Genomic DNA, 288,358 nt, shown 5'->3' on the forward strand with positions numbered 1-288,358 from the left:
CCTTAAGGTCGGTGGGGAGGAGAGAGGAGGAGCACCTCAGGGGGGAAGGAGCCCCCAAAATAAAACTCGGAACCCATGTCTCTGGCCTAATTAACCCAGTGCGTTTGGCTAGAGGACCGTTACCTAAGGCGTAAGCGTGTCCCTGAGCTCCTCAGAAATCCAAAGCACTGGTCCCAGAGGGTGCTGGGGACAGAAGCGCGCTGTGAGCTTCCCCACATGGGAGTCTGAATCCAAGCTGAGACCTGAGGTCGTAGGTGGCCGCGGGTCGATGGGGTCATAGGCCCGGCGCTGGGCCTCCGGGTGAACAGCACGTGGCATCTCCCTTGCGCAAGGCCTCCGGGAAGGAACGCTGGCAGAGCGTGATGCCGTGGAGCCGTGCTGCTCCGCGCTCTGATTCTCTGATGAGAGACGCATTAGACAGGAAGAGGAAAAGGAGAATTTGGTGACGTGAGCAAACCCCAGGAATATAAATTAGTACAAATCAGAACCCAGATAACTCGATTCCCTACGGCACTCGAGGACCTCTTGGCAGAAAATCAAGTTTTCAACCTTGACAGAGAGCTACTTCCGGCTACAACTACCATCCGGGTTTATGTAACGGCATCTCTGGGTAAAGCAGCAGAACCCCAGACTGGCTGTCCTAAGCGAAAAGGCAAGTGAACGGAGAGACTAAGGGCTCACAGAGGCACCGCGAGGCTGGGAAAGCGGTCTGGGCGGAGAAGCACCCAGGGCTCCCGCGAGGCAGCCGGAGTCCCAGTCCAGGTTACAGAGCTGCAGGCCACCACCACTGCTACTCGGACAAAGCATCCAGATGCTCATGGTGGAAAGTTCCAGGAGCGCGTAGCTGGTGCAACCATCCCATGCAGACCCGCAGGGGTAAGACGCAGGGACGGGCCACAGCCTAAGTCCCTTCGCTTCCACAAGGGAAGGTAGGCCACACACGACGGGAGTCTTCCCAAAAGGGAGAGTGGGGTGCAAAGCGGAAGGAGTGTGAAAGATCGAAAGGTGAAAAATTACACGTGTTCGTTACAGGCTACCTGCCTGGGTCCACAGAGTGCTTCCCGCCACCACAAGCCTCATAGAACTGAGGACACGCTCACTGCTTCGAGGGACAGGTCTCAATGAAGCAGTTCCGGGATCCCCGGCTGGTGTACATGGTTCCCATATTTGCAACCCATGGCTTAAGCATAACCACGAAGAACCCACCCCGTGAAGTAGATGAAAGAGGAAGAGGGGCGTCAGCCAAGACACGCATGTACCCGTGATGGAGCAGAAGGTCAGGTGTAGTTGAGGCTATGGTGCTAATTTCTGCAAATAATCACAAAGCTGTGGCTTTGTCAACATTCAGCGTTCTCAGAAGCAGCTACCCATCAGCTCGCGGCATTGCTTCTCTCCGGGCACACTCGGCGCCCCCTGCTTCAGTGGGCACGCGCGCTGCAGTTCCCTGCTCCACTGAGTCACCCACAACTCGTTGACTGAGGAGCTGAGCCCCTGGAGGGACTCAAGGCATCCAGCATCCTCGCATCCCGAGGCTCTCGGGGTCACATGGGTTTGATTCCCGCCCTTCCCTGCACCACGAGGTCACAACTGCATTGTCCATTGACAGCCACGGCCTCCCTCTTTCTCACTCCCATAGCACAGTGACCCCTGTGATCCCGTCAGCCCTGCGGCCTGGTGAGCACGTGGCGCCTGCGCACGGTGGTCCTAGGCCCAGAGCAGCACGACACCCAGGTCACTAGCGTCATCGTTGTATCCAGGTTGGAAGCACCCCTGCCTTTAGGCTAAAGCATTTCAATCAGCTAACCCAGCGTGCAGGGATAAGGATTTAAAAAAAAAAATTACAAGCAGATTATTTAGAAGTAATTATCTTCTGGTTCATGGACTCAAGTATCAATAATTTACATCAAAAAATCTCTCTGGGTCGGGCCACTTACATGATCATGCTGAGCCTGCTGGCCTTACGCACAGAATGCCACTCTGTGCCCGCACGTTATGTGGACTGTGTCACCTCTGGACCCGAGCTGGCCGTGGACTTAGGTAGCCCGTTTCCGGTGCGTGGCCTCCCGCCAGGGTCTCCCGCCTCCAGAAGGGAGCCCGTTCCCGAGATGGTGCTTCCTCCACCCATGAGTCTGAAGACCTTATCGGAGGCAGCAGATCGTTGGACCGTTTATGACGTAGTTGGGTAAGATGCTCACAAGGGACCGCCCCGTACTCCACGTGTGTAACACAACACGTTCTTTGATTCTATACCAAGAAATATTCTGTGGGCTAGAACTGAGCAGGTCAATTAGCCAAACAAATGATTGCAGCCACACAGGGCTCCCTGGGCTCGTTCTGGATGCCAACCCCCTGCTAGGCTCAGCCGGAGATACAATCGTAGGCCCCCTGATTTGTTGGGTACCATCTGGTGTCCCCCCCACACACTCCGCAGACTATTTTCTCATAAAATTAGCAAAGCCCTGGAATTCTCTGCTATATAGACCTTCTCATCACAGGAGTGATTTTGTAATTTGTGCTCCAGTCACGTGGAGATGTAACTCCAGCTATTTCTGCCAAGCGAAGCGTCCGGCAGGTAGGGGGTTTTGAGAATCGGTGTCTCCCTTCAGGAAGACCTCTGCCCTCAGGCAAAAGAATAAAAACTGTCGAAGCAAGAGGAGAGTAATCTCATCGCAGCAGGAACGGGAAATTGTCCCCTTGGGAAACCGACACTCTGTACGGCGTTGGGTGAGCATTTGGGATCCTCGGATGTGAGTCCCCCCGTGGACTCCACCCCCCGTCCCAGGGCTTACTCATTTTTGAGGGAGGACCACATTTTCACGGGCCTGACACACACAGCAAAACATTTATTGAATTGATGTAATTTGGCTTCTTTTAGGATCAAAGCTCCACTTCTGAGTCTTGGCTACTACAGCTTTACAGTTGCAAGATAATAGATTCTCTCGTCATGGTTACAGAACATCTCTAAATTCCTTTCCGTAGCTTAAACTGAGAATTTACAGATTTGAGTTTATCACTCTCTGGCTGTAAGCCATCCAATGTTATCAGGAGCAACTACCCATTGATTTTTTCATATCCGCCGTACTGTGTTCATGGTGGTGACACATGGCCTGCCGGAGACTCCTCGATGGATCCTGGAACCCGGATGTCCCAGGCAATCATTTCATTCATTAGCTAATCATTGCAAGCCATGGGCCACTAGATCACTGTCCCAGAAAAAATAAGGGGACATTCAATTCCCTCCACACTATCTCAGATTGAGATTGTCTCCAATTCCCCACATTTTCTTGAAGACTTATTATTTAAAACTCCACTTTCCGATACAAACCTCTGAGCAGTCTGGTTCAGAAGAGACTGGGTGGATTCAGATCCTGGCTCTGCCATGCATTAGCCCCTTTGAGCAATCTCTCTGCGCTTGAGTTGTGCTCCTTTGGAACCCAGGACAGTAGTGGCCACGTCAGTGGGCCTCATGAGGAGAGGGAGTTGGGAGGTGTCAATGCTAAGAACAGGGCTCGGCATTGTGAACGTGCTCAATAATTGTTAGCTCATTGCTATGAAAATAACGATGATTACTATTACTAGTATATTATCAGCCAAAATTCTTGTACATAAGTGAAAGAACCCAAATTTGGACATCTCAAGCGAAGCAAGAGAAATTACTGGAATATCTGGTATCCCGGAACGGATGGGAGCGGGGAGGACCAGGCCTGAGAAGCATGAAAGGACAGGAGAGGTCCTGAGGGCTGGGCCACCACAGCCACAGGCAGACAGGGCAGGGGGCGTCCGGTCCATGCACCACCACGGCTGCTGCAAAAGGCAGACGCGAGCAGCTCCAGGTCCCTTTGTCAAGACTGAAGTTGCAAACCACTCCTTAAGCTAAAGCTGTCACATGCTTCTGGGCACCGACTGCCATGGAGGCTACACAATGGGAGTTCCCCCCACCGGGAGTTGGGGTGCTATTAGGAAAGAGGAGTTAGATACTGAAGAGCCCAAGGATGACAAGTACTGAACTGGTTGGGTAGCATTAGTGTCACCGGCGCAAATGATCAGCAGCCCATGGGTATGACATGGGACCAACAGGAAGTTCCCTCTTTTGAGTCTGAAATGCACTTGTCAAAGAAAGGAGGTTTTCAGCTTTTCTGAACATTTGAGGTGGCCTTCAGATCACACCATCTACACCAGGAAAGTCTCCCAAAGAGATGTAACCATCATACCAGCTCACTCAACTCCGCACATCTCCTCTCCAGCCTCTCTCCACTTCTAGGTCAGGACCCCAGCTTCCTCCCTGCAGCTCTAGGAGGGGGAGGGACCCCCAAGAAACAGAAAGGCCAGGGGTGCCTTCAGGGAGGGGGGAGGCCTTAGTTCATCTTGGACGGCTGGTCTACCACTGCGACGAGGATGGGCTGGGCCAGGCCAGCAGGACTTCTCTGTCTCTCTGGAAGTTTCCTCGTGAGGATACGGAGGGAGGAAGATTGAGTGGGAGGCTACGTCCAGCGTGTAGGCCCTTAGTTGCCGAGCCAAGATTTGAAATTTAATCTACATATAAACTTAAAACAGGATCAGACTCACAGCTCTGACTGGAGGCCCCCTGGGGTACAACCAGGGCCTCCCTGCATTCCCTGCACCACTTCAGCACTGGAGGCTCTTACAACAGAGCAGAAGGACAGGAGCCTGGCGCTGGATTTATATTGGACTTTCTGCTAAACTTGGCAGGTGGGAACCTTTCCATCAAGTTAGGAAAACAAGAAAGATGACATTTCTTTCATCTTTTTTTTTTAAGATTTTATTTAAGAGAAAGAGAGAGAGAGAGAGGCAGTGACACAGGCAGAGGGAGAAGCAAGCTCCCTGCGAGGAGCCTGACGCGGGACTTGATCCCGGGTCCCCAGGACCAGGTGCTAAACCGCTGAGCCACCCGGGCTGCCCAAAAGATGACATTTCTTGAGTAGCTGATGGTCTGGAGCAGTTCCTGTCTCATCAGACAATACAAACAACTATTGCCTGAGCACTTCGCACGTGGGAGGCATAACGCCAGCTACTTATGAGCATCATGGGGGCCCCTCATTCTCACAAGCCCCGTCTGGGCTGAGTGCCGTAAACATTCCAGTTTGTAGTTGAATCAACAGAGGCTCAGAAAGGCTACGGAACCCTCTCAAACCCACACCGCCGGGTGTGAGTGAGGGAGCCTCATGGATTTTCAAAGTCTATACCCTCAACTATTCACTAAAGTCAGTGTTGACGGGTCTAAAAGTCGTGGCAAAGATACACAAGAGTGTTTTCTCCTCTACACCTAATAATATTCATAATCTCCCATGTTCACGCTTACGTAGTGCCTGGGAACGCTCTGTGGTTTTACAGAATAATCGTGTCCTCCTGGGGTCTTCTTATCTGTGATATAAACCGTTTCCTCCTTCTTTGAAGATTTAACATCAACACAGAGAAGAATGACAATTTAGGGCAGTGTGAGGATGGTTCCAGTTACATTTTAACGTATCCTTTTTTTTAACTTCGGTATCACCCTCCTAACAGGACCGATGCCTTTGTCCAACACACCCCACAGCATCTGCCTCTCCCCTCTCCCCTTTGCAATCATTCAGCTTCTTCACACCCAGAACAGCCACACTCGGAGAGAGCCGCATCCCTGCATTTGTGCGTGAACCCAACTGCCATCTCTTGAGGAGACAACCATTTCTCACCGGTCTTAACGACCACTACAAGGCCACCTGACCTGTTTTAAAGGCCACACATGGGACGGAAATCAATCACCTTCTCTGGAATGGAGAATGTGGAATGGAAGGCCTTGGGGTTCTACGGTGTGGTCGGCCTACTGATGCTTTTGTAGAGAACACAGACCAGGTAAGAACCTCATGAGTCGAGACTTTGATTTCAGCAGAGCCCTGGCTTAGAGGGTATGAGCTCCTGAGGGAGCTCAAGTGCGGTGCTGGCACTCTCCGCACAAGGAGTCATGGCCACGGGCCAAGAGCAGTGACAAGCACACCAGAGAGTTGCTTAAACCTCGACAAGGAGGTTTATGGGGGGTCATGGGATTCAGGACCCACATCTCCTTCCAAAGAGCCCGTGGAGGGGAGCAGAGTTGGCTGACTGCCCCCAGCTCTGCCCGTTGGCCCCCCACTGCCTTCCCACCAGGCTGCACCTGTGCCGGAAGGCCCCCGCCAGTGACGAGCACTGCTGTGACCCCATCCCCATAGGGACGACTCCGACTTTCTTTTTTTGTTGTTTTTTTTTAAAGATTTTACTATTTATTTGGCGGGCGGGGGGAGCAGCAGAGGGAGGGGGGAAGCAGGCTCCCACTGAGCAGGGAGCCTGATGCAGGGCTGGACCCCAGGACCCCGGGATCAAGGCATCCAGGCGCCCCGACCCCGACTTGCTTACCTCTGCGGTTCACCTTCCCTCCGACCCTCCTTCCTCCTTGTCACCAGCGGGAGGGGAGACCTGACGGGAAGAACTAGGAAGTGAGTGGGCCACATCCAGTCTCCAAGTCTCAAGTAATCACGTGACAAGGGGAAGAGTAACAGGGAATAGACGTCAATTAGAGAGAACAAGCAGTGTCCTTTATTCATCCCCCCAAATCATCTTAACATAGTGTCGATATTTGCGGAGGCACCACGAGGCACTTGAGTCCCCGCGGGTGATGGGTTGTTGTCCGACTCGGAGGTCGGGGTTCAGGCCCGGAGGCCCTGGACGCCTGCATGGGACCCGCAGCACCGGGTGGCGTCGAGGGCCCAGCCGGCCACTTGTGAGCAGGCCAGGCCTCCGGGCTCGTTCCGGGCCGCCCAGGGAGCCCCCCACCTCCTGCGGCCCCTGGCCTCCCGGTGGCCCCGCAGCACGGACCCCAGGGCCACCCCCCTCCCCACCCCCTGGCCACCAGGCCTCTTCTCGCCCTCAGTGCCAGTCCCACTTCCAGACATGCTCTTGCTTCCCGCTGAACTTGTTTGAGGCTGATTTTTAAAGAATCCGATCTGGGGTCGCCTATCCATACAGGTAATATCTAAAAATTATATCCGGGGGCAGCAGGGGGCTTGGGTCAAGCATCGCGACTCCCGATTCTGCTCGGCGGTGACCCCGGGCCCGGGATTGAGGCCTGGCTCAGGGCCCTGCCCGCCCTGCAGTCTGCGTCTCCTCCCGCCTCGTGCTCACTTGCTCTCGCTCTCCCCCAGCTCAAATAAATAAATAAATAAATAAATAAATAAATAAAATAAAACCTTTAAAAATCAATCTGCATACCACAGGTGTTTTCATTTATGAATGACTACACGTGATCTTCAGAAGCCCAAGCAGTATCATCCAACCCGCACGCTGGCACCAGGATCATTCCCCTGGCCCCGAGGGCCGCCGCGGCCACAGGGCGGGCCCCCGACCCCAAGCAGGTGAAGGCTTCGGGAAGACACGGAGCTTGAGGGCCCCGGCCAGCCCTCGGCCCACCCTCCAGGCTCCAGACAAGACCCCGTCACTTGCCCTCAGATCCCCAGCCTGCCCAGTGGGTTCCGGGCGCGGCGACTCCCCCGGCTCCAAGAGCCAGCTCCCTAGGTAAGTCTCCGTCCTGCCCGGGGGGACACAACTGTTCGTCCTAGTTCTCTGCAAAGCCCTAATACACAAGGGTTTTTCCTTCTGTTGCAGAGGGGACAATTTGGAAAAGGAAGGGACAGCCCAAGACAAGCCCATGCGACCAAAACAAATCCTTGAATTGCAACTGTCAAATTTAGGCTCCAGAGACTTCCACATGCGCAGGTGTTCAGAAGATAAACCACACTGGTCTAGCGATCTCCGTGAAAGCCCCGGCACTCAAGCAAGCACGTTGGCATTTAAACTTGAAACTGTTTAAAATTATAAAACTAATTCGTTAACATTCCAAACCCAGGTTTTTAAAAAGCACACCCCCCATTGGGTTTGTCTGGCGTTCAATAAAGTACGTTTCTGCTGAGATAGAAGAGGAGAGAAACCCTGACCCAGTTAAGCTCAGGCACAACTAATCTTGCAAATTGATCAAAAAACTGCTTCGTAAAAATTCCCTTGTTGAAGTGTCTCGGGAATAACTTAGTAAGAATTTAAAAGATCCCAGGGTAAATCAGGACAGAGAACTGGTTTTCCAACATGACACACACACAAAAAGGCTGTGTCTTTCACTTCATTAGAGAGGCAATTTTATTTTAACGTGACATTTTTTAAAGGCTATGTTGTCTCATTTTCTGTGTGTCACCCTACGTTTCTGCCACACCTACACCCTCTCGTGCAAAATGCTTCTAAATTTGGCAAACTCAGCTTTACCTCCCTTTTACATTGCAGCTGACGTTGTTGAGTTGTGGTTGTTTAATTATAGTTAACCAATAGAATACACAATGCAGAAGAAAAGATTAATAATAAAGCAAAAATTTTTTTAAATGAAAAGTCTCTGATAAAGGACTGTTTTCCAAAATATACAAGGAATTATTAAAACTCAACAATAAGAACACTAACAACCCAATTTACAGCTGGGCAAAAAATGTCGAACAGACCCTTCACCAAAGACAGAATTTCATAAATAAGCACATGAAAACACATACACCTTGCATTTCATCTGGGAAATACAAATTTTAAAAAACAAGAAGATATCACCACACACCTATTAAAATGCCCACAATCTGGAGCACAAAGGGCTGGCAAGGATGTGGAGCAACAGGGGGGACTGCAAAATGGGGCAGCCACGTTGGAGGACATTTTGGCAGTTTCTTACAAAACTCAGATACTCTTACCATTTGATCCAGTAATCATGCTCTTTGGTATTGACCCAAATTAATTGAAAACATGACCATACAAAAACCTGCATATGAATATTTATAACAGTTTTATTCATAATTGCCAAAACTTGGAAGCAACCAAGATATCTTTCAGTAGATGAATGGAAAAATAAATGATGGGACATCCAGACAGTGGAATACTATTCAGTGCTCTAAAAAAAGAAAGAAAGAAGAAAAGAAAAGAAAAGAAAAAAAAGAAAAGAAAAGAAAAGGAAAGGAGAAAAGAAAAGAAAGGAAAGGAAAGGAAAGGAAAGGAGAAAAGAAAAAAGAAAAGAAAAGAAAAGAAAAAGCAAGGAAAGAGAAAAGGAAAAAGAAAAAGAAAAAGCTATCAAGAGGACACGGAAGAAACTTAAATATATATTACTAAGTGAAGGAAGCCAATCTGAAAAGGCTACATCCTGTAGAATTACAACTAGATGACATCTGGAAAAGGCAAAAACTGTGACAACAGTAAAAAGATTAGCGATTGCCAGAGACTAGGGGTGAGGGAAGGAGGGAAATGCCATGATCTGAACTTAGGAATCATATTTTCAGGAACTATAGTTTTCTGGAACTCTGCTAAAGGAAATTTTTCTCACTACGAATCTGAGTATAGAATATACCATTTAGAATTACAAGGTTCCAAATGTTCAACTATCTTCCTACTCGGGTGTTGAAAAAGAGTTTTAAACATTGATCGGCCTTTACTGTGTCACTCGATCAACCATCCCCTCTTCTCTTTGTCACGTGTGTCTATCAAAACTCCCCTCTCTTCATATCTCGTGCGCGACCGCTTGGGAGAAGCAACCCACTGGCCTGAGCTCCCCTGCGACTCCTTGCTGGGTGTCCCACGCATGCAAGGCTCTGACCACTATTTATCTAAGTCGCTTGCAGGGTTGGGTTTGTGACTTTAAGAGACAGAAGTGACCAGTATCCAAAACAAAGGGCAGGCTTGCTTCCCTTACTGCGGACTTGGCAGGTTCTCCAAGTCAAAGTGCCTTTCCTACCATGCGACCCACTGCGGGGTGAAGGCTCCCATCTAGGTCTGCTTGTGCCACCCCCCTGCACAGCTCTGGGGCTACTGCTTTTGCTGTAATAACGCTTTTAAATCTCTAATCCAGGAGTCTCAGATCTTCTACTCTGGCCGAACTGAGCCAGGAAACAGAAGTAGAAGAACTTGTTAACTTATAAGTAGGATAAAATCTTAGACCATTCACAGCTCTTGACAGTAGGATTTGAGAAGTGCTAACAATTACACATGTCCCACCCTCGCAAAAAGCTGATCCCCCACATTGGCTCAACCGGGTCTTAAGCTGTTGAGTGCAGAAAAGTACTGAAAGAAGGAACAGAAAAGAACTGGGACAGTGTCTAGAAGGGGTGGCCAAAATTGGGCATGGCCACGCAGGTTCTGAACAGACTGAAATGCTAAAGACAACTCTGGGACTATGTTTGAGGTCAGGCTGCCTACCTCTTTCAGAAAGAGTGCCAAAGTCTGTTCTGTGCCTCTTACATTTCTTTTGTTAATTTATTCAGTCAATGAATATTTATGGAAGGCCCCGGACAAGACTAAAAAGAGAAGTTTTTCAGAAGATATCTATAAGACCAGATAGGTTCGTAATCTCATTTTCATTCTGTAGGTTTTTCACATTCTAAATAAAATGATCTCTCTCCTCTTGTACATCTGCTCATGTGCTCAGAAAGCACCTCTTCAGGGGTCCCTCCACCCAGGTACAGCTTTATTTGTATCGCCTTGTCTGCAATACTAGTGATACAAGTTTGTGAACCTTCTCCAGTGAGATGAAAACACAATTGTCCCATTGTTTGCCTAGTTCCAGACTTCTCCTTATCTGAGAGCTACACCACTAAGCTGAGTCTTGTATATTCATGCAGTCAGTCAGTCATTATTCAACAAGTATTTATTGAGTGCCTTCTGTCTGCTAGGTACTATTATAAGAGTTGGAAATTAGCAATGAACAAGATAGAAAATAGTCCATTCTGGGGGGAGATTGGAGAAAGACATTGGGAAGCAAGCTCTAATGCATATTCTTAGATATGGAGAGAGAGAATGAAATAGGGTAATTGGAGAGAGCATACAAAAGTAAAGAGTATTTTATGCTAAAGGACTATAGAAAGTGTCTCTGAGGTGATGCTATCACTGACACTTAGAAGATGAAAGAAAATCTTCAAGGATGCATGGGTACCCAAGGTAGAACGTTCCAGGCAGAGGAAACCATAAAACACACTAATGACTGGACTCTCCCCAAAATAGAGAATCAGAGTGGCCAGAAGAAGGGGAGAGAACTGAGAGATCTTCAAGATCCCTGCCCAATAATGTGGAGTTAATACCTAAGCAAAACGAAGACTAGAAGGTATATGAGCAAAATAAAGAAGTATCGATCTTGTATGTTCTCAGACATCTGTCCTGGAATTGTTAGATCACCAGAGAGCAAAGGCCCAGAGTCACTTCATCTTAACATCTCAGTAATGGATTTTCATCAACTTTGCAACAAATTGTAGGACGTGCTGCGTCACTGTGTCTCCTCTGCCCTGTCATGTGCTGTCCAACGTCATAATATCTCCGGAGGTAGAAACAAAGCACAGAGATAAATTTTAAGACATCAGATAAAAGTATGAAATTAAATACCTTAGGGGCTTAAATATTGTTATTGCGAATTAAAGGACACCAGACAATATTGTCTCTGCCCCTGTGAGCCCTGGGGTAGAGAGAAGAAAGGATCCTGTGGAACCAGCATCAGATCCATCAAGAGTATTAGGGCCTTAACCAGGAAAAGGATGGTATTTAGAGGACAAGAAGGGACGAGGACAAACTTGGTTCACTTCCTTTGCCTTGGGTTAGTCTTTCTATTGGAGGCAAAGAGATGGGAGTGTCAAATACAAGCTGTTGCTAGAAGCATTTTTGGTTAAACACATTAAAGCTGACTCTGGGTCTTATCCAACTAACTTAGCTGGAAAAGATGGAAAGCTTTTTTCACATTTTTATTTGTTGTTAAGCATTATCTTAACAACCAAGCACATTTTTTTTTTGTCTTTTTAAATATGTTAATTCCAGGGGCACCTGGGTGGCTCAGCCATTGAGCATCTGCCTTTGGCTCAGGGCATGACCCTGGGTCCTGGGATCGAGTCCCGCCTGGGGCTCCCCACGGGGACCCTGCTTCTCCCTCTGCCTGTGTCTCTGCCTCTCTCTCTCTGCATCTCTCATGAATAAATAAATAAAATCTTTAAATAAACAAGTAGTCAAAATGTTAGTTCCAGTGTAGTTAACATACAGTGTTATATTAGTTTCAGGTGTACGATGTAGTGGTTCAACAATTCTATACATTATTCAGTATTCATCGTGATAAATGTACTCTCCTTCACTTATTTCACCCTCCCCACCCTACCCACTTCCCCTCTGGTAACCATCTATTCGTTCTCTAGAGTTAAGAGTCTGTTTATGAACAACCAAGTGATTTTAAGACCAGAAACCACTGACCTCAGAACTCTACCATTTTAATAAAATTTAATTTAAAAAATTAATATTGTCTGTTTCTATTCTTTTTACATAGACTCACTTGTATGTAAAATTATTATAATAGTTTTATGGGTACAATCTCATGTTCTAATATGGGCTTTTGGGTTTGGTTTGGAGGGGAGAGAAAGTTGGCTCCATTTTTGGTCATCTGAGATGAAGTAGGCTGACTGTCTGGGTGGAAGACAACTCTGTCTTCTAAATTTTCACAACAGAATGACAACTCTGCCTTCTGTGCATCTGGTCGCTAAGCATATGGTTCTCACTTTTATCAGCAACATAGACTTCATGCAGAACAAGCACTTGTCAGAGAAATCAACTGTAGTCCAAAGCTCCCCTATATCCAATGTGCCAGAGTCAAATGGACAAGAAAAGTACCTACACTGTTGTGTTTCCCAAGTTGTATCTTGGTATTAACCAGACCAACACAAAGGGCAGTTCCCAAACCATTCTGTGTCAGCTCTTCAGTTTCACACTATCTATAAAGAGTTGATAGTGGAGGATTTCACGAAGAAGCACCTTTGTCTCTTTTTCACTGTGAACCAGATTTACCTGTGAGAAAAGACTCACGCTGGAAATGTATTGTGAGGTTTCATTCCTGAAAAATGCTGCTTTCTGCAGAACTTTTTCATGTGCTTCCGTTTTCTAAAATTAAACCATAAAAGAAGGATGATATAACTCAGTGTGCCTTGCAGTTTGGCTCAGCCGCTTGGAAAGTCAGCCACATTTGTAACCCATTACAGCAAACATTTCATTGCAGATTATCTGTTAACATCTCTTCCTGCTCTTTATGAAGAGTTCCATTCTCATCATTAATCTTTCATCGTGTTAACTTTTATAAAGCACATTACATCCTCCATAATACATATCATACGTACTGAAGAAATGGTGCACACTCAAAATATAAAGGAGTCGGGGACAATAACGTTCAGGGAGTCAGGACAAGTCTGTGCATGGAAAGGGCCAGGCCTTCCGTGACTCCATTGCAACTTCCTGATGAGAGAAAGGAGGACATTTCTGCAGAAATATTACTTAAGCAAATATGGGGAAGAAATATTCTCCTCAGTAGTCAATTCATGCCTGACCACAGTGAAGGATTCACAGGGGGAAACAGTGGAGCATGAAGTTGGAACGACATCAGGGTTGATCTGAGGAGTGATTTGAATGTCAGGTTTATGAGTTTAATTTCCACTCTGTAAGTAGTTTTTGAACAGGGAAGAAGCTGATGAAATTGCCTGGATAATTACAACCAAGATGGCACCATTGATGGGTCTACATCCCTCTGGAGGATAGGACATTTGTTGTCGGGGATGTTGAGAGTTTGTTTTTGGACGTTAAACTTTAAGTCCCAGCAGTATATCTTGCTGGAAGTGCCCGACAGATTGTGAGGTAGGCATCTGGAGCTTGACACTGATGTCAGAGAGACAGACTTGGAAATTCTCAGCGTTGAGGAACATGAGAAAAGCACTGAGTGGAGACGAGTATTCTGGCCTCATTCTCTTTCAACAAATATTTAAAATAACCCCAGAGAGCTGTGACATCTAAGACGAAAATGATCAAGCTCTCCTAAATGAGAGGGCATGGGTGGACATCAGGGCACTTGAATGCCCTCAGCCCTCAAAGTTCTACTTCCTCACAGTCCGACATACTAAATTTAGAGCAGTCTTCAGTTGCTGGCATTCCAGCATTAGAGCGTTAATGAATAATTTGGCAGGGGAGGTAATAAATAATGAGGCTGAAATGCTGAAAGAAAAAAAGACAAATGTATGTCATCTATAAACTGAGGAAACAAATTCTTCGGAGAATAACAAAGAAGCACTACTGTCAACTCTGCTGAGAAAAAATATGAATAGGCAGCAGCGCCTCAAGGTTGTTCAGTGGCAGCCTTGTAGCAGTATTACCCGGTGTCAAGAGAAACGAACGTCCCCGATGAGAAGCCACATCCCTCTGTTGAAATAACCTGGGAGAATGGGAGGAAGGGGAGCCATAAAGGTAACACCGGGCACCTTTATAGCAAAGGTAAGACCTTTGGGATGTGGGACTCGGACCCATGACAAATGAGCATAGTAGGTTACATTCAGAAACAGCCTGGTGCTGATGGGATATGGTCAGAACCGGTTAGCCTGGGTGGGCTGGGTGTAAGAGACAACGTTGCAGAAGGGGAAGCTCAACATGACCTACCGGGGGATGAACATTAGAGTGAGGAGGGAGCTATGGAAGATGGAACTGGAGAATTAAGGGACAAGATGACAGACCAAGGAGTTTGGGCTCCGCCCTGAAGGCAATGGGATTTATCAGAAATTTGTCAGGAAGGGGAACAACAGATGCCTATATATGTTGGAAAAGGGACTCCAGTGAAGGTGCACACAAAGGCCTGGCGTGGGCCAGAGGCCAGCAGAGGGAGGCCAGTTAGAGGCTTTTGCAACGGGAGGGCAGGTGCCGCTGAGGCCTGTGGCCAGGAAACCACGGGGCAGGGGGTGGTGGGGGGATGGATGAGGGGGGGTGGGAAGGACGTTGACCATGATCCTTGCGAGTCATGCACTTAGATGGCTGTTCTCAGACGTTAACCTTTCAGCCACTACCCCTCTTTCCTCGTGCCCCTCTATACCTCAGTCTGCCAGGAGATACAATTTCCTTAGATGTAAGGAGGAAGGGCAGAGAAAGTAGTATCACCTCACTTAGCACGATAAAATCTAGGATCTCCGGGGCCTCTCGTAGAGCTTGAGAGCAGGTGCTAATGCACGGCCTCCTCCGTCTCCTCTTCCTTTGGAGAGTTTCTCTTTTGTCACAGTCCCCACACAGGGGTTCCAAATAGGTGGGTCTACCTTTAAACCCCGATTACACGCAGGCCAAGATCTTTCCATGCTTCCGCTTAGCTCCGCTGAGAAACATGACGTCAGGTGAGGTCCAGAAAGCCTTCGGGCCCGTCACAAGGGTGTTGGAAACTTGAGTGCTTGAACGCAAACAGACGGGAATGGAGTTTAAATTCTAAGTCTTCTAAAATAGTCTAGGACCTTAGCCAGGTCTAGGAACGCTCTAAGTCGGGACTACATGACTCAGAGGGAGGTTGAGAAAATTTGGATGCGACCCTGGAGAAGCGACTGCCACTGCGAGGGCATGCGTGCCACTGAGCAATCTGATTTGGCTGCTAGTAACACAGACCCGACTCCAGTGGACTAAGCCCACAGGGTTTGCTCTCCTGCAGAAAGGAGGTCTTAGGGGAGGTCGTCTGCGGGCCTGACGCCTCCAGAAACCTTCAGGGAGGCGCACGCCTCCTATTTTCCAACTTCTCGGTTACGTCGTGGTCAAGATCACCGCTGGGCACAGGACGGAAGAAGTCACCCTCCCTGCTGGGAACCGTCCCAGAAGGGACTCTCACTTCCGTCTCATTGACCAGGACGCAGTCACCAGACCATACCTGACTGCTAAGTAGGGAGGAAAAAGCTAGTTTTCAGCAGGTCACGACACACTTGGTTCTTTTACAAGAAAAAGGAGGACTGACGTTTGACAGGTAATTAGCACTGCCTGCCATCGCTCGTAGTAAATGCTAGTCCCCTTCTCTTTGGATAAAAAACAAAATTCAACCTGGAATTTAATATCATATCCTTGGTTTTTCTTGATCAGTGACATAACAGATGGTAAAATGAAGAATATTTCCTCTTTTAAGAAATCGTTAATATATCATCCAAAATGGTCAATATTCTTTGACTCGGCAATAAATTAGTGCCAGGACAAAAATCCACCTCTCCTGATTAAAGAGATTTTTTTTGGTCTCCTTTCCCTTTTATCAGATGAGAGCTATATTTTTTATTTTGTCATATTTTGGTTTGGCTTGCTATTTTGCACTCAGATGTTAACAGGAAGCTTAGTCTAAATTCCAGATATAATCATCTCCCATTATTTTCTTAATTGGCCCTTGTACTTTTACCCTGATGTTCATGATCCTTAGAGCATGTGCACTTCAGATTCTTTTGAAAGTGTACGGAGGCTAACATAACAAATAAATCAGAAGATTCAGCACTTGTTCTGAGTATCCATTTGAATTATTGTTCAGCTTCAGTGCTTAGATAATTAATAGAGAGTTGAAAACCTCAGCTTCCAAGGCACTGTAGGGAGAGAATTGCCATTAAACTAATGCCAGGGATCCCTGGGTGGCACAGCGGTTTAGCGCCTGCCTTTGGCCCAGGGCGCGATCCTGGAGACCCGGGATCGAATCCCACGTCGGGCTCCCGGTGCATGGAGCCTGCTTCTCCCTCTGCCTGTGTCTCTGCCTCTCTCTCTCTCTCACTGTGTGCCTATCATAAATAAAATAAAATAAAATTAAAAAAAAAACTAATGCCAATGATGTCTTAAGATCTGGAAATATGTACAGAGTTTTCATTCATTTCAAATATAATACTACTGGGTAGGCAACCAACGACGTGAAATCCATCCTCGAGAACATTAAAGCCTTAGAAAACTTTCCAGGACTAGAATAGGTTGCAGCCAAATCGTTTTAAGGAACTAAATCTAATATGACAAGAAACAGGAATTGCTACATGACTGCATTTAATAAAATGGACATTTAAGAGAGGAAAAAAAATCACAAGAGAAATGGAAAAATTCATAAGATAAAAAGCAGACTGTGACCTATCGTACTTGTCCGAGGGCAAAATGCTGAAAAGTTAACAGATCAAGATTGCGCAAAGATCATGGCTCTAAAAAAAAAAAAAAAAAAAAGCAAAACAGTAGAATTCATCTGGTAAGGACTAGTGAAGAGATTTCTTTTTTTTTCTCAACTGTTCTGAGGATCTTCAGAGAGAAAGCCGGTTTGGAAAATGAAGCTGCGGGCCCCCCGGGCCCCTGATTCCCCGCCTCGCAGCCCAAGGCCCCGCCATCTGACCTGGTGCCCGCACCCCAGCCACCTCCGTGCCCCCCGGCCCCCCAAGAGAGCCCTCACCAGAGCTGTTTCAAGCACGTCCTTGCCAGAACCAGCCACCGGCCTCTTAGAGGCCTGCGGCCCGGCCTGCAGGGCACACGTGGGCAGACGCGTGGCCCTCGAGGCCTTTCCCTCCTGCTGATGCTCCCACCGGAGGGGGAGTCACGGGGAACCCCTGGCATTCCGGGGTTCTAACTCGCTGACCGGTGTGCCCGAGGACAGCTGAGCCAGAGGGCAGCAGCGCAGCCGGGCCGGCCCGGGACTGACGCCCTAGGTGCGCCCCCCCTCGCCCTGCCGACACCATGGGAGGCCTGCAGGCCTGAACCCTGCCTCTCCACACAAGGTCCCGCTGGCACCTGGCTGCCTGCTCTTCCTCTTGGCGTTCTGCTTGAGAACAAAAGCAACAGGGAAATGAGAGCTTCGCATTTCAAAGACTGAGTTGGCTTTGGTTGAAGGAGTTTGCCCCCAAGGACTTTGCCCTTTGCTACGCCCTTCTCCCCAGTCCTATAGCATCTGCACAACCAAGCTCTCGTTTTGTATTTGCCAGGAAGTCTAAGAGTCCATTGCAATCTCTGCCCTTTCATTTTCTTAGATCATTCAACAAATAATGATCCACTATCTCTCTCAGGAATCTCCCCACATACTGGGGATACAGTGGGGATTAACATAGGCCCTTGGAGCAGGGTAACCGGTTAGTCGCCTTCCGAAAGGTTCCTCCATCTGGAACCCGAGATTATATCTCAGGGGGAAATGAAGGGTCTTTGCACAGGTAGTGAAGTAAAGGATGCCAAGGTAGGATCACCCCGCATTCGAACGGGTTCTAAATCCAATCATGAGTCTTTAGAAGAGAATGGGAACAGAAGCAAGACAGGAAGAAGCACCATGGCGAAGGCCATGAGAGGACGGAGGCGGGGGTAGAGGGGAGCAGTGCCTGTAGGTGCCACGCAGTGCCAAGGATTGCCAGCGGCCACCAGACACCGGGGGGTGGGGTGGGGCAAGGAGGGACCGTCCCCCAGAGCTTGCAGAGGCAACCCGGTACCTGCCAACACCTTGATTTCAGACTCTGGCCTCCAGGCCTGTGAAGAATACGCTGTTGTTTTAAGCCACCATGTTTGTGATTATTTTTTTCCACAGCCCTGGAAGATAAATACATCCTCCCGTGAAGCTGACCATTACAGCGAAGAGAGAAGCTAACAGGAAAGTATGAATAGTGAGAGGCAAGTGTGTTAAGAAAATGAAACAGGACAACGTGACACAGTATCAGTAAAAGGCAGGTTGGATTAGAGGCTGAGGAAGACTGTTTCATCTCTTCCAGTAGTTCCTAGGAAATCTTATTTGTATTTAAAATAGTTGGTTGCTAACTGGTTAACAATTTTCCATGTACATGTTACACATGATTTTCTTTGGGTCATTTTAAGGTAGAAGTGAGACGCGCACCCTTCTAGACAGCTGGTTAGGGCATCATCAACATGTGTCTCATGACCTGGGGGAAGGGGCAGTACAAACTACCCCCTGCATTGGGGTCGTAACATTGACCTTAGGACCAAAATAAAGTTGTGAAATAAATCACTTGTCCAGGAGATAGGTAACAAATGTCATCACAATTCAACATCAACCACGTTATATTTTTTCATCTAACAGTTAAGTAAGTATTGTTTTTATGGTTATGCAAATGTTGGGGATACAAAGAAATAAAATGAGAGAGGTACGGTCTCATGCCAGGGGGTCTGTCATCTACGGGGGAAATGTTGACATTACATACCTTATTTCAAGTAAAAAAAAGATTGTTTAAAACCAGAACAAATATAGGATAAGGAGAGGGAGGTCACACGGGGCCGCTGATGATAAAGACCAGGCCCACTACATGCCAGGCACGTTTGAGTCACCAGGGATACATCAGTGACTAGCACAGGCCAAGAACCCCGTTTCCCCCCCTCTGGCCCCCAACCAGGAAAGACAGGCAAAAATATCCAATAAATGGATTATTTAATATTTCACAAGAGATAAGTGCTAGGAGAAAAGAACAGAGTAGAGCAGAGTGGATAGTACTGGAAGTGAGAGGAGGAGACAGGCCGGCCGTCTGTCTGTACGGGGCCGTCTGTCCAGGGTAGGCAGGAGAGGGTCGTTGAGCGGACATGGGAGCAAACACCCGAAGGAAATGACCGAGTCAGGCAGGCGGATCGGTGAGCAGAGAGGATTCCAGCAGCAGGGCCAGCCAACGCGCCAGCCGGTGTGTCCAGGGGGCACCGAGCGGCCAGTGCAGCTGAGTGAAAGGCAAAGGGAGATGGAGTAGGACAGTGTAACACATGCAACCCAGCAGGGCCCGCGGGGCTCCCAAGCTGCGGGGAAATCCACTCTCTCCTAATGCAGATTTGCTCTTATCTCCATAGAGTCTCACAATTACTTCACGGTGCAACGTCAATGTGACTCTTTATGATCACAGATATTTGCTATTGCCTACGAGAGCTTATCATTGTATTCCCACATAATAACCACATATATCCTGCCCCCCTTCTCTCACTGTTATCCACACACAATCTAAGAAAATTGCACACCAATGAATAGAAGGGCTTCCCAGAACTGTGGCAGGAAAATGGCAGTAATGTATTTATTAAAGATGAAAGAACAATGCCCATTCATAAATCAAAATGAGCTAATTTTAAAATGTCACCCAGGGATCCCTGGGTGGCACAGCGGTTTGGCGCCTGCCTTTGGCCCAGGGCACGATCCTGGAGACCTAGGTTCGAATCCCACATCGGGCTCCCGGTGCATGGAGCCTGCTTCTCCCTCTGCCTGTGTCTCTGCCTCTCTTTCTCTCTCTCTCTCTGTGACTATCATAAATAAATAAGTTGAAAAAAATTAAAAATATTTTTAAAAAATGTCACCCAGTCGACTATCACTCTGGGAAGGAGTGGGAGCAACGATGAACGGCCCTGGGATTGAAGTGGGGCTGAGGAGATGGCTGAGCACCAAGTCAAATGCCCAAGTGCTGTTCATCCTTTCAGGGGTGTAAAGGAAAATGCGGCCAAGAGAACATTTCACTTGGAAGAGGACAATGAGAAAAAGTGGAAATGGAACATTAAGAGGAGAATTTCTCCTTGTTTGAAGAAATCATTCAAAAGCACGACCCGACAAGAGACCAAAATGACCCAGAAGACGGCCAATCTTTGATGTTGCTCTTCAGACAATAGTTCTGAGAGAGACAGGATGGGCCTACTCGCCCAAAGGAGAGCTATTAGCTGGGGAACAAAAGGAAGAGTAATATTGTACCACAAGATGGAACTTTCTATGCAAAGTGCCCGCCTTAAACAGAAACCTTTCATGTGGTTTTCTACCTCAAATAGAGTAAAGATCTATCGTCTCTAAATGACATAACTGTAAGCAGGAAACTCCTGGGCCAGAGCAAGATTTATAGCCATAGGTCTCAGGCGAGTCAGCCTCTCACACCTGGAACGGCCAGCCAGGTAGCCTTCCCATGATGCCGCCTTCACGCCTACACAACCTTCGGCTGCATTTCCAAAGCAGGCTGAATGGCCTTAAGATAACATTTTGCTTCCAGTTATAAAGTAAGTAAATCTTGGGATGTAAGGTACAACATGGTGACTATGACTACTACTGCACTGCATGTATGACAGTCACCAACAATGGCCAACTCCTCTTCGACAAAGCAGGAAAGAATTTGCAATGGAAAAAAAAAGAGTCTCTTCAACAAATGGTGTTGGGAAAACTGGGCAGCCACATGCAGAAGAATGAAGATGGACCATTTTCTTACATCATACACAAAACTAAATTCAAAATGGATGAAAGACCTAAATGTGGAATAGGAAACCATCAAAATCCTGGAGGAGAACACAGGCAGCAACCTCTTTGACCTCAGCTGTAGCAATTTCTTACTAGGCCCATCTCTAGAGGCAAGGGAAACAAAAGCAAAAATGAACTATTGGGACTTCATCGAGATAAAAAGTTTCTATACAGTGAAGGAAATAATCAACAGAACTAAAAGGCAGCCTATAGAATGGGAGAAGATAGTTGTAAATGACATATCTGATAAAGGGCTAGTAGCCAAGGTCTATAAAGAACTAACCAAACTCAACACCCAGAAGTCAAATAATCCAGTTAAGAAATGGGCAGAAGATGTGAATAGACACTTTTCCAAAGGAGATATCCAGATGGCCAACAGACACATGAATAGATGCTTAACATACTCATCATCAAGGAAATACCATTAAAACCAGAATGAGATCCCACTTCACACCTGTCATAATGGCTAAATTAACAACACAAGAAACAACAGGTGTTGGAGCAGATGTGGAGAAAGGGGAACCCTCTTGTCCTGTTGGTGGGAACGTGAACTGGTGCAGCCACTGTGGAAAGCTGTGTGGAGGGTCCTCAGAAAGTTAAAAATAGAACTGCCTTATGGCCCAGAAATTGTACCACTAGGGATTTACCCAAAGGATGCAAGGGTACATGAACCCTGATGTTTATAACAGCATTATCCACAACAGCCAAACTATGGAAAGAGCCTAAATGTCCAGCAACTGATGGATGAAAAAAAAAATGATGGATGCATAAAGATGTGTGTGTGTGTGTAAGAATATTACTCAGCTATCAGAAAGAATGAAATCTTACCATTTGCAACGACATGGATGGAACTAGAGGGTATAAAGCTAAGTGAAATAAGTCAGTCAGAGAAAGACAAATACCATATAATATCACTCTTATGTGGAATTTAAGAAATAAAACAGATGAAGATGGGGAGGGGGAACAGAGAGAGAGGGAGGGAAACCATGAAAGAGACTCTTAACTACAGGGAACAAATTGAGAGTTGCTGGAGGGGAGCTGACTGGGGGGAGGAGTATTACAGAGGGCACTTATGATGAGCACTGGTGTTACACGTAACCGATAAATCACTAAATTCTACTCCTTAGACTAATATTACTCTATATGTTAACTACCCAGAAGTTAAATAAAAACTTGAAACATAAAAAATAAGTAATGAAATAAAATCCCATACAAAAATTATGTAGTCACACAATAGTACCAAACACTAAAAAAAAAATTGTGGAGGTTTACATCAGAACAAAAAGAGACATGAGCCCAAAAAATATACTTTAAGAAATAAAACAGAACAGACCAAAAGATCTGGTTTTCAGCTTCTCAATATATATAAAGCCCTAGAGTAATTACACAATAAAACACCTTGTAGTTGGCATGCCCCTAAGACGTTTGCATTTTAATTTAGGGATTTTGGATCCTGTCTTACTGAATGAAATTTTCCTAACAAAATTTGGTGAACTTGAGCAAAATTTCTGATGTGCAATGAGAAAACAAGAACCTCAAATAGTTAGCAAATTGTCTTTGTGGACTTAATTGCCATTGACAGAGAAAGGCCATTAGGCTGGAAAGATAATCATCATTTAGCCAAAAGGCATGATACAGTCTGAAATTAAGGGAAAAAATTCTATTAAAACAGTTAGAAAATGAAATCTAATAAAGAAAATATTAATTAAAAAATAAATTTGCTAATGGAATATATCTTAGAAGTTCTCATCACACACAAAAAAATTGTAACCATGTATGGTGATAGATGTTAACTGGACTTATTGTGGTGATCATTTCACAATATATACAAATATCATATCATTATGTCGTACATCTGAAGCTAATATAATGTTATATATCAATTATATCTCAATTAAAATTATATATACCATCTTTTGTATTTTTAAAGAATTTCTCTATAAAAATGTGGAAATGTCTTTGGGCTGAGAAAGTGGAGAAGGGTCAGTTGTACTTTGCTTTCATTTGAATTATTACTCTTATAACTACGAACAATAAAAAACACATCCATCCGCATCAATACAGACTCTTGGGATCCCTGGGTGGCGCAGCGGTTCAGCACCTGCCTTTGGCCCAGGGAGCGATCCTGGAGACCCGGGATCGAATCCCACGTCCGGCTCCTGGTGCATGGAGCCTGCTTCTCCCTCTGCCTATGTCTCTGCCTCTCTCTCTCTCTCTGTGTGACTATCATAAATAAATTGAAAAAAAAATACAGACTCTTCTAAACAAAAGGTCCTAGAGAGTGTCTTAGACAATATATATATATATTTTTTTTTTTTAAAGATTTTATTTATTTATTCATGATAGTCACAGAGAGAGAGAGAGAGGCAGAGACACAGGCAGAGGGAGAAGCAGGCTCCATGTACCGGGAGCCCGATGTGGGATTCGATCCCGGGTCTCCAGGATCGCGCCCTGGGCCAAAGGCAGGCGCCAAACCGCTGCGCCACCCAGGGATCCCTATATATATATATATATTTTTTTTTATTCAGCCATAAAAAAGAATGAAATCTTGCCATTTGCAAAAACATGGGGCTGGAGAATACAAGGAGGGGTGAAATAAGCCAGTCAGAGAAAGGCAAATAGCACGTGATTTCACTCATATGTGGAATTTAAGAAAGAAGCAAGGAGGGAAAATAAGGAGAGAAAAACCAAGAAACAGACTCTTAACTGTAGAGAACAAAGTGATGGTTATGAAAGGGGAAGTGGGTGGGAGGAGGGTGAGACAGGTGACTGGGATTAAAAGCACACTTATCACGACGAGCACTAATACACAGAATTGCTGAATTACTATATCGCACGCTTGAAATGAATAGAACACCGTGTGCTAACAATACTGGAATTTTAAAAAAATTAATTTAACAAACTTTTTTTTAGTCAAATACATAATTACTTTGGAATAGGCTTTTACAAGTTTAAGAGTCCAACAACGCCAAGATTAACACTCAAATCAGGGAGGACCACAGGTCCAGCGCAGGGTCCCCTAATCTACCAGGATTATCCACTATGACACCCGTCTTCACTACACATTAATGACCTGTGTATAGACAGAGTATGTGGGTCTGAAGACTCTCAAAACACAGTCTTGGCCTTTGATGATTTTATGATTATTGCACAGAATTCTGATTAGTCAAACCTCACTCTGCACATCTGCAGAAAGTCAGCAGGCCACATACGACAAAGGTAAGGGATCCACACAGCTACGGTCTGCAAAGAGAGAGTGTACGGCGATGACTGAGAGCAAGTTGGAACAAAACAGAGAAATTGGCAAACAAGCCAGAGATCTGATGATTCTGCAATTAGCAAAAGACTGAAATGCCTCATAGAGACTTTTGCGGAGGGCATCCCGAATATCCAGGCCCTTGTCAGGCACTATGGCAGGAATTGTGAACTTTTGCACTTAAAAAGAATTTCTGTAGACACCAGAAAATACTATAGGGGCTTGTGCTACATTCACCTGATTCAATCTAAAACAGAAAGTGATTAATCCTTTCTAATCTCTTGGAAGGAAAACATTTGTCTTCTCACATTTGTAATATCAGCATTTAATGCTTCCCTTTTTTTTTTTTTAATCTTATGGGGAAAATCCTACTGATTTGGTGTACTATTAGCGAAGACAGGGAACATAACTGGGGGGAGGTTAAAGAAAAGTGAACATAAAAAATATGTATCAAATATTAAAAAACAGTACATTGCTCGGTTTTTTTTATAAAAGAGGCTGGCTTTGGACTTTGCATGGCTACATGACTACAGTTACCATCGTACCACAGACAAATCTCATTAGTGTGGAATTCAGCAAGTAGGAGAAATAAAATGAATTTTCAGCACTGGAGTGAATAATCCAGTTTGTCATTTTATCTGCACAACAGCAAAGAACCTGATAGGCCCTTTTCCTTCTTCAGCCAGGAAAGCTCTGAATAAGACAAGTTGATAATTAGAAGAACTAAATCATTGCTCGTTGTTTACTCTCCCCTCCTGTTGGCAAACCATGATCATTATCCATCGATCATTCTTTCTTTTTCTAGTCGTAGCCCCTGATGCTATACGTGTCAGAGAAGACAGTCCTAAATATTTATCACGAAGACAATCAAAACCCTTTGCTGTTGCCTGTGACGTGTTTTCCGCTTTGAAGAAGGTGTTAAGCTCATCAAATATATGCCGCTAAGCAAAGATAGCTTTTAGCTCAAAGGAAACAGAACTTTCTCTAAAGCAGATGACTATGGGAATAAAATAAGTATTTTCAGGGTGGGGGACCAGGAGGAAAGGGGAAAATGAGAAATAGAAGGGGGAAAAAGAAAGGAAGGACGTAGTATCTTATGGAAGAGCTAAGGTTATCGAGGCGTAAAGACTTTTTAATCAATCTTTGTAATCACTTGACTTATGTGAATGGTCATCATGAATTTCCAAATTCAACTGGAGGCAAGTAGAGGAACAATCAGGAGGCTCCCAGATGATGAGCAGTAGCCCTACGGGTATTTAGTCTTCGGGCGGAGCCTTTTTCTGAAGCCAGACGACACGCGCGGCGCCAGACAACACAGGCGGGAGGATGGAGATGTAAGTTCTACTCCCGGTTCTACTCCCTCTGTCCTGTCTGACCCTCAGCGTCCGTTGATCCCGCTTCCACAAGCGTAATCGAGCTTGCTTTCCTCACAGATACGAAGGAGCCAGCTCCCGAGCAGGCCCGACAGGGCTCTGGGGAAGCTCGCCCAGTGCTGCCATCCCCTGTCTCAGCCCTGCCTTCATCCCCCTGCGCGGCCCCGTTCCCACACACGCCACACTCGGGCCTTCACATGGGCCGCCCCGCCGCCTGGGTCCCGCCCTCTCCCGCACCCCCATGGCGCGTCACTGCACCTGACACTCAGGTCCCTATGAACCCTGGTTTTCCTTGGGGATGCTCCGCCGAGCTAGGCCAGCGTCACCCTGTTCCAAATGCAGGAGTGTCATTATTTAGGCAAGGCCGACAGATCAGGAGATGGTTGCCTCAGAAAAGGCAGTTTGTTCGCAGAGCAAGCAGGGCTGTGGGGCTCGGGAGACGCTCGTCCCACCAGGAGCACAGTTGGCGCCACATCCTGCTGCTTGGGCCGGGGCGGGGGACCCCAGGGCCGTGGGGCTCGGGGGACGCTGGTCCCACCAGGGGCACCGCTGCGGCAGGAAGGATGCAAGATCTCAGAGTGACACATCTGCATGGGGACCTCGGCCCCATCGGCCTTGGCTCCTCCTCGTCCACAGCCGACGGCCTCTGCGTCCCGCGTACTCAGAGGTTGGGGGGGGCCTGTCCCCACACTTGGCATTTGTGGCGTTTGCTCCGTGTCTTCGCCGACAAAAACGTGCCAGTAACAGGAGACACCGCCACAGGTTTGCAGGGCCCTGGCTCCTGGGTCACCATGGGGGCCACACACAGAAACCTCATGTCCCCTACTTTCTACCTTTGATGTCCTTTGAGCTTTATTTGTCCCCGCAGAGGAGCAATCCTGCAACTGAGATGTCGGTGACTCTAGTGACTCCTCCCCAGTCTCCATCTCCAACGCGAATGTCATGATTCAGACCCACATGTCTCAGACTCAGTGGAGGTTATAAAATCTGGTTTTGCCTCTCGAAAATACGCCAAATCCCATAGGAACGAACACTCACCCTACAGTTCAGGGGCCATGACGCGGCCCCTGCGGCCCGTGGCGCAGAGGCCAGTGGGGACACAGCGAGGCCTCGCCCTGCTGGCCAAGCAGCACCCTCCTGACCTGGGCAAAGGCACAGGATTGGCCAGAGCGACTCGGCTCATGTCTACACCCGCACAAAGAAGAACTGAGCCAACACGTGGCGCTTGTCCTGACGCGGGAGACAGAGGCTGCCAACAGTAACAGCGATTAACACCCGCGTTGTCTTCCACGCCGCCTCTGTGCAGACTCATTCTCCATCCAATTTATTTATTACTTGACTTGAAAACAGGAATCTAACCTAATAAAGATTTTCGGCTCTAAAAGCCGAAATGGTATAAATAGCAAAATTAATCAAGATCAAACAATTTCATTTCTGAAGTATAGATGCCTAAAGGTAGAAATAGCTACCAAATTCTTCTCCGTAAAGGACAAAATTAAGCGCAAAGAAAAGACTAGAGACCTGAAATGAGCTCAAGCCCCAGTATAATTAACGTGATACAAAATACGGGGTAACGTGATACAAAATTCCTCTCCCACCCAACTGACTCGTGGAAATTCTGAAAATGTACTTTTTTTCAAAAGATTTCTTTATCTTAGAGGATGTGCGGTGGGGAGGGGCCAGGAGGGGGACGGTCTCTGGAAGGCCCCGCACCACACCAAGGCACGGGTGAGGGCTCTGCCTCGGGACCCTGAGCTCATGAGCTGAGCTGCCCCGAGAGCCCGGCGCTTGACCCACTGGGCCCAACGGGCACCCAGGGGCCCTCGAGACGTACTTTAGCAGAAGAGACTTTCAAGAACAGAAAATAGTTTGGGCCTCAGAATGCTTTCCAACATTGAACTTCAGAACGGTCCCCCCAAGATAATAAACATGAGGCACAGGACACTCTGCCTGGTAAGAGGAAGGGATGATTCAAGAAGCAGCGCCTCCCGCCCGGGGGTTAAATCCCAAGTAGAAACAGAGGCGTGTGAGTCACAGAGCTGCAAGGGTGCGGCAGTGGGAATGGCCTGGGGGAGGGTGACCTGGGATGGGGAGGAGTCTGGGGACACTTGAGCAGACGTGGGGGGGGGGGATAGGTGAGAATCCCATCGGGGGGCCGGCCTCCAAAGCATGTGGCCTGCACATGGGGCACACGCGGTGGCGTCTGTGTGGCGTGGGGGTCGACAGAGGGAGCTGCCTCTGCCGGGCCCAGGGCTCCGGCTTAGATGGGCGGCCCCCAGGGATGAAGGGGCCTGTGACCCACCACGCTTGTAAGAAGCCCCTTGGGCCACACCACGGTGCCATGGGGCACGGACTGGCGAGGTCTGCAGAGTTTTGAGAGTGAGCGGGTAATTCTCAGCAACACAGGGTAGTCACCTGGGAGCTTTAAAAATATATAGATGCCCCTTAAATCCAGTTTCTGGAGGAGCAGCCTACTTCTGGGTCTGTTTCAGGAGCTCTCAAATACGCCCAGGGTAAGTTGAAAACTAGTGGTTCAAAATTCCCCTTTCACAGCAAAGCAAAACGGGTTGAGCCCCGTGAGTCCCACGGCAGATTTCATCATCGCGTTGTCACCGTCATCACCAACCCGGAGATAAGGAGACACTGGACAGTATCTAATCCTAAGCACAAAGCACAAAGTCCAGAATTACCCTCCCCTTATGAACACCTGGAAAACTGGATAAAACACAGAAGAAGCTATTTTCAGGCCCGGGGGGGACTGCGGTCCTTAAGAGCAGGGTGAGGAGAAAGGAGATTAGGCAGGATTTCTGACAACCTCTAGACTGAGAATCTTGCTGAGTTTAGGATTCGGAGATGGGAAATTGGGGCAAAGCAGCTAGAATCTGCAGGGCAAAGTCCCCAACAGGAGGAAGCTCAGCAGAAAAAGAATTCCAAACATCTGCCCAGGGATCCCCTTGAGGCTTTTGCCAAATACGAATTTGTGCACACAAGATTGAAACCCCCAGGATCCAGGTGGAGTAACTTCCAACAACAACAACAACAACAAAAAAGAACCACTGCCCACTCTCTTACTTATTTCATTAGTTCGATTAGACAAGAAAAATAAATGATAAGCATGCAGGTTGGAAAGAAAGAAGTAAAACTCTTGACATGCATGTTGACACATAAAAAACTCTGAGGCATTTACCAAAATTAGCCCTTTAAAATTCATAAGCAGGCTCAGAAAGTCCTCAAAATACAGAATCAGTATACAAAGTTAATTGCACTTCCATATACTCGCAACAAACAATTGGAAATAAAAATGTTTTAAATCCCATTTATAATAGCATCCCAAACATGAAATACTGAGAAGTAAATTAAACATGTGCAAACCTGCCCTTTAAAAACTACAGAAGATTCCCGAGAGAACATTACAAAGGCCTAAGGGGATGGAAACGCAGCCCATATCCATGACCTGGAAGACTCGATGCTATTAAGATTCTCATTCTCTCCAAATGGAGCTGGAGATTCAAAACAATCCCAGTCAAAATCCCAAAAAGCTAAAAAAAAAAAAAAAGAAAAAAAAAGAAAAAATCCCAAGAAGCTTTGTTTGTTTGTTTGTTTGAAATCCAATTCTAAACTTACTTGGAAAAGAAAAGGACTTAAAATAATTGAAGAATTTAAAGTTGGATGACTTGCAGTTTCTGATTTCAAGGCTTACTACAGGGATTCCCCGGGTGGCTCAGGGGTTTAGCACCTGCCTTCGACCCAGGGCGTGACCCCGGGGTCCCGGGATTGAGTCCCACATCGGGCTCCCCGCAGGGAGCCTGCTTCTCCCTCTGCCTGTGTCTCTGCTTCTCTCTCTCTCTCTGTGTCTCTCATGAATAAATAAATGAAATCTTAAAACAAACAACAGTTTGCAATAAAAAAAACCTACGTACCCTAGGATTCCCTATATTTAACCATTTTCCAAGCAGTGTTTAACGCGTTGGAGTTTCAGAGATTCGGCTACAGGTACCTTTTCTTGGCCTCTTGTCCGTGTTGACAACGGTCTCGATCAGTATTTCCCAAAGTTGTAATTTCTATCACTTGCCCTCTTTCTCAACGTGCTGCAGCCACAAGAGGTCTTATTACGTACCTTTGATCATGCCGGAAACATTTCCGTTTCAGAGATTTAGGACTTCCTATTCCCTCTGCCTAGAATTGTGCTCCTCGAAATATGTTCATGGCTCCTTCTCTCACTTCAGAGAAGCTTCTGAACCATGTTCCCTCCCAGGATTCGTATGCTGAAGCCCTAACGCCCAATGTGGCGAGGGCCTTTAGGGGAGTAATTAAGGTATAATAGGTCCTAAGGGTGGGATCCTAACCCAACACACCTGGGACACTAAGAGGGAGACCCCGGAGAGGCCAGGTGAGGGCATGGCGGGGAGGAGGCCACTGAGGCCGAGGAGTAGGGTCTCCAGAAGCCAACTCTGCCAACATCTTTAACTTGGATTTCTAGCCTCCAAGCTCTTGTCTGCAGGAGACCAGGAAGCAGGAGGGTGGAGTACAGGGGACAGGCGTTAGGGCTCTGGGTTCAAGTCCGAGCTCTGCCACTTTCTAGGGGTGTGAGCCCCGGTGGGTCATGAACACTCCCGGCGCTTTTCTGTCTGTAGAACAGTGACGAGAGAAGTGGCCCTTACTTCAAAAGGCATTGATGTGAGACCATAATGAGACCCAGCACAGGCGATGCTTAGAGAACCGCCTGGAATAGGACACGCGTTCCGTAACGGGCACCTCCCATCGCGCACGGCCTGCTCGCTTCCCTGGAACGCCGGTTCCGAGGGACAGGGACGTGGTCTCATCCGGGGATGAGCTCATAGCCCCCAAGCCAGTGCCTCCAGTGCACATGTTAAGCCCTTAATAAGTATTTGTGGCCAACAATACTTATTAAGTATTGTTGGAATTTATTGTTGGAATAAATGCAAAAGCCGGTCGACCTCCTCTCAAAGTCCACAAAGAATGTAGATTCCCCATGGTCTGTTCTGTGATCATCTTTTTATTATTATTATCAAAGCCCCTTATTTGAAATTCACTGCCTTTGTTTCTACTTAATTTTTCTTTTTTTTTAAAGATTTATTTATTTATGATAGACATAGAGAGAGAGAGAGAGGCAGAGACACAGGAGGAGGGGGAAGCAGGCTCCATGCCGGGAGCTCGACGCGGGACTCGATCCCGGGACTCCAGGATCACGCCCTGGGCCAAAGGCAGGCGCCAAACCGCTGAGCCACCCGGGGATCCCTCTACTAATTTTTCCTATTGTTTTTGTAGCTGGACACGATCCACGCTCCCAGGTAACAGTCAAGGGCACTTCCCGCTGATGGACTTCAGAACGCCCCTTGTCCCCTGACGCGTCACTGGCATGAGTCACCCTTTACGGCTCAGGCCAACATGTGCAGAATCCAAATCAGAGGCCTGGTGGGTTTGGTACGACCTGCAACAGTCACAATTATCCACGGAAGGCTGCGGCCCCGCTCCCGGGATAAGAGGTGGGGTACGAGGAGCTCCCGAAGGCATTTTATTCCCAAATATCAAAATCTGCAATCACTTGTTTCTTAGCCAATCATGTGAAGTCAACGGTGGGAGCGTTCACTGTTATGGAAATCAACAGGCAATGCCATCTCCACTGTTACGTTCCTCAATTTTCACGGATGTATATTTTCCCCTAATATTAATGATTTTTCCCACTACCTGGTAAAGAGCCAGGAAAAGAATTTGCTGCCGTTACGTTAAGTAAGAAATTGCACTGCCTATGACATCCCACCCTGAATTCTGCTAAATCAAATAGGTTACCAGTGTCCCCACCAGTGCCATCCCTCCATAGCTGCTATGCCTCCTAAATATAACCCCAAGCAACCAGTTTGGATGGAGAGAAGAGCCCTTATAAATAAAAGGTCCCGAGCTCTGAAGGATGTTTTAATCGATTCTGATATTTAATCTTCTTGAAGTTCGCGGTGCTGTGGCATTTTTTCAAGATTTAAGAAAACCTTTAAGACCAGCAGTCTCCACAAATCAAGATCTAAAAAGCAATCGCCTTTGCAACAGCATCAAAAATATGAAACACTTAGGCAGACATCTGACCAGAAAATGTCCAAGGCTACGACACAGAAAACCACAAAACATCGTTGTGAAAAGCTAAAGAAGATCCAGAGAAAATAGAGACATGTGAGATATCTGTGGGTCAGAAGGCTCAATATTGTTAAAATTTCAATTCTCCCCATCATATTGACCGTCTGCTCCTTTCCTTTTTTTTTTCTTTTTTTTTTTTCGTCTTTTTTTATTTTATTTTTTTTCGTCTGCCCCTTTCCAGATGCAATGCCGTCTCAGGGAAAATCCCAACGGGTCTTTCTAGAAACATTGGCATTGTGATCCTAAAATTCACACGGAAATGAGGGTGACCCATCTTAGCCCAGACGATGCTGGAAAAGAACAACGTCGGGAGCTTAGAGTACCCGATTCAAGGCCCGTTTCGAGGCTCCAGTCGTTGGAACAGAGCGGCCCTGGATCAGTGGGTCAGAGTCCAGGGCGCAGCGCCCATTGGACTTCTGGTTTTGTGCAAAGGTGCATGGGTGATTCGACAAATTCTCCTGGAATAACTGAAAAAAGGAAGGTGCTCGACCCTGCGTCTCTCATCACATATAAATACTAACTCAGTAGATCACGATCCTGAACGTAGAAACTAAAGCCGCGTAACTGCGAGAGGAGAACCCAAGAGGAAATCTGTACGACCATGGGCTGGCCAAGGATTTCAGGGGTGGGATGTGGACGGCGCGAGGCACAGGAGAGAACCGGCCAGCGATGTCATGAAGACGCGAAACCGTTGTTTTCGGAGACCTTGGTAAAGGGATGAAAAGACAGAGCTAGAATGGGGACCTGGGTCCTTGCGAGTCCCGTGGGGAAGAAACCAGACTTCTTAGGACAGCGAGTGGCACAGCCTGGAGGAGCAGCGGACGGCCACCTGCGCCTCCCACGCGCCCTGGCCGCCACCCAGAGCTAGGGGAGCCTGGGCCGGTTGCGCGGAAGCGGACAGAGCTCTGCCGACAGCCACCTGGCCGTGGAAGCCGTGACACTGACCCACACGATGGCGTGGATGAGCCCAGAGGACCTGTGTCAAAAAAGGGACAGGCTGCACGACTTCACGCGTATGAAGTCGGAGGACATGCAAAGTGACACCAGAGAGAGAGCCTGGGTCAGAGGCTGGCCGAGGCCCCTGGGGCACGCATGTGCACCCGCCGAAGCCCCCGAGCCACTCACCTTACTCCGTCACCCACGTCCCCGGAGAGCGCGTCATTATTTTCCCAAGATGGTATGTATTTATTCAGGAGACCCAGAGAGAGGCGGAGACCAGGGGCCCTGCGGGGGCCCGATGTGGGACTCGATCCCAGGACCCGGGTCACGGCCTGAGCCGAGGCCTCCGGGCGTTGCATCCAGAGCCCCGTAAAGGGAAGAGTAACCTTGGAGCCCGGGCACAGGCCGCGCCGAGGACCCAGGCAGGGTGGGCTCAGAGGCAGCGCCCCTGCCTCTCGGCCCCTTCCAGGCGCCCCCTGGCCCCCGATGCCGCTGGCGTCCTGGGCGCCCCCAAGCTGCCGCCTGCCTATCGTCATGCCCCGCGGCCAGGCCGGGCCCCAGGTCTGCAGCCGGCCGGAGCCTCACCACCAGCCTTCCTTCCAAGCAACGTCTCCACGGCCCGGCCCTGCCATCTGTGCTCTGCACGCCCCATCTACACGGCCACCTCGGCCTCCACCCCGAACCCCAGATTTCCAGGCCGCCGGGTGCATGGCCCCCGTGTGACATGCCACCTGTGCCCCCGCCACCTGGCCTCCCCCGGGCTCGGCAAACACCCAGCACCATGCAGGTCAGCAGTGACAACGGGCTGGGTCTGGTCGTGGCTCCAGGCTGGTTCCTCCCCACATGTGTTGGGGTGACTCAGGGGTCCCCGGGCCCCCATGGGGCGTGTTCCGAGCTGCCTCCCGTGGCCACTCCGAGCAAGGAATGGGCTCTGTGGAGCACCGGAGGTGCAGGGCCGAGGACCGAGCCGGGACCAGCGGCAGCTCCGGGACGTCCACCCTCGGACCTGGCCGCCGAGGCACCGGGCCCTGTCCTCGGCCCCTTGTCTCCGGGGCTGAGCCAACCTCCCGGGTCAGAGGGCGCCCCGCGGCCCCGTTCAGGGTCCTGCAGCCCCCGCTCCTGGCCTGCCCTGTGTCCGGTGTCTAGGGGGTGATCCCTCCCGGATCAGTGTCTCCCCAGGGCTCCCACTGACGCCACTGTCACCTCACCTTGCTAGGGCTCGCCGGGGCCAGGGCACTGAATGGAGCGACACACAGTCTGCACGTCCCGGGTCCCTGGCTCGGGGCGTCGGGGTCACAGTGAGCATCTGTCAAGCTGAGAGAGGCCGCACGGCCGCCCCGTGGGAAGCACCCAGAGAAACGGCCACAGGGCGCCAAGGGTTCGGGGGAGGAGAGCAGGCGGGGTGGGGCAGGTGACGCCGGGGCCGCCCCAAGGGCTCCTGCTGCCATCGAGACGTCTCTGTGCCGGGACGAAGCTGTTCGCCTAGGCGCCGGGCCCAGGCCCCAGGGAGCCCGCATGCTTGCTGCTCCCCCACCCAGGGGGACCAGGCCCGGGCCCAGTATTAGCTACACACCTGCATGGGAAGGAAAATTCACGTTCTCCAGATCACGGGTTCACAGCTACAGGAACGTAGCTACATGTAATCTCAACTCTGAAATTTAGAAAATATAGAAATTCGGCCAACGTCTGGGAATATATGAGTAGAACACATATGCCAGTGGGGTTTGCTTTGAGTCAGGTACTTCTTGTTCCAGACAAACTGGACACCACGTTCCAGACAAACTGGACACCACGAAATCTAGTCCCCCGGGGTCGCGCCCAACCCCACCAGCGGGCTCGTCCGGAATGGTCTGGAAGGGGCACCTTCCAATTCCCCTACACTGTGGGCCGAGTTACAGAGTAACTTGCCAGCAGTCCGCTCAGAACCCGCAGGGCTGTTGACTCAGAGCAAAGTCCACCAGATTCCACGGAGCTGCGCCGAGCGGAGGCCACAGCCGGTCCCGGCGGGGACACGATGCGCTCGGTGCCGGCGGCCTTCCTGGCCGAGCTCCCCGGCAGCCTCCTGCTCGCTGCTGTCTTCCTGCCCGTCGTCCTGCTGCTGCTCCTGCTCATCGCCTGCTTCAGGGCCCAGCTCGTGCACGGTGAGTGGGAGGCCGCGGCCGCCCCTGCCCTGCGTGACACCCTGCCCCGCGCCCTCGGCTGCCGGGGCCTCCCCGTGGGTCTGCACAGCCTGCCCCATGCCGCCGAGGGTCCCTCGGGGCTGGGGCCTGAGCGAGCGGCAGGAGGACCCCTTGCTGCGGCCCCGGCCGGGCCCCTGCCCGACCTAGACCCCAGCGCCGACCCTGACCCCAGTCCTGACCCCAGCCCTGGCCCTGGCTTGGCCCTCACCCCAACCTAGACCCTGACCCTGGCCCAACCTCTAACCCCGGCCCCTACCTAGACCCCAGCGCCGACCCCGGCCCCGGCCCTGGCCTGGGCCCCACTCTGACCTAGACCCTGACCCTGACCTAACCCCTGACCCTGGCCCCGACCTAGACCCTGACTCCAGCCTGCCCCCAACCTCTGACCCTGGCCCCTGGCCCAACCCCGGCCCGACCTAGAGCGTGGCACTGACCCTGAACCCGACCCCGACCCTGGCCCCCACACCCAGCCCCGGCCAGGCCCTCAGCCCGACCTAGACCCTGACCCCAGCCCCGACCCTGGCCCCGACCTAGACCCCTGCACCCGGCCCCAGCCTAGACCCGACCTAGACTCCAGCGCCGACTCTGACCCCAGGCCCACCCCTGGCCTGGCCCCCACCCCAACCTAGACCCTGACCTTGGCCCAACCCCTGACCCCGGCCCGACCTAGACCCTGACTCCAGCCTGCCCCCAACCCCTGGCCCAACCCCAGGCCCAACCTAAAGCGTGGCACTGACCCTGACCCCAACCCTGACCCTAGCCCCCACACCCAGCCCCAGCCTGGCCCCTCCCCGACCTAGACCCTGACCCCAGCCTAACCCCTGGCCCCAGCCCAACCGGACCCTGGCTCCGACCCCCCCCAGCCCCAGCCTGGCCCCCACCCTGACCGAGACCCCGCCCCCGCCCCACCCCCCAGGCCCACCTGTGGAGCAGCACCTGGGCCTGTGCCGCGGGCCTCCGTTCCAGGGCAGCATACCCCACGGCCGTCAGAACGGGGCTCGGGGCCACAACACAGGCACAGACACAGGTGTGCAGGCGACGTGTGCACACGCGCACCTGTTCTCATTAAGGTGCCAAACGCTGTGAGATCAGGGCGCTTGGCGAACATTGGGCTGAGGGCTTGGCATCAACTCTCCGTGAGTCTTTAGTCTGAAGGAAAAACCAAACCAAACCAAAGCGAAGCACCAGGAGCTCCAAGCCGGTCAGGCCGCCGCTGAGTTCTGCTGTAAGTGAGCAACTGAAGTGTGACGACGGGCTGAGCGTCACTCGTGTGTGTGGCAGGCACCAGATCGGCGAGCTGAAGGGTCCCTGGCAGGGCTCCCGAAGCTGGCGCTGCTGCCACGCACGGCGCCCGGGAAAGGAGCAGCGAGGGGGGCATGAAGGTCCTTCCTCTCCCGCAGACGTGTGCCAGGTGCACACAATGTCTCTACAGGGGCCCCGCTGCCCACAGGGGCTCCCGACCCTCGGTGAAGGCCGTTACGTATGACCTACAATCAAACAGAAGGACAGCTGGGGTATTTATTATTTTTTTTTAATAGAGGGGAAGGGCCAAGGGAGAGAGAGGAGGAGAATCTCAAGCAGGCTGCGCCCCCAGTGTAGACCCTGGTGCGGGGCTCGATCTCACACCCTGGGGTCATGACCTGAGCCGAGATCAGGAGTTAGATGCTTAACCGACTGACCCCCCAGGAGCCCAGGGACACTTGTGGGAGGAGATGGGGAACACAAGGAGGCCCTGGAGGATGGGGAGCACGCCGCCGGGTCGCAGGGTTCCATCCCGACGTACCGACTCTCCCTGGCTTTCCGTCCTGTGCCTCCTCCCCGCGAGCGCCGTCCCGGAGGAGCCAGCTGTCCATGTCGCTGTCCGGCAGCGGGCCCAGCCCTCCTCCCCGCTAGGTCGGCGCGGCTTCAGTTCGGAAGGGAAGCCCTGGCGCGCCGGCTGCAGCAAGTGGGGTCGGGGTGCTGGTCCCTGCGGGCACCGGCCAGGGGCCAGTTCCCGGGCAGCCTGCCCTGCATGGCTCTCAAAAACCTCCTACTCACACCGCAGGCTGCTGATCTTTCCCTCTTCTCCCAAAGGGAACTGTGCATCCTTTTCATGGGTAACTCCTGCCTATACGTTTTCCAGGGTTAGCATAGCAGGCAACCTTAGCCTGAACATATTTTCATTTTTATGTAGGTCTGTTCCCTTTGTTTTCCAAATTTTCCTTTAAAGAAAAAGATCTTTAAGAATATTTTAAAAAGGCTGTTCTTTCTGTAGCTGTTTTCCTAAGTGTAAGTAGTTATATCATTTCTATACTTTTAGGGGAATTGAGAGCACTTGGCCCCAAATAAGATATCACCAGTTCGTATCTTTATTTAGCAGTTCCCACTTAAAAACCGTAGGCAGATGGTCAAGTGTCACGTCGTGAATCTTCCAACCAGGGTCACGGCAAATGTAATCGTTCCTATTTTGTTCCTGTAAAGAAAAGGACGTTGAGAGATTAAGCGGGGTGTTCACAGAACACCAGAGTCCTACATTCTGGAGCAGAAAACCAGCTCGCCCGCCCCATATGTCCTAGTCCATCCACCGAAGAGGCATTTTAGGATGTGATGGACGGTATTGTGATCGCTCACCACTGATCCCCACACTCGGAGATAATGGTGCCCACGGAGCTAATTAGTTTGTAGACCCCAATGTTCTCACAAAGGAAGAAAGGAAATTCTCTAGCGTCGTGTGCTCTCCGTCCCTTGCCTCGAGGAGTAGCTTTGAAGGCAGCTCGGACGCCTGAACCTCCCATCACTGAAGCCTTCATTGCCCACCGCCATGGACATTTCCTACCTTGTGGAGCAGAGGCTTGGATGATCTCCCCAAGTCCTGTGATTCCTAAACCTCTACCTACAGTGCGATACTTGCCCCCCAAATACCTTCACCCTGACCAAGCACAGAATGCTCTCTAAATAAACAACAGTGCCCAAATAATCATTATTTTCTTAAAAACAAGTCTATTGAATGCCTGCAAGTTTCCATATGGGGTTAGACCCAAAATAAGGCCCAGTAAGTGATCGCAGTCTGGCCCTCAGTGACGGTTCACGTTCCAGAACAAACATCTCAAGCGCTGAAAATGCGCGGGCGCCCAGATAGCTTTCACCGACCTTCATATGCGTGTCCCGGCGGTCTGCGATCGAGAGGCGGAAAGAACAAGTCCGGACGACGTAAGGGTTAGTGGAAAGCTCGGACTGTGGAACCAAACCAAATGGGGTTTGACTTCCAGATGTCGCCACGGCCACCCGACCTCCTGAGGTCGTTTCTTCGTCTCTAAAACCGGGTCGTAGCAGGAAATAGCCGTCCGGTTGGTGTGGCAGTTGAGTGAGGCGCTACGCACAAGGTTCTCAAGAGCGCCTACCACAAAACTACCGTGATCACTACTCCTGCAGCTTACAACCCCCCCGGAAGCTGTGTTTTGGCACAAGCGTAGCTATGATTAAAAATCACCCTTGTAAGAATTAACTAAGCTGCCCAAATCGTTCACCTGGAGAGCAGGAGAGACCAGAACGGAACTGGGCGGGCGGGCGCCAGAGCCAGGCTTGTCCGCTACCATGCAGACTGCACGTGCGCAGGCACCTGCTGCAGGGGTGCACCCACCGACACGGAGGGGGCGGGGGGAGAACTTTAAGCAAGGCAAGGAGCTGATGAAAGCTCGGAGAGGCTTTGCTCTCCTCACGGGACAGCTTACGAGTGACGGGGACTCCTTACCGCCAAGGCTTTGCCCTGAGTCCCAGAGGCTGCATCCCTTCACCTGGGGCCTCAAGAGGGAGACCTCCGTCGCCTACAGAGGGGGCTCAAGGACGAACTCCGTGTTCTCAAGGCCACCTGGTGTCACCTGCCTGGGGCCTCCCGGTGTGCTCCCTGAGCCAGGGGAGACAAAGGGGGCGGGGGGGGGGGCGCTGCGCTTGGTGGGCTCCCCCTGGGGCTCTCCGTGCTGGTTCTCGCTCTCCGACTCCTGTCCGTCAGTCTCGCTGCCCAGGTCGCCCATTCTCAGTTCTGCGATGTGTGTCCCGGTTCCTCCGTCACAGCACCCATCGCGTGGTCAGTCTTCGGGGTTACGGGGGAGAGGGACCCATCCCCTCCGGATGAGCCTGCGGCCTAGGGGGGCCCCTCGAGAGCCGCCTTGGCGCCAGCGGTGGTCCCAGGAGGGGGGTGGGCAGTGGGGCCCAGCGTGGCCAGGTGGGCGCAGCACCTGTGGGCCGGGCCCAGCCTGAAGCTTCCAGAGCACAGGTGAACTGGTATCACCTGCCTCAGTGTGTGCGGCCCTGAGTAAGACAAGCGAGGGCGACAGCCACAGGACACCACTGCGAGAATGAGGCGCCTGAGGTGTACACAGCGATTCCCGGTGTGGGCCCTGCCCCGTCCTCCCCACATCCCCTGCTGCAGCTCCCGAGGCCCGGGGAACCCACGCCCGTCGCACCCAGGGCCTGGGTGACTTCTCCAGGGCGGGCACGGTGCCCAGCGGGGGACACGCCGCGTGGGCCCAATCGAGCCAAAGACCCACGAACACACAGCCCCCACTACAGGCTCCTGGTCTCGGCTCTGGATGACCCAGTAACTGCGATTCTGGAAAGAAGACTCTGAGGAGGAGAAGCAGGCCCGGGTCCGAGCGGGCGGGAAGGCAGGGGTATTTGCCGCCGTTCCGGGAAGACCCAGGGGACCCGCGAGGACCTCAGGGGACATTGCATGGCCGCCAGGGGGGTGACACTGGAGCTGCAGAGGCAAGTGGGAGGCCGCAGGTCGCGGGGGGTGGTGACAGCCGGAGTAAGGGGCTCGGGCTGGGCCACCGAATGGAGCTGCATGGGAAGGCACCACTGTCCCCCGCCCTGGGCCACCGGGAGCTCACGGGGTCGGGCGGGTGCGCAGGCGATGAAGGTCGCAACCGTCAGTTCAGTGAAGGACGAGAGGCAGCCGGGGGAGGGCAGCGCCAGCCGATGGCCCCACACAGGTTTGGGGGGACCTGTGTCCTCCTTTGCACCCCCGCCTTGGCCTACGACCTGCTTTATCGATGCCGACCCAGTGGGGCCTTAGGGACGCTGATCGTGGGATCGGAACTCACTGAGCTTGCACCTGTCAGGATGACGTGTCCGCCACCGTCGGGAGCATTCATTCACATTCCCGTGGGGGGCGGTGGGGGGTTGGGGGGACCCCGCAGAGGGGAGGTGGGGGACCCTGCAGCTGGGAGGTTGGGGGACCCCGTGCTAATGGCCGGTTGTCCTTCCAGTGGACGAGGAGCAGTGGCTGTGGGCGCGCCGCCAGCGGAGACGCAGGTCCCGGTACCGGGGGGCGCCCAGACCGCGCCGGGGGGGTTGACCTCGGCGGGGTGGCGCATTTCTACCGCCAGACAGCGACGACTATGAAATAAGGTGACCAGCTGCGGCGACAGTGCAACAGAAGCTCAGGTGACTGCCTCGGAACCGCTGTGCCAAGCGGCCGCCCCCAGCGGCTGGGAGCCCAGGCGCAGGTGCTCATCGCAGTGCAGGTGCTCGTCCTGGTGCAGGCGCTGGTCCCGGGGCAGGTGCTCACCTCGGTGCAGGTGCTCGTCCCCAAGCAGGTGCTCACCTTGGTGCAGGTGCTCATCGCAGCACAGGTGCTCCTTCCGGTGTAGGTGCTCCTTGCAGCGCAGGTGCTCACCTCGATGCAGGTCCTCATCCCAGCGCAGGTGCTCATCGCAGCACAGATGCTCATCACAGCGCAGAAGCTCATCGCAGCACAGGTGCTCATCTCGGTGCAGATGCTCATCCCGGTGTAGGTGCTCATGGCCGTGCTGGGAGTCAGGCTTTCCTGGCGGAGCCCCGCGGACTGGACGCCCCGCGCACTGTGACTTCTGCAGGGCCTGGTGTTGCCTGGGGGATGCGGTTTTTAAGTGACATCGCTGAGGATCCCCTCCTGTGGCCCCGAGGGAGCACAGGTGGCGCTGATGCTGGAGTGACGAGGCCCCAGGTCCCCGCGCCCGCTCAGAGGGCATCCTTCGGTCTCGGGGTCTGGCCCGACTTGGCCTCGATCCCCTCCCTGCTGCTTTCACCCATCAGCACCCTGGTGACAGCGCAAGACGAGCGTGTGGGTCTCAAGGTGCGGGTCACGGTGCGGGTGCGTGGCCATGGGGTCCGGGGACAGCGGCTCCAGGACGATGCTCGCCTTGGCCGCGCAGACCGACCGGTCCGCGGCTATTTCCAAACGCCGAGGGATGCCCACGCTTCGGCACAAGCTCTCTTCTCTGTGGGAGGGCGCCCAAGGGCGCGAGGATGACCGGTCGCCAGCACTGAGCTCCAAGCAGGGGTGAGGGAGTAGGGGCCGCCCCGCTCCGGGACCACAGCAGGAGCTCCCTGTGCCCCCCAGAACCCCAGCAGGTGCTCCCCGTCCCCCCTCCAGGACCCCAGCAGGTCTGGCTGTGTCCCCGGCTTCACTTGTGAACCTCCCGAGCTGTTAGCGGCACCGAGTGAGCAGGGGGCGCGGGTTAGAGACGCAGCACCGCGAGGACCAGAGCCAGAGCGCAGCCCTGGACCCAGCTCGCCGGCGCCGCCCCCCCACCGCTGCTCCTGGCGCTTCTCGGCACCGGGCGCTGATGCTGAGCCTCTGGGTGCACTGGGTGCGTCGCGTGAGACCCGATCCCTTGGAGACAGTCCCTCCGGGTCTCTCTGCGTCTGATCACGAGGGGCCTCCCCGCGGGGCTCCCAGGCCTCTGCTGGAGCCACGGGGGGGGGGACGGCCCCCCACCGGCCCTGGGGGTCTCCTTGCCCCCCGACACCCATGGACGGCGCGGGCCGAGGCTGGGCCGCCAGGGGCGGATTCACGACGCGGCTGCGGGGACCCGGCCACGCACCAGAGGCAGCGCCCGGGGTGGTGTCGCGCCCACCGGCACCTCCAGTGACTCGGGCGCAGGCGGTGCTGTGAGCGGAGGGGCCTCCCGGGGGACCAAGCCCCTCTCCCCGGTGCTAAAGGCGCTGCGCTCTGTCCCCGGCCCGCGAGGGAGCGCCACCCACAGCCACACCTGCACAGGGTCACCGCAGCTCGGGGCAGCTGGGGGCGGCTGGGGGCAGCTGGGGGCGGCTGGGGGGAGCTCGGGGGAGCTGGTGGCGGCTGGGGGCAGCTCGGGGGTAGCTGGGGGGCAGCTGGAGGCAGCTGGAGGCAGCTCAAGGGAGCTCGGGGGCAGTTCGGGACAGCTCGGAGAGCTCGGGGGCAGCTAGGAGGAGCTCGGGGAAGCTCAGGGGCAGCTCAGGGGCAGCTCAGGGGCAGCTCAGGGGCAGCTCGGGGCAGCTCGGGGCGTGCTGGCCGTACCCCCGTCCCTGCGTCCCCTTAGGGACCCCTTCCGCCCCGGGACTCCCAGGCCTCTCCCGGGCCCAGAGGCTCTCAGGGCGGCTCCTACCCCTACTTCGCAAGAACTCCTGTCCCAACTCTTTCCCCAACATGAGACCTTGGGTAAAATCGCGCTCCTTAGGTTGCCTTTTTTTCCGTGAAAATTCACCAAACAGTAACTGTTGTTACGAGCCACGTAAAGCTGTCCGTGCTGACCTGGCACGTCGGTCGGCAGCCGCGCTGGGACCCCGGCCTGGAGAAACGAGAGGTGCGCGGGCAGGACGTGACCCCTGGGTGTCCTGCTGCGCCCCGAACAGGCGGACTTACCTGGATTTAATTTGACCAGTTAAGAGCCGCGAGCGTTTTCTAGAATTCAGTAGCAACTAAAGAATCAAGGACAGATGCACACGGTCCGACACCAAGAACAGCTTTTCCCTGGAGTCTTAGGTTCTCGCGCAACACGGTGTCTGCTGTCATTCGAGTTCACGACCATTGAACCGTGTCCTGGGCGCCCGGCGGGCTCAGCGGTTAGCGCTGCCTTCGGCCCAGGGCGTGACCCCGGGTCCCGGGATCAAGTCCCACGTCGGGTTCCCCGCACGCAGCTCCTGCCTCTGCCTGTGTCTCTGCCTCTCTCTGTGTCTCTCATGAGTAAATAAATACAATCTTTAAATAATAATAAAAATAAAAACACGTTCTGGAAATTAACTTTCTGAGTTGCTTAGCAGCAGGAGGTCTGGATCACTGCGAGGCTCTTGCTTCCCCCCCCGCCCCCGCCCGCCCATCAGAAGGGACCCGTGGGTTCATCAGAACCTACGCGGCGCGTGAGTGACAAACACAAAACACACATTCGAAACGTTTTATTTATAATCGGCACCAGGCAGATTAGGAATTCAAGTATTCTTTCCGCTGTTGTTTCGATCATTCAAACCCACGTCCCCAAACCCCGGTCACTAAGGGCAGAGGCTCCTCCCTTCCATCCGGATGATGAGCTTTCTGGGAACCTGATGGGGGCTCAGCCGCGACGTCCACGCAGGGCCGCAGGACGCCCAGCATCTGCGCCTGCGCAGGGGACCCTGGGGAGGGGGACGGAGGGGAGGGGCCATGGGGGAGGGAGCAGGGTCAGAGGGTGGGCGGGGGGGCGGGGGGCGGAGGGGGGATAGGGAGGGGCTGTGGGCCGTGGGGGAGGAGGCGGTGGGGGAGGGGGACAGAGGGGAGGGGCCGTGGGGGAGAGGGCGCTGTGGGCGGGGCACAGTCGGCCGCCCGGTGGAGCGGGTCCCGTGACCCGCGGGCGCGCTCCGAGGGCGGCCGTGCATGCGCGGGGCCATGAGGCCACCGGCTCCGCCCCCTCCGCCTCCGCGCGCCTGCGCAGTCCGTGTTCTCGCAGCTGCTTCCGGCCGCCGTGAGGTACGGGCCGGACTGTGAGGACCTGCCGCTCCCGCCCGCGCCTGGGTCGAGCCGCCGGCCGCGCACGCTCGGGAGGGCGGCGGACCCACGTCCCCTGTGTCCCGGGCCCGGGAGGCCGTTAGGGGCGCAGCCGCCGTCCGGCCGGTGCCTCCTGAGGAACAGCGGAGCCGCCGCCCGGGCCTGAGGGCTGCTCCCGGGGTCACAGGGACTTCGGGACGCGGCGGAGGCCCCGCGCTGACAGGGCGTCGTCGGGGGCGGCCTGGGGCGCTCGGCGGGCTCGCGGCCCGAAGGGACGCCCCGGCAGCAACTGGGCCGAAGCCGCCGGCCCGTGGGCAACCTGTGGGGGCGGCGGCGGCCCCGCTCCTCCCGCCACGGCCCCGCCCCCCGCCGGGGACCCGGGAGCGCCCACAGAGGAGAAGCGACAGGCTGCGGGAACACAGAGCCTTTATTTCACGGCCGCATCACAGCGGGGCGCTCGGAGTACAGGGGAGGCTGCCAGGATGCGAGGCGGGCACCGGCCCGTAAGGCGGTGGGAGCGAAGGAGAGCGCGCCGCCCCGTGGCCGCCCCCCCCCCCGCTCGGCCTCCGCAGCCCTCTGCCCGCCCCGCCCGGGCCCGCGCCTGCTCCTACGGGGCCACCGCACAGCACACGCGGCCCACACCAAGCGCCCGGCGCCGGACGCCCGGAAACCTCGTGCCTGGCCGCAAGCACGACGGGCTGGGCCGCCCGGATGGACGGTCGTGGCGCCTCCTCCCGCGTCGAGAGGCCGGGGCTCCACGCGCAGGGCTCGGCCCTCGCCGCAGGTCCCACGGCTTCGCAGTGGAGGCGCCCGAGAGCCTCAGACGCTAGAGGACCTTCCGGATGCACGGAACGCTCCTGAGCGCAGCGACGTTTCCTCCGCAGCGTGGCCGCTGTGCTCCGAAGACTCCGCTGTTTACCGTGAGAAGTCGAGGGGAAGCGTCCGAAGGTGGGAAAGCCAGCATCGGGATTAGTCACACAGTTTCCTTTCCGCACAACAGCACCTGTTCAGGTGAACAGCACCTCGCCAGCCGGGCTGGCTTTGTTCACCGTCATCGATCAAAATGAGTGACAAAAAGCAGGTAGTTGTACACAAAGTAAACGGGAAACAAAAACAAAACTCCCTAGTTAAAAAAAAAAAGAATCAAGAATGTTTAGAAGTGGTTATAAAACAAAATAATGTATTAAAATGCGGGGGAACAGGATAGACCAGGGCTGTTAGGTAAGGTTTGGTTGTCGGCATTTTAATTCTTCAGGCTCCTGGTCGGGTTACCGGCGTAGCACGGACTGGCGGCAGTAGGGGGGCGGCGCGGACATCTGCGAGGGCCGAAGCTCCTCAGGTTCGCAAAGTCGAGTGTTGTTTAAAAGATGGGTTCTCTAGGAGGAAAAAAAGAGAGAAAGGACTTAAATATTCCAAAGACACAGGCTTGGGGGAAAAACCCACATAAGTACCGTCCCACCCAATTCCCAGTCGGACCACCGACCCTCACGTGCCTGGTCCCACAGCGGGGCCATTCCCGGAGGCCAGCACAACGGCCCACCCGGTGCCCTGCAAGCAGACCGACCCAAGAGCCGCCACGCTCGGGTGACCCTGACCTGCATGGTCCCGAGGGGAAACCGAGGTCAGCTTTTTAAAGCTCGATGCAAGGAAGGAGGAGAAACCAAGTCCGTTTGAGCTCCCTGACGTGAGCAGAAAAGGTGCCTCAGGTGAGGAGAGCGGGCCGAGGCCGGGTGGGAGCGGGGACACAGACCTTGTGGACCAGGAATCGCCCACGGGGCACAGGAGATCCGGGGAAGTGCCAGGACCCCTCTGATACCACACCGAGCAGCACACGCTTGGTCTAGCAGCCCGGGGAGGCCGCACATGGCTGCACACAGCCCAGAGAGGTCGTACACAACCACACATGGCCCCGGGAGGCCGCACAAGGGCCCAGGGAGATCGTACACGGCCGCACACGGTCCAGAGAGGCCACACACAGCTGCACACAGCCCGGGGAGGCTGGCGCAGAGGGCAAGGGGACCCGACAGGGGGACGGGCTCTGTGAGCTTAAAGCAAAGTGAGACATGAGCCCAAGAAACCCTCAGTCGGAGGAAGGGAGGGACTAAAATGGGAGCAGACCAGGGGGCAGACAGGAAAGTAAGGGTGACGTGCTGTCCCGGAAGGAGAAACAGGTTTTGGGAAGGTGACTTTTCACTTCTTAGTTGAGCTGGTCAGACACTTGGCGGGTGGTGGTGACCCAGCGGGCAGTGCGGTGCTCGTCAAGCTCCTTCCAAGAGACGCCGGCCCCGAAGTCGACTGGAACAGACACAATTAAGTCTTGTTTCCCAGGAAAACCCGCCAGCACGGAGACTTCTCTCACTTCCTATGTTAGCTTCCTCTCAGATGTGTCTCCCGCCCGTTACGTGCTTGAGGCTGTTTCACTGCTGGTTCCAGGCAGGGGATGGGGGGGGGGGGACAGAATCAGTGGAGCAAACCCAAAGTTTTAGGTTTTAGGTTAGTGATTATGAACAGACACCTGGGGGTGGTGATTGGCACCGATGAAAGATCAGTCACTATCACTGACTTGGGGACCTTGCTGGGACCTCAGTCACAGGATTGCCCCCTGCTCTGGATGAGTGGCTGTGTTCTCCTTGCTCAGTGAACACCCATTGTTCTAGGAACACAGCCGCCACCGCAGCCCAGCTTCTATTAGGAAGGAACCTCCCGCATCAGCAGTGCCTGCAAAGCCACAGAAGATGAGGCTTCCGATCCCATTCTCCACGTCTCCGGACACCATGGCACGGTATTTCACAAACTGGCTTTCACCAAAATTAAAACTTCAATTTAGAAAACAAAGCTAAAATTAAACTTGTAAACAGGAACCAGGAGTACGTAGGAGTTGAATGAAAAGTCTTGATTTCAAAGAGCTTCAACATTTATTGAAATACATGTGGAGAAAGACATAGTTGCCCACGTAAACCCGAAGGTCATTTGCTTTCCTGTATTCACAGACCACTAAGAGGTAAAATAAAGCACCTCCCTTTGCCGGGAGTAAGGATCACAAACGACAACCTGCACACATGCTCACACTGCACACCGCTGCGGAGTGAAGGTTGCATCACTGCGATTTTAGCAGCAGGCACATTTTCCCGTCGTTCCTCAAACAGCAGTGAATCACGTGCAGCTGAGCGGCGGGCAGCGTGTCAGGACAGCCCAGTGGGCCCTCCCCGCTGATGCAGATGCGGGCACTCGTGGGCTGTCTGTGATGGGCGCACCAGCCAACCTCTGCTGCTTCTGGTTCCTGCGGCTCCTGAGGTTCTGAGCCCAGGAGGGGGGCATAGGCCACAACCCCCAAGGCCACTGCTGCACGCTCATCACACATTCGTGCTTTTCCTGTTCCGCCCACGTGTATCCATGAGAAAGAAGGGGAAAAAAACGCTTCACGTTTGGTTTTTGTTGTTTTTCACATTTTGGGTCTAATGACTCCGTCACCCACTCTGATCCCACGGAAGACCGAGCACCGGCTCCTCACACGAACACCACGCACGGTTGCGCTCCTTCCCCAGGGGCGTTCTGTGCTGTGATCACAGCAGCCCGGACACCCTGTCAGGACCGACCACGTGCCTGACTCCCAGCTCCTTCCTTTTGGCGACTTCGTGATGTCCGCCTGGAGTCTGGGGAGGGTGGCGGCAGGAGAAGCGCCAGGTTGCGCGGCAGGGGCTGGAGTCCTGGCCCAGGAAGCAAACGCGTCGCCAGCCCTCGAGGGGGCCAGGCCAGGGGCGACGCTGACCCCCGGCCTTGTCTGAGCCCGCGGCCCCGTCCCGCAGCCCAAGTCCTCGCAGCCACCGCCTGCCTGCCTATGTCGCCTCAGTCGTCGCACATGCTCTCAGGGCACTCGGATTTCCTGGGTGAGCCCGGGGCCAGCGGGCAGCCGGTCAGATTCAAGCACGGGGTGCCAGGGCTCCAGGGACCGCGCTGGCAGCAGGTGGGCTCCAGGCTGTGGCTCTGCTCCACAACCCACGCGCTCAGCTGCCACATGCGCTCGCAAAACCAGGCCACCCAGCCGCGCCGAATTCTGCCAGGTGCTGCAGCCCCTACCCGGACGGGAGCCTCGATAAAAATGTAAAAATGCGGTTTTTATTAAAAATAATTAAAAGGATGCAAGAAACCGTAACATTTGTTTTTGGAGTAAGATTCAGTTACCGTAGGGCAACAGTATAGCCAGAGACCTTAAATATATGAATAAAGATATTTATGTGAGGAATCCAACTATTTCCTAAATAAAAATAAGAACCAGGTGCCAAATGTTTGGTTTTAAATACAAAGGTTTACAGGCTTCAGTTGTTTCTAATGCTAAACTTTCTTTGCTGGGTTTCCCATTTGCAGATTTGATTTTCATTTTTTAATCCACTTCCGTTGGAAGAAAGGAGTCCTGGTGCCAAAAGTGCGAGTAGGATATGTTTCTATTTGGGGGGTGTGCCCGTGGAGTGCAGACGAGGACACCGAATCCAACGTCTTCCTTTCTGGCCGGAGACAGCACGTATCCGAGGAGGCCGGGGAAACGGCTTTGTGTCCCCGTTTGCCGGGCCGTGTTACCGCCGTCCAGGCGCCCGGCCTCCTCAGCCCTCGCATGGCCTGCAGGCCCGTCTCCCAGGGGGCGCACCCCATCCGCCCGCTGCTTCTGCTCCCTAACACGCACGCAGGCACCATTTCACCTCGAAGACTGAAGTCCGTTCAGAGGTTGCTGGGGTCACATCCATTCAGTTGTTTCACTTTCAGGAGTCAATTTGAGATGTTCACCCCAAGTTTCTGTTTAAGAAATGAAAAGCCTACCTTTCCCACAGCCGCGGTTCCCTCCCCCCAGGGAAGGCCCGTCGCGGCCTCTACCCTGTCACCCGTCAAGGCCCTCACCGGCCTTTGGGAGAGGGTGAGCTCTCCTGATGCCACTGGGCTACCAACCGGGTTTCTTTAAAGTCAACGGCAACGTTTCTGTCCGCGTCTCTACACGGCACACTCGAGTTCCTCTACTGGAGGAACTACCACCACCAGCACTTGCAGAACATTCTGTCAGATGAAGACATCGATTTTACCTCATTTTTAAACATGATTATTTTGTGAAATACGGTTTTACGTGTTCACTTAGCTTTAGATCATAGCTGCAACTTCAAAGACACTTTGTACAAAATCAGCTTTTCTAGGATGAAGCGAGTGTTGACGGCACCGCTGGGAGTGTTACTGGAAGGGTTCCCGGCAGGGGCCCTGCGGGCTGCAGCGTGGATTCGGGACGAGCCAGTCCAGCCTGGCCCTGCTGCGAGGCCTGGGCCCCCGGTCCTCGTCCATGCCCTGGGCGGCCGTGAGAACCAACGCAAGTAATAAATGGCGAAGCTCCCCAACAAAGCAGGGCACGGAGCGGGCACTCGGTGATTGTTGTATCGATCTCCATACACAGTATCTCAAATTTTGCCGGGTTCGCTTCCACATTAGGTTCAGTTCTACCCTGCAGGATGCAGGTCCAGCGCCCCCAGCATCAACCGCCCGGCCCAGGTACGTCACCCAGTCCACACGCTTTCCCTTCCACCCTGTGCTCCACCAAGGAAGCCGCCCTCCTGAAGGCCGCCCGGCCTAGACACCGAGGCAGGCGACCTGGAGTCAAGTCTGAGCCCGCAGTGCTGCCAGGGGCGTTGCGGCCTCTGCCTGCCCAGGTCTGCAGGGAGCCCCAGAGCAGCACGCGGGGGACCTGCTCTCGCCGGGCCCTGCCACAGCTCGCCACCCGCCCCATCCTCTGCTCGCCCCCGAGTGCCCGCACTCCGGTGTGGGCATAGGGCCTTCCCTGCTGCCTTCTGGGGGGGATCCTGAGGTGCCATCCCAGCCCTTCCTCGAGGCCTCCCCTACACACCATCTTTTCCTCCGCATGCCATTCTGGGTTTACTCTGTCACAGCGACGATCCTAGTGCTTCAAGCACAAGAGTCTACACTGAGGAGTCTATGAATGGAGGCAACAGGGATGGACGTGCAAGGCAAGAACCAAGAGCAGGGGTCTGGGAGGGAAAACCCAAACTACTGGATTCTATCATCGGGAAGCAAGGTCTAACTGCCTGTCTTCCCCACCACCTCCACCTGCTGATTTCGGGTGGTTTGCAGGCTCATTTCCTGTCTTCGTGTGAAGGAGCCGCATCTATGCTATCCTGGGAGGACACGATAGCTTTCCCAAATCTCTGAAATCTCTGAAAGCTGACAAAGATTCCTCCAATACTTAGTATTTGGCCCTAAGGCATAAGGTCTTCTGCTTCAGTCTCCTAGGTCTAAGTCTCATGGGAACGTGACATGAAGGCGTTTCCCAAAATCTTAAAGCTTCTTTTAAGAAATGAATGGGCTAGAAGAGGTCAGTCAGTGCGCTGTATTCTAGCTACACCTCTATCAGGCTTAGGTTCCTAAGATGAGGGGAGCGGACAGCGTCTCTGCAGCATCAGAGTCACGTTTAGAAAAACTGCATCAAACCGTTGTTTCAGGAAGAAATCCTTTGAAACCACATATGAACAGAACTCACCAAGTACCCGTCTGGTGTTTGCCTAGAACAGGAGGCTCAGTGGGAATCCAAAGGATTCATCTCTAGACCCAACTCACTAGATTATTAGTAAGTTATTAGTTTACTTTTTTTCCCCTAACATTTTTAAATCCAGTATGTTGTTTCCTACTCAGCATGTCTCGATTCCAAACAGCCGGAGGTGAGTACTGGCCACCGTGACGGACGATCCACTCACACCTGCCCCACAGTTGACAAAGCTCGTGATGCTCGGGAGCAAATAACTGCAGGGCCAACGTGTCCGTGAAGGTGACCCTCACGGGGTTAGGGGCGCCTCACACACGTCTTGGTTACCGGAGCACAATTCCCCCAAATGCCACCCCCCCCACGTCCAGAAAGCAGCATCTGGGATGACCAACATGAGAGGCTGTCCAGACGTGACACACGCTCCGCTCTGCCCATGGATGGCATCCGCGGGTCCTGAGTACAGGCGCTGATGCAGATTACTTCATTCTCGAGGCTTCTGTTTAAAAAGTGTTGAGGGAGGGCACCCGGGGGGCTCGGGGTGACCCCAGGGTCCCAGGATCGAGTCCCGTGTCGGGCCCCCCGCAGGTAGCCTGCCGCTCCCTCAGCCTGGGTGTCCGGGTCTCTCGAGGAGGAAGAGAGGAACAAATGCTCCTTCCTCACCAGACTGGCAAAGTCTTAAATTCTTTAAAAAAAGTCTTAGGATTTCAGCGTCAGCAAAGGTGTGGGGCAACAGGGATGCTCGTAAAGTGCAAGTGGGAGCCTCCCCTCGCAGAACGGGATCAGCGGGGGCTCCTCCTCCAAGGCACTCGTCAGTAGGTGCTCGCTTCCCGCCTGGCGTTCCAGTTCATCTTGAAGCCCGGACTCGGAATGGTCAGCTTGAATCCTATGGTCTCCTTCAGAAATCCGTGGTCATGGACACGCGACAGCAAGGGAAGCTTCCTTAATGCGCGCTCTCCTGACCCCCTGCACCTGTGGGCTGTCCCCGCGGCCCAGGTGATTGTACCAGCCTCGCAGGGCACTCGCCCTCCTGGTCAGTTCTCGGGACCCACCCACCCTCTCGGGGCTTCCATGCTCTGGGGCTCCCAGGGTAGCCTCCCGCCCTCTCCCTCCGCCGGCCCCGGGGCAGCCTCACTCCCGCCACAGGCGTCCTCCCTCCAGGATGCGCGCCCTGACCTTCTGACCTGCCCCTCCTGCACAGGACCTGCTAAGACTTCCTGCACCTCCTGACACCCCACCCCCGTGGACGTCCCACCTGCACCTCTTGACACACCGCCCCCACCCCTGTGGATGCCCCACCTGCACCTCCCAACCTCCCTGCATGGACGCCCCACCTTCACCTCCTGACCTCCCCGTGCGGATGCCCCAACTGCACCTCCTGACCCCTGACCTCCCCCTGCAGACGCCCCACCGGCACCTCCTGACACCCCCTCTGCCCCCGTCCCCACGCAGACGCCCCACCTGCGTCTCGGACTCCACGTCTCTGGGAACGGCATTGCAGCGCTTACTTATTCTGGGAGTCAGCGGGATGAAGCCCACTGGCCCCGCGTGTCATAAAGGCCTTTCCCAGAGCCCTGGGAACCACTCCTTAGGGCCTCCCAGCACCCAGTTCACGAAGGCACAGCTGAGGGGCAGGCAGGAGGACCGTCACCCATGCAGGATGCAGACTGCCCTCCCCCCCCCAAACCCGTGGAGCTGCCCCCTCGCACGTGCTGCTCAGCCCACCCGGCCAGGCCCAGCCCAGGCCCCCAGGGCGCCCCCATCCCAACACCACGACACACAGCTTGGCTTTAAGGCGGCTCGGCTGCGAGGAGCAGCCCTGGTGCCCTGGCGCCGGGCCTGACGCCACAGGAACCCCTGACCCGAGCCTGAGGCCCTGCTCCCCTCCCGGGCCATCGTCCACACGGCCTCACAGCTCTCACGGTCATGGGGCACGGCAGCCCTCCGCTTCTCTCCATGAGCCCCAGCCCCTGGAGCTTGGCTTGTAAGGGCCTGGCGGGGCGGCCAGGCCTCTGCAGCTCCCCCGTCCTCCCTCCCCTCCCCCCTTCCTGCCCCCATCCCCCGCCTCCCCCCACGTGTCCTCAACCCGGCCAGGCCTCACTCTGCCCCGCACTCAGGTGCAGGTTCCCGTACCGCATCACGTGCAGAACCACAGCTTGTTTCTCCGTGTTTCTCCCCCCAACAACCCCCGCTGTGGACCCCTCCCTGGGAAGGACAACCCATCTGCTATTTACCACCTTGACGGTCTGAACGCTCAAGGCCTAGCTCTACCCTCACACGCTGGTACTCGTTTAATATTTCTTCAACAGATGAATGGATCTTTCCAAGTTCATCTAGTTTGCTCACCTTCCATGTGAATTTACATTTTACCTGCCCCGATCTGTTTGACGAGGCTGCTTCTAAAGGTGGTCCTGAGACAGGCAAACTTCAAAGGCCGTGCGTGTGCATGTCTGCGTGGTGCGTGTGCCTCTGCGTGGACACAAGCCCACTGCAAAAATGGGTACGGTCCTCGGGGTAACAGACAGAACTGATCCCCTCTAAGACTTATTAAAATGTCACAAATCCAACTGCAGTGTTGGCCACACTCACACTGGGCACTAATTTTCATCTTCTGCTCCTGATCAAGTAACGTAACTTAGCAGAAACACCCAATACTTTTGTATTCGTGTGACACCATGTTCACTCATCACCGTGTCAGGAAAGGCCGGCTGCACCGGACACCCCGGCGGGCCCAGCGTCTCACGGTTTGAGTCTCCATCTCCCGACAGCAGCTAAGAAAGTCCTCAGCCTCGCACATAACACAGCACACCTGTTCAGTCTAGTGGACGTGCTGCTCACACATTTTCAATTATTTCTGCTTGTGGGCCTCTTGAACATCTTGTGTTGAAAACAGCATCTCACGTATAGGGAGTGAGGCTGTGGACAGAAGACGAGCACTGAAAAGTCAGTTGTATCTCCCTAAACCAGCTACAGGGAGAGCAGATTTGTAAGACCTTCTTTGGGTAAAAAATCATACAAGCTTATTGGAAGATATTAAAAAATACCGACATAAATAGAGATATTTTATGTTTGTGGGAAGAAGCGATCCTTACCACACACTGAGCTCCAAACCAGACGCAGTTCCAGTTAAAACACCACCGGGTCATCTCAGAACCAACAATCTGATTCTGAAATTTCTGTGGTACAGAAAGAGCCCAGAACAGACCAGACATCCCTGGAGGAAACACGGCTGGGGAGACACGGCCTACCAGGGACGAAGCCTCATCTTAGAGCTATGGTAACGTGGACGGTATGGCGTCCAAGCAGGGACAGACATACAGACTCACGGAACCACGGGGCCCATGAGGTCCCCACACATACGAGGGACTTGACATGCGACCTGCAGGTGGGGGAGTGATGACAGGCTCAGCACCCAGGGCTGGAAGTGAGGGGGGGTGGACGACGATGGGCTCAGCACCCAGGGCTGGAGGTGGTGGTGGGGACAATGGGCTCAACACACCAAGGGCTGGAGGTGAGGGGGGGTGGATGACCATGGGCTCAGCACCCAGGGCTGGAACACTGGCTACGCCAGCAGGACACGAGCCATCCCCATACAGGAACCATTTCTCATGGACCAAGAGTTGCTATACAGAAGGCGACATTAAGTACGCGAACGACCGCAGCTCTAAACCACAGGGTATGGGGGGCGTGAGACACAAGGGAAAGCGTGATAGTCCCACGTCGTGACCTCTGCTAGTAAGTGCAGCCAGCGCACCAACATACGGACTCGGACAGCAAAGACAGCCACAGCCTGAGGCATTTGCAGCAAAGACACCAAGGGCGGGCTGGTGCGTGGACTCCGCCGGGAGCAGCAAGAACCAGAAAGCCAGGTGTCCTTCACATCAACCAGTTTGGTCAGAGGGGAGGCGGTGCTGTGGCGGGGGCCACGCCGTCCCCAAGGGGGGACATGTGCGTCCTGCGAGGCGCCGTCGACTAACCCATCAGTGTACACATCGCGGTACAAACAGAACGGCAACCCTGGTACACGTGCCGAGCAACAAAACCCACCTCTTCCATGCACCATCGTGGACGTTAGCAGCACTCAACGGTGGTGATCCCATCACATGGGAACAGCGTCACCAGCCGGCTGCCGGCACAGAGGTCGTTTCTGACCTGCTGGCATATGTAAGAATGTCCTCAACACGCTGGTGGCAAGTCCTCGTGTGCATGTCTGCTTATCTCAGATAAATGCTCATGGTGGTTTACATGGCAGGCTCACAAGGTGGGTTTTGCCAAACTGTCCCCAGGAAACAGGACCCGTTTAAAAAGCAGCAGGGGATCGTCACCTTCTCTCTCACAGCCCCCCAACACGAGCTAAAAACAAACTTTGCCGGATGTGTCAGTGAAAACATACACACTGAGTTTTTAATTTGTATTTAAGGATAATGAGGCTGAACAGTTTTGATTGTTCACGTAGCTTCTACATGGTTTGCTGGGTTAATGCTTTGCCCACTGTTCACTCATTTGAGACAGAGACACCGAGGGAGCACGAGCAGGGGGAGAGGCAGAGGGAGCCAGGTCCCTGTGGGAGCCGGAGGTGGGACTCGATCCCGGGACCCCAGGGGCACGGCCTGAGCCCAAGGCAGACACTCACCCGTTGAGCCCCGGGTGCCCCAAGTGCTTGATTTCTGGATGCGACACAAGAGTCCATGATCTGTCCCTGACACGGATGCCCCTCTGCACAGTGAACTGTCACTTCATCCTTTAAGTTCTCAAGGTTCATGAGCCACAGCCATCTTTCCTTTACGCGTCACTCCTCACCCGTGTTGAGGGCTTTAAGGTCAGGCCCCCGTGGTGCCCCTCCCGCAAAGTGCCTCCTGTAAGGCAGACGTCGGTGAAGACAGCCCCTACTGAGGTCCTAGGCAAACAGGACACCCCAGGGCGTCGCTGCAGCCGCCGTCCGCGCCCGTCACCACCACATGCGGGGACCTGGGTGATGAGGTCGGGAGCACCGGGCGGAGCCCAGGCACACACGGTGCCAGGCGCAGTGGCGTCCACGCAGGGCGCCGACTCTTACCTTGCCTACTCCTCCCCTTCGTCCAGCTCCGTCTCCTTGTGCACCACCACTCTCGTCACCGACATGTCGGGGTGCTGCTCCCGGGCTTCCCGGATGGCCTGCGCCAGCGCCTGCGGGGTCAGGACAGAGGACGGTGAGCCAGGCCCTGGCTGCGCCGCTCCCGGGCAGCTCCAGCTCCGGCGCACACGGGAAGCAGGGCCGGCCGCAGGCTGGGGCTCACGGTGGCCGACGCTCTGTTGCCCCACACTTCCCACTTTCCAGTCATTTCAAATAATGACCATGAACAGAAAGAACCTGCGCACTCAAGCCGGCCTCGCGCTCGCAAAGACTGGCAGGACACAGACCCTGAGCTCGTACAGTCACCTGCAGCCCGAGGCCACCACTAAGGTCGTGCAGCTCCCGGAGCAGCGGGGAGGCCCTGGGCCCACCTCCAGCTCCCCCAGGGCCTGCTGTCCTCCTTCAGGGGCCCCCACTGCTGGAGGCCAAGTGTTGCGGGAAAGACCCCCGGAATTCCAGGGCAGCAGCAGGGGGCATATGGCAAGCAGAGTGCAAGAGGCGGCACAGACAGTCCTTCAAGTACAGGTCTCTGCTCCACAGTCAGAACCACCGGGGTGGCGAGGTCAGCGGTCAAGCTCGAGGCCACCGCCGTGGGGCTGCGGGCAAGAGCAGGGCGCGGGGGCCCCCGCCGGCTCACAGGCTCTTCCAGGAAGCAGCGGAGTTTCTTCATATTTTAACAGAAGATAAAGTACGTACAAGTGTCGTGACAAAGTGGACAGATCCGCTCCTCTGCGGGAGAGAGGTTTACAGGTGTTCCGGAGGGAGGCGGCACAGACGGCCCTCAAACTCTAAGAAGACGTCCAGAGCAAGAGGGAAGTCTTGGGGGAAACTATGTGCCTGAACCAAGTGCCCCCCGCCCCGCCCCCCGTCCTCTTCCTCTGTCGTCTGCCTGCGGGGACAAGGGCGCCTCTCATCTGCCATCTGGCCAACAGAGCATGCAGCCTCATTCCACACACACGGAGGTAAAGCTGCAGAGACCTGCATGGTTTTATGCCCAAGACGTCACAAGGAAGCCTGGAAGACGCTGGAGGTACTTAGGTCCCTGCCAGGGAGCAGGTTGTGGGGCGGGGGGCAGCAGCAGGGCGGCCCAGGACCGAGGGGGAATGGGCGATCCGCACGGACGAGCCCGTGTTGCTGTCTGGAGTCCGGTCTGGGAGGAACGGCCGTGCTGGAGCCAGTGCAGGTGCTCACCTCCGCTCCTCCCAAGGAGCTGCCCCGTGAAGCACAGAGGGTGACAGGGAAACAAATGATGCCCAGGGGAAGGGGACACGCGTGACACGCGCCTTGAGTAGCAGGGAAGGAGGGAAAACCGAAAGCCACCCAATGGTCCCCAAACACATGTGAAATCTGTTCACCGTTAGTTCCGTTACTCTGCAGTATCCGCACATGAAACGATATACTGCAAAATGTCAACTTATGAGACAACGGGAGAGGCTGTGCGCAAACGATCACATCCTCCTGCCAAACCGGGAGGTTATTTCACGGCAAAGGAGCAGACACAGTGAGAGGTGAGTGCGGTGCCCCGTCCCGGCATGGAGTGGGTGCACGCGGGGCAGCCGCCTGCGACGCAGCCTCTCAAGCGCAGGACCCCTGTTGTCTCTGCTGCTCAGAGGGAGGGTTTCTCCCCATGGTTACGATTCTCCTGAGACAGGACAAGGGCTGAAGAAGGGGCCGGGACAGCGCAGACCCCACGCGGAGGGCTTCGGCTGTCGGCAGGAAGTGGTTTCCCTCTGCCTGTGAAAACGTGCGTGGTGTCGCTGCAGGCTTTCAGGGGAGGGAGCTTTGTGAGCACCGGGGACAGGCCCGCCTGAAGCCACTTACACGGACTCAAGGAGGTCCATGTGCCTTACAACTACCCGCGAACGTGTCACAGAAGCTTAGCCCCTCTTCTCTCCTCCGGCATCAGCCCTTGGTTTTCAAATGGGTGGACGCGGGACACACCGAGCAAGGCCGTGTCCCTGCCGTCTTGGGTCAGGCTGCGGCCTCCTCCTAAGGGGGGTCAGCAACGGGTGTCCCGCTGGCACTCGCATTTCAGACCCTGTCTTCATCATTTGCTGCTCAGAAGCTGTATTGTCACCACAGGCGGGCCGGCGGGAAGGCCAGGAGGGCGCACGTCCAGTGGCCAGACGGGCAGCAGAAGCAACGACCTGGAAGGCCTGGATTTCCACTTCCTGCCGAAGAGCGCAGGCCCGGGCCTCTCCCCCACAGGGGCCTCTCCCCCCACGGGGGCATACACACTCCCACTAGAGGCCAGCAGGGAAGGGAGCACTTGCTCTGCCCAGACCGTCCCAGCAGAGCATCCCTCCCCGTGCAGAGCGGGAAGCTGGGCCTCCACGGAGTCAGCCAGGCTCCCCCATGGGTAGGCGGGCCCAGCCAGCTACCCCAAGCCCTTATGACAAAGTCCAAGTTCAGAGGCAGGGCAGCCCTTCTCTGACCTCAGAGCACGCTCAGGGATGAGACACATAGGAAAGAGGGAAGCCAAGTCATGTTTACGGGGCTCTAGAAAAACATAGTTTTCTTTTTAGGCAGAGAAGAGCATCTCTGGTCACACAGAGTGAGCTTTTTTAAAAGTGGGATGTCCTGTTCTCCAAACTCTGTTTCCTGAGCTCCACGCTGCATCAGAGCCGGGCAGCGATCATCTGTTCTGACACCCCAGCCGAGATGCTCAACTGAATGTCTCTAACAACTTAAAGAGTTAGGAGTCTTCCATGTTCTGTCTCCCTTTCTGATATTTCCTACCCATTTCTTCTCTGCTTTCCTTTAAAGCAGAGTTAAAGTCACTCTGAAAATCACAAAACAAAAAATTCTCATCAGCTGAGGCCTCGGCCTAAAACTAAAGCTCCTTCCACGTCGCCAGCAGTCCGGCCCTCCTCTCCTGCATTCCTAAGCCACGCACTGCGCTCGGGTAAACAGCAGCTGGAAGCACGATTCTCTTAAGCAGCTTCTGAAGCCACGTATGGGGTCACTTTGTGGGGGGCCTCGGACTTTTCTCCCGCTCCTCGAAGATAGTAATAATCAGGGGACACACCTCAGGTAAATAGCCCAACTTGTCTAACGCTGTAAAAAATACTTTGTGAGCTCCTTAAAGTTGGTCTGAGTCAAACTTGGTGACTTTTCTTAGTGTCATTATGCTGCCATTCAGTTTTTAATCCACGATGGGCCTAAACCCAGGCCCACAAGAATTAACTAATGGTTGCCAGGAATCCTCGCGATTACTTGGACCCGAAAGCACACAGGAAGCCAGTGGGAAATGAACAGCCGTCACGTGCTGCACTGCTTTGGCCTGAGGGGGGCTCCCGGGACAGGCCATGTCTCGGGTGGGATGCGTCTATGCCTAGGAGATGACTCCATCCAGGAGGCACGGGGAGAAGGGGCCAGACACGGGGACACGACCCCACGACACCTGCCAAACTGAGAGACACGGTCACTTTCAGAACCAGAGCCGCGGGTCTTTACCTGGTCATGATCGATGTCTGCATCTCCCGTGATCACGATGCGTTTCTCAATTCTTGTTTCAGATATGCCACCTTTCACAGTCTAAAGGCCATAAAGAAAACAAAATCAAGGAGACAGCACTCATTACAGCACGTTCATGCTCACGGGAGGGGAAGGGAGCAACTGCGCCACGTGGAGAAGACGGGTGTTCCGGAAACTCTATCTTTAAGCTCAACAGAGATTCCTATTGTTAAAGTTGCAGCATCTGTAAGTTGTCCTCAACTGAAAGCAGCTTTAAAACTGACGTATCAAGATTCAGGGAAAATGAAGAGGAGACGGATGCCATTTAATCCAAAAAGTTCCACTGGGACATTCCACTACCATTCCCCTGAGTTTCCGTACCCTCAATCGGCCCATTTGTTAAAACAGGAAAGAAGAAAGGACTCTTTGGTTTATACAGAGTTACAAGGAATCCTAACGATCTGGGTCCCCAGTTTAGGTTTGGGAATTGCTTGGTGTCACCGTTTTGACGGCCTGATTCTCCTACAAATCCACCCGTAATGTTTTCATCTGGTTTAGTGCAGAAGAAAAAAGAGGACTTGGATTTGGTTTAAGGTGAAGATACACGAAGGTGACATAAGGATTTCTGTTTGACGTCTGACCTGACTACAGCCTCTGCATGTCGCCGCGCCTGCCAACAACAACCGTGAGCAGACCTGGGCAGGAGCCCCACCCGAGCGGCCACGCGGTCCACGGCACAGTCTGGGACACGGAGGCTGACGAGAGCATATGGCTGCGAGCTGAGCCCCGAGAGGGACACAGCCAATCTCTACAACCCCCATCAACTATGTACTAGGCCACACTGATTGCGCTTTTTTGTGAGAGACCAAGCCGACCACTAGCCTGGACAGCCCCATACGCTTTAAAACGAGCGCCACTACCATCTCGTGTTTACGTGGCACTTTTTTAATTTACAAAGTTTCTGGCTGAAATACAGCATAAAGGATACACTGAAAACCTTTAAGCACTAACAAAACGTGAGAGGTAGATGGAAAAGGAAACGTGGGGAGACAACGCTGGAGTCAGAAATCGGGCGATGGCCGTGCGCCTCAGAATCACCGGGGGGCTCGTACGCCCATCCCAGGCTTTTGGTAGATCAGGCGTGGGGCCGCGGGACACACGCTCCTAACCAGTCCCGGGAGAGCCTGCTGCTGCTGGTCTGGAGACCACACTCAAGAATCACTGGTCATCTGGTGTCAAACCTTTAGAGAATGAGAATGACCTGGAAAAATGCCCCATCTCCAACATATGAACACCTTAGGATCAACGAGGGAAAAATTATGTTCCTTGAACAACTTGCTGAAAATCCTGAATGATGGTCTTGCTTCTGTCAGGAGGCTTCGTGTGTACTTGCCAACCTCGTGCTTCCACTGTTCCCACGCTCCCTCTTTGCTCCTGCAGCGCCCTGACCTACAGCTACGCATGACCTGTTTTTATGCCCTTGTACTTCACATAAGTACATTTGCCAATGGAGCCCAATTTCTTGGATACTTGAAGTCCAGGCACTTTACTCCACGGGGCTATCACTTTGAGGCTGGTGTAGGAACAAGCAGTTCAGAACAGACCCTGTTGGCAAGGTCCCACCCTGGACTGCCTTACCTTGGTGATGTGCGTTGTGGTCGTTGTCGACACGGACTCAGATGTGATGGTTTGCGCCGTCAGTAATGTCCCGGAGTCACCACCAGCCCCGCCGTCAATCTTTGGATAGTTGGAGGGAAAATACAAAGTAATGCTTAATTTCCATCATGTGGCCATAGAAGACCCCTTCCCATCGAACATGCATGCTGTGAGCTCTTCGAGGTCGGCAGTCGGCTTAGCTGCCTGGCCCTTGCATGTCTGTAGCAGTGATTTATGGAGCAGGAGCCTGCTGGCCTTTAAACAGAGTCAAGGCGAAGGCTAAATGCACGTGGAGAGGCAAAGCCCCAGGAGGGAGGGGAAAAAAGGGAAGAATCAAGTAGAAAATGGGACTAAAAGCTACAAGGGTCACGAGACAGTTCGAATGAAGGCCTCTTGCAGAAGCTGGAAAGAGAAACTAAAGAGCCAGACAGAACAGGGTCCACAGTGGCTGCGAGTGCTGAGTTCGTACATGTTTTCTCATCTATGGAGCAAGAGAACCAGACTAGGATGGCGTAGACCCACTGATGTGGCTGTCGGCTTATCTCTAGTCGTTGCTGGAATACTTGGGATGAACTTACACGTGGACACACACTTTACTATGCGTGCAGCCTTGTGTTCTCTCTGTACGTATGTATAAACCCCACACATGTCTCTAATCGGGTTTTAACTTGTTTGCCTTGATACTAACAAGGCAGAAAGTTCTAGAGTTTACCAGGGCAAATATGGAACAAATTAGTGGCCTAAGCGTATACGTGAAGGTCACCAACACACTCATCTCCCACGTCCTGATGTTGACGCAAGGCAATAACCAGGAAGCCCAGAGCCTGAGTTACGGGGAAGTTCCTGTCAAATGTAAGCCATGTATCTGCATCTACCGGGGCACTTACTGTACTCCTGACACGCGAGTGCGTGCTCTCCCTCAACAGCTAATCCTGAGAAACCTGCGTTTGCATGGTTCTATGTACACACACGGATAACACATCTAGGATAATTTAGAGGAGTATTTGAACACGCCCACGGTAAACCTTTTAAAAAGATTTCTGGAGAGGTCAATGATCTGCCATCCCCCAGCACGGGCTGATCTGAGCTAGGATACTAAGCTCCTCAGTCGAGGAACAGTTGTATGGATGTCTAAGCAGTTCCATGTCGAAATAATGAATCAGTATCTGCATAAGGTCTAAATCAAGATCTCAAATTAAGCATATAAATCTGATCGTTACTTTGACCCACGGTATCGTATTTACTAAGATCAACAATGCGTCTTCAGAAAATAATTCCACGTGTAGCAGCAGCAGTGACCGTGTGTTACATGTGGCGAGCAGGAGTGGGGACTGCATCTACCCACGTGGAGCTGCAGGGGTGGGCGGCAGGATGAGGAAAGCCTCAAGGTTACCGGTCCTCAAGTTAGGTCAGACCCAATGAATTCTGTAAGATGATCTCATTCCCAAGTGTGTACCAGCATGCCCATCCTTCACAAGCACATGTACGCTGCCTGCCCCCACCCGCCCCCGACTGTCGCGATCTAAGACAGGATATGGCAAGTTGGAGTGCAGTGAAGACACCAGGATGCGCAACATTACATCAAAGTCAGAAACATGTAAAAACGGACACAAAGCAAGGAAAAGAACTCAAATAGTCCAAATCTAGAGTTTTTGTACCTGTGGAGACTCATATGTGATGGTTTTGGTCTCAGTTTGGACAATAGGGACTTCCTTGGTGGAGATTTCTGTCCTTTGTGAGGCATCAGAAATTGTTACCATCTCTGTTTTTACCACTGGTGGCTGAGGCAGAAAGGAAGGGAAAAATAAATTCTAGACGTCACAAAGTAAGTGTTTAACGGAGCCTTCAAAAATAATTGTAAAAAAAAAAAAAAATCCAAACACACACTCATGCACAAGAGTTAAGATAAATAAAACAAAAGACACAAGAGAAAAACAGTTTCCTTAAAAAATCACACGTGTGCGCGTCTGGAGAATCGGCTACCACGATGGCTCCCTAACTCACGGCACACTTCCCATTACTGCCGTCCCATCGCATGTCAACCGTGGCGCGTGCAGCGAGACTGGCACTGCAGCGTTGCAGCACGTTGTAACAAGATGGAAAAGAGAACCAAACAGAGCGAACTATGTGACGTGACTGGTCTCCGTGTTCCTGCAGCTTAAAGAACCACACGGTGTGCGTGAAGGCTCGTGGTCTTCACCTGGCACATCAGCTACGGGGACTAGGGTTTTCCCCAAAAAGACTCTTCTACTCCATCGACAGACTTTCTACTTTGAGTATCTTCCAGTAGCATTTTTTTTTCCACTTACACTGGTCTAAGGCTTGCAGTGCTTCTTCTGCGTTACAGAAGTTAAAATGTTACATCTAGAATTCTCCACCAACATTGCATGACGGCTTTGAACAGTTAAAACATTAAGGAACAGGGTCAGGCCTTTGCAGTGTCCTCTGCTGGGCACGTGCATTTACTGCACCACAGACCACGCTGCTACCAAAATACTACAGGCACTTGCCTTGAGAGAATATTCCCAAATGTAATTATTTAAAGAGGAACAGCCATATAGTAAACGCAGGAAATAATAGTTCAGAGCGTCCAAAGACTCTTGAAATGTCTTCTCTGAAGCACAAAGTTTAAAATATAGTAAAAATCCATTTAATTATTTCAAGATAAAGTCACTTCGAGATTTTCCAGCCCATCAAAGGGAGCAAATAGTGCCTAAAGATTTAGGATAGTGCCTAAATCGTGGGCATTTGGTTTTAGGAAGAAGGAAGTCCTATGGAGGGAAACCCCCACTCAGCATAACTTTGACTCCCCTTTGAGGGACACTCGCACCTTGTGACCAAGACCTAACCTACCAAGAGCCTGGAAAGTTCTCTTTCTTGAAGAGAAAGTGTTACAACAGTCCTATCCGATGTAGATAATCCACAAAACAGACAAAAACTTGCAAATGCCCCAGAATTGAGGACAGGACAGAAGGAGAAGGGTGTCCTCCTATCCACCCGGCCAGCCCTCCGCTGCTACCGGGAAGGAAAATGCTCCTAGCTGGTCTGTACGCTCCCTGGGGCCTAAGGACGGCCGGCACAGTGGTATTCAGGGAATGGGTTGTCGTCACTGCCGGATGCTGACCTCCCAGCACCACGGTCACCATGACCAGCTGCCATTTCTAAAAATGTAAAGCTGAAGGGAGAAGGAGCCAAAAAGTGAGACCCAATCACGACAAGAGCCACACGCACACAAACACGCTGCCCGTGGGTCAGCGATGCAGGTACAATGTGCTAATCAAACCAACGAAGAAGGCATTTAGCACGAGGAGGCGGTGCGACTACTGACAAACCGCTGGAAACACCCAGAACATGCACAGAAAACGTCAAGTGTGAAAGGAGAAGGGAAAGCACCCCGGTCGGCTGCTGAAGGCGGGTTTACTGTCAGGTGGATCCAGGTGCAGTAAAGAAGCCAGACCCCGACCGGAGCCGCGGAAACCCTAGAGAGCAGTGCTCCCGCTTCCTCCCGAGAGCAAGACCAGGGCCTCGTAGGAGCAGCTGGAGGCGGGTCGGGAGGACAGAAGGCAGGCGCTGTTCCCCTGGGGGCCAGCTCTAGAGTTTCGCTCCCGCTCGGGCCTCCCATTTACCTCTGAACAACAAATAATTTGTGGCAAAACATCAAGGTCAACAGGAGACACCTCTCCGTTAACTTTATGCTGCTCGTCCTCCGCGTCTTCGCTGCCGTCTTGCTTAGCGGCGCCTCCGTCTACACGCTTCTCTGCAGGGCTCCCGGGGGCCACCGGGCTTTCCTGGCTCTCGGCTCGCACTGCGCTCACACTGGCACCTGCCTGCGAGCCGGGGCTGCCTTGGGGCGCTGGCGCCTCCCTCTCTACCACCTGGGCTGCTCGGCCGGCTCCTTCCTCCACCTCCTCCTCCTCCTCCTCCTCCTCCTGCTCTTCCCTGATGGTGCCCGGGGTCACGCGGTGGTGGGGCCGGTACTCGCCCACGTCTTCCTCCTCGCTCTCACTGCCGCCGCTGCTCTCAGAAGACAGGGAGGTGGAGTCCTTCTGTGTCACGGGCTCCACCTTACGCGTGGCCCCAGGACCACTCCCAGGTGATAGCTCTTTACCGTTCAGCTCTTCCGCGATTACTCTTTCGTCTTTCCCAACCTCTGCCTGCTTCTTCTCCTCCACTACATTCAGAGTCTCATGTGAACTCTGTATGAGAAAAAAAAATGGATGAGGGAAAACAAAATACATGAATAAATTAAAAAAAAAAAAAACGACGGAAACCAAAGTTAACTGATGGTGGTAGGTTCATGTCATGGAGAAAAAAAATAAAGATGATTATGATGGCTGACTGAAAGGGAAGCAGGGGAGCGGGGAGTCAGAAACATCAGGCAATGGTGTTAACATGGAAAAGGGGAGAACCTTAACAGCATCACTGGCTCCAGTGCAAGGCCCTTCTGACTCGGGAGCACGTTTCTGCGGAACAAAAAGCAACCGAGGACACAAATCAATAAAGGTTTACACCTCAACACCCACCAAAACAAACACATGACACTGCAAGACAATGGCAAGAATCGACATCCACAAAAATCTTTGCTCAAGATGACATGGAGGACAATCCAGACAAAATGCAAAAAGTTTACGAAAGGACACAAAACACACAGAACGCCAGCATCCTCCCAAAGACATAAAATGCTGATTGCAAGTCATGCATATCAGCTCTCCTCATTTAGCTGAGAGGGTGGGAAGAGAAAAGGAGTCACACCAAAGCTCACTGAGGAGACGTGAAACTGTAAGACTTTCAAAACCTATTCACTAAACGGTTTTGATTTTAACCAGACGGTAAAGCCTGGCCTGAAACCCCGATCCCTGAGTGGACACGGCGTCAATGAGATGGCACCTCTATTTTCTGCTGGCTCATTTAAAAAACAGCTGTAATTGGCAAGATTAGCGCTGGTCTCAGAGAGCTATTAACACAAAGATGTTGTCGTTGCAGAAATGGTTATTAGCATCCCAAGTCACAGAACAGGTTAGCAAAAGGGTATTTTAACGTCAGGGTGGATGTCAATGATAGCTCTAAGTGCTTTCTTCTGGAATTTAGTTTCTCCAAACTAGCATCTTTGGAAACTGAAATGAACCAAGTTTATTATCTGAGATGTTTATTTTTGGCCCCTCACCCCACCCCCACATCTAATTCTTGGGAGCAAATTAAGTAGTACAGTGTTTAAATGTTACTAAACACCTGTCGACCAAATACAGGAGTCCTATAAATCACTATGCTTCCCTGTTGATAACGTAGAAACATCCGTGCAAAGGAGTTTTTAAAGCTCACAACATTCCTTAAACTTACCCTGAAAGGTGGGAGGGCTACTTTACACTGATAAAAATGAAGCCTAGCCAACTTTTTAACATTCAGGTGACGGGGCAGCCTGAGATCTCACCGAATCCTAGTTCTGCGAGAGAGAGTAGCCCTGCTGACTCAAGAAGGTAGCTCCCTGCTGAACGGAGGGCAGCGAGCCTCTGAACACGGGGGCAGGAACGGGCCCGGGGACGCGGCCACGGCCCCACGGACTGGAGCTGGCTCCTGCAGCAAGGAGCAGCATCCCCTGTTCTTCTGCACCAGTGACATGGAAAACTGAGCAAAAGTCCCTCGAAGGGAACACTGCGGACAGCACCTATCAGCATCTACTCGCTCGCTGTGATCTGTGCCGTTATCCTGACGTGCGTGGTAAGGGCATGTTTTCATTGCTCGAAGTTAGTGCCATGTAAATCGTGTTACCGACAGACAAGAGAGAGATCCTTCCAGTTTTTTATTGAAAACCCAGAGGTTTCAGATAGTATACTGGAAAACTCTGAAACCATTTTGGTGAATGCCATTTAACCATGAACTTCTTTATACATAAAGCTGTCCAGTGACCAGAACCTCTCTAAAGCAGACATCCTGTTATTATTATTCCGGGTCAGTAAATTATTATTACTTGGTCCCAGATGGCCAGATGGGCTCTGCCCAAGTTCAGGGAATCCCTTAGGGTCATTCCAAAAAATGAAAATAATTATCTGGGCGTGGCAGGCACTCCATATTTTTACACAGGAGCAGAATGTTAAAAAGCATGCAGCCGTCAGGAGACGCCCGAAAGACATTTAGGCTTTCAAAGCCTTTCTGCCCAACGTACTTCGCTTCCCTTAGTGAGGGTTTCTTTCGCACACAGCTCAGGGTCTGGACCTACTGCTTTAAGAGGATTCTCTGAATTTAGGCAGACTCTGCGGGTGCCAGGGGACCAACAGCAGGAGAAACATCCAATCTGTAGCCTTCCCTTGTGTCCAACTGCAGTCATGGTTTCTTGAATGTTTCTCCAGGAAGGGTTAATTTTACCAACGACAGCACCGGAGAGAGGGGTTCTTAAACGTCCCCCCAAAATCACTTTCACATGTGGCTTTCGAAGGCAGGGGAAACAAAGTGAAATGCACCTCAGGCAACTGCGAGGAGGGCGAGGAAGGCCTCTCAGGAGGGGCTTTACGGCTCACAGCAGGGCCCTCGGCTGTCCGGGTGCTGGCTGCGCTGCAGGAGGCGCCCACGCTACCACAAAAGCCCTTTGCACTAAACAAAATGGATGTTATCTCCTCTTCTAGGCTCTAGAGAGGTCAGAGAGGAAGAGCAGAGAATTACCCAGGAGCCAGGACACACGGCGGTGACGAACTGGAAGGAAGGAAGGTCACGCAGACCAGCACCAGGGGCGGCAAGGCCGGGAGGAGACTGCGGACCCGCCTGGTGCCAGCTCCCCGCCCGTACCTGCACCCGCACCTGCTCGCCTGCTCCTGGGGCGCACCCCTGCCACCCGAAGGGCCGCCTCCACGCTGCCCCCACCACGCAGGCTAGGGCCCTTGGCACCCCACGGCCGTGCTAAGTGTGCCACGGAGAGGGTGCCAGGGTGAGGACGCCAGGGTGAGGACGCCTGTGGGCTCCGTGAAAACCCCGCGTCCCTGGGAAACCATGAAGGCAAAGTCACCCTTCCTAGCTCTGGCCGAGACCGCTGTCCCCAACCTGAGGGCGCGATGGAAGGCCGGGCCGTGCCAGGGACATGCGATGCCAGCAGTAAGGAGGCGCTGTAGAGCGGCTGGCTAGAGGAATAGGTGGCCTTTCTGAGACGCCCCCTGAAATAGGGCAGGAGGGTGAGGAAGAGGGCCCGTGAGGGGACGGGGACGTGCAGAAGCGCTCGTGGTTATTCGGGACAGGGCAAACATCTTGCGGGTGAACTCAGCTTAGCCGTGATCCTCATAATCCTGCCATCCCTCCGGGTCAGGTGGGTGGAAAGACTGTCCTTCCCGTAGGAGTGCTGGGGACTTCAAGTAGGTGCCACGCACGTAATTACTCAGGCAAGCAGCTTCAAAAGTACCTCAAAACTACATTCTGTATAATCCCTACTGGGCTCCTGGGAACACAACAGGTCACAATCCTTACAAAAGAGGTAAACCTAGTTACTCAATGTAAATGTATTACACTAAATGATTTGGTCTCCAATTTTCTCTCAAAACCATATTCACACTGAAGCCATCCTGAAAGTTCAGCATATTCCAACACGAACTACTACGGTTCTGGGAGCCAGACTGGCTCAGTGGCAGAGGCAGGAGACTCCTGGGCACACGAGTCTGAACCCTGCACTGGGTGCAGAGATTACTTAAAAACAATACAAAACAAAACTTTAATCTGATAGAGATTTAGAAACTTTGGTCAAATTAGACTCCCATGCATAACTTTTTATTTTACATTCATTAAGGATTATAATTTAAAGGTAATCAAAAAAAACCCTACAAAATCAGTAGCAAAATGAAGATGCGGCAAAGAAATTTAAAAGATATTCTGTTGGGGGATCCCCGGGCAGCTCAGGGGTTTAGCGCCACCTTCAGCCCAGGGCCTGATCCTAGAGACCCGGGGTTGAGTCCCATGTTGGGCTCCCTGCATGGAACCTGCTTCTCCCTCTGCCTGTGTCTCTGCCTCTCTCTCTCTCTCTCTCTCTCTCTCAAATAAATAAATAAATAAATAAATAAATAAATAAATAAATAAATAAAATCTTTAAAAAAAGATATTCCGTTAAGAGTCAAAATACTACAGCAGACTTAACTGCTCACACACTTACAACGAATAGTAGTGGAATGCTATTGGCAGAGGGGCGGGGGGCATGATGTAAGTGGTCCATAAATGTTGGGTGAATGGGTAAACGGATGCGTGTGACTGCAATTACAACAATCCACGTACGTGCCAAGTAAAACTATTTTCCTGCAGATCCTGGAGGACAAGAGCAAGAAAACAGCAGCAACTCCAACTACAGAAAAACCACTCAGAAGTGTAACAGGGGGTCAATTCCAGATTTAAGTTTCACCTAATAGCATTTTAATGTAACTTCTACGACAACGAGTGAATGATTTCTACCGTAAATGGTTTCTAATGGATGGTACTAAGCCAGGACGGCAAGGAAGACGGTAATTTTCAACGTCTTCACCAACATTCCAAAGTCTACAATTGCAAAAAGTACATCATTTTAAATGGATCAGATGGTGCCATCTGTCTTGCTTCTAGAAGATAAATTTTCAAAACTATGTAATATTTCAAAGCATAGGATATTAAAGCCATCTTACACACAGTCTGACAGGCTCTGGATTTCACGCTGACCTTTGAAAGTATATAAATATGTCACTTGGTTTAGCTTTATGACACATTATCTTTCTCATCTGCGGTGCTCTGGAAAGGCTTCCTCTCCACTCCACCTCCAGTTCCTTGAGGGCAAGGCCTCCTCTTCTTTATTCTGACTCCTCCCCTTGCCCCACTATATGCTCTGACGAAGGCTACCATCCACTGAGGAACAAGACCAGACTCTGGAACGGATAGGCTTTTTCCTTATCACTGATTTATGCTCTCATTCCCATCCCCCTGGGACTCCGTCCTCATCCAGCACCAGTGGGATCTCTGTCCGACATGTGGGACTAGGTCATCTTCCCGCTTAAGGCTCTGCCATGGGCTTCCCGTCATTCCTAGGATGGAATCCCAAACTGTTACCATGGTCTTTAAGATCCAGAGTGGACCTTCTGACTTCTTTGACTTTTCCTAAGCCCTTGTCATGTGAACTTGCAGTTCCTTGCACTAGTTCCTGTCTTGGGCTGTTGCATTTCCTCTTCTTTACACACGGAAGCATCTTCGCGTGTCTGCCTCCTCCTCTTCAGATTATGGTCTCAACTCACGTGCCCCATCTTTCCTGAGTACAATGAGCAAGCAGCCCTCCCAATCTACCTTCTAGCAAGACTCTGTTTCACCTTCTTAACCCTTACTCTTTAGTACTCTAAAAGTTTTAATTAACATGTCCGCTATCATCTCCCTCACTGGACTCAAAGCACTCTAGTCCCAGCAGAAGATAGGCCAGTCAGCTGGCGAGGCAAAATTAGCAGAGACAGCAGAAGAGGTATGTCAAGGCAATGGAAAGCTAACTTCCTTGGTAATACCAGATATTTCCTGTACGCAGGGAGCACAGAGACCTGAGGGGCAGCTGTGACACACCATTTCTCCCGCTAAATGAAATTCAAATGAAAATTTCTATGGTTTCCAAACGTATTTAGTAAAATAATTACCTACATCAGACATAATTTGTTATTTTAACACTGCCTCGGTGCACACACATGCGTGGTACTAATGGTGCATTTTCACACGAGATCATGGTTTCCCAGCTGTCAGCCACATTCATCAAAATTCGGGGTCATTTATCACCTAAATTGGTTGGTAGGTCTGCATTTCAAATTGTGGATTTTCAAATACAGTCCTCCTACAATATGGCATTTCTCACTAATGATCATAGGTTTCCACATAAGGGAATTTGATTTTCTTAACTGATCGAAAAATCATTTCAACAAAATTTTAGGTGATACATGGGAAAAAAGGAGTCTCCTATGGCTGTGTACAGAAATGAAAGGAAAAGGGGGAAAAGCAAGAGAAGATCCAAGGATGCAAGGTGAACACCTTGTCTGCCTCCTGGACTTTTTCTTCAACTGTCCGTGCTGCTGCCATCGGATGCTTCTCCTTCACGGATAAAATATCCTTGAAAAGATGGTCTCCTCTGCTCTATTGTTTTAAACAATAGACATAATCAACAAGTCAGACAAGTACATTACATCTATAGCAACACAAACATTAAACTCTGGGTCAGCAGAACAAACCGGATAAAGCAGCACATAAAGGGAGGACAAAATAGCATGTCATCAGACATGGTTTTTCCAGAAAACACAACACTCTAGAGCTGAATGCTGACATATATTTTCAGAAAATCTGAAAATGAGGATGTAAGCTGTATACAACTTCATGAGACCCTGCTGTTTTCGATCTTAATGTTGTCATCAGTTGTCTTTTCGGTTCAGCAATTATTTTTTGCTTCTGTTCTTGAAGAGCAACTTTCCTTTCACTGTCACAAACTTAGAAATTCAAAGCAACTAACCGCTTTGCCCTTTTTAAGAAAAAGTGAATAAAAATAGCATGGGAGTAACTCAAGTGCGTACATGTTTGATAACATTCAAGCCAGATGAGAGAGAGGGGCAGATGAGTGTCAGGGAAAGAGAGGCCTGTAAAGAAGAGGGGAAAGGTGAAATTGTCAGGTAACACCTTCAGGTGCTTTTTAAAACAGCATTTTCATACAGTATGATCATTATCTTCTCATGTATGACAAATGAGTCCATGAAAGTTCTTAGTTGATAAACAGATTTTCGAGCATCAGAAAAGAGCTGCAGATGAGAATGAAGGTAGATACAGATTGAGAATATACTGTAAAGGCAACAGTTATACTGGTGGGGGGTAGGGGAAGAAATAAACCATGAAAAGAAAAAGAATGAGTTCAGAGAGATGTTATGGTTGAGAGAATCCTCTCAAAACAGTAGTCTACATCTCATTACTAAAAACTTTCAGTATTAATATTAAATTGTGTCACATTTTGCAAATCTTCAAAAGAGCTCATTAGTTTTCAAAGCTAAGTTTAACTCTTCATCCTCACAGTAATTACCTTAAAACCATTCTAAATACCATCTGTATTCCTACATCCCTTTATTTAATTATCAAGTAAACTTTATTATTTTGGAAGTCCATAACTGAAAACCTTATTACATATACAACACACGATCAGTCTCTAAAAGTCACCCTACATTAAACATTTCATTACTGTTAATTTACTGGAGTATGATAGTGAAATTATTCTGCAACATTTGAAAATATTTTGAAACTCACACAATTTACTAAAAACTATGTCAATAAGTATTACATTGTTAATATTTAGTATTTAAAAAATTGTTAGCAACTACCTTAAAAAAGAAGGGAACACTTTCTAACTTCCTGAGAATCAACAATTAGCAACCTGAGTTTTATTGAAGAGCTGGAGCGAGACATAGAGCCAACAAACAGCTATTGACATACCCCTTGTGTCTGTAGGGACAGAGGTGTGATACGTCGTTTTTCCCATTCATTAGGGCGCGGCTCAGGTGTGGATTCCATAAAATTGCGCTTGAGTTCACTAATGCTAGCCTGATGTCTCAGTATGTCCTCCTGGGCCTTATCGAGGTCCTAGCAATACGTAACGTAATAAAAGGCAGAAATCCAAAAAAAAAAAAAAAAAAAAAAAAAAAAAAATTCCCAGCAGGACAAAAATAAAAAACCAAAAAATAAGACAAAGCAAACTTATGATTAAAAAAACATACTAAAGCAAGAAAAATGCCAAGTCTCAAAAGCCATATTATCACCTATGAATAGTTCATCAAAATTTTAAAGTAGAGCCAATTCATATTTTTTTATGATTCCCATTTTAAAAGGTTCTAATTTATTCTGTTTGGAATTTTTTTAAGAAATAATTACTTCTATTATTAGAAGGAAGCCATGGAATTACTAGTACTCAAAATGGCTAATAACCTTTCTAGTAACTGGACTTAAAATGCAGCCTATGACTTTATTCTTGCAAATTTACCTTTCTCATTGAGGCTCTTACTACAGCTGCATTCTGTGAATATAGTAAATCAAGTAAAAATAGAGAAAGGTACTCAGAAGTACATTCAGCCTGATAGGAAAGCCAGATCAAGATCAGAGAGAGATCAGAGAGAAAGAGAGAGAGAACACCAAGGGTTGACTTTTTCCAGGAAATTCCAGCAATGGCTTTAATCCTTAAGGAATAAGAATAATGGCTTCCAGAGGCTGGTCCTGTGTGGCCTCTCTATAAAAGAGGGAACCCCGTATACTGGGTTCCTGTACTTGCTGAGCATGATTGTGGGGCCCAGCCACCCCACATACCAAATGGTCCTCATATAGACAAGGATGCAAGAAAACGACCAGGTCAATTTTCCTTGGAATGAGCCCCGACAAATGGTATTTGTGGGAATTTTTAGATTGGCCCTGATAAATAGTATTTGTGGGAATAAAAGGTAATTAGTGTTCAGGAGACAGTTTTAAGTGAGTTTTCAATGCTTTCTTACATTTCAAAATCATGGGGCCACCTGTGGATTACAGCTTTCATTCCACTCCCAGAGGAACAGGTCATGCATCTGATAAAATTAGATCTTCCACATTCATGCACAAGCATAGTAGCTCCTCTTGGAGCTTCTATAGCCATTTGCAAAAACTCATAATAATCTAAATCTCTTTGCATGGCATGGAAAAATGATTGTGGCTTGAGATCAGGCACATTTCTTGCATTTGTTCAAAGCAATGTTACACATATTACACTTTAGAGCATTTTAGTAAGTTATGCAAAATACATTTCCAATAGTTATCAAAGCTGCCGAAAGCAACCAGATTAGTCAGATTACTGAGAATTGCAGCTCTCCACTCAATACATCACCGTTTTACTAAAGGGGGAAAAAATAACAACAAAAAGTTCTCGTGTGACACGGGGAACATATTTTACACATCTAATCGGTTGGGGTTTTTTCCTCCTTTTTTCTCACTTTCTTTTTAATCCAAACAATCCCATTCATCAACATTTTCTCAAAGGTGATACTTTAAGTGGACCACATTCTTAATTGCATGGATTTAAGCAACGCTGCCCCCGAAATTATGAGCAGAGACTACCGTCATTTCATGCCAGACCAGCAAAGCTCTGTTCCGGTGAGTGTATGTGAAGGACGGGATGTTACTTCAGATTCTACCCCGCGGAGATAACCCATTAGGAGCGAACAGATTTATCTGTAGAACTTCAAGAGAAACAGATAAAAATTTCACTCGTTTGATTAAACAGAGCATCTTTTTTCCCAGCTGTCACTTTGAGAACTTCTAGCGGATTTATTGCTACCTAAGCCACTTTAAAGGAACGGAGTCGGACTGCTCCCATGCACTCCCAAGCTGAACTGTCCCCCATGCATCTCATGCAGATGTGCTCGAAGGAAGTTGCCAGCCAGCCTGTGCGTGACCTCCCATCCACAGCAGCCTGGCAGCCATTAGGACAGAGTTGTTTTCTTGAATTATACAAACCTCCAACATTAAATTGCTATGTCTGACATAAATATTATCCCCTTCTACTCTCAAGGAATTTTTCTGTGAAATTAAATCACACACAGGGGGGAAAAGGCAAATAAACATAATTGTATCAATCAGCAGGCACCAGAAATGACCCAGAGTTGGACAGTCCAAGACATTAAAATACAAGAGGAATAAAAATCTTAAGAACCTAAAGCCACAACAAGCAAAACTCACATACGTATCAGTCCTGAAAGTGCATTACCCCATGCACATTACACGCGCACACATACACAATGGCAAGCAGCAGCCATCAGGTATTTAACCGGGGATGGGGGGGGGGGAGGATATCCACCTCCTTCAGCTAGGTCTCCTCTTCTTCCATCTTCACCTGAAAGTCATACAGCAAACGGCCAGAAAGAAGGGGCGTAGCAGTGGGAACCCTACCCACTGATGCAAAGACGTTATATTTGAACCAAAATGGTGAACCAGCATTACCAACCTTTACTCTTTGGCCCTCAGAAGATGCAGAACATAAAGCCACTTAGGTCTTTCTTCACCTATAGTGTCACACAAACGGTGGAAGGGATCCTTTGCAAAGGTGGAATGGAGAATGGAAGCTTCACTCTTTCTCAGTCCCTAGATCATGTGCTGCTTTTGAATGTTTTCACTCAGAAGTGAAAATATAAGAGTGTAAAAATGGCATAATTCCATCTGTCCTAACGTGAAAGGTCTAAATCAACTGGGCAAGAGGACAAAGTAGAATGATGAAAAACTGAAAACCAAATTTTACATCAGGGACAAATATTCACCTATAGTTCAGTTTTTTAACATAGATTTATTTCCTTGAGAGGAAAACTGGTTTATTTTGCTGCTTGCACATTAAAATTATATTTAAAACTACTCCTATTTGATGGCCACTTTTCTTTAGTAAAATTCTTTAAATAAGAATAGTTTTTCATGGTTGTGTAATTCTCAGTATCTAATGACCCAACCCAAAAGGAAAAAAACAAAAACAAAAACAAAAACCCACAACCCTGTAAATTTAAAACTAACTCATGGAGAGGAAAAGCACAGCATAGGGAATAGAGTCAACAAAATTCTAATAACATCATATGGTAACAGATTATAGAATTGTCAAATCATTATGTTATAAACCTGAAACTAATGTTAACACTGTATGTCAATACTTCAGCAAATTAAAAAAAAAAAAAAAAAGCATAAATCCTCCTAACCACTCAAATAAAAGGAAGAGCAAGAAAGAAAAACAATGATTCTGAGACCAAAAGACCATAGTTAAACTTTCACATGTTAAATTATAGCAGAATCATACATGTTCCTTTCCTCCTTACTGGAATGATGGTGTCAAATCTGAGAGTTCAAAAATGCTTTTTTTTTTTTTTTCTTGAAACCAAGTATTTTTGAGGTAAGCAGGGAGCTCAGAGTATCTTTTTATCAGAAGGGAAAAATAAGAGCTACCCAACAATCTATTAAGGATCGTGGTCCAATTCCTTGGTCAATACTTAATTCTGCAAAATGCCAATCTTTGGCATTCTTCAGGTAACCTTTAGGAATAGTGGTTTCTCCCACTATGCCTAATCATATAGCATGATCTTCACATTTTTCTTTAGGTTTGCTCTAAATTCTGACTTTCTCTATGTATGGACAGTACCCACAGGATAAGACTTGAAGTCACCAGACCACATTTAGCAAAACAAAACCGTACTGCACATGCTAGCACCAACCTAGCAGTGCAGAGGTAGCCCTACACAGGGGGAAAAATGCTCAAACCAGACACCTAATCTGGAATAAAAGGACACTAAATAGCCCAACCTTAGGGCAAATCACCCAAATTTTCAAAAAGCCACGTTTCATTTTTCTTAAGTATCTCTTAACAGAGTGGTATCTTCCTTACAAATACCTGACACTCTTTCATAAAACTACATGATTTAGAGATTTAAAAAAAAAAAAAAAAAAAAAACTACCTGAAACTCATCCGATTCCCAAATGCTACAGTAACAGGGAGACAAGGAATTTCTGAGATTAGACCTATAAATGTCAGGAGTAAATGTTACAGATTTATCCTCATAAATGCAAGAACGAGCTTGGCTTTCTAATGAGAAATAACACTAAGGAGTTTTACTCATATACATCAATCACAGTTACGTCCACGGAATCTTAAATTCTACATCGAGACAAGTTTCCATCTGAAAGGAGCAGCATTGATACGATTGATGTTTGTCTGCAAAACAAACAGACCCAATATGGACTGTTAAGGGCAACACAGGTTTCCTGTGTTTTCTGTTTTGTTTTGAAGACCTAGTATGATTGAGATATTTACAAAATAATCCTGTAACTTTGCTCTTAACTTCAAAGGTGTGGACCTGGTCAGCGGCAGTCAACGAAGAGGAAGGGCTTATTTACACGTATTTCTCATGCACTAAAACACCGTATGCCGCAACGTGTGGACCATACTATTTTGAGGGTAATCAGTGGTGAATTTATGCACATGTTTACACTCTACAGTAGGGAGGGTAGAAGATGTGTTGTTGGCCCCACAGGTTAAAGCTTATGTAGGAGTGCCAGCAACTGCTTCCTCTTCCTCGGTTCTGTCGTTCAAGTCACGGTCACAAGAAATGTTGAAGGAAGTGGCTTTAGCCTCCAGGTAGCAGAGGGACAGAGCCAGAGGAAGGGCAAAGGTGAGAGAAAAAGGCACAGACTGAGAAGCAGAGAGAAGCAGCCCGAAGATGAGGATGAGCGAAGGAAGGAATGAAGGGGAGGTAATAGGAAGGTAGTGCTGGATGTCGGCAGGCAGGAAGGAGACCCAGACTTTGGGGAGGCTGGGGAAGGCCAGATACCCATCTTCATCGAGAAGCGAGGGGAAGCTAGGTGGGAAGCATTTGCAGAAATGGAAGGAAAAATACCCAAATTCGGAATCCTCGGGGCCAGCCTCTTTGAGAGGCTGCTCACGGGTGGGAGGACAGTCGGGCTGAGGAGGGGCTGCACCAGGACCCAAGACAGAGTCAAGGGGGGTGACGTCACCGTCTCCCTGCTCTGACGGGTCACCCGTGGAGGGCAGCTCTAAGCTGTCTAGCGTGATCCGGTCGGCCTCCCCAAAGGGGTCTTCCTCCGAAATGTCTGAGAGCAAGTCCCTCTCCGGGACTGGCGACAGGTTTGGGGAAAGAGATGAGACACAGCGAATGAGTGGGGAAGGCGGGCACATGGACACAGGCTATTGTCGGCAGCAAACCCATGATTGAGTGTGAAGTCGCACAACACACATGTTCAAAGGAGAAACACAGGCAAGAGAGAAAGAAAAGAAATGGGCAGTTAGTGAAAGCTTGTACTCCTGCTGTTAACACAGCACAGTTAGAATGTGAATTACCCACTTCTAAAGAGAAAGACTGGACTACTCTTCACATGAAATTTATAGCATAGATGGATTTAATTATTATTTTCTGACTGGTTGCAAATAGATCCAACGAAACTCAAAGAACATTCCCACTTTTAAATCTGGCTGCTGACAAGCATCAAAAGCATTAGCGGAAAGATCAGCTCACCCAGTCATTAGCCGAAGATAAGCAGAATTCCTGTGGAATGTCAAGTAACTTTTAAAAAATAACTACCTGTATGGAATAAATGAGGCAGAATGGTACGGAGACTCAGAAAGCCTGAGCTCTCTCGTGTTTCAGATGTAAGCGGTCTCCTGGGCGCCTCATTAGCCCAATTACAATAGATTCTGACAACTCTTCAGTAGGTGAAGGGTATCTTGGTCATGATTTGTTATTTTTAACTGCATGATTTTTCAACCAAATAATTCTTGCTGGTATGACGGTCCCAAACTCTTCAGCAAACGTATTGAGAGGACTTGATGGCAGGAGTCTGGGGCGTCAGGCCCGCATGGTCCCCAAGCCCTCGTCTACGCTGACAGGTGGTCAGACAGGGCTCCCTGAGACACAGGCAGCTCCTTCATCTACTAGGTCCTCTACAGACTCATGTTGCAGGTCTTTACAGTTTTCAAAAGTTAAAATTTAGAAAACACTATAAATCTATTGCAAAAAGTCATTTCCTCCTCGTATTCACTTTCAATGTGATCTATAAAAAAAAGTGCTTTGTGCGTATACAGAAAAGAGATGTGAGGAACTCAAAGCCTTCACATCAACCTGTGAGTGACTTTACTTTCCTAAGGTAAAAAAGCATCGTAAAATAGTGACAAATTTGAAAACACAGTGTAAGTTACTTCTCCATTCACCACGCTTTATGCCCCAAATAATGAGCTAATAAGCAACACACCATCTTCTCATTCACTATTCACAAAACAATCAGGCTTTGCTTAAGAATTTCCTCATCAGTTAGAGCTTAATGAAAAATAACATTTTTCATGAAGACCATATTTGTTCATGTCAAAAAGAATTCAAGACAACGTTATTAAAATACTCAAGACAAGCTACAGTTTAAAATTTACTTGTAACCAATATAAATTTTGAAACACCACAGCTCTTATAATATAGAGATTTAACTAAAAAAAAGAATGATTTTGAAGACAGTCAAAAATGTCCAGCCACTAAATTACTTGTCTGCGTTAATATAATCTACGTTGAAGTATTGTGCTTTGAACAAGAATCAGAGAACGGTTAGAGAACCCGTCCAAGCCAGTGGGAGCCTACAGCCTGGGAACCTGTATCACAAACAACAGACGCTGACGCCTGCTTAACACCACACGCAACAGCCTCTCGTCTAAGGACACATTGAAAATCAGGTTTTCTGCTAGTTTACCATACCTTTCCTTCAACGAATTGCACGTGAGGGGCTTTGGCCGGGCTTCGGAGGTCCCTGGTGCCATCCCCATCCTGCACGGCGGCAGCGCTGCCCACCCCGGGGCCGGCGGGCAGCTCCCCAGCAGCACCGGGAAGGTCCTTCACGAGGCCTGGTTCCACGACGCCCAGGGGAGCTAGAAGAGAAGGGCACTCGGGTGACGGGGGCTCGTGTCCTGCCCACCAGGGGGACGGCAGCAGGCGGCCCGACGGGAGGCCCGACAGAGCGCCCTAGAGCTCAGAAGACGGCACCACCCCAGCTCCTTCTCGCACTTTCACCGGGTTCTGAAGACATTCTGAGCTTTCACCTGTGGGCTATAGCCCTCGGAAGGCGAGGCTGCGCTCGGGCCTGGCCAGCAGGAGGAGCCCCGAGACCGGCCCGGAGCCGCAGCCCGCCCCCCCCACCCCCCCACGGGAGCCTACCTCCGCTTAAGCTCTCAGGTTTTCCATAAAGGAGCCTCTCAGCTGATTACCATTCAGAATTGTGACAGGACCATAAAAGTAGATTTTAAAAAAAATATTTATTCATTTACTCAAGAGAGAAGGAGGCAGAGACCCAGGCCAGGGAGAGGCAGGCTCCCTGCAGGGGGCCAAGGCGGGACTCAACCCGGGACCCGGGGTCACGGCCTGGGCCGGAGGCAGGGGCTCCACGCCAAGCCCCCGGGGGCCCTAAAGTCGATTTTACGGAGTAAACTGTACGTTTCCTAGTTCTCAGCTTTCGGACCTGGTCGGTGCGTCGGCGCCACCTGCTGTGCATCGAGCACACGCTCCGTCCTGCCTCCTGCCCTGTGGCACACGCATGGGCCACACGCGCAGAGCACACACACAGGGCCCACGCGCAGGGCACACACGCACGGCCACATGTGCAGGGCACACGCAGGAGCACACACGCAAGGGCACACGCACAGGGCACGCACAGGGCACATGCAGGGCCACAGGCAGGGCCGCACGTGCAGGGCACGTGCGCAGGGCCACACATGCAAGGGCACACATGCAGGGCCACATGCACCGGCCACACCCGCAGGAGCACACATGTAAGGACACATGTGCAGGGGGCACACACACACGCCACACGTGCAGAGCCACACACGCAAGGGCACACGCACAGGGCACATGCACCGGCCATACGCTCAGGGGCACACACGCAGGGCACACAAGGGCACATGCACAGGGGCCATAGGCACCGGCCGCACACGCACAGGGCACACATGAAGGGACACACGCACCTGCCACACGCTCAGAGGCACACGCAGGGCACACGTGCAGGGCACATGCACATGGGCCATAGGCACCAGCCACACATGCGCAGGGCACATGCACCGGCCACATGCAGGAGCATACATGCAAGGGCACATGCGCACACCACACACACAAGGGCAGAAGCACAGGTCCACACGCACCGGCCACACGCTCAGGGGCACACACACAGGGCCACACACACAGGGCACACGTGCAGGGCACACACGCACGGGCCACAGGCACTGGCCACACACACGCCAGGCCACACGCACAGGGCACACACAGGGGCACGGGCACAAGGCACACGTGCAGGGACCGGCCTGCCGGGTGCCGGGTCCACCTGAGGCTGCATCACCTCTCAACAAATGCAGGTGGGGAAGAGTGGCGACGAGGTCACCGTCCACCCGGGGCTTCCCCCCAAACCGCACCCACTGAGGCGACTGCACCTGCGTGCAAAGTGCCTGCCCGGCAGGTGAGGTCCACAGGTCTCCAGGCCACCTGGAGCAGGGACATGCAGGCCTTTGGGCAGCCAGCGCTGGGGGGCGGGGTGTGGGGAGGGGGATGGGAAGGGGGATGGGGAGGGGTCAGGATCCCCCAGATTGAACTGCAGAGGCTCCAACCTCATCTATTACACAGAAAACCTCTTGTCCCCTGTCCCCTCCGTGTCCCGGTCCCCTCCACATACCCTGTCCAAACCTTCCTTTACCACCAACCTTGCCTTTTTCACCAGATACCACACGGAGGTCTCTGGCCTTCATCCCTCGATGCCATCCAGTCCCACTGGATCTGAATGTAGCCAGTGCTTTCTCCTCTGTTTTCCCCACCCAGGTCCATTTTAAGGCCCCCACAGTCCATAAGTACTCACACTTTTGAAAACCCACACCAAAAGTCACAAAATGAACTCCCATCTTACATGAAGTATAATTATTTTCCAGAGTGTTTTTCTTTTATTTTTTAACTTTTGAGATTTTAATAATTTTCCCTGGAAAATCTAGGACTATGAGTAACTCCTACAATTATGATTTCAAAGCACCCATTACACATGCTCAAATTAGAGCAAAATGGGAAATCTGACCTAGAAATGGCTTTAGATGTAAGGGTATCAAAATGTTAACGAACATCAAATTTAAAGTTCTAAAATAAAGTTGACAAAATAATCCTTTGTTTTGCATGCTTTAAATACTTTACTTTCCCTCTGTGTGTGTGGGGGGGCGGGGGCAGGTTGTTTGGTTTTTGGTTTTTGCATTTTGAAGCAAATAACCTTTTTTTAGGTCTTGAGCACTTCCAGAGCCCTGAGAAGCCCAGAGGCCCCAGGCACTGAGCTTATGGTGCAAACGGCTAAGTGGCCTAGTATCATCCAAGGCAAGGTCACCATTACTGTCACCTGCAGTATTCCTACCCAGTCCGCCTGCTTCCTGTCTAGTCCTATCGATCATTCTCAACATTGCATCAAATGATTTTTTTAAAACAGCAATATCGTGCATTTACATACTTGCATAAGTGTGCACGTGTGTGTAACACATTCCATAGCACTAGAATAATCATCGTATTTCTTTCTCCTGGGCTGCAAGGGCTGCATGACCTGGCCCCAGCCCCTCTCTCCCCATATGTGCAAAGCCTTCTTTCTGTTCCTGGACTGTATCAAGCTCTCGCTAATCCTATAACCTGCAGACCTGCTGCTCCTGCTACCTGAAATGCTCTACTCACGGCTAGTTCCTCCTCATCCTTCAAGTCCCAACCAAAATGCCTCTTCCCCAGATGGGCTTTCCTTCTCCCACAGCCCGATCGAAGGTCCCTGCGTATTACATACTCCATTTTCAGGAAATCATCACGATCTCCCCTACTGGCAAATGCATCTTGGCTGTTCTCTTAAATGACTGACTTGCCTCCTTTTTGATTTGATTTTCCAATCTCAGAATCACCCTGCTCTAAAAAAGACTTCTAGACTGATTTTTATTTTAGGTATCACATTGATTTTTAGGTTGCAGGCAAGCACTGGAAGATTGATTTCAATTTGTCAAACCTTAAAGTAAGGAATATTTATGGATGTAAATTAGCCTAACCTAAATAAGGACAAGAAAATGCAACACATGTCAACAACAACAACCAAAAGGTATCCTGATGGGGAGTGGTGGTGAAAGTCAAGTTCAGTACCAGGTTACAACCTCGCTTTGCTCCGGGACGGAAAAACTATGAGCCCTAACCAAATAGTTCACTGGCTGTCTGGTCATGTATTGGCACGAAAAGCCTTCTATTTTTCACAATAACACAATAATCCTTTTGATGACTTGCCCATCTGATGAATTACAGCGTCCAAAACACAAAAGGAAAAATAATGGATCACTGTGCCATGTTTGTTGCTTTTGCTTGTAAAAATCATTGTTTCAGATACAGACCCTCTGCACTAACTGCTCACACAAGATGGTGGGTTTCCTCGAGCAGTGTTTATATATGTCAAAAGGACAGGACTTTACCGCTCTTTCTAAACTCTAGAATTTGCCATGTAGGAGTTACAGAGCCTCAGAGTTTAAAACAGGCTGAAACAGACCGTTTCCCAGAAAGGGGAATGACTTCTCTCGGGGCGTTAGCCAACAGTGAGTACAGTTATTCAGCACATACATAAACTCCCGTGGTAAGGGGTAAGGCTTGTGAAATATTTCCATGAGTGGGCAGGGCACATGGTTCACATTCACTGGAAAAAAGTGCTCAGTTGTTGATGAGCCAGATACACTGGCAGTTATCAGGCATTAAAAATCCACTACGTTACCATTTACGTTACCGCATTTGGAAATGTGGACATTTATTTGAACCACATTGTAGGATCCCCTTGTACATATGTCCCCTCAAAACTATATGGAAGATTCTCCAGAATCAAGATTTAACCACTATATATAAAAAATGCCCACCAATGAATCCCTGCAACTATCTTTGTGCGTCTGCCTGGATGACTTTTCCAAGTTTATTCTGGGAAAAATCGAGTGTCAAGCCTTCATTAATGAGGGAGCATCTATAGCATCAGACCCGTAAACACAGAGACCTGACGGCTGCCAGAGAGAAATGGGGCAGTGGATGGGCAAAGGGCAATAGGAGACACAGGTTTCAAGAAGTCATGGTGATAAAAGGTACAGAATAGAAAACACAGTCCATGACACTGTATTGTAATAGTGTTGTACGGTGATGGATGGAAGCTTCACTTGTGGGGAGCACAGCGTAACGTATGCAGAAGCCGAATCACTATGTTGTACCCTTGGAGGTAACATAACACTGTTAGATCAACTATACTCAAAAACTCGTGTGTGTGTGTGTATAAACATATAGAAAGAGTTTTCAGTATATGAGAAAGAGCATGTTTATCTATTAGCATATCTGTTTCGGCTACTTAAAATAGAAGTTGCTTTAGTTCATATTTCAGAAAAATGTCAGAAAAGAAAGTTTTCAATGATCAATAGTAGTGAAACAAATTTTTAGATCTGTTATTGCTAATTCTGTATATGTTTTGAGATTAATCAACCAAAAAATGTTGGAAAATTACTTCCGAGAGAAAGTCATTCACGTCAATTACCTTCTTCTAGGCAGAAAGTAAAATGAAGTCCCTTATAAAGCATTCTACTATAAAACTAACTTTAGCTCCTTTACAGAAAACCTGCTATTAACCGAAAATTAGGGTAATAAGATACACATAGAGGGGAAGGAACCCAAATTTATTTCCATATGTAAAATATATAAAACTACAAATAGGTAGCTAATTAGAATTCTAATAAAATAATACACAAATATATACATTTATCTTCCTCCTCTTCCTCCCACCACCTTGGCTGACCGAACTAATGAACTAATGATTACACTGTATTTCCTTTCTTTTTGTTAAAGCACTACATTGAAACTAATCCTTGGAAGTTGTGGATGGGTTCTCTCATATGCTACGAAGTTTGGTAAGCTTCAGTGAGTTTTTAAACTCATAAAATTAAGACGTTTTAAGTTCCGTTCAATAAAGGTTCTTGTGTTATCATGCCAAAACTCTTAGAATTCCACTTTTGCCAGTAATTAACAAGTTCAAGAAATTAAGACGCATAAAATACGTCACAAGTCAGATCAGTAACAATGTTTGTCCAACATTTTATCCATGAGAATTCCTAATATTTGTGTGCACTGACAGTACAAAGAAAATTTAGATTCAGAATGACAGCTTCAAAACACCATAAAACTTTTCTTGTGAGTAGAAGAAATACCACTTTATTTACTCAAGAAAAATAGCTATCCCTCTAGGATATTTCTGAGAATCTCATTAGCTAGATCAACACTTTCTGATCCCACTGGATTAGAGAAAGATTAAAGGAATCCAAACTATCATAAATGTGTTTACCTCCATCCAGACTCCTGGAGACCCGCTTACTGGAGGTACGCTCAAAGTGTGGCGCTGGCCTGTCAATGAGGGTGCTTGCCTGGCGGGTCTGGGCTTGGGTGCGGCCGCTGTAGCGGAACTTGGACCCCAAGGTCAGGAACTTGGCCTTTGGTGGCTGCTCTGGAGACACAAGCCTGTAGGGAGAAACAAAGAAATGAAATAGGAGCCTTTATGAGTTTTCTTTTTTTTTTTTTTTTTTTTTATTTTTATTTATTTATGATAGTCACAGAGAGAGAGAGAGAGAGAGAGGCAGAGACACAGGCAGAGGGAGAAGCAGGCTCCATGCCGGGAGCCCGATGTGGGATTCGATCCCGGGTCTCCAGGATCGCGCCCTGGGCCAAAGGCAAGCGCCAAACCGCTGCGCCACCCAGGGATCCCGAGTTTTCTTTTTTTAAAAAAAATGTTGAAACTTTATATTTTAATATCCCATTTTACTAAGTAAGATTACTCAATTTAAAGAGCAAAGGGCTTCCTAAACTTTCTAATGAAAAAGAACATTTATAAACCCTCCTACATACAGAGCTTTAGGATAGTGATAAGATGACTAAATCCACATTCATGTATTCACGAGTAATACGTTCTTCTCAACCTGAGCAAAAGAGCAGCTGTTCTCAGTGTATATCAAAGGCTATTTATTTGTATTAGCTTAAATCCTTTCTATAAACACATATGTCTGAATTCTTGCTCCCAGCTCTGAGTGCCAAGTAGCAATCCATTACCATTAGTAATTCTCAATACTTATGTCTATTCCTCCTGGGAAAGGACATCCAACTCAGGAATCCCATTCCATCAAGGGATGCTTTCCCATGAAGAACACGGCACACAGTAGATCTGCAGAGATGAAGAACAGCCTTTCTTGCCAGCACAATTCCAGTGCTTAAGCCCGGGGTTTGTAATAAATGAAGGCAAACTTTCTTGATGTCAAATACTTCCAGACTTATGCAAAAGTATGTTTTTGGTAAGTAAGCCAATCTCGTCTGGCATACAACTGGAATTGTCTCACTTCCATTGTCTAATCACGAGTTGGCCAAATGTCTTAACAAAAAATGATAAACTTGGAGCTCTTATAGCTTTTATTAAATAAGACAGCTGTAGTTGACAATTCCAGAATATAAGCTCCAACAAAATTTTTCCTTTCATTCCCAAGGAGTGATTTCTTAAAGAGTTCGTTACCATTTCAAGTAATTTTAGACCTTCTGCTCAGTTTTTTTGTTTTGTTTTTTTTTTAGAAACTGTCTTCTGTTTAAAGACAACAAAGAGTTTCAAGTCGAGTTAAAGCTACTTGTGATAGTGCAACAGGCAATCCTCCATGAATTCTCAAGGATATTCACCCAGAAAAACGATGTATTGAGATTAAACCAGTGAAAGAAAAACCAATACTCTCTGGCCTTCATGGTGGTGATCTATTCATGTAAGGTAGCAGGCAAGTTTCTTGAAAACTTCCATTTTCTGCCAAAAGACTTTCAAAGGAAACACAGATGCTGCTGCTGAGAAAAATCTACTCTGATCATGGCCAGTGCCTCAATTTGCACTTTGGGAAAAGCTGTATATTCTTAAATTAGAATTCTGGAATACTAGAAATTTGGCCAGAACAGAATTCTTATTTGTGCTCTGATTTATTTTTTTTCAAACAGTTGGGGAAACTAAGGCACCAGAAAGACTGAATATTTCAGCATCCAGATCATGAATAAGAAAGGCAGGGTGAGAAACGTGGTCATTTAGCAAGCACTCCCCCTCGAATTGACTATGACAGGCTTTCCCTACCTAGGGAAAAGAGGATTTTAGGATTGTAGAGAGGATCTAACAATGCTCTGTAAGAAAGCAGTGATCTATAGAAGAGAAAGGGTCACTGGCAGGCTCATCACTTCAATAATAAAGAAACGTTCATTCTTGGGGCACCTGGGTGGCTCAGTCAGTTAACGTCCGACTCTTCGTTTCAGCTCACGTTGTGATCTCAGGGTTGTGAGATCGAGCCCCACATTAGGCTCTGCACTGAGCATGGAGTCTGCTTAATATTCTCTCTCTCCCATTCTTTCTCCCCTTCCTCTCAAAAAAAAAAAAAAATCATTCTTGGAAAGCAAGTTAGCTAAATCACATATATCTTTATCATGTATTCATGCAGTATACTCTATACTTAATGGGATATAAACCAGCGGAAAAAAGTATGTCTAAATATACCTCAAAGGGGAATAAGCATTGGTGACCCCAAAGAAACTACCCCAACCCCCAAAATTGTTAAACTAAAGACAACAAGTGTTGGCAAGGAAGTGGAGAAACTAGGACTCTTGCACACTGCTGGTGGGAACGCACCGTGGTGCAGAAGTTATGGAAAACAGTAGAGAGGTTCCTCAAAATATTAAACAGAATGGCCACACAATCCAACAGCCCCACTTCTGGATATTTATAAAAAAATAATAATAAAATAAAAATAAAAGTAAATAAATAAATAAAAACCCTGAAACCAGGATCTTGAAGAGAAATCATTAGCACTCCCATGTTCATGGCAGCACTACTCACAATAGTGGAGATGTGGAGACATAAACATGCACTGAGAGATGGATGGATAGAGAAGATGCGGTATATGCACCGAGCAGACTCACGAGGAGAAGAATTCTGTAATAATGACAACATGGATGGACGTTGAGGACATCACGCGGAGTGAAATGAGCCAGACACAGAAGGACACGTGATTCCATTTGTATAAGGAAGCAGAACGGTCAAATTCATGGATTCAGAGACTGGAATGGTGGCTCCAGAGGCCGGCAGGAGAGGGAAATGGGGAGCTATTAGTCACTGGGCATAAAGCCTCAGTGAGGATGAAGCTCTGGCGTTCGGCTGTACAACACACACCTATGGTCAACAGCATCTCATACAGATGAAGTCTAAGAGGACAAACCACACATTATCTCACCCAATGAAGTATACTTATTCAAAAACAAAATAAAAGATGGAAAAGTAAAGAGAAGAGTGAGGTTGGGGAATCTGGCATCCATCTGTAGGTTCACCTTCATTGGCTTCATCTCTCGAAGGCCGGGTCTTCCTAGACCGACCAGCTTCCCATGAGGATTTACTGGTAGCTCCCATTTCCAGTCCCATTAACTGTGGGCCTAGGGATGTTTTCAAATCCTAACCATGAAACCCTTAAACTAGAAACAGGATGATACCTGTTTGTGGGAATTATTAAAAATATTTGAAGAATTTTCTCTTTTTTTAAAAAAAATTGAACTCATGAAGAAAGAAGATTGAGAAGTTTCAGTCTTCAGAAAATAATTTTAAACTTAAGAAAACTTAGTGATTGCTGACTTTCTGGTTATTAGTTTATCTTCTATAACCTCACATGGATCTGTGCTAGGTCCCAAATACAGCAGGTGCTCAATACAGGCCAGATTATCAGAAAGAATCCCACTGTCAAAGTTTCCTTGAGGGCACTTGAATTTAAGTAGCCAGAAAACCCAAAGACATGTCCACCTATCCATTTCTCAGAATTCTCCTCCTTACTATTACGTAATCACAGCATCGAAGTTCATTCTCTTACGTTGGGATTTTAGAGAAGGGAAGTTGGGCTGTTAAGTTCTAGAACATCTAACACACTGAGAGAACGAGTGCTCAATATTTCAGTCTTAATTTAATAAACAAAACAATCCCAGTGCTACAAAAAGCCCTTTGCAAAATGAAGTTGTTGGTTTTATTTTTTTTCTCCTGGTTATGAAAGCGGGCTCTCGTTTATATAGACTGGGATATGTGACCAGCTAAACACCTAAGTCCAAGTAAGGAGAATTCTGTACAACCGTATTTCTTTACGTCTAATTTGCTTTTAAGGTAACAGACGACTGACGGCCATTTAAATACATACCAGATTATCCACTTATGCGTTTTGTAAAAGATACTTCAAAAGTATAAAGACATGAAATACAAGGCAAGTATTTTAAAGGCATATATCCATCACAATGTGAAATTAGGAAGGGATTTTTATTTTATTTAACTTGAGATAAAATACTTCCTTGCCCAAGTGGCACAGGTGACCACACACACAAAGTGGTAGCTTGCTGATTGGTTTTCTGACAACAAAAAATTTCTTAAGTAATTAAGTTGCAATTAGAGAACACAAAATCAAAACAAAAATGGACCAATCACAGACATTAGCGTTTTCTAAAATAATATTTTTGGTGACTTGAGTCAATGGTAATAATGCAAATAAGTCTTCCACAAAAATGTAGGCCAGGCAACAAAATGTTTCAAGATCACTGAACAATTATTTCCTTTTGATATTACTTTTATTTACCAACCGAGGCTCTACCTTCATAAAAACAACATCAAAATCACTACAAGACCTCTATCATCTCACTCTTGGGAATTTAAAAGCTGTAAATAAGGAACTAATCATCCTAGAGTTTTAAAGGTGCGGAGCAAGATGATGTAATGATACGTCACAAAAGAAATCAACTTTTACATATTTTACTGCTTAAGAAGCACAGTGACATTTTAATTTTACAAAAATTCTATTATAAATAAAATATCATTAAAGTTTTTACACTGTGGTAAGTAAAGGAACCTTCTAAAAAAACCCCAAAAATCAGTTACTAAAGTCAATCATTACACAGTTAACAATAGAGCTCTCCCTGAAGCGGCTGATGACGCTAATTCACTTGGAATTACTCTGGATCTACAAGGTCAAGTCTAAACGGCAGTTTCATGCCAAGCTAGGGGAATGTGTTAAAGCTGGTTACATGCTGCGCCGCCACCAGAGCCTCTGCCACCGCCATCACCTCCAGCACCACCACCACCACCACCAGCACCACCGCCCCACCACCAGCACCGCCGCCAGCAGCACCGCCACCTCCAGTACCAGAAAAAAGCTGTGGAGGGAGGGAGAAGGAAGCCCATCCACCATAAACACGGTCAGGAAGCATGGCTCAGTGGGTATGCTCATGGGCACCCTAAGCCACAGGGTCCGGCTCTAAATTCCATCCCCACCCATGACTGTCCACAGGACCAGGGGCAGGCTTCTTAACTTCTACATTTGGAAAGACTGAGAAACATAAAGATTACGACAATGCTGTAAAGATTAAAAGAACTCTCAGCAGGCTGACAGGCTCCATCAAACACAGTAAAGTAACAGCTCTATTATTATGTTCTTACTCGACTAATACTAGTCTGGCTGAGCGGCTATCAATCAATACAAAGTTCTGCTTCTTTAATGGCTTTAATTTTCTGAAGATATCATTTGCATCTTTTGTGATAAAATAAAGCAGAACAAAATCCAGATTTGATTCCAAGCACTGTGTGGACGAATTACGATGCCTTGCTTTAGCTACATTGCTTCCTGTCACGTGTAAGCAAAGTTACCCCAGGTTTACAGATCTAAAAGTCCTTTCGTTAACCATTACCTCAAAAGTGTGCAGGAGCAAACTGGTCTACTTTGACACTGGAGTCACGGTAGGTCAGCGAAAATGGAGAAGCCTGAGGCTTTGCAGGGCTAATAGACACTTCAGAAACGCTTGCTAGAGGAATACCAGAGGAAGGACAGCAGGGAGGTGACCGGTGTGGGCTTTGTAGTCGCAGAGCCGGGCCCTCAGCTCTGCCCAGGTGCCTGGCCCGTGACCCTTATGGGCGCCCAGCTCTCAGCCCCCTGCTCCGTGGGGTGATCAAGAAATGAGATGGCGCGATGCAAAGCAAGTGCTTACGTGCCTGACAACGGTACATGCTCAACGAATGTAGCGCTCATCATTTCTAAGATAATTATTGTTTCCGTTACCAGTACCTGACAGGGAAGCCCACTATCTACCCTGCTTTGACCTGTGTTGTTTTACTCATAAGTGGTATCCACCAGGCTTCTAGGAGGTAGTCTCACGTTGTCTTGAGGAGAAATGTCATGGCTACCAAGGGAAATGATCAACCAACAACTAATGTGCTCACTGTAACCGGGTCAGATGGATTCAAGTATGTTTTATGGGGATCCCTGGGTGGCTCAGCGGTTTAGCGCCGCCTTCAGCCCAGGGCCTGATCCTGGAGACCCGGGATCAAGTCCCACGTCGGGCTCCTTGCATGGAGCCTGCTTCTCCCTCTGCCTCTCTCTCTCTCTGTGTCACTCATGAATAAATAAAATCTTTAAAAAAATAAAAAATAAGTAAAATTACCTGTAGAAAGTATGGTGCTCCACACACACTTTCCATAGCCTTTTTGCCGCCCGATGGTTTGGCAGTTTGAATCCAATGGTGCTCTCAAATTGTTCGAGCTGGAATAAATCAACACAATAAATCAGCGTATTTCCTTAGAAGTTGATTGGAAGCTACCAAAAAACAGGCTCAGAGAATTCTGAAAGAACTTAATCCTTCTTGGTGAAAGGAAGTATTAGCAGACACAGCGTAATTATACAAAATGAATTTCCCATAGGCCGCAATGCTAGTTTCCGTGAAGAGCAAGTACAAGCACGACTCCGACCTGTGTCCACACAACCCCTCCTACTACCTTCCTGTCGATCTCCACCACTTGTTTGACAACAAGATAACGGGCCCACCTTGTGGAGGCGCTTACTACGTTTCCATTTGGCCAAAATGTGGGGAAGGGGTCCCTCCTGCTTATTTCTTTACCTCCAGCAACATGGATATGCATGCAGTTTTATCATTAAGAACTCTGACCTTTTTTGCTTTGAAAGAATAAGGAATAGTTCATTTGTAAAATTCAGTAGGAAAAAAAAAACAAACACAGCTAGCCCATGGCCATGAGAACAGTGACCCACGCCGTCTGGATACTCCCGCCCGCCCGACAGTGCTTACCTCTGCGGGCCTGACTTTAATGTAGAAGTTACTGCGCTTATAGGAGATTTTCAAGATTTTCGGCCAAGCAAAGCGATTGATTCTCAGTCTGTCTTTGTAAATGAGGAGCCCGTTGGCGCACACCCCCAGCTTGATGTCCACGCCTTCCGAGTCCTGCCAAGCAGAGGCCATTTGATGGGGGTTAGAGCTGCAGTCGCACGGGCCAGGACGCTCATTACCCCCCTTCCCCCCAACCAGGACCGGGACCCCTGATTCTGCAGGTTGGTATTTAAATCTCCGCGACAGCGCCCAGGGCAGTAGGAACAGCAGGACACGCGATGCCTTCCGGGATCAAATCTGCTTGGCCAACGAGGTACAGCCCTGGCCACAGGGCACAGTATTCTCCACAAGGCGGGACCTGAATGTTCCTGAGCCCGCCGGCCCGGGCCTCGGGCTCCGCAACCCCCGACAAGGTGCCCCCACTCGGGAGCCGGGGCTGGGGCGTGTCCCTGTTACCACGAGGGCTCCTCCGCATGCCCACAGCTCTCGGGGGTCCCCTGTGGCCTGTCCTACCAGGAGGCGGCACGCAAGCACCTGCAGCTGAGCCTCTGTGTTGGCTCCGGGGTCACCCCACGGTCCCCACTCATCAGGGACCACAGTCCTGCGGCGTCGGGCTCCCTGCCCAGCACACATCAGCACCCCCTGCCCACCCCGGCCTGCTCCTGCTCTCCCTCTCTCTCTCAATAAAACAACTTTCAATTAAAAAAAAAAATCTTATTTAAATATAATTGAGACAATGGAAGATGTACGAGGGCACAAACTTCAAACTCCACCAAAAACTCGTCTGAATTGGCCCAGACCTCCTTTTTGACGAGCTTTGAATACCTTCCTCATCGTGAGCAAAAAACCCCCAAGCCCCGCAAACCCTACTGAAAAAAACGCATCAGAGTTCAAGCACTCGGAGGTGGAGTTTTTTTTAAAGGAAATAAGAAAATGTTTCAAAATAGCAATCGTGCCTACTTTGCATAAAGAGATTTCAGTGTTTTTACCCCTTCTGTTTGCTTCTATTTTCTGTAACGTGTATATAGATCACTTGTGTAACCAGGAAAAACAGTTAAGGGATAAAGAGCCACTGGGGGGGAAGTGCTCTGCAAACACCAAGTCCTATCAACAGCTGAGCAGGAGTAATGAGCCCTTCGGGTGGGGCCTCTCCGAGAGAAATCACAGGATCACACAAGCAGAGGTTCCTGGGCTGCATCTAGGGACCCGCAGGGTCTTTTAAAAACCAGGCAGCTGGGCAGCCCGGGGGGCTCAGCGGTTTAGCATCTGCCTTAGGCCCAGGTTGTGATCCTAGAGACCCTGGATCAAGTCCCGCATCGGGCCTCCGCATGGAGCCTGCGTCTCCCTCTGCCTGTGTCTCTGTCTCTCTGTGTCTCTCACAAATAAATAAAATCTTAAAAAAATAATAAAATAAAAAAATATAAACCAGGCAGCCGTTGGTTGCCTCCACGTGCAGGCTGTGGATACGGTTTTCAAGACCAAATCCGCCTTTCTCCTTGCTGCTGCTCTGCTCCCGGACTCTCCCCGGCTCTGCGATCGATCGCTGGAACCAGGGTCACGGAGCCTGTGATGCTTACGAGAGGCACTTCCCAACCCAATCCTTCCATCGCCCGGCTCGTCATTACATCTCCTGTCCCTTCTCCAAGGCTCCGTGCTGCAGCCCCGGGGCCCGGCCCGTCTCCTGCATCTCAGCAAGTACAGAAGGGACCTGTGGCGAAGGGCCTGACCCTTGGGCTCCTTCGTAAGCCACAAGAGGTCTGCAGAGGAATTACATCCATACGGCTTTTGCCCTCACGGTTGCCAGGATCTGCTCTTCTCTCCCCCAAGACGGAAGCAGAGAGGGGCTGGGGCGAGGCAGCACTGACACAGCAGAAGCCGGGATGCAGCATAAACCAGGACGGGGGTGGAGACGGCAGGCATTGGAGTCTTAGGATAAGCATGTGTGGCAAGGGCACCAACCGAAAAGAGGTAGGGTTGGAATGAGTGGTCCTTCGCACCAGCATAAACCCCACTGTGAGCAGAGGGGGACGGCCCTTTCCTAGGGTGAGCCGGGCCACTCTGAGCCCCAGAGCCACTGGGACTCCCGGGGCCACTCCTCCCAGAACGTTCGCCGGCAGATGGGCAAGACGCTGCTTGGCGCAGCCTGGACGGTACCTTGGCATGATGCAGGTCGACACCGTACATGGAGAGCCTCTTGGCATTTTCTAGGAACTGAGAATCAGCTTGTGCTGGAGATAAGCCCCTGGGAATCAAAACAGACAAGATCATCTCATCGGCAGATGGATAACAGATGTGGTCAATACGGGAAAGGAGCACGAGCTCAGGATTCAGGGCGGAGGCGGCAACCCTGAAAAACCTGCAAACAAGCAGGGAACGGGCCAGAAGGCTCACCTCTGCACCTCAGGCGGTTTTCCTCCCAAGATAAAAAGGGTAAAGGGTAGAGATTGAGGTTATTTGAGAAAACTGCTTTCATTTTTTTTTCCTCACTCACCGGGGAAATGGGTGCAACATCAATGATCTGAGAATAAAAGTGATCTCATCTTTCTGAAAAAAGGCAAATTCTTACTTCCTACTCCTTCATTTTATTCAGCTAGGATTGATCCTAATACGGCCCGGAAGTACTTGTATCTGGTGTCACAGCTACGGGAGTTGACGCGTTCCACATCCCGTAACTGGAATCCTCTCTATCCCGTCTCTAGTCTCAGCCCCACGGAGTCTCAGCCCACAGAGCAGGACCCTGTAGCCCACATGGCATTTTGACACCTGCTACTTCAAATCCGAATTCTACAATAAATACCTATTGAGCAGAATTGGAACAAAGTTAATAAGAATCACTGCCCTTCTTTCTTACGGACAGGTCAGGGAATGTGGTCCAAGGACTTCTAATCTCTGAAAGTTCCTTTCCCAACATTTTTGTCAGATTTTTATGAAATTTCAATCTTGCAATATGGGACAAACCATAATTTTGTAGTGAGTTTTTTGAACTTCTGTCAAAAACATTTATTTTCACAAAGATATACAAGTTCTTGAAATGTAATTATTTACTACGATGTTAAGTAAGTAAAGTCCAGCTGCCCAGCTGCCCAGCCAAGAGTCACCTTCTGTGGCCAGAGAGAACACCCGTGTTTCAGGCTCCTCGCTCCGTCCCCACTCACATTCCTGACTCAAACCCTGAAGCCTTGTTCCCTCTGCAGCTTTAGCAAATGGGACAAATACAAACAGAAGGCAGGAGAGAGGCACAGCAGCGCCAAGCGAGTGTGCACGTGTGCCTCGCACGTGTGTGTGCGTGAGGGTGGGCATGGGAGGAGGCAGGAGGAATCATGGGAGGCGAGCGTGCCCAGCAGGAGCCCAGCAGCGGGAGCACCGCCATCCATGGGAGCCAGGCCACAGGCCATCGGCCACGCCAGGGGGCGGCCAGCAAGGGCTGGACGTCCTGTGCCAATGCCCGGGGGCCAGCAAGTGCGGGTCGGCCGCTGCCTCTGGGAAGTGGGCCTGCAGACCTGTGGGTTCTGTGCAGCTCCGCCACCTTCTCTTCCAGCTCCTTGGTCTGCATCGGTGCAAACTGGAAGTCGCTGAGGTCACCACCGCCGTGCTCCTCTGGGTCATGGTCCCCCAGCTCAGCCTGCAGCGTATAGGACCCCAGGAGGGCGTGCGTCACGAAGGAGCAGGGCAGGCGGCCCGAGGCGATGTCCTGCCGCAGCTGAAGGCACAGGAGGTACCTGTGGGGGGGCAGGGGAGAAGGCCCGTCAGGCGCGGCGTGGAGGTCCCAGGGAAGCGGCGGCCACCAGGCCACCCTGCACCCGTGGCCCAAGCCATCCCGCTAATGAGCCACCCTGCCCTGGCTCCCGGCCTGGGCACAGCCACCGCAAGGGGTCTAACAGGCCCCCGTCTCGAGGACCACGAGGAGTCGGTCCTGCAGGTAACCCTCTAAACCCTGGACTCAAAACCGCGATCCACATTTGCACGTCCCTCAAGTCGTAAGGCCTCATGACACTTTAAAAGCAGCTGCAGCTCCCAAGCGCCGGCAAGAGGAGCCCAGGTCACCGCCCAGCCCCTTCCTTGTCTTCCCGCACTAATCTCCTTTCCTGGAAAAGCAAAATGCATAAGGCGTTGGCAGTCAGGCCCTCATGGCCCGCTCACCCCATCTACAGAGGCAGCGAGCTCCGCCGACAAGGGCAGGAGCTCGGGGCAGGCACAGCGGGCTCAGGCCTCGCGCAGGTTCCCCACCCGTGAAACCTGACTTCTACCTTCCATTGAAGGTGAGAATAAACATCCGATAACGGAAATGAAACACACTGCAAGTCACCTGGGGATCGATAACAGCCATCATCATCATCATCTTTGTAACGACAACGTTACGAAGTTCTAAGCAGAGCTGTCATTCAGTGTCATTCAGTGTTCCACGTGGTTTGACCACACACTGAGAAAACATCCTATTTTTCAGTAAGTGACATGCGGAGCCACGGTATTTACACGAGGACGGGGCTGGGGAGACGTTCCCCAGCTCCTTTGCTGACATTTTGGAACCTTGTTTCTATCTTGAATTTAACCACTTACAACAGGAACGGCACCCCTCTGAACCAAATGGTCCCTTGCTCTTGAAGACCTTTTAGAGAGAATTTCCTTGTAAGATTATTTCTTTATTAGAGAGAGGAAGCACACAGGCGGTGGGGAAGAGCAAAGGAGACGGGGCTGTGGGGAGCCACCAGGGGGCTCGACCCCAGGACCCCAGACCACGACTTGAGCGGCAGGCAGGCCCCTCACCCACTGAGCCTCCCGCGCCCCGGGGGGCCCCTCCTATTAGCAGCCAGCCACCCCCCGGCCCCCCTTGTGAGGGGTCGCAGCCCACCCCTCTTGCACTCCGTCCACACGGTCCCCCTGGAGGCCGCCTCTGGACCAGCCCTGGGCGTCGGACGGCACCACCCGGGGGCTACACGTGGGTGACCGCCAAGTCTGCCCCAGGCAGGGTGGAGACCCGGTTGACGTCAGCCTGTGCCCCAGTCGGCCAAGCACTTGCCAGGCATGCACAAGCGCTCCATAATCTTCTGAGCGGGTCACCTGGTGGGGGGCTCAGTGGGGGAGTGCTGCCGTCGGCCCAGGGGTGACCCCGGGGTCCCGGGATCGAGTCCCATGTCGGGCTCCCCGCAGGGGCCTGCTTCTCCCTCTGCCTGGGTCTCTGCCTCTCTGTCTCTCATGAATAAATACATAAAATATTTTTTTAAAAAAATGATCTTCAGAGAGAATGAAGGCCACCCCTCCATGGCTACAGCCTGAGTGCTCGTACGCCCTGCAGGCAGAGCGCTCCTCCTAAGGAGGGTGATGTTCCCTGGATCCCTGAAACCCCACAAGCACACCTGCCTTGACTTTAGAAAACCCCGTTTCAGACCAGGGTTCCGGGGCCCCGTGACGAGGGCGCTAACCAGGAACAGCGCAGGCTCTCCTCGCCGTAAGGCACTTCCAAGACTTCAGCACAGAGGTGCTATTTCTAAAATCCTGTTGCTCCTTCCGGGTTGTGGCCTCGACGCGACCCTTCAGTCCTTTCTTCTGTTGTCAAAGATGAAGTCGAAGGCCCAACGGCGTCCCACGAAAACTCCCAACGGCTTCCTGAATTTCCTAGCCCCGCCTTCTCCGCAGAGCAGGCCGTAGCATTCTTCAAATATTCTGAACAGTGTCCTCAGACCCTCAGAAGCCACGTCACCCTGTACATTTTCACTCAGGTCACGGTGAAGGCTTCGGTCACGACACAGAGGCGACCAGGCAGGTGGTGGCCCCTGCCGGCGCTCTGAGCTCCCAGTTCCCCAGCCGGTCTGGCTCCTCCGCCTGACACACGGGGCGGCCCCAGCCCCACTTGGGAGACCAAAGCGCTCATGACGCCGTAAGCCGCAGTCACCGGAGGACTCCCGTCCCCACGCAAACCACCGTGGGAAGCGGGGGCGCAGAGAGGGCGCGGAGTCACAAAGCCCCAGCCACAGCGTCCAGAGGCTTTCCTGGGGGGAGACCCTGCACCCACCCCGCCAGGTGGATGCACCCCGGCAGCCCGCTGGTGGCTAGGAAAGCTACTGGCTGGAGCGACTTTGGTCACCAATTGCTTAGTGTCAGAAACCCCGATCTAGCAACGAGGGGCAATGGAGGGAGAAAGGCTTGTCCTCTGCCCAGACTTGGACAGAGATCTCCAGCATTCCTCTTTCCCGTGGGTACCACAGGACCTGATGCCTGACAGCGATCTGGGACCAGCACAAAAGCCACGGGAACCCAAGGCAGAGGTTTTCAGGGAGACCCTGTGGTTCTCCCCGTGTTCCCTCTACAGTCCTCAGGGCCACGCCACCTGTGCAGGGGCTCACCAGAGCCCGCAGGTCCTAGCGCTGGCAACCAGGCTGAACAGGGCAAACTATCGAGGCCCCTGTGGATTTACACATCCCTTGGTGACCGTTCAGTCACTGAGCAAATGAGTAAATGCTCTCTCGCTCCTCAACTGAATCTTTTATTTGCAACTGGAGCACATGGAGCATACGTGCACGGAGCCTAGATAGCCTCAAAGGAGACGGGAATGGGGGGGGGTACTAAGGAAGCCTACCCGCCTCGATTCCTTTCCCCTTCGAGGTACAGGGACCCCAGAACTGGCTTCCTAAAATAACTCCATCTATCACCTTTGTGATCGATGGGAGACTAGGACACAGGTACACAGTGGTTTTCAATAAAAAAAAATCTTAATATTAACCTGAAATATTAAATATCAACAATTTTTAGGAGGTAACATAAGAAACAAAGTTGGCAGCAATATGACCTTTGTAATACTCCATGACTCAACTGTAAATGGAGAAGTTAAAAGTGATTAGGATTTTTGAAGCCAGAACCAATTCCAAGTATTTTGGAGTACACTTGTTCCCAAGGAAACGTCTAGAACTCAGCTTCTGAAAAAATAGCTTGGCTTTAATCCTGAAATCACCATTATTCTCCCAGAGAACAATAAATGAGAGCTATTGGTAAAGATTTGTTTAAAATACAAGTATAAAGTACCTGGTGAGATCTTCGGTCAACTGAGAAGGGTCAGGAGGATAAAACTTCACATTAAAGGTGAACAGCCAAGGAAAATCTGTAATTATCAAATATGGGTATTTATCCAAACAACAGAATGAGCATTTATTTGATAAAAACTAAAGGCAAACAGTACATACATATAAGTCAGTTAGGAGAATTTCATTGTTTAAAGAAATCTATTTACAAAAACAATGAAAAATAAAAATTGCATAAATAACCCACTATCAGGGAACAAATTCACTTTATTTGAAAGAGAGCGAGAGAGGGAGCGGGAGAAACTTCAGCAGACCCCTCAGCGAGCTCAGAGCCCGACCAGGGGCTCGATCGCAAGACGCTGAGATCATGACCTGAGCTGAATGAAGAGTCGGAAGCTCAACACACTACCCCACCCAGGGATCGCAGATTCGGTTTTTATAAACATGGACTAATACTTCCAATTTTTTGTATGGCGAGATGCAAAAATTTTACTATAACCTCCACATAATTGTTTTAAGGTTTATTTTAACCTCAGTATCTCTACATGTCAAATATTCCCTACTGTTTTTTTAAAAAAAAAAGTATTTTAGGATTTGTACATTGTTGGGAGAAGAAAGGTAATGATCAATTGATCACACAGCTATTCAAGAAATAGTCAATGGGCTATCTGAACAAGTGTTAAAAGAAATCCCAAAGGGAGAGAACAGTAAAACATCCCAATACTCTAAGACAATAGAATCACCCCTAGATTTTAAGGAGTGACTGTAAGGTTACTCATCGTATATTACATACGCTTTGCGCTATTTTGTGCCACAAAAACGGATATAGCCAACAACCATGTTGGAAATTACTTATTAGAAGTTAAAACATTGCTATCTGTACATTCACCTGTTATTAATGCTTGATGTGTCATGCCTTGGATGGCTTTAAAAAAAAAAAAAAAGAGAGAAGAAAAGAAAGAAAAACACAATTCTGGGCAGAGGGCAGGTATTTTCCTAAAGGAATCCAAATAATTCCAGTGGCCAGAACTCAGGGTTGTGCTCAAAGTTCACAAGATTTCCAAATACAAACAAAAGTGTGTGCATGTTATTTCATTCTGTCTTTGAAGGGCTCATGGTTGCTTTTACTTGGACTTGAAAATTTTATTGAATCCCATGCTCTTTTCCAACATGTCATTTGTTTTTTTTTTTCTCCCCATCAGTACATTAACTTTTCTTTCACTGAGAAGTCAAGGAAGACTTCTTAACATGAGCACGCGCCTGCCTGGACAGGACTCCAGGGATAAGCCACTAATATGACGCTTGTACGTTAGCATTAATCATGCTACATTGTGAATTCAGTATTATCACAAATTTTACCTAGTGAAATATGAATAGTCCATTGAGCTCTGGACCATTTATATAATAATCACATGCAGGTCTTATTTGTGTACATCTGAGGGAGACCTTGAGGCAAATTTTATTTTATTTTATTTTATTTATTTTATTTTTTATTTTTTTAAGGCAAATTTTAAACAGGAACTAATAGGCTGTCAGTTTTTAAAAGTAATTGAAAAAAGATGTTTACCTTTGCTAATCGCCTATTCACTGAAAAAATAACAATAAAAGTATAGCAGTGGCTGCACCAAGATAAAATGAGCGGTTCCTGGGTTCCTTTTAACACAGGCAGAAAGGAAGAGGTAAAGGCAACAGCTGAAACTCCATTTCCTCAGCCTACTTTCCCCTCCGGACAGCACAGGATCCTGTTTAGAGAACCAGCTCCAATCCTCCAAAAAAAAAGCCAAATCCTATTTGTTACTGTTATTCCTCTTGCTGAACCACAAGGGCAAAAGTCCTGAAAGAACTCTAAAAAGCTTCACCGATCACCAAAACACAAGACCGTGATTCAGAATCAGCAAGAGTCTTGCCTTCCAGAAACGAGGCATCTCCACAGCTCTCTAAGGAGTGGCACACACACATTTTGCTGGAGCAAAACCGCAAGAGACGGCTCCATGGAACCTCAATCCCGTTTCGGAGGTAACCCCGTTCTATGGTCTAGGTCACGCGGCAGGTCTGGTCTCTGATAAAGTGCAAGAACCGGGCGTCCGCACCTCCTGAACTCTCGCCTCTGCGGAGCACAGATCCCCTACACAGAGGCGGGGGCTTCCGAGGCGCGCTGTGCGGCTTCCTCAGTGAGTGAGCAGAGCTCGTGTGCCTCACTGCTCCTTTTCCCTGTGCCCCCCTTTTCCATTATGAGCCTCGCCTTAGTGGGTGAGATGCCCCGATAATCAACCTGGGGGAAGAAGAGCAGGGGCGGGGCTCCAAGCTGGGGAGGCCAGGCGCCCCCCTGGCTGGGGACTGCAGGCCTTGGGCCCCTGTCCTACCTCCTGACAAGGCCATTCTGTGCAAAGATCCTTTCTTTAAAAAGGTAAAGAAAGAGGAGTCTACAGGAGAAGAAATGGGAAAAATAAGGTGTATGTCAGAATTTTAAAAAGGAGCAGAGAAGACATGATAGGAAAACTACCAAAAAAATTAATAATTTCAGGGAGGGGGAAAGAAAAAGCAACGAAGAAAACAACTGTGGAGAACCTAAAAGGAGACCGCGGGCAGACGGCAAGGAACAGAGGGAACCGCACGGATTCACTCCGGGGTGCTGGCTTCTGGAGTGACAGGTCGTGGCTGAAGCCACCCGTACAAGGGGCGCCATGCGGCTGTCACCCGGGGTGGTGGCGGCGGGGGGGGGGGGGGGGGCAGCTCTGCTCATTCAGCTGCCCCGAGGCAAGGTAAGTGCCTTCTGGGCGCAGACATCCTGACACCAGTGGGGGGGGGGGGGGGGGGGGGGGGCGACGGGCAGCAGGGGCAGGGCCTGTGCAGGGAGCGGGGCGGGGGCGCCTCAAGTCACCTCGGGAGTCTAGCGTGTGGTTAACAGTAAGGACTGGCTCAGGAGCCAGATGCGAGGGCTCGCAGAACAGCCCTGGACGGTGCACAAGGGGGTGGAGGCACCGCCCGTCCGCGCCCCTGCCCTGGAACCTGCACCCCAGGACGTCTGAGCAGTGTGTCTACGCCTCTGGGCCAGACACAAGCCTGTTAATCAAACCAATTACACACTTCCAAAACAAAGTAGACAACGTGAGCGTAACTGGTCGCCTAGAATAAAATTTACACCAACAGTGAAAGCTCGAGAAAGCAGCTCCTCACTCTCGTCCCCAGAGAGTCAGCAGTCACCTCGGGGGGCAGACGCCGGGAGGGAGGTCGAGGACCAGGGATCTAGTATCTGTCCACCGGAAGGGTCCCTAGGCCCCGCACAGGATAAGGTCACGGTCCTACACAAACCTTCAGCACCCTTAGCTTCCCTCAGGGTACAAACGTGCTCTCGCACGGCCTTCGTGTCCCCGTCCACAGCCCTGCGGGTTTCATTCAAGACAGACAGAAGGAAAGAAGAACTCAGAAGTATGATTATTTAAATACTCACTTCGCAGTTGTCTCTTTATTTCTTTCGCAGGATCTAGCCAGTTCTACAGGAGGAAGGGGTAGAAGAAGGTTCATTAAGCCATAAAACATATTCCAGAGTCCAAAATGGAACAGTTTACAGTTCACATACTTGAGCGTAAACATGCATTCCTACGCAAAGCAGATCTCACCTATTAGCATTCCACTGGGCTAAGTACTGATTCGGTTCTGAATGTGCGTGTGTATAAATAAAACATTAAAACACTTTTAAGGTGGGTCCCTTGGGCCTCATTTTCTTGGATGTGAAATTAAACACATATCCCGGTGAGGAGACCCAACACACCTACATGTAGTCTTTGCTCTCAGCAGAAGCGCCAGCCATCAGCCCCTGCGGACACTGGAGACGAGGGCAGGCAAGGACCATGACTGGCTTGTAAAAGCAGGTACACCCCAACCCAGAGGGTCATCCCAACTCCTAAAGCCAACTTCTCCTCCCCTTAGAACTTCCCTTCTCCCTGCACACGACACTCTGGAGAAGGACCTTCAGACCAGCTGACGGCTTCCTTCCTGCTCCTCATGCAACATCCTTTTTAAACTTCACGCCAAGCTGGAGGTCCAGTCGTCAGGAACTTCCTTTCCCTCCCCCTTTCCACCCTTTGAGAGACTTAACATAAAAGATTCTGGGAAACTAGTACAGGATCTTAAAGCGAAAATGGCCAACTGTGAACTACTAAGTCCACACCACCTAAGGACGTTAAACACTTACCTCTCAGTTATCAGCAACAGATCCACCCAAAAAAGTGTCTAGACATCTATTTTTTTGCCCGTATTTCTTTATTATTTCCTCTGCGTTCCTCAGGTCCAGCCTCTCCAAGTTCACCCTACCTTATCTTCATTAATGCACCACAAGCACATTGTCTAAGATACAGCATATCGACTGAAATAGTCGAGCTTTAGACAACCTGAAGGTTGGGGGTGCCGGCCCCCACTCGCAGGCAGGAATCCACGTGTAAGGTGACCCCCACCCAACACGTCGCTACTACAGCCGGCTGCTGACCAGAAATCTCACCAGCAACGTACACAAGTCACTTAACGCATATTTTACACATTCTGTGCGTTGTACACCACGTGCTCATGACAAAGTAAGCTAGAGAAAAGATGCTGAGAAAGTCCCAAGCGAATACAGGGCTGTCCTGTACGTATTGAAAGAGCTCTGCGCCAAAGCGGACCCTGCACAGCCCCAGGCCCGTAATCCAGGGTCCCCTCTAAGCCGCTTTATAACCACCAAGTTTCCCCTGCGACCCTGAGGGGGACCCGCGTTCCGGTCACTCGGGGCCCTCCCGCCCCCGACCCCCACCCCTGGCCTCCGCCCAGACGACAAGGGTGCCCCAGCACCACCTCGGGGTGTTCACAGACCCCACACACGCTCTGCGGCGCTGACCATGCCGAGGCCTCGGAGGGACCGACATCGCCTATGGCCTCTGGTCATCCTAAAATACAAGTCCTAGTATTTCTATTAGAGTTGCTTTTATTTGAAAATTAGGTATTTTATTTATTAGTTAATTAGCTATTAAGTAGCTATTATTAGAATAATCAGACTACTAACATCCCGAGTGGGATGTAATTTTATCATCTGGGGTCATAGATTCATAAGTAAGATGACATGATGACATAAAAATGACATAAAAATGACAATGTGACTTCTAAAGGAAATACAACTCTATTATCTATTATCTACTATCTATTATCTGCATTATCAGCCACAAACTAATAACATATATGTAACAAATACATAACAAATATTTAACAAATAAAAATAGACTTCCTGGTTTTGACACTTGGAAAGTGCTGGATGGATTAAGAAGCAGACACAAAAGGAGGGGAAAAAAAAATCTGAGGACATAAATGCGCGTGGCATACGCATGCCCGTGCAGGACCCACATGTGTACACACACACGCATGCACCCCACGTGAGATTATGGTGCAAAATTCCAATTCTTTCAAAGACTTGGCTACCCCACACACGGACTTTGGGATGGATGCTACATGGAGTCCAGCTTGGCTTCCACCAACTCAATGAACTGGGGCTCCCCTCGGGCTCCCTGGAGGCTCGGGTCTACATGAGGACCAACACGACCTCACAGGGTAGCTCTTTTCAACCATTCGTTCAAATGCTTCCTGGAGAGTAAGTGCAAACGCCAAGTACCTCACCCAGCACCTCTAAAAGATGATACATCGGCCTATCACCTTTGGGTATATATCCCTTCTCACATAGTTATATTACTTTCAAAGGTGATAGGCTACCTGTATTAGAGAAGTTAATCTTTATATGAACATTTCTACCCACAAAAAAGTCACCAAATCATTCACTCTATACTCATGGGCCACATGGAATAAAAAAATCAGACCCCTTGTCCTTAGAGACAACTGTCTGGATAATGCCCGCCCTTGAAGCTGTCCCACTGTAATGAAGAATCCTGCTGGAAGCAAAGGAACATGAGCAGCACAATCCCCTCTCATGAGAATAATCACTGATAACTAGTCCCTATGCTTTCATGTGCACAGTAATGTATTACCTGCTAAAAAAGACAGATTTACCCATGGCCCACTTGAAACAGCCTCCAGGGAGGTGGCCTGAGGGTCTCTACTTTGACAGTCCCAGGCAACTCATAATCGGGCAAGATGGGGATTTTCCTCAGTGCTTCCCAGACTTTAAGGTACAGGCAACAATGCAAAACTAAAAAGAACTAAAATCCAGATCAGAATTCAACAAAATTTATCTTGGCTCCTTAGAAATTAAAAGTATTTTGGCAGCTACGCTTAGGGGCAGGGACATTCATTCACTCAATTTGGTATCCTCCTCACCTTCCCCTTTTTACCCCCACTCTGTACCCAAAGTATGAACTCATCATGTACTTATTTTCTGAATGAACATCAGGTGAACCAAGGAATAAATAAAAATTGCAAGGGAATCCTATCACAGGTTGCAACAGAAGTAAATTAAAATGGGGTCCTAGAGTCCAGTGTTATTAAATCACCTTAGAACATGAAACTGGAAGACTTGAATCAGTTGGTGGGGGAAGATGATACATCTTTACTTTCACTAATCTCTAACTGAAATTTAGCATTAACCACCAGTTATGAACATAGGAGAAAAAATTCTGGTTAATATGAGCAGTACCGTTAGCTTTGTCACTCGTGGGAATCAAAAACAGTTCCCTATCCCATTACGGTTGATGCAGACCTTAAAGTATCTCTTAGGCTAACCAATATTTTGAAATCACCGTAGGGATTAGATGCTGGTGATCATCCCAAATTTAATGAATATTTTGGAAATGTTATTTACTGGCTTCCCTTATAAGCCCGTGTATAACTTTATTATACAGTTAAAACCCTATTCTGAGAACTCAGCAGCCTACAGAATTCACTAGGCTGCCAAAGGAATACATGACAGCAAAAAAGGTTCAAAACAAAACAAAAACCTGTCTTAGAAGGTTACAGAAATCCAAGGAGCAAAGCAAATATCTGTACGCATATTTCTTGTTGCACTGAAGTCCTTCTGTCCTCACCCCACTCCTGATCACTACACCAACCTGAGGGCAAAGCACTCTTGGTTTACCAAGTCTTCTCTACCACATTTAAAAAGGGTTAAAGAAAGAGGATTTTCAATTATCCTCTAACAACAAAAACATCTAGAAAAAGATGGAAGCCCTGATTACAAATGCTGGTGTTGGGAGAAACATCAGAGGCTGATGGTCTAAACATCTGCGCACGGTGGGAATGGTCTCCCTCCCCCTAAGTGCCTATGGCTGCGGGCACACGTCCAGAAGCATGAGCCACGCGGGGTCCCCGCTGCCTTGGCTCCTGTAATGCTCCAAACTTCTACAATGCTGTCACCTCACAAGAACATCTGATCCCCTACGTGAGTGCTTCTCAAACCCTGAGAAGGTTGGAGTCACCCGAAGATCTGGTCAAAACACGGACATCAACTCAGTAAGTAAGGATCCGGAGTCTTCCTTCCTAACAAGCTCCTAGGTGGGACCAATGCTGGGGGCCCCCGACCATCCTTTGCGTAGTACAGCTGTAGACTGCTTTTAAGACTTTTAAGGTCTTTTCCCGAAAGATGAAGGTTGAAAGACACTTTTCAAGACCTTTACCTGGCTTGCCAGGTAGATGCCCAGGCTTCCCTGGCTCCTGCAGGAGCCCTAGCAATCCCTGCCCTCCACGTTTCCCTTCTTTGGACTCTGCCCACCACACTGAACAGCTGTACCCAATAATGCCAAGTCCCGCGGCCTCTCCTCCACCAAGGTGCTAACCACTTCCAGCTGACCGAGGAGCCACAGCAGCAGCCTACTAGTGGCCGAGAGTGTGGCTGCCTAGGCTGCGGGCCACCGAGAAGAGTGGACCTTGACACTGGCCCAGGAAACTCTCACCATATCTGCCTTGTTTCTTGCTCCTCCAAAACACCCATCTCGCCTGCTTCCCTTTCAGCCTGGATGCTAGGAGCCCAGAGTTAGAGGTTTTCCAAAATGCTCAGCTGTGCCTCCCTTGCTCACGTTTGTCCATCTGGCCGGGTGAGAGACATTAGATCCATCCGACCCTGTATTACCAAATGTTAAAAGTATAAACTTGCCTAAAAGCTGCGAGTTCCCTTCAGAATTCACCGTGCTGAAGCAGATCCCTCCAAACCTTGGCCGCAATTAGGCCTAATGGAGCGCTGCCCTCGTGCTGGCGTTGGCAGAAAAGGGACAGGCTTTCTAGGTTACGGTGACACGTTCACTACGCGTCTGGGAGGGCGGGATTCTAATTTCCGCCTCTGGTATTAGAAGCTGCCACTGGACTGAATACAGAATTTCATTAAAGAATACTTTATATGTGACAAAGGATTTAATATTTGTGTTTTTAGTTCCAGTTTCTGGAGGGAAATGGTCGGACTATCAGACAAACATTTTAATCAGTTTTCATAAAGTTAGCTGTCGATATCAACGGCACTTCTAACAAGCTCCTCTTTCAATATGGCTTGAAGCAAAGGAACATTTAATCTCTGGGGCCAGGCGCCAAACTCTATTAACATCAAAAATTCAAGACAATATTTTTCCCTTTAAAGAGAGTCCAAACCCTTAATGATGGTTCCAGCTAGACATAAATACAAGAACTATATGGACTTGAAATTCCATATATAAACGAGTAACATGTTGCTCGATTCCACATATTTTTAACGGCATTTTCCACAGTAAAGTTTACATAAAACTCCTCAAGAGACATTAAGAAGTTCTGACACGAATAACGATACATTTTCATATGTAGAGCAAACTGAAAGGCTTCCAACTCAAGACCTCAACTATGAGACACAGCACTACACTAAAATCGAAGGAAAGTTTACATTTTCTCTCTATGGAAAATTTTCATACAAATAACTATGGCTTTATCTCACCTTCAATTTATATTACGTTGAAATGAGTCACTGAAATTTCTATAAATCCAGGTAATATTCAGCAGGAAAAGGGAAGCGGCTTAAATTCCTTTACCCTATAGTGTCCTATTGTTGAAACTGCATGGATTTCAAACGCAGTAAGACTGATGAACCAAAGTCGATACAATGGTAATATTATTCTTTGGAAAAATTAGGACACCATTCAAATCTAGATTAGAAAAAATAGGAGTTCTTTTGCCTACATGTCTTGAGGACTGATTTTTTTTTTTTTACATCAGCGAGAAGGAATAAAAAAAGATACAAAAGTTATGAAAGCAAATCAGATTATATGTGAAAAATACACTGCCAGTGACATGTGAGCCCTCATTTTCTGAAAAGTCAGGATTTCAGAAGGACACCCCAGTGTTCTAGGGTTAAAGCCTGGATAACAAAGCATGTGCCTAACCACATGTGCCTAACCACATGGGCCTTCTCATCTCCCATTTCACAAGAGAAACTACAAAGTAAAATAAGGAATTAGGAGTTCCTGATTTAACAGGTTTTTCTGTTTTTCTGTCAGCGAGGATTCTGTGTTGAATCCCTCCACATTGAACTTCATCCCAATTCTCTGCCTCAAGGACCTGAGCCTGCTGGGGACTCTGGCCATCCTTTGCACACTGAGCCGAGGCCCTGCCATCAGTTTCCACCTCTGCAGACTTCATCCCATTCTCAGATACAACACCCTCCCTCTCCTTTTAAATTTTCTACCCATTTATTCTCACCGCAGCAGCTCTTCAAGGCCTTCTTTGGACCTTCACCCCTCGGCCCCAGCTATTTCCTCCCGAACTATTAGTCCATTTCAGTTTATGTTCCCTCCCGTGTCCCCATGAGTAATCAGCTGGATTACCATCCTAGGAGCAGCTCTGGTTTTCTAGATCTTCTGTCCATCTTACCGTAACCACCAGGAGCACAGCCACCTGGGAACCCCCCATGACACCCCATTTCCCCAGTCTTCTCCCCAGGGAGCCGATGGTACCACCAACATATTCCGTGGCCATCATAACTGTATGATCTCCGGCCTCGGCTGGACTGGCTCAACGGCGATCCACATATTTGTCCTTAGCTGTCTGCGTCCCGGGGCCCCCTGCACATCCCCCTCCCGTTACTCTTGGCAGAGGGGTCTACCCTCGATTCCTCAGAGCTTTGAGGTGGCACTTGATGAAGACGGACTCCGAGCAGCCCCACTCCTGAACTCACTCCTGCAGACGAGGGATGAGCCGCCTGCTTCATTCCAGGCTCGTCCTCTTCTGGACTCTGGAGCCTTCCATCATCATCCCTTTCCTCCTCCTCGGGCATTCCCACAACCACAGTCGGAGTCCTTCCATCCAAGCAAGTCGACCAACCCTCCAGGTCCCTACTGCATGTGCTGCCCTGTCCTACGTGCTTCAGGTTCATGAGAGACTGCTTCAGGTTCAACTCATACACTAGAGTAAAATGTCACTTGACTTCCACAGTCACAGCAGCCACATTTCAACAGATTGACAGCCATCTGTGGTGAGCAGCTGCCATGCTGGATGGAGCAGTCTAGAACATCCGTCATCCATCACGAAAGGCTCTGGGGGACCATGCTGGTCTACATTCTTGTATCGTTCTCCCACCTGTCCTCCTCCTCACAGCCAGCTTTCTTTAAATAGTCTATACTCACTCTCATATTTTAAGATTCATTTGAGAGAGAGGATAAGCCATGGTGGGGCGGGCAGAGAGAGAGAGAGAGAGACTCAGGGCTCACCCCAGGACTCCAGGATCATGACCTGAGCCAAAGGCAGACACTCACCTGGCTGAGCCATGGGGCGCCTCATCCCACTCACATTCTGTGTGCTAACCTTCCTCAGCCTCACCTTCCCCAATCCCCAAACACAACGTACCCAACAGCCTCTAAGCATTTCCCACTTAGCACAATGGAAACGAGATCTCATGTCTGCCCACAACTCCAAACTACACTGCTTCCCCATGGACCCTGTGAACAGGTCTCCACCGAGCTCCAGCTCCCAAGCCCGCCATCACCCTCACACCCCAGAGATGATGGGCTACACGGTCCTCTACAGACACTCCCTACTCAGCATCTGTCTCCTGTCCTCACTTCTTATGTCGCCGCCTTAGTTTCCATCACCTCTGGACCGGACACCGGACCTTCCTGCCTCTCACCTCCGTCCCCGACGATCTCCCGCCACACCACAAACAGGGCCCTATTTCTGACATGAAAATCTGACCGTGGCACATTCTAAAAACCCTTTATGTCAGGATAAAAGTCTAGATGCCTTAGCGTGAGACACACAGCCTTCCAAAAACCGTTCTTTGCTTAGCTTCCCATGATCACCAGCATTCTCCACAGAGCCACCCTAAAGTAACCCATGACGTCAGATAAAACCCTGTGCCTGCTGAGAAAACACAGCTTCAAGACGAGTTCTCACTCCTCCACCCACCTTGCCCATTGCTCGCAGGTCCCTCCTGCACAGACCCTGGAGCCCACGTCCTTCAGCCCGTCAAACAGCTTGGAATTCCTTACACACCACCACTCTTCACACTGGAGCTATTCCTTTCTTCTGCACAGAACGTCCCCTTCCTGCCCACATCCAGATTATTGGTCATAAGTCTCAATTTCTACGATAGAATGTTAATATCAAACTGCTTCTATCATTTCTAAAATTTATAGATTGGCCTATATATACAACAATATAAACATTTCAAGCCCTTGTCAGCTAATAAAACAATAGATGTCCAGCTGATAGGGTACATTAAGTTGTGTCACTGAACTCAGATTACTAGAGCCCACATACGTGGGTAATATTAGCCTCACTGCCATGGTCAGAAGGTTTGTGTCTCCCTACAACCCCTACATGGAAATCTTAATTCCAATGTGATGCTATGAAGAGGTGGGTAACTGGGTCATGAGAGTGGAATGGTCATGATCGGGATCAGCACTCCCCACAGAAGAGGCTCCAGAGAACTCCGCTGTCCTTTCCACCACATGAGGACACTGCGAGAAGTCACGGTCCGTGAACCAGGAAGCAGAGCCTCACCAGATACCAAATTTGCTGGAGCCCTGATCCTGAACTTCCCAGCCTTCAAAAAGGTGATTTATTCTGATAACCCATCCAGTCTGATATGTTGTTCTAGCAACCCAAATGGACTAAGACACTGACCAAAAAGTCAATCTATTTTCTGTCCCAAAATGTGTGAGGGATGGGTCATCTCCCACCTACTTACACAGCCTGTAACATAACAGCCTTGAACATCCCCTACACAAACAGCAGCAGGGCTATTCCTAAACTGAGAAGAGTGGAATCACGGCATATTCAGTGAGCCTGGTTGGGTGGGTGAGTGCACATGTGGGTGCATGGGTCTCATGAGCGGTAAGTAAGACTGAGTAGGAGAAAAACAGGTTTCCTACTTGGAAATTCATCTCCCAGGTGATCTGGCAAGAAGGAAACAGCCCCTGGGGTGCCTGGGTGGCACAGTCCGTTAGATGTCGGACTCCTGGGTTTCGGCTCAGGTCGTCATCTCAGGTTTGTGAGATCAAAAGCCCCATGTCAGGCTCCTCACTGAGCTCAGAGTCTGCCTGAGATTCTCTCTCCCTCTGTCCCTCTCACTTATGCATGCTCTCGCTCCAAAATAAACCTTTTTAAAACAAGGGAGCAAGTTTTTTAGAGAAGCACCAGCATGGAATCTCACAGTCACTAGTGGCAGGTCAGGTCATCCCTTAAATTCACTGACACACAGAAACATCAACTAGAAAACTGCTACTGGGGACACAGCCCAGAATATCCTCCCCACAACCCATTTATGAAGTCCTACAGGATGTCTTTCAGAATCTGGTAAGATGGAAAGTCCTTCTACGGCAAGATGACCTTCTTCCATCCTTCCAGTCAGAACACCCATGAACACTGTACCCATTTTCATACCTTGCCTGACAAAGCTAAGAACTGCTGAGTTTTCTATTTTTTTCCTTCCTAGTTTACTTGGTTTTGAATCTTACCTTCCATGTTTACTGCCTCGGTGGCCTTGGGTGAATCATTTAACCTCTCTATACCTCAATTTTCTGTATTTATAAAGTGTGGTTAATAATACCAACGTTTCAGGGCTGTTCTGAAGACAAGACGAGGCGACGTGTGAAGTGCTGCAATAGTGCTGGTGCATTGTGAGAATCCCAGAATGATTAGCTATTAATAGTTAGGTCTATTTTATTTGGCTGTTTTTTTAAGTAGGCTCCATGCCCAGTACAGAGCCCAACACGGGACTCACAGACTCACGACCCTGAGATCAAGCCCTAACTTGAGATCAAGAGTCAGATGTTTAACTAAATGAGCTGCCCTGGAGCCTCTATTCAGGATATATATTTTTTTTATGATAAAGGCACTTTGGAATCTTTTAAAATGAAGTTATAAATAAGCATGTCTAACTAGAAGCCTCAATATAAATAGGATATTCCCATCTAGAAATAAAACCACCCTACAGCACTCTGTATCGAGACAGAGTCCACCTGGAGTGCTAGCAGCCACTTTTTTTTTTTTTTTTTTTTTTTTTAATTTTAAGAAAGAGGGATACACAGAGAGGAAGAGGAAGAGAGAAAATCTTAAGTAGGCTCCACGCCCAGTGCAGAGCCTGACGTGGGGCTCCATCTCATGAGCCAAAACGCTTAACTGAGCCAGATAGATGCCCATTCTTTAAAGCACATATAAAATTAATTTAGTTATTCTTCTAAAAGTTGTTACCTGACCTAAAGTCAACATGTCTTGAAAAATGACACGCATGATATACTCTGCCATCCCCCTAACTGGGCCCTCCCCAACTCACTAAAAGGCACCTCCAGCCAGCCTCCCAGGCCTTACTAGTGTTATGTCATCCCTCACACCCAATCATCACACTGATTCTTCCTCCTTCCTCAGCCAATCTTAAATTCTTTACTTGACTAGGGGCTTACCGTCATCACTATTTTTTAGTACACAGTTCAGCAATGCTAACCTTATTCACATTGTTGTGCAAGAGATTCTGAAACTCTTTCATCTTGCAAAATTGAAACTCTATACCCACAGAACAGCAGGCACCCCCTGCCCCTGCCGGCAGACATGGTTCTACTTTCCATTTCCACGAGCGTGACTATGGATACCTCATATAAGTGGATCACAGTGCTTGGCTTTTTGTGGCTTATTTCACTTAATGTCCTCTAGGTTCAACCATTTTAGAGCATGTGATAGACTTCCTAAGGCTCAATGATATTTCATTCACCACATTTTGTATATACCACGCTTTGTTTATCTAATTCATTCATCAGTGGACACTGGGCTACTTCCATTTCTTGGCTACCATGAATAATGCTGCAATGAACACAGGGGTGCAACCATCTCCTAAAGATCCTGCTCTCAGTTCTTTTGAATATATACCCAGAAGTGGGACTGCTGGATCATATAGTTCTATTTATAATTTTTTGAATATTTTCCTGTTTTGAGTGCTTATACTGTTTTCTGCAAGAGCTCCATCATTTAACATTACCACTACCAATGCACAAGGGTCCCAATATCTTGGTATCCTTGCTAACATTTCTTATTGTGTATTTCTGCTAATGGCCATCCTAATGGGTGTGAGATGGCACAAAGGCAGTATTTAATAAATATTTGATAATGTTTAACTAGATTGAGGTTACACAGACAAAAATGTATGATCTCTACCCTCAAGTTCCTAAAGGAACGGGGAAAAATGATGGACACAAATAAGGTTTGTGCTAAATTTCTAGATAGATAACAGATGGAAGAAACTGTCAACTCTCCTTGAGTGGGAGCAGGAGACAGGGTGGTGGAGAGCAGTCAAGCTAAATCTCCTAGAGTAGAATACTTAAGTAGGCATCAAATACCAAAAAAGTAGGATATCTTAAGTAGGCATCAAATACCAAAAAAAAAAAAAAAAAAAAAAAAAAAAAAGGAGGGGGGAAGAGGACACGCCAAATGTAAAGAATAGTATATTCAAGCAGCAGCTATGGTATGGACCAACAAAGCTCTTATGAGGAGAGAACTTTGGTGTGGATTGAACCCAGACTCTATGTAGGAGGTTACTGAGAAATGAAATAAGAGAAATAGAGCCTTGTCAACCACCCCAAGAGGGTCAGGCTGGATCCACTCAATGGTGCTAAACCAGGGAGTGCCAAGATCAAACAGGCGCTCCTGAGATCTTAGTCTAGCAGCAGCGTGGTGTGTGACCATGGGGGCCGGGACCAGACGGTTCATCCATGTGGGAGGATGACAATATTGTCAAAGCAAGAGAGGACAGAGGTCAAACCTAAGTCCAAACCGTGGACCAAGAGAACTAGGAGAGGGATGTTAGTAGGTAGACGAAGAACAGACCTTTTTGACTGATAAGCAATGGAAGCATGTGGAAGGAGTGGAAGGACCCACTCTACAGGAGACGGATGAGGTTTAAGGGGAAGATGCCGGTTTGCTCTGAGACCACTGAGTGCAGTGTCCAGGAGGCAGTTAAAGAGGAGTCTGAGATTCAGGTCAAAGATATGGATTAGACACATATACTGGAAGTCATAAAAATAAAAACTAGGTGGATCCCACTATCTATATACCACTCTTTCTCATGTAAATCTAGGGTTGCAGAAATACCAGATGTCTTTATGTAGCATATCCTGTTTCTACTAACAGAACGTATTTTTCTACATGTTTTACAACATACTAGATGGCTTCCTTCTTTCACAAAGCTTTAGTGCTCTTATGACTCTCCCATATGTAATTGCAGAAAAAGTGGCTAATGATAGCCAAATTCCCACCACTTTCTTTTTAATAGCTTTTAGGACTAGCAGAAGGGCATATGGTTGGAAATATTATCAAAACCACCCTTAATGTCAAGTCTAAAAAAAGCACGTCGTTTATTTAGTCAAATATCTGATACGTTACTACGTCTGAGAAACGCATTCTAAACAGAATTCTAATGGAGAATACTACCATATTATTCTGCAGGCAGACATGCAATTTAATTGTCTTTCGTTTAAATGTGGAATTAAACCACAAATTAGGCATCAAGGCTTTAAAACTAAGCAAACTGAGAAAACTAAATTTATATGTAATTATCACCCTTAATACCCCGTATTTCATTACCAAGACATATAAACAATGACAGCATGTGGGCAAATAAACTTTCCCGCCTATGTTCATCCACTGACTGTTTTCTTCTGTTGACTGTGACGTACAGGTTAGAAACAGCAAGGCCACTTCCTTCACCGTGACTAGGGGCTCAGGCATCCCCAGAAAGAACATCTCGGCGAGGCTGTCCACAGCCACAAGCTAACAGACTTAAGAGGGCTTTGCTCCGGGATGCAACAGAATCAAACCTTTACTCTTCACTCCTCCACTCAGCCTTCTCCGCCAGTCACATCCCATTATTCAAAGTGCAGAAGAGGAATGGCCCTTTCTTAACAAGGAGGAAAGTGCTAGAGACTGACTGTATGTGTGTCCCCCCACCCCATTCATATGTTGAGACCCAATCCCCAGTGTGCCAATATTTGGGGGCCTCTGGGAGGTGATGAGGTCATGGAGGCAGATCCCTCATGAGTGGGAGCTGTACACGTATGGAGAAGCCTTGGAGAGCTCCCTGCCCTTCTGTTTGTGAGGACACAGAACGCATTATCTACGAGGGCCAGAAAGTGGGCCCTCCCCAGACGCTGAACCTGTTGGCATCTTAATCTTGGCCTTCTCAGCCTTCCCGTGTTATTTATGAAGAACTCCGACTATGGCACTTTGTTAGAAATGCCCAAACTGACCCCGACAGAAGGCTGCTGGTTACCTAGCTAATTGCCAGATTGGATTACTGTTGCCCCCCCGTGATTTATATAGGAGACTGAGAAGCCCTGCCAGTCCCTGGAATTAGCAGTAGGCATCAGAGCCTCCGAGGCTCCTGCTTAGTGTCTTGGGAAATTCCTGGGGCAGAACAATCTCAACACACTTGATGCCAGGCGGATTTGCACCGGGTGCCGGCCGGTCAATCTGCCGCCTGCGCCAGGCTGGGCCCCACCTCCTTTCCTGCCTCCCCGTAACCCGACAACAGGGCAAGGAACACATCACCCCACACAGCCACCAATCTGTCCAGCAAGGCAAGCGCTCTCCCAAGCCCCCAGACAAGCGCACATTGCTTCCAATATGCTTTCTTCCTTGCATTTTAGAATGTTTCACCACTTCAAAAAGAACCCTCCTATCCATGATCTGTTAGTCCCTCCTTTCCCCCAACACCTCTCTCAGCCCCTTGCCACTACTAATCTACTCCCTGTTTCCATTGATTTGTCCACTCTGGATATTTCAAATAAATAATCATATAAATATGGTTATTGGTGTCTGGGTTCTTTTACTTAGCATGTTTTCAAGATTTATCCATGTAGCATTTATCAATACTTACTCTTTTTTTAATTATTTTTTTAAATTATTTTATTTTTTCACCCAGTCCTCATCCTGCCAAGTGTCCCCCTCAGTTACCCCAACCACTTCCCTTTCCACCACCCCTTGTTCGTTTCCCAGAGTTAGGTGTCTCTCAATTCCTAGCATACAGGTGGATTCAAGAGCTAAAAAATTCAACATAGAAATTTTTAAATCCGTTCTTTCAGTCTCTAATAATTAACACAGAATCAGACATCCCTTCTGTCTGCATACGGTACTAGTGGGAAAACATACACACACAATGGCGGAAACTTTTAGGTGATTCTCTCTACATAGGTTTTTAATACTTACCTAATTTCAACAATAAATATAAAATATGTCAAATTATTTTAAGGGTAAATTTTATACTGCTTAAGGAAAAAAATAAAGTATTTTTCTAAGAGATACAAATAAAGTTGAAATCATTTCACTTACTTTCTGCTCAGGGCTTTCCTGAAATAAAAGTCCAAAGTAGTCCTTCTCCAGGAGATTGAGATGTTCACACACTTTGTCAAATAACACTTGTCCCTTAGCACGTTTCTGAGGGAAAAAAGAAATGGTATCCTTACTTTTCCAGCACTAAAGATTCCGTGAATATGGTAAATAAAGGACTTCACATCAGATAACATTATTTAGCATAATAGATTTGTTTCCCAATCTTTTATAATACAAGAGTGATTAACAACTTTTTCACTTTAGAATCCTCCTCCCCTGCCACAGACACAAAGCTTAAATTCTAAAACGAAAGCGTGATTAAACGCTCTCTGCTTTACTTCCTACTCTATAAAATATAAAAAGGACTCCAAAAGTAGGACGCTAAGGGTTCGTTTATTTTTAAGATGGTACAAAAATACGTCCGATCGCCTCCGCCGGCTCCTCAGGGCGGCTGACGTCCTCTCCACAAGCCGCGTGCTCCCCCGGGCCTGCTCTTCACTTATCCTAACACGATGTATCCCATCGGTTCTCAGGTTTGATTCTTGGAGACTAGAAAAAAATAATTTTTTTTCAATTCAGGCAAAGCTTCTTCTTGAGAACGACGGGACACTCCATCTTCAGAACAAGAGTTCAGGATACAAGGTGATGGAACTCGTAGAGTAAGGTCAACTGCCCCCGAGGATGTAACGTACCTTCTGCCTTAAACAATTCGCTGTATTTTGTATTTTAATTTAAGAAATTGCTCTCAAGCGAGATGTAAAGGCCTTTGACAGCCCCAGAAAAGTTCACTGTCAACCAGCGGCAAGGCGTCAAGCGGGGACTGGTGTCCACTCAGGATGCGCGGCCCCGGGCAGGCCCCTTCCCCGCGTGGAGGTGAGCCGCCCTGGGTCCCCCTCGGACGTCGGCATCCTCAGAACGATGCCCTCCCGCCACCACAGGGACACTCCGTCACCTTCCCCGCGTGGAAGTGAACGTCTCCCACGGGCGCATCCCCAACAACCCAACGAGGCATCAAGGACATCTCAGGGTCGAATCAGTAGGACCCCGACACGGGATCCTGAGACAGTCTCAGAGAAACTCAGTTCAAGCACTGGTTTCGCTCCCCGAACCTTTTCCTCCTCCCCTTGGTGGGAGCAGAGGTGGAAAACTCGTGTCTGAAAGACGTGCAAAGGAGAATCTGGAACTTCCACTGGCAAACCTTTAGTAGTAATGTTTCTTTAAAAAAAAAAAAAAAAAAAAAGAGGAGGAAAGGAATCACACCAAAGAGAGGAAGAAGGAAGAAGTGACATCATTTCAACATGACAAGCACTGCACCTTCACTATTATCACTGCAGATTCATAAATTAGGGACACTTAAAATAGACAGGTGTTTATAGGTCTGCATATTCAAAGTACGTGAAATAGGGGCACCTGGTGGCTAAGTGTCAGCCTTCGCTCAGCTCGGGTGGTGACCCCGCGGTCCTGGGACCCAGCCAAGCCTTGGGCTCCCTGCGCAGGGAGTGCCTCTCCCACTCCTACCCCCCACTCCCGCTCTCTCTCAAATAAATAAATATTTTTAAAAAAAAAAAAAAAAAAAAAAAGAAAGTACCTAATTCTACAGTAGTAAGGAAGAGTATTGGATTCTGGATCCCAAACACCAAAGTTCTACGTACATTCCCATTATTGACAAATTACATGACCAAGGACAATACACTTTCCTTCCATTTGCCTTAATTTGCACACCTGTGAAATGGGGGGTAACAGCATCCTCCACAGGGTGCGGTGGGTGCTGGACAGGCCGCTACACATGGAGAGCCTAGGACAGCGTGCGGGGCCTCGTGCTTACTTAATGTGGGTGCCCGCCGTGAGGGTCTGGAGAGTCTCGAACACGAAGAGGGACTAAGTGCACTTACACAAGATTTTGGCTTAAGCTTTTAAAATGGAAGGTTCTGTATTTCATTATTTGGTCTGCATGCAATTATTAACCTATATAATTAAAACTTTGAATTCAGAGGTATTTTAAATTAACTTTATGAGGAGAAGGGAACTCAAAACATAACAGCTGGCTTTCTTAAATGTACAGTAAAATCTATGGTCTCTTTTTTTTATAGGAACCTGGAGTTGATATGAAGATATATGGTTGCAAATAGCAGCATTTTTTTTTTTTTTAGGAGAGTGAGCGGGTGCCCATATCGGGGTGAGGGAGGGGTGCAGAGACAGGGGCAGAGGGGACCCCCAGCTCAGCACAGAGCCCCTGACACAGGGCTCCTTCTCATGACCCAGAGATCATGACCTGAGCAGAAATCAGGAGTAGGATGCTCAACTGACTGTGCCACCCAGATGCCCCAAAGAATATCCTGGAGATAATCAATAATTCAAGATAGAAGTAGTGAATTCTCTGCATTAATTTCAACATTATTCACTTCTGAATGTCTAGTGGGTAGAAAACCGCCCATCAAAATAAGTGGTCAAAAAATACTGACTGAATCAACTGAAAAAAAGTACTATGGTGTACTATATGCAACATTCCTATTTTTAATGAGGTGACACTAACCTACTCAGCTCCTAGTGAAGGACCATAGCTATGACGTCAGCACCCACTTTGTAATTAGCAACTTTCCTTTTCTGAGATAACAAAGTGAGCCATCAACTACAGCCCCCGCCGCATCCATCTACTTGGACATCATACCGATGCATTTACAATGAGGTATAAATGACTTGCAGGGGACAGTTTATCTCCTATACAGCAGAGATTATCATCTTATTTAGAAAGACACTAAAAACTCAACAGAAGCTAACATAAGAAGTTGACCTTTAATCAGATAAAGCTCCCAAACTTATCATTTCTAAAAAGGTCTGGCTGTATGTGACCACTACTTTCAAATGAGTGAAACCACCTAGCTGTAGACATCAGGAAGAAATGCAACAGACTCAAAAGGAGAGTCCTACTATTTGGTGATAACACTATTTGAAGTTAGAGTAAAAAGGATGTTTAAGACAACCCACGTCCGTGAACACATACTTCAGTTCAAAGAAAACACGTATTCAACACTGGTTATAGTAAAATTTTATTAATAAATCATACTTTCTCACTGGTATCTGTTTCAAAAATGGAAACATGCTCTCATGGACAGAATTCCCCTAAAGGATTGAGAGAAAAATCTGCAGAAAGCTCAGCACCACGATGAGGCATTGCTGCGCTGGGCAGCACAGGGGCATCCACGCAGGGGCTGGGGTCAGAGCCAGGCTCTGCCTCGTTCAGCTTCCTGTAGGCACTTTCCTACTAGACAAGTGCGACGACAGGCAAACCACTTAGTCTCCCTAACTGTCCAAGGAAATCCCAAGTCTCTCACAGCTCACTGGGAGGGTCAAATTAACCCGAGACAGGACACGTCAAGGTGCCAAAGCAAGTGCCTCCATCAGCCCGCCGAGTCCCGTTGGGGGCTGCTCTTTCACGAGCCCACAGCCAACACCAGAGGACCTTCTAGAGGCTTTGAAGATGCTCAGACCTTGCTTCTCTGCTATTCTCTCCTTCCCCTCTCCAGGCACAGATACTTTAAATGCTTGATTAGATCTTAACTGCACGCAGTTATTACTTATGCTTCTATTCAGCATCTCCACCCTCAATGAACTCAAAGTCTGGCTGGAAGACAAAAAAGCAACAATACCGTGGGACACGGACTGAAAGATGCACGTACAAAGTGCTATGGCAACACCAAGAACACAGGAGTAACAGGGTCTGAGAGAAACCACAGCTCCACCAAGACTGTGGCATCTGAAATGAATCTTAAAGGAAATTACCTCTGTTAAGGCAGAGAAAGAGCATTTTCAGAAGAACTTACTTTTCCATTCGGATGTTTATAGAGTCCAACAGAGCCGATTTCTCTGCAAAAGCTACTGGAGAATATGGTAAGGTGAAAAAGTAAGCTGTCCATAATGGACAAGCCGTACGCTATGACTGCCAGTCCTGCCGCTCCCCTCTCGCAGGACTGCCAGGGCTTGCTAGGCTAAGAAGCTCAACACGTACTGACCCAGCATCTGACGTGTATTGGTTCCTCTGGGAAGACATCGCGAAAACAATGATAAATAAGATACAGATGGTCTTGGAAAATTCACAAACGACAGAAAATAAAAAGGAAGTCCCTCCAAGGGAAAACAAAGTCCTATGAACCTGCTGCCCTAGAAGTAACTGGCTACCTGGTCCAACTGGTCCAAAGACGACTAACCAAGGGCCTATGAGATAGCTGCACGCAACAGGTCCACGCGAAGACAGCACCTGCTCCGGGGGGGGGGGGGGGGATTACCACGTACAATCCCATCTTCCTCCAGCACCTTTAATACACGATGCACACGCACGCACACACAGCCGGACACAGGGGGCTATAAACACAGAGGTGAAGAAGAAGGAAAAGGCAGTACGCAAAAGCCGAGGTTTCAGGAGGCAGAGCAACACACACCCACCAGACCCACGAGACGTTCCATTTGCACACCCACGTCCCCAAAAAGGGAGTAATGGGAGATAAAAACTCTGCTTAACTACTATGCATCAAACTTCCTACTTGCACGTGAAATGTCCTGAGACGTTCTATGGCGAAAAAACCTTGTTTCCCATCATTCAACCTCATGTTTCCCCAAAATTATTTGGCTAAATAAAGCACTATTTTATTTTAATACAACACTTACTAACTTAACTCCACATCAGAATGACTGTTCTACAGACCATATCTCAAGAAATGAGGGATAAAAAATTACCATGATTTGGCCCTCAAGCAGATTTGGAGACTGGCATTAACAGTTTTAATTAATATGATTTTTTCAAAAACATTTTATTCATTTAATTGAGAGAGAGAGGGAGAGAGAACACAAGCAGGGGGAGCAGCGGGCTCCCCCCTAGGCAGGGAGTCGAATGTGGGGGGCTCCATCCCACGCCCTGGGATCATGACCGGAGCCAAAGGCACATGCTTAATGGACTGAGCTTCCCAGGTGCCCCATTATGATTTATTATACACACACACAGAGTTCATCCACTATCTTTTTTTTTTTGGAATTCCACTATCTTTTTGATTCAAAAATGCCAAAAAAGAGAATTTAGTTTAAACTGAATCAGAAAAAAAAAAAAAAAAACTGAATCAGAATTGGATGTGTCCAATCTTCTGGCTGGAGCCAAGGATTCCTGGACATAAAATCCCAACAAATATAACCAAAAAATCCAAACACACAAGGAAACCAATCACTGTTATTGAGTATTAGACACTATCGAAATCAGATCTTCAGAGACTGCAGATAATGGAATTATCAAGTACAGAACACAAAGTCAGTATGTTTTACTTGTTTAAAGAAATAAATAAGATATCAAGAAATAATTATAAAAAGAAGACTCTGAAAAGAACCAAATAGACGATCTATAAACAACACCTGTAAAAATAAATCCAAACGGACAGTTTGACGCAGACAGAAAACCAGTGACCAGCAAGATGGATCTGAAAAGACTACCCGAAACACAGCAAAGAATGATGGAAAGTGTGAAAGAACTTCAGACATGGAAGACAGAATGAGGAGTCTACACAGACTTCATCAGAAATGTCACTGAAGGGGCACCTGGCAGGCCCAGTCAGTAAAGCAGGAGACCCCTGATTCTCAGGGTTGTGAGTTCAAGCCCCATACTGGATGCAGACTTTACTTTAAAATAAACCCCGTAGGGGCCTGGACGGCTCAGTCGGGTAGGCGTCTGCCTTCCATCAGTCAGATCCCAGGGTCCTGGGCTCAAGCCCCATTGACAGGGAGCCTGCTTCTTCCTCTCCCCTGTCCCTCCCCTCTACCCCCTGCTCATGCTCTCTCTATTGCACTCCCTCAAATTAATAAAATCTTTAAAATAAAATCTTTAAAAAATAACTAATTGAAAACAATACAGAGAATAAATGAGAGGCAACATTAAAAGACAGAATAATGGGAGCATTTGGTTAAGCATCCTTGCAGGGGAGCCCAATGCAGGACTTGATCCCAGAACCTCGGATCATGCCCTGAGCTGAAGGTAGAACCACCCAAGTGCCCCCAAAAATAAAATCTTTAAAAACAACTTAAAAAAAAAAAAAAGGCATAATGGCTGGTTAATGTCTAAAACTCTCCAATTAGGAAAACTCCGTGGGCCTCTAGCCACATAAAATGAAACCCAGTACTCTACAATCACTTTCTCCCATTATTTTATTACTCTGACTCATTGACATTCAAAAGGTTTTGACATTTATTTTAAAAAATAAGATATAGTAAAACCATCCAGACGAGAGGGAAAGAAACAGGAGCTAAGGAATAAGGGCAGACGAAAGTAACTTTTAACAGAAACCCCAAAGAAGTTACTGTTAAGAAACCTAAAACTGATCTGCTTTTGGAAGCTAATGCAAAAAAGGCAAACAAAATAGCATATTTCTCCTCTCATGAATATATCGGATTATCCCATATTAAATATTACCCACAAAATGTAATAACGTGGCACGTTTAATAAATACTCATCTGCAATCAAACTTGCCTGAGCAAGCTGTCGGCAGTAGGAACCCGAGGTTCCCACTTCTCTTTGCCTTCACGCTGTCCACAGCACACGGGGGACAAGAACCAGCACACAACTGTGATCGCAACACAGAAGGCTGGGGGGTGCGCCAGTTGGACCCGTTCCTCGAGCCCTCCAGATTCCTTCATGTGCCATCTTCCATGAGAATAACTGATTCTCAACTACACTGGAAAAGACACAGCAGTGCAGAGCCAGTGACCCGGGCTAGAGCCACAACCCTACCTCTTAACAGGTAGGTACCTGGAGGCAAGTTACTGACCTTCACCTGCCTCAGTTTCTTCTCTTTAAAATATAAATACTCCTTGGGTTGCCTGGGTGGCTCAGGGGTGGAGCGTCTGCCTTCAGCTCAGGGCGTGACCCCGGGGTCCCAGGATGGAGTCCTGCATAGGGCTCCCCACAGGGAGCCTGCTTCTCCCTCTGCCGGTGTCTCTGCCTCTCTCTCTCAGGAATAAATGAATATAATCTTAAAAAATAAAATATGAATACTCCTTGTATAATAGTGATAATTAAGTGAGGTGTATTTAAAGTGCTTAATAAAATAGTTGACACTTCATATGGTTTAAAAAGCAGCTGAAATCAAGGACCTTTCTGAGCTGCTCTAATAATAACTGATTTTAAAAATGATTAAAGAACTTTCACACTTATTTCATCCAATCTCATTTCACAAATGAGAAAACGGAGGTTACAGAGAAGTTAACTTAGTTTTCAGACTGATTTCCTGAATTTCTTTTGAAGAACTGAATTCTTATCTGTGATACCCATAAACTTTAGTACTCTGTATTTCTATCCAGGAAGGCAATTTTCTCCTATTATCGTTGTTTTAACTTTTTTTTTTTTAATAAACGACTTGGATTCTATTGCATGAAAGGACTACAAACCCACGTGTTAACCAAGCAGAACATAGGTGTGGTGTTTTTTTTTTTTTTTTTTTTTGGTCCCACTACCTGCACTGAAGACCCGGACACCTCGCCGCCATGGCACTTTGGGGGTACTGCCCCAGACGAAGACAACTGTGGACTTGCCAAGACATACTCTGAATTTCTTTTTCACCCTGAATTATCTCCAGCTGTTGAAACCTTACCTCTAGACCAATCTCCAGACTCTCCTTCCCTCTGAAAGCTGTGCCAGTCTCCCGATGCTCCTGTTTCTCCTTCGAGCAGCCTCTTGCACACCTATCACACTTACTCTTACATTGTGCTCCTTTTCGAAGCTAAGTTTGGAGCCTGAGTTCTTTAATCAAAAGTATGTTTTTCTCACTTTAACATCTCTTGGGGAGGTGAAGAGGATTGGAGGGCCCAAGTCCTGACCTTGCTGGCTCTGCCTTCCCCTAAGTGTCCTGGAAATGGAGAACTCGACTTACGACAATGAGAATTTCTCTGAGGAGGCATTAGAGGAAGAAAGTGTGATTCTCACATTGGTTCCAGTTAATGAAGAACTTAATGAAGAACAAATGGAGCCAAGTGTTTCTTCAACTTCAGAAGTCAGTCTGAAGATGCCTGGGTCAAGCGATAAAGTTTGTCATCCTCATATAAGTGAACGATTCAAGTTTTGTCCAAAACATAGTTGTTGTTGTAGTACACCAGCCCCTCCTTTGCCAGCCAGTTTGCCTCCAGTTAATAAAGTACGTTGGGACATTTTGCGGAACTGGTGCCAACAACTGAATTTGAGTACCCATGGCCGGAAAATAGAGGTTTATCTGAGGCTCCAGAAACATGCTTACTCTGAAACAAACCAGGAGTGTGACAATGTAAAGACTATTCCTGAAACACCACCAGAGGCTAAATCGGAGTCATGTTCGGCGAAATGCAAGATGGTGGCCAAGATTTGGAAAAGTAGTAAGAGTGAGAGAGGCAGGGGGATTAATATAGTCAAAGTGGTAACTTCAGCACAAGAAGGCATGTTGGCAGCATGGTCAAGAATTGCTGCAAGAGCCAGTCAATCCAAGTCTGTGAATTCACGTTCCGTTCCTGCTTCTGTTGAGACCTTTCTGCTGCAAGCCTCTGGTGTCAGGTGGTGTGTGGTCCACGGCAGACCTCTCCTTGCAGACACACAAGGTTGGGTTCGCCTGCAGTTTCATGCAGGTCAGGCCTGGGTGCCTGACACTCCCAAAAGGATGATCTCTCTCTTCCTGTTACCTGCCTGCACTTTCCCATCTCCAGGCCTAGAAGATAATATGTTATGCCCTGAATGTGCTAAAAGAAATAAGAAGATGATGAAAAGATTAATTGCACTGGGGAAGGAAAGGCGACCTCATTTGAACACATCAACACCATTCCCTTTGAATGGGCCATATCTTGATACAGAATAAATGATCGAGAGCCCAGAGCCACCCCTGAATTGCATCCCAGTGTTTGCTGCGCTCTGTCCTAGCCAGCCTCAGCATCACTTGGTAACCTTGAGTACGGATGTGAATGTCTGGGTTCTGTACTTGAGGCTTGCCAAGAAGTGACTGCTACCCCTGCTTCAAGTACTTAGTCCTATAGAGTATAACTTAGTTCTGTTTTAATTAATAGATTTTTTAAAGTTTTAGGTTTTCAGAAAAAGTGAACAGAAAGTGCAGAGCTCTGAAATAACTGCTCCAACCCCTTCCCCTACTATCAGCAGCCTGCACCAGAGTGGTGCAGTTGTTGAACCTACATCAACTTACCATTATCACCCAAAGCCCATAGTTTACAACAGGGTTCACTTTGGGACTTCTGGGTGGCTCAGCAGTTGAGCATCCTGCCTTTGGCTCAGGGCATGGTCCCAGGGTCCCAGGGTCCCAGGATCGAGTCCCACATTGGGCTCCCTGCATGAAGCCTGCTTCTCCCTCTGCCTGTCTCTCTGCTTCTCTCTCTGTGTCTCTCATAAATTAAATCTTAAAAAAAAAAAAAAAAAAAAACATCTCTTGGGGCAGCATTTCGCTGCGTAACGAGCTCGCCCGTCGGCCAGAACCATCCGTTGGGTGGGATGGCTCGGAGCCATGATGCCAGCAGCAAAGCTGGCAGCGCCGGCCCTAGAATCCAAGCCTCCGGCCGAGCGTCTTACGCAATGTCCTGGACCCAGCTCTGGACTGCCACCCATAGATATTCAGGGAACTAACCCGGACACACGCTGCCAACTACATTCTGAGGGAAGAGCAGCCACAGACCTACATTTCATCTTCACAATTCTACATTGTGCTTACACTCTTCCTTAGTAATTTGAGCATTTCCAAATACTTGTTGAGAACTAGAGGAATGACAGAAGCAGAAAGGCGAATCCGCCTGTTTCTCTTAAGGGCAGGCCTGCGTGTGCCCACCTGCATCCAGAAGGGGACCGTGGGCTTCCGGACGTTCCATCCCTTCACTAAGACCCTTGGCTTTGTATCCCTTCCTCCACCAGGATCTTTCCAGACTACAATCTGTGTCAACAGCAACTCTAAGAATGTAGCAGCAAGTTAATTAAACAAATCCATACAACTGTTACCAAAACTTGCCAGGTACACCTCAAAAAGAAATCTTCCTTTCTGTATTAAATGCCAATGAGCTTTACAATCTCCTTCTCTGTCTGCCTCTCCCTAACCCCACTTACAGCACGGACCAGCAATATAAAATCAGGGCACTGAAAAATTGACCATGGACCATTCAAAAGAAAAAAAAAAAAAAAGGCCCTTTGGTTTACCTTCCAGGTATCAGGGGATCTTTTTGTTTTTTTTGTTTTGTTTTGTTTTCTTCTTTAAAACACTGAATATGTGAGAGATATCCAAAAGGGTGGGGAAAAAAGACAATTTTGATGGGTTTAAAATATATTCTTCAAGAGCTACAAGACTAACTTCTGGGGACTTTAAAAGAACAAAACAAAACAATCTCGGCAGACCCAGCCGAAGAAAGGCAGACGGCAATCTGAGAAGCTGAGCAAAGTCCCCAGGGCCGGCGCTGTTATTTGTGGCATTCACTTCTGAGGCCAAAACATGACATTTCTGGAGGCCTCTCAACTTGGAGGAATTTGTGCAACTGCTTACCCGGCAGATTGCAGTGGCCACCACACACCACTGGCGTTTCATAAAGCACCATCACTGTCTCCGTGTAGGCCCCTCCACACTGCAGTCATTGTGCGCCGAGGACGCGGTGCTGGGAAGCGCACAATGCCATCCATACATACGGCCCTCCAGCCAGCTCTGTATCTTGCACTAGCTCTAAACTACACTATGCAAATGTAAAAGGCCAAGGAAAGAAAGGTATGCAAAGAGCACACACAACAACTGGCACATTGTCATGCGGGTAGAGGAAATCAAAGCCACACAGAATAGGAAAGACAGCGTCCCAAATAGTCCAAGGCCATCATTTACCAGATCATTCTTTTCCTAACCAGTCTGAGCGAGTGGTCGGCACACCTCTGTCCCAAAGCTCGTTCAGACCCCAACAAAAAGACACCGTATCCAATTATCCTGTGTGTGTTGAAGATTTAACTCCAGAAATAACGGAGTCGTTCATAGTCAACAAAGATTTTTAGGTTTCCCTGATAATTAATACGAATTAATTTCAAAAAAGTTTTTCCAACTACCAAGGATGCGTATATATAGGATATATGCATGTGTACAAAAATGTACACGAGTATACACACATATGTATCTTATTTTGAATAGAATTAAAAAGTTTCCAAGCTTTTTCATTACTGATCAGAACTGCATATGTGTACATCCACATACATGTACACGCATCATCAAGATTATGTAGCACGGACGTCTCTAATAAAGTAACTGTTAACGTATAAGTAGTTTTTCTCGTACAGTGTTCTTTCAAGACTAGGCTACGAAACAGAAGAAGGAACCTCTCACAGGTCTTTACAAGAACTCTATTTCTTTTCCATTACACAGGATTTAGGGGGTCAGGGTAAACATGGAGCAAATCCTACATTCCTTATGTTGCAGACGCGGACAACATAAAATGTAAAATGTAGTTTTAGGTGTGAAGAATAAAAAGGGGAGTCTCTATGCTTCTAGCTATGCCAGGGTTTCCCTTAGAATTACTGCAGGACGTAGTTACTGGAGGGTACTGCGCCGTCTATTCCGGTCTAGGGTTTGGTTTGGCTTTTGTAGCAGCCTTTTAAAAAAATTTTTTTTTTGAAAGACAGCACACGTGCATGTTTTAGAATTCTTAACTGAGCACACAATTCATCTCGTAAGCAACCAGGTAAGTTTAGATGACAAACCAGATAGAAAAATAGGTTTTCATCTGTATGCTTTGTGGAAAACAGCAACTCTGACAGCAAAATCCTGCAACCGGTATCACAAACAAAACACAGTATCAGCCACAAACCCGAGTCTGTGGATGTGGTTTTTTTTCCTCCCAAAGCAAATAAATGCTTATTTTTTAGCCTTAAAAGACAAAACACTGAGTCTTTAATCCTGCATCCACAATCACATTCTCTAAGGTGGATGCAGTTTCTATTTCCGGCAACCCTGAGGTTTTCATCAGCTTTCAGGACCCAGGAATCCGCTCAGTGACCAGAGGACAGGCCTTCAGGGGATCCAAGCCCTGACCTGAGGATGCCCAAACCTCACAAAAGCCCCAGAGCCGTGGATCTCAAAGCTTGTTACACAAACTCTATTTGTTGATGACATGTAAGCATCTGCACACAAATTTCGTACAACGGATTATACTTATTTTTTGGCTTTAACTAAATGAAATAAGCGGTCAGTTCTAACGTGTGTCGATTACTCAGCTGTTCATAAAACGTGGTCCCTTAAATGCCTTCCTTCCGTAATAGAAGTTTAAGGAACTGGTGCCGTAGTGTATGGGGAAGAATCATCTCAATCTCCATTTGCTCCAAAGAGCCTGCAATTTCTCATGTGCAAAATCCAACCGTGTTTCTATTCCTAGAGTTCTAGTTTATTTTTGTGGTAAAGGATTTCATCTTTGATCTCTCTTTTGAATCCAACTGGTTATGGACCATGTGTCTTCTGACTCCCCAATAAAAAGTCCTTGGACACTAGGGACTGGCCTATTCAAAACTTCGAGATAAAATGTATTGTTTTTAAACCTTGTGATTTTTTTTCTTACTTGTAGAAGTACTAAAATTTAGAGACTAAGAAGTTCTTTAAATTACAAAGTCACGGTGAATACATAAGTGGTATATGTTTACATTATGAGCCTTCCAAGTCCCAAAGTGATTGATGAAATATAAAAATACTATCAGGAGGAACACCCAGGTGGCTCAGTGATTGAGTATCTGCCTCCAGCTCAAGTCATGACCCTGGGGTCCCCGGATCGAGTCCCACATCGGGCTCCCTGCATGGAGCCTGCTTCTCCCTCTGCCTGTGTCTCCGCCTCTCTGTGTCTTTCATGAATAAGCAAATAAAGTCTTTTTTAAAAAAGTATTTAAAAAATAAAATCTTTATATAAGGCATGGGATTTTATTTTTCACCAAAAATTCAAGAAAAATAGTACGATCCTGAAAAAATATCATCGGGGTTTTAAAACATAACAATGGAAGCTCATGCTTCTCAAGCCCTGACTATATACAGAGCGTTGCTCAAAGCAAATTCTCACCAAATTCAGCCACAAACCAGTGAGGAAAAGACTTGAGTAGAGACCCAGACACTTAGACCTCCTGCGTGTCAATGGAGGGTCTCTACTCCACTCACTTTCTACCACTGAACGAAAACACCTCACCAGCCCGAACAATATTTCAACAAGGAGCTCATCTAGGAAATCCCCCTGCACCTGGGGAGCAGGTGCTCTGCAGGGACTGCCTGGCAGACAGGAGGTTCGGCCTTTCCATGCAGTTGGCTCTGGCCGCACAGATTTCAGCCTGGCATCATGGGGCACCCAGGGGGGCTCAGCGGTGGAGCGTCTGCCTTTGGCTCAGGGCGTGACCCTGAGGTCCCGGGATCGAGTCCTGCATCGGGCTCCCTGCATGGAGCCTGCTTCTCCCTCTGCCTGTGTCTCTGCCTCTGTGTCTCTCTCATGAATAAATAAAATCTTAAAAAAAAAAAAAGCCTGGCACCAAAACCACTGAATCAGCATCTTCAAGGTGATACCTGGGCATCTGTACTTTTGTATTAGATTTTAATTCTTACAACAGTTTTAGGTTCGCAAGAATTGAGAAGGTAGAGATTCCCCGTATGTCCTCCAGCCCCACACATGTGCAGCCTCTCCATTATCCACATCCCCCCAGCGGATGAACCTCACTGACACACACTCATTATTACCCAAGGCCCCAGTTAACTGTAGGGCTCAGTCTCGGGGTTGTGCATTCTGTGGGTTTGGACGAATGTATCATGACGTGCATCTGCCATTACGGTACTATCCAGAGTAACTTCATTGCCCTAAAGCTCCTCTGGGCTCCTCCACTTGCAGAAACCTCAACCAAGGATTCCGACTAGGAGACAAGCTGATACAAAGGTCAGCAAGAAATGTGTGGGAAATATCAGAAAGGGAGACAGAACGTAAAGACTGCTAACTCTGGGAAACGAACTAGGGGTGGTAGAAGGGGAGGAGGGCGGGGGGTGGGAGTGAATGGGTGACGGGCACTGGGGGTTATTCTGTATGTTAGTAAATTGAACACCAATAAAAAATAAATTAAAAAAAAAAAAAAAAAAAAGGTCAGCAAGCACATCCCCCACCCAGAGTGAGACTGCAGGGCTTACGCCCCAAGTGCGCGAGCTTTCAATGTAACCCAACATCCAGGGCACCATACTCCCCCCTTCCCTCCCTTTCAAAGGCTTAGACACAGAAGCCAGGGCCCTGGCTTAATACAGCAGTTGTTCAAGTTTTCACTTCAAACCACTTAAAAAAGGACTGGTTCACAGGACGTGGTAATGTAAAATTTCCCCGACAATCTTCAATGACAACTATAGCTGAAACTACCTTTGAAACAAAAAAAGGTCATCAGGTGGAAAAACACAAGACACTCATCTGACCCTAGATCTTATTACGCAGATCTCACCTCATCACCAGCCAGGCCCACTGAAACTGTCCTTACACCTCCCCAAGGGTTTTGTTTTTTGTTTTGTTTTTAACAACGAACCAAAGTGCAAGTCAAGTTGCAATGCAAAATAATCTCCATCACTTAAATATTTACTTTATGGCAGCTATGAAACAGGGAAACAGGATCTGATGCAAAAAGAGAGGTCTTGAGTTTCTTAGCAACAAAAATCTCCTGCATTTCTGATTCTTGAATTCAGTGGCAACTTCTGGGCAATGTGAGAAATATAAAAATACGTTTAATTTTGAGATAGCACGGTTTTTAAACATTGATCTGAGGCAACAGTGTTTCCATTCAGCTTGACATTTTTTTTCCCATTAAAAGTTGTTCATTCCTGATGGGTGACTTAACAAACTCAAGTAAAACCCAAAGAGACAGTAACAAGGTCTTTTTGTTCCGCGGGGGGGAGGGGCGCTGGGTGAGTCCCCAAGACTCTGCGGACTTCCCTGCACAGACATCGAGTCAACCCCGTACAATCCCAGAGAAACCCAGGGATTCGGCAGCAAGAGAGGGGGCGTCTGGGGGAATGCGCCCGGAGCACGCCTCCCCAAAAGGCTACCTTCGCCCCAGCGCGCCCCCCCTGGCCTGAGACGCGCAGACCAGCCTTCTGCCCCCAGCCCAGGCTGCCTGCCGCCTTCCCAGGCCTTGGCTTCCCGGGTGAAATCTCACCACTTAGGATTCCCTGGAGGGAAGAGGCTTCCTTTAAAATGCAAATCTCTCTTAGAAGGCAGTACAGGTAATCAATCATTCACACATTGAAGTCATTCGCTCAAATCACTGATCCCCTCATGACTCGGCTGAGAAACCTGCTACATTTGAGGAATTAGGAATTTAGATTCTAGAAGGAGAAAAAGTAGGCAGGAAGCATATAACGTTGTTTCGGTATTTACTGCAAAAGCGTAACAGCATCATGGAGGTAGGAACAAGAAGGTCTAAGGGAGAAAAGCACCAAGAAATAGAAAAATAATCGGGGGGGGGGGGGTCGGGGGGAGCGGCGGTATTTGAAATTTCGGCCCAAGGGGCACCTGGATGGCTCAGTCGGTTAGGTGTCTGCCTTCGGGGCTCGGCTCAGCTGGTAGGTCCCAGGGCCCTGGGATCAGCGGCCCCACACCGGGCTCCCTTCCCAGCGCAGGATGCTGCTTCTCCCTTTCCCTCTGCCTCTCCCTGCTGTTCCCCTGCTTCTGCTCTGCCAAATAAATAAAATCTAAAAAAACTCTAAAATTTTGGCCTAAGAAAGTGAGGTAAAAATTCTGCCTTTACCAACCCGCTCCAAGATTTAGCACCCAGAATTCAGTTCAAAAGCCTGAGGTATGGATTTTGAGAAATCGACCTGGAAATCTAATCATTTGTGCACTGTCTCTATGGGAAAGCCTACTTTCCAAATAAATCATTTGCTCATGTATGGAATGTGCGGACAACCTGTTCATACACTGGAACTCCCTGTAGGGGCCTCTCCACGCGATGTATTCAAACACCAGATGGTCAGCCCCACGCCATCCTGTATCATTTCTTCCCTAACGTGCAAAGTGACATGTGGCGTGTCTCTTTGAAATTCAGAATTTTTTTCCAAAGGAAGTAATATTTCTACCTGTTCAGGTCAATCATTCTCCTTCCAAACGTGAACTCCCCTCCTGAGTAGATCAGGAAAATAACACACCCAGCTAGAAATACTAAACCCATGGTAGAGCTTCCAACAGAACTTAGAGACAGTATGACATTTGCTGGAAAACCTAAGAAAAATCAAGAGACCCAGAAATGTGTGCCTAAAATGTTAGGGAGTGAGGAGGGGGGATGAGGGCGGCGAGGTGGGGGGGAGCGGAGAGAAAGAGGGGAAAATGTATGTGTTTAGTAATCACAGTCTGCAGACCCAAACGGGCTTCTTAGAGGAGGAGAGGGAATAACAAAAAGAACGTATCTGTACCACATGGAAGGACACCTGCCGTAAAAGCACAATTATTCTTGACCTTGGCAGACGTACACACCCTCCAACGGTGGCCCTGGATCAAGGGACAGTGGGCTGAAGCCCATTGACGGACCACCCCTTGCCCTGAGTTGCACCAAGAGGTCTCAGGATTATCTCCTGGCATCATTCAAGGCCTTTACCATGAAGAAAAGAATCAGCTGCACAACCACCGTGCTTGGCAGTTATGTCCCCGTGAAAATCCCTGCCATTCTACTCACTCTGCTCACAGGCCTGATGAGCAAGGGCCAGTATCCCCTCCCCGACGGACCGGGGCGCAGTGAATGAAGAACTAACGTATGCACGCGTGCCCAACCGGACCCTGTACCACGCTCTCCCTCGTCCTACGTTGCTGAAGCCCCGGGCTCCGTCAGCACGTGAGCTGACCCCGCAAACCTCGTAGCATCACCTCTGCGACACTGTGAGACCTCAGCGGGGTGGATGCAACTGCTTCTTCTGACACAGACTGCATGACGCAACCAGATTTCAAGATGCTGAAATGAAGCGAACCTTCAACTGAAGCCTATTTAAGAACTACTCTACCAGTGGGAGCTTTACAACAGCTCACCCTACCTCCATCGATTTCTGTGGGGAAAAGGAGAATATTCCACAAATTAAAAAGCTTCAGGGTACCTGGGCAGCTCAGCGGGTGAAGCGTCTGCCTGCGGCTCAGGTCATGATCCCGGGGTGCTGGGATCGCGCCCCACTAGGTTCCCTGTGCCACGGGGAGCCTGCCTCTCCCTTTCCTTGTGCGCGCTCGCACTCTGGCAAATACATAAAATCTTTTTTTTAAAAGAAGAAAAAAACTTTATAGAGGGGCACCTGGGTGGCTCAGTTAAGTGTCCGACTCTTGATATCGGCTCAGGTCATGATCTCATGACCTCGGGCTCCTCACTCGGCAGGGATTCCTCTCTCCCTCTCCCTTTGCTCCTCTTTTCCCCTCTCTAAAATCAATCCATCTCAGGATGGGGGAGAAAGCTTCATGGAAATGTCAACATTGGATCCTTCCCCAAATCACCACATCCAGAACAGTCTTACTAGAAGGGCGTCTGAAGTCCAGCCTGAACCCGGGGGGAGGCCTTCACCTCCGCCTCTGCCCCACGAGTTCTGACCAGGGAGCAGAGGGGAAAGACTCTTCCTCAACAGGATCATGGACGCTTGGTCCAGAAACGTTTGGTGAACAAAACCACATGCTTTATGTAACAGATAATGACCCAAATCAACTAAGAAGTGAATTACACCTATTAGTCACAAAAACCAGTAAAATGTATTTGCGCTAGAATAGCCTTTCCATCCTTTCATTCCCTATGACCCACCTTCATTCTGCCAAATTAAACACACAAGCAGAATAAAATGATAATCCAGACACCTGCAGGAAATAATGAGACAAGAAAATAAACAAAAGGCATCTGCAGGAAAATGAACAAAATACCAAAACAGATGCTACTAAAGCCTAAAGCTACCACAACAACGTATGAAAGGGCTTTTTATAGTGAGGTAACCTGAAAGCCTGCTGACAGCTATGGTATGTGCTACACGGAGAGGATGGCCTGGCTCACTTCGTCCTAGAGATAAAACGTGTTCAGTACTCAAATTCCCCTAAGGAGACGGTGAACTGCCAATTCAAGACGGCAGGCTCAGCGCAACGCATTTACTTCCGCACCTATGAGAGCTTAGAACAGAAAATGATGTCACGCGCGTGTAGACGAGCACACGGGCACAAGCACACCGTCCTTCTCCCCCACCCAGACACAAGGGGTAACAAAAGAACAGAGTATGTGCCGATGAAATTTTGGAAAGTAGATAGAAAAAGGTTGGGAGGTCGAGTCCATGCATTTAGGTTTCTCGTTTTCTTTGTAATCTCCTGTGGGTGGGAGCCCCTCTACCATGATGTTTGGCAGGAGTGACCCGCGTGATGCGGTGGCTTCGTAAACTGGGAGGATTTCTAGTCAAAACCAAGCCAAGAAGAGCTTGGGTCAAACCTAGCAACACTGGCTTGCTCCTCCTAACAAAGGTTCACTCTCAAGCCAACCTTGACCAAGGAGGAAGCAGGCATTACAATCTATTCTTATAACCCCGTATTTCTGCATGGCTATTACTACTGAACGATTTTTAAATTAAAAAAAAAAATGTAATGGGCTAGGAGCTGTTTCCTAAATACCTCATTCTTCAAAATCTAGGAGTTCCTTCCTCCCCCGCGAGGAGTTGCCAATTCCAGCCGATGACAACATGGTACCTCCGTGTTATTATCTAACCCATAAACAGGACGATAATTACATTCGTATCATACTCCTGGCTTCATTTGTAGAGTTTATTCTTGAACATAAAATTCATAAGCACCTTGAGAGGAAAAATACTTAGATTTTTATCTTCTCAGCAAAAGTAGGAAACAAATCAATATTTGGGCATAAAAATTATTTCCGAACACACAAGATATGTTTAAATGAATAGGATTCTAAGACCAAATTTGTAAAATACCGTGCAAATATGATTTAACTTCCTATTTTCTTAAAAATTACATGCCATCACTAGGGGATGTCAGCAACCCAGTCAACAAAAGAATTCCTAAGAAATGAAAATATATTTTCTTTTATCTAACTTTTCCTATTATTTAGTGTGAAGAGCAAGACTTGGCATAAATCTATGAAAAAGTATAATCTCTTTAAAAGTGACTAAACCTGTTACATAAATAGAGGCTGGTATCAAACTTCTAGCCAGATGAACAGCCCCAGATTTTTTTTAAAGTATCATCTTTTAAATGTTGCTAAGTACCATTTTCCATTAGGATTTATTTCAAAAACCAGAAGCAGTAACTTCCATAGGCCAGCACATTCTCTGCAAACTATTTGCTTAGGATGAATCTTGACATTTGATTCATACAGGCTTTCTGTGGCAAAGAATAGCTTAGCAGAGCATTCTTACTGGCTTTGCTTTAAATTGCTGCTGACAGAAATATGAAAAGAGATCGATATAACCAACGGATCGTAAGCGTCGGGTTAATTCTCCTCTCTACGTAAACAACTAGGGGATGCACAAAATCAGACTCAACCCTAAACAGGTTAAAACGCCATATTCCACAAATGAAACGCAGTTTTGAGATGTGGTTAGTAAAACGGAGCTTTTGTCTGCAGGGGCCTCTGCGGAATAGAAGAGTTCAGCAAAAACGTTGGCGGTAATACTCTTAACTTTTCTACCAGCGTCCTTGTCCAACTCCGTCGCGGAACGTAATGAACCGAATCACAGAAACGGCGACCCGACAAAGGCTTTATCAACACCTGAGCCATTCAGCCACCCTGCATGAAGAGATTGATGTTTTAGTCATCTGGGGCTTTCTATGCACATTGGCGGAAACAGACTGCATTTCTTCATTTGATGAATCCTGCCAAGGAGCTACGAGCTGCACGCTGGGGCGGGGGGGTGGGGGGGTGGGGGCGGGGGGCAGCGGGAGCGAGAAAGAACCCCAAGCGGAGCTCCCTGCGCGGCCTGCTCGCAGGACCTCGGCATCACGACCGGAGCCAAAATCGAGGCGGACACCGACGACTGGGCCACCCAGGGGCCCCGAGGAGCTACAAAGCTTCAATGCCTAGACGCTGTAGTGACTGCAGAGAATGTACCAGAACGGATTTTAAAGTGCAAACCTGATCCTGAAAATGACCTTCCCCGCCACTTCTCATCTTCCTCAACCTTCCAATCATGTTCGCGCCAAACCAAAAAAAAAAAATAATTCGAAGACCCGGTGTCTGTTCACCACCCTCAGGTTAGAGTGGACACTTACTATGCGGTATTCAGCGGGAAATGGCCAATCGCTGTGCCCGCAGCTGTGTGGACGGGCCAGGAAGTGACGGTGCTTGCCTTCAAAGTTACCTCAGGATGGTTCCTCATGGCGAGGGGGGGGTGGGGGGCGTTGCCTTCAAGTGTCGCATTTAATGCAAAATCCCCAGATTAGGACACCAAAGTGAGGCAGACAGAAAGGATAAAGCATGTGGGAGGATTCCTGACGGCCTAGAAACAAAAACCAGATCCTTCCTTAGTGTGCCCAAGGGGAGCGCGGCGGGAGACTAGGGACCAGGTATGAATCAGTCCCTCCAAGCCCAGTCTACACTAGCAGCAAGACACCTCCCGCGCCCGCGCCCATAGGAGCAAGACGCTCAGGCTGGGAACAACGGCCCCCTCCAGGCCGCGCTCAGGGCCAGGGCCACATCGCACCCGCTTCTGCGTGGCTCTCTCCCAGCAATCTCACAGCCTTCTGTAGGAATTTGTTTTCATTCATTTAAGCCCCTGAAGTGTTACTATAAGAACTTAGCCTGCTGTTCCTAAGTATGTAGAGAGCAGGGCAGTGGTCAGCAGAAGCAGCAATGGGGGAGGGGGGTACACATATTTATACACGCACCCAAATCTTCTGATCGGAAGGTGGAAAGAAGAATTAGGAACAGAAATAAGCAAGTGCAATCATTTGGCTTAGACAGGAAGGACGGAGATTTCATACATATCCAAGAAAGTAGAAAAGAATAAACCAACAAACACTTTCTACAAGTACGGTACAGAGTCCTGGGCTAATGCCCCATGGGGAGAGAGAAGAAAGTTCCTTTCCTCAAGGACTTAACAATCCAGGTGAGGAAACAATAGGAAAAAAAAAACAATACGAGAAATTACCAGGTTTTCAACACCAGGTTTTCAACACAATACACGTGACTCCTCCAGGAGCCAGAGTGTGACTAACTGCCCGATCAATGGTGCGAACAAGTTCAGAGTAAGGAAAGGCTGGACGTTAAATGACAGGGAGGACTCATGTGGCTGCGCAGGAAATCAAAATGCAGGGACCGTCTGATCGGAAACTTGAAGAAAAGGTCCTTGAGGATGTGCCTGATTAGACCTCGTAGGCTGGCAGGGGGAATCCGACGATCCCCCAGTGACGGGGGTCACAAGCTCATCTGCGGCCATTCCTGAGGGAGCCCTGAACTCCCAGCTCGGGGGGACCTGAGGGTAGGCCCCGCTCTGCCCTGCGCCCCTCCCCCACTCGCTGCTGTTCCTCAAGCCCCTCACCTGCCACAGCAGTCTCCCCCCACTTAGTAAATACAGGTGAGTGAACAGAATGACCAACTTAAGTTTTTTAAGCTAAAAGGACCGTTGGACAGACAGCGGAGACATTCCACCTGGACCTATACTGTTAGGATTTTCTATTGCCCATAATATACGCTGATTAAAATTGTTCCAAGCTCCTAATCCATATCTGGTTTTGGTGTTTTTTAAGATGTTATTTATTTATTCATGAGACACAGAGAGAGAGAGAGAGAGAGAGAGGCAGAGACACAGGCAGAGGGAGAAGCAGACTCCTTGCAGGGAGCCCGACGCGGGACTCAATCCCAGGACCCCGGGGTCCCGCCCTGGGCCGAAGGCAGAAGCTCCACCGCTGAGCCACCTGGGCATCCCGCGAACCCACACTTGTTTAAATCTAACACCATTCTGTGGGTGTAGAGAGTGCCACCACTTGTAGACCCTCCACAAGTACCGAGAGAGTTAGAACTCTTTAACCAACAATCCTAGTAAGAGTCAGGGCCGGAGGGCTGGAGGAACCGCTGTGGAGAGTGAATGCGGAACAAGCCATCACGTAAATGAATAAAACACACTCAAAAGCAATGATATCAAGTTGGGCTCCTGAGACCGTAGCCCGCACAAGCGAAGGCGACCTTGCCACACTCTGCTTTCTGATAAACACTTTTATCATCAGAGCACTGATGGAGGAGCCCACATTCTGATCGCCTTATTCATGGCACTAAGGGGAAAAGGTACTGGCATTCCTGCGTGGGCGGGAACAATGCACTCAATTCTCAGACTAAAACCAACACGTGGGAACAGCTCTCGGATGCCAGAGGAATACACATTCGCTTTTGCTCCCAAAGTCTTGCGGGAACTTTCACATTTATTTTCAGACTTAAAAAATAGACAGACTTATCAGCTGTAGTAAAACCAGCTCAATCATAGAAACAGAGGAAGCAAGTATTTTCATTCTCACTTTGCAATCTGAGAATAGAAAAGAGGAAGTGACTGGCCGAAGACATCCAGGGAGCCAAAAGAAACGGAAACTTAGGTCCCCTGACTTTATATCCACAGCTTCAACTAAATCTTAGTCTATATTTTCCTGAGAGGAAAGAGCCCCGCTGTTTTAACACACTGACTGTAGAAATGATCAGCGGCCGCATCACCAGAATCCTACAGCTGAGACTCTGGAACACGCATGCAGAGCCCAGGAGACTCCCTAAAATTCCTTCCATTCAAATTCTGGTGCTAAACAAGCTTGTACATACCATTAAATATCCCAGTAAGATAAAAACAGATGTATCAAAAACTAGGAATTATAGTTTCTTCGGTAAAAAAATATAATCTTCAAAGTTCTCAAAAAAAATATTTGAGATCTCCTTTCATTACCAAGAGGACGAATTAGCATAAAATATAAATTTTAATTTTAACTATACAATGAAAAAACACTTTCATAAAGATTTGGAACAAATGCACACAGACTAGGCCTTGGGTCAAAATCAACGCATGGCTTAGCAATAAGCCTATTGTTACCTAAGCCAAAAATAACACTCATTACACTCAAGCCACTTCCATACTGTTTTTTTCACTTAACCATAATCATTCTCTTAAAATGCCCTCTTATCCAATACTTATGCTCCCAAACATTGTGTTTGAGGCATTTTTGCCAACTTATTAACAACACATACTCTTACCTCAAAAGAATGCAGACCCTAAAGATAATAATTAGTGTTTGAAAACAGAGCTGCCTCAGTTCCCTGAGCAATTGTATCCACTTAATTCCTAAGGTTCAAGAAAGAAGAGTCTCAGATGGCCTAGAGGAGAAAAAAATGTGGAAAGGAGAAGCCTAAAGTGAATGGAACAAGGGCTATAGGGATACAGATGGACGTATGGAGATCCAGCTACTTATTTTAAGAAAGTCGGTGGAGATACAGATGATGCTAGGACAAATAATAATCTCCCCAAGAACTACCTTCAGGAAAAGCTATTTAGTTAATACACTACCATTTGCATGAAATGGCTTAAAAGGGGTGCCTTTGTAGCCCAAAGGTTCTGACAGGTTAACAAAAACAGGAAACTGCCTCTAATCACACTGACAAGATCATCTCTCTAAAGACCATTAATGTGGATCTTAAATGTAGTGAATAAACAAGTTCCCCCTTAAATTACTGCAGCCACGCAGCTACTTACTGGGTTCTAAAATCTAAACAGTATTCTTCACCGGGCTGGATCCTCCATCCCGATGACTTTGCAACCTCCTCGGTTTCTCCCCCAGAAAATTCTGCTCTACAGACCAGTTTTAATCCTCTCATCCTGGCGTTTGAATGCCCTTTCGAACCTCATCTGACTCTATAAGGTCTAAGTTAGGTCATTCCAACTCCTCGAGACTCCTCGACAGACCATGCTTCCCTCCCCTGTTGAAGGTGCCCTAAAAGTGAAGACAATCAGGCCCTCTTCGGTGGGGATGCTATAGCCTATAGGTCTAGTTGAAAATTAGACACGTGTACATATAAAAAGAAAAGAAACCATAACGACAGGCATCTAAAAAGTCACGGTAGACAGAATCTTTAATGACTGCAGACAGATGGGAACAAATCTAATCTCCCAAACCAAATAAAGTGAAAGTATTTATTTCCCACATTGTATTCATCTTCCTTGAGTGCTTGCAAGTTCATCAACAGCTACGGTTTCCCACAGCATACTTCCCCAAGTAGTCCTTAGACACCCATTTCCGGTGTGGAGCTGCAGAACCACAGATAAGCAGCATCAGCACATCACCCAATCTGTCTGAGGTCAGCGCTGGGACGGGAAACACGAGAGCATTCACACCACGTGACGACTGTCCTCTGGGCTCCGCTGGTGAACGGAAAACAGCAGCAGGCCTGATGCATAACAGCCCCATCCTGATGATACTAAGCAAGCAACCAGGGAACCAAAATGGGAAGAAAAACCGGATAAAAGAGGAAATACAACCTATAACATGTGCGTTGTTAGAACAGCTACCATGACACTGAGGAGTTACAGCCTATGGTCAGACATAAAGTCGCTGCTTAGAATCCTAATGAATCAGGTACATAAAATCTGCTGGGATCACATCACCAAAACCTACTCACATTGCGTTTTGCTTGGTGCTTGAAAGAAAAAAGATTACTCAACACCTACATGCTACACACTTATTTCAAATTTATGGTCCTCAAAAGTTCATTTTCAATGATATATTAAGTAACATTTATCAACTAAATAGACAATCTGTACATTAAAAGACTCCCATGTTTTTTTTAAAAAGATTTCATTTGGGATCCCTGGGTGGCGCAGTGGTTTGGCGCCTGCCTTTTGGCCCAGGGCGCGATCCTGGAGACCCAGGATTGAATCCCACATCAGGCTCCTGGTGCATGGAGCCTGCTTCTCCCTCTGCCTATGTCTCTGCCTCTCTCTCTCACTGTGTGCCTATCATAAATAAAAATAAATAAATAAATAAATAAATAAAATAAAATAAAATAAAATAAAATAAAATAAAATAAAATAAAATAAAATAAAATAAAAAGATTTCATTTATTTAAAGGGAAAGACAAAGAGAGTGAGTGCAAGAGCAGGGACCCCAGTGAACACGGGGCTGGGATCACGACCTGAGCCAGAAGCAGATCAGATGCTTAACCCACTGAGCCACCCAGGTGCCCCAAGACCCCCACGCTTTTGGAACCAATTTCAGTCTCAGTGAATTTAATGTTCATTAATTGCAAACTTTGCTGTGTTTAACTCTGCACTCTTTCCCAACTCTGCTTCAAGCACCCTAACAACTTCATTTCTCATGAGCAGCAAAGTCCTAGAAGAGGGAACAGTCACACAGAGAAGAATGTTATTTTGTACCATTTCAAAATGAGATCTGACCTCTAATAAATGAGTGCTAACCAGAGGAAAAAGGGGGGGGGGGGCACAGTGATTAATATTAGATTTTATCAAGTCAACTATGTCTATCAAACACTTAAATATTCCTAAAAGAATAACAATAAACTAAGAAAAATACCAGACCACCTAACATCAGATGGCAGAAATGGCCACACATCAGTGATCATTTAAATAGCTGGCCCGAACTCGCCAGTTCAGACTGAATTCCCAAACAAGGATTAAAAAACACGCCTCTCCTCAAAGACACAAGGGCATAATGTCTAAAACCAAAGAAATGGAAAAAGTCCAGGCAAATCCTAACCAAAATAAAGCCAGTGCTGTAATATTAATGTCAAAATAAACCTAAAGGTACTAAATAATGGTAAAAAGGAAAAAATTTTGCACCAATCTAGCCTCTAATTTTATAAAGCATAAACTTATAGAAATATGAAATTATCACATCAATAATTATAGAGAATTCAACACACCTCTCATTAGTTGATAAGCTAAGCAGTTAAACGGTTAATAAACAACATGAACCACATAATGAATAAGACTAACCAAAAGGACAGATCTGGAAACCAGGCCAAACTAATAAAACAGAAGATCTGAACACATGAAAAACACCCTCTTCCCCCAAGACATGCACACATATATTCACACATACTTTGGAAATTTAAAAATTTAAAAATTTAGAAAAACGTCAGTGGTCAAAAATGACCCATAAGGGGATGCAAAAACATAAAGAACTGAATGGCAATGAAGAGCCCTATGTTCAAAACTTGTGCTCGCAACGAGATACTTGACAGGAAAACCAGAGTCATGGAAGCATGTGTATATTTAATATTCAACTCAAGAAATTAGAAAAACAAGGTAATCCAAAGGAAAAAATAAAGAGCAAAAGGGGGGAAATTCAACAAAGTAGAAAAGAAAAAACAAACGACAAAACCAAGTTGTTTCTTCAGAAAAAAAAAAAAATTAAAGTGGTAACTCTAGGAAGAATGATCTGCAGCGTAGGGGATGGGGAAGACAAACAACACTAAAAAAAAAAAAAAAAAATGGAATAAAAATTGAATGCAGAGCAGCCTGGGTGGCTCAGCGGTTTAGCACCTGCCTTCAGCCCAGGGCATGATCCTGGGGTCCTGGGATCGAATCCCGCGTCGGGATCCCTGCATGGAGCCTGCTTCTCCCTCTGCCTCTCTCTCTCTATCATGAATAAATAAAATCTTAAAAAAAATTGAATGCACAACACGACGATGCTATGAAAACCTTCATGCCAGCGGATTAAGCAAATTAGATGAAATGCAGTTTCTAGTAAAACTGTGAATTACTAAAACTCAAGGAAAAACAGAAACAAACTCTTGAGTATTCGGAAAGTGAATCAATGACTTGAAAACAACAACAAACAAACCCACTCTCTACTCTTTCCACCAGGACAAGACAGTTTTAAAGGGAAGTTGTATCACATCTCCCAAGAACAGGTAATCCTGACTTACCCAAACATTTCCAGAGAATATTAAGAGGGAAGCAACTCTATGGGGCTTACGCCCTAGGCCACAGGATCTCATCAAGGGTTGAGAGAAAATTAAAGGTAATATATGCAAAAACCCTAGATTAAGAGTTACAAAATGAGTGCCAGGTCATCAGGAGTAAGTAGAGACAATGTGGGAAAAGTTCCACTTGGTGGTTAGTAGCTGGAATTCAAAGTGGCACGAGCACTTTGGAGATCACTTCGCAGCACCTGGAAGTCTGAGGAAGTAAAATCACAGCCTATCAAGGTCACAATTCCCTGCAGAACCGTGCAAGGCCCACAACCCACCGAAGCACACAAAGAAACAGCGCAGAAGATGGAGAAACTGGTCATTCACAGTTAAAATACACGCAAGAGATTTACACGCTGTCGCACAGAGCAAGGGAGGAGAGATGGGACTCAGACTTTACCAAGGTCTTCAAGGTCTTAGTTCTTAAAAAAAATAAATAAATAAATAAATAAATAAATCTAAAAAAAAATAAATCTGAAACAAATGGCAAAATGGGAACATGGAATTAAAATGTTTATGGTGAATATATACAACCATCCATTACTTTCTAGATTTTTGTAGTTTTTAAACACATGTTGATGTTTTTACGTACATTTTGGTATTTTAAAAGATAGACAACAAAAATAGATTTAAATCATAAAACACGTTGGTAAATGTTGAGGTTTGGTGACAAAGAGCTTCAGAGAGAGCTGGAACCTTCTGAGGGACCTAAGCAATCTTATATTCTACAGTTTCTAGGCCTTTGTTTGCTTGAATCATGGCTCAAGGTCAAGTGACCATCAAGCTGGTTCTCACAGTTTAGACGCCCTAACATTCAGGATAAGAGGGAGAAACAAGGGAATGTGATCAAATGTAACTGAGTCAAGGTGAGACCACCCCAGACGCAGCGTCCGTCTACCTGCCGCCCCTTCCCCCTCTCTCTCTGAGTGTTAAGGATTCTTAATCCTCTTTTGCCGTTCCTGTTCTTAAAAATAACTGAAGTATCAGAATAATCATAACTAAAATGAGTAAAGTAGATAAAGGCAAGGACCATGAGACATTCGTCTTAGCAACCTTGTGCTCTGGTGCACGTTTAGATATATAATAAACTACTGTTCAAGTAACCAAGCTGAATGCTTTCATTGTAGTTAAAAGTATAACTTCTATTTTTAATAAGCAAGAATGCAAGGAATTAGGAAAAATATTTAATAGATGAGAAGACCCAAAAAAAGATTTAGAAACCATAATTTATTTATTTATTTATTTATTTATTTATTTATTTATTTATTTATTTTTTAGAGACCATATTTTAAATGAACAAATTAGGTCCCATGCGTAGCAAATGAAATAGGGTAGTTCTGTTCATGACATCCAGAGTCAAACTGCCATGGCTGGAATTCTGGGTCACCCACAAATTAGTCATGACGCTCCAGGCAAGTTAAACTGTCTACGCCTTCCCCCAGGAAACCAGGGGAAATACCCACAGTAAATACCTAAATACCTACCTCGCGTAGAGTCGTACACGTGTGACCTGAGAGAATCCAGCCCCAGCGCTTGACAGAGTTCTTCCATGAACAACTATTAGCCTACGTTCTTGTAAATCAAGTCACTGAGCTATGAGAAGCAACAAGCTCTTCTGACAAAATGATAAGGCACTAGACGCTTTAAAAAAATTCTATTGGTTTGGGTCACATCCACACTAATGAATTATACGCTTTGCAAGTCATGAGTGTTTTTTAATTAAATGAAACTAAATAAATGGGCTCGATTTTGTCATTATCTGACTCAGGATTTAAAAAAAAAAAAAAAAAAACCCTTTGGTAGGGTTAAGCGCTGCAATTATCCTGGCTCTTGAAATAATCAACGGAGAACCACTGCTGGTTCTCCTCCAGCAAAACCCTTGTGGACAAGGGTGATAATACTTCACGCCCACTCAGAACACACACGGCCAGTCCAAACCGGCCAAACACCTGACTACCCCCCATCCTCCCCAAGGGTCAGGAAATACTGTCTGGAATAGACATGACCCTCCTGCGGTTTTCCTGTTTTCTAAAGCAAACTGACGACTGGCTTATAGGAAGAGAAAACCGTGCACAGTGTGCCACCCCCACGCGAGGTGGCCGGGGCTCCCACGCTCACTGGACGCCACACAGCAGCCAGCAGCGCCGCGCTCACCTCCAGGTCACAGCTGTACTCGGTGCCGTCGAGGAGCATCACCTTGCACTGGACCATTTTGGTCTTCTTGGCGGCTTTCTGGGCGGCCTTCTCTGCTTTCAGCTCATTGGTCTGCACCTCCTTGCTCTCCCTCTTCGCTGCTTCCTCCGACACGTCTTCCTGCACCTCGTCCACCTTCTCTTTGCCCTTACCCACCTCTTCAGCAGACTGTCAACGGGAAAAAGCAAGCGCATAGTAAAGCTGAGCAACTTGCAGAAGACCGAGCATTCAAAGGGAAATCTGTAGTAAGAACTGGGATTGTCAGAAACCTTGTCGGCCCCGGGATCCCTGGGTGGCTCAGCGGTTAAGCATCTGCCTTTGGCCCAGGGTGTAGCCCTGGAGTCCTGGGATCGGGTCCCACATTGGGATCCCTGCATGGAGCCTGCTCCTCCCTCTGCCTGTGTCTCTGCCTCTCTCTCTCTCTGTCTCTCATGAATAGATAAATATTTTTTAAAAAATTGTTGGCCTGACTCCCAAAGACTTCAAAGCTTTGCTGGCAAGGATGTTCCCCGTATCTGCCTTCCCCCAATCCGCCTCCCACCTCTTCATTTGCCAATTTGGTAACTTCAGCATTGAATGAGTCAAAGAAAATACATCCTGGCCACTAAAATTTAACTATCATTTCAAATAATAAAATTTCTAATTATAATTTCATGCCATGGTAAAACCTAGGCTGAAGTAACCAAAATGTTTGCACATACAGATCTTCTTCTGACTCACTGAACGCTTACATACATTGAGTCAGAGGTAGAACAATCCACACTATTTAGAAAGGGAAGGAAGGATCCACACAGTATCTGTCGAACCTTAAAAGGAAGGGATGTGAATGTTTTCTGTGGCTTGCACATATAGTCCATTTTTTGGCCTTATTATTTTGGCAAGGTTTAAAAAAAAGTAACGAGGGACGCGGGGTGGGCTCGGGGGAGCCATTCAGCAGTGGACCGACTGCCTTCGGCTCAGGCCGTGACCCCAGGGTCCTGGGATCGAGTCCCGCATCGGGCTCCCTGCATGGAACCTGCTGCTCCCTCAGCCTGTGTCTCTGCCTTTCTGTGTCCCTGCCTCTCTCTCTGTGTCTCTCATGAATAAATAAAATCTTTTTTTAAAAAAAGTAAAATAAAAATGAAGTAGTAAGGAGAAGGCCGTAGCACACCACACCACAGTGGGCCCCACACCGCAGACACGGCAGGTGAAGCCGCTCCAGCACAGCTCTCCTGGGTCACCACGCGGCTGACGCCCGCAGGTTCGGTCTCAGACACACCTGGGCCTCGGGGCTGGCCGCGGGCTTCTCGGGCTTCTCGTCCTTGACCCCGGCTGTCACCTCCTGCTGTCTGCTCCCAGCCCGCTCCTGAGCTTCAGCCTGATGCGGCCTCTCCCCTTCGGGAGAAGATTCCTCTGGACCTGCCACCTGCTCCACGACAGCCCGCGGGGGCTCCTTCGGCTCCTTGTCCCCGGCCGCCACCAACGTATAGGACTTCTGCTTCTTCAGCCAGGGCGGCAGGAAGCGCGCGAGTCCCCTGCTCTCCGACGGCTCCCCCTCCCTCTTCTGGCGGGGGCGACCCGGGCTGTCAGCTGCAGGCGGGGGCAGCCCGGGCTCCTCCGAGGGCTCCGAGGGCGGATTCTGCCGGTTCTCTGCTGCCTCCTTAGGCCTCTCCGTGGCGGCGGCGCCCACTTTCTCGGGCTCCTGCTTCACCTCAGCTGCGAGGCCTACCTCGGTGGTCATGGCTACAGCTTCCACTGGAAACGGAACAGAAATCACACACGTTACCTTACGAGCGCGCTCCGTGTTAGCTGGGAGGTGAGAACGGGTGAGGACGGGCAGGAGGGGAGGCGGGAGACACGCCGGGCGCAAGGGGAGACCTTCATGGCACAGGATGGCCGAGATGGCGCAAGGGGAGACCTTCATGGCACAGGATGGCCGAGATGGAGCTGCCGCCTCAGGAATTCTCCATCAGAATCGGAGAACCAGAGGTTGCATCACAATAGAATTAACGGATTCTGTACCAGCAGAGCTTAAAACTGTGAACAGCTTAGAGGGACTATTTTCATCGAGCTATTAATAATACACCCAGAAAACTTTTTTTTAAAGGAAAAATACTTCTCTCCCTACTTGGTATCCCGCGTTCTATTGCACAAAATGTTTACTGATAATGTTAGAAAGTCATGGAGGCAGATGTTGCTGCAATTTCACATAGATCAAAATCTACAAAAATTTGACAAAAAAAAAATCAGGTATTATAAAGATGAACTTTAACTGTAGAGCGCTCACTAGTGAGAAAATCAGACGCAGGGGAAAAAGGTGTTTTTCCCCCAATTTAAATCCCCTAACGTACCAGCATTGTTTCAGTGTAGCAGTCAGTCTTCTGAAAAAAGTACTCAAACTATAACCAAAAATCTAACCCTCTATCCCATGCGACCTCAAACATGGTTTACCTTTAGATGTGGTTATAGGATAAGCACCTCAGGGCCCCTAACTGGAACCAAATGAAGACATTGGGGTGGGGAAAGATGCATCTAATAATTGATCCTATCATGCAAACAAAATTGAAGTTTAATCTGTAAGTAGAGGCACCTGGTGGCTCGGTCGGGCGAGCAGCTGACTCGATCTGGGCTCAGGTCCTGGGACCGAGCCCTACAGACAGCTCTGCACTCAGCAGAGAGTCTCCTTGCGGATTTTCTCCCTCTGACCCCGGCCCCCGCTCACACGCTCTCTCTAAAATAAATGAATCTTTAAAAATAAGTAAATAAATCTGAAAGTAAATGGTGTCTCAAGTTCACATAAGCAAAGAGGGACTTGTTCAAGTATAACTCCCCCAGGGACAGTGTGGGAAAAAAAAAAAGGAACAGCAGAGACAGTACACGCTCCCCTCTCTTGCCAAAGATAAAAGGCCTGGCATCCTGGCCAGTAACAAACTCTCCAGCTATCTTCCAAAGTGGTACAAACCTCAATAGTTCAAAAAACAAAATAACGCTTGTTCTTTTTTAAAGATTTATCAAGATATAATTCACATATAATAAAAAAATCACCCATTTAAATTCTAGTTAATCATCTTAAGTCTATTCAAAAGGGTTGTACAATCACCACCACTCTCTAATTCTAGAATATTCTCATCATCCCCAAAAGGAACTTTGTAATCTATTAATAGTTACTGTCCATTAGCCCCTCCTCCCAGCTCCTGGTAATTACTTTCAATCCTCATGGATTTGCCTCTTCTAGACATTTCAAATAGATGGAATTACACAACGTGGCGTTTTCACGGAGCGCAGTGCTTTCAAGGGTCGTCCATGCTGCAGCACACATCAGTAGTGAACCTGTTTCTTAAAATATTCTTCACCATCTTTTGCAAATCATGTATCTGGTAAGAGTCTAGTAACCGGATTATTGCAAAGAACTCCTATAACTTGTCAAAAAAAACCAGAAGATTCTTAATGGGAAAAGAATTTTGAGTACACGTTTCTCCACAGAAAATATACAAATGGCCAATAAGCCCTGGAAACCATGCTCACCGTCATCAGTCTTTAGTAAGACACAAACCCAAACCGGGTCGGGAAAGCTTAGAGCTCTCGACCTTGACAGTGAGAATGTAAAATGGTGCAGCCACTTTGGGAAAGTTTCTCAAAAAAGTTACAGTCACCCATGTGACCTAGCAACTCACCCCTAGATATGCACCCAAGAGAAATGAAAACCCAGGTTCGCAGGAAAACTTGTAAATGAATATTCCTGACAACCTGCTTCATAATAGTCAAAAACTAGGAAGGACCCACATGCCTGCCAACCATGAACGTTGAGAGTCCATACAACAGAACGTCAAGTCGTGCGAGCACTGAGGTACGACATACGGGGTCATACACAGGCTCTGAAAACATTATTCTAAGTGAAAAAAATACAAAAGGCCACATGTGGTATGATTCCACTTACATGAAATTTCCAGAATAAGCAAATCCCCACAAAGTAGGTTAGTGGTTGCAAAGGACTGGAAGATGGAGAGAACAGGGAGCAACTGCTAGTAGGTACAGGGTCTCCTTTGGGGGTGATGGAATGTTCTGGAACTAGGCCGTGGTAATGGCTGTACAGCCCTGTGAACACACTGAGAATCACTCAACTGTGAGCTTTAAAGGTGTGAGATCTCAATAATAAGAAATAGTTTTAAAAATGTTAGTTGTGGGGCCCCTAGGTGGCTCAGTCACTTAAGCGTCGGCCTCCTGATTTCAGCTCAGGTCACAATCTCAGGGTCATGAGATCGAGCCCCACATCAGGGTCTGCACTGGGCACAGGGTCTGCTTGGCCCTCTCCCTCTGCTCCTCCCCGTGCTCACGCCCACACTCTCTCTCACAAATAAAATCTTAAAAAAAAAAAAAAAAAAAGGTTACTTGCTTCTGATGCGGGAGGGTGAGGACGTTCAGCCGGCCTGCCTCCGCTGAACGTGCCGGGCACATGAACAAGGAAGGACTGCCTGCCTTCGAGAAGCTGACAGGGGAAGGCGGCGGGCAGGTAAGTCGAGAGCACGGGGGGCCCCTGAGCCGCTGGCAAGTGACATGCCTTCTCCCAGGCAAGGGAGTCACCGTCGGGTGCGGCCTGGCACAGGCAATGGCCAACAGGACAGCGTCCACCACAGGAACCCATGCACCGCACACGCCGTGGCAGTGGAGACGGGGCTCGCGGCAGCGAGGCAGCAAGGATAGGTGTGGGCAGTGGGCAAGCCAAGACGTACACGTGCCTCTGGATCACGCCGAGGAAGGCCTCAAGGGTGACAGAAACGAGGAGTCACACGGCATCTTCCGAGGAGTAATGCCATCAGGCCCGTGGGGTAGACGGCCCGGCCACGAGGTGCGGGATGGGGGGAGCCTGTCCCAACTGCCCACACAACAAGGGGGGGGGGGTCACACGCTGGTGGCAGCAAGTTGAAGGGGGGGAAGTCGAAGCCAGGACCATGGGAGACCCGCCGCCGAACAGGGAACCCAAGGAAAAGAGGCTCAGATGCAACCGGTTTTGAATTCACTGCACTGACCCATCTGTCGAGCCGACCTCCTGTCGCACGGCCTCGAGCAGAGACGGGGGGATGCAGTGGATCCGGGGCCCACATCCTGGGTGACGGCTCAAGGCACCAAAGATCCAGATGCCACCAAGAGGGACAGCGTAGTTGGAGACCAGAGGGTCCGAAGGGCCTTCCCCGCGCCCAGCATCCCCGGGCCCGGCGGGGAAGGCTGAGCGCCGAGGAAGGTGCAGGAGAGCAGGAGGGGAGGAGGGAGGACCTCCGGCCTGGGCTCCCAGGCAGAGGGGCCAGGGGACCGGACACTTACCCCGGCCCACCCGCCAGGCCTTGGCCTCCCCGGCTCCACCTGTCCGGCGGCCGCAGACTAGTCCCCACTACATCCCCACCACGTGAGGCGCGGCCTGTAGGGACACATCCCTCCGTGCCCATGTCGGCCTCCAGCACCGTGTCGGGCAAATTGGGAAGTGAACCCACAGTCCCAGCAGCATGGCCACAGAGCTTCCAGGCTGTTCTGCCGTGAGAAAGGTTATCCCCAACATTCCTGAAGAGCAAGCACCGCTGATCTTGCACACTATGGAACTATACTGTGTCTTCAGGTAGTTTTTTGGAGAAAATATTAGTTCGATATAAACTAATACGTGAAAAATATTAAGGCATCACCTTCAACTAGGACGACGAGACACATGATTTGTTGTTAAGTCACTATAAAGCTGACATTAAGGGGCAGCCCAGGTGGCTCAAACGTTTAGCACTGCCTTCAGCCCAGGGCGTGATCCTGGAGACCCAGGATCGAGTCCCGCATCAGGCTCCTGGCATGGAGCCTGCTTCTCCCTCTGCCTGTGTCTCTGCCCCTCTCTCTCTCTCTCTCTCTCTCTCTCATGAATAAATAAAATATTAAAAAAAAAAAGCTGACATTAAGGAGCTGAAATGAAAGCTCGGGTAAATAGAATGAAGTTACTATTCATAAACCTAAGTTATTTTTTTTCCCTCAATCTATTTAAACTAAAAAAAAAAAAAAAAAGAAAATTCACCCTTTTCTCCCACTTCTACATCTGAGAACCACCAGCTGTCCTCTTTATCAGGTTGGTTTTAATTTCCCCACATAAGAGATGTTAAGGTGTCTTTCTCCAACATTTCACTTAGCGTGACGCTCTCCAGATCCACCCAAGCCATTACAAATGGCAAGAATTCATTCTTGTTTATGAACAAATATGTGTGTGTGTCACAAATTCCTTATCCATCCACCCATCAATGAAAACTTAGGTTGTTTCCACGCGTTGGCTGCTGTAAGCAATGCTACAGTGAACATGGGATGCATACACCTCTGAGTTAGTGTGCTTTCATTTTCTTCTGATAAATATCCAGAAAAGGAATTAATTTAAATTTTCTGTGGAACTTCCCTTCTGTTTTCTCCAGTGGCTCTATCACTAGTAGGTATTTAAAATTTAAAGTCATGTCTCCCAATAAGACCTTTACCTCAGTTCTTGAACTAGCCCCATATTGCACAGAAGGTCTTTTTCCTTCTTTTATTTTTTAAGATTTTATTTAAATTCAATTTGCCAACAGGTAAGCATAACACTCGGTGCTCATCTCATCATGTGCCCTCCTTAATGCTTGTCACCCAGTTTCCTTCTTTAAGGTGCCATTTTCCATGTACCACGTAAGTGGAGAATATTATTTACATTAATCATGAAACGACCAAGGTTGATTTTTAGTATATACTCATTTTAAGAGTTGAGTCAATGTCCTGGTAAAAACTGAAATAAAAATGTCCTGCTCTTGTTCAAGCTAATCCAGATAATTGGTAACTTTCTAATTACTTTGGCTGTAAGAAATAACCTGGAGACCAAACAAGTAATGTTCATTTTTGGTCAAAATATTTTAGAAGCAATGAAATATGAATCTTAAAAAATAATAAAATAAAATTAAAATTAAAAAAATTTTAAAAATAAAAATAAATTTAAAAAAGCAATGAAATATGAAACTAAACTTTCCACTATGTTAGAAGCATTAATATTTGCATTTTAATCATAAAGCTGTCACTTACTGTGTCAGACATCATTCATAATTTCTGCTCTTGAAAACATCCTACAGGGGAGGTATTATCCTCATTTTATATGTAATAAGCAAAGGGTAAAAGTTAAGTGATTTGTCCAAGGCTCCTGACGGAGGCCCACACACCCCTGTATCTCATAACTGCACTGTTTGCAATGACTGACCAACCAGGGCTCTTGGCGTAGTCCTCAAGGAAAATCCATGCCAGTTTATGAAAATGATGATAGAAGAGGATTCTATCCTGTGATTTACCATAATTAGGGTTGCCCCCCGCCCCCTGCAATAAGAAATTTATAGATGAGTAACCATCACAAAGGAAATCATATTTGAATGTTATTATTGGCTCCATAATCACAGCTGAGCTGGTGGACAGAAAGTAGAGACCAGGTGCTGACAGAAAGAGCACAGATGACCACACCATTAACAAGCCTCCACAAGGGGCGCCCGGGGGGCTCAGTGGTTGAGCCTAGGCCTTCAGCCCAGGCCGTGATCCGTGATCTGGGCGGGGGTCCCGGGATCAAGTCCCGCGTCGGGCTCCCTACGTGGAGCCTGCTTCTCCCTCTGCCTGTGTCTCTGCCTCTCTCTCTCTCTCTCTGTCTCTCATAAATACATAAAATCTTTAAAAAAAAAAAAAAAAAAGAGAAGCCTCATAAAGTAGTCTTCCTCAATCACTACTGTATTCACACTTTTAAGTTGAAGAACCTCAGAGCCGATCAGGATCATCCATCCAAACACACGTTACATGATAAAAAAGCAGGAGGGAGGTGGGTGGGGAATGGGCTACCGGGGTGAAGGGTATCAAGGACAGCACTTGCTGTGATGAGCGCTGGGTGTTGTACGCTGCTGCTGAATCACTCAATTCTACTCCCGAAACCAATACTGCACTGTATGTGAACTAACTAAACTTTAAATAAAAATTAAAAGAAAAAAAAAAACAAGATAAACAGTAGAACTGGGGAATTGTATAAAAAAATGTATTTTGTAATTACTCAAAAATAAGGGTGGGTATAATTCTACGTAAATAAGTACACTCTTAAAATAGTTTCAAGAGATCAACAAAAGCTCAAACCTAAACACTACGTTCTTTGTTGACATAATGGTTTCTTGAACAAATTACCACCATCAAGAAAACATGATTATAGCACATCCATTCACCATAATTATCATGCCTGTGACTCTCAAGAGTTTCAAATGTGGATAAGCCTTTAAAGTCCATCACCCACTAAAATGGCAACTCCTGCAGTGGAATGCAAGCCCCCCTCCCACCCCCATGAAAGCCCCGTCAGGGCTGGGATCTTTCTTCTCTTCACTGCTCTGTTCCCAGCACCTAGACTGGCGGGTAGGGGTACCACGCAGAGTGCTGTGAAACTGCCTAGTCTGATACACTCAATTTTATCTTATCAACAAGGAAACGGAGGCTCAGAAACACAGGAGGTTTGCCCAAGATCACAAAGCTGGACTAGGGAAGCCAAACGCAGAACTGTGATTTCCCAAATGCTCATTCCACTAATTACATATTATAAATACAATTACAAACACCTAAAATCCATCACTAGTATGGTTATGTGACATATAACATACTAAGACCCTTCTGCTTATCAGCAACCAGAAAGTATACTGCTGTGCACAGCCAGCCCATTACACAAGCGTGTGGCTCTGACACAATTATCACGTTGGCATTCTCCATCTGGGTCGGCAGCGCCGGTTCATTACTGTAATGGCTCCATGAGAAAAAGCACGCATCACTTACCACGCGACCGAGCGGAAAACCATCAACAGAGGGTCAGCCCTGGTTAGGTAAGGAGTATGTTACACAAAACCATTCTTTTTGTCTTACCTTTATTTTTATTTTTTTAACGATTTCATTTATCCACTCATGAGAGACACAGAGAGAGGGGCAGAGACCCAGGCAGAGGGAGAAGCAGGCTCCATGCAGGGAGCCTGATGTGGGACTCAATCCCGGGACTCTGGGATAAGGCCCTGGGCTGAGCCACCGGGGTCGCCCTTTGTCTTACCTTTAAAATGCGAGGTCGGTTCCCAGGCACTATCTCTAGCGCTATCCCAATACCTGCCACCCAACGGGTGCCCTCATCAGAGCCACAACAAGCGAGGCCAAGCAGATACACTACTCTAGACACTCCTGCAGAGAGCTTCAAGCAAGGGGTTCCTGCTAATTATTGGGTCCAGACGTTTCCTTAAAACCTTGAGAGACCAGAGCCACTCTGCGAGCCCTCGATGCTAATAAGATGCCCGTACAGGGACAAGGCAGGTGCTGTGGCCAGCGGATGGCTCTCACCCTTGGCTGAGATCAGACCTCCAACAGGAGGCCTTGGATTTCTATCAACAAAGCTCGGTCCATCAGACAGCGGAGCACAGATTTGCAAATGGAAAAGTAGGATTTCTAACCTCCCAAGTGATGGTAAGGGAACCAAGAGGCTTTCCTGTGAACTTAGAGGAAGACATTTAGTTGTGCAACAAACAGACCTCTGTGACATGGGCAATGTGGGGACAGCTTCAATTCTGCCACTTTCTGGGTCTGACAAAACTGGTTTTCATCTACTGTGACTCAGCCACGGGGCATACAGGGCAACTTTCTAATACCCACAATCACTTGCTTATGTCCAGCTCCTCCAACAGCTACGGCCCAAGACAAGGTACTTAAATACCCAACCATGTTCCCTGGAAGCATCGAATGTGAGAGAAAAACAAAAACAGTAACCCCAATGTAAGAATGATTCAGCAGCCACCTAACTACTCAGGAAAGAGTAAGAGCTGTGCTTCTCAAATACATATGGCAAGAAAAAGGAGAGGATGGGGAAAGGAGGACGACGAAAGGGAAGAAAAAGGGAAGAAGAATGTCTGGAGAGGAAGGAGCAACAAAGCAGGCCGAGCGCATGTGATTCCTCTGTCCCTTGTAGGTTTATTTTTCTCAAGCGTTAAAAGGTCCCATATCCCATATTCAAATACGTGCAGCTACATCCCACAGAGACAATCTGTTAGTCTGAGTTCTCTATATGCTGAGGATGAACAAGGGATGTTTTTAAACGACCCAATGCTGCCCACCCCAGTTACCTTAATAACACACCCTATGACTTGTGTTTTTAAGGGATAAAGAATCTATGAGAGAGTCAGAACTCTTTCTGTAAAGATACAAGCTAGCATCTGGCTTAAATTAAACCCACATACACAAAAGATAGAACCGTTGCCCTGGGCTAGCGCAAGCCTGGACAGGGTCAGGTTACACTCAGAGCACCATTTCCTCCACCTCTCTCTCTTCACAGAACTCCAGTTTTGCTGGGCTTTTCTCTCCTCCACACACAGGCCAGGGAGGTGGGCTCCAGGCTGGCCCACAAGGCAGCGATCTACTCATGGAAGGCCACGCTGGTTCCCCTTCCCCTGCCAAGATGACACGCACAACACGCCTCCTGGGAGGCTTCCAGAAAGATCCCTCCCCGTGGAGAGTGCCCCACGCTAAAGGCCCCTGCTCTGCCTCCGAGCACCGTGCCCCTGACCCCCGGAAATGCCGTGCCCACCGTCGTATCCGGGAAGGGAGACCGGCCAAGGACCGGGGGACACAGCGGAGCCGGCACGCCGCACAAGGCCAGGCTCTACACTTGAGCTTCGCATTATGTGAAACAACACAGTTCCCACCAGGAACAAGGGACACGGTGGCGCCAGGGGTTTCAGTCCTGCAGCCACTCTCAGACTCCCCATATTCCGAGGCAAGCACCGAAAACGGAGCTCTGGGCCGCCTGGGTGGCTCAGTGGGTTAAGTACCTGACTCGATTTCAGCTCAGGTCTTGATCTCCGGGTCATGAGTTCGAGCCCTGTGTTGGGCTCCATGCTGGGTGTGGAGCTTACTTTAAAACAAAAACAAAGGGATCCCTGGGTGGCGTAGCAGTTTGGCGCCTGCCTTTGGCCCAGGGCGCGATCCTGGAGACCCGGGATCGAATCCCACGTCGGGCTCCCAGTGCATGGAGCCTGCTTCTCCCTCTGCCTGTGTCTCTGGCCCTCTCTCTCTCTCTCTCTCTCTCTCTCTCTCTCTGTGTGACTATCATAAATAAATAAAAATTTTAAAAAAATATAGACACATTAAAAATAAATACTAAAACAAAAACAAAGTGGTTAAAAATAAATAGATGAGCCTTAAGAAACTGGAAACACACAGGAACTACCTCAGGTGGGTCATGGCCCTCATACCTAAGAGCCGTGCTTGTCAAATCGTCCCATTTTTCCCTGATGCACAAATTCTTAGAGCCTACTATCAAAGTTAATATCTAAGGTAGGATAAATGACAAATTCTTCATCCTAACAACTGTAAATAAGAATGAGATCTTAGAGTTCCTCAAAGTGTAAGACTCTGTTTCTTCATACACTGGGAGGGCCCCCCAATCCAATGAAAATCAGGACATAATTTTCAATACTGTTCAATTCCAGTAACACCTAAGACAAGTGCTAAGAATCTTATTTGTTAAAAGCCAAGTTCTTGCTGCTTTCATTAAGATGACGAGCATGGGATGATGTACGGAATTGCTGAATCACTATACAGCACACCTGAAACTAATACAGCACTGTACAGTAACTACACTGGAATTAAATAAAAAAAAAAAAAAAAGACATCAAGAAAGGTCTGGGCAATGTGAAGTCTTCTCTAAAGCAACTAGGGTCATCCCCAAAACAGACACCTTTTCCTAGAATGTGCAGAAGTCATTAAGGATCCCAGTACTTACTGGATTCCAGTACTTACTGGATTATCGTTCTCATCTCCAACATGCACACAAACCTTGTCCTACCGGACCCTCCAACAGCACACACTAATCGAAGTGACAGAGACATCCCGACCCCTGCTGGCTCCTCATTAAGCAATTATGCATGGTGTGCTCAGAAATATTGACGAACTGCATTGAATTCCTTCTCTCAGACGGGGCCCCAATTTTTTTTTTTTTCTTTTAAACAGCCAGAGCTAGATCTCCATTCTTTCTGTGCGAAGCTATCTAATCTTTGGATAAAATAACACAGTGGTTTGGACATCAAGTCTGGGAACTTAAAAAGACCAGGATTAGAATTCCAGCTGTGTCTCCTACTAGCCATGTAATAACCATGGAGGCTATCCAGCCTTGCTGAAGTTCATTTTCCTCATAAGCAAAACAGGTATAGAATACACACTCACTGGGGTGCTTGAAGGATTAAATTAGATGCTATACATAATGTGCCTAGCACACAGTAAACTCCTAATAAATGGTGGGCCGCTGTCATCAAATAGAGGTTCCGGGGAAAAAAGGGACTCTGCTCCTTTGTTCACTAAAAATAAAATAGTAACAGAACAGAAATGATAGTGATGATATCACCTATTTGCTGAGCATTGTTCTAGAGACTCTGCATGTGGCGACTGCTTTAATCTTCACGACTCTTTGAAGTAGGAACTAAGAATATTCCTGTGTGATAGATGAAGGAGGAAAGACAAGATAAAGGATTTACACAAAGCTACATAAACACATGGAAGAGCTGGGATTCAGCCCAAAGGTCCGGCTCCAGGTCTTCCGCAACACTGCCCTCAGTCCCAAACAACGTCGCTATCACGTGACTGACGCCTAGCACGGTGCCTGACGCTTCGTGATCTGTAGAAAAAAGCAAAACTCAGACTCTCACTACCCACTTGCTGATCTGCCGTCCTAAGCAATATGTTCTAACCGGTCCCTGATAAATCTCACCTATTTTCGGGATGTCGATCGTATAATTTAGGCCCTTCTCTCGGAAGGAAGGTTTCTCGAGGCCTTTCACACATAGGTAGCAGACACAGCAATGGAAATGAAAAGAACCCCGCTCTCAGCCCAGTGAGGGGCAGAGGTAGCAAGACCAGCTTTAATATAGATTCCAAACACTCATCACTAATTCAGAAATGTGGGTCATTTAGACTCAGAAACTACTACTCATTTGAAAAGCTAACGGTTTTCTTCGAAGCCATCAGCGTCCTATCTTCAGGAAGCCACACAATGGGCCTCACGGGAACTCTTGGTGAAACACTCCAAAAAGGCATCATGCTTTTTAAAGAGCACTTAATTTTCATTCTCAATTGTGTTTGCTAGGTATGTATTTGCTCTCTAGCAAAATTTAAGTGACTCGAATAAAAAAGCCAAATAAAACAGTCCTGGTTATAAATTCCTTCAACGACAACAACAACAACAACAACAAAAAAAAACTTTCAATTTTTGAAATGGCTAAGGCTGACTAGCCCCCAACGAGGGGCAGAAAGTGAAATACAGAGTTAAGAGGAATACAAAGGACGCAAACGTATGAAAACGTCTCCATCACGCGCCTAGTACAAGAAACGAAAATTAAAGATTCAGAATGGAAAAATCCAAAAGCTTTATCATGTAATCACTGAACAAGACGACGGGGACAGAGGGGCATTCTTAAATTACTGCCAGAAGAGAAAACGGCATGAAATTCAACTTGTCAGCGGCTGTCAGAATTCCAAACGTGCAACTCTCACCAATTATCCTGCTTGCAGGAACAAATTCCACACATACACCTGCACACGTGTAACGTAAAATAATTCTGTACGGGTGACTCGCCGTGACATCGTAATAGCAAACGATCAATGCCCATCGATAGGTGACATTATACAGCTGAATCCCACGTAACTGTAAAGAAATAAAAAGAAGGTATCCATCCCAGTTACAGAAATATCTCCCAGTTACACTGTTAAGTATAAAAAGCAAGATTCAGATAGCACACCTGATGTACGACACCTTACAGGCTGAAAGCCAGGTATGCGCCAGTTATAAATACGTGAATACACATACACATATTTGCATCCATAGGCACAAAAAATAGGGAAGGACACAGAAGAGAAAGGGCAACGATTACAGGGAATGCTGAGAGGACACTAGGTAGATGAGGTACAGACCTACAAATATGGGAGCCAAATTTTTCAGGGAGAAGTTTGCACAAACTGAAGAACGTAAAAGTTTTCTTAAGAGGACAGTATTTTGCATGAACATATCCCACGCATGAGTCTGCTTCCGTGGAGATGATCCAAATGCCACAACTGCCATAAGCGACAGCGCCTTTTCACCTTGCTCTGTCCTCATAAATGAGCCGTATGAGTACAAAAGCCTTCCAATCTATTGCAGCTCAAAAGTAGCATTAAGAGAGCTTGAAATAAAATTGATTTTCTGGCATATGAAGTTTAAGCTCGCTTCTATCTCAAAGAGGTGGACACTTCGAGTGGCCTCCAAGTCAGCCTACATGACGAATCCACCCCTTACCCTACACAGGCTGCTCTCCTCAGCAGGGAAAGCTCAAAACCTAAGCTTTTAGAGCAACTGGACATCTTTTAAGTAAATCAATTCTTCTTTGGAAGATCCTGTGAGCATGATTCTTTCCACCTACGTGGCTGCTGTCTGGTACCTACATGTGAAAGGACTCAAGAAACAGTCTTTTCCAGAGAAGGCTTCTATGGCTCCGGAGAATGAGCCTTGCTCATCTTTAGCTTTTTCCCCTATGGTGTAGGGTGAAGACAAGAAGGCATCTTGGCTAACAGGAACACTGGTTTAAAAAAAAAAAAAAAAAGGAACACTGGTTTACGTGCAGGTAGGCCAAAAAAATTATTCCTATTCTCTCCTGGAGGAGTAAAAACAGGGAACTTGGAAACGGATTTCTTTAAGTGTCAAAAAAAATTGTTTAAAGGGAAATAAAACAGATTGGGAAGATTCTTATTAAACTTCTAAGCCGATCACACATAAACATCCCCGACCTGTCAGCGGCATCCTCCACATTTACAGGGAAAAGCACGAACAAAACTGGCCTGACAAGCACAAGGTCATGTCTCCTGTCTACACCTCTTCCCTGCCCACTTCTGCTCCTAAACTCACATTAAGAGGGTAACTCTTTTCTGCAGATGAGTAACTACATGTTTCTGGTGCAGCGTTATGCATCTGGCGGCTTCTCGATAAAACGTCTTTTGTGATGTTCCTTGTACTTGGGAAACATCTGTGCCCGCACCATACAACATTCCACAGAAGAGAAAAATACCCTAATGTGCAGTTTCTTCCAATGACATCCACAGCCAGGCTCAGAGCAGAGCCAACACCAGCACTCTCTCCTCCTCCTAATAGGCACCCGGGAGCGGGCTTTTTCTGAGGCTCATCCCACAACTAACTTCCAATAGGATCCTTCCCCAGCCCCATCAGGAAACTCACTTGGTACCAACTGGTAACCTACCACCAGTCTAATATTATTTCTGCATGAATAAAACTCTAAATTCTTTAGCTAAAATTCTTTAGTTCAGTAGGCTTTTCCCAAATAAGCTAACGACAAATCCACCAAGGTTAACTGCACAGGATAAACGCACAGGCTGCAGACGCTGCATTTTAGTAGGTCATAAGACAAAGTCTTGTCAAAATCAATCAACTCACCACACTATGACAAGGCCACCAAGCTGCAGCCTACACTGATCTCCCACTTCCAAATCCTCTTCTCCGTAAGCTTTGGAACACTGCAGTCAACAGGCATAAATATCTGAACCTCGTCGAAAACTATAATTCAAAAAAAAAAACAAAAAAAAAAAAAATAAATAAAAAAAAAAAAAAGAAAACTATAATTCACTTTTAAAATGTTGATCGTTAGCTCTTCTTCCATTTTAAATATTTACAGCCCTACCAAAGAGCCATGCCCGTGCACAGCACATGTTCTTAAAATAGGAGACACTAAACTGAGGACTTTTCTAGCTGAGGTAAGCAGATCCAAATGTTGACACTAGTCTGGCTGGTCGGCAGAAGGTGCTGCAGACTGTTAGCATATGGACCATCCGAGGCTGCCGTGAGAAAAGCAACTGTCCCCAGGCGGGAAAAGCTGTGACTACAATGGAATTAGAGACATGCCATTTGGAACGCCTCAAGCCTTTCTCCCCAGCCACCCCCCCCCCCCCAAGTATTTCTACTCTGAGCTTTAGTTTAGTTCAAAAACTATTTTATTTAGTAAAAGCTTCAAACACGGACTTCTTGGGTGGGGCTGGCTAGGACATATTTTTGCTTTAGCTAAATACATTTCTTTCTTTGGAGGGAAGAGTCTCAAAATTCAACATTTGTAAACCTGATTCGGTACAGAATCCTGCTGGAGAACATGCCAGGATGTGCATCCAACCTTCGAGATCCAACAAAAATTCAAGAACCCCAGATGTCAAGGCTTAATATTTCCCTTTCCAACTTTGTGATCCAGTAGGATGTTACCCTAGAGGTCACCAGCGCATCACAGGGTACGCACGGGCACACACGTGGAGGTGGGGCGGGGCGCCTGCGGCTGGCTGTCCACAGCACCAGGGTCACCTGCACAGGTATTTATTTATTCCCACACCCAGTGGCCCATCACTTTAAGAGATGGTTCTTTGCTGGGCCTCCAAAAGGAAAACCTCTCCTTCACAGGTACATACATGCCTCCCTGCCCCCAAATATGCCAGCTGGTAACTGCTTCGGCGGTCTAAGAGCAGCATTCCCTCAGGGTGGACAATCACAGACCCTGCAGAGATCATCTGGCAGTCACAGTGGTACTGCTTGTTTCATTAGAAAGGAACACTAAAGCAAGGTCCTTTTTTTTTTTTTTTAAAGGAAGTTGTCAGGTTAATAAATTATATCAAGAAAAAGCAGGAAGATAATTTTTTCTAAGCCTGGATGTCAGAAGCTGGGCAATAATGGGGAGTTGTCCCATTTCTTCAAAGTGACAACAGATGACCTATTCAGTAAAAAAAGAGGTTAATACTTATCCCTATTCAAACAGTATTTACTTAGGGTGTGACAACTGCAAAACAACATACAATTCTCGATCGCTGCTCGTGGCCACTAAGTCTGCAGATGCTAAAAAATGTGACTTCAACTCTGTGCTAACCACAGTACAAGTGCCTTTAAGCAAATGAGTTAGGCTGAAAATGAAGCAGTTTCTAAATTAAAATATGTCACCCTTTAACATGTTTAAAGAGTAACTGTAAACTATTAACCTTACACAGTGCTCATTGTGCTTTAGGAACAATTCACTTTCACACAGTATATCGTACGCCTGAATAAATCGACTGTGAACAACAGGACAAGTATGTCACATAAACCAACTAGCTCCATTATTCTCATAGGTCAAGCCTGAAAAAGCAATTATGTTAAAGATAACTGGACAAAATTCAACATCTGCCTAGAAAAATGCACACAAGGAGGCCAAAGCTAAACTCTGGCCACACGCACGCACACAAAGGTACTTTACATAGGACTTGGATCAAATATAGCTGAACGCACCCCCTGCCAAGCAGCATACTTACCTAGGCTCCATGGACTCTGTACATTAGTATTTTCCAAATGTTCAGGCCCCTGGATATTGACACTCGCAAAAGCAAACTTTCTTCAAAAGCCAAAACAAACAAGCACATCCCACAAAACCCACTGCTACAACAGAAATGTCCTCAAATCTCCCCCCTTAAAATACATACGCAGCTTTTTTAAAGTACATGGAGCCCGCTGTCTGCTGTTCCCTCATTAGAAGCCTGGGAAGCTGATGGGAACCCAGCTCCCAAAAGCCTACAGAGCAGGACCGGCCCCACCCAGGTGGGACGGGGCTGGAGAAGGGCATGCCCAGCTGGGTGCCAAGCCACTTCATTCCCCAGCCAGAAAATCCACACGGGTCACAGGAAAAGTCATCTTCCCGCTGCTCGCTCTGCCCACTAAGTGAACACTTCACAGAAAGAATGGTTTTAACAACGACTGTAATTTTATGAGTCTAGTTTTTATAATCCTACTATTGCTGAAAAATTTCTCCTCAGTGTTGGTATCATTTTGGCTGTGGGTTTGCGCCTCTTAACCCTTTTTTTTCTCCCCCCCAACTTTGTTTTTTATTTCTGTCATTTGAATCCCCCTACAGAGAGACACCAAAAGCATATGTATAGAACACAGAATCGAATCTTTCTCTATAAATTATCATTTATAGATACCAAAAAAAAAAAAACCTATAAACACATAGGTGTTTCACTTTTATGTATTGAAAACTGGACTATTTTGATTCATTTATAAAATAATTTGCTTATTCATTCAGACTGTATTTAAAAATAGAGGCTCCTTTAGATTTAAATTTATAGGTACCATCGTATGGTCACAAAGCTGCTAAGTCCCTGCTTTGTCCTTGTCAATCCTACACGAGACATGATGGATACAAAAGGTAATCCTATATCCACAGGTCATATGAATACAAATACCTAATGGAAAGCAAAACACACTCCAAGTCATTAAAGAAAAATGCATTAACTTTAAGATTCCGCTAAGAGATCTGAGAAATGACTAACCTTCCTTAATCCTACAACACCAACCCTCTGCCCTTTACATTTCCACGGTTTAAATTCAGGTGTGCGTGTATGTTCCAGTACAAATCCTCACATTAGTAAGTCAGGACCAAGAGACTGCATCTAAGGATGTACTTTCACACCCTCACTGTGCTACCGTGTTCTTAGGTCAATGAGTATTATGTGCTCACTCCACCTACAGAATCTTGAGAAAAAGTCTCTTCAAATTACTTGAGATATTTAAAACAAATGTAACATCAACATAAAAAAATATGTTATGAAACATGTTAGTGAAAATATGTCCCAGTAGCAGCTCTGAAGAGACTGATCCATCAAAATAAACAAATACAAAACACCTTTTCCTGAAATAGGTTACTCTGTGGAATCCCTAAGGCTCAGAACTCCCGCCATGCCAGGCAGCACTGCATCCAGTGAAGGTAACAATGGTAGATGTCTACAACCCATCCCAGCCATCTCTCATCACCCCTGTGCCCCCTATGCTCATAGCTCTCCTATTGCTATTGACTGAATTGTGTCCGCCCCAAAATTCACATGCTGAACTCCCACTGTGCTGATATTTGGAGCTGAGAGCTTTGGGGGAGAAGTCAATTTGGAGGAGGTCACAAGGGTGGGGCCACCATGATGAATCAGTGCCCTCATAAGAAGAGACACACCAGTCTGCTCACTCTCTCATTCTCCCCTGCTCTCTCTCACTTCACTACGTGGCAGCCAGTGACAAGCTAAGTAAGAAGGGAGCCCTCACCAGAAAGAGACCATGCTGGCACCTTGATCTTGGACGTCCAGCCTCCAGAAATGTGAGAAAATGTGCGTAAGCCACTCAGCGGTGCTGTCCTAGGGCAGCCCACGTGGATCACAGCACCTACTTTCTCAATAATACAGCCCCATGCTACTGCTCAAGCTCCTCTGCTGTCTTCAATATAAAAGATCCTGCTCCTAAGACATCTGAATTTCATTGTTTAAACAAAAGATTAAGAGAAGACAGGAAAATCAGTTTTATGGCACTATAATCTGGAAATAGAACAAACCATTCATACGGAAGATAAAAAGAGAACCCAGAAAATATAAATGAGTTTCCAAATTCATACACCCAATAAGTGGTAGAGTCAGAATTCACACCAATCAATTCCATCTGTCTCGAAAGCCAACGCGAGTGGTGGTGTATTCATACCACCATAGTGGTAATAAGCAAGCTGCTCCCCAAAGCCAACGTACCTTTCCACCAAGGTCGCATCACTGCTATTTTAACACCTTTGTTTTCCAGATGAGTAAACTGAGCCCCAAGGAGTGAAATAACTTCTCCAAGGTTACTCAGTGGGTTGCTGGCAGAGAGGTACACAAACCAAGTCCAGGGTCATTTAATCCATTCATTCCCATAAAATTTTGAACACATTAAAGTGCACAAAATGCATAAGCTGAACATCCACAAATATCTTTCCATAAAACTGTAAAATACAAGTTTATATTTATTAAATTTGTCTTGTGAAGATCCTAAGTAGTCACGTTCTGATACATGTAAAGGGGAAGTTAGGGGCACCTGGCTGGCTTGGTCAGGGGAACACATAACTCTTGGGAGTAGAGATCAATTAAGTAAAACTGCAAAAAGGTGCAGGGAGTGGAGAGATTAAAAGTTTATCCTAATTTTTTTTTAAGAATACTATTTTTTTTAAGTGCTCCAGCTTGTTGGTTGGGGTTAGAGTGTGGGACATTTTTCCTGTTACATGGGTTTGTATATAAATAGAACTTAATGTTAAATCCAGTATCATAATTTGACTTTTAAAACTGTCCTACCTTCTGCTTTATGAAAACAAAAAAATATATAATTGACCAAGATGTAGAGGACCCAATAATCTAATAGGTCACCCATAGCTCCAAAACCGTAAGAAACACAAACTCAGTACAGAAAGTAAAGTTACCAGTATTGCAGAAAGACAATGAGGAAGACCATTCCTTTTAATCCTCCCATCTTTATTCATCTAGCTTCTGTCTGAAAAGCAATTATTTGTCACAAAAGGGGAAAAAAAGCATGTATTTTTCTGGCATAACTCTATAATAACCTAAAAAGTACTCCCCAAAACTCACTATTTTTGATTCTACTATTTTACAGAGATTCCTGATAGGAATCTAGGTACTGATTCCTACCTACCAATTGGCATACAAGACCATACTTCCAGAACAAACATGTAGAAGTTTTATCATTCTTTCAATCTGGTTGAGCTTCCACTGGTCTATAAAATGTTCTAACAGCCCACATTTCATCACTGTTATCTGATATCTGATGTCAGCAAAAAGAAAAAAAAAAACCCCACTGAACTAGTTCCATGGTTTCCTATGCGTAAGTTCTCCTTTGACAACATACCACCACAGTTTAGCTTCTCTCAAGCTCTAAATCCAGAATAATTTCCACAACTGCAGGAGTCATTTGCAAAGTTTCATCCCTGCCACATTTTTTTAAATGTAATATTAGAAAGTGCTATAGATTCACAAGACTTGAAGGGAAAAAAACATCTTATAGTCCCAGATGTTTTTTTTAATGGGTTTTTAGATAAGAGAGTAGGTACAGGGGAAGACATAACAAAGAGGTGGTGGTTGGGAATCCATAATCAGAGAGTTAATGTCTTGAAAGCATCTAAAAAAGCGTCAAGGTGGAAGGATTTTTTTTTATATAATAAATTTATTTTTTATTGGTGTTCAATTTACCAACATACAGAATAACACCCAGTGCTCATCCCGTCAAGTGCCCCGCTCAGTGCCCGCCACCCATTCACCCCCACCCCCCGCCCTCCTCCCCCTTCCACCACCCCCTAGTTACCCAGAGTTAGGATTTAAGAGCTCTAACTCAGATGTCAAAAGTAGCACTGAGACTTACACACTCAGGCGAGTACGCCAAGCCAGCATTTACTCTTCAATGTATTATTTTCATTCAGTCATGTCTAGGAAACGTTTGCTAAGTTCCTCCTTTGCACCAGACACTAAGGCCTTCTTCCCCATTCCAGCCCTCAGGGAACTCACCAGTTTGGCAGGGAAGGCAGACGCATAACTAATCCTACCATGGGTAACAAGGGCTATGGCAGAGGGACAGGAAGGCCACAGCAAAGAGGACTCCTTGAGGAGGCCAAGGAAGGAATCACAGACTTACAATGTCTAGGCTCATCGGTACCATTTTAAAGGAACAAATGCTACTGCGAATAACATGGCAACTACACCCCCTTTGCCATAGGTGTTCAAATAAAAGCACCCATCAAAAAGCCTGTTGCATAAAAAGCAGAAACAAAGACCTTGCTAGCACCTGGGAAACACCCTACATCTGGCCGAGCATAGTGGAGTGCTTACAGAATTAAGAATTCAGAGCCAGAAGAGACCTCAGTGTCTGTGTACCTATAGCCCTTGCCTTTCACAGACGCGGAAGCTGAAGCCCGCAAGTCGAGGACTTGTCCAGGCTACGCAGTTAGTCTGCAGCAGAGCCCAGGCTGCAGGTCACCAGCAAATAATACCAGGCCTTTCCCCACATGGGTTACCCGGCTGCATGAGGAGGAAAGAGCAGAGCCCTAGGATGGAGAAAGCAGGCCCCAGAGGCCCCGGTTGGGCTCCCCAGTGGCAGAAGAAACCAGGAGCCTGGAGAGCAGGCACCTGGTAGGCCTCAATGTTCCCCAGCTCTGCCCCCACACTTTGGGCCCAAGAAAAGCCCTAAACCTTCCATTCCCCAAAAAAGGAGGTTTCAAAAAATAAAAAGGCCATTGCCAAGAAATCACGTACTCTTCGCCATCTGAAAGAACATTAAATTCATAATCAAAGAGTCTGATATACGTCACCACGGCACACTACCACCTCGCTGGTGCCAACCAGGTAAGAGGAAGGTCCCAGCAGACCACTTGCCTACATCCCGGGGTTGTTGCGAGGATCACGGGAGAATCACCACAGGAGCCACTGCTGAAGTGCAAAATGCTGAACCAATGCAAGTGACTAACAGATCTAGAATTCCAGTGGTCCAAAAATTCATCTAGGCTTTCTCCTAAAAATGGCTAAACATGCCGGTACATTTATTTAAAAAAAAAAAAAATTAAACATGAACATGTAGTCATCTCTTACCAATTCTATCATATCTATTTTTTCCCCTCAACTTGTGGAAGGAAAACTGTTTCTCCACCTTAATTCACTTTCTGTAACTTCTCTTCTTTCCCTTCCTTTCCAGCGGCACCACTGTTTCCAAGAGACCCCGCTAGAACTTAAGTGGCAGGGACGCCCGGGGGGGGCTCAGCGGTGGAGCATCTGCCTTCGGCTCATGACCCTGGAGTCCTGGGATCGAGTCCTACACTGGGCTCCCTGCATGGAGCCTGCTTCTCCCTCGGCCTGTGTCTCTGCCTCTGTGTCTCAAATAAATAAATAATCTTTTAAAAACTAATATACATAGCAAAGAGGTCATACAAGCCTCTTACCAACAGTCCTGTTGTGCCCGGTCGGACACCACTTGTACCAGGACGAGCCAGGCAAACAAGCAGCGTACAGCTGTGGGTCATGCCCTGGGAGGGATGATGCCCGAGCGGGTCTCCCTCCTGCCCCGTCCCCTTCTGTGTGACACAGGCCTCATGCATGGCTTGGGCACTCGTCTGGGCACCAGGTTACTTCCAGAACCTTACAGCTTTGGGAGCTCTGTCATTTGAAACTGGGGCTCCACTCTGCAGCTTTGCCTGTGCAGCCTCGCTCCCCCCGAGGTGAATCACGGAAGAAAACCCCACGGCAGGTGCTCGGGAGCCCTCGGCCACAGCCCGTGCCCACCCCAAGCAGGAGGAGGCCCAGCGGCCACCGGAGTCCTCACCAGTAGTTAGCCTCACCTAGGACGTGCTGACTTCGGCTCTGTACATTGGGGGAAGGAGGGGGTTCTGCTAAAGTCCATTCATTTGGTGAGGAGTTGCTGCCTCCGGAGAGCGGCTGGGGTCACACACCCGGCTGAGCCTCCACGCCAGCAGTGCAGGGGAGGGCATTTCCCTCAGGGCTACGGAGCAAGAGGAGCTCAGCTGGGCACGATGTGCTCGACGGCGACAGGCGGCAAGGACGCTTCCCACAGCGACGCTGCGCTGACCTTCAAGGCCGAGGGGGGCTTCCTGGCCCTGCCCGTGGAACGGAGTGAAGGGCCAGCCCCGAGATAAGGGCCCCGGACACGGGGGGGCACACAGGGGGCCGCCAGCGAGCAGTGGCCCTCAGTGTGGACGCCTCCGCCGCCCCGCCGGGCGGACACTCGCCGCGCCCCGGGAGGACCTCGGCACCCCGGAGAACATGCGCCGCAACCAGAAGCGGGACGGGGCGGCGGCGTCCACACCGACGGCCGCGGAGACGCCGAAGGGGCGGGTCAGTGTTTCGCGGTTAAAAGGCCAGGATTTGGTGACCAGGTGCGTCGTGGGGCGCGCAGAAGCCATGTCCCGGGCTTCCGGAGGCTCGAGCTCGGTCAGCACGGCCGGGGCACAGGAGGCGGAGGTGGGGGGAGGGCGCGCTGCCAGGCCCAGGGCGCTGCCGGGTCAGGGGGCACGTGGAGCCCCGAGCGACGCCGAGCGAGGAAACCCTGAGCAAGCCCCGGGGGAGCCGCGGGGGGGGGGGGGGGGGGGGGGAGGGGCGCGGGCGCCGCCCAGGGGCCCTGGGGCCCGGCGGAGGGCGGGGCGGGGTAGGGTGGGGCGGGGCAGGTGACCCGCAGGGCAGGGCAGGTGACCCACGGGGCGGGGTGGGTGACCCACAGGGCAGGTGACCCGCGGGGCAGGGCAGGACAGCTTAAGGCAGCCCCGCCGAGCAGTGAGCGCCCAGGACCCCAGGGCGGGTGCGAGGTGCAGCGGAGGCCTGGGCCGGGAGGTGTGGGCCAAGCTTCCCGGGGCCTCTCCACGGGGCACAGGCGGGCAGAGGCCCAGGCTGGGGGTCACGTGCCTCACTGCGATCCAGGGCCCGTGGGGCTAGGATACGCGCGCCTGGGGCGGAGGGCCCCGGCCACTGAAGCGGGTTCCGCCTCCACGCCGCTCCCATCCCGCTGGGGCCTCGCAGGCCGGCTCCCCACCCACGGTGGGGCTTGAACCTACAACCTGAGCCAAGACCTGGGCCAAGACCAGAGCCAGATACTTAAGTGCTGAGCCATCCAGGCGCCCGGAAACCTCTGAGGAGCTTAAGGAAGAAAAGAAAAACTGAGGAGAAAGGGAAAATTTTGGAGAAAATATGGCCAATCCCCTAGAATATAGCCAACGAGAATTCTCTTAGCATTCACGTCAACACAGAATTCAAAACAGGTTAAACTGAACTATTTCCAACATTAAGTTACGGGCATTTTAAAAGCTTTGTTTGAGATTCCTCAGAGAACCTTCTAATATATTAACTTTGTACGTCGAAGGCAGTAAACTGCCCAGAAGGACCATATCCAGTAAGTGCCACCTTCGCCCCGGTTTAGCAGCCGCAGAGAAGCTGAACAACTCACTGAAGTCACAAGGTCTGGAGAGCGCTGCTGTCATTGCAGCGTGTGCCAAGGATCTGGCTAAATGGATTTTACAAGATACAATAACTATAACTGTAATTCCTATTCTCAGACTGTGAAGCCTGTGTCTCAATAAAATGCCGATTTAAAAGACAAGACAATAAAGACCACCGTCACTACCAGAACCCTGTAAGAGTATGTGAAAGGTTATAAAACAAAACTCCTTTTATAGAGTTGAATCCTTTCCAGGGTGGGCCTTTAAGACATTCTGACAGTGCACACAAATACTATCTCTGGAACGGAACCAGAAAGGCACAGCTGCAACACATCTTCCACTGAAGTTGTAACGGACTCAATAGCAGTCCTTCCCTTGAGCAAGGGAGTCCATAAAAGCCCGAAGCAGAGCTATTTTCCCCTACCAACTGCTCCGCGGAACTCCTCTCTCCTCATCCAAACCGTAGCTTCATTAAAAACCTGAAATGGACAGCGTGGACAGGATGCCTTCACAATAGGTTTGTATAAGGAAATCTAAATAAAACTTGAAAATAGTGACTACTATATGGTTTTCATTAAGAAAAATCCCCAAGTGAACCAAAACTATCCTAAGAATACAAGGAGATACATATTTTTTGAATTACAGTCCATCAGCATCACAAACAGGAAATTTGGATGGATTAGCAGGATACTTTTTTTCGCCAACACTCTTAAGAAGTTAGTGACCAAAAAAATTAAGATGACTTAGTATTCTCAATCCTGATGTATTTTGAACTTATGCTATATCTGGTTATTTATGGCAGCTAAGACTGACAAAGATGTTTTAAAATCAGTTAGGAATAACCTACAACAATGAAGGTAAGCACATCAAAGGTTTATTTGTCATGCTTTCCCTGCTGTAGTTTTGACTATGTTTCTTTTTTTTTTTTTTTTTAATTTTTATTTATTCATGATAGTCACAGAGAGAGAGAGAGAGCAGCAGAGACACAGGCAGAGGGAGAAGCAGGCTCCATGCACTGGGAGCCCGATGTGGGATTCGATCCCGGGTCTCCAGGATCGCGCCCTGGGCCAAAGGCAGGCGCCAAACCGCTGCGCCACCCAGGGATCCCGTTGACTATGTTTCTATAGCAACACCAACAAATACTCTTCTACAAATACTTCTGCAGCCAAGATAAAAACCAATAACCACTTCTCTAATTCATTTCTATCATGGCTTCCAACAAAAAATATCAGCCTTTTGGGGCGCCTGGGAGGCTCTGTCATTTAAGTGTCCAACCCTTGATCTCCATTCAGGTCTTAAATCACAGTCATGATTCAAGCCCCACAAAGGGCTCCACGCTGGGCATGGAGCCTACTTTAAAAAAAAAAGAAGAGGGATCCCTGGGTGGCGCAGCGGTTTAGCGCCTGCCTTTGGCCCAGGGCGCAATCCTGGAGACTCGGGATCGAATCCCACGTCGGGCTCCCGGTGCATGGAGCCTGCTTCTCCCTCTGCCTGTGTCTCTGCCTCTCTCTCTCTCAATCTCTCTGTGATGATCATAAATAAATAAATTTAAAAAATTTTTAAAAAAAGAAGAAAGGAAAGGAAAGGAAAGGGAAAAGGAAAAGGAAAAGGAAAAGGAAAAGGAAAAAGGAAAAAGGAAAAAGGAAAGGAAGAAAAGAAAATCAGCCTTCCTAAACCATTCCAGAAACATCAAAACCTAAGGCTATGCATATATCACTTGTTAACCACAACTGCAGATACCCTTAAATCCTTCACAAGGGGAAACTAATGACAAAGGAGGTATAATTCTGTTACTACTTTGACAATAACTCATTTTGAACAGAAAGAGACAAGATAGCAAAAGAAAGTGATTACTAACAAATGACTTACTTGGAAAATTATCTAAATTCTAGAAAAAGAACACTGAAAACTTTGTGTCAAAATGTAAAGCAAAGAATTCAATATTCTGAGGCCCCAAGATAAGCGAATTTCTCTGCCTAAATTTCAGACATGCTTTCAAAATCTTTTGTTAGTGCCATTGTTTTGAAGTAAACAAAATATTTTACTAGTAGCAATAGGCCTGCCTCTTTTGTGAGCAAGCACATGCAGAATGCTTTACAAATGCCCGGACTTAAGCCTCAAAACATCTCTACACAGAAAATATTATCAAGTTCATTTTTTTTTAAGATTTTTAATTTATTTATTAGAGACAGAGACAGAGAGAGAGAGAGAGAGAGAGGCAGAGGGAGAAGCAGGCTCCATGCTGGGAGCCCGACCTGGGACCTGATCCCCCATCTCCAGGATCACACCCTGGGCTGAAGGTGGCGCTATACCACTGAGCCACCTGGGCTGCCCTCACGTTCATTTTATACATGAACAAAATGAGCCTCAGAGAAATGAAATACCTTCCCTTAATAAGCATGGGATGCAAAATAGCACAGTGACCACCAGTCCTAGAGTTAGCAGGAGATAGATAATCAAGATTTGAATCCAATGCTATTTTATTTGAAATACATCCTTGGCATTACACCATGACACTTCTGCAACCACCCAGTTACACTTCACCCAACAACAAAACTCAGCCTTTTATTTTTTTTTTTTTTCAAAACTCAGCCTTTTACATGTAAATCTCACCTACCCATGCGTCACGCTCGCCTGTGAACTTATACATAAGGACTTTACTCAACTGCTTCTACTCTAGCCCATACATTTTCTCAAAAATATCTTTTAGAGATACATAAGGAAAACTGCAAAACACAATGGAAAGTATTTTCCAAGCACATACGTATACGTCAACAGATACTTACCTGGCATATAAGGTTAATAGCTAGATATATGCCACACCATGCCTTCTTCAGAGCACAGAGAGCCGTTTGGGGAGATGAGAGCGATGTAAATAAAAAGCCAACCCTATAAACTTGTGAGTTAACCATAAATGCATTAAAAAAAAAAGCACATGTCCATAAGTACTACACATACACCAGATATCCCAGAACAGTTCTGATTTCAAATATTCTATCCCACTAAATTGTGGGTTTGGGACTAATGGGTAACTGCAGGCTAGAGTGGTAAATAGAAGAAAGTTGAACAAAACTTTGCAAGAATGGTGGGTTCTCATTGGTAGGAAAGAGGAACAGGGGCATGCAAAGTAGGTGGAAAAAGTCCTCAGGGTGAAGCAGCAAGATGCACGAAACATTCTGGGTCTGGGGGAGCTGGTGTGGTGAGTGGGGCAGTGGGTTCACCATTATCCCTGGATCAGTCACATACAAAGGTAAGCCAGAGGCGATGCTGAAACAGGATAGTCGGAAAGATTGTTCAGGGCTGTGAAGTCCAGGATAAGGACTCTGAGGTAAAGAAGATAGGTTAGCCCTCCTAAAGTTTGGCGGGGGGGTTGTTTTGCTTTATTTTAGGAACAGCTTTACTGAGCTCCCATACAAGTCATTCACTGTAAATGTACAATTCAGTGATTCTTAGTATAGTCAGTTGTGCAACCATCACCACAAACTATCTTAGGACATTTTCCTCAACCCAAAAAGAAACCCCAAACTTCTTAACTCATTCTATGAGGCCAGATACCAAAGCCAAACAAAGATATCACTGGAAAAAAAAAAAAAATGAGGCAAACTACAAGGCGATATCCCTAATGAATACAGAAGCAAAAAGCCCTCCACAAAATACTGGTAAACTGGGACACCTGCATGGCTCAGCAGCTAAGCATCTGCCCTTGACTCAGGGCGTGACCCCGGGGTCCTGGGATCGAGTCCCACATCAGGCTCCTGCAGGGAGCCTGCTTCTCCCTCTGCCTCTGTCTCTGCATCTCTCGGCATCTCTCATGAATAAATAAAATCTTAAAAAAAAAATACTGGTAAACTAAATCCAGCAAGATATTAAAAGGCACTTACACCATGACCAAGTGGAAATTATTCCAGGAATAGAAGCATGATTCAACACACAAAATTCAATCAGTAATCATGTTAATAAGAGAAAAATACAAGAATATCTCAATAGACAGAAAAAGCATTTGACAAAATCTAGCATCCTTTCATGATAAAACATTCAACAACCTAAAATGAGAGGAACTTCCTCAATGGGATAAAGGGCATCTACAAAAATACACCTCACACCTAAATGGTAAAAGACTAAAAGCTTCCCCCCCTAAGATTAGGAACAACACAGATGTCCCCTCTCACCACCTCTATTCAACATTATACTTAAAGCCAGTGTAATTAGGCAAGAAAAATAAATAAAAAGCAACCAAGTGGATAAGGAAAAAGTAGATGACCTCTATTTGCAGATGGCATGATTGTTAGATTAAAAACCATGGGACGCATGGGTGGCTCAGGGGTTGAGCACCTTGCCTTCAGCCCAGGGCGTGATCCTGGAGTCCTGGGATGGAGTCCCATGTCAGGCTCCCTGCATGGAGCCTGCTTTTCCCTCTGCCTGTGTCTCTGTCTCTCTCTCTGTCTCTCTCATGAATAAATAAATAAAATATTTTAAAAAAATAAAGTTCTAAAACTATCTTCAAAAAAAAATCCAAAAAAAACATAAAAAAATAAAAATAAAAAAAACCTAAAGAATCCCCCCACCCCCCCAAAAAAAAGCTAATGAAGGAGTTCAGCAAAATTGCAGGACAGAAGATCAATATACATATTCAGTTGCATTTCTATATGTAAACAATCCAAAATATAATTCTCTTAGCATCAAAAGGAATACAAAGGAATAGATTTAACCAAGGAAGAATAAGACTTGTATACTGAAAAATACAAAACATTGTTCCAAAAAAATAAAAATAAAAATCACAGACAACATATATAAATCCATACTCGTGCAAAGACTTCATAGTGTTAAGATGGCAATAATCCCCAAATTGAAAGATTCAATGCAATCCCTTTAAAATTCTAAGTGCCTTTTCTGCAGAAACAGGTTAATCCTAAAATTCATATGGAATTGTAAGGGACCACAGATAACTGAACCCATCATGCCACAGACGAACAAAGTAGGAGGATTCACCCTTCCTGATTTCAAATTTTTAACAAAGCTAGAGTAATCAAAACAGTGGTACCGGCATAAGAGCAGCTATACAGATCAGAACAGACTTGAGAGTCCAGAAACAGACCCATACATCTATAACCAGCAGAATTCGGCAAAGGCGCCAAGTTTGTAACAATGGGGAAGGAACAGTCTTTTCAACAAATTGTACTGGGACAACTGGCTATCCACATACAAAAGAATGACTCTGAACCCCTACGTCACACCATATAAAATAATTAACTCAAAATGGACCAAAGACTTAAAATATACAGCTAAAAATATAAAACTCTTTGAAGGAGTATAAATCTTCATGACTTTGGACTTCACGACATAGTCTTAAACAGAACACCTAAAACACAAGCAACAAAAGAAGAAATGAATTGGACTTCAGCAAAATTAAGAACGTTTGTGAGTCACAAGACACTATCAAGAAAACAAAGAAACAGCCCAAAGAATGAGAGAACGTGCTTGTGCACCACGCTCAGCATGTGTACCCGGTGTGAAGAATGTATAAAACATCCTTACAATTCAACAAAATGACAATCCAATTTTAAAAGGAGTAAAGGACCTGAATAAATAATTCTCCAAAGAAAATGTAAAAATGGCTATTCATTACAGGAAAAGATGTTCAACATCATTAGTCATTAGAAAATGGAAATAAGAGCACATCGAAATAGCTCTTCCATCAACTAAAATGACTAGTGGAAAATAAAAAGCCACCAAGTGTTTGCAGAGAAATCAGAACCCTCCTACACTGCTGCTATCGGGAACATAAAATGAAACAGCAGGTGCAGAAGGTGACGTGGAGAAGGAGGACTGGGTAGTAACTGCTTAAGGTATACAGGGTTTCCTTTGGAGAAAACATTCTGAGAGGATGGTAACAACTGCAGATCATTTGGATATAATAAAAACCACTTTAACATACTTAAAACGGTGACTTTTAAGTGATTTTGTTTTTACATTAAAAAAAGAGAGAGAGAGACCTCAAACCCTTTAGCCATCATTCCCTAAAACTCTCAGCCCTAGACAACCACAAATCTACTTTGCGTCCCTATAAATTTCACAATTCTGGACATTTTACATAAAAGGAATCCTGCCATATATGGTTTTTAGTACCCTTTTTTTTTTACTTGGTGTAGCATTTTCAAGGTACATTCATGTTGTAGCACGCATCAGCTCTTCATTCCTTCACACGGCCAAGTGACTGTATTTTATGGCTCTACCACATTTTGTTTATCCACTCATCACTTGATGGACATTTGTATTGTTGCTACTTTCTGGCTATCATAAATCATAAATCCTGCTGCTGTGAACATCGGCGTCCAAACTTTGGTGTGGACATAGGTACAGGCCAAGAGAAATGAAAGCCTAAGGGCAGAGCAGCCAGGCAGATACAAGTTCCACGTTCAGGTTTTCAGAAACCGACAAACTTCTCCAAGTGGCCACTACACGACTCCTACCAGCAGCATGTGCCCGTGCCGATCCTCTCCACACCGGACTGTGGCAGAGCACAATGATGACAACTGTCACTCAAGAAATATAATTTTGAGGACCCTGAGTTGGAACGGAGAGGCAGTAAAAGCAGGGACGGTGCAAGTGGACGGCTACATAAGAAGGCTCCTGGGGGGCAGCTAGGTGGCCCAGTCAGTTACGCATCCAACCTTGGTTTCAGCTCAGGTCATGGTCTTGGGGTTCTGGCATCAAGCCCCCGCTGGGCTCCCTGCTCAGCGCAGTCTGTGTCTCCCTCTCCCTCTGCTTCTCCCACCCCTCAAGTGTGCTCTTTCACTCTCAAAAAAAAAAGAAGAAAAAAAGGCTCCTGTGGGTGGAGAAGTGGGAGAGATGCTGGTCAAATGATACAAATTTTGTCATGAGTAAATTCTGAGGATCTGACGTATAGCACGATGACCAAAGTTATCGATACTGTATTGTACACTTGAAATTTGCTGCATAGGTCTCACGCATTCTGCTGCCCCTCCGATAGTAACGGAGGCGATGGATGCTTAAGCCTCATCTCACGATGTATCTGCACATCAAATCGTCATGCTGTGCATTTTAGATGTATTATAATTTTTGTCAACTATACCTCAATAAAGCTAAGAGGGAGCAGAACAGGCTGGTGGGCAGTAATAGGAAAGACAAATAAAAGACAGATATCGTATCAGAGAAAAAATAAAATCCATAGAAGTCAGCACCTATATAGATAATGGATAAAGAGGCATAACTAAAAAATAATACCAAACTTTGAAGCCCAGAAGACTAGGAAAGGCTGCAAGATTTCAGACCCTTTAGACTCTCGGGGTTTAACAACATGATGACATGATACTGAAGTTCTTGGACAGAATTACAGAAATTAAGGAAAGGAATGATGATTAGGGATTCACCCCAGGACAGGAGAGAAAATTATCCTAATTCTAGCATTTGTTCCTACTATTAACTTTTTACCTTACTTCCAAGAAGCGACTATTCTTAAAAGTTTGGGCAATAGAGAACAACAACAACAAAAAAGCATCTTAGAAACCAGGATTTCCTCAAAAAAAAAAAAAATTTTTTTTTAAGGACTATTTGACTAGCAGGGCATCAAAAGGGGCTAGAACTAGATAGAAGTCTGTGTGACAAGAACAGAGGTCAGGTACCATAGGAACTAAACACGGTAGATGGAATCTACCCTCCCAGGCAGGTAGAGTCACCTGCGTGGTTTTAATGAGAAAATAATCAGAAGCCGCAGCATCAGACTAATGCACCACAGGGACACGGGCCACTCACGAGCTCTGCAAGGCAAGAGAAGCGCTAAGGACGTATCAGATCATCCAGGGATCATTTGTTCATTCAGCAAATACCTATTGAGAGGGAGCCCATCGGGTGCCAGACCGTCGGGGACACAGACGTGGTCACGGCCTTTGTGCAGCAGAAAGGCAGGCAGGGAGTCAAGCGGGGTGGAGGTGGGCTTCTCCAGTAAGTCCATCTAACAGGGAGGAGGGGGCCCAGTACAAGAAGGGCTGCTCAAAGGAAGTTATGTCTACGTCAAGACCCGAGAGTCAAGTATGAGTCGCAACATGTACGCAGGCCTAGAGAGGAGAGGACCTGGACAGATGAGCAGGGGAAGCAGATTAGGATGCTGAAACCCAGAACAGAGGAACCTTACAGAGTGAAAGCTACATTAAAAATTCCGGGTGGGGCGCCTGGGCAGCTCAGGGGGTTAAGCATCGACTCTTGGTTTCGTTCAGGTCATGGTCTCTCTCGTGGCATCAAGCCCCATGTCAGGCTCTGCACGCAGCGTGGAGTCTGCTTTAGATTCTCTCCCCCTACCCCTCCCATGCCTGTGCTCACTCTCTCGCTCTTTCTCAAATAAATAGAATCTTTTAAAAATTTGGGCTTCTTCTGAAAAGCCAAGTGGTATTATAAAAGGATCTTATGCACAAAACTAAGAAACTTTATATTGCAGTCAGGGTGATCGTTTTAAACAACGGATTGAATAAAAACCAGGAAAAGCTGGAAAACTAGACAGATCATGACATATTTATGCAGACAAGACACGGTGGCTACATTGTCTTTAAACAAAATATTAACAGGCAGTCACAGTCTCCACTCCCACTCTTCCCAAGTGAATTCTGCTACTGTAACTTGAATTTTGAAAGCAATTTAACCGGTTTATCATGGGATGGGCTGAGTTACCAGAGAAAAGAATAGATCCATAAAGAACACAGGAGAGACTCAAGTTAAAACTGAAGGTGTTGGTGTTTATGGTTTGGGAAGAGGTTGGTTTAAGGAGGAGTCCGAGGGCTGCTCCATACTGTGATGAGAAAGTATCAGAAAAATTTATAAACTGATAAAGAGGACTTTTGTTAGCTGTTCTTAGGAGATCACTTGTTTTTCAAGAGAGCAAAGTAAAAATAAATGGTTTGTCAGTTTTTTACCAAAGTTGAGACTTCGTTTCTTTGGCTACCAAGGTTACAAATGGACCTTGAGAGAGCTGAGCTTTATGCAAGCCACCATATCCCAATATGGAAAGTGTCAGAGGAATGAGGTGGATAAATTCAAGAAATAATTTAACTAGGAAAATGGTAAGACTCTGGTGACACATTAGAGTTGAGAGAGAAGGAAAGAAAAGATAAAAAAGCAGTTAATTAGACACAAAACCATTCACTGAAACAGTTAAAGTAAAAGGTTTGGAGACCATTAATAAACCCAATTTAAATTGAGTAACACAGAAAAAGGGATATATAGAACAGAATCAGCCATTAGATAAAAATGAAATAAAAAATAATTCAGAAGAAGACAGAAAAAGGACAGGACAAACAAAATAAATAGCAACATGGTCCCCAAAACACCAATAATTAGATTAAATATAAATGATCTAAACACATCAAGACAGAGATTATCAGTTTGAAAACAATAAGACCCAATCTATGCTATCTATGTAGAAGAAGTCTACTTTAAATGTTAGGACCAGGAATAAGAAATGCTACAAGGAAGCAAACCGTGATGTACAAAATCGTGACAGCAAAGCAGAGACGGTGCTAGACCACAGAAATGAGAGGCTGTTTACTGCAAGACTGAGGAGGAAAAGTCTAGGAAGAAAACCCGTAATACTTTTTAAGATTTTATTTATTTATTCCTGAGAGACACACAGAGAGAAAGGGAGAGACACAGGCAGAGGGAGAAGCAGGCTCCATGCAGGGAACCCGACACGGGACTCGATCCCAGGACCCCGGGGTCAGCCCTGAGCTGAAGGCAGACGCTCAACCAGTGAGCCCCCCCGGGTGCCCCCAAAAACTCAGAATATTAATAAGTGTGGTCCATATACAATGCTTAGTGTCTGTAATAAGTGTCCTGAAGGTTCTCAAACCTAATCACAAATTTTAATGACTAAACGGTCTAGAATAGGTCAACTTCATGGGGGTAATACCACATTCCTACTCCTATTTCCTCGTTACTCTTCTACCAAGGTAGAAAATGTGCACCTCCGTGGCTGTGTCCTTTCTCACACAACATAAAATATGAGGACAGTCACGTGGTGGGGGACGGCGCCTTGGGAACTCTGCCAACAGGTGGGCACCCACAGGGTCTTCGCAGCGAACAAAGCTTCGCCACCTCTTCCCCACTGCATTCCTACTTGATAAATTTAAGCTAAGATACTTTCAAACATCTAATTTATGTCTCCTAAAACAGAAAGCTCTTGAGTATCCATTTTGCCTTCCTTCATAAATCTAATGCTGTAGTATCTGACTCCCAGAATGCTGACAACAGCAATACACAAGGTTATTTGAACTTTACCACACATACACTTCCATCATTTTTTTAAACTCTGAAATAAAGTTCTCAATGAACATTGAGTTGTGCTAATCACTAGGAAAGGTGGGAACAACATGGTGACGATCCTATAGCATGTTATCTTTGTTTTATCCCGCTTTAAGAAAAGATGGTCTTTGCAAAAGAAAAGTGTAAAAAATATATATATATTTTTTTTGAGCTTTTAGTTTGAGGAGACTGAAAAGTTCACATCCATGATTGTAATTTGTTTCTCTTGGATCTAAACATACACCCACCCATTGGCTTCGGAAAAGTGCTTGGACAGAAACTTGAGACAGTGATACTTCCTGGAATTTCAATTCAAGGGGAAAAAAAAAAAGGAAAAAAGAAAAAGTATCGTTTCCGTGAAGGGATAATCAGTAGCAAATGATGCAAATGTTCTTTAAATACCAATCTATAAAAACCTATTCTTGCACAAAGGATACATTAGTTCATTCAACAAATAGTTGTAGAACTATTAAGAAGGTGATTTATAAAACCATTCCCCCCTCACACAGCTGATGCACAGTAAGAGTCCACTGAATAGTAAGCAAAATGGTTCAGTAAGAAAAATGTATTTACCCACAGTTCTGTGGGGCCATTTGTAGATCCCAAAATGTCTCTGTTCTCTTCGCTCCATGCGAGCAATCAGACTCTTAAGAGGAAAGATGATCATCTCGCACCCACACCCCACCGCTTACACGGTGCTTGGCATACAGTAAGGTACCAAAGATCACGTGATGCACACGTAATGGGACCACGTCCACGGAGTGTGCAGCCACGGACAAAACCCCAGGAACACACTAAAATTTAGGACTCGCTGCAGCAATCACTCCAGAGCTTTTCCTCGCTCTTCATCCAAGCTCACTCGGTTGTCCTTTCTCTGAATGTACCTCTAAGGCTGAAATGATCATTTTTGAATTTTTAGTATCAGTTAAGTCTTACTGTGAACTTACCAGCAGCTCAGGCTTATTCACCTTTGAATCCTCAGCCTGGAACACAGGAAGAGGGAGTTCTAGTTTGCCTCATAATAAAGTGCAACAAATTCCTAAAGTCATACTCCCTAGCTTCAGATTATTATTCTGTAGTAAACACAATGTACTTAATTGGCAACAACAAGATTTACTATTACAATCAAATATTTGATCCCAGTCACCTTTTTAATAAGTAGCACCCAATGTAAAATTCAGAGCACCAGCTTTTACTGTATAGAAATACAAAATGAGGCTTCCTTGGGCAGGCTCCTTTAGCCAACAGTAAAAAAATTAAAAAATAAATCACTAGGACAGATACCCAGGGTAAACAGGTATTCTCCATAAAATGTGGCATGTAATATTTACAAAACACAGATATCTGTAATTAGGTCTCTTTCTTCAAAATAAAAAAAAATAAAAAAATAATAATTTTTAAAGGCTTCCAGTGGCTCCACAGGAAGAATGAAGACCAAACTCCTCAGTAGAAGCTTTAAGTTGAGCACTTGTGGGCTCTGCTCCAGATCTTCAGCTTATCTTCTGCTTCCCATCCCCCGACCTCCAGCCATACCAGCCTCCTCAACACAAAATAAATTTTCATGCTTCCGTGTCTTCATTAATGCTGACTCTCCCCCGTCTAGACTGTCCACTTCCCGTGTCTATACTTGGAAAAAAAAAAAAATCCAACCCAAGTTTCCAGGTATAAGGTTAAAAATAAGCAGTTTGTGATTAACCTAACAATAGCTCTTTTACTGATTTTTAAGCCACAGGATACACTGAATAAAATCTGGGGTTCGGGGAAGCCCAATCAGGTTATTTGGTGGTTTACGGCACACGTGCGCGCACACGCTCATCGATCGCGAGGCTGTGAAGAGAAGTCCGGCAGGTGGCAAAGCAAGCAGCAAGGAGCCTTGCTTCCAACAGTACCCAGCAGCAGAGTAAGCAGGGTGCCAAGCACGGTAACGTCAGAGTAAAACGGGCTAAGAGTAACGCCCGCCCCCCCGGTAGCCCTGACACACGAGGTGGGCGACGGCAGTCCTCCAGTCCTCCCGCTGCACAGAGCCAGGGGCAGGGAGACCTGAATAGGACCACGCTGCAAAGATAACTTCTCCCTCGAGCAGTCGCTGCAGTAACTTCTCTAATCATCCACCCCATGGTCCACACAATGATGACCTAGAGAACGTGACCTATGGCTACTCAGTGGGACAGGACAAGGCAAAGCACAGTCCTGGGGGAAACGTGAACAACGGGCGGAGCACTGACCTACAGCCCAATGGACATGGAACTAGAGGAATGCACACCAGCGGTGGACGAAGACCCTGCCTACAGACGCAGCAGGTCACAGGACTTCAGTCTGCCGTCGGTGAGGCAAGGACCTGTGATTGCGGCTACAGAAGCTGCACTGAGACGAGACACACACATTTATATACTGTACTCGGAGGTACGGAAAAGTGTGCGCACACACGTACGTATCTGACAAAGGGATGAAACGCAGCACTTCTAACAACGCAGCATCCATGCTCACCTTCCCCTTTGTCACCATCTCCCTGACCTTTTCCTCCCACTGGAGTCAACCTTAGTCTAAGGATTTTAACTAGTTCTATTTGAACATCTGGGTTCAGCCGTGATTGGGCTGATGTCCTGTCCTCCTTCTCAATCCCTCGGTGTCTCCTCATTATCCCCCATAATTCCATACTAACCATACCAGGACAACAGACTTCAATAAATGCTCAATGAACTGACAAAACGGCACGGTTATAACAAGAAAATCGCTGTATTGTTTTTGTTGTATTATCTATAGATCAAAAGTAAATATTCTCCCCCCTTGAACCTCAGAGTAATGAGAAGAGGGGAAGAGGATAGTTTTCCTCTTCTGGAAAAGAATGGTACCCAGTAACCACCAGTCTATGGGGTAGGGTTCCCTTCTACTTCCTCCCCTCCAACTCTATGGGAATATCTGTATTAAGAGTTTATTTCTACCACTGAGTTTATTGTAACAGGATCTGTCCTGTACCAGTTGTATATTGATCTTAAAAAAAAAAAAATGATGCAACGGCATGACACAGGGCTGGTCAAGTGCAGCTGATGGCTGGACGTACACAGACACTGTCACCCCGTGTAACTCTGCGCCAGAGGACAGGACCTGAAATAGCAGGATCAGCTCTTGCTGAAAACCAGCGAGCCAGCTGTCCAGGAGAAGCCAGGGCGATGTGATCAGATCTTTACATGTTTAAAGGCTTCTCAAAAGTTCTAATAGAGACTTGTTACGCTTTTATGATCCTGGAAAACACCCAAAATGATCGGCCTATCCCTTTTTGACACACGCATCTTCAGGCAATACAGGTACATACTTCCTACTAGTGGAGAACTTCCAAGGGAGTCCACGTAAATAAACCGAGCGCCCTGTGGATTAACATTTCCAAAACTAAGGCTACCAGCTTAAGAATTTACAGAGACACATTTGTCGTATTTTGCCGGGGGAAAATAAGCAGGTTTAAAAGGATAAGGCTGTTGTTTTAACCCATGTGTACATATTCGCAGATAAAAGACAGGAAATGCTCAGCCCAAATGATAATAGTGGCTGTTCCTAAATGTAGACAATGGGAAATTTTTTGCTTTATTTGTATTTTATTCCACTAGTTTCTTCACTGAAAATGTGTTACTATGATTAAGAAAATAAATAGGTTTTAAGTCCATTAAAACAAATATATATATATATATATATATATATATATATATATATATATATGAAGTTTTCTCTTTAGTTCTGTATTCCTACTTTAGCAGTTTTAAAGGCAGTGCAAAACAGGATGAGTAAGTCCCAGTAAAATTATAATAAACTGGTACCATGCCAGGTAGTATAGATTCACCTAAAACACAGAGGTATATTCATACTATCCCTCTTTAAGCCTGGCACTGCATACAAGAAATTACTGAAGGCTCAGAGCACATGCTTTCAGACACTGTTACATCAGAGGTCTTTTTTTTTTTTTTTAAAGTTGGGTTTTTAACTAGATTTAAAAGAATGAAAGGAATTTCCTGGATTTTATCACGGCAACTTCCCAACGGATTTTTGTCCCCACTTCTTAATACAAGGATTAAAGCCACTTAGCAAATTAGAGCTCATTCTTGCCACTTAAAATGCTATTAAGAACATATAAATTAGAAGATCTTTGAAAAGCAATACGTATCAACAAAAGGCTTAGAGCTCTGGTTCAGAATCAGTTGTTTTAACAGTTTTCTATAAAGTCAGTCAAAAAGCATCAAACATCCGAGGGCCTGCGTGCGGGAGGGATCTACTTTCGGACCACACGACACCCTGGAGAGATGGAGAACACACACTACATTCGATCAAGAAAGGGCCTTTCTTTGTTATCATATGACAAGTATCACTGTCAAGTTTTCACTACGACTTCATTAAAATACCAAGCCATACACACGCACAATCTAACGCAGCACAAGGAAGACGGGGACATATTTTTCAGAGCTGCAAAATGGCATCTGCAGAATGTCTCAAAGGAATGACAAAGGCACTTCTTTGGCCCTAACAAAGGGAACAATGTTTCCACGAGGACATTACAGGACTATTGCATTTCAGGGAGGGGGAAAAGCAATAAAAATTAACACAAAACAGAACTGAATGAGGAGAATGACAGTCTGTGGGGAAGGATTAAAAGAGAGTATTGAGGATGCAAGTTTCACTGGTAGGACACAAAAGGGTCCTACTGTCTTTACTGGTTTAAAATTGGGCAATTTCAAATGTTGAATTTTAGGAATATTGTGCCTCCAAAACTCGGGACATAAAGTTACCTATGTCACCAATCGAACCAACCAATATGTTCATCGACCCTGTGCGTCTGTAACTCACGTTGTGCAAAAGGCGCTTACAAACAGGTGATGTGAGCGCTATGCTGTAAAATCTCCACGGATCACCTCCTGCGTTGTGACCACCTGGAGACGCTGGGTCAATGGCTCCATTTTACAGATAAGGAAAATGACCCAGGGTATCAGGCACTTCCAATCTCAATTCCAACTCTCTCCCTTATTTTTTTTTTTTTTGAAAATTATTTATTTATTTATGATAGTCACAGAGAGAGAGAGAGAGAGGCAGAGACACAGGCAGAGGGAGAAGCAGGCTCCATGCACCGGGAGCCCGACGTGGGATTCGATCCCGGGTCTCCAGGATCGCGCCCTGGGCCAAAGGCAGGCGCTAAACCGCTGCGCCACCCAGGGATCCCCAACTCTCTCCCTTATTAGCACGCACTTGGCTTTTCTTTCCAAGACACTTTTAAATTTCAGGATTATTAACATCAAATATTCACAAAGATTAAGGACAAACCACAGTGTGTACCAACTCTCCTTAAGATAGCACATTACAGTGGGACCAGAGCTCAACACGTCGGGGTGGGGGATGCCAGGGTACGTACACCCTCTTTTAATCAGTCCCAGCCACGTGTGGACCTGTGTCGTGGAAAAACCCTTCACCGACAAACAGCAGACTGGTTACAAGCAGCAGAAGCAGCAGATGTAGCCAGCAGGGACCCTTCTCCCACAGCCGTCTCCTTCCATCCATGCTCACCCTCCGAGCAGGGTCTCCCCAGGGTCTCCCCCGCCTGGGCCGCCCCAGTGATGGCGGGAGTGAGGCCAAGGCTGGGGTCGAGGCTCTGAGGCCTCCCTCCAGCCCTTCCGTTCCCGGCTGTCCCCCAAGAGCCCGGGGTTGGCAGAGAGGCCGCCCTGAACCGCGGGCTCCGTGGGCAGCTCAGCGGGCCGGAGCCCATCGTCCCCCCCCCCCCGCCCCCCTGCCTGGGCCGGAGACCCGCAGGGAGGGACCCTCGGAGAGAGAGAGACCCGCGAGGAGAGAGACCCCCGCAGAGGGAGAGAGAGACCCGCTGAGGGAGAGGCCCCCAGCAGAGGGAGAGGCCTGGAGAGAGACCCCGGGGTAGAGACCCGCGGAGAGAGACCCACGGAGAGACCCACGGAGAGACAGACTGGGAAGAGAGAGACCCCCGGGGAGAGAGACTCCCGGGGAGAGAGACCCCCAGGGAGACATCCGCGGAGAGAGATCCGCAGAGAGAAATCCCTGGAGAGAGATCCCCAGAGGGAGACCCGCGAAGAGACACCTGCGGACAGACACCCATGGAGAGAGACCCCCGGGGAGAGACCCCGGCCACTCCCGGCCCGCAGCGCCCCATCCCCTGCCCCAGCACGTCTGGGCCCTGCGCCCGCATCTCACCACAGGTCCGACTCCTCTCCGTGCCCGTCGCAGCAGGAAGCGACCCCTCGGCGCACAGCTACGCTTAGCCGAAGAAGTGAGGTTGTAAGAAATCACTTTTAGGAAACTTAAGCCCCCATTTTCCCCAACAACTGCAGGCAGCATAAGCTTGTTCTTCTGCTCCCGACATAATCGCCTTAAGCACTGAGCGAGGAGGCCCCAACACTAAGCCCCGGAGCCGCCCACCACCCCCGGGGCCCTGCCGCCCTTTGAGGTTCCCCGTGGAGTGCGTGTGGGATCCGCTCCCTGCAGCCCGCACCTCGCTCCTCGTGGGTTAGGACCGAGCTAAGCGGCCGCTGCCTTCACGAAGGTGTTAAGTTCTAAGAGAAGGAGACAGAAGTGGTTCCAGATCAAGTCCTGCGGTGATGCGCTTCGGGACGGACCACCCTCCCGAGCCGCGGAATGGGGGATGCGCGGGAGACCGAGGACGAGCCGACCGCTGGAGTCCGAGATTCTGACTCGCGGGGGGAGGGGAGGGGAGGTCTTCGTGGGTGTCCCGAGCAGGGCGCGGGGGGCCCCGGCCGGAGCGGCTGCCCTCGGCCCAGGCCGTGACCCCGGGTCCCCGACCGAGCCCCGCGTGGGTCCTGCGTGGGGCTCCGCCTCTGGGTCTCCCAGGGATAGATAATAAAATCTTGAAAAAAAGAAAAAAAAAAGTCCCAAGCAAGAGGCAGGAAGGTGACTCGGGCCAAGGACGCCGGCAGGTGCTCCCCGCTTGCTTCCACCCGCGAGACGGCCCGGGACGAGCTCCACCCCGGGGAGAAGCTTCCCTCGCCCGCACGCGCGTCCCCACCGGCCCCGGGCGTGGGCAGCTCCCACCACCCCTGCGCAGGCCCACCGGGGGCAGGTGCGCACACCTGGAGCACCTGGAGCACCTGGGCGCGGCCGCCCCGCCGCCGTGTGACCGGGACCCGTGGCGCCGGGACGCCTGACCTGTGTCCCCCGCCGCCCCACTCACGCCCTCCGTGTTCCCACCGCGGCCGAGGTCCCGGCGCACCTGCCGCCCGCAGCCACCACTTCCCTGTTCGGCACCGCGAGGCCCAAGGACACGGGGATTAGGATAAACGCCTTAGGGGCAGCGCTGACACAGTTACGGTCCGACGCCCGGGGGGGGGGGGGGGGGGCCACGCCGCGGACGGGGGCCGCACAGCCAACACCGCCCGGAACACCGGCTCCTCGGCAAGGGTGACGCCTCCTCCGGAGAGCCCGGAGCCGCTTCCCTCCCCGCCGAGCACCCCGAGCCTGGAGGGCGTGCAGCCATAGACCCGGGGACCCCGCGCTTGTGCACCGCACACCGGCCCAGGAGACACCCCCCCCCCGCCGCGTGCACCCCGCACACCGGCCCGGGAGATCCCACGTGCGCGCACCGCACACCGGGCGGCCCCAGGGAGGCCCCGCAGCCACTGCCCGCAGCTCCCGCCCCCGCAGCTCCCGGTAGCCTCGCGGCCTCTCCCGCCACTTCTCTGCAGCGGGTCAGGGGCCGGACAGGCTGTGGGCGCAGGACGTGCTTCCTGAGACCCCGGAGCTCCGGCCCCGCGCCGCACAGCACCGTCGAGGAACCGCGTCCCCAGCAGGAGGCCGTGGCCCTCGCACCCCCGTCCCCCGTCTGAAACCCAGAGGAGCGCAGGAGGAGCTCGAGCAGCCTCGCCCGAGGGTTCAGTCCGCCCCCCTCCCCCCCCCACCGCGCCCACCCTGGGCCTCAGACTCTTCAGTTGTGCCTCGGGATGCGGAAAGCCAGGTGCACAACCGCGAGGGCTTCAGGATACAGGGGTGTAGTAGGCCGGAGCCGTCAGGGAAGGAAGCTTTCCAACAGACACAAGAGCGGAGGATCCTCCACCACCTATTTTTCTAGGCATCCCTCCCAGGGCAGTAAAGCCACTTGGCTGTTCTGGTCTGTTCTGGATGGACCGGAGAGGGTAGGAGGGAGGAGGAATAGGATGGAGGGGGGAAGGAGAGAGAGGGGGAAGAGGGATGAAGGGGAGGAGGAGGAGGGGTAGGATGGAGGGGAGAGGGGTGAAGGGGGGAGGAGGAGGGGGGAGGATGGAGGGGGAGGGGGGAAGGGGGGAGGAGGAGGGGGGAGGATGGAGGGGGAGAGGGGGGAAGGGGGAGGAGGAGAGGTAGGATGGAGAGAGAGGAGGAGGGGGGAGGGGGGAGAAGGGGTAGGATGGAGGGAGAGGGAGAGAGGGGGAAAAGGGGTGAAGGGGGAGAGGGGGAAGGGGGGAGGAGGAGGGGTAGGATGGAGGGGGAGAGGGGGAAGGGGGGAGGAAGAGGGGTAGGATGGATGGGGAAGGGGTTGGAGGAGGGGGAGGGAGAGGAGGGGGAGGGGGGAGGCGGAGTAGGGGGGAGGAGGAGGGGGAGGGAGTGGAGGAGTAGAGAGCGGGGAGGCAGGGGGGGTCCAGGCCTGCTCCAGGCCACCACCCAGATGTCGCAGCCCGTGAAGGGCCTCCAGCGACCGGCGGGCCAGAGCAGGGGTGCAGGCCCTGCCGACCGCCACCCTCCGCAGAGGCCCCCTGCCCCCCGGCCCCCCAAGCTGCAGGACTCCTCAAGGGCCGAATTCGCCCTGAATGGCTCAGCGGCTCTCCCCGCCGCCGCGGGAAGGGTGCCCTCGGGAGGTGCTCTGCTCGAGCTGTGAAGACCCAGCAAAGGGGGGGGAGGCAGGGGGGGAGGACGACCTGCCCACCTGGGGCCCCACCATGTCGCCATCCACCACTGCCCCAGCAGAGAGGCCACGGAAGGGCGCAGGAAGGAGCCGCGGGCAAGTCCTAGAGGAATCCAGACCAAAGCCAGTGTATTCCACGGCAGAAGAAATTTGGCATAGAAATAATTAACAGTTTGGCAAAACCACTAAGCTTTCAGATATTTATTAGTTTTAACATGGAGGAAAAAAAAAACCTCAAATATACTGATGCTTACTCTGAATGCAAGGCCTACATTTTTAACTTCCGCTCCTCTCAGGTTCATATCAAATAACCCACAAATAGCAGCAATGCGGCCATATCATAATGGTTTTCAAATTTCTCCAAATTACCTGGGGCACATTAACTACACAGGTGTGTTTGGGTAATTTCAAGGTTTTACTTTTTTCATACTGCACATCATAGGTGGACTTAACTCTCTAGGGGGAGGATCTCTAATTTACCCTAGAGGATAACCCCTCAGATTCCCAGTAAATAAAGTGAAATAGGCAGCATGGTACAGTAAGAAGTAAACAAATAAGTAGAACCAGTTCCAGTTCGGAGAGTCACAATTGTGAGCAAGTCATTTAACCTCACTTTACTAAATTTCCTCTTCTAGGAAATAGAAGATTAATTATCCCTTAAAGTGTTCTACAGTTCTAAAGTTGTACCTTTTTTTTTTTCTTAAGTTCTACATTTTTAAAAATTACTTGGGGGCACCCCGGATGGCTCAGTGGTTAAGCGCCTGCCTTCAGGCAGGTGGTGACCCCAGAGTCCCGCATCGGGCTCCCTGCATGGAGCCTGCTTCTCCCTCTGCCTGTGCCTCTGCCTCTGTGTGTGTGTCTCTCACGAATAAATAAAATCTTTAAAAAATAAATAAAAACTACTTGGCTTGGCAAACCACACAACATGATGTTGGATGAAAATGGACATGAAAACCAGATCTACGGTTTAAGCCCTACTTTGTGAAATGCATACAAACACCATTTATTGAAGTATTTTATAAGCTATGAGTAGGCTACAAAGCTAAAAAGAGCATAATATTAATAATTATATGTGAAACTGAGAATCTAGCTTTTATTATTTAAGATTCCACATTCCACAAATCATTAAAAAGGTCCAACTCCGGGGATCCCTGGGTAGCTCAGCGGTTTGGCACCTGCCTTTGGCCTGGGCGTGATCCTGGGGTCCCGGATGGAGTCCCCTATCGGGCTCCTGGCATGGAGCCTGCTTCTCCTTCCTCCTGTGTCTCTGCCTCTATCATAAATAAATAAATCTTTAAAAAAAAAAAAAAAAAAAAAAAAAGGTCCAACCTCTTGAAGCCAAGCTTGACATCTGGAATCAGAGCTCTTGAGCCTCTAAATGAGCCGGAAATCAGCTCTTAGAAACACCCTAGTCCAGTCTTCAATTAGGAGGGCACTAAAGGGGTGTGAACCTTCGACCTTGTTCTTGCACAGCTATTTTTCTCATCTACTCCGATTCCCCGCCTCTGCCCCACCCTTCCCCTTAAAAATCTCTTGGGAGTAATTGAAGACAAGTAACCTAAAACTGGAATTTCTGGGATGGGATGCTTCTCAGGAAGCACTATATTTTCATCACTCTACACACACACACACACACACACACACACACACACAGAATTGAACCTCATACTTCTTTTTACAACAAAACCTCACAGTAGTACTTCAGCATTCTTTGTAAAAAAGGGAAGAGCAAGGCAGGGCAGGCTATGTAAGAAAAAAGAATGATGTGGCACCTGTGGAGGTGATGTCATTACCAGCCGCGGCTCTGAACTCAGGCTCTAGAAAACAAGCCGTGGCTCGGATTCCCAAGCCCATCTAACACTGTAACAACACAATCCCCCTTCCTGGCCCTAGAAAACCGCACACTTGACCGCTCTGCTTAGGAAGCCCTATACTTGCAACTTCTCAGCTTTAAACATATTGTAGAGCAGGACATCAAACACCATCAGGCCCATCTTTGGAAAGCTAGACTTTAACTGCTCTAAGTTGTATTTACTATCTGGCAGGCCTGAAGAGGACTAACTGCACTCCCGCCTGTAGGCAGGATAGAACCATGACTCAGTCCTGATTGAAAAAAAAGAACCACACATACCTCCCAACTCCAAATGAAGTGACAACATGGTTGCAAAAGGGGTGGGCACAGTGGGGGAATGAGGGGAGATGTCAAAAGTGAAATCGTGGGGCGCCTCGCTGGTTTGATCAGTGGAACATGTGACTCTAATTGCAGCGTTGAGTTTGAGCCCACCTTGGGTGTAGAGAGAGGACTTAAGTAAAATCTTTTTTAAAAAAAAAAGGTCAAATTGACAGGTGAGCCTCAATCTTCATCCTGTAAAATGACACTAAAAAAATTCAATTCCTGGCTACTCATACAGATAGAAATAAAATACTGCTGGTAGAATGATGGTTTTTAACATAAAGCAAATACTAAGCTAGTATTAGCCACTACTGTCTTGCCCCACAGTAACAGTCCTTAAAGGGAATACTAATTCCTCAAATCTACTTAAAGTCCAATTAATCTATAATGCACGTGAAAAGTACCTGAAAATTTAACAGCAAATTTTAACACTTCTAAGGAAAATACACACTGAGTTTTAACTACAACACAGATGGATGGGAGAGGACCCTTTCTGGCACCCCCCATTCATGGTAGAAAAACCCCCAGTACAGAATCCCTATCCTGCCGCTCCTCCAGCAAAGGCCCCCCGGAGATGGGGTATGGTACAAGAGCTTGGGGTAACAATGCCGGGCAACAGGGTCGGTGGAGTGCTACAGGAGCCCCTACCCAACCTCCTAGCTCCCCAACGCCAGACAGCCTGGTCTCCTTTCCCTCCCTTTGTAGCCTCCTGCTTCCTTCTCCCTGCCCAGGAGAATGATCCAGCATAAAGGAAAACCAGACTCTGCACCTCCCAGGTTCAGTCTAAAAAGCAAGAGGCCTTGCAGGACTTTACTCCTACTAACAGCAAGGAGGTGGCCAAGGAGAGTCTAAATATGTCTCTTTTCACTTAGATTCTAAAGGCAAAGCCAAAAATCATACTCAGATGCTAATGCTAATATTTCTTCGTCTTTAAAAAATCATGAAAAGGAGGAAGACATTAGAACCCATGTCTTGCAAATCCCAAGACTGCATCTACTTGATTTTCTATACAGCTATGACCCTCAAAACCCTCCAGAAATTAATTTTCAATTCTCTATTGCTGATGATGCGTCCTACAGTCAACCCATCAGTGTGAAAGTCACAGAAAGCTCGCTCTCCGTGACCCAAAGCACACCAGAGGTCTCTCCTCACTGCCTGGCTTTTAAAAGATCCTAGCAATGACCCAGACTCTGCTACATCCCTGACCTATGCCTGACCGTTAAGCTGCAGAGACCCACTGTTAAGCCAGAAGCTCACCCAACACCTGAGCCATACTTTTCCCCACCACTCCACCATGGTTAAATCTTTACTAGGGAAGAAGGGAGCTGAATCCCAAACCTTCACATATATAATGCATTCCAAATCGAAATCGTTTTTATTTCTGTACTCCTACTGTTTTTATAAGGCACAGAGTAGTGAGAGAGAGTGGGTCCGTCTCTACTTAAAAAGCCAACCCCAGTCCTGCCCTCCTCACCATCTTGGTTACCCATTCCCATGGTCCCACCCCAAGCACTGGCTTTCAAACTTTTCCAAGTGTGACCCAGAGTAAAAGATTTCCTTCTCAACCCAGTTTGCAAATACAGTGTAAACACATCTAGTTTGAATAGAAACAAAGTTTTCAAATGACGGTCTGTGATCAGCTCTGATCCAGATGGAAGGCCAAATTCAGGAAGACTTACGCTAAATCCAGCCCCTCCCCTGGGTTCAGGGAGCCTCCCTCCAGAAGATATTCTCGGCCAGAAAAAAGGGCACCTCTTTCGGCCCACTGCCCCTCTTCTTCCCTTTCCCAGAGGGGAAGCGTTGTGCAGGGGCCAGATCGTGGCCCATCAGGCTGATCTGAAGCATGATTATTGCTGATGGAAAATTTTTCCCAAAGAGGGAACCTTTTTTTAATCCACGTAAAAAATTCTGCATAGCTCGGTAAGACCCTGACTCTTATGTTTATTCTTTTTCATATTCTAAATGCCAGTCCTAGCCTTCTAAAATGATTTCTTGAAAAATCCTGCCTTAGATCTATAATCCTGTTATCTCAATTTCCTGCATCTTGACCTTTGATGACCTCCTATCTTTCTAGCTTGATCCCTCTCCAACTCCAACAATTCTTTGACCTGAGCAGCCTGTGCCTCCATCTCTCCCCAGGCTTTGTTACCCTGCACCTCCAGCACCTCCAGCACCTCCAGCACCTCCAGCACCTCCAGCACCTCCAGCACCTCCAGCACCTCCAGCACCTCCAGCACCTCCAGCACCTCCGCCACCCTCCCAGCCTTAACCCCCAGCCCCTCTCACCTCCGGCACGCTCACACGTTTCACCTAACTCTGGCCTTACATACTTGCACCCACACAGCAAAACAAGTTCACAGCCACAGACTTCAACCAGACAGACTCTATCTCCAGAAATCCTAGGACAGTTCCCTCATCAACCTACCACCTGTCTCCCAGACACAGATCTCACACCTCTGCAAAAAAGCAAAAAAACACAACACTACTATAGACTAAAAATATAGGACACCAGAAACTGATTCTTCCTATAGGTTCAGCCATAATCTAAGTACAGCTACCCCCCAATAAAGAAAAACCTGATATTGCTTAACAATCTCAAGGTTATAAATAAAAGTTACTAGATTTAAAAAAAAAAAAAAAAGACTTTCCATGGCTGACTTCCAATAAGTTTAAGAGCATTTAACCACTAAAGATTAAAAGAAAAAGCATATTTACTCTCAGAAAGTGTATTTGTTTTTTTTAATGTTCGCCAATATCCTCTTTAATTCTCGTACCAAAGTAGTCCACGTGCAACTCTGTCCTGCCTCTCTAATCACTGACAGGCATAACAGTTTATTGTCCAAACAGAATTTGTTCAACCATGCAAGCACCTGTGCAATCAAGCATGTTCAATTTGCAGGGGACAAGGCCAACGGCATGGGCACAGAGATGAGCTCTGATCCTGCTGGTGTGCCTTTGGCTGAAAGGCAGCTTCTCCCATAATTATCTCTATTTTTGAATCAAAACGTCTAATAAGGGCTTTCCCATAATTCAACAGAAAAACAAGACACATTATAGAGTTGCTGTTTATTCTAACGCAGGCCACTAATGGTGACACATTAGTGTCATTAAAAAAAAAAAAAAAAAAAAAAGAGTAAAAGGAGGCTGGGTCTCTTAAATTCAAGGGCCAATAGAAGGAAGGCTAGGGAAACAATCTGCCTGAGGAGGCCCTAAAAGGTCACGTCCAGGATTTAACATACTGGATAGGAGCACTGTTACAGGACTTTAAGGGAAAAATCACCGCAGGACTTTAAGGGTCATTTCTATCACATTAAAACACATTTCTTCCTGGAGGGAGGGAACACACACAACTAACAGTTGAAAAAATCTAGACTGAAATCACACTGCCAGCAAATAGATTATATTCCGGCACAGGCAAAGAATACAAGCCCTCCAGAGTAAGAGCCCAGGAAGAGGACGCGAACGCCACTTGGACCTGCGGAAGTGGCCAAGGCCACAGGCTCGCCTACCAGCCGCAGTTATCCAAAATGGGGAAAAAAAAAAAAAATGCACAGTACAAACCACAGCAATATGGTCAAGCTAACATAACAATTCCTACCTTCACTCACTTAGGCTCCTTCCCCAGCACATTTGGACTTTCAAACGCCCTGTTTTTCTCCTTTAGTTTTAAGATTGCTAAACTGGTTGCTTCTCCTCCTCCTCTACCACCACCATTCAGTCATTCAACATTCAGGGAATAAAGGGCCACTATGCACCCAGCACTGTGCTAGGACATCATAACCTAGTAGGCAACACACGGAGGAAGCCAGGGATTACAAATTCACCGTAAGAAATACCTACATTAAAAAAAAAAAAAAAAAAACGGGATCCCTGGGTGGCGCAGCGGTTTAGCGCCTGCCTTTGGCCCAGGGCGCAATCCTGGAGACCCGGGATCGAATCCCACGTCAGGCTCCCGGTTCATGGAGCCTGCTTCTCCCTCTGCCTGTGTCTCTGCCTCTCTCTCTCTCTGTGACTATCATAAATAAATAAAAATTAAAAAAAAAATAAAAAAATAAAAAAAACCGACATAAAGCAAGTTAAGGGGGGTGAAAAGGCATAAGAACAGAGTGAGGTAAAACTGGAACCATCTCTGAAAAATCAAGGAGTGAAGAAAGATGCATAATCCCAAGCACTTACAACAGCATCAAGATACCACTAGGAGATACAGAATTAAAAATTAAAAAATAAAACAGATAACACTAGGAGTTGCTCCTTTCAACTTTTAACATTTCATCAAAATCACCAACACCTCTTAAAGTAATAAAATCCAAAAGTCAACTTCCCTAACATGGTAGTTATTCCATAAATACTGGACCTAGAGATTTCTTTTTAAGCACATCTAAAAGTTCCATTTATCCACTGTATTTCAGTTTTCAGCGTACAAAGCTAATCAACACCTGACCTATAGACACGTGTGGACCCACGTGCATACTCTGCTACTCAGTATAGTTGTGAGGGGCACGCAAGGACCTCCCGCCCAGTCAGATCTTTGGTGGGGATCCCTCTTCTCTTGCTTGTCTCCACCCCAAAGCAAGTGGCTCATGTACCAATGGTAACCGGCAGTCAACTTATCACGACTGGGATAATGGCAGGTCATCCTTTAAAGGTGTGACCCGGCTGGGGCTGAAGGTAGAGTCGGAAACAGCAGAGAGACACTGCAGTGTAAGGTCAACTGTGTTATTTGACTTAGGGCTGGGTGGGCAGGCAGATGGACAGCCTCTTCCTCAATCTCTCAAATAGAAAATAAAAACTTCCCTAGTTACCATGGAGTTGTTTTGCTATGAAAAAAATATCACGAAGACAGAAACTGCTCCTAGCAAGATTTGGTCTGTGCCCCACAGTAGCTCCATCAAGGTTTTCATCTTCTGCACAATGGACATTTTGGCCACATAATTCTTTGTTGTGAGGTGGTCTCCGGTGTATTCTATGATGTTTAGCAGCAACCCTAAAGTCTATGCAACAGATGCTCATACTGCACCCTCAAACCGGAGCAATCACAAAGGCTTCCAAACGTTACCAAATGTCCCTCGGGGCCCAAAAAGTAAAAATAAGTCACCCACTCACCCCCTCCCTGGTTGAAAGCAGCTGCTTTAGATTTTGAGCATCAGGCTACTGATTAAATATGCAATAAAGAAGAAAATGATATTAATGAACAGGGAAAAATATTAAGAAAAAAGTTAGGTCTTAACCAGCTATTGTCGGCATCTCCATGAAAAGCGAACAGACATCCATCCTCCACAGAAGAGAAGATCAAAACTAAGGCCAAAAAAGTAAAGAACATTTAAGCCACAATTAGTACAGGAGTGATGGAAGCTGCAATTGGGAAAAAGATTGGTGAAAACATTAAAATGAAACAAATCTATCTTCATGTCCAAACCCATTCGACAAAACAACACCACACAAAACCCACACACACAACTTTTAACAGACCTTACATCTACAAAATGACTATGTGGTATCTGAAACAGTACCTATTCGGAAATAATCAGGAACACAGACCAGACTCCAGATCCGTCAGGCTCCGACCATCTAGCTACAGGCCAGCCCTGCCTCAGCGATTTTTCTCAACCAAAGAAGTGAATGGGGGTGCCTGGGCGGCTCAGTGGGGTTAAGTGTCTGCCTTGGGCTCGGGTCACCATCCCGGGTCCTGGGATCCGGCCCCGCATCGGGCCCCCTGCTCGGTGGGGAGGCTGCATCTCTCTCTTCCTCTCCCTCTGCGCTCTCTCTAAATAATAAAATCTTAACAACAAAACAAAGTAGTAAACGATTTAACCAGCCTGAGGACCTCACACTGCGAGAACCCCTCCCCGGAATCACTAGGTAGATTTCATAAACACACTTCTCACGCTGCCAAAGTGAACTAGAAACACTTCTAATAAGTCAACTGAGGGGGCGGAAAGAAAAAAATCCCTGTAAAAATACACACTCTAAATGCCAAGATTTACCGATACGCTTTCAAGGCAGGAGAAAAACGGATTACCATTCAAGCCCATGGTTACAAAAGAATATAAAAGCTGGAGTTTTTTGTTTGTTTGTTTTTAGGTACGACATATGCACCACTTGTACTAACTCCAAGTATATTTCCCCAGGTTTTTAATCCAAATCACCCAAAATACCACCACTCTAAGCAGCTGAGTTTAAAAATTCACTCTATAAATTTTCTACAAAGCCTAACAATCTAGTGGGGGAAAAAAAGAGCATTTTCTCACACATACCCGGAGCCAGTCTGAAGTTGCTGTTTTTGCCTCACTGAAGTTGTTTTCTAGCCACAAGCTACTACAAATTGTTCAGACCTTTTGGCAGCAACACAGGAAACTGCCCTTTTCACCCGTTCTCCCACAAAAATGTAGTCAATTTCTAGGCAGGCCCATCTCTCAAGGCTGCTTGCTTTATGGAGCCAAATGCACACCATTTTCATCTAGCAACACGGAAGGGCCCCAAATATTGTGCATTTTTGTGAAAACAAAACAAAGCAAAAACTGAAGGCAAGTCACCAAAGGCCTGTGGGCAAAGCTCTCCAGGCAACGAGCCCGTAAAGCGTGCTCCCCCACGGTCCCGGGGCCTCGGAAATCTTCAGGGCACTCGGCAGTCCAGCTGTTTTGGTTTTATCCGACTCGTCCAGGATGCAACAGGCCACATGTGAAGCCATTTCCTGCGCTTAATTGTCCTCGGCTTCCCACTGTACTCAACTCACCGTGTTTCAAATAAGCAGGTAATAAAGGCACATCTGCCTTTCGATTTAAAATAAAATCATAACCTCAGATCTTCACTTTGAATCTGTACTTTTTCCACCATCCTAAGAATCACATAAAGGTATTTGGGCAAGCCACACAGAAGTGGTGCAAGTTTCTCTCAACTTTTTATGGGGGCATACAAATCGATCTATATTCTTCTCCTTCAAGTATGTAAGCAGGTGAGGGCAGGAGTAAGTTAAGTGAGCTGGAACATTTAATTTGTAACAGCAGGGCTGAAATTACCTTTTGAATGCAAAATTAAAGAGCCTTTGAAAACCAGGATTCCTTCTAGTCTCATTTGGCTTAAAATTTCACAGGGCATTTAAAAAAAAAAAATCAACAAATAAAGAGTGAATGGCAAGGAGCATCTGCAGCTACTCCCCAAGTACAGCTGGACACTACCCTGCCAGGGGAGCGTCAGATGCCAAAATGCAACCTGATGAACAATCCACAGACTATAAAAGGAAATCGGCCCAGTATTTTCCAGGGAACGTTTACGGTCTCCAAAAATGACTTGTAACCTCAAACAAGTTCCAATATGACACAAAGGTAACTTTTCCAGAAGGGTACGATATCCAAAACTGTCCAAAAACCACGGAGACCAAAATGAGAAGCAAAGGGACCTGCATTCAATTACACACACCCATTACTTTGATTTCATAAAAGATAACCAAAAGGGTATTTTTCAGAGTCCAACATTAACAGTAACTGAAAATGTGTTCAAGTTCAGACTCCTTTTCAAAGCTACACTGAATTATTATAGCAAAATAGATCCTATAGATTATACCAGGGGAAAAAATCTGGAAGGCAAACCAAGAAATCCAAATTTAAAATTCAAACGAAAATTCCTGCATAGTAGGTAGAGAGACCTGGCTTGCCTGGATCTAAGTACAAAAGGCACACTTTGTTATTTTAGGTAATCTTCCCGATTTAAATAGATTAGCTGCACAGGGAGTGAGTGCTAATTGCAAACATGCCTTCATTCACCACCTGCATTAGCTGATAACAAACCAAACCATCTTCCGTCTCCATAAGCAAAGCAGTCTATCAGAGAGGCTTCACATCATTGCTTATCAGCTCATCAGCACCTTCAACGTACACACCACTGTGAATATTATGAGAAAGTGTCTACGGAGGGCGCAGGACGAAGTGGCCTCCTCGTTGGGAGAGTCACTGTGTAGGTAGAGGAAGCGCCGTGCGCTGCGCAGCACCAGCAGGCGACAGCCTGGAGGACGCTCACCAGAGAAGCGGAGCCTGTCCTTGCTCACCTGTCCACATCTTCACACGACTTAACTTTCGAACAAGTAAACAGCATCAAGGAACGGCTGCCCCAAGGTTATCCAGAGGTCTGGCACGGAAAGTCAGAGCATCCTCAAGTTCAAACACATGGGTTTTCTGGCCCGCGGCAGAGAAAAATAGGGTTGGGCAAATGTCCTGCAGATTTGAGCTAAGTAGGCAGCCAAGGCCTCTGTTTACTCCTGCTGCATGTTTCACTTTCTCACACATTAGGAAGCCCATCTTAAAGTGCGGTTGGACTTTTCTAAATAGCAGAGGAGTGGAAAATGCAGAGTCAGGCACCGATTTCTGTCACTCCTCATCCCACTTCCACCCCATATTCAATCTGTATTTATTGTGCAGTTACTATATTAAAAAAAAAAAGAAAACAAGGCACACAACTATCAGTGAGAAGGATAAAGAGCTCACAGATGTATTTGCTACCAAGTGGGTTAGGTGTGCATCTGTATACACACGCAATAAACGTGCCGAGGGGGTTTTGTTTGCTTGTTTGTGCAGTTTTTGAAATATCTCTGCGCAGTTTACGTTATAGAGGCAAGAGCACTGAAGGCCCTTCACGTGTCTCAGTGAAAACCTCGACCCATGTGGCTTCAATCAAGCCAGGGGTTTCTTGCAGACGGTCCCAGCTCCGACTCGCCTGCATCCGGGTGCCGGGAAGGGCCAGGAGGGCAGGCTCACGCTGCTGCCAGGGGCTGAGCGATCCGCAGCCTATGCTGGGGCACAGCTTCCCTACGAGGACACTGTCCACGTCCCAGCTGTCTCACATACTTGTGTGAGATCATGGGATCCTTCCTGATTTACTCTTATTTTCTCCTACGTTTTTTCCAGTGAAATCCTTCCAGGAATGTTAGAATCATGTCTTTAAATGAGCTCACTAGTAAAAAGAATGTGTGAAATAATGCTTACTAGGAGACTTAACAGAAAACCAGTTGCAGCACACATCCGACTGTGGAGTATTCAAATCCTTCCTAGGGGCACGGGGGCCGCTCAGGGGTTGAGCGTCTGCCTTCAGCCCAGGTCGTGATCCCAGGTCCCGGGCTCGAGTCCTGCATCGAGCTCCCTGAAGGGAGCCTGCTTCTCCCTCTCTCTGTTCACACTCTCTCTGTCTCTCTCAAATAAATAAATTTTTAAAAGTTGTTGGAAAAAAAAAAAAAAAACATAAAACCACTATGAAAAGAACTATAAATCAGAAAGTTCGAGTACTGCCACTTTGAGTAAGAATAAAAATCCTGCAGGCCTAATACCTCAGAAATTAGAATAATTAAATGAAGATATACATGAGTATGTTTTACAAAGTGCTTTAAATTTTTTACATTATACCGCTGCTCAAGGAACAGCTCTGGTTTTAATATCCCCAGTAAATAAGACGCTGTCAGGAATAAAACAAGCAATGAACTAACATTGGCTGAATTTTAAAAATCCATTTTTAGGCTTCCAGAAAATTCACCGATGAGCAGAAATATTTGCCAAGGTGTGCATCTCTCTCAGTGGCTGTAGCTGATGACACTGTTTTGCATAGTTTCAATGTTTTCATTTTCTTTATAAGTATTATCCCCACATTCATAGTCTTCTACATTTTTAGTTCAAGATTAATTTTTTTTCAGATCTGTGCTCATATATGTATTTCTATGTAATTCATATATGCAGGTCATTCTCTTTAACTCCCACACAGTACTCCACCATAAAATAAACTTCCTTTTTCCCAATTGAAGGATAGTGTTTCTGCTATTTTGCTATTAAGATAGCTCAGTGACCACTGCTTCCGTTCTCCCTTGCAGAGGTGCAGGAGTCTCGAGGGTAGGTATCTAGTGGAATGCTGGCTGGGGAGGTATGGTCAATTTTACCTGATACTACCAAAATGTTCCCCAAGATGCTTGTACCAATATCTAGTCTCACTAAAAGTGAATACAAATAACAATTTTTCTACACCTTCCTCAACACTTGATGTTTTTAGATCTCTATTAAGATGGTTATGGAAAGTCTCTTATAATTTGCATTTCCTAACTATTAATGAGATTCATATGTTTCCTGGCCACTGGGGTTTCCAGTTCTGTGAACTGCCTACAATTATCCTCAATTTTTCTATCAGTCTGTCCTTCTTATTGATTTATAGGAGTTGCTCCTATCACCTAGATTTTAATCCTTATGGGATATGGGCTATTGTCAGTAATCCTCTCTTGAAAAAGCCACCTACAATGGCTAGAATAGACCCAAGTCATTTTTTTCTCATTTGACTACAAGTATGGGAGTAGATGATTCATGGCTGATGCCTCTAGTCAAGAACATCATCACGGAACTAGCCTTGTATGCTCCTGCCCATCATCTCGAACATGTAGCTTCAACTTCTTCACTGCAACAAAGCCGCTGCAGCTCTAAACTTGATTCCCACATTGCAGGCAAGAAGGGAAACAAGGAAAGACAAAGACCAGACCCCGTATTCAGAAAGCAAAGCTTCTCCAGAAATTCTTAGCTTACCTGGTCTCAATGCTCACAACCTCTGAAGGACACCAAAGCAGACCACCACTGTTAAATGGGCACAAAATAAGGTCGTGTTTGTAAAGATAGGAAGGCAATTATCAATGTCTTTCAAACATTCATTACACTCTCCACCAATTTGAGCCTTTTCTTCCCAATGTAGTATATTTTCTTGTTGTACCGAAGTTTAAGAGTCAAATTTCTCAATCTTTTCCTTTATCATTTGTATTATCTGTGTTCCCTACTCCCCAACAATGTTCATATTTTCATCTAAAAATTTTAAAGATTGGCTTTATACCCTTATCACTATTTTGCATGTATAGTGAATTTTTGCACCTGGTATGAAGTGAGGAATGAAATTTCATTTTTTCCCATATGCTTCTTTAATAGGTCACCTTTCCCTACTGATTTAAACTACCACCTTTATAACATAACAAGTTTCCTTATTTTAGTTTATATCAAGTTTTTGGGCTCATATTGGTTTATATCAAGTACAGTGGTCTAATTACCTGGATTTGCAACATTTTAGTAAGTTTGATATGTGTGGTATGGCAAGTCTTCCCAACTTGTTGGGAAAACCAAAAATTATTTTGGCTACTCTTGGACACACGCTCATTGACATATGGATTTTAGGATGAACTGTTCCATAAAAACCCTGCTTTGGTTTTTAACGGGTTTTCATTGAAATTATAGATGTATCTTAGGAAAACTGGTATCTTCACAATATCAAGCATTCAATAACGAACAGCTCTCCATTTATTCAGCCCTTCTTTTACATCTTCAATGTTCTGTAATTTAGCCACAAAGATTTCACACCTTATTAGATTTGTTCCTATGAAACAGAATTTCTACACTATTAAAAACCAGAAATGAGATCTTCTTTACATAGCATTTTTAATTGGCTATCCCATGATTCGCTAGGGTTTTGCAGAATATTCTGTAACTGTGAAAAAATAATTTTCATCCCTCCTTTCTAATACTTAATGCTCATTTCTTGTCACACTGTACTGACAAAGTTCAAGAACCACATAAAAATGACAAAAAGTGGTATTTTTTATTTTGACTTTAAGAATATGCTATCATCATACTGTTAAGTGTAACATTAGATATTAATTTGAAAAAACATTACTGTATTAAATAACTATACAGATTCCTATTTTAGTGAGCATTTTCATGAATATTAAAATTTCATTAAATGGCTCATCTAGCAAAATAATTATGTTTTCCCTACAGTTGCCAATAATAAAATCTATTAAAGGAATCTGAAACAGTCTGTTATTCCTACATTCTTGAACTCCATTTGGTTATAAAAGACTTTTGGGAGGGTGTTTATTGGGTTCTTACCTATAATTATGAGTGACATTAGCCTATCATTTTGTTTTCTTTTTTTTTTTTTACCCCCACTATTCTGATCAATATCTGTTTTCAGCGTTATGTTGGCCTTCAAATTTTAAAAAGAATGCTTTAATACAGTTCTACATTCTGGAACCATAAAGGAATGTTCAGTTCCATGATACTATAAAAACATTTTCCTACAATGGAGGCCCAGTAACTCATATTTTTTTCATGTTCTCTATGATTATTAACTTCCAAGATTTTCTTCTGAAGGAAAACATTTATATTTTCCTGGGAATGTTTCTATTTTGCTGATTCATTTCTAAATTATTACTAAAGGTCTATCTTTACAATGTTTCCTGGTCTGAGGTTATAAAATTTTTTTCTCATTCTTTTTTCTGTATAAAATAGTTACAGGTTTATCCTTTATCTAGTGACTTCCATCCCCCCCTTCTCCGCCCAATACAAAATTATTACATTTTTTTCCTCTTCCAATTTTTGTTCAAGTCACTGACTCCCTCTTCCTTACTTACTGGGGCTTATTCTTCATTCTCTTTCTACTGTCTTAAATGTAACGTTCATTTCCATTTTTTTTTCCTTAGTAATTTAAAGCTGTGGATGTCAGGGCACCTGGCTGGCTCAATTGGTCGAACATGGTACTCTGGATCTCAGGGTTGTGAGTTTGAGCCCCATTGTGAAGGGAGAGTTTACTTTAAAAAAATAAAGAAATAAAATAAAGCTATGAGTGTCTGGTTACAGTTCCTGCAGCCTCTCTCAACTTTTGCCATGTAGGTTCTCCCTGTTACTGTGTTGTAAGCAATCTGTAATCTAGCTCCCATAATGGATGGTTTCCTGTCCCTTCCTGTTACACACGTTCCAAGAGGCTCCGGTCACCGGAGTCATCCACAACTGAATGGAATGACAGTAAAAAGACCAATGAATGGATTTTCCATGCTAAGTATCAACAGTATATTTGGTGAGAGATGCAAGTCAACAATTTAGGCTCTAAGTCAGAAAGCCCATCCCGGAGGATTACAACCCCAATTGTTGAGTTATCTGCTGGAGTTTCCCAGGACCCCCAGCCCTTCACTCACTGTGCTGCTCATGCTCTCAGAACCTTTTTTTTTTTTTTTAAGATCGTATTTATTTATTCACGAGAGACACAGAAAGAGAGGCAGAGACACAGGCAGGGGGAGAAGCAGGCTCCATGCAGGGAGCCCGACCTGATGCGGGATCCCAGGATCACACCCTGAGCTGAAGAAGGCAGATGCTCAACCGCTCAACCGCTGAGCCACCCAGGCGTCCCTGGGAACAATTCTTTTTTTTTTTTTTTTTTTTTAATTCTTAAGCACACCTTTACTCCTCCCTCTCTCATCACAGGGTCTGGTGAGTGCTGGAATCCTGCCACAGTGACTCATCCAGAAGATTACCATCGCAGCACGCTTCATATCTCAAGATTGGAGCCCTTTCTATGTAATATGCTGGGGGTTCCGGTGTTAAAAACTACAGCAAATAAGAATCACTGAAAAATATTTAAAAACCCTGCACAGACTAAAGAACCACACCCCAACACCCTCCTGAGCAAAACCCTGGCCAAAAACACCAAACTTGTACATATCAGAAAAATCAATTAGGAAAGTAAGGATGGTATATACCCAAATACATGGCAACATTTTTTTTCTAAAAAAAAAAAAAAAAGCAAAACCTCAGGAAAGAGGAAATGCTCTTTAAAAAATGTCAATAGAAACAAGAGTAGTAAGAGTACTAGCCAACACTTCCTATGGATTCTGCTAAGAGTTCTCACATATATTTAAACCAAACTTTAATTTTTTTTCTTGCATAACTTAATCTTTACAAAAACCCTATAAAATAGACATTTCACAGATGATGAGAGTAAGGCACACAACCACTCAACCCAAGCGTTCTGGCTCCAGTAGTGACCCTGATGACTACACTTTAAACCACCGAAATACTCCATACTTTTTACTATATCCTACAGATAATTCTTGATCTGCTTCATATTTAAATCTTTGTAGTTATCAAAGGGAACAGTCTCTTAATTTCTTTATTTTTTTTAATAATTTACTAACATGCTTGCATTCAAAGCCTGGCTCGACCAATTAGCTGCCATGTAAGTGATTTAATCTCCTTTCCTCTGTTTCTTCATCTTCGACATAAAAACCACTGATGGCACCGATCTCATAAACCGAGCATGTGGTTTAAATACCCTGAAGTGTTGAGGTTGTATTACAATACCTGTCCTGGTGAGCAATCTATGTCAGCTGTCACTGCGAGAACAGTGTAATCACCAGGATCAGCCACTGTTTCCAGGGGGGATTTCCCTATAATTATAAATAATATTACACGGGGCGCCTGGGCGGCACAGTCGGTTAAGCAACCACCCCTGGGTTCCAGCACAGGTCATGAGATCGAGCCTTGCGTCTGGCTCCGGGCTCAGCAGGAAGTCGGCTTGAGAGTCTCTCGCCCTCTCCCTCTGTCCCTGTTGCTCGTGCTTGCTCGCTCTCTCTCAAATAAATAAGTATTTTAAAGAATAATATATGAATAACATCATACACAAGCCTTTTAAAAATCTGTTAAAAATCAAATTCTGTAAGACTAACCCTTGTGCCTATCACAGATATTAAGCAATCAAGTAAGTCTATGGATAAGATTCTTGTGACATTATCATATCAGATTCAACTCTAGAAATAGGATTCACATGAAAAAAAGTTTTTTTTGTCTGTTCTGTAAATCATTCTATTCCCCTTACCTACAACATCGTTTGGCACCCACACGTATGTGCTGAATGAATGAATAAAAACGTGCTTTGTCTCAAACGAGTTAGAAGGAAATGAAAATGTCATGTCCTAGAAAACAATGTCATTAGATAAAAAGTTTTATACAAAAAGTCTTATAAAATGACGAAAGCGATCCTTCCATACTGATACATGGTATTTTGCTGTTTTAATACTCGCATGTAATTACCAAGCAGTAAATGAACGCGTGAGAGGGAGAGGGTGCCTGCCCTGGAAGTTCACACAATGACCCAAAGAATCACTTGAGGGACATAAAGACCTTTCCTCCTTGTCTTTTCCTGTCGTGCCTCCAGAATCAGTTGCACCTGATCTTCGGGAGCCGGCGTTCTCAGGGGCAGCAAGTACAAATTCCCGTTTCCTGGAAGGAGCTCCGTGTCCACAGGGCGCTCCGCTTCCTTTGCTGTCAGATAAATAAACCTCCTGACAGACGCTGGAGCGACCTGGAGCGACCTGGAGCGACCTGCCCGTGCCCGCGGCGGCCACTCGGGCACCTCCACCTCCGGGGCCTTGACCGAGGCCACCGCGGGGCGCGGGCTGCAGCGAGGCCGAGAGGCGGTGCGACCTGGCGGCCGGGGCAGGCCCTCGGGGCAGGCCCTCGCGGCGAGCCCGGTTCCAGTGCGCTTGGCGGGTGGGCGGAGCCCGGGGCGCGGGGGGCCACACGGGCCGGGCTGCTCACGCGGGAAAGGAGCGCGTCGGCCTCGGTCCCGGGCGCCGCGGGGACGGGGCGGGGGCGGGGGCGGGCAAGGGGGGCGGGCAAGGGGCGCGGACCCCGGACGCGACTGTCCGGCCAGGCCTCGGGCCCCGCGCCGCTCGGAGCCTCGGCACCTGCCGCTGCCTCAGGTCGGTGGCTCCCGCGCCGCCTGGACGCCGGGCGCCTCGGCACGAGAACGCGCACACGCGGGGGCGGCCCGGGCGCCACGGCCGAGGCAGGCCGCCCGCCCGAGCAGGCCGCGAGCAGCGCTCAGCAGGGCGGCGTCCCCTCCGGCCTCCGCGCCGAGCAGCCTCGCGCTGAGAATCGCCCGCCGCGTGGCCGCCGCGCACCTCGAGGGCCGCCGCCGCCCTTCCCGCCGCCCTTCCCGCCGCCGCGAGCCCACGAGCCCACAGGCCGGTCTCTGCTCGGGCCCTGCCCAGGGGCGCGGGCTGCGCCTGGGGCCCTCCCGCCTCGCAGGGCCTTCCCCTCGGCCGCCCGCCCGCCCGCAGCACGCGGCCCCTGTCCGCCTCCCGGCGTCGCGGCGAGGACACCATGCGGGGCCCCAGGCCCCAGGCGCCGGCGCCCCCCCCTCCCCGGTCCCCCTGGTCCCCCGTGGTCCCCCGCGCCGCCCTCCGGCTGCCCCCACCTCCCCGCGCCTCCTCCCGCGCTTCCCCGCAAAGGCCTCGGGCGCCTCAGGCCCGGCCATCGCCGCCGCGCCCGCCCACCCGGCCGGAGCCGTCCGCAGGCCGCGCGCCCAGGACAACACCAGGACACGGCGCGTCCTCCCAGGCCCGAGAGGCGCCGGGCAGCGGCCGCGCCGGAGGCCCGCAGGGGCGCAGAGCTCTGGGGGAAGGCCCGGCCATGGACCCCGCCCCCGGGGGCTCAAACGACGTCGCCGCCGCAGAGCCCGTCCTCGCTCCCCGAGCGCCTCGGGAAGGGCGGGCGCGGGGCCACCCCGGGGCACCTGCACAGGCCACGGAAGCCCCAAGCAGCGAGCACGAAGCGGCGGGGCAGGACCCCACCCCCCGGGGGGTCACCGCCGTCGGCCAGGGCCCGGGGCACAGCCAGGTACGCGACGCCTCAGCTCGCTGCCGCCTCAGTCCTGAGATCGAGCCCCCCCCCCCCGCCCCCGCGGGCAGCACGCTCAGCACGGGGTCTGCGCGAGGTTCTCTCTCCCAGCCCCTCCTGTCCTCTCTCTAAAACAAATAAATCTTTATTTAAAAAAAAAGGCAGCATTGCCTTAAGATAGGCCCCCAACTGAAAAAACTTCCACCTACTAGGCCCCCCACCCCATAAAAGTTCACTCATTCAACAGAAATGTACGGAGTTTCGAAGCTGGGAATTGGAGATTTAACAATGACCATGAGTTTTATTTTTCCAAAAAAAGGTTAAAAGAATTCTCTAGAAAGTGTTTATGCGTGTTTCCAAGAGTCCTGCAATATTCCAAGGTCAATTCAAGTTTCTGCTGATACCCGATCAAGTAGTTTATTCAAAACTGCCAGGACTTGAAATATTTTCAGGGAAGGCGAAGTGAAAATTCTGCACCGTGACTTCTATCATGAGCGCCTAAGCAAAATGCAAACACCCTCCCCTGTGAAGTATACTTATTTGGTGACTGCAAAGATAATTTCAAAAGATCTAACCAAAAATGACAACAGATAACAGGATACTAGTATTCCAACATATCTATGAACTACATATCAGAGTTTGTTTGTTTGTTTGTTTATGACATGGAGAGCGCACAAGCAGGCAGAGGAAGCAGCAGGCTCCCAGCTGAGCAGAGCACGATGTGGGGCTCCACCCCAGGACTCTGGGATCATGACCTGAGCCAAAGGCAGATGCTTAACCCACTGAGCCACCCAGGGGCCACAGATATCAGAGTTTATTTTTTTTTTTAATTTATTTATGATAGTCACAGAGAGAGAGAGAGAGAGGCAGAGACACAAGCAGGCTCCATGCACCGGGAGCCCGATGTGGGACTCGATCCCGAGTCTCCAGGATCGCGCCCTGGGCCAAAGGCAGGCGCCAAACTGCTGCGCCATCCAGGGATCCCGATATCAGAGTTTAAACATCAGCAGTTACCACTCATGAAGTAGATCTGTCCTTCGTTGCTACTTTAAACAAAGCGACGATAGCCAATCACCAACTCACGTTACCAACTTCTCTAGAACACCAGAATTACGGACACTTTCTAAGAATGAATACCTGTTTCTAAAGAGTATTCCCACCGAGGGAAAAGCAATCATGAGGCTCCTTCAAAAAGTATAAAGTAAACATGTCCTTCACGACACAGGCAAAGCGGCTTCCTGCTCCGTGGACAAAACCCATTTCCCTTTCGGAGACTCCCTGATCATGTGTCACTAAGGGCCTGGCGCATCCCTCAGTGTGACACTGCTGCTCTCCAGAGAACAATGAAATAAAAATACTCCATTGTCTCAAGCTCAGGACATACTAGATGATACAAAAAGTTGACTCTAACTGGTTTATTATTTTAAAAGGGAAAATGGTAAGTAAACATGCAGGATGAAAAACTGTTCAATCTGGCCCAGTCCTTTGAATACTAACCACTACACCAAGGACATGTGCCTCAGCAGTGCGGCCCTCAGACAATAGAACCTGTGTCCCCCTAATCGGAAGAAAAGGTTACGTAGTATGTAAATCCTGCACCGGGTTATCCAGTCATATGCTAGGTTATATCCAGGGCATATCACCTACTATAGGTACATGCAGATTTGCACACATATTTTTCTCTTCATTACTCTCCAAACATATTTAAGTAATCAAGAGACACAAATGTTAAAAATAATAATAGCTTAAAGGAACATTTCTCACTCCAAAATAATCTGCACTTGTTGTATCTTGATTTCTTGTGTCTCCCATTCTCCATATGTCCTGTCAAAGTCTTGTTGCGCTCCTGAATGGCCAAATTACTGAGGGCACCATCCCACTGCTCAGCTCGGCTCCAGTGCTGCGAAGTAAAGAAGGATCTAGTTCTCTCTCAAGTTCTGATCAGCTGCTCTCATCAGAGAGCAAACTTTTCAACCTTCCCTTCCATCGCTGAAACTCATTGGTGATAACACTGGAGAGAGAATGCGAGAGAGAGAAAGAAAACCTAACACCTTCCACGTTTACACGAGTATTTTCCTCCCCGGTACCTCCCTTTGGCATCTCTCTCTCCTTTCGGAAATTCTGGTAAGGAAATACAAAACCGTATCCCCTTATGACTTATGCCCCCACTTTGGGGCGGGGGGCTATCCTAGGGAAGAGCATCAAGTGAACGCTGGTGGCCTTCTCTATTTGCTTAGGACTGAAAAGCTGAACAGCTTAGTGTTATTTTGCAAAAATCTGAATATATCACTCCACCCCTCTCCCCACTGAGCACTGATGAAAAGACATTGTTATTAGCAAATTCCCCTAGTCAAATTCTGGAGAATGGCCTGGGTAAACAGTACATTAATCACTGTCCTTTCAAAAGCTAAATTTACATTCTACAATTTCATCCTATGGAAATAAATTTTTAAAAACATGCAGAAAGGATTAGAGCGATCACTGCTCTATTTTTAAATTGCCAAGTTAATTCCAGAAATTAAAAGGGCATTTCCCTCTATGGCATCCTGATTCACATGTCAAAAAATGACTTAGATTTTATACATTTACTTTGGAAACTTGGAGATGCGTGTCAAATTACAAACCAACTGCATAAACATTCCAGTGACATTTAACTGCTACCAAACTGCTAAACGTTGATCTTTAATAGGACACGGCCGTTAGTGTCACACCACCTACAAGTCTGAACCAAGATTTGACTGTTCTGAGCCCTTTAGCCAACAGTGAAATCCTCAGGGGAGGATCTATTTTGGTTTTTCTTTTCCAGGCGGCACCCCCAAACCCAATGAGGATAACAGGTGGATTGCGGCCATCCACAAACACATGTTCTCTCTCTCTCTCTCTCTCTCTCTCTCTCACACACACACACACACACACACACACACACACAACCTATTCAGAACCATTGTTTGCAGTTCTTAAACTACTTTAACAAAAGGCTGAGGGCCCTACTAAGAAGAGTAAGGACTCAACTATCAGTGGCTCCAGATCAGAGGCTGAGAGAGAAGGGATGTTCTGGACGGCAAAGCCAACAAGAGGCAAAGGTGGCCGGAAGCACTGAGCGACTGTAGGCCCTGACCCCGTCGGCTGGGCAGTGCTGCCCCTCACAGCATGACTGCTCACTGACCCTCCCTGTTGTGAGACCTCCTGGTCTCACCAATGCCTTCCCAACCCCTGGTTTTAAAGCATTTATAAGCAACTTTTGTAGCAGGTGCTCCATAAATTCCAAAACTACATCAGCAGACTTCTACTGAAAGTATTTCTCCACTGCCTAATAGCCAGAATCTCTTGTGTAACTGTCTATCTTCAAAAAGCAGAAAGTTACTGACAAGTCATTTTTATATAAGCTTTCCTTTGTATGGTAATAAGATCAAAGTAAAATATGCAGCCTCCCCTGTATATCTTAGGTCCTCAAATAGTACCTCTTTAAGATGTGCTGCATTTCTAAATAGGCAATTTCTCAAGCACTTACCTCAGTATTAAATAATTTCCTTAATCTGAATCATTTATATAACGACTCCACCAGACTCATCTTGTAAAAATGCCCTTGTCGTCAAATATAATTACATGTATACAGCAACAGCTGCTAATAAATTAAATGATATCCTTCACCTAGAGGCGCCAAAGGCTATAACTAATTAAAAAGTTTATAAGAATGGTAGAGAATATTAAAATGTAGCACGATGTTAAATACCTACTAGGCACTAAGTAGACACCTCCCAAAATGACTGAACTGTTGTTTTAAGTACCTACAGAGCAGATTTACCCAGGGTGCCTGGCTAGCTCAGTCAGTGGAGCATGTGGCTCTTGATCTTGGGGTGTAAGTCTGAGCCCCATGTCAGGTATAGAGATTACTTAAAAATAGAGTTTAAAAAAAAAAATAAAAGCAGATTTACCCAAATGTCCACTTAGACTAATGGACAGAAAAGTAAGCAAACAGGTACGAAAAAGAAAACGTACCAAGATTAAACAAACAGGCATACGAAAGTAAGCTACTTAAAAGTAACAGCAATGGGCAAAAACAAAAAAATGCCATAGAAGAGACTAGGTACCAAAATCACGCCAAAATAATCAGACACGCATATAGTAAGTTCAACAGATCTGTGCCAAGAAGCAGATTAAGAGGACACATGCTAAATTCTAAGGACTCGAATCAGCTGACTTAATTAACTGGAAATTTTACTAATTACAAATTAAATCCAACTCTTGGCCAATGTTACACTTCAAAACTTCATGATTTCCTCACTCAATTCTTCCATTACACGAATTGACACCAAAAAAGAAAATAATTTATGAACATAATAACTGAAAATTCAGTAACTGTAAACATTTATTACAAAAACAGTAAATAAATAATCCAACCCAGGAGTGACTAATTACATTCTCTAAAATGAACCATGGAAATTATGAGTGTCTTCTCCAGGACTTTGACCGTGAAGCTCTACTAGGTCTTCTATCTCAGCATTTCTCCAGTGGAAGGCTGGAGAAAGTAATGAAGTATACAAATGAAAATCAGAAAAAAATTCTACTCAAGTATTCACGTTGGTAGAAGATACATTTAAATGTCATGAAGCGATTTCTTGAGAAGAGGGCATCATCAAATATGACAAAGGACACTTACTCCAAAGTGATGTGTAAAGGGGAAGAGGAAACAGGCCTATTTCAACTATATACCAAATCTTGAAAGGGCTTCAATTCTGAGAAATATTTCCCTAAAAACACGTCTGAAGACAAAACCACTAGAAGAAATGCTTACCAGATAAACCCTTGACCAAGTTTATGTATCAGTTTCCTGTGCATTATTGTATCAAAAATCACAGAAGAGGTGACAGCCTGGGGTAGCACAGTGACCCCTTCCTTTAAAAGGGTTTAGCCGAGGGGCACCTGGGCAGCAGTCTGCCTCTTGATTTCGGCTCCAGTCGTGATCTCAGGGTCATGAGAGCAAGCCCCACGTCCCTCTGTCCCTCTAGCTCCCTGCTCAGCAGGGAGTCTGCTTGTCCCTCTCCCTCCCCACTATCCCCCCACGCCACCCACCCCCCTGCTCACATATGCTCTTTAAAATAAATAAAATCTTTAAAAAATAATAATAAAGGGCTTAGCGGAGTACTTTAGAAAGCTGTGGAACAGAACAAGGGCTTCATCCTTCCTTCATGCTCTTTCAACTATAAAATACAGCCAAACTTACCTCCTACCTCCTTTCAGCTCCTGACAACGTAAGGGGAGTAAACGAAATAACAATTTTGGTCCATTTGAACAAAGTTGCTTATACAAACCTTACTTTTTTTTCTCACAAATCAAAGACTGGTTTGCACAGGTCACAGCATCACAACGGGCCAAAGTAAAAGATCATAAGTGGCACTATGTACTCTACAGAGTATTTTCAGATTCATGCTTTAATCTCAAGAACCAACGGGGCAGGCCGACCTCACCTCAGAGTATTACCAATTAGACCCACCTGCCAGGTTACTAGCCCACGGCAAGGACTCAGGTCTTGAACTTTAAGATCTAAGTTCCATTTACTACATCACTCAATGTCCCAAATCACAGAGAACTTCTATTTGTGAGAAACACGCAAGATGTGCTCTTACCCACCTGTCCTGACAAAATAATAACTGTAAAGGTAACAACCTTATACATACACACCGATGCTGAGTCTACTTACCTCATAATGGTGCCTCCTCATTCACGTTACCTTTAAAAATCAAGGGCTAACAAATTCAAAAACAGGCGAAGGCCTTAGACATTTCTCCAAAGGGGAGATACAAATAGCCAATAAACACATGAAAAGATGCTCAACATTAGGGAAATGCAAATCAAAACCATCTTCACACACATTAGGATGGTTATTATTATTTTTTTTAAGGAAAGTAAGTGTAGGCAAAGATGTGGTGCGATTAGAATTGCTGGTGGGAATTTAAAATGGTCTAGCCACTGTGGAAAGACAGCTCGAGGGGTCCTCAAAACTTAAGAACTACTATATGACCCAGAAATTCCTCTCCTAGGCATATACCAGAAAAAACTAAAAGGAGGAACAAAACAAGTATTCATATACCAATATTCATTGCAGTATTACTCTCCATAGCCAAGAGGTAGAAACACAAATGTCCATCAACAGGTGAGCGGGTAAACAAATCGTGGTATAACATACAAGGAATATTAGTCTTAAAAAGGAATGAAATCGCCACTTGCTGTAACACAGATAAACCTTGAAAACACTACGCCTACTGAAATAAGCCAGATACAAAAGGACAAGTATATTATGATTCCTCTTACATGAAGTATTTAGAATAGGCAAATTCAGATACAAAGCAGAATAAAGGTTATCTGGGGCTGGAGAGGAGGAACAAAGGAGGAGTTATTATTTAATAGGTACAGAGTCTATGTCTGGGATGATAAAAAAAAAAAAGATCTGGAAATAGGAATGTAGCTGTACAACACTGTGAATGTACTGAATTCTACTAAACTGTACACCACCAAATGGTTAAAACGGTAAGTTCTCTGTATTTTTATTTTATGTATATTTTACCACAATAAAAACAAAACTTCAGTGCTAAATCTATAGTCACCAAAAACTGGAGACATAAGCAAAGAAGCACTAAGTGTTAAAACATCCCCTGATGAATACAGTGAACCATAGAGTCAGCATGTCAACTTCTATTATAAATCGGGTTTCATACTGTTGCCAACTGACATCAGAGATCTGTTTTCCACAAGCAAATGAGAACATGACCTATGGTTTCAGAGCTGCTGGAAACAAACTATGAATTTGGTATCTGAGACCAACGTACCTGGGTGGGTAGAGAGAGATGATATAATCAAACTTATGAGAAGCTAGAAATGAAGAAAATGAAGCTCAGAGTTACCTTTCCATGACCCTACAATCAGTTAATGATAAAATAATGACTAGAACAACTCAGGTCTCTTTCTCCTAAACTAGTGCCTTTTTTTGTTTTAAAGATTTCATTTATTTATTCATGAGAGACACAAGAGAGAGAGGCAGAGGCAGGCTCCATGCAGGGAGCCCGACGTGGGACTCGATCCCGGGACTCCAGGGACGCCCTGGGCCCTAGGCAGCCACCCAGGTGCCCCCTAATCCAGTGCTTTTCTATATTCGGTTTAGTTTGACCACGTTACTTATCCCCCCTCTCAAGATATACATAGCATTCATTTTTAAAAAGCTTATTCAAATGTCCTGAAAGTTGTGTTTCAAAGATCACCCTGTAACTCTTGAATCTACCTCCCTTGAGGGGAACTGGAGAGGGCTCATTCTCATACTCCTGATCACTAAAGAATTAATAAGCTGGCACAATATCCTGTGGAGGTGATTTCAAAAGAACAAAGACTAAACTCAAATCCTAGAAAAATGGAAAATCAATATACCTAAATAGCTTAAGGGTTTCACTTTGCTACCAAGTACAAGGGACAAAAAAATCTTCACACCTAAATGCCTGACTACAAAAGGATAATCACTGGCACCACCCACATCCGTAATCAAATGTACCTGCACAGCTTAAGCATCCCACCAGCTCGGAAGCGCCCAGTTAAGATGACAAAATCCAACACTCTATTTGAGAAAATCATCTAGGAGCTCACTTTGGTAAAAAGACCAATCTTTTGCTAATCGCCTAGTTTAGAGAGATTCAAGAGTACTTAAAGATAACAACATACAATACAACGATGAGCAAAGCCAGAAAAGACAACGAGCAACTAAAATGCTATTGCAAATTCTCACAGGTAAATAAGTGCACCAAATCTCATTATGGCCACTAAACAAAGAAAATTACGGAACTCTCCTGCCCACAACATTCCACAGAAACTTCAAACACATACCTTTGTCTTCTTCCAAGATCTAGTGCCTAGAGATTTGAGAAAAGCTTCACATATTACCTTCTACTTCCCTAATCTCCAAAATGTGGTCACAAGTGATGGTTCTTCCAAGTGCAGTCACCAAATATTTCCTGAGCTCTAGATGCTAGAGCGGATACAAAGACATCAGTGACCTATTCCCTCTCACCAAGAGCCTTATAATCCAGTGGAAAATAAAAGATGTTTATACATTAAAAAAAAAAAAAAAAGAAAAACACCTTCACAGTGTAGATGACTTTGGCTCTGGCATCAGACCAAGCTGAGTTACAACCTCAGTCTTTTAAGACTTAGCTCTCTACACCTGTTACCTCATGGATGATGTGGACAATGCCTATCCTGTAGGGTGATTGAGAGGTCAAAATGAAACAAGCAAATGCTTGTGACTCGTGCAAAGCAAGCACTCAAAAGCCAGCAATATCCTTGTTCACTATTATTACAACGGAAATACCAATGCAGCCATAACACAATAAATGGCACCAAAGTGTGGAGACCAGAATAGACTCTCTTACTGAAAGTCTGACAGAAATGCTCGAGTTTAAGTTGCATCTTAAGAGAAAGGTCTTTTGAAAAATGAACAAAGAGATCTGAGTTATAACTCGGGTCTGAAGCTAGCTAAAATTTGTTCTGTGGCCTGGGCGGTGGAGGAATAGTGAACATTTTAGGTCTCGGTTTCCTCATCTCTCACTTGAAAAGGCTGAATTAAATGACCGCTAACATGTCCCGGAGCGAACGTCCTGTGATCTGTTGTAGAAGCCTGGTAGGCCAAGTCAAAGGACAGAATCCTAGACACGGTTTACGGAATGGCTTATAGAAATTCAGAGAAATATAGAGCTGTACAAATGACACTGAAGGATCTTCTTGCTGGAGCGTAGGATCCAACAGGTGTCAGGGGACGAGACGGCTCACTCTGACCCCCTTCCGGTACAAGTGGCTACTAGAGGTTGACACGCAGGGCAGTAGCAGGATACAAGGGCATCTGGCCAACAGGAGAAGGGTGTGATGGAGCAGCAGAGAGCACGGGACACTCTGAGGAGTGAAGATGAAGGAGGTGACCAACAGCCAGGGGACTGAGTGCATGGAATTCAATGACTCCGGGGTGATGAATGGGAAACAAATGGGAACTCGCCATGCACGAGATTTTCCAATCCCCAAATTCTTGCACCAAGTCTTTGATTACTTTGAAACACTGCTTTTAGAAAGGCCCTTTACAGTCTCCAGGTTCTCTGACAGAATCAAACTTTTATTTCTTCCAATTCTAAAATTCTAGGATTCTGATACAACTGATCTGGATTCGGGCCCAGGCTTTTTCTCCCAAAGGTCCCTGGACAATTCTAACATACAACCAGGGTTGAGGATCATCGTCTCAGGGAAGAGAAAGAAGACAGGGTACAGAGGCGCCAGGGTGGCCCAGCAGTTAGGCGTCTGCCTTCGGCCCAGGATGTGACCCCGGGGGTCCTGGGATCGAGTTCCATATCAGGCTCCCCACAAGGACCCTGCTTCTCCCTCTGCCTGTGTCTCTGCCCCTCTCTGTGTAGAGAAAAAAAAATTAAAATAAAATTTAAAAAATATATATTTCTTGTATAAAAATAAAACATACACAAAGATAAACAAAAACAGTATCAATAAAATGTATGATGGGCTACAGCTACAGGTTACATATGTTTAGGAATCAAAGGTGCATTGAGGGCAGATCTTAATTTTGGTATTTTCTTTTTATTTCTGATTTACCTGACCTCCATTTGTTTTTACTTAAGCAATTTTACCATATATATTCCCTATACAATGCCTCAAATCCTTTGTTACAGTGATGGAGAAAGGAAGTACCTCTCTAGACACACACTGGTATTTCTCCTACAAGAGACACCAAGCCTTTATGGTGTTATAGGGACAATCCAGTATAGATTTCAATTGCACTAATTCACAATTCATTAATATCATGAATGGGGAAAAAAACAAATCAGATTCTTCCAGTAGCTGTTGCCATCTGGAAAATTTACAGAATGAACTTTATTACTACCTATGATGATACTTAGTTTCTACAGTTAAAGCAACTTCACATATTTTTTAAAGTCTTGGCCTTTGGGGGAAAAAAATGATGGTCTTCTTCTAGATTCTAAATATGATCTTATGAGATTATCTTATAAACTAACCATGTCTATCCCTGAAAAGGAATACTTCTAAGTAAAAGACAGTATCATCTTTCATTTACTCCAAAACTTAACTCAATGATGAATACAGAATTCCATAGTACTTCTTTCTAAGAGAAGAAATGGTTTTTCAAGACACAATATTTTGTTTTTATTAGCGTAGTATGCAGCTGTATTATTTGTACTTCTGCCCAATATTCAGTAAATGTTCAAAGTATTTAAAAACTGGCAATTTGTATGTAATACTTAACAAAAGAGGCATGTGAGAGACTACTGAGGGCATAACAATAAAACTGAACCAAATTTATTCTGGAAAAGAACATCTACTAAACTAAAAAGAATGATTGCTCAGGGGGCGACCATCCTCCACATTAAACTCTATAATGGGAAAAGTCAATTTAGAAAAGGAACATGTTTTTTAAGATGTCAGACTGTAACTTCCCAGAGGTTTCGAAGCATGACGTAAATCTTACGATGTCCAAAACAGATCTTCACAAATCCAGTTATACACGTAAACTCCTGGTGAAACTTCATTTGTTTACCCAAATCAGAGGAAATAAGGGTGTCTGCACGAAGGAGGCAGCAGCTTATGGATCCAGCATTACGAGGCTGACCCTCCCCATGGGGAATGCTTAGCTGCATTACGTTGTCGGAATAAATGGCAAAGGTTAGGATACAAACCCCTTCTCGTTTCCTGAGGATGGACTTTGTAACTGTGAAATATGTTGAAACCCTTGCTTTTACAAATTTACAGTCCTTTAACCCATGGCCCAGGAAGCAGACTATGAGAACAGGAAGAAAGTAGTAAAGATGTTGTTCACGACAAAATCTGACAGCATTCACTCGTGAAACATTTTGTTCTGGGGCACCTGGCTGGCTCAGTCTTCTAGAAGAGCACGTGACTCTTGATCTCAGGGTTATGGGTTTGAGCCACACTGGATGTAGAGATTACTTAAACTTAAAAGATAGAAAATATTTGTTCCAATAAAAACCAAAGAGTAAAACAACTGTATAGATAGTAAAAAAAATCATAGAACATAAAATGAGAAAAAACCTTAGCGATCACTAACTTCACCCTGCTTTCCTATATGTTGATGAATTAGGACTTTGGTATCAAGGTTTCACTCTGCTCTGTGGCAATTTTCTGTAACACAGATGCTTCTTTGGGGCTATGGCTAATAAAGATTTGACCCTGTTCTCCAAAGGAAATTTACTGCCTTTAAAGAAACACATTCCTCGCTTTCAGAGTCTGATAGGATCATGTCAAAATGACTTAGGTGCCTATTTGAAAGGGCTCCCATTAGCCAAAGTGGGGACAATTTGAACAGTAAAAGAATGATTGAACTGAGTGCACCCGATTGAAATACGATGAATATATAAAAATCCACAAGCCAATAATGACGCTTAAAAAAGAGAAAGACAAAAATCATGAAATAACAACACTAATGGCTTACTCTGAAATATGGTAAAAGGAAAAATTTTATCCTGTACTTCAAATAAAAATTGTATTTCACAGTAATCAAATAGCTCACATTGAAGAAGGAAAGCTATTTCTCGGGACGCTTGGGTGGCTCAGTGATTGAGCATCTGCCTTTGGCTCTGGGATCGAGTCCCACATCAGGCTTCCTACCTGAAGCCTGCTTCTCCCTCTGCTTATGTCTCTGTCTCTCTCTCATATATAAATAAATAAAATCTTTAAAAAAAAAAAAAAAGCTATTTCACACAGAAAAATTGCAAGTTTGTAAAGCTGAAAGAATGATAAAACTTGAAAATCCCATTTTAACGTACAATGTACGCATACAACTGTACCCTTAAAAATGGTTAAGATGTTTAATGTTATGTGTATTTGATCACAACTTTTTTTTAAATCCCATTTTATGATCACACTGCCACCCACCAATGAGATAATTGATTCAGGTGAGAGTCACCAATGGATACTAACATTATTTAGATGAAAGAAATGATAAGGAAATTGATGTTTATGTGGTGCCAAAGTCTCACTCCTCCCAGATTATATGATATTTTCAAGGGAAAAATATAATTTCATAATGAGAAGATCAATCATTATTTTAATCTTAGCTACAGTAATAGTGCAAAAACATGAGATGGCCCTGATAAGATGTAATAGGAAACATACAACTTGGCTATTAAATACTCTTACCAAAGATGTTTATTCTCAATTAACCAAACCTATAGCTCTAAATTTTACTTCACATTAAATAAAGAACACAGGAGACCACCCTGAATACCAGCACATGGAGACAATCTTCAGACAAAGAGTCTGAAGAAAGAGTCAAGAAGAAACAGTCTACTAGACACGGGGCCTCTCCAACAGGAGAGTGATCTCTCTCCAACAGGTCACTGACATGCAAATACAGTGAAAAGCAATGGAATGAGGATCATTTTAGATTACAAGACACTTAAGTGACAAAGGCAATAACCAAATGCAGTATGTGCTCCTTGAGATAGGATCCTGGTTTGATAAATAGAGGATGTCACAGGAATTATTACAGAGATTTTAAATATAGAGTGGATATTAGGTAGTATTTGAGAATTATTGTCAACTGATTGTTATACATAAGAACACTGTTCTGGGGGCACCTGGGTGGCTCAGTCAGTGAAGCGTCTGCCTTTGGCTCTGGTCATGATCTCGGGATCCTGGGATCAAGCCCCACATCAGGGGCTTCAGTGAGGAGCTCGGTGCTCGGTGAGGAGCCTGCTTCTCCCTCGCCCTCTGTGATCTCTCCTGCTCTCACTCTCTCTCTCAAGTAAATAAAAGTAAAATATATACACACATATATACGTATGTCCATATTCTTTTTACAAATACATAATAAAGAAATTGGGGTGAGATGTCATGAGTTCCATAATTTATTGTAAATTACTTCAGAGAAAAAAATATATGGTAAAATGTCAATAAAATGAAAAAAGTATGTAGGCAATGGTCATCAACGGCTACCAAACACGAGGCAGAGGCTTGATGGGAAATTTACAATAGACCAAGCTGACTGACGACAACACCTGAATCCACTGATCACCCTTCATCCCAAGAGCACAGCCACCATACATGGGGTTCCTGAAGTGCAGTAGGAAATAAACACGAACTACAATGAAGAATTCCCCAAACCATCACCACCATCAGAATCAACCTTGAATCTGATTAGGCCCCGGATCTGCCTACCAATTTAAGAGAACATTCACATAAGAGAAACATATTAACCACTACCAAAGGGATATAATCAACAAAATCCAAAATGTGGGATATTCTAAAGAAACTGAAAGAAAAGGAGAAACTATATAGTAAGTTATTTAATAGACGTATCAGCCAAATGAAATGTAGACCTCATTTGGGTCCTGACTTGAACAAACCAACCAGAAAGATATTTATGAAACAAATGAACATATGAACACTCACAAATATTTGCTATTAAGGAAATATTAAACTTCTAGACCTGACAATGGATTTGTGGTTTTGTTTTTTTATAAATGCGTATCTACTACAGACATATAAAAAACTATTTACAAAAAAAAAAAAAAAACTATTTACAAGGACTTGCTCTAAAACCATCCAGCAAGGGGCACCTGGGTGGCTCAGTCAGCTAAGCCTCTGCCTCGGGCTCAGGTCACAGTCTCAGGGTCCTGGGATGGAGCCCTCCCCTTCTGCCCCCCACTCCCCACTCTCCACCCCTGCTCATGTGTGCATGCACATTCTCTTTATTTATTAAATAAATAAAAAGCAATTTAAAAATAAAACTAATACCATCCAGTAAGGTACAGGGTAGGGAGACAGGCGTTGGTGGCCCTTAGATGACACCAAACTGACCATGGTAATAATTAGCTACAAGATGGGTTCATGGAGATTCATTATTCTATGTTTATCATATAGGTTCCATTATAAAAAATTTTTAAAAAGAAAGCACAGAATGAAGTGTAAGCAAAGCACCTTCACGTAACCAAAGCGTCTTCTTCACCTACTACCTAACATAACAAATACCAACTAAAGTAAGAGAAGATCTAGCAAAAGATTTACCAACACTGACAAGAGAAAGGAAAAGTGTGCCTGGCCTGTGCCGCAGGCCTCCCGGCCAGGGAAGACAGGGATGGGCGAGCTGGATGGGGCAGAACCCGGACCCACCCCTTAGGAGGTGGACTAAACACGACGGGGAAAGCAGGTGGGGGCACTCGGTGGATGTTACAGATCTTCTCACCTTGCTCATCTGAAGTTGGTCATGATAAAAAGTGATCACCACAGAACACACTGACTTGATTTTCCACACCTCCTGGTTGCTTGCTGACCTGCCATCTTCCCACCCACCCTGACCCTCTATCTGCAGCCCCCAGGGGCCGGGGGGGGGGGGGGGGGGGAGCGGGGGCGGGCACTAGCACCAGCAGTACTCGCTTACTGGGTGGGAAATCTAACTAGCAAAACCGAAATGTTTCCACATTGTGCTAGAAAAATCCAGACTGATTTTACTGTAAAATGTCTCACTTTAACTGAAAACCTGATTTGTGGTCTGTAGAAATTACTGAGGCATCTGCTCTTTCCCGTTCTTTTTTGGAAAGGAAGCTAGACTAGAAACTCTTGTGTAATTTGTATTTGGATGTGGTGTTTGCAGAGGATAATAATCTTCCCAAATTCCTAAGTAGTTCCATCTGTTTTTATGGGAAATTTGGCTTAGAATGACTTGAGAAAATGAAGAACTAAGTAAGAAATCCAATCGCCTTTACAATTAGTCTTAGTATACTCTTTGAGTGGTTTTAAGAAATAACCAAAGAAATATTCACAGCAAAAAAAATTTTTTAACTGAACCTAAAGCTGATAAAAAGCGTCTATGAAACCATCAATTTACAAAACAGAGGCAGGTTAAAACTATGCCACACGGATAAAATTAGCAAAATAAAAATTGTAGGAATGATAAAAGACAATCCAATTTCTTCAAAAAAATAAATTACAAGGAAATATATAGTTTTGGTTTTTTTTTTTAATTTTTATTTATTTATGATAGTCACAGAGAGAGAGAGAGAGAGAGGCAGAGACACAGGCAGAGGGAGAAGCAGGCTCCATGCACCGGGAGCCCAATGTGGGATTCGATCCCGGGTCTCCAGGATCGCGCCCTGGGCCAAAGGCAGGCACTAAACCGCTGCGCCACCCAGGGATCCCCTACAAGGAAATATAAAAGAGAGACAGAACCTATAAAGAGAATCACTACTCCACAATATGTGCACCTAATTTGAATCGTATTCCAAAAAACCTGAAAGAAAACAGAAACAAATTGGAAACTGAACAGAGTGAATATTTGATGATACTAAAGATTAACTATTAATTTGTTTATGTGTAATAATAGTATTGTAATTTTTTTTCAAGAATCTTAGCTTTTAGAAATATCTATTGAGGGGTACCTTGCTGGCTCAGTTAGAGGAGTATGCGACGCCTGACCTTGGAGTCATGAGCTCGACCCCATGTTGGGTATAGAGATTACTTACAATAAAAAGTTTTAAAAAGAAAGATATTTTGAATATAAGTAGATGAAACAAAAAGATGCCTAGGATTTGCTTCAAAATAATCCTGTCAGGGTGAAGTGAACAGGGATGTAGATAAAGGCTGGCTACCAGCTGATCGCTGTTAAAGTTAGGTGATGACCCTTCATGGGGAGGATCATCGTACTATTCAATTTGCTACATATTTAAAACTTTCCAAATAAAGCTGCTTCATTTAAAAAAAATTAAAAAGGAAATAACAAAGTTAGCTTATGAATTTTTCAAATTAACTTCTAAAAATTTTAATATCTAAAATAGAACAGTGAGACATTTTGTACCTAAAGTAGCATATTAACAAATATATTTAGAATTAGTACTTCTCATCTTGAAATCACTTTAATCACCTTAAAATTTCAGCAAGTCACAAAATGAGAATCATAAAATCTTAACACGTGGTGGCCCCAAAGTCCCACCTCCCACGCAGTGAATCATCCTCCCACCTCCCAACAGACAATTACCAGCCTCTGGCAGAGGTCCTCCAAACCCTGGGAAAGTCACTCCATTCTCTGCCCACACCAACTGTCAAAAAGTTCCTCTTCTCCCAAAAAGGAAACTCCCTTTCTCCAGATCTGGTTTACGCCTGGGAAAAAGGGTTTTCCAACAGGTCACCGTCCATTTGTGAGGTGTGAAGTCAAGTTAGTGCCTCGCTGACTGGCATCTCTATCACTGTCATGATGCAAAAAAGAAAATCTCAGAGCTAAGGACAGAACCGCAGGCAACAGGGAAAAGCTGATAGTCAGAGGAAAGGAAGTCTTCAGAGAAGAGGAGGAGTAGAACAGAAGCACTGCAAGGGGTCAGGGGGGAATTTCAAGATGGTCAAAAATAAAACAGGAGGGGACAGTACTCCACAGACTTGACCCCGGGGCCATCGTTACCCGGTGAGAGGAACTTCAGGGTACTGCTGGGGCGCAAGTGAACGCGCTCTTTGCTGGGGAATACGGAGCCATCTACTACCTCTTAATACATCTTCACTCTGGAAAGAAGGCCAACACTGCTGTGTCCTAGAACTCTTTCAAGGAGCTTATAATTCAGCAGACTTAACTTTCATTTCAAAAAAATTTCATCCTATTTCAACCGGTTTTGTAGCCATCGAGACAAGCCGCATCAGCTTGCTAGGCTTCCCTACGAGCGTCCCTGGCGTCTGTCCATCCATCCTGTCAGCAGTCCCCGTTGGTCATAATAAAAATCACTGGCAAGAAATATCTTAGATGACCAAGATTAAAATTTCAGTAATAATCACCACAGAGTTCCCACAAATGAACAGCATACTCCCAAAACTGCCATGGGGATACCATGAAAGCTTTAGCCAATGTTCTGCCCAAGCCTGTCTGTGTCGCTCCTCTACACAAGGGCCCTGGGAGCGACCCTCCGCAGGGCCCAAGGGCCCAGCCAGACACCGTATACGGATCCGGACTTAATTCAGGGCGCCTGACCCATTTAAGAGAAGGACACAGGAAGCACCCTTATTTCCCCAGTGTCACCCCCAGCAACTGGTTGAAGCGGGATTTGGGGCTGCAACAATATCCTTTCCACCCTCCGCTCCTTTCAGGGAAAAAGGAAGGGAGATAAACTATCAGGTACCTGATTGCTTAAAATTCCCATCCCCAAGGACCCGGGACAAACTCCCCCAAGCCTGTCTCCTGGGGACAGCTCAGGGACAGCGGAGCTCCGACACCCCTGACGGCACGAGGCAGAACTCCCAACGGTCAGCGGCACCTGGAACCTCCAACCTGGGCAGCCACTCTGCGACCTGTCACGCTGCAGATGGACGCGACGTCCCACTTATAAAGCGGCGACGGAGAGCAAGGCAGGCGGCAGCCACCCCTGCCCAGATCTGCGCTCGCCCCCCTCCTGCCCAGCTTCCCAGCGAGGGACCGGGCCTGGAACCCCCCCAACTGCCGTCCAACTTCTGAATGAAACTGCCCCTCACTCTTCCGACAGGTAACCCAGGACAGTACCTACCTCGCAGGGTTACTGCAAGGGGACAACGAACAAACTAAGCAACAGAACAGTACTGGACACAGACGAAGTACTCGATGAATGTGACCCGTTATTACCAATACTTTCTAATTCACCATGTGATACCTTTACAAAGAAAATACACTATGATTCAATAAAGCACAGATTAAAATAATTCAGTATATAATGACCTCCCAAAGAAAACATACTAAACTATATTTTAATTTAAAGTAAGAATCAGGGATCCCTGGGTGGCACAGCGGTTTAGTGCCTGCCTTTGGCCCAGGGCGCAATCCTGGAGACCCGGGATCGAATCCTACATCGGGCTCCCGGTGCATGGAGCCTGCTTCTCCCTCTGCCTGTGTCTCTGCCTCTCTCTCTCTCTCTCTCTCTCTCTCTCTCTCTCTCTGTGACTATCATAAATTAAATAAATAAAGTAAAAATCAGGAGTGCCTGCGTGGCTCCATCCATTATCTTGATCTTGGCTCAGGTCATGATCTCAGGGTCATGAAATCGAGCCACTCGTTGGGCTCCGTGCTGGGCATGGAGCCTGCTTAAGACTCTCTCTCCCCCTCTGCCTCTCCTTGCTCATGCACTCTTTCTCTCTCTAAAAATGAATGAATGAATGAATGAATGAATGAATGAACGAAATTTAATAAATAAATAAAAGTAAAATTTAAAATAAACTACCTCTCACATAAAAATCCTGCCTTTAGGGGCACCTGGGTGGCTCCGTCGGTTAGGTGTCTCCTCAGCTCCGGGGTCCTGGGATCAAGCCCCACATCGGGCTTCTTGCTCAGCGGGGAGCCTGCTTCTCCTGCTCCCCCCACCACTTGTGCTCTCTGTTGCTATTTCTGTGTCTCTCTCCCTCAAATAAAATAAAATCTTTTCAAAAAATTCTGCCTTTATTAATTGGGAAACACATTTCAACTACTAAGTGATTGTCAGCCTCAGCTATAATGCCAACTTTTTGATTTATAAACTAACATATGACCAATGTTTAAAGCATGCACTTTCCCCTCTATAAAGCCAGACAGACCATACACATGGCAGGTTGATCTGATTTTACAGTAACTGTGTAGTCCCATTAAAATCCAGTCAGCTGAAAAAAAATGTTTCGCTTGGTCTACTTCCAACATATTGCCAACAAAACCATGCTAAGCAAAAGAAGAATGAAAGAGAGAAAGGGAGTGTGGGAGGGAAGAAAGGAGAAAAAAGGAAAATCGGAAATCATTAAAGTCTTTAAAGTCATTAAAGTAAATGTAGGAGCAATGGGAAAAAAAAACATACAGAACAGCAACAGTACCTTGAGAATATACTAGACTCTGAAGATCAGCTCTGATTTGGTTTAGAAAGTATTAGGTTTTTTTTTTAGCACTGGCTAGAGCATTTCCTATGTCCACAAGCTACGTTTAGATGAAACTTTCTCTGATCAAAACCACAGTCAGAAATTTATTCCAAAAACATGACCTAAGTCGCAAATGAACTCATCTCTGTGACTCTACACAAGCAGTAATGGACATCAATTTTATTTTGGAGACTAGAATGCACGTGCCAAAAAGAAGGGGCAGGAGGAAATATCTATATACAAATGAAATTATATGATGTCTAGAATTTGCTTCATAATCATCCTCGGAGGAGGGTAGTGTCAGGAGTGGAAGGGAAGTGTTGATGAGACACGACTGCTATGTCCTGGTAATTATCAAAGCTGGGTGAGGGTACCCGGGGTTCACTACACTAGTGTTCTCTCTACATCTGAATGTATCTTCAACTTCCCGTAATAAAAAGTTTAAAAAGAGAGACACTCTTCTGTAACTAACGATGGTATATTCCTTCTGCCAAAAAGCGTTTCAATAAATAGATGCATTAAAAACATGACTTTAAAAAACTCCAACAACAACAAAAAAAGTCCCGGAAAAAAGGCCACGTTATCTCTCACTGCTATTGTGTGGGCTGCACAGAGCAAGCAACACAGAGATCACAGATCCATAAAATGCTCTAAAATCTACCCTCGAGTCTTTCCATTTAAACTTGCGGCACGGGGACGAAAGTGAACTGGCCCCAGCTAGGAGAAAAGCTAGAGGCACATCTGCACGACACATGCTGCCCACATCTACGGCTCCTCGCCGGGGAGCTGCAAAGTTAAGAATATCTGCAACATACCTTTATTTTCCTGCTGCAGGTGGGGGAGGGAGAGGGACAAATGTATTCATATTCTCATACGTGTATAACTTAAAACAGACAATCTTGGCATTACAGAAATTAAGACACAGGCTTTACTGATGTTGATTTTAATGGCTGAGATCCAAAAACAGTTCTGGTTACAAGCTTATGGATAAACTCTTGATTCCTCTGTCAGTAGACAGACCCAACTCATTTCTTGACATTTTAACCTTTCCCATACACAATTTGTATTCATTTTATTAAGAAAAATGAGTTTTCCTTTCTCCCTTTAAGAGAAGTGGATTAAAGAAAACTTTTCAAGGGAGGTGTTCACTTAGCAGCTTTCCTACCAGAGTCCAAGAGCAATTAAACAGAGCATACTGGGGAAAAGGGAAAGATTATCATGGTGCAAGTGGGCTCCCAGAATGAAGGCTGAATGTGCACCGCCGTCTAGCAGATGACCCTGCCACACTAGCTTTTCAAATCCTAGTGAAGGCATTTGGCACCATTTCCTAATAATCCCATAGGACTTCTACTTCCTTGTTTTTTCAACAGTATCTCAAAACGTTGACACATTTATTGAACTATTTTTGGAAGACCCAGCTTTGTCTACCTTCAGGGCTCAAGATACAAATAGATGAGAGCTACAGGACAGATCTCTAGCTACAGAACTTGGCAGGCTTCCTGTGTTCTCCAAGAAAAATTCAATTGGCAACTCCATCAGCAGCAGAGAAGCACAGAGCAGAGGGGACAACTGGACACAAGCAGGCCTTGGCTGTGCCTGACGCTCCCTTAGGAAACCAAATGACTGGTAAGTTTAACCTCTTCCTGACCTGCTTTTATCTGTCGGACACACGGTATGAAATGTATTTTAAGAATCAAATGAGGGATCCCTGGGTGGCGCAGCGGTTTGGCGCCTGCCTTTGGCCCAGGGCGTGATCCTGGAGACCCAGGATCGAATCCCATGTCGGGCTCCCGGTGCATGGGGCCTGCTTCTCCCTCTGCCTGTGTCTCTGCCTCTCTCTCTCTCTGTGACTATCATAAATAAATAAAAAAAAAAAAAAAAAAAAAAAAAAAAAAAAAAAAAAAGAATCAAATGAGAAAAGTGATTTACTTTGAAAAGATTAAAACGAAACTTTGCAAATTAAAACCATATTTAATAGAAAAGAAAACCATGAGAAGTCTAAGCTGCAATCACCACATAACGGTTTTTATGCTGTTATCTACTAGGAGAAAGAAAAAAATCTATTAATGACCTTGATAGAAAATGATATTTTGGGTACGCCTGGGTGGCTCAGCGGTTCAGCATCTGCCTTTGGCTCAGAGTGTGATCCCAGGGCCCCAGGATCAAGTCCCACATCGGGCTCCCTGCATGGAGCCTGCTTCTCCCTCTGCTTGTGTCTCTGCCTCTCTCTGTGTCTCTCATGAATAAATAAAAATTTCAACAAAAAAAATGATATTTTGAACATATGCACCATTTCTCAAACTTCACTCACATAACAACTTTATATTTTTTGCCAAATCCAAACACTGTCACTGTATTTTTTACTTTATATTTAACCTTTAAATCAAGTTACAAAAATACCTACTTCATTTTAGCCTTATACTATGTTAATACCAATGAAATCATAGGTTTGAGGCACTTGTCTATTTTTCTGATGTACACTGACATGTATATTTAACCAGTAAGAGAGAAAGATTCATCTGTGTACCACCTTAACTCATTTTAACACACACCACACTTTCGGAAAATATATCCTGGTCTACTGCCTGCAACATCTTCTACAATAAGGAACAGAGTATTTGAATTTATAAATCTGTAAAACCCACCAAAGAGTTTAACCTACACTAACCACACGCACATATGAGTCTTTGGGTCTTTGGGAGCTTCCTCGGACCTCACAGCCAATACCTTATCAGAACCCCATTTCTGTTGCCCTAAACTCCATACACAAAAAATCCCTAGTATGTATATCTTCACGAGTGTAATTCCCATTCCCTATTCATGCCCTAGTAACCAAATTTTTTACCCTAAAGGTATTTAACACAATCCACAGGAGTTCAGAGTTTCCTCTAATCACGGAATCAATATTCAAAGAATATTTAATATATGTGTATGCAAATCACATATCAATCTGAAGATAAATGAAGGTATTCAGGACGCTCTAAAATAAGGTTGCCATTTCTGAAACATAGTCACCAAACTTTTACTGTGTATTTTTAAATCTAATTCAAGTATGTATTGTAAGATTTATAAACATCTGTACTGAACTAATCCATGAAACTATCACAAGAAAAAAAATAATACATTTGCCGAAGTCTTCCTAGGAAGCAGCACCTTTCCGTTCAGACATATCAGTCGTCAACTCCCACCCACCCTAGATGTTGGCTCAATCACCTGACTTTCTCTCTCTCTTCACATGTATATATACACATATCTATGATATATACATATGTTATATACATGATATTATATATACATAATATTTTTATATATATAAAAATACATATATAAAGTTCAACTCAGTATCTGGCATAAAAAAAAAAAGGACCATTTTACTATGGCTGCAGTCCTTACCAAACTGTGACTACCACAGTAATCTTGGGGATTTTATTTTTATCAATTCAAAACCCTAAATCAGTGGACTGAACATGAGTTAATTTCTGCTCCCTCCCAAAACCACACCAAAATGACAGTAAGGAAAAAAATTTTTAAAGGGGAGGGACAAAAAAAAAAAAGGAGGGGACAGGCCAGCAGATGAGATATATCAACAGAATTTTAGAAGATGGAAAACAGATGTACAAAGTAACTGACTTAGCAAAGCAGAGGAAGCCAAAGCTGAATCCCTGTTCTGGTGGAGGCCTCCAAGAAGCAAACTGAGCCCTGGGAGAGGCCCCAGGAGCCTAGGAAGTAGAGGTTCCAGAGGCCACAGAGTGCGAGGGGAGAGACAGAGCTGAAAACAGCACATGGAGCACTCCTGAAACTCTTCCTTCTCCCTCCCTCTCTCTGAACTTTGCAGCCAAAAGACAAGAGGTTCATTCTCTAGAGCAGTTGAAGGAAGTCTCCAGGCTGAGGGAATCCAGACACAGAGGGCAGATGTGGGGGGAACACAGAAAACAAGGAGGCCCTACTACTCGGGCAACATGTATTCACCAAGTGCAAAATAGACAAAAATATTTGCCTTCTTGCAGTTTACACTGAGGTGATAATAATACATACTATGAAAGAAAAGAAAGAAAGAGAGAAAAGGAAAAGGAAAGAAAAGAGAAAAGAAAAGAAAGAAAGATTGAAGGCATACTAGGGTTTTAGGTGTGCAAGCAGGGTTGTAGTTTCAAATAAATGATCATGGGAAACAAAGATCTGAAGGAGTTAAGGGAGTAAGCTATGCAGGTATCTGCTGGAAGAGCATTCCAGAGGGGAAGCAAGTGCAAAGGGCCATAAGTAGAGTAAGATTGGAGACACTACACACATGGAAAAACCAAGGACATTACCAGAAAGAAAATTCAGTGACCATGGAGCAGCGTTGAAAACAGGAAAACAAAAAAATTCAGCAGAGAGGTTAGAAGAAAGCAAAAACCAAACAAAAAAAATAAAGGGATGGTATGAGAGGGAAAAAAAAAAAACACTAATAAAATTGGAGAGTCAATCTAGAAAATTTAATCCAAATAACAGAAGTTTCAGAAACACCAGAGAACACAGAGGGAGAAATTATCATAGAGGAAGATTTCAGGAAGACACGAGTTTCCAACCTGGAAGAGCCCACTGAGCTCAGCACAATGAGTGAAAAACCTCCCATACCCAAGGCACACCATCATGAAATTTCAAAACACCAAGTTCAAAGAGAAAATCCTAAAAACTCCTAAGAAGAGCAAACCAGCCACACCCACAGAGGCAAACATTAGAGTTGCAGGGCTCCTGCCCACCAGCACTGGCAAGCCAGATCACAACAGAATCATGCCTGAAAAAGTCAAAAGAATAAGCAGTCACTAAGTTGGAATTCTATACCCAGCCAAACTATAAAAGCATTCACCGTAAGAGCACAAAAAGGCATTTCAGGGGCGCCTGGCTGGCTCAGTCAGTAGTGCATGCAACTCTTGATCTCAGGGTCATGAGTTCAAGCCCCACAGTGGGCATGGAGCCTACTTGGGGAAAAAAAAAAAAAAAAAACGCATTTAAGAGTGGAAAAAAGCTGCTTCAAGACATGCATGCAAGTTTTCAAAAAATTCACCTTCCATTAGCACTTTCTTGGAAATTGCTGGAGGATATAGTTAAAGTAAGAGTTAAGAAAGAGACAGAGAGCCCAGTAACCTGGGAGCCCAGAAAGAAAGGCAAAGGGAATTCCCAGAATACAGCTGCACAGGAGCCCCAGAAGTAAACCAGTCCAGCAGGATGGAGGTTTCCTAGCCTCAAAAATAAGAACTGAACTAAAACAGTTTTTGATCTTCTGTTTCCCAAAATACTTTCCAAAACACTGCTCCCAAAAATCTCTCTCCAATACTCAGACACATGCACACATGTGCACACGTGCACACAAGCACACACTTTATTAAAGTCTCAGCCTGGGACACCCGGGTGGCTCGGTGGTTGAGCGTCTGCCTTTGGCTTGGGGCGTGATCCCGGGGTCCCAGGAGCTCCCTGCATGGAGCCTGCTTCCCCCTCTGCCTATGTTTCTGCCTCTCTGTGTGTCTCTCATGAATAAATAAATAAAATATTTTAAAAATAATAAATAAATAAAGTCTCAGCCAGTTCACAAACCACACTGGGCAGTACTTTCTCACTCATCCCGCTCTATTTCAAGCATGTCTACACTAAATAATCTCCATGCTCCTTTCTGGTCCTCTAGGTGAATGAATCTAAAGGTGTAGCCTGTCTGGACAAAAAGAAAAAGAACCTAGGAATTATGGCAAAGTGCAAATTACGTTTTAATTTAATGTCTTTGAGATAGTGGGATGTGTGTTTATACTGGTAGAAACTCAAAAATATGATTAAACTCAGCACACTTGTTATCATGGTGTTAGTTCCAGCTCAACAGGAGGTCTAGAAACTTGAACTCAGGGCTTACAAAAGGTGATAGGTGGTAATCAGACCTATATGAAAAATTTCCAAAATCACAATTTTCCTGGGGCTCCTGGGGGGCTCAGTCGGTCAGGTGTCCGACTCTTGGTTCCAGCTCAGGCCATGATCTCTGGGTCATGCAATCGAGCCCTGCATCAGGCTCCATGCTCAGTGTGGACTGTGCCTGAGACTCTCTCTGTGCCTCTGCCTCTGCCCCTCTCCCTGCTCATGCTGTCTTGTAAAATAAATACATAAAATCCTTTTTTAAAAAAAAATCACAGTCCACAGTCATCTTGGAATAAGGCAATCAAAAGGTACCATTCATCAGTCTTTTTGTATCTGGCAATTTCTTTCAAAGAGGTTCACAGGCCATAAAAAGAGCAAAGCAAGAGGAAACTGGCTTTTCAGTTTCGAAAAGCTTTAGTTTAGATACAATGACCCTCCCTACCTGGTCTAAACAAAATCATACGGAGGGGCAGACAAATCACCGTGGAGCCCTTTCCACACCCTCTCCTTCTTAACCTAGAAAGTACGGAAACCGTCCCCATGACCCTGAAGTTAGTCACATGTGCAAAATGTTAACTTGGCTACCTGAAACAAAACCTTACTGAAGGTATTTCTCAGAGCGAATAAAAAGAGCATTCTTATTCCTCACACATATTCCAATTACTATAAAGATAATTTAGGAGGCAACCTACAGACATGTAGACCTTCATGGCTCTAATATGCTAATTTGAAAAGATACTAATACCCAGGGCAGTATCCATGAAATGAAATTATAATTCCATTTTAAAAGTAATTGAGAATATGAAGTTAGCCCAATTTCGATCTTTAGGGGGAAAAAATCCAGAAGCAGTATATAACGTAGTACTGTCCTTATCCAAACGGTAAGTGACATCACTTTAAAAATGAGAAAACTGAGGTATGCCTGGGTGGCTGTCAGCTAAACATCTGCCTTCAGCTCAGGTCGTGATCTTGGGGTCCTGGGATCGAGCCCAGGGCGGGCTCCTTGCTCAACTCTCCCCCTGCCCCTTCACCCAACTTGTGCTAAGTAAAAAAAAAAAAAAAAAAAAAAACTTTAATGAAAAATTGAGAAAACCACTGAAATTCTCATTAAAACAAATACTATCCCAAACACTGAGTATTGAGAAAAATGATACATCAAGTATCTATCCTTCTAGACATGAAAAACACATCTCTAAGAAACCCACAGGGATGTCAATCCAACCACAAAGCGAGAGGAAACAAAATCCACCAGCAAGAAAAGCAAATCCCCTGTATGACATATGGCCTACATGACCCATATGGCCTACGTGACGCAGCTACATGAACTACCACTAGGTTCTACGCCAACTCCAACTTTCAAAGAATCTTCACAAAAAGCACCCCTAATATATTCTATAAAGGTTCAATGAATAGATTTGTCAAATGAGTTAAGCACGATGTTCTAGATCACTTCACATGCCAAATATACATCCACATCCACGTAAATACATTTGCTCTCATACAAAATGCACACACGCACTTTACAGAAAACCGTTAAAAAGCACTGGTCACCACCGCCAGCTACCTCTAGCTATGAGGACGACCGCCCGCTCCCCTTTCTGCCTTCCCTATAATCGCCCCACGACTCTACTACTTGCACCTGAGGCCAGGCTCCTGCAGCTCCCAAGAGGCCACGACCCCATCTGAGACTTGGGGGGGGGGGGCACACCAGCGATGCCCCCCCCCCCCCCGATTAGGGGGCTGCTTTGGGCCGAAGCATGGCATTCCCACAGGATGCTCTGTCTGGAATCTGGGGGGGTTCCTGTACAAATCTTCTATGAACTCCGACCCCCGAGGAGTCTGCAAATGTCTGGGTGTCAGGGCGGAGGGCAAGGGCTGTGCGTCCATTCGCTGAGTGGAAAGGGCAGCCCTTGAGGATTCTATGAACGTGCAGGGACTCAGGGCCAAAGCCAGCAGAAACCCTGACGTCCAGCTTTTAACTCTGTAAGGGTACCTGGGGGGCACCTGGGGGTACCCGGGGGTTAGTACAGTAATTCTGAATCTGAAAAAGCAAACAGGGCCACTGGAAATGTTTCTAAATAAAGGTGGGGCGGGGGAGGTAGGCACATTTCCTTTGTTTTCTCCAAGTAAAAACCAGAGATTTTAGAAATGCAAATTTTGACTCTCCGCGATATCCGCACAAACTACTATATTGTCTTATAAAAATATGAGCAAAGCATACGCTCCCAAAAAGTCCACACACAGCTTTCGAAAAGACTACTTTGGTTCAAAAAACAAAGACAAATGCCCATAGCTTCCTGTGGAAACAGAAACAAAGTCAAATCTTCAAAAATATTTAGCATTCTACTAAATAAAATACAAACCCCACATTCCTAAATAAAACGGCAAAGATAAAACCCCTTGTAGTTCTCTGGCCACAGTAATATGAGATTGGTGATTCAGAGCAAAACCTGATGTTAAACATAACTATACAATATTACTAATTACAGAGTAATTTTACCAATAAATATTTTGGTTGAGGACTGCTTTGTCATCTTTGCAAGTATTTTTAGTTGAAAGCAAATGGCTGGGTAGTACACATGGACATGGTTATGATTTTTAAAAATCTATTTTTAAAATCTGGTGACTGGATAGGTCTTCTAAACTCGATTCTTTGGAACCGGTAATTTGGAAAGGGTAAACCACAGGAACGCTACGTTAGGAAGGAAAGGACGCGGCCGGCTCACCAACTCAGAGCAGCACAGGGTACACTGGAAGTGACCACCGGCCCAAGAGCCACCAACACGGGCACATACGTAACTGTCCTCAAAGCCAGCTCTCCAAATACAGTAAGAATTCCCTGAATTTCCTTGTTTTACGTTTGCGGTTATTTTTTGGTGGGCCTCCTTTCGGGTCCATCCCCTAAATCTGAAAATCTGCTTCTTCCTACTTGGAATTAAATTTCTTATTTTAACGTAAATACCAGCTGCATTCCTACCCAATCTAATAATACATACCCAGTTGAAATATTCCGTAACAGTTAAATTTTTTTTACATAAGTTAGCAATGATTTCACTAAAATTGTAACTTTGGTATTACTTTTAATCACTTTAAGCAATCCCCACCCAAGTTAGATACCAAGATATTCCGAGTGGAGAGCTCAACTCACCCACCTGTTTCCTCCGCAGTGTCTCTGCACAGGTGCTCTAACTACTTGGGCTGGAGGTGAAAGATGAGCGACCGCTTAGGACTTGGGCTTTCTTAAGGAAGTGTGTTTTGAAAGGAAAGAAACTGTCCCCTCGGATCAGTGCACGTAAGCAGCCTCTGGTTCTTGGCAGTCCTCCTGCACACAAGACCACTACCAGCGGGAAGTCTGCCCAGGGAGTGGGGAAGGCAGGCTAAGACCAGAGGCGCCCTAAATCCACCCCATTGTTCCCACAAGCTCCAAAGAGGAGACATCTGAGGTTTGAGGTGGTTCTCAATCTGAATTACAGGACTGGCCACCGTTGACAGGTGACACTGCCTTCGCTCTTTGCAAACTGTGTCCGTGGATGGAGGAAGCTGGGTGGCCCGGGTCACACCCCAAGACTGCCCGCAGCACCGGGACAGGGGCAGCGCCCTGGTCTCCCAGGGAACCTGCTCAGGACCTGGGAGTCCTACATCCCCGCCCCTGCGGCCAAAAAGCTGACTCAGTTTCCCTCAAGTGCTAAACCCAAAGTGAAATGAGATAGAAAGCCAAACTACACTGCGAATTCTCACAGTATTTATTATAGACGGAGGACACAGAAATAATGCGTTCCGGTGGGAGAAGAAAACCTTGGGGGGGGGGGGCTGAAGAATATGGACGAATAAAGGGAAGCCTCTTGGAGTCATTAAAAATATGAAAAAACTTACATAACAGTAAAAAGAACAAGACTGCTGGCACGACGACATGCAAAAGACATTTTGGAGGTAAGAAGTTCAAGAAACAGGAAAGGACGGGATTCAAAAAAAAAAAAAAAAAGTACATTTACTGCTCCGATCTGTTCACCTTCCCTCCGTCTTAGAAGCAGCGGCCGCGGTGGAAGCGACGAGGAACGGGTGGATGGAAGGATCCGCAAATTAGCGGGAGGCCCCGGAGGCCGTGCTGCAGAGTAACCGGTCTGGGCGGCAGCTCCTCTAGCCTCCCCGCAACCCTGGCCGCCAAGGAGCGGAGCCCCCGGACCCCACCCGGCACCCCCGGACCCTGCACCGCGTACTCTGCACCCCCGGACCTCGGACCGCGCACCCTGCACCCTGCACCCCGCACCGTGCACTTGCACCCCCGGACCCTGCACCGCGCACTCTGCACCCCGCACTCGTACCCCCGGACCCTGCACCGCGCACTCGCACCCCCAGACCTCGGACCGCACATCCCCGAACCTCGCACCCCGCACCCTGCATTTGCACCCCCGGACTCCGCACCCCGCACCGTGCACTTGCACCCCCGGACCCCGCACCCTGCACCCCGCACTCGCATCCCCGGACCCCGCACCCGCCCCCCGCCCCCCGCAGCGGCCCCGCGGGCGGACCGGCAGTGGGCGCAGAGACCCGGGCGCTGGGGGCCGCCCGCGACCTCCGGGACCGCAACAGGGCGCGCGGGGGGGCGGGGAGGGACGGGGCGGGACGCGGCGCGCGTGGGGCGGCGGGACGGCGCGCGTGGGGCCCCTCGCCCAGCCCCGGCACCGCCCACGCGCGCGGCGGGCCCCAGCCGCACCCCCCCCGCCGCCCCTCACCCCCGCGCCGAGCTCCGCGCCGAGCTCCGCTCCGGGATCCGCTCGGGCCCGCGGCCGGCGCCCGGGATGCAGCGGGATTCCTCCGCCGGCCTCCCCGCGGGCCCGGGACGCGCCGCCCCGAACCCCAGCACCTCGGGGCCCGCGCGGCTCACCGGCGCCCCCGCCCCTCCCGGCGCCGCCCCGACGTGGCCCCGACCCCGGGGAGGGAGAGGCGGGCGGGGGACCCGGGACCCGGGCCTCGGGGCGGGAGGCAGCAGTCCCGGGGCCGCCGCCCTCCCCCGGGGACGCCGTCCCGCCGCCGCTTCCTGCCCGGCTCAGCGCCCCGGCCGCGGCCTCGGGGACACTCCGGGCGGCCCGCGCTCCGCGGGGACCAGCCGCTCCGCCCGGACCCCCGGACCCCGGGACCCCCGACCCCCCCAGCCCCCCCAGCCCCGCGGCGCCCCCAGGACTCCGACCCCCGGCCCCCGCCCGCAGCCCCGCAGCCCCGCAGCCCCGCGAGCCGCCTCACCGCGCTCCGCGCCGCCGGGGCTCGCTCCCGCGGGGCCGCTCCCGCTCCAGCCGCCGCGCCGCCTCCTCCGCCGCCGCGTTTCAAATTGAAATTCCCTGGCTCCGGCCGTCAGAGCCCCGGCGCCCGCCCCGCCCCTCGCGGCGGAAGCCCCGCCTGCGCCCCCGGACGCGCCCCCAGCGCGGAAACCCCCGCGGCCGCGCCACGCCCCGGCCACGCCCCGGCCACCCCCCTCCGGCCGCGCCGTGCCCCCTGTGGCCACGCCCCTCCGGCCGCGCCACGCCCCGGCCACGCCCCTCGGGTCGAGCCACGGCCCTCTGGCCACGCCCCCTCGACAGCGCCACGCCCCTATGGTCACGCCCCCTCCGGCCGCGCACGGCCCTCTGGCCACGCCCCCCTCGACAGCGCCACGGCCCTATGGTCCCGCCCCTTAGGCCACGCCCCCAGGGGCGGGACTTGCCGCGGGATTCGCCGCCCCGGCCGCCGGGCACCCGCGGCTGCAAGGATGCGCTCCCCGACCGCGAACCCCGCCCGTAAATCCCGTTTCACCAACTTTGCAAACTGCTTTCCTCGGACTGCGAGAGGCCTAAGCCGTCACTGAGCCCATGGACGCGGGCACAGGGCTCGCGGGTCCCTTTCCGCGGAGCCCGGGGAAGAGCTTTCCCGCGGGGAGCAGAAGGCCTGGGGGGGGGCGTCTCCCGCGGCCCAGGGCGTGACCCAGGGTCCCGGCATCCGGTCCGCGTCCGGCTCCTCCCTCGCTCGGCCAGGGTCTCTGCCTCTCTCTGCGTCTCATGAATAAATACATAAAAATGTTTTAAAAAGAAAGAAAAAAGAACTATTTATTCTTCCTGCGGGAGGGGCTGGGGGGTTTGGGGAAACCCCACAGAGGAGGGACTTTCACGCCGAACCCAAAGCGTGAGTAGGCTTCCTCCAGGCAGCACCCTGGGAGCCCGAATTGCAGAGCAGGACAAGGCTGAGGATGCTGCAGACTGTGAAAGACACACACGATACCTCCCGGGGCCCTGCTGCTTTTCTTTTATAAAATTACACCACTTTTTCTCAGATTCTACTGATTTCATCTTTTCTGAACGTTGACCATCAAGAGGGAGGCGCAGGGCAGGCCTCCAGGGTGTGCCAGCCGCGCACCTCTCGTTCTTGCTCCCTCCCTCCCTTAGCGAGGGCTTTAATGACGCTGCCTGGGCCAAAGTCCTCTTTTCTTTGCCAAACATAATCTTTTCTAAAACTAACAATGTCGCATGGAAGCTCGGTTACAGTCTCCAGGGGCCTGGTGCTTGTAGTCGACAAAGCTCCTTCACGTATCTTATCATTTGATCCTCCCAATAACCGTTGGGAAAGGGCAGGGCAAGTATTAACCCCAGCACATCAAAGAAAATTAAGTCGGGAAGACACACTGTTTTCTAAAGATCTGCTGGTAAGCAATAAAGGTAATAATAGCCGGGTGGCCTGGGTGGCTCAGTCGGCGAAGCACCTGCGTTTGGCCCAGGTCATGATCCCAGAGTCCGGGGATCAAGGCCCCATTCCGTCTCCTTGCTGAGCGAGGGGCCTGCTTCCCCCTCCGTCTGGTGTCCCCCCTGCTTGTGTCCTCTCCTTCTCTGATGAATAAATAAATAAAATCTTTTTAAAAATAATACTAGTAGTCGCTAACACCTATTGCATGTTCCACGTACTAGATGTTGTTCTAAGCCCCTGACGTATGTGAACTCACCCGATCCTGCGTGCGCTGAGCACCCCGCTGGCCTTAATCAGAGGCACTGATATGGGGGGAAGAGCCCTGATAAGAGAGCAGCCTTGATGGGAGAAAGCCGGGGATGTCGTGAGACGATACCAACAGGAACTTTGAGGCCGATTTACAAGGAGACTAACAACACTGAAGCTTCGGGATCCCTCATTCTCACAGGCCTGAAACTAACTATATTTGTACATTTTTTGCTTAGGAAAGAGAGTCCCTAAGGTTATATAAGCTCTAAAACCCATAAGACCTTTGTCTAGACCTGGTGAGAGCCTTTAAAAATGCTAATGCAAAATAATAACATAAGTCTAGGTGTAATCGATAAACAATAATGCCCTTCTCGTAGGAAATGATTCCTGTCCTCTGTTCTCCGCTGACGCATGGGAGTCACTTCAGGAAGCTACCTTTTAGGGGGGATACCAAGAAGCGAACTTATATCCGTGGGTGCATAGCCTTGATAACGCGGGAGCCGGCAAGGTTTAGGCTAAAAGAGATGATCAAAAAGGTCCTGGGAAGGGTGTTATCAGAGCTCTGAAGGCTCTTGTGTGGAAGAATCAGACTTTGTGGTGTCGATACAGCCTTACAACATTTCAGTGGAACGGAGCCGACTCTGTGATGACCTGCAAGGAACTGAAGGAGGAAAAATGGAATTCTGGGAGCGATAAGGAAGGGACGAACACAGATGGCTCATGGCACGGCACAGACGTCAGCAGACAACAGGTGGCATTCCAGGCGAGCGGGGAGGCCTTAACCGGGAGAGAAAAGAAGTTGGGACGGCCAAGCAGGGCAGAGTGTGAACAGGTGATATTTGGAGATGCGGGCAGTCAGCACGGGCAGGCCCACCGGGTGGGAGTTTAAAGCAGAATATTTGTCTCCAGGAAAACGGATTGATAAAAGCCAGGCTGGGTCTCCCCACTCAGAGGGACTAGAGTAACAGGGAGGGACCCACAAAGAACAGCACAGGAATCTGGACACCAGACCCGAGAGTCATCCTATCCAAATTTAGCGCCGCCGCCTCAATCTTAGGCACCATCTGCAGGCAAAGCCAGTCTGGCCTTGTAAGTAGGAGGCAGCCTCGGATCTCCCCGAGCCCTCCTCACCAGCTCATCCACGTGCTCCTCAGAATCTGGATCCCACCATACGGGTGAGTCATCCTTCCATCCTCGCGCCTCTGGCTGCCAAGCCCAACCAGGTAGCAGTACTGGGCGGGCTTTGAACGAGAACCTGCCCTCGGGTCCTCGGCAGGGAGACCGCTCCGTCTTGGACGCGTGTTCCCAGGCCTGCGGCCTACGCGATAGGGACACCACGTAAGTGTCGCAGGAGGCACTCCCTCCCCGGGCCAATCCTTGGAGTTGCACTTGTCTGTGGCTGCACAACCCCCCAGATTAGTGACAAACATTTCGTTGCTGGGATTCTTTGGGCATCGAAGCAGGCTCAACGAGACGGTGCCACTCTGCGCTGTGCGGTGTCGGCTAGAAGGGTCAACTGTGGATGAGCCATCCAAGGCGGCCTCACCCGGTCTGGCAGTTGGTGCCGCCTGTCAACAAGGAGCCTAACTTCCCCTCCACAGGAGCTCTCCTTTTACAGCTCTCTCCCCAGGCGGCCTCCTAGCAGGATGGGCTGGGCTTCTCTCCGAAGCACCTGGCTCCCGATGTGTGAAAGCAAAAGCTTGAGCGTCTGCCCTCGGCTCAGGGCGTGACCTCGGGGTCCCAGGATCGCGTCCCGCGTCGGGCTCCCCGCACGGAGCCTGCTCCTCCCTCTGCCTGGGTCTCTGCCTCTCTCTCTGGGTCTCTCAGGAATAAATGAATACACTCCCAACTATTGCTAGTAAAAGTATGTTTCTCAACCTGCCAAACTGAGCTGCTTCCTCAGCTGGACTAGGGTCGTGCCACATGCGCAGCCCTGCTCCGTGTGTCTCGGTGGCAAAAAGCCGCCCGCCCGCGTGGGGCCTCTGGAGCTGTCGCTCCATGGATGTCACCGTCGATTGCTCCCCGGAGCTGGAAGCAGAAGCAGAAGAGGGCCCAATGAGAACCCCCCCCGAAAGCTGCATTTGCAAAGAGTGAAACAAAGACGTGAGCAGTCCGAGGGGTGTGATGCCGCGGGCCTCGCGCCATGTCTGCACACGCAGAGGCAAGTAACACGTGTGCTCCCACGGTGCAGAGCAGTCCGGGGGCACTAAGTGGGCCAAGCAGTCGGCAATTCTGGTTCCCACCTGTGCCCCCAGATTGTCCTCATCTCCCAACGCAGATGTTTATTCCGCCAGGTGACTGTCACGGGACACACAAAGCTAAGGCAGTGTTATCCAGGCCGGCACACCGAGTCCCACGCACACCATCTCCATCCCCCAGTGACGCAGCACAAGCCCATGAAATCTGTTACTTTACTGGAATTTCCCGTGACAAGTCAAGGGAGGTTTCCGTGTCCCTGGTCCTCGGAGGGAAGGGCTGCGGGGCTGCAGAGCGAGCAGCAGCTCGATCCCACCGAACCCAGCGCAGGGACTGTAGGGTCGGTGGGCAAGTCTCAGCGGCTGGACCCGTCCTTCCGGGGGCGGGGGCGTTGCAGAGCAGGTGCTGGGTCCCGAGGCCCGGCCTGTGGCGCGTCCCGCGGCCCTGAGCTCAGCTTAAAGCTGTTTTGCAGGCGCATGGCTGAGCCCGGTAGAAACAGTGAAGTCATTGTAAGAGGTCAGAAGCTGTGACAAGATCGCACATCCCGCATCCCTGTACATCACACCGGACCCACTGACACGTGGGGCTTTGGGTTGCGTCCCTTGGGGAGGGTCCCTGGTCCTGCTTTGTGTGATAAAACAGACGCCGTCTGGTGAGGAGAACAGATCATGGCAGAGGCAAGGCTTCCTAGTCACCAGAACAATTTTCTTGTCACCCGGGGCACAGACCTATCCACCGCTTCCAGCCTCCCTGCCAGCAAAAGGTGCCCACACACCAGTGGAATCCAGGTAGTGCTGGTGTACACTGTCTCCACGCAGGGTCCCCCCTAAAACCATCTCCTGCATGTTCCTTCGCTCACTTCCTCCTTCCTTTGCCAGGTGCGGAGGACCCAGAGAGCTCTAAGGTCCTAGGGCACGAGGGACCTTCCAGAATGTAGGAAGCCTGGGTCCCTGAACCACGATGAGGAACGAAGCCTTCTCCCACCCCCACTGGACTCTGAGCGAGAAATAAGGAAGAAATAAGCCTTTGGGGTATTGAGCCCCTAAGATTTTAATGTTTACCCCCATAGCTAGTAGGCCATCCTGGAACAAAGTTCAACCGAACCACTCAAAAAACAAGAACAGATGAAATATATTTGAAGTCATTGTATGCTATCAGAGCACAATGGGAACAGCACAATGCAGAGATCATGAGGCCAATCTCAACAACAGGCCCAGCAGTTCGAGTCCTAATTGCAGACACTAGAAACGCATAGAAAGGGGTGATAAGTTCCGATTAAGGGCCTCATGGAGGTTCAAGAGTGGCCAGATGGCCTTGAAGGAACTACGTGAGCAAAGGCAGGGAGGCTTTGAAGGGGAGCTTGAGTTTAGAGCTCGTTCTATAGTCATCCGGGACTCAGGATAGGTTTCCATGAGATCATCATATGATGAAACGTCTTACCCATTTGTTATATTAAATATAAATTTCCCATCAAGTCTTAGTTAAGCAAAACCCTCAAAGCACAATAATTCAACTCACTTAAACCTAAACTTAATAAATTGAGCAAATATTTTCTTTGTAATAGACCATGAACGAAGTGGCCTGGCAAGCCCCTCATTTTACCCTTTAAAAATATTAGTGCTTGGCTTATGACCGTTCGACTCGATGGCTTCTGAGCAAATAGTGGCCTCGTGAAATGTTTACATCTAAAAAGCAACGCACTCTTCATCTGAGAGTCTCGTATACCCTCGTGAGAGAATAATCTTCACTTTAATGTGATTTAAATGAAGATTTAATGTTTCTCACACCTGGGGTTTACCACCCAACCGTGTCTGTTCCCAGCGCCTGGTGACTCACCCAGTTGAGAAGCCAACTCCTGGTTTCAGCACAGGTTGTAATCTTGGGGTCATGGGATTGAGCCCTGAGACGGGCTCTGCGCTCAGCAGGGAGTCGGCTAGGGCTTCTCTCTCCGCCTCCCTCTGCTCCTCCCCCTGCTAGTTCTCTCTCTCTCTCTCTCTCTCTAAGATAAATGGATAAACCTTTTTTAAAAAAAATAAAATAAGGGGACACCTGGGTGGCTCAGGAGTTGAGCACCTGCCCCCAGCCCAGGGCATGACCCCAGGGTCCCGGGATCGAATCCCACATCGGGCTCCCTGCATGGAGTCTGCTTCTCCCTCTGCCTGTGTCTCTGCCTCTCTCTGTGTGTCTCATGAATAAATAGAAAAAATCTTTTAAAAAATGTTCTCTAAAAACAAATTGAGATCAACTGAAAGAAGAGGACAAAGGAGATTCTTTAGAAAGCAGATGGAGGTGAGGTTGAGATAAGTCAGGCCTGGCTACATTTGAGCTCAGCGGTGCCAGTCAGAGCGGCCTTGCCAAGGTAGTAACATGGAACATTCCACCAACTCAGGTGGGAACACGGGACAGAATTCCAGGATACGTGGCAGTTTTCAGAGAAGAAAAATTGAGGTGGTGAGCCTGGTCTGACTGTGACATGTATCAGTGGAATTAACCACCAGCCCTGGTCAGACAGCGTCCCTTGCTGCCTCGTGGGCATCTGCTCAGATCCCCAGAAACTCTGACCTCACAGAATAACTTTCCCAGCTGGTTTGTTATACATTTAATACATTTAATATGAACAATTTTTTTGGTCTGTCTTGGAAAAGGCTAACAGACAAGGATAAACTCCCCAAAATAAGAGTAGTGTCTTATGCCACAAAACGATTAATAAAGCTGTCCAGAAGTTGATTGGATGACAAAATCCACAAACTAGAACTCAAAAGATCCCCAAGGGTAAAATCATCTGTAATATGCACGCAAATAAGAAAGAGTGAAAGAAACATATTAATATGTAATTTTTTTTAAAGATTTTATTTATTTATTTGAGCGAGTGTGTGTGTGCACAAAGGGGGTGCAGGGGTGGAGGGAGAGGGAGAAGCAGAGTCCCTGGTTAGTGGGGAGCCCGACGCAGGGCTCGATCCCAGGACCCCAGGACCATGACCTGAGCTGAAGGCAGACGCTTACCTGACTGAGCCACTCAGGCTCCCCTGTAATTCTTTTTTTTTTAAGATTTTATTTATTTATTCATGAGAGACACACTCAGAGAGAGAGGCAGAGACACAGGCAGAGGGAGAAGCAGGCTCCGTGCAGGGAGCCCGAAGTGGGACTCGATCCCAGGTCTCCAGGGTCACGCCCTGGGCTGAAGGAGGCGCTAAACCGCTGAGCCACCAGGCTGCCCTGTAATTCTTTTTCTTAATAGTTGAATTGTTAGGCTATAATGTATCTCATTTATTCCTTTAGCAATGGACACATATATACTTAAAATTTTTTGCTTGTAAAAGCAAATTGCTTATAGTAAAATTACTTGGCCTGTACGTAAAGTATTTGCTTTAATTGCTTATAATAAAATTAATTTTCTTCTACAGATGTCTCTAAGTACATGTGCAAGTATGTAGGATTAATTTCTAAAACTGGAGCCATTGGATAAAAGAGTATTTGCATTTAAAATTTGTATATATGCTGCCATATGATAGTATTTTTCACAGGAAATTACCTCACGTGTCACTGGCCAGGCTATGGACTGACTGGGCAAATAACTGATGACCACACTATTCAGGGTTCTTGAGAGAAGCAGAACCAATACCATATATAGCGGAGACCTGGTATGGGAACTGGCTTCATGGTTATGGAGCATGAGAAGCCCCAGCGTTTGCTGTTTCTGCGCTGGGTAACCCGGAGGGCTGGTGGGATGGTCAAGGCCAGGTGTGAAGGCCCGAGAACCAGGGAGCAGGTAGGATGGTTCAGGGCAGGTGTGAAGGCCCGAGAACCAGGGGAGCAGGTGGTAAGACTCAGGCCAGGTCTGAAAGCCCGAGAACCAGGGAGCAGGTGGTAAGACTCAGGCCAGGTGTGAAGGCCCGAGAACCAGGGAGCAGGTAGGATGGTTCAGGCCAGGTGTGAAGGCCCGAGAACCAGGGAGCAGGTGGTAAGACTCAGGCCAGGTGTGAAGGCCCGAGAACCAGGGAGCAGGTGGTAAGACTCAGGCCAGGTGTGAAGGCCCAAGAACCAGGGAGCAGGTGGGATGGTTCAGGGCAGGTGTGAAGGCCCAAGAACCAGGGAGCAGGTGGTAAGACTCAGGCCAGGTCTGAAGGCCCGAGACCAGGGAGCAGGTGGGATGGTTCAGGGCAGGTGTGAAGGCCCAAGAACCAGGGAGCAGGTGGTAAGACTCAGGCCAGGTGTGAAGGCCCGAGAACCAGGGAGCACAGGTGATAAGACTCAGGCCAGGTGTGAAGGCCCAAGAACCAGGGGAGCAGGTGGTAAGACTCAGGCCAGGTGTGAAGGCCCAAGAACCAGGGAACAGGTGGTAAGATTCCTTGTCTCAGGCTGAAGGTTCAGGAGGGGACCGGGGACTGTTGGGGGTCAGTCCCGGAGTCCAAAGGCCCTCACACCAGGAGCTCCCATATCCACAGACGGGAGACAGCGGATGCCCCAGCTCAAGAAGAGAGAAATAAAATTCGCCCTTACTCCACTCTTTGTTCTGTTTGCACCCTCAGTGGTTGGATGAGGTCTGCCCACGCTGTAAAGGCAGATCCCCTGTTCTCATCTGTAGATGCAAATGCTGGGCTCTTCCTAAAGCCTCCTCACAGACACATCCAAAAATATCTGGTCTATCCTTAGCCCTGTCAGGTTGATACATGTAAAGCCAACCATCAGAATGACTGTGCAATGCGGGGGTGTGTGGATGGGGTGGGGGTGCGGTTGGGTGGTTGACGACATGAACCCCCCTATTCAGGGAAGGTCCTGGGACCCGTTCTCTCTGCAGGTACTGCGGTTGCTACTGTGTCTGAATCGTTCAGTGATATTTTAGGTGCAGGGGAAACGAGGTCCAGTCTTGAATAGCCTGGAACATACTTAGAGGAAACCAGAAAATAGATTCTTTGGAAGAATGAGATTATTCGACATGTAATTACCGCGCCGACATAAAGCTACTTCAAGGTGACGTTTCCTTGAAGGGTCAGAAAAAGGGTAGATACCTAGATACCTGTGTGTTTAGTCAACTATGATTTTTTTATATTTGGAAAGTTGTATTTTCTAAACTTGTTTGTTTTGACTGTCTTGAATTTATTTGTGTGTTGCTTTTTATAGCTATGTTTATTAAATATCCAATCTGCCGGAAATACAGTGAAAGAAAAGAAGATAAGGAAAATTTTGTGCAAACCTAGGCAACAGGCCAGAGGATGGAAAACCGACTGTGTCCAGATATAACAGGAGCCGCCGCCGCCGCCGCCGCAGGACTTCGGTAGACTCGGACACTGTGATACTAACTGTGGGCTCGGCTCTGAGCTAAACGCTTTAGGCCAAAGAGAAAACGGAGACTGGCTTCTTTCACACAAAAGTTCTTTAAGCTTTTAGCAAAAGCTACAATTTCTTTTGTGACTGATGATCTTTAATTGGGTAGTATTTAGAAGAAAATACATAGTTAATGATTTAGTTTTATAAATTCAGTTAGATGGGGATCTAAAATCTAACGTTTTACAGTTTCCCATAGAGAAGCCTCACATAACTGGAGTTAGACTCGCTCCTAGGTGTTTGATTGTTTTCATGCTATTGTAATGTTATCATCTTAAATATTTCATTTTCTAGCTATTTTTTATTACTGAATAGAAATCCAAACGGTTTTACCATGTGTGCTCATATCCAATGATCTTAACAGACCACTTTTTTATTTTTTCAAAAGACTTTATCTATGTATTTGAGAGAGTGAGAGCGCGAGTGAGTGGGGGGGAAGAGCAGAGGGAGAGCGGGGAGCCTGCGGGGGGCGCTGGGGTCACGGCCTGAGCCGAAGGCAGCCGCCTAACTGCCTGAGCCACCCAGGCGCCCCAATAAACCCACTTTTTAATTCTGTTTTTCTGTAAATTCTTTTGGATTTTCTCTGTACACTGTGGTTGTTTTAAAATCTTTCCATAAGTTCTTCAAGACAGCTCTCTCTGGAAGAGCCTAATTTCCCTCCACAGCGTGTGGACTGTACTTAGTAACCCGCTCTTAACAAAATAAAATGTTGTAGAAATGACAGTGAGACATGCAAGGCAAGGTTAGAAAAGGCTTTGTGGTTTCGACCTTGTTCTCCTTTGGAGGATCTGTCCTGGGAAGCAAGCGAGCAGCTTTGGAAGACGCGCGGGGAGGCACTGAGGCTTCCAGGAGCGTGAGAAGCATCTCGGAGCCGACGCTCGCGGACTCCCGGGCAAGCCTTTGCTGACTGCGACTCTAACTGATTTCATGAAATGCCTTTTCCACCCAAATCAACCAGCGAAGCCACTCCCGAATCCCCAGCCCACAGAACCAGTGACATAATAAATCCAGTTGCTTTAAGCTTCTAAGTTTGGGGTGACTTGTCGTACACAAATAGATAACTAGAATACGACTATCGTGCTTTATTTGCTAATAATAGTTTTATTTCTCTCTTCTCAGTCCTGTTATTATTTTATTCCTTGCCTTTGTATACTAGGTGGGATCACCAGGCTAGGGACAGAAGTGATCTTAGCGGGCTTCCAGATCTCATTCCTGATTTCAAAGAGACGTCATTTATTTATCATTGTTTGATGGTTATGATAGGTGTTTTTTGTAAATATCCTTCATCAGGGTAATAATACTCCTTTCTGTTCCTAACGTGCTAAAGATTTACTTTTTTAAAAAAATTTTTAGAGAGAGAGTATGTGTGCATACACGCACATGTGAGCACATGCGTGGAGGGGGCAGGACAGAGGGAGAAAGACTCCTAAGCAGACTCCAAGGGTGGGCCTGGAGCCCATCACTGGGCTCAATCCCATGACTCTGAGATCATGACCTGAGCCAAAATCAAGAGTCTAACGCTTAACGGACTAAGCTACCCAGGTGCCCCTACTTTTTCTTTTTTAAATCAAGAATAGGTGTTGAGGGATCCCTGGGTGGCGCAGCGGTTTAGCGCCTGCCTTTGGCCCAGGGCGTGATCCTGGAGACCCGGGATCGAATCCTACGTCGGGCTCCCAGTGCATGGAGCCTGCTTCTCCCTCTGCCTGTGTCTCTGCCTCTCTCTCTCTCTCTCACTGTGTGCCTATCATAAATAAAAAATAAAAAAAATTAAAAAAAAAAAAAGAATAGGTGTTGAATTTAATTAATATAATCATATATGACTTATTTCCTTTATGAGGTGAGTTATATTAATTGATTTTAAAATGTTAAGAGGATCCCTGGGTGGCTCAGCAGTTTGGCGCCTGCCTTCGGCCCAGGGCATGATTCTGGAGTCCCGGGATCGAGTCCTGCATCGGGCTCCCTGCATGAAGCCTGCTTCTCCCTCTGCCTGTGTCTCTGCCTCTCTCTCTCTCTGTGTCTCTCGTGAATAAATAAATAAAATCTTTAAAAATAAATAAATAAAATGTTAAATAAGCTTTGCACTGCTGTAATAAATTCGACTTGACTGTGATGTGTTATCTTTGCACATCCTACCATATCTGATTTGCAGGTATCATATTTAGGTTTTTTGCATTTTCATTCATAAGAGTAAATGGACTATAACATTTCCTTTTAAGTAATTTCCTTATCAGGCTTTGATATCAAAATTATGTTGTCCTTATAAAATGAGCTAGAAAGTTTACACTTATTTTCTTTTTTCTGAAAGTTTGTGTAAGCTTGGAGTTATTTTTCCTTAGTGTATAAATCATTCGCTAAAAGAGTCATCTGGGCTTACAGTTTTCCTTGTGGAAAGGTTTAATTATGGGTTTCTATTTTTATTAAAGTCTCAGTTGCATTTTTAGGGAATTCTTTAATTTTGAATTTTCAAATTTATAGACATTAAATTGTTCATAATGTTTTTATTATCTTTTTCATGTCAAAGGGATCTGTAGTGATGTCCCTTACTTCATTCCTGACCTAGGTCCTTGTGCTTTTTCTCTTTTTTCTTGATCCATCTTCCCAGGGCCTTATCAATTTTATTAGTTACTTTTTAAAAAGGGGGCACCTGGGTAGTTAGTTGAGTGTTCGGCTCTTTTGATTTTGGCTCAGGTCATGATCTGAGTCATGAGATCAAGCCCCGGGTCATGCTCCATGCTCAGCGGGATTCTGCTTGATTCTCTCTCTCTCCCTCTCCCTCCCCCTCTGCCCCTACCTCCCACCACCATGTTAATAATGCACACATGCATATACACACTCTTTCTCAAATATAATAAAGATTTTTTTTAAAACTTAAAATAACTTTTGACTTTATTGATTTTTCTCCATTATACAAGTGTTTTCTAACTAGTGTTTTTATCTTTATTATTTCTTTCATCAGCTGTTATTCTAAAAAAATTTTTACATTTTAAATATTTAAATTCAATTTGCCAACATATGGTGTCACACCCAGCATTCAACCCATCAAGTGCCCCCCTCAGTGCCTGTCACCCAGTCACCCCCAACCCCCCCACCTCCCCTTCCGCAAGCCTTTGTTTCTCAGAGTTAGGAGCCTCTCATGGTTTGTCTCCCTCTCTAATTTTTCCCACTCAGTTCCCCTCCTTTCCCCTATCATCCCTGTCACTATTTCTTATATTCCCTGTATGAGTGAGACCATATGATGATTGTCCTTCTCTGATTGACTTACTTCACTCAGCATCATACCCTCCAGTTCCATCCACATTGAAGCAAATGGGGGGTATTTGTCCTTTCCGATGGCTGAGTAATATTCCATTGTATATATAGACCACATCTTCTTTATCCATTCATCTTTCAATAGACACTGTGGCTCCTTCTAAAATTTTGAAAAAGATAATGTGGCTAATTGATTTACAGTACTTTTCTAACATATACTTTTACGACTATAAAATTCTCTCAAAACACGCCATTTTGATGTCATATTTTTACTTTTATTCAGTTAAAAAATATTTTTAACTCAAAATCTAGGTGTGTTTTGCGGTATTTGCTATCAAGACTTACTATAAAGCTACAGGATATGTGATATTGCTAGAAAGATAGACAAATAGAACACTGGAACAGAACAGAATGCCCCAAAACAAAGCCACACACCCAATATGGTCACTTGATTGATGAGAAAGGTACAACTGTAGGGAAATGGAGAAAAGATTTCTTGTCAATAGATAATATTGAGTACACTGGATGACTGAACAGGAAAAGAAATTAATCTTGACCCGTACTTCTCTCTGTACATAAGAATCATTTGCAGCTGGACTGCAGACCTGTGTAAGTGGTAAAACAATAAAGCTTCTACCTATGAGATAATATAGAAGAACATCTTTATGATAGATGACAATATCTTAGAATTAAACCATGCATGCATACACACACAACACTAACCATAAATAAGGAGATTAATCAATTGTACTTCATTAATATTAGGAATACTTGTTTACTAGAAGATATCACAGAGAAAGTGAAAGGCAACCTGAGGTGGAATAAATGTTTGGAATTTACGTATCTGATAAAGTACCCTTTCCTAGAATTTATAAAGATCAGCTATGAAAAAAAAAAAAGCCAAAAACTTGATGAAAAATGGGCAAAAGACATGAAAACTTCATTAAAACAGAATACTCAGTTGGTCAATAAACACAGGAAACGGTGCTCAACTTCACTAGTCACCAGTGGATTGCAAGTGAATCACAATGTTATGCTACTGTATACCTGCCAGAATGGCTAAGATGAAAAAGAATGATATTCCAAATGTGATGGGTGATAAGAGTAGAAATTAATAAAACCACTTTAGAAAACTATTTGGCAGTATATACTGAACATACACACCTGTTACATAAGCTCCAAAATTCTACTCCAGGGAATATATTCTAAAGAAATGCGTAGGGCGCCTGGGTGGCTCTGTCAATTAAGCATCTGCCCTCAGCTCAGGTCATGATCCCGGGGTCCTGGGATGGAGTCCCCATCCGGTTCCCTGCTCAGTGGGGAGCCTGCTTCTCTCCCTCTGCTGCTCCCCCTGCTTGTGCTCTATTGCTCTCATTCAAATAAATAAATAAGCAAAATCTGTAAAAAAAAAAAAAAATAAGAAATGTGTACATAAACACACCAGGACATACATGCAAATATGCATAGCAGCATTTTTTGAAACAGTAGGAACAACAGAATATCCACAAACAATAGGATTATGGTATACTCATATAATCAGTGATAGTACGATAATAAAATGAAGTAATCGTGACTGTAAACAAACATGAGCGTACCTCAAGCATCACAATGCTGAAGGAAAACAGCCAGACAAAAGAATATGCACAGTGCAGTTCTATTTATATGAAGTTCAAACAAGCGATAAAAGCATGGTGATGGCAATCAAGGGTGATTTTGCTGGTGAACTAATGCTGGGGGTTCTGGGGTGCTGGCAACGATCTATTTCCTGGTATGCGTAGTGGTTACACAGGTGTGGTAAACTTGTGATTTGTACACTTTTCTGAATGAATGCTAAACTTTAATTTAAAAAGTTTCATTAAAAACAAATGCTGAGAGGCCCCTGGGTGGCTCAGTCGGTTAAGCGTCTGTCTTCGGCTCAGGTCATGACCTCAGGGTCCCAGGATCGAGCCCTGGGTCGGGCTCCTTGCTCAGCGGGGAGCCTGCTTCTCCCTCTGCGCCCCCCACCCCAAAGGAGGTTCATCCTCTATCTCTCACTCACCCTCTCTCAAGTAAATAAATAAAATCTTTTTAAAAATGCTGAGAAAAAAGATATACTTTTTATCTCTAAGTGGTGGTGTCTCTCTGCACTCACCTTCGGCCTTCACAGAAGAAATGACTCCTCACACTGTGAATATATTTCAAATTGTCTTAAAAGTATTAAAACCAGTTTTAAAATAGCATAGATTCTACCCTTAACATTTGATTTACCAGGATTGATTGGTCTTCTTACCTCTACCCTGTTAATTACCGCTAAGTAACAGCTTTTATTTTTATTTCTGAAAAAACTTTTTAAATGGAGCATGGTTGTCAAAACTGAATATGCTTTTGTTCCTCAAAATTAAAGATACTTTTAGTTTTCTTACTTGAATAAACATATTCAATATTTCTCTACAGCAGTTTTGCCTTGTATTCAGGAAGACCAGTTATTGACTTTACAATAAATATGTGGTGGAAATGTATTTCTATCTATATGATCTTGGTTCCTAAGGTCTGTGTTCTTTATTTTTGAACAATGTATCAACGTGAATTGGATAGGATTATTCTTGTGAATAATCAAGAAATTAGGATAGTGGTGTAATTATGTTTGGGTACACGTGCACTACTAAAGAAATAGTCATTCATCACATATAGATTCTAAAATAAGAAATGTTTTTTAAAAGTCATAGCCTGTGGGAGAATTTAGGTAAAGGATGGCTTGCCCTACTATGATCGTCCTTGTTATCCATCAAAAAAACCAAAGCCAAAGCCAAAATGAAAAAATAAGAAAGGATAGAAAACAAATTAAGACCAAAACCAACAGGCTAAATAAACAGATTATTTTATTTTCCGGTTTGGTAGCATGATCCCCTTGTTAGATGGTAGGACAATCTTCGTACAGAGAATTGCCAGGGGAAAGGATGAGAAACAAGCCCAGGAAACAATGTAAAGCAAGGGACCAAAAACCACTTCTTTTTTTTTTTTTTTAACTTTTTTTTTTTTAATTTTTTATTGGTGTTCAATTTACTAACATATAGAATAACCCCCAGTGCCCGTCATCCATTCACTCCCACCCCCCGCCCTCCGAAAACCACTTCTAAATAAGTATTTAACCCATTGTTTGGAATATAATGGGGTTCATTCTAAGCAGGTGGAATTTTCTGCTATAATTATATTTACATATTTAATAATGTATGCCTCCTTTAAAATTCTTTAAACTACGTTCCAAAAGCCAGTTTACTCTAAGAGGATTGAGGTCTTAGTCCTCACCCATTCTCACTGGCTTACTGCCGTCTCATACGTAAGTCCTTCTGGAAAAGAGATGCATGTTTTGTACCCCCACCAGTTCAGATGGAAAGGAGGTGATGGTCAGGAAAGACAAGCCGGGCAACAGGGCTCCGTCTGACAGGACGGCAGGAGAGCAAACGCACCGCGTGCACAAAATGACAACAGCTGCAAGGGACGCTCTCTGCTGTATTAGTCACTCATTCAAATTTCAGATTTTCCTTTTTGTTCTTGATATTTTTTGCAGTTTTCTGATATTGTCTACCTTAAAAAAAATCACAAGTTTTTGAAAGATATTTGAGAGAGCGAGCATGCATGCAGAGGGGAGAGGCAGAGGGAGAAAGGGGGTCCTATGCAGACTCACGCTGAGCAGGAGTTTGACACGAGCCTCAACCTCAGGATCCTGAGACTCATGACCTCAACCAAAACCGAGAGTTGGCCGCTTAACCAACTGCACCACCCAGGCACCCCCTAAAAAATATTTTTAAGAATTTCCCTTTCACTTTCAGTCATAAGCCTTTTTTGATTTTTTTGTTTTTAAGTCAAATTCCTTTCTCTGATCTTTGGACTCTTTAGGATTGCGAGTATAACCCTTGTATCTGAGCATCTCGTGAATATTTCTCCACCTTTTCCCCAGTTTGCCACCTTTCACTAACTCTTTACTATTCATGTTTCCGATCTGCAAATCTGGACTTTTGTACTTGCCACTGCATGGACTGTCATTCCCTTTGACATTATCTCAAGTCTGATTAAATTGTCTAACTCCGTTACCAGTGGTCTGAGCGGACAAGGCCCTCCACTTGACCCTTTGTACTAGAGAAGGAATCCTTTGATGTCAATAAGACGTTTCAGCAGATCAAGTTTGCTGGAGGATTGGTAAACATTGAAAGGAAGAGATAGGAACATGGGAAATCAGTGTGTCATTATTTCTATTTCATTTCTTTTATAATCCTACAGAAAAGTCTATAATCTTGTATTTATTATGAGACTACAACCATGTAAACTACTTTGAAGTTACAACTTCAAAAAGGTTTTCAACATCATGAGGTCTAACAGGGCAGAGAAGACTTACTTTATTATTAGTCTTATTTAACCAGCAAAGAACTTTGATAATTTACAAAGTTTCTAAACAAAATTATCTAAACATCTGGAAGCTATTAAAGAACTGAGGAAGTTATGCCACAGTTACATTGAGGAAGGTATTTTTGTTATAAATTCCTTATAAAGTAAGTCTGTGAAAAATGAAACTAAATTACCGTTACCACTTCACTTGGATTTCTCATATTAATCAGGCCTAGACATTTAAAACTATTGTGATTGAAATAGAGGTTTACTCCTTGGGAGAACAACGACTTAGCACTGAGATATTTAAATGTTGACTTCAATAATCATGTAAGATCCCACGTATGTGCGTTTTGGTGCGTGTTCACCATATTGAAACAGGACACAGTTGGAGGTCTGCAGAACTCGCTTTTAATTTCCACCCCTTGCTGAAGAGTTGCATGAATCAGGCTGGGAGCCACGATGCCCCCGCCCCCCCCTGCGGGGTGTAGACATGCCCTCACAACACAAGGTGGTGATGGTGACATGATGCAATACCTGGAAGTGCCAAGCCCGGCGCAACTTTTCCTCCTTTAGCTTCCCTTCCACTTGGTTCCCGCCTTCCCGTTCCCGCCCATGTGGATAGGTGACACTGGATTTTCACTTGAGGGTCTAAGGGGTGGTGCATAGGGTCTTTAAAAAATTCCCTTATTTTTTTATATTTTTCCATTGTTACCAACTGCGTCAACACTGCAAATCCTCGAGAGGACTATGTGTTTATCTCAGGGACAGGACAGGAGTGTGGGGACAAAAAAAAAAAAAATTTTGTTGGGCGGTCGGTCCTGGATAAAGGTAGAGAACTCGTTCTCTACTGAGCCCTCTTCTCCCTAGGACACCTCAGACTGATGACATCGGCTGGTTTTTGTCCCACTGCTCGGGTGCGTGGTGCTCTTGCACCAGCCTGCCTCCACCTGCTGTCGCCCACCAGCCCACCAGCCGGGACAGGGGATGGTGCGCAGGGCCAGGAGCACGCAGGTGGTTTGAAACCCCTGAGTAGCAGGTGCATGCAGAGGCCTGGCCACATCTGAGTTGGGGTGAAAAACCGGAACCTGAAAAGGGGGAACCCAGGGTGGTGCTGCCCTAGCAGCCCCTGAGCCTGGAAAGGTCAATGGAAACAAGAGCTGGGAATCGGAGCAAGGCTGCGACCTGCGGGCCCTGAGGGCGAGGAGGGGTGGGGGGTCCTCGGGGGCTGTCTCCAGGCCGGGCAGGGGTGCAAGACACCAGGGTTCCTACGATGCTCTCCACTCCTGGCCCAGGCCCAGCCGGCGCCCTAGCTGCCCCCCGTGCTGCACCCCTGCTCCCCTGCACCCTTGTACCCCTGCACCCCAGGACCCCTGCTCCCCTGCACCCTTGCACCCCTGCTCCCCTGCACCCTTGCACCCCTGCTCCCCTGCACCCCTGCTCCCGTCTGCTCCGAACCAGGCATCTGCCCAACACCCCCCCCACTCGCTCGGGGCTCCCGTCGCCCACAGTCGCCTCGTACCCACCCCCCCACCCCCAGGCTGTAACTGGGTCCAGGACCTCCTGGGGTTTCTAAGATTTCATTTATCTGAGAGCGAGCACGGAGGGGGGCGGGAGGGGGAGGCAGGGGAGAAGCAGGGGAGAAGAAGGGGCGAAGCGGGGCGAGGCAGGGCGAGGCAGTGGGGCAGGGGTGCAGCTGGCTCCCGCCCGGCAGCCCAGCACAGTGCTGGGCTCCATCCCCGCTGAGACCCTGAGCGTCCCCAAGGACTCCAGGGCTCGGCCCCTGACGCCCCCCGTCCCTCCCCCCCAGCCCCTCCTGGACCCTCGGTCACGCCTCGCTGAGCCGCTGCCACGGGTCAGAACGCTGCTCCGCCCAGGAGGCAGCCCGGGCCTCGCCTCCTCCCGCAGACCTGTGTGCAGGGGGACCTCCTCAGAGGGCGCTGCCTTGGGGTCCTTACCTCACACCGCATGGCTCTCCCTGCCCCTCCTCCGTCCTCCCTACCTCCTCCTCCCTCCTCCCTCCCTTCTTCCCTCCTCCCTGCCCTCCCATCCTCCCTCCCTCCTCCAATCCTCTCCCCTACCCCTTCCTCCTCCCATTCTCCCCCTTCCCATTCTCCCTCCTCCTATCCTCCCTCCCCCTCCTCCCTCCCTTCCTCCCTCCTCCACCCCTCCCCTCCTCCCCTCACTCCTCTACTTTTCCTTGGCTCTTACCGCCCCTGACATCCTCAGTGTCTTACTGTTGGACGAGCTCCACGCCGGCTGCGCTTCTCCACCGGCCTAGGCCTTAGCCCAACCGCGCTTGGCAAAATGAGGTTCACGTGGAGCCGGTGAGTGACCAGGAGGGGCCAAGGGGCACTCGGTCAGGTGCCTGCCTGGCTCGCACCTGGGGGCACCTGGGGGCACCTGGGGACCGGGTCACCTTGGAGGGAAAGGTCGCTCTCCTGTTTGATTCCGGGTAAGGAGAAAACCCCTCCCAGAACCCAGCTCCTGCCTTTGGGGCGAAGATTCTCCAATGTCCCAAGAAAGCGGGGAAGGAAAGGGAAACTTCTGGAAGTTTAGTCAAGGCAGAAGGTAGGAGGGACGTGCTGCCGCCTGCTGCCCCTCACAGGCCCAGGGGGTGGGGGAGGCTCCGAGCAGGGGCACGTCTGGATGTGGGAGGGAGACGCGCAAGGACGGCCCTGGGAGCCTCTGTGACCTACACCTGCATCTTCCCCTGGTGCGTCCACCCCACCCCGACCTGTACCCCAGAGTGGGCCCCTTGCAGGGGAGGCCTTGGGCGCCTGGGGGGGAGGGGCGGGGGGGCACCCGCATCTCTAACTCAGGAGCCCTCCGCGAAGAGGTTTCCCACCGTGGTCACTGCTTCTCCGACGGAGACCCCAGGGAGAGGGGATAGGGAAGGGCAGAAGGGAGGAGGGAAGGGAAGGGAGAGGGAGGAGGAAAGGGAAGGGAGAGGGAGGGGGAGAGGGAGAGGGGAAGGGAGAGGGAGAGGGGGAAGGGGAGGGAAAGGAGGGAGGGGAGGAGGGAGTGGGAGGGGGAGGGGAGAAGGAGGGGAAGGAGAGGAGGGAGGGGAGGAGGGAGAGAGGATGGAGAGGGAAGGGGAGGGGAGGAGGGAGGGGGAGGGAAGGAGGCAGGGGGAGGGGGAGAGGGAGGGGAAGGAGAGGAGGGAGGGGGAGGGAGGGAGGCCAGTTAAAAGAGTAGCGGTTCACGTGAACTGACTGGAAGGGAAGAGGGAGCCGGTGACAGTTCATCTACAAGAGGGTCTTTGCTCTAGAATCATCTACTCCGCTCACTTCTTAGCCGGCCTCCGGCCTCCCGGAAAGAACTAATTATGCGATTGTCTTAGGTCTGAACAAACCCTTTGTTATACGCTGCTGCCTCTGGCCACCCGCAGGGTGAGCAGGGTAAACTGCTGCAACTTCATGGTGATCACTGGTGGTTAATGTTTGAGGCTGAGAACTACACACTTCCTACCCTTGTAGCTAAAAAACCATAGTCAATCCATAGTTCCAGATTAGGTTGATGAGATCATTATTTGTATTTTCAGACATTAAGTCTGACTTCAATGTTTTCAGAAAGATAAATTCCAGAGAAAGCATTATATTTTTCCTTTACTAGACTTGAACATACTTACTGCTATTAAAAAAAGAAGAAGAAAGAAAGAAACCTGAAAAAACGTCCTGCAATGACAATCATCTTATATGGACTTCAGACTGCTGAAGCCTTCTAAAAACCTTTGTTAAATGGGATTTCCTTCCATTATTGCCGACTCAGCTTTTTACTGCGAGTGGTAGAAGCCTGACGACAGCAGAGTAGCCTGGATCTTCACTCAGAAGCATCAGCCCTATAAAGAGGAGGTTTGTGTTGTTTTATTGTGGTAAAATATACAGAACATAAAATTTACCATTTCAGCCATTTTAAGTGTACAGTTCAGTGGCATGAAGTATGTTCACAATGTTATATAACCATCATCACTTTTCATGTCTAGAACTTTCTATCATGCCTACAGAAACTCTACCTGCTAAGCACCGATCAACCATTCCTTTTGACCATCAGTTCCTGGAAACTTCTATTTTCCGCCTCCGTGGGTTTGCGGGCCGTAGGTATCTCCTGAAAGTGAAATCACACAGTATCTGTATCGTGTGTCCGGCTTATTTCACTCAGCCTCCTGTTTTCAAGGTTCATTCATGTCATAACACGTCAGAATTTCATTGCTTTTTAAGGCCGAATAATATTCCGTTGTATGTGCACAGCACACTTGGTTCATGCACTCACCTGCTGATGGACATTCCGGCGGTTCCACCTGTGGGCGGTTGTGGAAAATGCTCCTGTGCACATTGGTACTTCGGTCGGCAATGTTTTGTTTTTAGATAGAATGATGTTTGTTTTCTCCTAGGTGATTCAAAGAACTTTCTTTAAAATATTTTTTAATGATTTTATTTATTCATTCGTGAGAGATGGAGAGAGAGAGAGACAGACCCAGGCAGAGTGAGAAGCAGGCTCCATGCAGGGAGCCCAATGGGGGACTCGATCCTGGGACCCCGGGGTCACGCCCTGGACCAAAGGCAGGCTCCAAACCACTGAGCCACCCGGGCTGCCCTCAAACAACTTTTTAAAGCTTACTATTGTTTGGCCTCTTGGCAAATATAACCCCGCATCAAAGCTGATGTCAAAAGACAAAGCTCCTGGTGGATGGTGGGCAACTGGCGCAGGCCCCTGTGGGGCGGCCGCCTACACCATGAAGGCTGCACATTAGAGCAAACCGAAGCTTCAGCCCCTGCTCCAGAGCCGCCACATCCGATTCTGCGGGTGGTCTAGGGCTTTGGTATTTTCCCAACCGGCACCAGCCTCCCCCAACCCCCCCCCAGGTAATTCTGTTACTCCGTGAGCAGCCGGGGTTCAGGGTTGAGAACCGCGGACCGAGGGCAAATCTGGGGCCAGTCCTTAGAGCCGCCAGCTGAGCTAGGCTTCCGCCGAGGCCTCAGAGGCCCGTGGAGTCTCTCACAGCCCAGGCCCCTCACGACTGGCGACAATAGCATCACCCACGTCCCGCATTTGTTGGTAAAGGGATTGAGCAGGCTCGGATCAGGTGGATCAGAGGGCTGGAAGATGAGTGGTGGCCTCTGACGCCAGGACCCTCGTGCCAGTGAAAATAATTCATCGACTCCCCAAGGGAGACAGATCCGTCTTGCCTCGCGCTGCGGCCCGAGTGTTGGCGTCCTCCCCAAATTCATATAGTGAAGATGGTACCTGGAGACCGGGGGGGGGGGGGGGGGGGGGGGGGGCGTTGGGAGATGATTAGAATGAGGTGAGGAAAAAAAAAAAAAAAGAATGAGGTGAGGCCCTGAGGGCCGGGCCTGGTCGGGTGGGATTAGCAGCCCTTATGCAACAGGTCTCAGCTTGCTCGCCTACGGCACATGCCCGGGGAGAGGCCACGGGAGGCCCCAGCGACACGATCACTGTCTGCAAGCCAGGAAGGGGCTCCCACCAGCGAGTGGCCCTGCAGGACTTTGAGCAGGGACCTCCAGCCTCCAGAACAGTGAGAACATGCATTTTCGTTGCTTAAACCACCCAGTGTGTGGTGCCTTGTTCTCTCAGGTGGACAAAGGTGCTCTAAGCACCCTGCTCACCCCCACTCACAGCCTGAGGAATAAGAAAGGATAAAGCCAATAACAGATGCCATCCTACCAGGACCTTCCAGGCAGCCTCAGATTTAGCCATTAAGGAAAGGAGGCGTGGAGCACCTGACCCACCACGCAGGTCCCACACCACCCAGGAGACCTGAATACCCTCCCATTTCCAGTCTGCACTTTGTTGAATGCCAGGTAGGTTCTAGCAAACACCCCCGCCCCCTCCATGCTATCGGGGAGGCCCGTGGCTACACATGGGTGTTAAACCAACGCAACATTTGATTTTATTGGGAGAGCTGACTGGTCTTCTCACAACACACCATTGATCTACTTCCCATCGTACTATCCATGAGTGACGCATCGCTTTGGAAATACAGGTGTGAAAAAAAAACAAAAAAAAGAAATACAGGTGTGATGATGCATTTTACGTGCCGGCTGGACCAGGCTACAGGGCAGCCAGGTGTGTCTGTGAGGCTGCTTCTGGGTGAAGCTAACGTCGGAATCGGCAGACAGAGTAAAACCAATGGTCCTCCGAAGGGGTGTCCAACACCAGGGTGTGGGGTGGGGGGATTCCGACCAGCTGGGGGTCCTGCAGTTCAGCTTAGTTCTGACTGTACCTACCCGGACATCACTTCAGATCCCACAGGCCAAGGGTTCAGCCCTGCAGGATTGCTCCCACTCTTACTTCAGACACCGGTCATGAGCCCAGGCTGTCACCCCGGCTTCCATCTGCCGTAGATCGGAGGGGCCCATAACCTCCTCCTCGGGCTTACTTAATTTGCTAGAGCAGCTCGGAGACTCTGGAGAACATTTTACATGAGCGTCCGGGCGGCTGTTGAGTGTCCAACTCTTGATCTCAGCTCAAGTCTTGATCTCAGGGTTGTGAGTTCAAGCCCCATGAGTTCATACCCAGCATGGAGCCCACCTTCAAAAAAAAAAAAAAGAACATTCTATGCACCGGGCTGCCGATTTGTTATAAGGGATATTACAGGATACGGTTCAGCAGCCCGATGGAGAGATGCATAGGGCAAGGGATGCGGGAAGGGACATGGAGACACTCCCCTGGCATCCTCAACCTGACATCCACCGACCGGGAAGCTCTCTGAACCCTCTCCCTTCAGGTTTTTATGGATGCTTCCCTACAGAGGCATGGCTGATTAAATCCTCGGGCACTGATGACTGAACTCCATTTTCAGCCCCCTCCTCTCCCAGGAAGGCAGGGGATTGGACTGAAGATTCCACCCCCCCAATCACATGATTGATTCTTCAGACAGGCAGCACCCCTCACCCCCCATCTTTCCAGGATTCCTGAAAGTCACCTTGTAGACTCACCTGTAGTTGAAAAGGGCTTGTTCTGCACAACAACACGACCATTTCACCTGGAGGGCTCTGAAGGGACTTCGGAACTGAGGAAAAGAGTCTATTATAATAAAAGATCCTCCCAATTTCTTTTATCGGAAAATTCTAACCACTTGGGAGCTCTATACCAGCAACAAGGACAGACGTACAAATGCGTAGATGGACAAATGTACATACACACCTTTACAATCCAAAGTGTACTTATTGGGATAGTTTCTCCCTCACCTGGTCCAGGGTGCTCCTACAGCCGCCCCCATCTGAAGGACCGTCCTCCCGCAAGTGGCCAGAGGACCGTGGAGTGGTTCGGGCAAAGGTGGCGGGGACTTTACACCCTGCTGGTGTTTCACATCCGTCGAGTAGCACCGGGGCTCTGCACCCCCGTTGTCCCTCTTCAACTCTGTGGACAGCCGTGAAGGAGAGCCTTCGTGAGAGGCATGTGCTTGTGAGGAGGTCATCACTGTTGGAAAATAATCCCTTACTATAGGTCACAATATCATCTCCCCAGGGTAGGAGGCCATCATACAGTCCTGCCAAGGGGCTGAATAGAATTCAGAAGGTGAAGGGACGGAGAATTTGCTCCCCCTCCCCCGGGCTATTTAAGCTGGGACACTGGTCTTCTGCTCTAAGACTGGGATTTCCGCCGTTGGCCCTCCTGGTCTCTAGGTCTTCAGGCTTGGACTGGAACTACATCACTGGCTCTCCTGGGTTTCCAGCCTACTGACTGCAGGTCTTGGGACCTTTCAGCCTCCATAATCACATGAAACAATTTCTTATTTAAAAAAAAAAAATCACATATATAGGGGTGCCTGGCTGGCTAAGTCAGTAGAGCATGCGACTCTTGATGCAGATCAATCTATACATCAATAATAGATCTAGAAGGGTGTGAGTTTAAGTCCCATGTTGGGCATGGAGGCTACTTTAAAAAAAAGAAAAGAAAAAAATAAAAAAGAAATGTAGGCTCTCAGGCCCCACCCTAGACCTGCCTTTAAAAAAACCAACATTGGGATTCCTGGGTGGCTCAGCGGTTTAGTGCCTGCCTTTGGACCAGGGCGCGATCCTGGAGTCCCGGGATCGAGTCCCACGTCCGGCTCCGGCATGGAGCCTGCTTCTCCCTCCTCCTGTGTCTCTGCCTCTCTCTCTCTCTCTCTCTATCATAAATACATACATACATACATACATACATACATACATAAATCTTAAAAATAAATAAAATAAAATCTATAAAATAAAATAAAATAAAATAAAATAAAATAAAATAAAATAAAAAACCCAACATTCATATATATATACTCCCATTGGTTCTGGAGAACCCTGATAAATATGCAGGTCAGTTGTTCAGAAGACAAAAACAAAAATAAGCCAGGTATAAGAGAATTGTACGGGAAGCAATTCAACTTCCAGTGACATAAGGCAAATCTGAAGGTTTTAGGTGTCTATTTTTCATCTTTTAGTTTGCAGTCATTTGAATGACTTCTGTACCAGTGCTGAAATTACTCGTTTAAGGAGAGCTAGGTCTGTGCTATCTAAATACAGAACCCACATAAGTGGAAAGATGGTAAAATCTTTCCAACTCTTGGTATGAAAATATTTTAAATATTTACCATAGCTTCATACACACATTCTAATATTTTGTTATATTGCCTGCATCCTCATGTTTATCCACAACTGTGTTAGGCAGTAATTTCATTGATCAGGGACTGACAAGTTATGGCCCATGGCCTGTTTTTGTATGGCCAAGCTAGGAATGGTTTTTACATTTTAAATACTTTTTAAAAAATCGAAAGAATAATGTTCTGTGACACATGGAAATTATATGAAAGTCAAATTTCAGTGTCTATAAATAAAATTTTATAGGAACATAGCCACATCCATTCATTTACATATTATCTGTAGATGCTTTTATACTAGGATGGGGCGTTAAATAGCTGCAACAAAGACCATACGGCCCTGCAGAGCCTAAAATATTTACAGTCTGGCTGCTTACGACCACGTTGCTGACCTCTGGTTTCCTTTCCTTTGGTCTTCACTGGTCTTTCTAATGAGGGCGATAATTCATACGTGCCCCTAGCATAGGTTTTGACGAGGCAACTCGAAATCTACTAGATAGGAGAAAGTGTTATTAAGCTATTTTATAGTCTTTACAGATCTAGTAATAGCATGTGCATAATAAATGCCTATCGGCTAGACTGTAAGCAAATAGCTGGTGAATCGGATGGCGTGCGGCTCAGCCAGAAGCTGGAGCGAGGCCTGCTTGTTCCTGCTGCCTGGTGGCACAGAGCTCAATGGCACATACTTCAGGAAGCACATCCACAGCTGGTATCGCAGCTCTTTCCCAACAGATTGAGAGGACATTCAAGTCACAGGGTGGGGGGACACCTCGCTAACCAGAGACAGCACCAGAGAATAAGAGATCTAGAAGGGCAGCATTTCAGACAGCTGCTGACTTTAAGCAGGACTATGTTTAAATGTTCCCCAAAGATAAACTGGTTCTTTCATAATAATAATAAAAGCTATCCAAGGACACTTTATGACTTTCTGCGGTTAATATTTCAGAAGATCCCAACTGAACTCTTAAAAAGTACTTCCTCCTCTTCAGCCTACATCTGCACATAGTCGCATAAGCATATTTTTGAGGCCATTCGTCCAATAACTTTATAAACAGCATTTGCCATAAAGTTTGCAATTGTGTCTCCCTTCTCCTGGTCACCTTCTTCGCAGTTTGGGGGCAGTGCTTGGTATATATTTATGTGTTTAATATCACCAAGTAGCAGTAGATGATCTATCAAAGTTACCACCACTTGGGGTGCTTGAGCGGCTCAGTCACTTGAGCCTCCTACTCCTGGGGTTTTTGCTCAGGTCATGACCTCTGATTTTGAACTCGGAGAGTTTGTTTGCTTGGGAAGCACAGACCCACGCTCCAGTCCGGAGGCCAGCCTTCCTTCATTTCGGGCAGCACGACACTGCAGCAGTGATCCTCCAGAGAATTCTAACTGAGCGTCCCAACTCATGCTGAAATTGGCCTTGGAGGTTTTTCAGAACAAAGATTTTTTTTTTAATGTGCCTCCTTAGAACTTATAATGAATTATTGATCAAATATTGCAAATCACTTTGCCCAATGGTGTAAAGCATGTACATAGACTTTTTTTTTTTTTTTAAGTCAGAGGTTAAGAGAACAGCACAGTTCTCAGGAAAAAGAGTGTTTGGTTGGAACTATTATAAATACACTTTATTATGTATTTCCTTAATTTAAAGACTTTGTCCTAAGTAATCTCTACACCCAACATGGGACTTGAACTCACAACCCCGAGATGCAGAGTCACGCTCCCCGGGGAGCCAGCCAGGCACTCCTGGAAATACACTTCCGTGCTTGCTTTCCATGGAGGGGCCACGGTTTCATTCAGGAAGTAAAGCTAGCACTTGGGTTTCTGTCTTTGTCTGAGGGCGGTGGTCGCTGTCCCCAAGTCCTCGGTCCCCTGCTCGATGCCCAGGTGCGCGGCGCTGCGCTCAGCGGGTTCCATCTGGAAAGTGACAACCGGCCTGCAGGCTCTCTGGGGCCTGCTCCTCGGTACCCAGCAGCTGCAACCCTGGACCCGCTGGCTTCTCCCCGAGGGGCAGGGCACCGTGTCCTGTCGCCCGCTGAGCCGCGAGCCCCTCTTCTGGCCCTGCCCGGGCCCCAGGGGTGTCAGCTGCTCAGCGCCCTGGTCCCTGACACTGCCAGAGGCGGGGCCTCACAGGTGCGCGTCCTGCTGCCACGGTGCGGCGGGTGGCAGGTGCACACTCGGGGGCAGGTGCACGCTTGGGGCAGGTGCACGCTCGGGGGCAGGTGTACACTCGGGAGCAGGTGCATGCTCGGCATCCCAGGCCAAGGCCTGCAGGCAGCAGGGAGGGCAGGAGGGGAGAGAAAGCACCGCAGCCTGCACCCCTCCATCTGGGAAACCATCCCTGCTCCCAGGGAGTAGCCGGCTGCCCCTGAGGGCGGCAAGTGTCGGCCGCCTGTTGGGACCTGGCGTCATTCCGGCTCCCTCGCTCCCTGCCTGTCGCCCTGCAAGTGGCCAAAGGAGCCACAAGAAGCGCTGCCAGGACAGTTCCGAGCCCCGAGGGGACGGAGGCCACGGAGCCCAGGCCTGGGTTGAAGGCGGGGAGGGGAGAAGCCGAGCCTTCCTCCCACCATTGAAATGGGAATCAGGACACGACTTTTTGCATCAGTTTCCCTTCCTGCCCTGTATCCGGGGCCCAGGGCTGCAAGACCCCCATGGCCACTGATTTCCATCTCCGCGTTTCTCTGACTCCTGCATGAGCGCAAGAAGCTTCAGGTGTAGTTTTAGTGAATTGGGAAGCTGGTGGCAGCCCCACAGCTTTCACTCCTTAACCCCAATCAGAAGTTCCCAAGCACTCGTTTCTCTGTATGAAATGCCTTTGGCTTTAAATATTTAAAGTGGTTTCTACTGTTTGAGCTTTGCAGACAGAAATGGGATCTAATTCATTTTCGCAGTTTCTGTAATACTTAACAAAATCTGTTGATGAAGCTCAGCAGGATGGCTGGCTGGGTCCACCGCACACGGATTCTAATAGTTTTGTCAGGAAGCCCTTTGTGGCATCATCCTATGTCTCATAATGTGCGGATCATTATTGTCTGTGTCTAAATCTCAGGCAAAGGAGTCTTCGGTAGGGATTAGCATGGCGCGTTATCACCCCTGCCATCTGGCTGCTGCTTCTCACACGAAGAAATAAACCAGATCTTAGTTGAGCTAAACAGTTTTTGCCAGTTTAATATCATATACAGCCCGACCCTACATTCTTGGGCCACTTGGGCACCACCTCTTAGTAAATAACTTCAAGAGCACAGATAATACTAAAATATTAGAAACTAATCAAAAAGGGGTGTGCTTTGAGTATGATTCTGTTTTTTTTGGAGGGGTTAACAGCTTATTGACATATAATCCATGACTGACACATACAGTTGTGTGGTATGTAAAGTGCACAATTAAAGTGCACAATTCAATGGTTTTTAGTACATTTACGGAATTGTGCAACCATCACCATGATCTAATTTTAGAACGTGTTCAATATTCCAAAAAGGAAGTCTGTGAAACTGTGCCCCAGAGGGTTAATGAAGGTAAGACTATTGGGAAAATTAAAGTCTATTTTTCGGAGACCTCTTTCTCCCTAATCAGCTTTTGTTTCTTTTCAGACCCTACTAACAAACCACCAGCTGTTTTCGCAGAGGCCTGGACTGATACAAATGAAGGTCACGGATATGATTCCAGCCTATGTGAGCAAGGCCCCGCATTTCTTACCCGAGCTAATAAGCCCAAGACCCAGCTCTCCCAGAGCATGCCCAGAGTCCCTCTCCTTGTCCTACAGATGACCTTCTGGTGTAAGAAGCCAACATTTGCCTCATTTTATTTATTTATTTATTTATTTATTTATTTATTTATTTATTTATTTATTTAAATTTATTTTTTAAAGATTTTATTTATTCATGAGAGAGAGAGAGAGAGAGAGAGAGAGGCAGAGACACAGGCAGAGGGAGAAGCAGGCTCCATGCAGGGAGCCGGACGTGGAACTCAATCCTGGGTCTCCAGGATCACACCTCAGGCTGAAGGTGGCGCTAAACCGCTGAGCCACCCGGGCTGCCCCATTTGCCTCATTTTAATGTTAAGTTTCCAACCCAAAATGAACATGGGATGGATGTTACATATGTTTGCTCAATGCACATGCTCCGTCCTTCCTCACCAATAGTCATAAATCTTCCTGCCCTTTTCATCAATATGTGTGTTACCCCAACCCCTATAGATTTTTTTTTTTTAAAGATTTTATTTATTTATTCATGAGAGACACAGAGAGAGAGACAGGCAGAGGGAGAAGCAGGCTCCACGCACCGGGAGCCCGACGTGGGACTCGATCCCGGGTCTCCAGGATTGCGCCCTGGGCCAAAGACAGGCACCAAACCGCTGTGCCACCCAGGGATCCCTCAACCCCTATAGATTATAAAAACTTATTCTAATCTCAGTCGGGAGAGACAGACTGAGCTATGCTTTTGTCTCCTTATTTGATTGCTTCTGGAATAAACCCTTTCCTTGTTACCTACTTAATAAGTCAGTGATTGGCTTTGCTGCGTGCTCTTGGGCTCAGTTACACCTGTGATTATTCCAAGTCATCACTCTCTCCCCTCCAGCCTTAGGCAACCACAAATCTACTTTCTGCTTCTATGAATATGCCTAGCCTGGACATTCCTAATTTTCCCACTTCCTCCCATTTGCTCCGTAAATGTATTAAAAACCATTGAATCGCCAATATTTGCTATTGTCTATCTTTTTTATTATAACCTTCCTAGTGGATATGAAGTATTTATACATTGTGGTTTTGGTTTGCATTTCCTTAGTGACTAATGATGTTGAGGATCTTTTCATGTGCTTATCGGCCATTTGTATAGCTTTGGTTACATATCTGTTCAAATCATTTACCTATCTTTTAATTCGGTTATTTTTTAAAAGTATTATTGAGTTAAAGGAGTTTTTAAAAATGTATTCTGGGGATCCCTGAGTGGCTCAGTGGTTTAATTCTGCCTTTAGTTCGGCCCAGGGTGTGATCCTGGAGCCCGAGGATCGAGTCCCACATCAGGCTCCATGCAGGGAGCCTGTGTCTCTGCCTCTCTCTCTCTCTCTCTCTCTCTCTCTCTCTCTGTCTCTCATGAATAAATAAATAAAATCTTTTTAAAAATGCATTCTGGATATAAATCCCTAACCAGATACATGATTTGCAAATATTTTGTTCCATTGTGTGGACTGTATTTTCATTTTCTTAGTGTGTCCTTTGAACTTTTAAATTTTGATGCAGCCCAATTTAACTACTTTTTTATTTTTGTCATTTATGCTTCTGGTGTCATAGTTGTCATTGCCTGGGGCACCTGGGTGGCTCAGTCAGTTAAGCATCTACCTTAGGCTCAGGTCATGATCGGCCTGGACTGTGGGATTGAGCCCCAGGTCAGGCTCCCTGCTTTACTGGGAGCCTGCTTCTCCCTCTCCCTCTGCCTGCCACTCCCCCTGCTTATACTCTCTTTCTCTCTCTGTCAAATAAATAAATAAAATCTTAAAAAAAAAAAATCATTGCCTAACTCAAGGCAGAAGGATTGAATCCTATGTTTTCTTCTAGAAACATAGTTGTTCTTATTCACCAGTTCTCAGTTCCATAAGCCAAACAATTGGCTCTGGGAATCAGGCATGAGCCAGCTGAGCACACCATTGGTACTATGACTGTACAGGGCTGGGTGGACCTAGGATAAAAACAAGCTAAAATTCAGACATCAGGATCAACAGGAAAAAGAAGTTGCTGGTCACTTACCCAGGAAGGCAGGGGTGTCCAGGGGCACCTCACTCTGAAATCTGATCTTCCTAAAGGCAAGTAGAAAACTAATCTAAAGCTAATCCCATGAGGATCTCAGGTGTGGTTCCAGAAACACCAGTAAGAATGGAATTCCTTGGATTAATCAGAAGACAAGTTGGAGGCTGATGGTGACAGCATTAGTTTGATTTATATTCTATAGAACTCAAGAGATTAGTGACCAGGGAAATGGGTTCAGACTGAGAGGAAGAACACTGATGGGAAATAAATACGGTAGTGGCTCAAGTCGTTAGATGGAACTCAGAGGAAGCTCCCATACTCTGTCACAAATGGATCACCAGGCTTTGCGGAGTATGAAAGCAAAGTCAAATGATACGAACTCCTCTGGGCTAGACCCAGTGACTGGTAAGGAATGTGAAAACTTGAAAGAGACGGAGGATACCAGATTTCAGAGTTAGCAAGAACAAGGGATCGAAGGACGGGTTCGGATAGAATCTCATTTGAGATATATGAGTGTCTCTCCCCTCACAACCCCTTCTCCTTGATTCCTTGCTGCCGAAACCAACTAGAAGTACTGGATGAACTATGTATCATAGTTGGCAGGACAGTAAGGAATCTATAGAAACAACAAAAAAAGGAAGAGTCCTGAAAGACAAGTGATCTATAAATCTGATTTTCACCCCTTTGATCAACCTAAGGGACCTTTGTACATTTTGCAAATGACACAGTATGTGGAAGTTAGCAGATACGGCCAAGGTGCTATGCAAGATCATTCCATAGATTTGAGATTCCAATAGGCAACACTATCAGTATGAGTAAGCCAGAAATGAAACTACCTTTAAGAAGAAGGTCTTTCAAATTAACCCATCTCAACATTTGCCCTGGGAGAATGTGGACAAAATTCCCTGAGATTTCATAACCTAAAGCAAGCCCTTATGTATGTTTGAAGCCAAATTCAAGCTATCCGTGTGCAGGGTTGCCAAGGTTACCAGATAAAGTAGAGGATGCCCAGTTAAACTCAAATTTCAGATAAACAATGAATAATTTTTCACTCTAAGCATGTTCCAAATATTGCACTAGGAAAGAGTGTATAGAAATGAATATTGGTGGTCATGGATGCATAACTGAACTTGTACTTAATTTGGTAGGCAATCTTAATTGCATGAGAATTTGGCCTCAAAAGCTCATCACAGATAACAAAGCAGCTTTCAAAGTCCATGCTCTTAAACATTCCACTATGCTACCTATGGGCAAGGATGCCTATTTACAGGATCCAGTGATTTTTTGGCAAAATAGTAGGCACTTGATAAATATTTGACTATTAGAAAAATTTCAGCATTGCTGATGATTTGAGAAGTACCGCTATAGGGGCACCTGGCTGGCTTAGTTGGCAAAATGAGCTGACTTGATCTTGGGTGATGAGTTCAAGCCCCATGTCGAGAGTAGAGCTTACTTTTAAAAAAATAAGGGAAGGGGGAAAAAGAAGTGCAACTGTAAACACTTGGAAAGTACCAAGTGAACAGTAAATCCAATATAGTGAAGGCTTTTGGGGAGCAGATGCCTTGCCTTTACACTATCTTTTTTTTAAATCTGTAGATCAATCTGATATACTACTAACAAAAGACATTAAAATCAAATGAATATCTCTTACTTTGGTAAGTTTATTTTTGATGTATGCATCAAGAAAATAATACAAATTAATGGGGAAAAAAGTCCAAGGATATTTGTAAGTACATTCTACTGGAAGCCAGTGTTGTCAAAATGATCAAGATTTGGGGACTGCCATGATACAATAAAACACCATAACATAGTGCAAATTATGCTATATATATATATAATATAGCATAATATATATGCTATATATATATAGCATATATATACATATATATAATTATGCTATATATATTTATATATTATATATTAAATAGGTATATATAATACCTATTTAAAATAGCTATTAGCAAAAATATTAAAGAAAAAGGTGACATAAACTATTATATATCATTTATTTACATATAGAAATTATGTGTAGAAAATATACAGTGTTACTACAAAGTGATAAAGATTGAAAGTCAGAAGACCTTGGGTTGTTGACAGCTGTGATGAGAAGATTTTTGCAGTTTGGCTGATTATAATTATTTTGGCTTTCATTATATAGTTAGATCAACAGAAAAAAATATATTCTTTGATTTGAAACCACACAATATCTGAGCAAAAGCTGTTAGGTAGTGAATATATTCAAATAGATGATTATCACTAAGGAAATCTTTTACTGTATAATGGAGAGGAGATTCAAGTTTTCTCGAACTCTGATTCTATTTCTTTCTGGCAGTTTTAGACTTTTTCTATTTTTTTCCCTTCCTTATATCATCTAATTCATATACAATTAAAATAAAACCACATAATACAATTGCCAACCATACTCTGGTGGGCATACAAAGAAGATTAGTCTTGCCAGTGCCATCTTGTGTAATATTGTTTTAAATGTCAATCACACAACTGAAAAATGAAGAATACTTATGCCAAGTAAGCAGTGAGGTGATTACATTTGGAAATCTGCTAACCCAGGTTTTAATATCCTATTAATATAATCTGTTACTATGTTGCTGAAAAGGAATTATCACACACATTTAAAATGGATGGTGAGAAGTTCAAACATAAATCACATCAATACTTTCTAACACATTAGAGGACAATGAAACCAACATATAATATTTAGCCTTGATGACCCACAAAGTAGAGTCTGACATAGCTCATAATACTTTCATTTCAGTATTCAGAAGCTCTTATCAGAAAGTAACAACAAATCATGAATACTGAATGATTATTGGAAAGCATGATGGTTTACATGATGTATATGATGCAAAAAATAGCCAAGAAAACAGGTGGTTCCGAGCTAAGTCTTATAGGATAAACTGTCAAATGAGAAATAAATCCCTAGCACTAAACAAATTCAGGAAGCCTAATTAGAGCTATTAAGCCTAATCTCACAATTTGGCATGTGACTAAATGTGGTCAGAAACACTAACTGCTTTAGTGTATAAAAATAGAAATTATCTCAAGACCAACAATATAAGAACATTATTATCTCTAAGTAATGATATAAACCAGCACATTCCTCACCATAATTAAATGATCCCATTTCATTTGACTGAAGAATATATTCACATCCTTGATGAATATATTCTTATGGTGATTATTTCTTATTTTTACCCAGAAAGGAAGAAATGTAATAAGTAGGTAGTAATTCAGACAGCTGATGCAATGTATTAAAAAAAAAAAAGATTCTGACTGCAATAACAAAGACCATGAAAGAGTTCCAGCCATCATTCCCTAACTCCATACACTCTCCCTGGGTGTCTTCAATGAAACCCATAGTTTCAGCGACCGCTGGTACATCCCTAAACTCCTAAGTCACCAAGATTCTTTCTTCAATGTCTTCTCCTCCCAGCACATGACTCCACCACCTATTTTCATGACATCTCTAGAAAGTAGCCCCCTTGATGCAACCCTATCCAAAAACTCACCAGAATCTATCTATCCTACGAATCCTTCCTATTTCTCTAAGATCAAAGTCTTCATCTTGTTCCGACATTATACCCCCCACATCGCTCAATCAGTTTTCCTCCTTCACTGTGTGTCTCCCTACTAGCTCCTTTCCACGAGCTTCTAAATGGAACTGAGTTGAATGGCACTCACACCCCTCAAGAGCGGCTGAAACCACTCAAATTCTGGTGGCACAGGAGAGTCCAACCACTCTTGTACAATTGCTGCAAATTCTTAGGCGCTTATGACCAGAGGATCCCAAGGCTCTAAGCACAGGTTCCTCGTGTTCCTGTGCTCCTCAGCCTTCTCTTTGGTTTCTACAACAAAATCGCTCACATTTAAAATTGGCGAACTTAATTACTGATTTTTCTCAAGATGCCTGAGGCATGAGAAGCGTTGCCTTGCCCAGCACACACTTCCTGCCCTCTTGCTCGCTCCACTCGCCCTCTCACTTCTCATCTATCCTCTTCATTCTGGATTGCTCCGGGACACCCACCTCACCCCATTTCTAATGTCTTGGTGCCGGCCAACCAATTTTCTCTTTCTCCACATTATTGTTTGCTAAGTTTGCGAGGGATTGTCTTGCCCCTGCTTCAGGTGTCTGCCTCTCAGGCTTTGATGACTGCAGCACACAGTGAACTAACTAGACTTGGGGCCTTGACTCTCTCCGCCTTCGTTTCCAGCAAATCCTGCACAGACATGAAAGGTGTGTCTCTCTAAAGCCATCACTCACCAGGTCAGTTCCAAGGGCAGAGGTCTTTAGCAAATCCCAGTTCTTATGTAGTCAAGTCCCAGTTGCTTATACTGACATTTAAGACCTTCTATAATCTGGTCCCGACTGAATTTTCCAGCCTTATCTCTCAGTCCTCTGAACCAGTCAAACTGGTAGACCCACTCTCTCTTGTATCTACTTGTGTAGTCCTGACTTTCAGGTTGGAATGTGCTACCCCCCTGCTCCAGCTCTCTTAATCCACTCATTTCCAGACTTGGTCTCAAATATTACCCCCTCTTCCAAGCCTTTCCTGGCTCTCGCAGCCCACAGAAATCTTTATCCTTTGGATGCATCACCTCTTTTTTTGATCTGTATTAGGGTGACAATTATCCTGTTTGCTAGGGACTGAGGGGTTTCCTGGGACATGAGACTTTCAGGGCTAAAACTGAGTAGTCCTTGGCAAATCAGGACAGTTGGTCACTCCACCTGTACTATGTGTGCTGAGAGTTCTTGGGCAGGAGGGAAGGCAGTGCCTCCTGAGGATACCTACTCTGGAAACTCAGGTGTCAGGGCTGTCCACAAAAAAACTCCAGGAAGGGAAAAGGAAGGTGAGGATCCTTATTGACCCGAAGGATAGGCCGAGTGGGGCAACTTTAGATAAACACGTAGCCAGAGGGAGCCCATTTCTGCAGTTCCTCCTATACATACATATATATACACACACACATATATATACACATATATATGATTTATATATATATATAAATTAAAGAAATGAATTAATTTTGAAGGAACTAAGAAGACCAAAGGTAAATACAAAGATGCATTCCAAGTAAAGGAGTTTTATTTCATTTTATCTTTTTTTTTATTTTTCAAAGATTTATTTTTTAGACAGAGAGTGTGCATGAGCATGGGAGGGGCAGAGGGAGAGGGAGAGAATCTCAAGCAGACTCCCTGCTGAGCACGGGCCCTGAGTGGGGGCTCAACTCCAGGACTCTGAGATCATGACCTAAGCTGGAGTCAGGAGTCAGACACTCACCTACCGAGCCACCCAGGTGTCCCTCCCCCCACCCCAACGTAGAGGAGTTTTAATAAGGAGCTAAGCAGGTGGGAAAAGTATGAATCCTAAAACCAAGAGGAGTATCTAGACAGGTCAACTACCTTTTCCTTTTATTGTTACCTTGGAAACAAAGTAGGAGCTATTCAGTGCTAGGAGAGTTCTATAAAACCCAGAAGGTAAGGTCAGACTTTCTGGAGATTTTCTGATGCTAAATTGAAATATCCAAGGTGAGTTAGGTAGGTTTGCTAAAATCGCAGCAGATTAGACAGAGGATCGGGTTAGATCTGTAAGATGCAGTTGCATTTCAGATGTTATACAAGAATATTCAAATGTTAAGAAAACTGTTATAATTGTTTCTTCTGTTATAGAAGATGAATGAGGCTGTATCATACACAGATCAATAGGAAGTGAAACACGTACCTTTTACATGTAGTCGCACGTTAAAAGGGATGGAAGGACCAAGAGGTTCTAAGAGTCAGGAGGTATTAGGTGTACACGGGACACCTGTGGATGGAGCATCATCGTCTCTGCGTCTCTCCGATAGAGCAAGTATGTGTCGCGGCTTAGAGAAACTTCCAGGTATGGGCCTCCTGGGACCTCAGCGCTGATCCTCATGACACACACAAGCAGGGGACGCTGATGGAGCAGCAGGGATAGATGGGGTGAATGGATACTGCGTATGTCAGGAACGCATTTACATAAAGGTTTAATATCCAGCCTTTGAAATTATGGTATAAAAGAATATTTAAGGACTGAGAAATTAGTCACAATATATTGCAAGGAAAAAAGCAAGTTATAAGACCAGATGCAATATCATTCTATTTTTATAAAATATATACTATGGCACACATTCGTGCTTGCACACGTGTGTGTTTGCCTGTATCGAGAGATATACAGTGATTTCTTGAATATACCCAAATATTAAAGAATTCATGTTTTAGGGATGCCTGGGCGGCTTAGTGGTTGGGCATCTGCCTTTGGCCCAGGGCATGACCCCGGGGTCCCAAGATCAAGTCCCACTTCGGGCTCCCTGCAGGGAGCCTGCTTCTCCCTCTGCCTGCGTCTCTGCTTCTCTCTCTCTCTCTCATGAATAAATAAATAAAATCTTTAAAAAAAATACATGTTTTATAGTTACACACATATTCCTCATCCTGAGGAATGAGATGTCATCCTGAGTCACGCTCGATGACCAAGGGAACCAGCTGACTTTCTACTGATGTTTGGCTGTGCCTTGTGGACTGCATGCCCTCACTTTCCTTGATAACCATTAGTGGGTGTAGTTTATTGGGAGGCCCAAAGAACCTTCTAGGATGAACACTAAAGCAGCAACAATGGTTTTGGCAGAAATGCAGGGGGACAAGACCCTAGCACAAAGGAGAACTGAGGGATCTGAAGAGAGCTCAGCACACTGAGTGGAGTTGGCCTGACACCCGCGTGGCCTCTGCAGCAGGCCCTGCAGGCGGAGGGGGTGGCTGTGCAGGACTGTTGCTGTGGCCTGAATGGGACCCTTCCTGTCCCGCAGCCTTGGCACTGCACCTTGTCCTCTGGGCAGAAGTTGGCCATGTGTGTGACCTGCTAAGAGATACACTGAGGCATACGGAGATTTTAAGAGTTTATTTGAACAAAATCAATTTGAACAAAAACTGATTTGAAGCAGGTAGCCTCTAATCTCACAGAGGGACAGGAGCTCAGGCTGGGGGGCTATACCAAGTGAAAGCTGTCATAAGCAGCAGGGGTGGGGGCGGAGGTCATACTAGGGGCACAGAGTGTTGATCCTTGCAAGCTGACTCTCCTTTAGGCTGATGGGCAGGTGACTCCCCACCGCCCGGTTTGCTGTCAAAATAATTAGGTCTTGGTTTGGTGATGTGGGGCTTAGCAGAAGTGACTCTGTTTCGGTGTGTTGTCTTGTTTTTGACAAAAGGAACATACTGTCTCAATGAATTCTCTTTCTCTTACACAAATCATCTTCGGTGTCACTTCATCCATTGTTAAAAAACAAAATTCAGGGGATCCCTGGGTGGCTCAGTGGTTTAGCACCTGCCTTTGGCCCAGGCCGCGATCCTGGAGTCCCGGAATCGAGACCCGCGTTGGGCTTCCGGCATGGAGCCTGCTTCTCCCTCCTCCTGTGTCTCTGCCTCTCTCTCTCTCTCTCTCTCTCTCTATGTCTATCATAAATAAATAAATAAATCTTTAATAAAAAAAAAATTCCGTTGAAGAAATTTAAAGGTCATATTGACCTCATTCAACGATTCATGAAAAGGGCCAGCACACCCCTAGCTAATACAGAGGAGCTCCGAGGAACTGAACAAAATGTGAGACTTTTATAGTCAAAAGGGGGCCAGGGACAAGAAAAGGGCAGGTGACGATCTTTCTTTGGGGAGCAGAAGGGGTCCGTCAGGTGGACTACCTCACCGGTGACATTCCAGATTTACTAGTTTCCGATTTCCTGGGAGAGGGGAAACTGTAATTAGGTCCGAAAGGAGTCCTGGTTCACTGACACTTAGCATAAGTGACTCCACCTTGGGTATGTTGTCTGTCAACACCTCGAAGCACAATGTAAGCTGGGGGAGGGGGCACTGGTGTTCTCCTTTGCAAGAGGATTGTAAGCCTGAGGACTGAGGCGAGCCACGTGGCCAGGGGACCACCAGGGAGCTGATGTCTGGTGAGGACACAGCGCTTCCTGGGGCGGAGACTGAGCCCCGAAGGGGGGGGGGGGCTCGGCAGGGCAAAGGCTGGGCCAGACGGCAGCCTGGATGGTCCATAGGCCATGTCAGGCCCATGTAGGACCCAGACGCAGGTTAGTGACCACTGTAGGTTGGAGGGTCGCACCAGGCCATCAATGGGGCAGGTCGGGTCATTTAGCAATTAACATTCGGGGGTCAATGTCAACGTCAACGTCAGTTATTAGTCTGCCTCAGGCTGGTGAAGCTTCAGGACGGTCTTATAACCCTCTTTCTTTGTTATGAAGTTAATTTAGATGTGTTGCTTTCTTTTTTGACAAATCTGGCTACTTAAACAGATCTAGGGCTCACAAAAGTTTCCTTCATTCAGCAACTATTCACTGAGTAACCCTATGCCCTCGGGAATACAGACGCTTGCCTCCGCCTTCAGGCGGTCAGAGTAGGAAACGTTTGGTAAATAAAGGTTGTTTCATAAGGTTCCTAATGCAGATATCCACTCTTCTCTTCTGGTTCGATTTCTACCTGTTCCAGAAGAGGGGAGAATCTTTACAAATGGGAGCTTACGTCACCTTCTACAAAGCGTAGTGTAAGCCTTGCTTTTAGCATAAAGGGGGAAGGAGCGGTCTCTTGCGGCTGTTTCTCAATAGCTCCAGCCCCAAATCCAAGCGGCACATTTTGGGGCGCTGCATTCTTATCCCTTTCAATATAGGCCTGGATCCCTTTTTTTTTTTTTTGCAGCTTTTAGTTTATTACTTATTGAAGATGCTCATGTTTTTCTGTTGTTAGGTGATCAGTTCCTTTTTTTAAAGATTTTTTTATTATTATTTTTTTAAATAATTTATTTATGATAGTCACACAGAGAGAGAGAGAGGCAGAGACACAGGCAGAGGGAGAAGCAGGCTCCATGCACCGGGAGCCCGACGTGGGATTCGATCCCGCGCCCTGGGCCAAAGGCAGGCGCCAAACCGCTGCGCCACCCGGGGATCCCAGGTGATCAGTTCCTTAAGAAAAAGGCCCGTCCTGTTCACCTGTGCGACTCCAATATTCAAATTGCTAGAATCATCTTAGAAGCAGCGTGACAAGCTTTATTCCTTCCCGTGTGTGGTCTTTATGTCACCTGTGGCTGTGCCAGGCGGTGCCTGCGCCGGTCCCTTAAGGTACCTCAAGGGGTCTTCGCCAAACAGCGACACTAATTTGAGGGGTGCACCTCGTTTTCCTTGCTGCAGAGTTTCTTTGCCCTTAAGAGCCCAGTAGAAATCTGTTCCAAGAATTTTTCCCCCCAAAATGAAGTAAATTGCTTTTCTCCCCCATTAACTCGCACCAGTGCTTTGACCTGCAAAAATCAAGTAGCTGGTTTCCATTTCTAGGCACAAAACCGTTGTTAAAAGTTCGAGACTTTGCCACAATCTGGCTTTTTCTCTTTTGCAGCGCAGCAACATCCGGTCATACAGATGGACCCGGCCGCATTCCTGAGCGTGTCGCTCTTCCCAAGTATTTTGTAACGAGGACTGTCTCGAAAGCTCTTCTCAAAACTAGACCCACGGGGCCTGAGGAGACCCCGGGTCGCCGCCCCGCAAGCCGCTCCGGCCGCCGGGTCCCCAGGCGCTAGGGGGGAGGGGGGGAGGGGGGACGGGGGGAGGAGAAAGGAGGAGGGGGGCGCGGGGGGGAGGAGGAGGGAGGGGTGAGGGGCGGGTCACGGGCACGCGGGGGAGGGGGAGGGGGCGGGGAGGCCGGGTCACGGGCACGCGGGGCCCCTCCCCTCCCCGCCCCTCCCTTCCCCGCCGCGGCGCCCGGCGCCCTCCCCGCCCCCATCCGGGTCCCTCGCGGACGCCCGGCCCCTTCCGCCGCTCCCGGGGCCCGCCTGCTCCCGCCCCGCCTCCTCCGCCTCCTCCGCCTCCTCCGCCTCCTCCTCCGCCGCCGCCATGGAGCGCCCCGGAGCCGGTGAGCGCGGGCGGGAGGCCGGGGGAGGCCGGGAGGGCCCCGTCCCCGCCGTCCCCCCCGCCCCGGCCCCGCGGCCCGACCCCCGGGGCTGCCCCGCCTGGGCGCCCGCGGCCTGCAGGGCCCGGAGGGGGCGCCGGGAGAGCCCGCACCCGAGGCCCCGGGGGACGCGGGGACGGGCCGGAGCCGGTGACACGCGCCCCTCGAGGATAAACACGGGAGGAGACGCCGGGACGTGACCCCGGCCGCCGGTGGCCGCCCTGCAGTGGGGGCGGGGGGCGCCCGCGGGACTCACGGCCCCCCCACGGCCCCCCCCGCCCCCCCGTGGCCCGGCCCCGAGCTTCCCGCGTGGCCTCGCGCCTCGGGCCCGGGGCAGCTCCTCGCGGGCCAAGTTGACGGCGACCTGATTGGGCGCCTCCCCGCGCCCTGTGGGCCGTGCGGACTGCGCGCTCCATTTCTCTCTAGTAACGGGTTGCGTTGCTGTTCTTTCCGTGAGGAGGACGCCCGGCTGGGTCACGCAGCCCAGCCCCTCCGCGGGTGGACACGCCGCCGTTTCCGTGGCCGCGGCGCTTGCCCTGGGGCTTGGGGAGCACCACGCGGAGAGCGGCACGGGGGACAGCGGCACGGGGGACAGCGGCACGGGGACAGCGGCACGGGGGACAGGTGCACGGGGGACAGGTGCACGGGGGACAGGCACATGGGGGATAGGCGCACAGAGGACAGCGGCACAGAGGACAGTGGCATGGGGGACAGGCGCACAGAGGACAGGCACACAGGGGACAGCCGCACAGGGCACCTGACAGGCCTACTTCAGGGACTCACATTCCATTATCCAGATAGGAAGCTTGCATTTTGGGTGACAAAAGGCAAAACTGTCCTTAAGTCATCTGCTGAAGTGCACGTATATTTGAATATTGGTGTATACTTTGTGGTTTTACATTTAAAAAATATTTTATTTAAATCCAGTTTGCTGACATATAACACCCTATGTTTTAAATGTGTGCATTAATTCTTTTTATAAAAGTGATATTCTATTTAAAATATTTGAATGACAGGGGAAAAATACAAATAGAGTGCAGCTAGGCCAGAACTTAGAAATAATCTATGTCCTCCAGCCTTTGCAGTACCGTAATGACAGAAGACATGCAATGTTGTATTTGCTTTTTAAAGTAGTTATCAATTTTTTTTCAGTTGTTGCAGACTTTATAGCCCTTATTTTCAGTTGTCATTAGTGTGAGCATGCTTTATTCATTCCTCTATTATTAGGCATGTAAGTTCCACCTTTTCTTCCTTTTTTTTTTTTCTTCCTGCTTGCTTTTTGAGGTGTTAGGGTGCACATAAAGAGTTAGTTAATTACACTCTGATACAGGTGGACGCGGGCTGGGAATTGTCCCGCCCGTGTCAGCCTATGTGGTACAGATACATTAGTAAGAAGAACATTTTTATAGCTCCTGACCTATTTCTTGCCAGAGTGCCTTTTGAAAGAATTCCCTCAGTTTACAGCTCCGTGAACTACATATGTTAACAGGCAGTGGAGCATGTTGCCAGAAAAAGAAGTTTTGACAGTAGAGTGACAGGATTCAAATTCCAACCCTAAACTTAGCTGTGACCTTGGGCAAGTTACTTCATTGGCCAGTCTGTAAACTCAGTAAACAACTAATAGTACCTCCCTGATAGCTGTCTCTGTGGATTAAATGAGTCATTACCTATAAAGTGCTTACAGCTCTGCGTAGTGTTATTGCCCGCTCAATTGTTAGCTGTTATTTTATTTGGATTTGTGCAAAAGATAGGGTTTTAATCAGACCAAATTTTAAGTACTCAAAATGACCATTTTATGGTTTAAATGCTTTATTTAAGAGCCAGTTATTTTAAGGCAGTTTTTCAGAAGCAAAATACTTCTAATTTCTGTAGAGAGAAAGTGTAGTTGGTGTCTTAGTGATATCTGTCACCTTTGCCCAGACAGTGGAGCTTAGAGAACTGGAGAAAAGCTTCCAGATTTGAACTCTGTTGAGAAACATTGCTCTAGAGAATGACCAGCAATTCTTTGAAGAGTTATTTGGAAATGGTTTCTCTTTTTTTCAGAGTTAATGATTCATATCTACAAAAATTGTTTATATTATTCTGTAGTTTCATGGAACAAAGTTTATTTCAAGTTCTGGATTATTGATTTTGCTGTAGCATTGCATTTCAAAAGTTTCTATATGCTTTATTTAACAAGATGGAGAATGATATTGAGCAAGTCCTACTATACTTTTTATCTTTATATCAAATGAGATGGCAGTACATTTCCTTCATCATTCTGTGAAAATGAGACTCTGTGATGTGCTGAAGCTGCCATTTAAACACCACAAATTATTTTTTCTTGGGCATCGAAATAGTTGTACTGCAGTGTAACTTGAGTGATTTATTATTAAACACTCTAGAATGTGTGCTTACCTGTATCCAGTCATTCAGTACAAGCGTATTGATCACCAGCTGTGAGCTGAACACTGTACTAGACATTGAGGAATCAAATAAAGATAAGATGTGGCACTTAAGGAACTTAGAATGGGGGGTCTATACTTATGGATGGAGTGTCATTATGAAAAGTCCTCCCTTTCACTTTCTGAAGTATCCCATATGGGGTGGTAAAGTATATGATCACTTTTACTTAGTGTCTAATGGACAAGACTGACAGATGGACACTTACATGTGCGGTGACTGGAGGAAACACTAGCTATTGGGAAGGAGATGGGATTACCTAACTCAGCTCTGAGCTGGGGATCAGAAAAGTTTCCCCTAATAGTAAACATCTAATCTGAGTTTCTACTTTTAAGTTGATTATTCTCAATTGTCAACATAGTCGCTTGGTCTCGAGAAGAATCAAGGTGTGGAAGAGATGAGAAGGGATCTTTGGGAGCAGTCATTTTTCATCTCTTACACATTAGAGTCACCTTGCAAGGCTTTAAGAAAATACCAGCAGCTGCCTTGATCTCCAGAGATTCCAATTTAATTGGCCTGGAGTGGGACCCAGGCATTGGTCATTTTAAAAAGCTCCAGGTGATCCTAAAGTGCAGCCAGGATTTATAGTTTTTCAAGTAGGACAATGATGTCATCTAGGAGAGGGGCTACCGAGTGGGGCCTGAAGAGTTCATATGAATTTCCTGGGATCATACTGCTAGTGAGGTGGAAGCACCACACTAGGATATCTGCCTTCTAATTTCTGATACTAAACCCTCCCTGTTACATCGGCCAGCTTGCCTTGCGTCATTACCTAAATGGCACTCTTTTCAATATTGTTCCTTCCTGATTCTGCTTTTGTAGAGGCAGAATGATCCACGTAGCACTTCTCTAACTATTGGTTAATGGAGCTCGAGATAAACTGAAAGTATTTCAATAACTTTTTTCATGGAAAAAAAATAACAATTCATCATGCCATTCAAGTCTTCCTTTTGCCTTGACAGTATGTTGTTAGAGCACAGAAGTCAGCCTCTTAGGCCATTCCACACATTGCCAAGAATCCAATCTATTTCCCAGGGGCACACAGACTTTAAAGCTATTGAAATGTCAGTACTAATGGGCCAATTTCATATCACCGAGTTCTTTTTTCCTCCCAGCTTTATTGAGATGTAACTCACAAATAAAATTGTATGTATTTAAAGTGTGATGATTTTATACAAGTATATATTGTGAGATGATTACCACTGTCAAGTTAATTAACATCCATCACCTGACATAGTTACATAGTTCCTTTTTTTTTTTTTGTGAGAATGCTTAAGGTCTACTTTCTGAGCACATTTCAAGTATATATAGTACAGTATTGACTACAGTAACCATGCTGTACATTAGATCTTCAGAGATTAGTAATACGTTCTTAGATTAAGAATGCAAGAGAAACACAAAAGTTGGGTTTATTTCATTTTGTTCTGATTTTCATTCTGCCTTGTGCATATTTACCTGCCTAAATACTCTGCTGCTACCTTTTCAAGAGTAAGCTGCATGGTCAGTGATGATTCTTTATGAGTAGCTATATGTGCCTGAAGGTATAAGATATATATTGACCTATTAAAATTTTTGTTTAGGTATAATCTGCATTTGTATTTTTCAACTCAGGCATAAAAATAGGAAACATTTACTTGTTCTCATATTTCAAGTTGTTATAAGTTTATGAATAGGCTCATAGTAAACTAATATTTGTTGAACACTTGTGTGCCAGGCACTCATATTTGGTAAATAAATAGTATCATTATTAAGAATGTACTATTACTTTTTTTGTTTGTTTTGGTATTGAACATGACTATATATAAATCTTTTGTTTTTTTTATTTTTTATTTATTTTTTTATTTTTTCACTTTTATCTGGAACGTGTGTGTGCATGTGTGTGCGAGCAGTAGTAAAGATCACTCAAATTGCAATAAAAATTTAGATTTTTTTTTTTTTTGGTATGTATGTTAACTATGACCTTTCATGACCTTATTATGTTGTAAGCCATATTCTTAATGGAATGTGGTTTTTAGATATTTGAAAATAGAGGATTACAACAGAAAGAAATACATGACTTCATGAATATCTTTAATGGTAGGTTAGTCTTTAGTAAATACATAGGGTAAAAATTATACAATTATCCCAAGATTTTGTTCAGTCCTAGTTCAAACAACATTTGTGTTTTGTCAATAGAAGTGTGGAAAATAATGGTACTGGGACGACCACCTACTGAGACATTTAGCAATTTTATCAGTTTAAACAGACACTCTCTTTCCCTTAACCTCCACCCGAAACATGGTTGTTCCACCCATAACAAAAACAAAAACCAAGTGTGAAATGTGGCTTTAATATTAGCAAATATCCTTGGGAGGGCAGTCAGGGAAACGATACAATCTTCTGGTGTTTAATCATTAAATTTCTAGGAAAGCATATTTAGAGCCATGAATTACCAATGTTAATTAATAACAGAAAAAAAATGTCTTTATTGAAGAAAAAATAAAGGTCAGAACTTGTACAAATGAGAACACGTAAGTGATATTATTAAAAATAAACAGACAGACAAAACTATTGGTTTGTTTTCAAAAAGTATGGAAAAAATGGATTTTTAATTTTTAAATTTTTTTTAAAAAATGGAGTTTTAGAGTTAAGAAAATTTAGCTATAAAAGATCTGGAGGATTGTTGATTTACTCAGTCTTCCTCTAACCCTGAGTGGAATACTATGCTTCAGAAAATTATTAAAGCTGTTTAACATAAAAGTACATTTATAGAAATGTAGACTATAGTATAAATAATGTTTATATTACTCTATAATATATTCGAATACAAGGATCATTTCTCAACAAATGTTAATTTATATTGAATTCAGTTGTCTTAGTTTAGGATACAATTAAAAAATAAATAATACATTTTTTTTTTCTTTTTGATATGTTAAAGGAGCAATAAATTCCAATGAGTGTGAAAATGTGTCCAGAGAAGAGGAAATGTCAGAAGAATTTGAAGCTGATGCCATGGATTCTCTGAAAGACATGCCATTTGCCACTATAGATATTAAAGATGATTGTGAAAGTAAGTATTGAAAATGAGACAGATTTGCCTATTACCCAGGTTACTTGTGAAGAGAAAATAGGGGAAAACACCAACGTATTCCACAAATGTTTGTTGACTGTATGCTCTGTACCACTTATTTTACATCCAGTCTCCTGTAGAACCTTGCTGTGATCTGATACAGTTGGGTCTCGACTGGGCTTCCCAAACTGGAGGATCCATAAGAAATTAGTTTGATCTCCCCCAGGGTGGGGTGCTGCCTTGCAAGGAATGTCTGTCCGGTGGCAGAGGAGCTGGGCTGCCTGGGCTCCATGGGTCTGGACTCTGTCTTCTTGGGGTCCTCATTTACCTTCAATGTTTAGCTTACATTTTGAGCAATAAAGCCTGGTGGTAGTGTGAAAAAAAAAAAAATTAGTTTGATCTCTTCATTTCCAAGAAAAAAAAATAAGACTCAGAGAAGTTAATCAGCTAAATGCACATAATGGAAAAGAACTACTTTAGGGTGGCTCAGTTGCGTGTTGAACTCTTGGTTTTGGCCTGGGTCATGATCTCAGAGTCATGGGATCGAGCCCCAACCGTTGAGCTCGATGCTCAGAGTGGAGTCTGTTTGAGATGATCCCTCCCCACCTCGTGCAAACACACCCTATCTCTCTCTCTCTTTCTCAAATAAAATGAATCTTAAAAAACAAAAAGAACTACTTACAGAATCTGTGATTTCTGATTCGTTAGTCCTTTCTTTGATGAATAGCTATAACCTCCTGAGACGAATGTTGTACATGATTTCTGTGGGCTTACCTGGGGCGAAGGTGTGTCAGAGAGGCCTCTCACCTGGATGTGGGTGGGTGCCCTGGAAGGCCTTCCTGGATATTTGAGAGGAGGAGAGGCCTGCTGGATACAGGTGAACGCTTTAAGGTTCTCTCCTCTGTACTAACTGTCCTGTACTTAACTGATCATCTGGGTTTTCTGGGGTGTGATGGTAAACTCCAGATTCCTCTTTTCCACCTTTGTGTTGGGCCAAGGAAACTTTTTGATTTTTAAGCATCCCATGTGATTCTGGTGCTCATCCAGTCTCGGAAACACACTGCTTTCTATCTCACTGTCTTCCTATCCAGCGAGTCTGGTTCGCATTTTGGGGTGATGTAAGGAGAGAGGGATACTTAAAATGAGTCATATCTCTGATAACTTATTAATCACTCCCCCCCCATTCCATAATCCGAGGGGAAAAGGAAGGACAAAGAGGTATTTGCTCAGTCATGGGACGTTTTCCCATCTTTCCCTCTACACCTGGCCGGTAGAGAAAAACAGTTTTGGGGGCGTTTTCCAGCTCTTAGAGAAATTCTTCATTTGGAGAATTAGTGTACCTGGTAGGTAGAAGAAGATCCCTTTTGGAAACGAGGGGCAAGGATACCAAGGGTTTAATCATGTTTTCCTTTTTAATTTCCTACTTTTTGAGCAAATAAAATGAATATACCTAAAAAGTGCAATCACTTCTTTCTGATTTCACTACTTCCTCTAATTTGGATATAAAATAAGAGTTTTCCTGAATGGCCATGCCTGCACACCCGGGGGCATCTCCCGCCCCCCTTCCTGCCTCTGCACCCACCCGGTCCAGCCGGGATCATCCCCTTGCAGTGCTCCCAGCTAGCCTGGGGCGAGAGGAGCACCTGTCCCCCGGGGCCTCGGGATCCCACGTGGCTGACACGGGGCTTGTCTGTCGGAACAATAGCCTCCACTTGAGTCTGCAGCGAGCCCAGGGGGCAGATAGTGTTTCTGCAGCCACTGTGTTCTGTCCCCACCGGTGGGGAGAGGCCACGGCCCCTGGGACTGGAAAGAAGGAAGGGCCGAGCTGCTGCTTCCAGGGGGGCGTTGGGAAGACGGGCCAGTGGTCTATAGGAATAGGGCCTTTCCCTCAGTATGTGTTCCATTCATCACTAAAGACGTGATGTTAGTGTAAGCTCAGGGCCCCTGCGGGCCACGCGAGTCCCTTAGCTGTGTGACTCCCCTGCTGGAGGTTCTGTCTTCGGGAGGAGGAGGTCTCCGTGGCTTAGGCTAGCCTCCAAACCACCATGTACAGTATTGCTTTGGTGGGAAGATGGGTTTCAAATTCCAAACTCCAGCTTACACAGTGTCAGAGAAATAGAAATAGAAAACTTGTGTTTTGAGTTTTAGTCATTTCATTTCATTTTCTACTCCCGTAACCTTGGACCCTTAAAGCGTATGAGCTGGACTCCTCACGGTCACTGGTGCTGAGTCCCTCCTGGTCACCCCTCAGCCTGGCTGTGCAGATCAGAGGAGGTAATGTGTGTAAAGGGGGCAATTAAAATGCAAAATAACGCACAGATGCTACGTACAAAAACTTTGAAACATATCCCTTAGTTATCTGGGGACAACTCGTTCTCTCCCATTTTTACAACAGCATTTCCTAAGACCCTAGAAACAAATACTAAAATTCTTTGCAAACTGGAAACTCTAGTTTTTATGAAATGAGATTTTTATAGAAAGTCACAAAAGCTGGGAGTTTTGTTGTCAACCCTTAAACTTAAGATAGAGTTAGCAATAGTGTTTGTATTCAAAAAACAGGATAACCAGTTTGTGGCTCGATGGGACTCAATGCGGCTTTCTCTTACGTTTAGTAACGTGGCAATTTAATCGATTTACTGGACTGTGGTAGACAGCAGCCTCAAAATTCTCAAGTTGCTGGTTGTCGCCTTTGGTTCTTCCAGTTTCCTTTGGTGGGTAGAGATTGCGAGGGAACTGCCAAGACGTTCTTGCTGATAGGAACCTGGCAGGGCGAGGAGGAGAGTGGTGCTGACAAGAACATCGTGGGAAGGAGGATCCTTGCCAGTAAGAACACTCCCCGGTGCTTGGCTCAGACTTAGTTGCCAATTGCCAACTGTGTTACCTTCAGCACGGCCACTGTCATGACTAGGTGTCCTGCCGTCTGGTTGGCTGAAATTTGTCCTTATGGTTTTTCTTAGTTTTGTTTTTGAAAAGAGACTATTTTACTTGAATTTACTTAAAAATTAAAAAAGAGACTTTTTACTTGAATTTACTCTATTTACTTGAAAGAGAACTATTTACTTGATAATTGTATCTTAGAATACAAAATGTATTTGGGGTGCCTGGCTGGCTCAGTGTGGTAAGCATCTGACCCTGGATCTCAGGGTTAGTGAATTCAAGCCCTGCATTGGGCTCCACAGTGGGCACGGAGCCTACTTAAAAAAGGAATATGAAATGTATTCGAATATTGAATCAAATATAGAATGCATTAGAATTATATATACTAGAATATAAATATACACATTGGAAATAAAATATCCAAATGTATATGAAAGAAATCCTCTTAGGAATGTTGAAGGAGCAATACAGTCTGAGCCACATCTTCTGGATTTTATAGGTTGAACATGTTCTAGGAGAAAATATAACATTAGTGACTTGTTGCTCTGGGCCCGGGTGGGTTTGTTCTCTTTAGAGGGCGGAAGTGTCATTGGTCAGTTGGTTAAAACCCAGCAAAACCTCCAGAGAATGCCTCGAGCTGCTGTTAGTCTTGCCTCTGAAAGTTGGACGAGTCTACCATGAAGAGTCAACCGCTGATAGGAATGGCTTAGCGTGCGTCCCATGGGGGATAAGTCTGTGGGGAGCTTTAGGTTTTTTTCTTTTTTCTTTTTTTATAAGATTTTATTTATTTATTCATGACAGACATAGAAAGAGGCAGAGACACAGGCAGAGGGAGAAGCAGGCTCCATGCAGGGAGCCCTATGTGGGACTCGATACCGGGACCCTGGGATCACACCCCGGGCCAAAGGCGGCGCTAAACCGCTGGGGCACAGGGGCTGCCTGGGAGCTTTAGTTTAACTGGCTCAGTTCTCTTGAGAGACTCATAGTCCTTAACTATCAAGCCATATTTAAATCAAGATTGAAAATAAAATAATTTGAGAGTCTTTTTTTTTTTTTTTTTTTTTTTAGTCATTTGTCTTTCATAAGTGTGGAATTCTGGTCGTATATCAAAGTTATTATAATCCTTATTAGACTTCATGCAGAATTCTAACCTTATAATTATCGCAGACTTTTTTTATTTTTATTTTTATTTTTTTTT

The 288,358-nt window shown here is 47.1% G+C and overlaps 4 protein-coding genes and 2 long non-coding RNA genes across 33 annotated transcripts in view; 4 read left to right on the forward strand and 2 right to left on the reverse strand.

Annotated features, from left to right (window-relative positions):
• Window positions 1-44,060: 44,060 nt before the first annotated feature.
• EPB41L2 (erythrocyte membrane protein band 4.1 like 2) lies at window positions 44,061-237,722 on the reverse strand. 19 transcript variants are annotated; one of them, XR_007413608.1, is made up of 24 exons: window positions 146,838-146,950; window positions 146,239-146,714; window positions 144,942-145,148; window positions 115,874-115,978; window positions 101,589-101,631; window positions 98,142-98,217; window positions 94,625-94,843; window positions 93,279-93,366; window positions 91,086-91,238; window positions 90,447-90,544; window positions 84,271-84,443; window positions 78,636-78,805; window positions 73,870-73,932; window positions 71,830-71,976; window positions 70,393-70,494; window positions 66,858-67,022; window positions 64,812-64,865; window positions 64,029-64,598; window positions 62,061-62,183; window positions 60,385-60,483; window positions 58,747-58,827; window positions 55,234-55,343; window positions 54,811-55,033; window positions 44,061-45,027 (listed from the first exon to the last, which is right to left on the reverse strand). XR_007413608.1 is itself a non-coding variant. In XM_049115521.1 (24 exons), exons 3-23 carry the CDS (start codon window positions 146,698-146,700, stop codon window positions 55,239-55,241), a joined length of 3,303 nt encoding a protein of 1,100 aa, XP_048971478.1. In that variant the 5' UTR covers window positions 146,701-146,714; window positions 160,447-160,566; window positions 237,639-237,682; the 3' UTR covers window positions 44,061-45,027; window positions 55,234-55,238. The 19 variants fall into 19 exon arrangements, 18 of the variants coding, with proteins under 18 accessions (XP_048971478.1, XP_048971469.1, XP_048971480.1 ...); XM_049115521.1 differs by lacking the exons at window positions 54,811-55,033; window positions 146,838-146,950 and adding exons at window positions 160,447-160,566; window positions 237,639-237,682; XM_049115512.1 differs by lacking the exons at window positions 54,811-55,033; window positions 146,838-146,950 and adding an exon at window positions 237,639-237,722.
• Window positions 64,861-68,477, forward strand: LOC125755958 (uncharacterized). Its single transcript, XR_007413626.1, has 2 exons — window positions 64,861-66,117; window positions 67,020-68,477. It is a non-coding gene; the product is annotated as an uncharacterized LOC125755958 (long non-coding RNA).
• On the forward strand, window positions 123,757-124,722 carry LOC112644567 (developmental pluripotency-associated protein 2-like). Its single transcript, XM_035709513.2, has one exon. It carries the CDS (start codon window positions 123,757-123,759, stop codon window positions 124,720-124,722), a length of 966 nt encoding a protein of 321 aa, XP_035565406.1.
• LOC125753405 (basic proline-rich protein-like) lies at window positions 207,108-238,172 on the forward strand. The gene is made up of 3 exons (XM_049099880.1): window positions 207,108-207,623; window positions 236,423-237,315; window positions 237,449-238,172. The coding sequence occupies exons 1-3, from the start codon at window positions 207,108-207,110 to the stop codon at window positions 238,170-238,172; spliced, it is 2,133 nt and encodes a 710-aa protein (XP_048955837.1).
• Window positions 238,173-258,500: 20,328 nt separating this feature from the next.
• On the reverse strand, window positions 258,501-273,232 carry LOC112644568 (uncharacterized). 3 transcript variants are annotated; one of them, XR_007413627.1, is made up of 6 exons: window positions 273,096-273,226; window positions 261,698-261,929; window positions 261,446-261,519; window positions 260,735-261,038; window positions 258,759-259,733; window positions 258,501-258,593 (listed from the first exon to the last, which is right to left on the reverse strand). It is a non-coding gene; the product is annotated as an uncharacterized LOC112644568 (long non-coding RNA). The 3 variants fall into 3 exon arrangements; XR_003126505.2 differs by lacking the exons at window positions 258,501-258,593; window positions 258,759-259,733 and having other exon boundaries at window positions 260,524-261,038; window positions 261,698-261,869; window positions 273,096-273,232; XR_003126507.2 differs by lacking the exons at window positions 258,501-258,593; window positions 258,759-259,733 and having other exon boundaries at window positions 260,524-261,038.
• Window positions 273,233-278,633: 5,401 nt separating this feature from the next.
• The window catches only part of AKAP7 (A-kinase anchoring protein 7), a 127,658-nt gene continuing 117,933 nt past the window's right edge, over window positions 278,634-288,358 (forward strand). For 7 of the 8 annotated variants that reach the window (XR_007413642.1, XM_035707610.2, XM_035707616.2 and 4 more), the window contains exons 1-2: window positions 278,644-278,756; window positions 284,152-284,283. Coding sequence is in view for 7 of the 8 variants with exons in the window: in XM_035707610.2 (XP_035563503.2) it covers window positions 278,738-278,756; window positions 284,152-284,283 (151 nt within the window). In the remaining variant the exon portion in view is untranslated. Of the gene's footprint in view, window positions 278,757-284,151; window positions 284,284-288,358 lie in introns of all 8 variants that reach the window. The other variant, XM_035707608.2, reaches the window with a different exon arrangement.

The sequence above is a fragment of the Canis lupus genome, chromosome 1 (assembly GCF_003254725.2).
Source record: "Canis lupus dingo isolate Sandy chromosome 1, ASM325472v2, whole genome shotgun sequence".
NCBI lineage: Eukaryota > Metazoa > Chordata > Mammalia > Carnivora > Canidae > Canis > Canis lupus.

Coding starts and splice junctions, on each gene's coding strand:
- LOC112644567 (XM_035709513.2), top strand. CDS start 123,757: ATGGAGAACTCGACTTACGACAATGAGAATTTCTCTGAGGAGGCATTA.
- EPB41L2 (XM_049115498.1), bottom strand. CDS start 146,883: ATGAAGGTCTCCCCTTGCGCCATCTCGGCCATCCTGTGCCATGAAG. Junction 91,239..93,278: donor TCGACCTGCATCATGCCAAG/GTACCGTCCAGG, acceptor TCTGCTTGGCAG/GACTCGGAAGGCGTGGACAT. Junction 64,599..64,811: donor GAGCCAGTGATGCTGTTAAG/GTTCTCCCCTTT, acceptor TTTCTCATACAG/AGTTCACATGAGACTCTGAA.
- LOC125753405 (XM_049099880.1), top strand. CDS start 207,108: ATGCGGGGCCCCAGGCCCCAGGCGCCGGCGCCCCCCCCTCCCCGGTCC. Junction 207,624..236,422: donor AGGGCCCGGGGCACAGCCAG/GTACGCGACGCC, acceptor CCTCCGTCTTAG/AAGCAGCGGCCGCGGTGGAA. Junction 237,316..237,448: donor CCTCCCGGCGCCGCCCCGAC/GTGGCCCCGACC, acceptor TGCCCGGCTCAG/CGCCCCGGCCGCGGCCTCGG.